Source organism: Halichoeres trimaculatus, unplaced genomic scaffold (genome assembly GCF_033239565.1).
Source record: "Halichoeres trimaculatus isolate MK-OKI-2021-1 unplaced genomic scaffold, fHalTri1.1 fHalTri1_scaffold_24, whole genome shotgun sequence".
NCBI classification, from domain to species: Eukaryota; Metazoa; Chordata; class Actinopteri; order Labriformes; family Labridae; genus Halichoeres; species Halichoeres trimaculatus.
The window spans coordinates 3,637,883-3,895,994 of NW_027437202.1; the positions used below are offsets into that span (position 1 = coordinate 3,637,883).

General features: G+C 43.4%; 8 protein-coding genes and 1 long non-coding RNA gene across 13 annotated transcripts; 4 read left to right on the forward strand and 5 right to left on the reverse strand.

Annotated features, from left to right (window-relative positions):
- The first annotated feature begins 14,706 nt into the window (after positions 1–14,706).
- On the forward strand, positions 14,707–151,877 carry dmd (dystrophin). Its single transcript, XM_074664873.1, has 83 exons — positions 14,707–14,766; positions 24,621–24,713; positions 26,174–26,254; positions 28,026–28,118; positions 31,751–31,852; positions 33,471–33,541; positions 34,555–34,673; positions 38,104–38,300; positions 44,878–45,006; positions 46,236–46,331; positions 46,959–47,057; positions 47,889–48,070; positions 49,357–49,507; positions 50,452–50,571; positions 53,986–54,087; positions 54,510–54,617; positions 55,592–55,771; positions 57,075–57,244; positions 58,770–58,893; positions 59,774–59,852; positions 60,640–60,752; positions 62,332–62,460; positions 64,191–64,383; positions 68,332–68,477; positions 73,339–73,439; positions 73,513–73,624; positions 73,715–73,828; positions 73,911–74,066; positions 74,150–74,320; positions 76,629–76,811; positions 78,894–79,028; positions 79,364–79,513; positions 83,563–83,724; positions 86,518–86,628; positions 87,046–87,219; positions 87,309–87,464; positions 87,551–87,721; positions 87,797–87,976; positions 88,072–88,194; positions 88,269–88,439; positions 88,682–88,804; positions 88,885–89,019; positions 89,101–89,253; positions 91,924–92,094; positions 93,687–93,809; positions 95,588–95,760; positions 95,860–95,995; positions 96,993–97,168; positions 97,282–97,429; positions 97,518–97,643; positions 97,725–97,877; positions 98,110–98,208; positions 98,295–98,394; positions 99,717–99,886; positions 99,971–100,088; positions 100,172–100,383; positions 100,659–100,813; positions 100,891–101,077; positions 105,899–106,071; positions 106,156–106,312; positions 106,790–106,901; positions 108,112–108,380; positions 109,203–109,349; positions 110,245–110,313; positions 112,660–112,723; positions 115,477–115,537; positions 118,241–118,276; positions 131,016–131,077; positions 131,160–131,234; positions 131,874–132,075; positions 132,157–132,242; positions 134,091–134,248; positions 136,164–136,330; positions 138,570–138,681; positions 139,392–139,528; positions 140,381–140,419; positions 141,104–141,169; positions 144,737–144,802; positions 145,720–145,878; positions 147,263–147,506; positions 147,756–147,870; positions 147,964–148,053; positions 150,021–151,877. Exons 5-83 carry the CDS (start codon positions 31,763–31,765, stop codon positions 150,137–150,139), a joined length of 10,611 nt encoding a protein of 3,536 aa, XP_074520974.1. The 5' UTR covers positions 14,707–14,766; positions 24,621–24,713; positions 26,174–26,254; positions 28,026–28,118; positions 31,751–31,762; the 3' UTR covers positions 150,140–151,877.
- A 1,074-nt stretch (positions 151,878–152,951) lies between these two features.
- On the forward strand, positions 152,952–160,154 carry gtf3c3 (general transcription factor IIIC, polypeptide 3). Its single transcript, XM_074664153.1, has 19 exons — positions 152,952–153,183; positions 153,331–153,400; positions 153,641–154,011; positions 154,100–154,223; positions 154,309–154,500; positions 154,590–154,755; positions 154,833–154,980; positions 155,059–155,233; positions 157,184–157,284; positions 157,376–157,547; positions 157,630–157,832; positions 157,926–158,027; positions 158,108–158,240; positions 158,390–158,615; positions 158,690–158,744; positions 158,821–158,956; positions 159,127–159,251; positions 159,324–159,476; positions 159,773–160,154. Exons 1-19 carry the CDS (start codon positions 153,091–153,093, stop codon positions 159,893–159,895), a joined length of 2,868 nt encoding a protein of 955 aa, XP_074520254.1. The 5' UTR covers positions 152,952–153,090; the 3' UTR covers positions 159,896–160,154.
- Positions 160,155–161,266: 1,112 nt separating this feature from the next.
- hecw2b (HECT, C2 and WW domain containing E3 ubiquitin protein ligase 2b) lies at positions 161,267–180,104 on the forward strand. Of its 2 annotated transcripts, none has more exons than XM_074664528.1 (30): positions 161,267–161,803; positions 168,228–169,285; positions 170,975–171,082; positions 171,157–171,251; positions 171,525–171,600; positions 171,740–171,909; positions 171,995–172,137; positions 172,415–172,515; positions 172,588–173,360; positions 173,441–173,585; positions 173,668–173,811; positions 173,906–174,007; positions 174,131–174,281; positions 174,370–174,473; positions 174,560–174,684; positions 174,801–174,986; positions 175,089–175,241; positions 175,374–175,476; positions 175,549–175,645; positions 175,847–175,930; positions 176,713–176,822; positions 176,914–177,034; positions 177,124–177,237; positions 177,319–177,471; positions 177,558–177,656; positions 177,745–177,874; positions 177,955–178,216; positions 178,307–178,392; positions 178,479–178,591; positions 178,689–180,104. In XM_074664528.1, exons 2-30 carry the CDS (start codon positions 168,895–168,897, stop codon positions 178,798–178,800), a joined length of 4,551 nt encoding a protein of 1,516 aa, XP_074520629.1. In that variant the 5' UTR covers positions 161,267–161,803; positions 168,228–168,894; the 3' UTR covers positions 178,801–180,104. The 2 variants fall into 2 exon arrangements, with proteins under 2 accessions (XP_074520629.1, XP_074520630.1); XM_074664529.1 differs by having other exon boundaries at positions 173,441–173,582.
- Positions 180,105–183,040: 2,936 nt separating this feature from the next.
- LOC141786137 (uncharacterized) lies at positions 183,041–192,247 on the reverse strand. The gene is made up of 5 exons (XR_012597632.1): positions 192,069–192,247; positions 191,716–191,771; positions 190,002–190,055; positions 189,264–189,317; positions 183,041–183,225 (listed from the first exon to the last, which is right to left on the reverse strand). It is a non-coding gene; the product is annotated as an uncharacterized LOC141786137 (long non-coding RNA).
- A 742-nt stretch (positions 192,248–192,989) lies between these two features.
- Positions 192,990–196,868, reverse strand: timmdc1 (translocase of inner mitochondrial membrane domain containing 1). Its single transcript, XM_074664731.1, has 8 exons — positions 196,667–196,868; positions 195,412–195,761; positions 194,854–195,019; positions 194,673–194,761; positions 194,503–194,570; positions 194,336–194,414; positions 193,410–193,520; positions 192,990–193,317 (listed from the first exon to the last, which is right to left on the reverse strand). Exons 2-8 carry the CDS (start codon positions 195,738–195,740, stop codon positions 193,179–193,181), a joined length of 981 nt encoding a protein of 326 aa, XP_074520832.1. The 5' UTR covers positions 195,741–195,761; positions 196,667–196,868; the 3' UTR covers positions 192,990–193,178.
- A 280-nt stretch (positions 196,869–197,148) lies between these two features.
- Positions 197,149–200,197, reverse strand: poglut1 (protein O-glucosyltransferase 1). Its single transcript, XM_074664549.1, has 11 exons — positions 200,032–200,197; positions 199,557–199,647; positions 199,281–199,424; positions 199,058–199,193; positions 198,859–198,980; positions 198,686–198,745; positions 198,506–198,605; positions 198,353–198,411; positions 198,104–198,271; positions 197,961–198,017; positions 197,149–197,876 (listed from the first exon to the last, which is right to left on the reverse strand). Exons 1-11 carry the CDS (start codon positions 200,102–200,104, stop codon positions 197,720–197,722), a joined length of 1,167 nt encoding a protein of 388 aa, XP_074520650.1. The 5' UTR covers positions 200,105–200,197; the 3' UTR covers positions 197,149–197,719.
- A 322-nt stretch (positions 200,198–200,519) lies between these two features.
- Positions 200,520–203,465, forward strand: LOC141785924 (calsequestrin-2-like). Its single transcript, XM_074664548.1, has 11 exons — positions 200,520–200,902; positions 201,431–201,515; positions 201,608–201,708; positions 201,793–201,901; positions 202,162–202,235; positions 202,321–202,451; positions 202,533–202,578; positions 202,659–202,713; positions 202,789–202,889; positions 202,983–203,057; positions 203,135–203,465. The coding sequence occupies exons 1-11, from the start codon at positions 200,660–200,662 to the stop codon at positions 203,336–203,338; spliced, it is 1,224 nt and encodes a 407-aa protein (XP_074520649.1). The 5' UTR covers positions 200,520–200,659; the 3' UTR covers positions 203,339–203,465.
- LOC141785920 (vang-like protein 1) lies at positions 203,364–245,680 on the reverse strand. Of its 4 annotated transcripts, XM_074664540.1 has the most exons (11): positions 245,574–245,680; positions 242,870–243,106; positions 232,688–232,745; positions 226,132–226,374; positions 220,437–220,563; positions 212,350–212,781; positions 212,015–212,190; positions 208,359–208,519; positions 206,897–207,044; positions 206,446–206,680; positions 203,368–206,366 (listed from the first exon to the last, which is right to left on the reverse strand). In XM_074664540.1, exons 4-11 carry the CDS (start codon positions 226,200–226,202, stop codon positions 206,106–206,108), a joined length of 1,611 nt encoding a protein of 536 aa, XP_074520641.1. In that variant the 5' UTR covers positions 226,203–226,374; positions 232,688–232,745; positions 242,870–243,106; positions 245,574–245,680; the 3' UTR covers positions 203,368–206,105. The 4 variants fall into 4 exon arrangements, with proteins under 4 accessions (XP_074520644.1, XP_074520641.1, XP_074520643.1 ...); XM_074664542.1 differs by lacking the exons at positions 232,688–232,745; positions 242,870–243,106; positions 245,574–245,680 and adding an exon at positions 231,391–231,561 and having other exon boundaries at positions 208,386–208,519; XM_074664539.1 differs by lacking the exons at positions 232,688–232,745; positions 242,870–243,106; positions 245,574–245,680 and adding an exon at positions 231,391–231,561.
- On the reverse strand, positions 237,596–241,529 carry LOC141786021 (helix-loop-helix protein 1-like). The gene is made up of 2 exons (XM_074664714.1): positions 240,886–241,529; positions 237,596–239,759 (listed from the first exon to the last, which is right to left on the reverse strand). Exon 2 carries the CDS (start codon positions 239,713–239,715, stop codon positions 239,344–239,346), a length of 372 nt encoding a protein of 123 aa, XP_074520815.1. The 5' UTR covers positions 239,716–239,759; positions 240,886–241,529; the 3' UTR covers positions 237,596–239,343.
- Positions 245,681–258,112: the final 12,432 nt, after the last annotated feature.

Below are 258,112 nucleotides of genomic sequence, written 5' to 3' on the forward strand. Positions count from 1 at the left end.
TAAGTCCACTGACTCGAGAGGCTCTTTGAAACAGAAGAGGAATGAGCCGTCATGCTTAATTAACACTGCGCTGTTCAGTTTAGGTAACACATTCAAATACTTTAACAGGGACGTGAATGGGCGCTCTTTGGCTTTTGGAGCCAGCCTCTTGTGGACACTCTCGGAACTGCAGCTTCTTTGTCTTCCACGTTTTGTGCCTTTTTACCTGAGTATAAATGAGCTCCACAGATTAGCAGCTGCTTTCCAGCACATTTCCTTTCTGCTTTCTGCAGCTTTCAGGGTCTTTTTGTGAAGCTCCATTAGACGATTTTGCAGAAAATACAAGTCATCGAAGGTCATCAGTAAGAGATCTGCAGCCACAGGAGATGGACAAAAACACATTAAGACTGCTGTTATGTGTGTGCATTTTGCATGTCTTGTACACAGAGGATTGTGGGTCTTTTCTTGTGGTATGAGCGGTTGAAATTGTGCAGTTTTCTCCTTTTTTTGACTGATATGAGTTTTGATATCTGATGCCAGTTCCAGTAATCCACATTCAAAGCAGATCTGAACAATTTTCCAATTACGGGGATGAGAAAATACCGCAAAGCTCTCTTGGATGATGAAAATGAGTCGATAGAAGAGAGAATGGAGTGGCAGACGGGATGAAACGGCTGCTCTGAAAGAAACCTGGCGCTGGAGCCAAATCAGACATTGAAGCTTCATTTTGAAACAATCCGGATGTTCAGAGAAACTTTGCGACCTGAGTGTATGTATACATGTAGCGCTGCAGAATGGAGACACTTTTACGGAGCTTTTTCAGCTCGATGGAGGAAACAGAAAAGCTCCTCAAGGTTTCCTGTTTAATAAACACAGCAGGAGGAGAGATGGCTTTTCTTTACAGTCGAGGTAATTACCAGGGAAGTCTGCTTTTATGAAGACATGAATTGATATGTGAGGGAGATAAGACAACGGCCTTGGTAATTATCAATGAATCGGTGTGGCAGAATAAACTGGTGTGTGCGTGTTAGGTGAGTTTGCATCCTCTGCCTCTCCTCTGCATCCACGTGTGTGTGTGTGTGTTCTCTATCTGTGTCGTAGTGAGGTTAATCCTTACCTGGCAAAGAAGCGCACTGGGTTAATCTGGAGCAGGTGGGAGCTGCGTCATGTGGCACAAACACACGCTGAAAGCAAACGTTGGAGCAGTGGAAAAAGGCTTAAGCTGCATTATGCATGGACAGGTGTTTGAAGGAGTACACATTACCGCCTAATTTAAATAGAAATAGACTCATATTAAACATCTTGAGCCTTTTGAATGAAAAAGGAATTGAAACCGCGTCACAGTTGAACCAGAAAGTGTTGCCACAAAGTTCATCCCAGCAGAAAATGTTCCAGTGCCACAGATTGGCACCTTGAAGTTTTTTACACCAGTTAAAACCCAGTTGGTTGCTGAGCAACCACTCAAGAGTGGTTGGTGGTTCAGAGTCCTGTTCAAGGCCACCTTAGTTGTGGTTACATGAGACAGGAAGCTGCTGTTACATCACTTTTTCCTGCTTGGTTGTTTCCTGGTGCTCTTGATTCAACTCGGACAGACAGAATATAAATATATGTGCGTTTTTAACTTTGGATTCAAGTTTTTAATATTCAATATAAGCCAATACAGAGTCCTGATCTGATACGCAGGTTTGAAGAGAAAAACTTTACTAAAGAGGTCAGGAGGAAGCTGCACTGCTTTTTTGTTTAGTGTTTTAACTTGAGTTAATGATAAAGAAAAACTAAGGGGCATCTGGTTTAGAAATATGGAAGTAGGTCTGAGACAATAGTCAATAAATCTATTAATGGTATGATAAATGAAATATACTTAATAATTTTGCCGGCCTCACTCTGTGCATCGCTCTCAGCATCCAAGATCTTTGTCTTTGGGGGACTTGGGGCTGCTAGCATCAGGCTAGCATAAACTCATAGAGTGCAGCAAGTGAGCCTTGTGAGCTTGTCAGAGGTGCAACGCAGGTTAACATAGCATAAGGTCGGAGGAAAAAAGATTATTTTAAAGCCAAACACCATAGCTCCAGGTTGGAAATATTTTGGTTTCAAATTGAGTGAGCACGCTGAGCCCATCAACTCGGACGAGCCAGTGTGCAGCAACAAAAAAAGGCAACACAACAAACTTGCGTACCCACCTAAAACACAACCACCCGACCCAAATACAAAAGTAAAAACTACTCAAAAAAGAAAAGGTATATTGTTATATATACTTTTATATTGGTGGTTAATTTGGTCTCAAAATTATACTGTCAATATTGTGGAAAGTTTCTGTTCATCAAGAAGCTGCATGAGGCTGGCTGCAGAAAGACCTGTAACCACGTACACACCCAACCAAAAGAAACAGACTTTTACAGCATTAAAAACATATTTACAGCCTGGTTCAAAAAGCAGATCGAATCTGAAACGCTAATTTCGCTAACGGTGTACTCAGCAGTTTGGAAGTTAGGATCGCTTTATTGTCCAATCAGAGACACAGCTCAGCTCACGTGACTGATGGGCGCCCTGTAGCTGTTAGAAAAGAAACTCAAAGCTGGCGTCATATCCAATATGGCCATGGCTGCCAATCTGCTTCATTTCACTGTTTCAGGAACAGATGGGTGATGTCACAGAAGCTACATCCATAATTTAAACACCCTAAGAAAACAACAGGTAAAATAAGTCTTGAACTTTTAACTCCATTTAACTTAACTGTAAACTACTCTGACCTGTTTCACATGCTCTCCAAAACTTGTGTGCATGTAGTACAGCAAAATCAGAGGCGGCCCTGAACGCAACTTACCGGAGACAGACCAAATATTTATACAGTTATCTCATGTTTTTCTCCTTGGACACTCTCTTTTTCCGTAGATATTCATCCGTTCTTTGAAAGCCCATAAACATCTGTGCAGCTTTTCCTCTGTTTGTGAGCTACGCTGGAAAGATCGTAGTGTATAGATGGATTTACATGTGTCTGTTGAACATTAGCGGAGAGGTAAACACTCAACAGAGAGATGAACAGAAAACATGCAAACATGAAATGAAACTCTCAGCGTGTGACAGAAAGACAGAGAGACTAATTTCCCCTGCTGGTGAAACCCTGTTACTCCGTGCATCCACACCCTGACTGATGGGACCATACGGTGAAGCGAGAGCGCCAGCAGACACAGAGCAGTGTGTGGGAAAAGGTGCGACTTCTAGCTGTGTGTGTGACTGTGTGTGTGAGTGTGTGTGTTTCCTGCAGCCAAACGCTGTAAAAGCGAAACACGGTGACTCAAGAGGAACAATATTTGATTTTGCAGCTTTTCCTGCAGAAACGATGAAGTCAACAAATGGGCACACACACAAAGAGCACAAAGGGACTCTGGGCTGCTGGTAAACTCCAGTAACCGAGGCGATTACGCTTCGGCGGCAGCAGGAACGTCATGTTCTCTATGTTTGGTTTTCCAGGCCTAGCTCGGAAAGAGCCCTCTCTCAGTTGGACTCATTAGTGTTTTTGCTTCTTTAAAACCCTCCTGACATATTTTTCTCCATCCTAAGAAGCTTGACTACCATCTGGTGGGTTTGTTTAAAGCAGATGGTGTACAGTGCTGGGATTGGCAGTGAGTGGACGTGTTTTAGTCACAGAGGCTAAAAGTCAAACGTGTCCTCGTCTCTGAAGCTTGCTGTGTCTGTTTCCGCTCCCTTCTTTGGCCGCTTTCTCCCTCCACTTCTCCTCTTTGGAGCTGTGTGAAATGTATGTCATCCTGGACAGCTGCAGATACACACTCTGGAGCACACACACTCCTTCCATCTGTGCCTCTGCAGCTGAGGAGTACATTTGTGGCAGCTCTAGTTTGAGATGTAACACACTCTCCCAGTGTTTTCCAGTACGTTGAGGTGTGTGTGGCGCTGACAGAAAGTGAGCGCGCAGTGCTAATTGACATTGAGGCTGACAGAAGCTGGTCATCCATGCTCCTGTCCTCACTTCCCAATCATCTTCCTCCTGTTCTTTCTTTCACTCCTCCTCCTCCTCTCTCCATCACTTCCTCTCCATCTCATCTCTCAGTAATGACCCGATCTGATTGGATTTGGTCTCAGATTCCTCTCCGTGGCTAATGGCTGTGACCGTTGCCAGGCAGCCGGCTTCCAAAACAGCGGCGAAACACGGCGACATCCTCAGACGGATGACTTGTTTGCCCTGGCGGCGGCTGCTTTGCTTACACTTCCACTAAGCCCCATTAGGACGTTGACAAGACAGGCCTCTATGATGGATCGGAGAGTTACGGCAACTTTATCCGTCTACCTCGCGCAGGAACCGCTCTCTGGAAGGATGAGCACAGGTTCTGCATAATCTCCAGGCTGATATTTGACATATAAGTGACATTTAGTGTCACACAGTTAATTATCATTTCATTTGAATGCGATCTTGGCTCCTCCGCTGAGAATCAGGGCTTGGCCTGCAAGAGGCTTAGCCTCAAACATAACTTATTAGCCACGACGGAGCAGATTTAATAACAGTTTGCTTGAGTGTAAAATACCACTGCATGAGTTCTTATAATTATGAAGATTTATAGCTGTAAGATTGTAACTCAAGTGTATCACAGCAGCCTGTGCAGGCGGGGAGATAAAGACGCATCACCCTTTGTAGGAAGTCAAATTCATTTGCATAGCAGAAGGGGGATTACATTAGCCGCTGGAGAAATTAGCGCTAATATATGGAGATTTATAGTTCAATCTTCAACCTAAGACAACTTTGACTTCTCTGTTGCTCGATAATGATCAGATTTATCAGCGCAGATTAAAGTTTGCAGCGCCGCGCTGATAGAAGATGGAGTGATTAGCCGAGATTTCATTTACAGAGCGTAATTTGGGGGGTAAGAAGCTGCTTAATGAGAGAGGGGGCACAAACTTGGCAGGGTTCAAGACCAGAGAAGAAAGAGAATTGTTGATATTCTTGATTGGAAGCATAATCAGAGTCGCAGCATCCTCAGATTGTTAGATTCTCTGAGAAGAAGTGCTTTCTGGATCCCACTCTCCCTGAGCTGCAGCTTTGTTTAGCCAACAGGTGAGCATGAGCAGGGACTTTCAGAAATAACTAGGTCGCTCTTTGATAGTTTCAGGGCTTTTTTAACACACTCCACAGTCTGAAACACTTCCACAGGCTTTGTGTGTGTGTGTGTGTGTGTGTTCCTCTCTGGAGATCTCATTTCTTCAGCCCTCTGCAGGAGTTGGACATGAAAACTTAAAACAGGTAGCTGTAGCAGCTTAAACACTAGTTACACAACCTGGAGCAGCCTCACCACTCTGGGTTATTAAGCGTGCAGCTGAGAAAGCCCTGCTGGTGTAAATGGCGGTGGTGTGAGACACCCAGCAGCCTGCCACAGCTTTCTAAAACACCTCCTGAAGGAAGCAAACTTCCTTAAGACGCCATCACTTTCTTTCTTCTTCCTTTGTCTGAAGCCGATTTATTTCGCTTCCCAGCGTGGCTGAGAAATGTTGATGTAACCCTTTCCTGCGTTCTGGGCCCTGAGCGAGTTTTACTGCCATGCTTCTGGAGCACCGTCCTCAATCCTCCATCCTCGGATGCAAATGTAACAACCGGAGTTGAAATCGTATTTATGGTTTCGTATTTTCTTCCTGGAGAGTGCTCTCGTTGTCCTCTTTTCACTCCAGAAGCAACAGCCATTAAGGGAGACAAAAGCAATCCCTGCATGGCATGAGTGCTGAAAATTTAATCATTTTATTTATTTTGAACTCTTACACCCCCTCTCTTCATGAGAGCAGAACATTTATGTGCAGTTTAAAGTGTCAGTAATGGCCTGCGTGGCTGTAAATTATCTCTACGTGCTTAATCTGTGTGTGTGTGTGTGTGTGTGTCTGTGTTTTTGTACTTTCATGCTGCTGGACTTTTAAGCAAATGCAGTTAGAAAAGTGACACGTGAGTCTCCAAGAAATATTCTGCAGAAACAAGCCAACTTTTTAAACATTTCAGCTTAAGGAAGTAAATATTAAAATATTAGCTAATTTGTCAACACTAGGGACAGAACAGTTTGGATCTTATCAGTTTGGTTCAGTTACATTGTTGTTGTTTTTAACACCCCATATTACCTTACACCCTAATAATCCATTTTTAAGAGCTTCTTTAATCATTTCTTTCATGTATCATCATGAAAAACCTGAAAGAATGAGGCTGTTTCCCATTTCAAACATCATTAAAGTTGAGTGAAACATTGCTAGTAACAATATGCCAACTTTTCAGAAAGGAAAGTTCCTATTGGCTGTCGCAGAAATCACTAAACGCCAAATGACTCCATCGCCTAGGGCTGAACAATTTTGGAGGATTTGGCATGCAGTTTTTTGGGAGGAACTTTATCCTCGTGCAAAAAATCATTCTATAGTTTGACCAATGTGACGAAGGAAACTGTCAATATATAAACAACTCTTTCAAGTAGACCAGGCCTACATGTGATGATAAAATGAGATGAATTGATACAAATAACAAATGTTTATTTAACCATGAAAACCAAAGTAGAATATCAACTGATTGATTTAACCTCAAACTACAAGACTACAATTTACTTTATTCCCTCCAGGTCTGTGTTCATTCAACTTTTTTATTAATTGATAAATTATTATTATTATTTATATTTTATCTTAATTTATTTTATTTTATCTTTTTTTTTTGTTTTATTTTATTTTAAATATTTTTTATTTTTATTTATTTATTTATTTATTTTTATTGCAGTCTTTGCAATTTGAAAATTGCATTCTATTACACTGCAATGTCGGTTTCAATTTGATTAACTGTTCAGCCCTACTATAGCCTAATTTGCATAATAATCCATTTGCATGTAATTGACCAGGTCTCTGTAAGAGAGAGGAATAACGTGGGAGAGTTAGAAAGTGTGTCAAAAAATGGAAAAATATGTTAAAACGAACGATAAACAAACAAACTTCTGTGGGGTCTTGTTTTTATGTCCGTTATCCTGGCTTGGGACTGGCAGAAGTGACCATAATAAACGCACAGTTATGAGGTTAATTTGAATGCAGTTGTCTGTTCTGGCAGGAGGAGACTGCTACAAGTGAGGTGGACTTGTCTGTCTGTGTTTTGGAAAGAAAGGAGACTGAGGCCATGTCCACATGTAGCCCAGTATCTGGGAAACCATATATATTTTTGTATGTTTATGCCTGTCATCCACATAAAACTGCAGTTTTATGTCACTAAAAACAATGTTTTCTGAAAACTTTGACCAAAGTGAAGATTTTGTAAAACTTGGTGTCACAGCTGAATATGGGTTTGGCATGCCTCCAGCTGCACTTATCAGCGAGTTTGCCTGCTGCATGTGGACAAAAGTATTTCTAAAAAAAAAATGAATGAGGGAAGGATATTTGTTTCTGAAAATGCCTGGCTATGTGTATAAAAGGCCTCAGATCAAAACATGCTTTCACTTTAGAGTCTCAAAACTCCAGAAAAGCTGCTACAGCGATAATACGCCTCATGTTGCGCAGGTGTATGATTGGAACTACACACGCTCCGAACTCTGAGTAAAACAAGAAAAAATAAAAACATGAACAAAACAACACACACCCCCTGAACTACTCGACTACGACTCTGTCCCTGGTCAACAGCACGGTTTTAAAAGCAGAATCTTTTTCCCTCTTTGGGATTTACTGCTTCCTGACAATCAGCTCAGCCCTGGTTGCTGCTGCTCAGTTTTTCCTTCTGCTCGTTGTTGGAAATGTTTTGAGCCTCTCTGTTTTGAGCCTCTGTGTTTCTCATTGAGCTCTGCTCACCAGCTCCAGCTGGCCCCTGAAACAACCGCCGGATCAAAACACCCTCCTCCTTCCTCTCCCCTCGCCGCCATTAGCCAAGGAGGCGATTTGTTGAAAGCACACCTCGTGTTGGATCTTTCACCGAGCTCCACCGGACTATTAGCCGGCCTGCTGCTTTGCCGCTCGCTGACGTTCCTTCACTTCTCTCCCAGCAGCTTCTGCTGTTTGTCAAACACTGAGGTTCCCAGCGAGTGTAGATAATCGTCTCCCTGCTGTCTCCTAGCAGACGCTTCAATCTCTGCTGAAGCTGCTCAGACATTACCCCGAACAATTGAAGAGAGCCAAAATGAAGCCGAGCATGTGTCTGCAAACCTTTAGAAATATCCTCTCATTATGTTGCTAATTCTCGTCGTTAAATGAGAACATTTCCCTGCGAATTACAGACCTAATAAACACATCAGACTAAAGTATTGCTGATGGAAAGAAAAGGAGAAATTAAGCACATTTTACGCCTGAGTAGAAATCATTCCATTATCTAACCCGTGCTGCAGAAAGAGACTGATAATCTGGAAGTCGAAGGCTGCTCTGCAGGGTGGTGCACAGCTTCTGGGAGGAGGAGGGAACACGGCTGTGTGGGGGGTTAAAAGTTTCCTGTTGAACACTAACTTAAGGTGAACTCATGCAGAGCTTTGAAAACAAGTAGGAGGTCTAAGTCCTAAATCAGGAATCAATAGGAGGCCGGGGTGGAGATGCTAACTGTGGTGGAGGAAAGTCTGCTGGTAATTAAAGTCAGCTCAGGTTATCGACTCATCTAATTATTTCCTTCTTCTTGTTTGTTCCATGAAACTGAGCGATAATCACAATATCCTCTAAAGTCTGACTAACAAGTCCACATATGTTTATCTGACTGGTGATAAAAAATGTTCAGAAAGATTTTTAAGCAGCTGTAGAGTGGTCTCGTCTGTTTATCCCAGCCTCAGTCCGTCAGGCAGCGCAAAGAGCTCTTGGATCAGTTTAATCTACTGTGCTGCTTTGCCACAGGCGCTGTCCAGAGTGCTGATCCTGGAGCTGTCCCAGGTACTTACCATCATTCAGTCAGCAGGTTACAGTCCTGCTGGAAAAGACTCCTCTTTGCTTTATTTACTATCAGCAGAAAGAAACCACCTGGGGCTGCTTCAGCCTTGTATTTTACATCAAGTATGCTCTTAAATAGCGCTCTGCTCCATTAAACACTGGATATAGTGAAGTTATTCCCTCATTCATGTGATCACATCCAGTTACACATAAGAAATCTGACTTCTAGTCAAGCTGCACTGAAAAAAACTGAATCTTATCAAGTCTTTTTGTCTTTTTTCTTTTTAAATGTCCGATTACACTTGATAAGGACCACATTCAACTGGTCAGTTATTTAAAGACAAAATGAGGTCTGAATTGCTTGTAACAGGTAAAAAAAAAAATCTGCCAATCGAACAAGAAAAATGGCTAAAAAATTTGCTTAAAACTGAAATAATGTCTTAATTTAAGTAACTTTTCTCATGCTCCATTGGCAGATTTCTTTTTACTTGGTTTTAAGCAATTCAGACCTCATTTTTGTGTTTAAATAACTTGAAATAATTCATTTTTCTGGACTTCACTGCAAAAAACTGTAATCTTATCAAGTGTTTTTGCCTTATTTAAATCAAAATTGTCTTATTACACTTGATACAAGCCACATTCAACTGATCAGTCCAGAAAAATGTCTTGTTTCCAGTTATTAAAGGCCAAAATGAGGTCTGAATTACTTTCAACAAGTTACAAAATCTAACAGTAGAGAAAAAATATGCTTGAAAATGTGCTTGAAACTGAAATAATGTCTTAATTTAAGCAACGTTTTTCTTGTTCCATTGACAGATTTTTTTTTACCTGGTTTGAAGCAATTCAGACCTCATTTTGTCATCAAATAACCAGAAATAATTCATTTTTCTGGACCTTACTGCAAAAAGAATAAAATCTTATCAAGTTTTTTTGCCTTGTTTCAAGAAAAAATTGTCTTATCAAACTTGATATAGGCCACATTCAACTGATCAGTCTAGAAAAATGTCTTGTTTAAAGTTTTTTTTTGAGACGTAAATGAGGTCCGTATTACTTTTAACAAGTAAAAAAATCTACCAACAGAATAAGAAAAAATGCTTGAAAATTTGCTTGAAATTGGAATATTGTCTTAATATAAGTCACTTTTCTTTTGTTCAATTGGCAGATTTTTTTTTTACTTGTTACAAGCAATTCAGACCTCATTTTGTCTTTAAATAACTTGAAACAAGACATTTTCTGGACCTCACTGCAATAAACTGAAATCTTATCAAGTGTTTTTGTCCTATTTTCAGTAGGTAGTCTGATTGTACTCGATATGAGCCACATTCAACTTATCAGTCCAGAAAAAAATGTCTTGTTTCAAGTTATTTAAAGACAAAAATGAGGTCTGACTTGCTTGTAACAAGTAAAAAGAACTGCCAATGGAACAAGAAAAATATGCGAGAAAATGAGGTCTGAATTGCTTAATAAAGAAAAAAATCTTAAAAAAAAGAACAAGATTTTTTAAAAACTTGTTACAAGCAATTCGGACCTCATTTTTGTTTTTAAATTACTTGAAATTAGACATTTTACTCGACTGGTCTGGTGAATGTGGCTCATATTAAGTCTAAAAAGACATTTTCTGCTGAAAAAAGACAAACACTTGATAAGGTTTCTGTTTTTTGCAGTGTGTGCCTCTGGTTGTGAATCCTGTCAGAGAACAATCCTCTCCTCTCTGTCCTCCAGGTTTCTTTGTTTCCCTCTATCAGTCTCTGAGTCGACCTCACTCCCTCCACTTTTCATTTCCTCTTCCTCCTCGCAGTCTTTTTGTTTCAGGCTCTGTCCACTGTTTTGTCTTCTCTCGTGCTGGGATTTCATTTCCCCCTTCCTCTCTCTTCACCACCTCTTCACTTGATTTCCTCTCTCAAACCCAGATTAAGCCATTATGTTGGAGTCTCTCTAATGACATGCATGCGGCGGGGTGCATGCGTCACGAGTGCATCTGTGTGTGTCCATGCATAACTTTGTGTGTGTGTGAAGCTGCTGCAGGTTTTAGGAGCAGGGGTACGGTTTAAATGGACTATTGATCGTGCCTTTGACTGCTTCCTGCTCCCCTTACTGGTTCTAACACATGCATTTTGTGTCTGCCTACAATTTACATCCAGCCCCTGGAAAACTCAGGACATATTCATATATAAACAAAGACAGAGCCATTTGTAGGCACAGGTGAGCTCTGGAGCTGCCTGGGGAGCCAACAGCTGGAGCAGCAAAGAAGAATAACTCTGAAATGATTCATTTTAGGTGCCAAGTGTGCGGGGAAAAGTCTGTTTCTAGCAAATAAGCTGAACAATCTCACTCCAAAATAAAGCTACAGCTGTCTTTTATGATCATTTCATAGTTTCATTGCTAGCAGAAAGCTTGATACATACCCTGTAATGAAACTGAATCTTGGAGTTCCACAGGGTTACGATTCGAGACAACTCATTTTTCTATTTATGAAAGTTTGTGCCATAACTCAAGCTTAATTCAGCAGGGATTAAACTTTAAACAACTTAGAAGTTGTTTGGAAACACAGAACAAGGCCTCTACTTTGCATTTGGAGCAACGGAAAAACAGACGTGTTGTTTAGGACGTGACCCAGACGAAATAATTCAGCTGTGAAAGCAGCGCTTGATTTCCAGCCAAAGACTCTAAGAGGCCAGAAATGGCTCCAAACACACACACACACACACTTTGAAATACATTCATTTTCTTTTACATGGATTAATTTGCAAGGGAATGAATCCTGTATGATGGAAACACTGTCTCACACACACACACTTACACAGGTTGAGCACAGATGTAGATGGATTACCTGCTCTGGATGAGATTGTTTGCTACAAGCTTCTTTTCCTGCACGTTAGATTTATGTGTGTGTTTGAGAATACATGTGTGTCTGTTTGTGTGTATACCTGTGTATGTGTGTGTGTGTGTCCGGCGTCTTACCACAGTACACTGCTCAACGCGGGACCTTTTAATTAAAGGAGAAGTTTCATTATCAGCTCCATTAGTCAATGCCTTGCTGGTGTCAACACGCACACACACACGCATACACACACAGGTCTACACACTAATGCCGTAGGAGTACTGTTAGCTGTGCTGCTATAATATTTAACCTGATGTTCTGTTTCAGGATGAGAGTGTAATTTATTACCCGTTGTAATGGGAAGTGACCCCATTTCCAGCCAAATGAGAGAGGCGGGGGAAGCTGTTATTATAAGTCATCATGTCGTCATTTTCATTGTAATGCATGTCACAGGCCACGCTGCAGCGCTCTGATAGAGAGGAGCAACAACACTGTACAGCCGAGGATAATGTCCCTGCTGGATCATCATCTACACAGCAATACAAATTGATTTTTACAGAAACAAAACCCCCTTAAAGGGAGATCATTTATCAGTGTTAGAGAAAACATTCACTCCCTTTTATTTCTCTGAAACCACAAAAAACACACTGTTAAAAAATCTGTTACACACATAAGTGATGCTTTAAAAACACAATCTGGGAGAATTCACTCTCAGAGTGGGTCCGTTGTCCGTGCCTCAGTTTCATAACGTGTTTTGTGCGTAAGGAGAACAACCAACCTTTTCTCACGATGGAGCCACTCCTTCTCTCTGAACTACCACGACACGTTCTTAGTTGGAGCGTGAGCTGCCTGAACTTTTCTAACTTGCAGCATCTCACTATGTCTCTGTCATCTCACATCTTCTCCTCATATCCATGCTGAGCTCTCATCCAAAGAGCACACCGCTCTCACCCACAGTAGTTTACAATCATGATTTTAATTGACAAGCTCCTCCAGCTCCCACCTCCCCCTGCTGAAAAACATCATTTACTTCTTTAGACGCAGAAAACAGTTGCAATTGGATCAACGTTTATTGACGTCTGCCAGTTGAAAAACTGTGGATTTACTAATATCCTCTTCTTCATGTATTTATTTGATTAGTCATGCTCTACAATTTTGTAATGTCCTAGAATTCAGATTCTTTATGTGCTTATTTATTAAGCAGATATGAGATTAAAATGTGATTAAATAGACTAATTAATTACAAATCCTGTAATTAATTAGATTATTTTTCTTATCGCCTGACAGCACTATAAGTATTAAAACACTTTTCTTTCAAGTCAACAGTAGCTAACTGTTTAACTGCCTCTTATTCCTTGACTACAGGAAAGTAGCTATCAACTGACCCAGAAGTCTTTCAATGTCATTAAATGAAGTCATCATCTGCATAATTTGCATGTTACTGTCATTACCACTGTAGGAGAGAGGACAAACACCATAGGAAGGACAGAAAGCATGTAAAGAGTATTCTAAATATGTGTCTGTCTGTTCTTGCCTCTTTTTAATATCCAAAAGTCAACCCTCCTCCTTTCTCCCGGCTTGGGACCAGCAAAATCGACCCTTAAGAGACAAGTATTTGATTCATTACGATGCAGTGGCCTGCTCTGGCTGCAGCTGGGAGGGACTACTGCAAGCGAGGACGACTTGTTCACCTGTGGGTGTTTTGCATAGGAGAGGGGCCCACAGCATCAACCGCTGCTCGTTAAGAAGACTACAGCCAAAACATGCTTTCTTCCGATGTCTCTAGTTGCTTTTTTAGACAAACACTCGCTAGAGTAGTCTATGAAGTTGCAAAATAAAGCGACAAAGTGGCAAAGTTTGCAACACAGAGGTATCATTCTCCCCGCTTGTGTGTGTGTGTGAGCTGCACTTTGATCTCTGCTCTAATTAAAACAGTGCGAGAGGGCTTGTGGCCAAAAGTGATTAGACATTAGAAGGGAAAGTTTTTACCTGCCTGGACAAACCAACAGTTCAAAGGATGTATTGTTGCATCCCTAGCAAAGATATTAAACACAAAGACAACATCTCACTCTTTAAGCAAGAAAATATGACATGAAGGTGAAACCAGGAGGAGAAAGAGCCGCTGTTGTTTAGCTACATAGAGAAACAGTGAAGGGAGTGAGCGTTGCTGATGAAAACAAAGCAGTGAAACAAAAGATTAATGCCATTTCAGATTGTTTAACAAAGGATATCCTTACTTTTTTTTTGCTTTAAATAGTGCGACTAATGTGTCAAATATTTGTAATTCAACTCCCTGGTATCCTGACAGCTGTATCTGTCAGTGACTGAATGATTGTCTTCAGCGAAAAGTTTCTGACACCAGTTGTGAACTTTAAAATAACTTATTAGATAATTCTGCAGTGCAGTTAATACTTCACAGAAGGGATTTCTTTCCAATACGAGTCTGGAATATCAAGTCGTAACACCTACTCTGCCTAAATGATTGACAGAACCAAATTAAAACACATCCAGGAGCACAGGAGAAAACTCAAATCCTGGCTTGATGACTCACTCTTTCAGAGGACTCACTTTATCTCGGCTGTTTAGAAAATGACAATGCTTTTTCTTTCGCTTGACAACAGCATCTGGTTTATGTTGATGGGGTGGGGAATGCCAAGCAGCTCCACAATGAAGGAGATCAAAGAACACAGACGGGGGTGTTTCCACAAGGGCAACAAGTGGGATCTCTGCTTCGGTTTGTCGCGTGACGCTGACGTCTGGGCGGCGAAGGTCTATAAGTGGCACGCTGATTGATATGATGCGGGTGCAATTAGCCCAGAGCGAGATTAGAGGAGGCTCTTATCATGCTAAGCACCACTTGCATTCTGTGTGTGTGTGTGTGAAAGAGACAAGGAGATGCTGATATTGAGATATTTAGAGACACATAACTGTTTGATGTGGAAGAAGCGAGCGCAGGAAAGTGAAGATCTGGTGGTTATCACGCTGCCACACTCAGAACATGACGGCCTGAGAAATATTTATAAAACATGTCGCTTCTGTTTCTTTTTCTGGCAGATGAAAGAGAAGACGTTCAGAAGAAGACTTTCACAAAATGGGTAAACTCACAGTTGGCTAAGGTAAGTCAGCTACTTTTTTCTAATTCTATCAAACTTGTGGAGCTGTTTCCTCATTATGTGTCTCGATTTTCAAAGTTGAGGCCCGTTGCTTTGGAGAGTATTCCTCACACGCCACACCCTCTCTGCTTGCTTCCTCCTTATTTCCTTTGACCCCATGTTTTCACAAGAAAACCAACACAAAGAAAGGATTTGTTGTTATTTCTTTAAATGCTGCCAGCGTCTTCCCCGTCGCCTTTCATCTCTGACTGTTTTCCCTGCGTCTCTCAAAGTCACGGGCGATTCTTTCAGAGGCATTTCCTCTTTTTTTTTTTTCTTCGCAGCTGTGATTCAGACACATAAACAAACAAAGGTTATTCCCGCCACGTCTTCTCCACATCTCTCTCTCTCAGGAGAGTGGCTTCAGTAAAGCTGGGATGAGAGGAAACAAAAAAAAAACCTAGAGGCAGGAGAGTGTTTCACATTTCTTGTGATTCGACATGTTGTGTTTTCCTAAAAAGCACTTTTACCTCTCTTTCATGTATCTTTTTTTTTTTTTGTGGTGAGCACTTTGTTGTACTGTAACTCAGTTATCTCCCTCCCCTCCCTCCGTTTGGGGCCAAATCACTTGTTTGGAGTTTATTTCTAATTACATTTCAGCTTGAGTGTGTTTGTTTGTGGTGTTTGTGTATTTTTTATGCGTGCCAGCACATCAGCTCTGGTCCTATTTTCAAAGTTGATTACAAGGGCACTAGAGGTGTGCCGTTGCCATGGCGACGGAGACTTAGGTGAGAGTGTGTGCATACAGTGAGTGCACGCTGATGCTCATTTGTGTGTTTGCATGAGTGGAGCTTTTGAAACATAGTCAGTGCTCTCTCGTCAGCGTGTCCTCTCGTGTCCTTCTTTCTTTACTCGTCACTTCTCCCCATGTCTGTCATCTCTCATCCTGTCATCTTTCAACCTGTTTCCAACTTCTCCTGTCCTTCCAAAGTCTCCTCTGTCTGCTCATCTTCTTCTCCTATCCTCTCCTCTTCTTTCCTGTCCACCCACCCTCACTGATCCCCTCTAACCATGACCGAGAGAAGAAAAAGAAGAAGAAGAAGAAGAGGGAATTTGAGCTCGTAGGCGAAGAGGATGGAGATAGGCAGGAGAGGAAAAGAGAGATCCCCTCATCCATCCAAACTCACCAGAGCATAATGAATACCCCATCCTAGATAGATGAGCTCCCACACACACACACGCATCTACACACTTACACACTCACACACAGGCCTCAGGAGAGTGAGATAGTGAGACAGCAGATGGGAGAAGCTAAGATTATTGGGAGACTGAAAATGAAAGCAGATAGGAGAGGAGAGAAGGATTTGAGCGATGGAGAAACAAGTGAGGAGGAGGGGAAAGAAAAAGTTCAGAAAGGGACGACAGGCGTGAGGAGTACGGAGAAGAAGAGCTGACAGGGAAGCAGCTTCATGTCTGATTTTAGTGTGATTTGCTACTCAGCAAACCATAAAAAGAGACACTTCAGGAATATATGAGGATCAGCCACCAGGGGAGGGGACTGATGCTTTATTTCTCTTATTTACCATCACAGCTGCTGCTTTATTCAAGGGTATAAGCAGCTGGTTTTAATTCCTACAACTGTAATTCACTCCTCTGTGTCTCTTTATATGTTAGCTTCATGCTCCTCAGTGTTATTAAAGGGCTATGTTTTCATTTAATTATAGCTTTGTGGCACCAAATGTCTTCTGGCTTGGGTGAAATACACGTTTGTGTTTCCCAGGCAGGGGAGACCGGGTACGGTTGTAACATGGGGAGAGTCATTATCATTTTTCAATTTTTTTCATTTAAATATTTACCCACCTCAACCCTCATCACACATTGTGATTGTCAGACCTTAAAAAACAGCTGCATACAGAATCTATAGAGAAAAAATGATTTTGAGGTACAAAAGTAAATTTTTTGACTAAGGCTATATTTTCTTTAGTACTTGTTTTCTCTAGTACTTTCTATATTACTGCAATTTTCTCATGCTAATTTTAATCCACTATGCTAATACAGCTAGCTTAGCATTGGCTAACAGGGGTGGGGTGGGTTGTAACACATCTTTAAAAAGAGAAATCACTGCAGAAGATGAGGGTCCAGTGATGTCCCAGTATAGGTTACTGGAACAGTTTTTGTTAGACCTATGTGTTCTTTACACAGCTACACTGTAGTGTTTGAGCATTCATACTGTTAAGGATGAACTCTTGAGTCAAACAGGAAGTGAGTTATGGTCAGTCACAGGGAGACATTTTTCTGGATTGTTCTATTTCCATAAACCTCTTGGGGATGGTTGTAACAAAAGACCACCATATCACTACATTCCTGCAGAGGTTTGATTTGTTGCCATTTGTAGTAAAGAAATGTGGGAACTTAGCTTTAAAGTTTGAGAACTCTGACTCAAAAATTCAGTGAGTTGGAGGTGCTGAAGCAAAAAGTGTTACAACCATACCCAGTCTCCCCTACACACCTCCCTGAGATTCTCCCGCTTCAGTTATAAAGTCTTCCTCCTCCTTGGAGTCAGGGGATGCTAACAGGATCGAGTGGAAGTTTAGCTTTAAGCAGAAATCTATAAATCATGACTTGTTTTACTCCGCCGGTCAAGGACAGCTCGTATCAGCAGCAGGCAAGTCCCGTTGTAGCTCGGGTATCAGGGTTGGTTCAATCGGCTAATGTTAGCCTGAGGATGAAGCTGCTGTGTGTGTCAGGCAGTGCTCACCCGTGCTGCTGGAAACTGAACTTTGCTACTGTGCAGAAGTCATTGTTTACACCCTGCGAGCACTATCTGTGATTATATCGTCATGGGTTTTTGTCAGCTCTTGTATATTTGGCTTTAGGGTTCAGTATGTTTCATGTTGGTGTACTGGAAGACTTTATAATCCTAGATATCAAGTGTTAAATGTCTGTTTTGGTCCCAAACGGTTTAAAACAGGGATGGAAATGGAGGGTAATACATGACAGGACTGCATTTGTCCGGTTCCCGGTGTTAATTTCACACCCCGGCTGTCACTGTTTGCTCAGGTCCTCCAAAACAGCAGAATAACTTTGCTCGAAGAGGAAAAAAACAGAGAGGACAATGAGACAAAGAGAAGTGAAATGAGATGAGGCGAGGACTGGCAGAGGTGAGGAGGGCATCACTTTCTGGTTTAGTATTCCAGGATGTGTGCTTACGCCGATGATACCCGCTTCGTTTTGTGGAATAATTCCCTCCATAGCTGCGATGATACAGAAAGATAATGAAACAGCACTTTCAGAAAACGTTTCAGAGCAGAACTAATTGCAGAGTCCTCTTTTTTGTTGTGTGAGTCATCACTCTTTATCCATATTCAGTCTTTGTCTAGTGTGTTTATAGAAGCTGTGCTTCATTTGGGGCTTGTAATGAATAAAAAAAGGATGGATATGAGGGAGTTCAGGGGTATTTTTATAGCAAATAAGAGCTGTGGAGAGGAGAGGGTGGTTTACACATGTACAATTCCACAAAAACCTGTCTGAGATGTTTTAATTTTTGAAGTTGGTTTGTTTTTGGAGGCTTTTGTCTAATACATAAATCTATCTTTGCAGCTCAAACATGGGAAAAAGCTATTTCTGTAGCTGATGTTTGCAAACTTCTCAGTGAAAATGCAGTCAACACAGTGAAGGGCTGGGCGGTAGAAAGACAAAGTAAGGAGTTTAACTCCAGTTTTCTGGCGTCAGTAGCAGCACAGATCAAGTTTTGATAAAGCGCTTCCTTTGCCGCATGAAAGCGGGAAGTGAATGATGCAATTTTTAGCTGGTAAGAGGCCAAATTAGTGGGTTTTTGAGTTTTACACCATTTTTTTTCTGCTGCCCTGAGTCCTCCTCTTTGTTCTCTTTGAACTTCAGAGAGCCGTGGACTAGCTGGATTTTTCTTAGCTAGTTTTGACACCAGGGGGCAGAGTTTGTCCAAAGCCGTGAGTATTTTTCCAAGAAATGGTCTGAAAGATGTAGTGGGGTAACTGTACAATTCCTTAAAAACCTGACTAAAATTTTTGTTTTTGAAGTTTGTTTTTGGAGGCTTTCTTCTAATAGATAAAACCATCTTTGCAGCTCAAAAACGTGAGCTTAAACTTCAAGAGTCCAAGCCAAGAAAGAGCAGTATGCCTGAAGTAGATACCTGTTTGTTCTTTGTGCAGCTCTGCTTCGAATCTGTTTCCACTTTCCTCTCAGTTATGCATGACAAGGTTCAATTTAGGGAAAACTCCACAAACAACAGGCGGGGTTATTAAGGTGTTGACTGCATTTCGTGGAGGTGTCAGGTGGAACGTTTCCTCCCAACATGCTAACTAATCTGTGAGTGTGAACGCTAGTTTGCTTTCACCTTCCCACTCTTAATGACAGGGCTCTGGTTGATTGTTTTCCAGAACAGGCTGACCGAATGTTCTCCAATTTCGCCCTGAACTAGCGAAGTGAAAAATGTTTTTTCAGTTTTTCATTTTCTCTCCTTTCAGCCCTCTCATAAACACAGTAAACATTGCATTACCTCCTTCAAAGATCTAATGATAACCCAGCAAACCAGGGTCACAGTCTTCCATTAGAGCTCTCACTACTTTCCCCCAAGGTCCATGTATACAGCCGTGCTTTTTATTTCACCTTGACGTGAACCGTTTCTTTCCACTTCTCATGAAAACAGCGTCTCAAACCAATTAGCTCCTCTTTTCTCCTCCAAACAAAAACCTCCTGTTTGTTCTAATCAGCTTGGAAATGAAGAGCATACAAGCACCTGGAGGTACGATTTTAAGGCTTTCAAAGCAGGCGACATTTTCCTTTTAGTGCTAAACCTGCATGAAATCTTGGGATTTACTCATGAGTCACCCAATCTGTATTAAAAACATGCGTTAGAGGCATGAGAGCGTCTGAACCTGTAGGAGACAGTAGACTGCTTTGTCATGAAAGAATCTGTCTGGAAAGGAGAAGTTGAAGTCTCTGTTTACATGTGCTTCTAACTGTGTGTGGAGAGTGTTTGAAATGCTTAGAGATGTGAATTAAACAGATCCATTTCACAGCCTCCAGCCTGTGAAAGTGCTGATAGCAGTGTGCAGAGCAGATCACTTCTGTGGAGTGTCTGTGTGTACATACTGTCAGAGGGAACTTGAAAACGTCTTTCTTGTTGTTTTCCTGAGGACTAATCCATAAAGACTCATAGCTCTGGTTTTAAAGCTGCCATCCTTCTCGTTTGCCTGCTTGTTTGTGTGATAAATGTTAGGGCACGGTTAGCTTAATCGTAATCGGATGCTGACGAAATCATGAGAGGAAGCCTGTAACCCTGTTCACACTCTGTACGCGTGACATCTTGATTGTAATTCACTTCAAAGACTAACATTTTGACAAAACTGCCAGCCTCAGGTGGCTCCTGTGTCAATTATCTGACAATTTAATGAAACGTAATGTGCAGTTAATTATAGATGGACTGAGGGCGTAAGGTGCCAGAGTTTGTGGACTAAATCTTCACATTTTCTGCTTCTTTTCTGACAGTCCCGATATGATGAGTGTGTTCAGTCAGAAAACTGATGTTCCCTGTCAGTAAAAAACACAACAGCCAGTCAGAGCAGCCATTCATCTGCCAGCATCCCCTGCCAAAGAAAAAAAAACAGATGTTACCATAAAATGTGTCACATGGGCTGTTATCTCAGACTCCTCCAGGAGGACGATAAGTGCCCCGTAGGCGGGTTGAAGAAAATCTGCACATTGAGATCCTCTCCAGACGACTGTTTACCAAATCTCCAAAAACACAAGGTTGTCCTCCCATCCTCGGATCAGACTGTGTGGTTTGTGTACCATCGTTTTGTGCCATCTGACCTGGTGGAAAATTCAATTACAGGAGCTGACACCTTAAAACAAGCTGCCTTATGATTTGTTTTCATAGCTGATGGTGGGTTTGCGTCTGACACCGGGGATGGAGGGCAAACACAAAGACATACTGTGTCATCTCGCAGGCTGTTCTTATTTAGTTGTTGTCCAAACAGAAGGGATGAAAAGGGAAGATATTACATTAAAGGGGAATGAAAGGATGAGGCGCTCTGAATACAAACAGCAACTCAAGGTTTTCAACACACTACAATTGATCCATTAGCAGTGAAATCCATGTGACATGCATGTTTGCCACCTGGTCTGACTGTGTATTGGCATTCATCAGCATTACATGTATGCTAACGTTCACATGTACTAGCAGCTGCTCTCTCTTCACTAATTTTATGTCTCATTTCTTGCCCATAAGCACCAAACTGGTTGTGCTTTAAATGGTATTTTTGCTTGTAACCATAGTTGCTGTGTTTACATGCTGGATTTCAGCTGTTAGCAGCCTGTAGCTAATGGATGCTAACCAGTGCTGGGCCCAGTGTTCTCTGTGAGCTGAAGAAAAGGTAGTGCGGACAACGTGCTGGTGACATCAACCTGTCCATCCCATAATGATGGATGAGCTAGTCATGCTAACCCAGCACTAGAGTGGAATCTACAGCTAAAGGCTGGACTGCTGCAATGCACTCGTCATCTGGATTCCTAGCAAGAGCCTTCAAAAACTTAAAAACATCCAAAACCAATGTCATCACTTCTTAACCAGCACGTGGTCCTCACCTTCTTCTCCTCATCTTGTGGGGAAACATCTGGCCATGCACCAGTTAGCATTGACATGCAACAGGGTTCTAACAGTTGATTACTGGTTGCGTGTTGGATCTCCAGACAAACACTAGGGCAAAAATAGTAAAAATATCACTGAAGATAAAACTAGCTTGGTGTCCATGACCAACAAATGTACCATACAAAGTGAATACCCACTCCAAATGCAAAAAATGACGAAAAAGAGACGAAAAAATTACAAATGACGGACAAGGAAGAGAGAGCTGCTGCAACAGGCAGCCACTTAAGCGACACCTAGCAACGACACTTGTGTTGTTCTTGAATGTTTTGCTGTAGACGTGTTTTTGTATTGCTGCTGAGACTCTGATTTTCCCTACACGGATCAATGAAGAGCATTCCATTCTATTCTATTCTACTCTATTCTAATCCCAGAATAATGGAATAAGTGTCAGCTAGAAAAAAAAAGTCAATTAGAGACGACAGCTTGGCCATAACTCTTCATGAGGACTCCTCAATCATGACTCTTCAGTCATGAGTACGGACCAGTTTGTGCTTCAAGAAGTCGCTGTGAGAGCTGTAATTACAGGCGCATCAATTCCCAACACCTGAAGAACTGCTTTATTGTTAGAGAGTGCTGCAAATATGAAAGACACTGCTTCTAAATGGTCAAGAGAGTGTTTTAATGGCTGTGAGTGGGCAGGAGGAGTGTGTTGTTTGTGTGTACTCTTTGTTCCCACGTCTTGTAATTTCCAGACTGCACACGCCTCTCCTTCTCATCTTTTTCTGCCTTTTTTCAATTTTTTCCCCTCCTGTTATTTTATCCATCTTCATGTGTGGTTTCTTCACTTATCACTCACACCCACACACTCTACAAACCATTCAAATAATGCATCCATTCCCAACTCACACACACAAACACACACACAAACTCACCGCTGTGGTGTGGAAAATGACTCAATAACTGGAGGTCTCGGGACGATGCCGAGAGGCGTAGGTCGAGAGCAGAGAAGGGTGGAAGATGAGCAGAGGGAGAAAAATAAGGAGAGAATGAGAGTGTGGGAGACGCAGAGGATAAAATATAAGAGAAGGAGGGAGGTGTGAAGGGAAATGAAAGAAAATGAGACTCTGATTCAAACAGGTTGTTTCCCAGAGGATTGATAACTGAATTTCTTTATTATGGAGAAGTGATTTTCCCCTTTTTCCCACTTTCCTGATTGTTTTCCTCCTGCACAGATCTGGCCTTCCTCTCCGTCATCCTGCCAGGCTGAATACATTTGACATGCAGGAACAGAGGCTCCTACATGGCAGCCATTGCTGTAATAATACGTGATCGATGCAGGTCGAGAAATCTGAAAGCTGATGGCAAAACATGAAAAGGAGACGCATTTTTCTCCTTGTCTTCATGTTGCTTACTCATCTTCCACTTCCTCGCCCTACTCCTGTCTCAACCAATCCCTCCTCCTCTTTCTCATAATTACTTCCTTCACTAGGCGTTTCTCAAACTTCACTTGGTATAATAGCGCCTCTTAGCATGCTAAATCAAGTGTTGCAGATAAATTAGTCCAGATTAGCTGAGCTTAAATCTGTTATGACACGCCTGAGCTTGTGAAGGTTATTTGCAGCACCAATTTGAAGTTAAAAGATGGACGCTAAAAAACACTTGTTGCATGCATGTAAAGCTTTTTAAGCCTGTGTACCTAACTGAAGAGGCCGTTTTTGCTACTTTTTTATGCAATCATTTCTCCTCCGAAGCCACAACTGCAACACTTTTCACGTTCCTAAGCAGCACCTCAACTTTTTATTTCCCCAGCCTGCAGCTTCTTTTCCCCGACGCGGAGTAACTGCCAGCTTGTAATCCTTGACTTATCAGCTCTGATAAAGAACAACCTCCTGGGTATTAACTGCTATCTTCGCATTTAACGCAGCGCTGGTTTGTGATTACTCAAGAGATGTCTCCTCGCAGTCCCAACAAGTCTAATGAGGTTTGGGCCGGCGAGGAACCGAGTCTCAGGGATGGGGACTGAGAAAGTGACCTTTTAGATGGAACCAGTTAATTGACCTTGTGTCACCTGGTGGAGTTGTTTCTACCTGAATACACAAGGGATGGAATGGTTTTTGGTCCAGTTTGGTGTATATTGTTGTTTTCAACACCCCAGATTACCATACACCCTAATAATCCACTATTAACAGATTATTTTTAATCATTTCTGTCATGTTTCTTTATGAAAACCCTGAAAGAATGAAGCTGTTTCCCATTTCTAACATCATTAAAGCTGAGTGAAACATTGCTAGTTTCAACCTTTTAGGAGTCTAACCTCTTCTTGACTCTACCTCCCGACATATTTTACAATCCCCGAAATAAAACAAGAGAACATCAGCTGTCAATCATTGTGAAACGTGACGTAAAACCTCGCTTTTAACCTCATATAACTAATGAAAACAAAACTTTTCAGAAAAAAGAGGACTTGAATACAAGGCAGCCAAATTATATCTTCAAATCACCACAACAATCAGACGTGAGAAACATTTCTACGAGGTGTATTTTTTTAAGTCTGACCACAGCCCATCTGGAATGACTGGGGAGATGGATTTTTTGACCTATACTACAGCCAGCCACCAGGGGGAGCAGTTTTTGTGGCAACCTCACCCCAAACCAAACAAGATGACGTCCATTTTTTTTTTTTTTTACAATCTATGGTTTCAACATGCCAACTCGTCAGTAAGGAAAGTCACTATTGGCTGTCCCAGAAGTCACTAAAAGCCACTAAATGACGCTGCTGTCTAATTTGCATAATAAACAATTTGCATGTAATTGTCATGAACTCTGTAGGAGAGGAAATAATAGTATATAATATGTCTAAATATCAACTCTCCTCCTTTATCTGGGCTGAGGACCAGCAGAAGTGACAATAATGCGACACAAACTTTACATAAACCTTTACATAAAATCACCAGAGGAGTCTGAAAAGTCGTTAAATGTAGCGACAAAGTCTCTAATTTGTCAACACTCAGTTGTGGTTTTATCCTCCACTTTCTTACTGCTGTCATCAGAGCTCACACTGAATCTAAAGAGCTCCCAGACAGCACTTCTCGCCTTAAACTGAGCAGTAAAATGAAGAAAAAAGAAAAAATCATCCCTGGAACACACCTGTTATTAAACCTGATGGATCCACAGGTTTTGAGATTTGATGCTTAGTCTGGAGATGTGATGTCAAGCTAACATTAGTGTGTGTATCTTTGTGTTTCAGACAGGGAAACCACCTGTGGAGGATCTGTTCTCCGACCTGTGTGATGGACGACGTCTGCTGGAGCTGCTGGAGGGGCTGTCAGGACATGAGCTGGTACGGCTGCACCACTTCTTATCAAGTGTTTTTGTCTTATTTTCAGCAGAAAATGTCTTTTTAGGCTTAATATGAGCCACATTCACCTGACCAGTCCAGAAAAATGTCATGTCTCAAGTCATTTATTCAACTCGTAACTCAAATTCTGACCTCATTTTTGTCTTTGAATAACTTGAAACAAGACATTTCTGGACTGCACTGAGAATAAGACAAAAACTCTTCATAAGATTTCATTTTTTCCAGTGTTCCCCTCACGTGTCAACCATTGTGCTTCATTCCCTGATGGTTTAAACGCTCATCTTTCCATCCACAGGGGACATTTTCCCCCTCCTTTACCTCTAACACTAAGCACGCATTTGCACAAATAACAAGGCCGTGCAGTCAACAATTCATACAGCAGCATATGTACAGAAAGTACCAACACTTGCAAGCCAAATTGCCCCTCAGGGACATAAAAGCTTTACTTTTCTCACAACAAGGCATCTGCAGACAAGCACAAACACATTCAATTATACAAACACAGCAATGCCTCCCTCTTACCAAGGCGACACGGCCCAGATACAAACCTATAATTCCTGGAGAAATCACAGTGCTCGTAACGAGTGCGTCTTTACATGTAATGTGGTAATAAAAGAACATGTTAGTGGGCCGAGCCTTTGTTGTCGTCTTACAAAAGGAAAAATGGAGAGGAGAGTTGAAGGAACAGTGTGTTTCAGCACCTTGGACAGCGGTGATGCCGTCTGAACATAAGCGCTACAGGTTGGAAACACAGTTGATATTGTTCACATTGTTTCAGTCTGCATCACTAACCCTCTCTGCTGATCATCTCCACGGCAGATAACAGTTTATCCACTGTGTTAATTGCTTTCCTGATTAGTAACACCAGCCACTGCCATTTGGAGTTTGTCCACTTGACTGGCTCGGCCAAGCTGTACTCATGCAAAACTTCCACATCGCTGCCTTCGCCTCCCGTCTACCACATGGCGCGGGCGCGGCGTTAACCTCAGCTTAACCCAGAACTAATCATATTCCTGACCTTAACGCTAAATTCATCATTTAGGAAGAAGGAGGAATGAGAGTGGGGGGAAAAAAATGCCAAGTGCCGAGATTAAAAAGAGCAGGAACACACTTATTCACAGACTTATTCACACACACGTACACACAGCAGCAGTCTTAATCAAACTTCAGCCTCCACCTTCTTTCCTTTCCTCCCTCCACCTCTCTTTTCCTCTTCCTCCTCCCTCTTTCTCTCCTCTTCTACCTAATGGTGACATTATCATCTTTGTCCTTTGTTTCATGCTATCTCTTCATTATCATGGCACACACACAGGAGCACAAATGGATTTCATAGTAATGTGGTTGTTTGTAGCGCGCATAGATGCCCCAGAGCAAGGTCTGTTTATGCCTCAATAATCTGCTTTCTCTGGCATGTGTGTGTTTCTGTGTGTGTGTGTTAATAGGTGAGGTTGGAGAGAGGAGTCACGCGTGTTCACTCGCTCAACAATGTCAACCGTGCGTTGCAGATCCTGCAGAAGAACAATGTGAGTACTCTTAATGTGCGGGCTAATGCAAACCTTTATCTTAATGTGATTATGCAGGAGAGTGAAACATAATGTGGAGTTGTTTTGATGCATGAAACAGCAGCATCCTGCTGGAATTACACTTCTAAACTCCTTCCTCTCTCTGATGTTTCATTTCACTTCTACAAACAGAAAGAGGTTATTTAAGTCTAGAGATATGTGGATGTTGTATACCACATGTTAAAAGCGCTCTAAATAATATTACACTGCAAAAAAATGAAACCCTAACAAGTGTTTTTGTCTTATTTTCAGTTGAAATTTCTTTTTTATGAGCCACAGAAAAATGACTTATTTCAAGTCTGAATTGCTTGTGACAAGTAAAAAAAAAACCTGCCAATGCAACAAGAAAGAAGTTACTCGTTTTAAGACATTATTCTAGTTTCATGCAAATTTTTCTTGTTCCATTGGAAGTTTTTTTTTTTCTCCTCACAAGCAATTTAGACCTCATTTTCATCTTAAAATAATTTAAAACAGTGCAGTGTCATTTCTCTTCCAAACATGGTCTGTAGTATGACAGCCCAAAAGTTCAGTTTTGGTCTCATCTGACCAGACAACATCCTCCCAGTATTCTACAGGCTTGTCAAGATGCTGTTTAGCAAACTTTAAACAAGCTTCAACATGCCTTTTCTTGAGGAATGGAGTCTTGCGGGCTGAGCGGTGAAGTGCATTGCTGTTGTTTTCTCTGTAACAATTGTACCTGCTGCCTCCAAGTCTTCCTGGAGCACTTTCAGGGTGGTCCTTAGCTCAAGGAGCTCCTGTGCGTGGCCTGTTGATGGTAAGGTGGTGCCAAAATAACTTAAAACAAGACACTTTTCTTGCCTAATAAGTAGAATGTGGCTCATATCAAATATAATTATACATTTTCTTCTTAAGATAAGACAAAAACACTTCATAAGATTTCATTTTTTTGCAGTATAAAGTCCCTGTAAGGAGTTTCAAAGTGATCTTGAAAAAGTCTCCCCTCTAGATATCTGCCTGGTCATAATCCACACTTAAAAATGAGATCATCAGCACCAATATTACTGGTTACAGGTTATTTCAAAATGCTACTTTTTAGCTTCCTGATCGGGTTACGCAGGACAACACCACGCCGGCTGATGAAGTTTAGTAGTCAAAAGAGAGATCTGTGTTTTCTCTGCTGAAAAGATTTCTGTGATTAATTTTGTAGTGATGGTGGACACTGGAGCCTAACTATTAGACAGAAAAAGGACAGAAGAGCAGAAGAAAGATTAACAGGAGAGAGAGAGAAGCTAAAGGCTAACATGGGGGCTAATCTGATGGTGCTAATGTCCATTCCAACCCACAGTCAGCAGTTATTCTGCAGTGGTCTGTTCAAACTTGAGAGTCTATCAATAAAATGAAGAGTGAGGTTACATTAGCTCTGCTTCGGGCTGCCGATAGCACTACATATAGCCAGCTACTACATTTACTTGATGTCATGTTTCAAACTGTACTGATTAACACCTTACCTCGGTGGGTTGTATCCAGTAAAAAGTTGTCTTGAACAAAGAAAATTAGTTCGATCTGATCTTTTAATTCCAAAACAAACACGCGCCTCGCTAAACGTAATTTACGACAGTGTGCGGAGACTCTGGGCCACAAGGTGGTGGGCAGTCCAAGTAAATTTGACCCTCCTCACAGCATCTCTAAGTTTGATAAATCAGATTAAAATAATGCATTTGGTTTTAAAAAGTTTGATTCCACTCATTTATTTCCTCCATCCTTCCTCCAGGTTGAATTGGTGAATATCGGAGCGGCAGACATCGTTGATGGCAATCACAAACTGATACTCGGGCTCATCTGGAGCATCATTCTCCACTGGCAGGTGTGTGAATGAGTGGACGAGTGAGTGTGAGCATGACGGTGATAATAGCATCCCAACAACACAGTCTCATAAAACCTCTGCAGTCCCTCTGTCCTCCACAGCTTCACTGTTTAACTACACTCACAAACACAGTAAAACCTCACTCAAACCACTTTAAATTGAATCAGCTGCAACATATAAAGCTTATATACATCCCTCCTGCTCATTGCTTTAAAAACTGTTCCCTCAAAGCCCCATAATCCAATTTGTTTCTCACAACAAGAACAAAACACTGCTCACAAGCCTCATCTGTGTTTATCTGAATGTTTTTTATCAGACTTATTCGGATTGTACACGGCCTCCTGGATGTTTTGCTCTTGAAGGTGAAGGCTGCTGTCATACCACAGAACTCTGAGCGGCAATAATAAAAGAATGCAGTGTTGAAAGTTTGATTTTTTTCCTCTTTTGAGGCAGAGATAAACACTGATGCCTCAAGGTGAATTGAGAAAAATAACTATGAGTTAAATAGTGCAAACACACTGGCTTAGCTTTAACCATTAAAATGATGTGTTCCTTCCATCTCTTTCCAAAGAACTTTAAGGGACCGAGGATAGAGCCTTGTGGTACACCTCAGGGGTCTCACACATTTCATTTTAATCGACGTTGGTTTTGTTTTCATCTCTTACAAGATAAGTACATCCTGGTACTTCAAAACGAGGGCATCAGATTTCCCTGTAATGTTCTTTTTATCACGTCTTCTTCCTGATCACCGCCTTTTATGGTTCTACCACTTCATCAGACAACATTAAGCCTCCACTGATGGCTACTTTTCCCTCTAAGCTGTATTTAAGGTTTAGAATCTTTCCCATAATGCACTCTGTTAAAGCCATCTCCATGTAGTTTTTATAGCTTACATTATGATACATTTTAATTGTATTTCATTCCTCATTAAGTTGCATAGAAGCTAATGTCTCAATCAGGCTACTTTTAGCATAGGCTTAATGACGCGATTAATGGCAAAACACACTTCATAATGAGGTGTGTTGGCACAATGTGTGTGTGTTAATGTTATGTGAAGTGTATGTCTGTCAAAAGCTGCTACGCCCCGGAGGTTATGGTTTGCACAGTGTAGGCATGTAAGTGTGTGTGGATCTCGCTGAGTGTGTAGGTGTGTGTCATCGCGAGCGTGCTGCTGTCTTTGTCAAAGCACCCCTCCAATTAAAGTGGAAATGCATTCAGTGACCTACTCCCAAATGAGTCCCTTTTTTACCCAGCAGGCCACCTTCCACGAGGAATCGCTAACAAACCTGAGCGTGTGTGCGTTAGCGTGCGTTTGTGCGCGTGTGAGTGAGTCTGCGTGGTGGGAATTCACCTCGACACAAAATTACATCCAACTCTATTAATAGGTGTAGCTGCACAGTGTGTATCTGTGAGTGTGTGTGGGTCTGTCTCACTGTTATGTGTGTGTTTGTGTGTCCATGTGATTCAAACCCTCTGTCCTGCTCCTGCTAACACTCATCGCACTGCCTCGCTGCATAAGTGTGTGTCCAGGTGCAGGAAGCATGTCGAGCGAGTCAAAGGAGTGGTGTAAAGAAGAGCTGTGGAAACAAAAAACACTTTTTTTTTCACGTGTGTGTATGTTTGCGCTCCTCCAGCAGCTGAGTGCAGAAATGCATAAGTAATGCACACCCGGGCAGTGAGAGGTATAATTCCTCCTCCTCCTCTTTCACTCCATCTCTCCCCCCCTGAGCCTCCAACAAGCGCTCCAAAACTGTCACTCAAAACTGCCAAAAACTCATCCTGAGAGGATGCAACCACGTCCACACACACTTGTGCATCCGTGTGTGTGTGTGTGTGCAGTGTGGGTGTCCTTTGACCGCACGCTTCCTTCCCTCCTTCCTTCCGTGTGGAGCTACCTGTGAGTGGAAATGCAAAGCATCCGCTGACAGGCTGAGCCAAACTGTTGCTTAAAAGCAGCAGATGCTTGAAAAAATGTCTCTTTATGGAAATGTAACATCGCCAGGAATCATATTAGCATGGATTTCAATATCTGTCCACCATGGGAGTGCTTATAAATTGCTCTTGTGTGTGTGTGTGAGTGTGAGTTTATGAGCAGGAGAGTGCGACAGAAAGTGTGGTTTAATAGTAACTGTCTACTTTTGTTCTTTCAAGGCGGTGCTGTATGTGTGTTTTAGAGCTTGAGCCACATTTAGAGCAGATTATTTAGAGCAATATTTGTGAAATATACTTGTCAAATATTACATATAAATGTTGACTGTAATGAAATATATATGAATGTCCTGATTCTTAATATTTAGCTACGTTTCTTAACATTTAGTTTCATCCTTAATATTTAGCTAAGACCAAATATTTATTAAAGATTTCTAAATCTTTAGCAAAGATTTCTAAATATTTACCATGTTTAGTCAAGATTTCTGAATCTGGTGCAAAGAATTAGAAATCTTTTGCAAAAACTTCAAGATATTTGCTTGGATTTCTAAATATGACGTGAAGATTCTAAATCTTGAGGTACGATTTCTGAATATTTAGCTACAGTTTGTAAATATAAAGCTACTATTTCTTAATATAAAGCTACCATTTCTAAATATTTAGTCTTGATTTGTAAATAATTAGCTACGATTTCTGAATGTGGAGCAACATTTACTGATTATTTAGCTACTTTTAATGATTATTAAGCTCAGATTTCTAAATATAAAGCTGCGATTTCTGAATATATTGCTAAGATTTCTTAATGTAAAGCTGTTTTTTTTTCATATTAAGCTATGATTTCTTAATATTTAGCTAAGATTTCCAAATTTTTAGCCGCAATTTCTTTATATTTAGTGGCAATTTCTTAATATTTGGATATGATTTCTAAATATTTAGCTTCATATTCTCATTATTAAGCTTTGATTTCTGAATATTTAGCTATGGTTTGTAAATATTAAGCTTCATATTCGAAATATTAAGCTACGTTTACTGATAATTTAGCTAAGATTTCTAAAAATGTATCTAGGATTTCAAAATATTCAGCTAATAATTCTAGATATTAAGATGCAATTTCTTAAGATTTAGCTAAGTACTTAAATAAAAGTTCAAGGGAGAGATTTTGAGAATGACAAGCTCTACTTCTTTGATGTCGATCACATGATCTTTAACGGTGCCATCGCAGCACTTAGTAGGTTTATTTTCAAATGGTTGATTTATCTGACTTTGTTTGACTTTTTCGAAATCCTGCTAGATCGCTTCCTCCAACTTTTGTTTTGGTACTTCTGGCAGGCGGGAGTGTGAAGCAAATATTTAGAAACCTTAGCAAAAGATTTATAAATCTTTGATAAAAATTTAGTCTCAGCTAAATATTTAGAATCAGGACATTCATTTGTAACATTTATGAATAACATTCAACATTGAGATTAGATATTTAACATTCACATATAACATTTGACAAATGTATTTCGCAAATGTTTCTCTTAATCTGCAGAAAAAGTGATGTTTCAGAGCTAAAAAAGGAGAAATGTTATTTGCAGTGTGTGAAACTTTACACTCAGCACCCCATAGGAGTGGAGATTTGCACATCTGTAAAATCATGAAAAAAACCTTTGTGTGTTGTTTTACAGTAGGCGTATTCTGTGTGTGTTTGTGTGTGTGTGCAGGTAAAGGATGTGATGAAGGATGTGATGGCGGGCCTACAGCAGACCAACAGTGAGAAGATTCTGCTGAGTTGGGTTCGTCAGAACACACGCCAGTATCCTCAGGTCTGTACCTTTCCTCTTCCTCCTCAGTCTGCAGCTCTCAGTCGTTTCTCTTCCTCTCAGAACGCTTGTCTTAAAAATTGACCTTGTTAATGTGAGGGACTTTGCCTCCGTTTAAAAATAACAGCTGCAAATCTTAAGAGAAAAGCGGTGACGTCCTTCCTTCGTTTTTAGTGAAGAATATTTTTATCTCTGCCAAAGTCCTTACGTATTTTCACATCGTCTGTCGATCTGTCTGGCTGAATGTCTCCAAGCCCTAATGAACAGATTTTTATGAAATTTGGTGGACAAGTAGGCTGTGGGCCAAAGAATAATGGATTGGGGTTTGGTGGCAATCCAGATCTGGGATTAGTGCCACCAGATGATTATCATTTCATAGCTCTAAGCATGAAACAAAGAGACAGGGAGACTTGAGCTCTGCTCCAAAAAAATGTTTTCTCAGGGTAAAAGGAATCCAATTAACCTGTAATTTCATTGATGAGGAAGTTGTTTTAGGATCATCACATTTTGTGTAAAAAAAAACCCAAAAATTTCAATCAAATATACGTTACTGGCCACACTGAAATGGATGTTCACATCAGGTTTTCCCCAGAGACCCCTACTCCACAGAAGAAAATTGGTGATATTGAAGAAGCATTATTTGTGAATAGAAGGGGCAGCACTTTGCATGGCCATAAATGTTTGAGGGCTTGTTTGACTTTTACCGTCTGTTCAGCATAAATCCATCCGTTTATGATCACAGAAACATAACATACCTACAATGGAGTATGCGCTGACAAGCAGGGGCGTGCCCAGACTTTTTAGACTGGGGTGCCCCAACCCGAGCACTGACTTATGCTGGGGGGGGCTTAAAGTTAAAAGAAGAAATCTAAGAATTCAAACAAGGATCTATATGCTATGGCTCTTTATAGCCTCATATACAGAATCACGTTTAATAAAATAGGCTTCTGTTAACACGGAACAGAATGTACATTAATGAGCGGCAGCTCGCACATCACACTTTGGGAATCCCTGAGCTACAGCATTTAAAAAAAATTAAAACTAAACTTAACCAAAGCATTTAGAAACAGAAACAAACAAAAAACATCATTTCAAACTTAGATTAAACTCACCATGTAACTGTTAACACTGTACTGAAAACAACTCAACTTTATTTATAAAGCACTTTAAAAACAGCCACAGCTGAAACACAGCACTATACATAAAAGACGGAGCAGCCATAAATAAATAAATCAATAAAACAAAGGTGCAGGCACTAAAATAACGATTTTAATCTTCTTAAAAACAATTTTAAAACATTAAAAACAATTACTGGAATTTATAATAATTAATTGTTAGTTTATATTTTTTTATTTTATTTTTATTTTTATTTTTATTTTTTTTTAAATAATTTATTTATATTATTATATTTATAGTAATAATAATTTTATAATTCTGAATTAATAATACTAAATCGCAGTATTGTCCAAATTTATTGCAATTCCAGCATTTTGCCAAATCGTCTATATATATGTTTGTATGTATAAAGATGGAGAGCTCCTGTGGGGTGGTGTGTTGGAAAAGTGTGTGTCATACTGCATTCACAGGTCAGTCCGATGATATCCATTATCTCTGTCCTCAGGTCAATGTGGTTAACTTCTCCAGTAGCTGGAATGATGGATTGGCCTTCAATGCCCTCATCCACAGCCACAGGTACTGTAAAACAGGTTGTGTGTGCGTGTGAGTGTGAGAGAGTGTGTGTGTGTTGGCAAAGAGAAAAACAGACTGAAAATGAAGCCGCGGACATGGAGGGACAGCGGGGAGAAAAGAAAAGTCAAAGGGGAACAGATGGAGACACGGCGTGGGATTTATTTGCCTGCCAAATTTCACTCTTAACTCATTTTATTAAAAAGATATACTTGGAGGCTGAAAATTAGCCCATTACAAACGATAAGGAATGAAAGGAAATGGGAAGAAAATGTCAGGTGGTGCCAGTAGCTATTATGGACGCGCGGCGACTGGGAGCCAACTTTAATGGAAAAATGTTGAAAAATGACAAAGATAATAAAAGTCGTGGTCATCGTAAAAAAGGTGGAGCTGGGAAACCAAGGAGAAAAATTAGCAGAGTGAGATGAGTTGGGCTGGGATACTGATAAATTAAGTGGTTATCAGTTTCTTTATGGGCGCCATGGGACGTGCAGCCACAGGGTGGTGGTGAACTTTAGTTAACCCTTTCCTCTACATCACTTTTTCCAACAAAAACTTCTGGACAGTTCGTCAAAGTTTCACTCCTGAAGAAGTCTGATTTTAAATACAGAATAATGTGTAATACCGCCGTCTTTTCAGGGGCTCTCCACGCCAACACTGTTCACCAAGGCTTGGAGAGTACAGGCTGCATCAAACCACTGCAGGGTAGATGAATTAATGGTTGCTGACTTAATGAAGGCCCCAAAATAAATCAGAGTGCATCAGCTGGAGTGAGTTAATTACAGTGTATTTCATTTTTAAGGAAATTAATCTATAGGATTTATAACGAAAGCCCTTAACTTTTCTCTTTATTGCCGCTCTGTCAGCTCTTTCACTTTGTGTTTACTCCGTATGCAAATGATCAGTGCGGGACGTGATCTGCTCAACACTTTGGGTTCCTCCCTCGTATTTATGTCAGGAAAAATAAAAAAAGAAGTTGTCGTGCTTCGTCCTCGACTCTTCCTCTTTCTCCTCCGCAGGCCTGAGCTCTTTGATTGGAGCGCGGTGGAGAAGAAGACGTCTGCGATCGACAGACTGGAACACGCCTTTAATAAGGCAGAGCAACACCTGGGGATAGAGAGGCTGCTGGATCCTGAGGGTAACCCACACACACGCACGCTTCACTCACACACACACACACACTGGTAATTGCAGAGAAGAATATTCGAGGTGAGTTACAGCTCCCATTGTATTTCACGCCTTCCAATCATGCGCCTTAATTGGCTGAGTTGAACATGATGTGTCACGCCAGGATTGGGTGTTGCCGCGGTGATAACCGTGGTCACCTTGAAGGAAGGACTTGATCGGTGATGCAAAAGCTCATCGTCAGGTTTGCAAAAAGCAGGAAAGCCCTCCTTCACCGGGATTCTTCTGCGATCTTCCCGAGGTTTGTGCTGACCTCACGCCGCTTTAAGGAGCTCTTAATCAAAAGTGTCAGGCTGTCAGAAGGCGAACGCCGCCTCTGATTCCTCTGAGTGATAAACAGAGGGGTGTTTTGTGAATGTACGTCTTCATCTTCTCCAAAGACCGGAGAAATGCCAGTGACACGGCCTCTTTGAGGAAAGCTGAGACGTGTTGTGGAGCTGTGGAGTAGATCGATGTGAATGAAAAGGCCTCAGAAAAGTTTCATGAATGGATTTCTCAACTTAAAGAAGATTGTGCGTTTGAACTGAGCCAGTCTCCAGTTTCTTTAAGCCCCTCCATCTTACAAGCTTTTATGTCAGCATCTGAATCCACGCTTTGGCTCCTACACGTGGTCCAACGCTTGCAGAATCGCCAAGAACACGCAAAGAAAAGACTCTCTGGATGTACATGAAATCAGCGATGGAGGTGTTTCTCTTTAATCCCCTCCCTGCTGTGCCTGATGCGTTCCGGTTTGACTCAGCGCAGTGTAATCCCTCACAGCGTGCCAAAGCCATGCAACTAAACATCGCAGGAGATGGATTTTCATTGATCGCTCAATGCAGAGTGAGGAGCGGGGAGGAAGAGGGGTGTATGTTTGTCAAAAACGCTTTTCACCTCACGCTTTGGGCTTTTTGTGATGCTTCTTTTGGCTTGGAGAGGTTTTTGTAGTGTGTTTGGAGTTTTTTTTTTAGCTTATATGACATTATAGAAGAGACATGGTGTGGAGGGTTGGAAATTTAACTGATATCTACACTCTGGGTAAGACGTGGCATAGATTCAACAAAGTAGATTCTTATTTTTTTTCATTTTTTTTCTTTCTTTTTCCTTTTTCTTTATTTCTTTTTTTCTTTTTTTTTTCTCTTTTCTTTTTTATTTCTTTTTCTTTTTTTCTTGTCTTTTTTTTCTTTTTCTATTTTTCTTTCTTTCTTTCTTTTCTTTTTTCCCCTTGTTTTTCTTTTTTCTCTTTTTTCTCTTTTTTCTTTCTTTCTTTCTTTTCTTTTTTCCCCTTGTTTTTCCTTTTTCTCTTTTTTCTTTTTTTCTTTCTTTTTTATTTTTCTTTTTTCCTTTTTTTAATTCTTTTTTTTTCTTTTTCTTTTTTCTATTTTTCTCTTTTTTTTTCTGTGGACTTTAAACCATGCCCAGTTTGTACTAAGGGGCCCAAAATAAGCCAAGAAAATATCCCCCACACCATTACACCAGCAGCAGCAGCCTGAACCGTTGCTACAAGGCAGGATGGATCCATGCTTTCATGTTGCTGACGCCAAATTCTGACCCTACCATCAGAATGTGGAGCAGAAATCCAGACTCATCAGACCAGGCAACGTTTTTCCAATCTTCTATTGTCCAGTTTTGGTGTTGCTGTGTGAATTGTAGCCTCAGTTTCCTGTTCTTAGCTGACAGGAGGGTCACCCGGTGTGGTCTTCTGCTGCTGTAGCCCATCTGCCTCAAGGTTGGACGTGTTGTGCGTTCAGAGATGCTCTTCTGCAGACCTCGGTTGTAACCAGCAGCAGATCGTCTTGACCATGTCTACATGCCTAAATGCATGGAGTTGCTGCCATGTGATTGGCTGATTAAATATTAGTGTTAACGAGGTCATTCATCTTGACTCTTCTTTAAACTCGTTTCTTTCCCGTCCTCGTAGTGATTCCGACTCCACGCACTCCTCTCCTAATTCCTCCTCCTCTCCTCTGCTTTGTCTCTCCGTCCTCTTCAGCCTTTTATTCGCGTCTTTAGCCAGAAATCAAAGCTGACAGCGTTATGCCTCCGACTCAAACTTTATCTCCTGGAAGCCATATTTTCCACGTCGCCTTTGAAGGCATCAGCAGACTGTGTAATGTCTTATCTGACCTAACAGGGGTCACAGCAACTCGGAGAAAGTCCTGAACGGAATAACAGAGTTTGTTGTCTCTCTAGAAAATCCTCCTCCGCCTGGAGCCAAACATCACCTCTGAAACCAAATATTTTCTGGGGAGTGATTTCGTGAAGCTGTTTTAATCCGAGATAATGACTTCTCCAGGTGTAATCACAGCACGGTGCACAAACAGAAACATGCAGAACTCTGGAAACAACAAGGAGGGGAAGTGAATGTGATGTAGACGCAAGAAAAGGCGTGAGTAGAGAAGGAGTCGAGCATTGATTTGTAAAATTAGATTTGAGTTGGAGGGACAGAATCGAGAGTGTGTGAGAGGGATTGTGTAACTTTATTAGAGCTGTCACACACACTGCTCGAACTTTACAGCAGCTGTCTGAATCAGATTTAATCTGAGAGTGAACGTTCGCTCTGTTACATCTCTCTGTTTGAGGAACAACTAGGTGAATGTAAAGAATTTATTTCCAACACTTGCTTCGACATCAGTTTTTGCTCGCAGTCAAACATCCACCTGCAGGGCCTCGTAAGTATTCGCCCACATGTTGCTGCGGCAATGATTGAAATGGAGATCAGGGGATGGAAACAAGCACAAGTAAGGGGTGTGATGGCGCTCACACACTCGCAGATGGTGCCGTTATTTATGGATCTGTTTGTCTTCCTCAGACAAACAATAACATCCTCTGATTTCTTCGTTTTTTTTTCCTCCACTCGCAGATCGTCATCTCTCCCGTTCATTATTCTGGCGCTCGCCGCCGACGTTCCCACAACCATCGGTTCATTAGCTCTCCCCGCGCCTGCTCCCCCTCACCTCTCCCCTCGTCTCAGTCTCTTATGGTGTTCATTTATCTGCGGTGTCTCGGCCCCGCTGTGATCTGTCTCTATTAGTTTTGCCCCAGGCTGACTGGCCGGGGCCACACGCTCTTGGCAAACCCTTCCTGGAACCGTGGCTCACTCCTGCAGGGAAAGTTTGCTCTGACTTAATTCAGCTGGAAGATTCAGGGCAGACAGGCTGACTGACACACACAGAGGCACTCTGGGAAATAAAGGAGCAGCTCCGACAGTGGCCTACAGATATTCAAGAGCACAAAGAAAAATGAGACAGATCTGTTTTTGCAGATGAAAGCAGTCTAGTGCGTCGCCCTGCAGCCACGAGGATGTTTCACTTACTTTGATTCATCAGGAAAAAACTTCCTCGACTTCAACTTTTCATTTGTCAGAGCTGCAGCTTCATCCTGTGTTCTGATTGTCTCCTCAGATGTGGCCGTGTCTCACCCGGACAAGAAGAGCGTCATCATGTACGTGACGTCACTCTTCCAGGTCCTCCCCCAGAGCGTGTCTATGGAGGCCATCCAGGAGGTGGAGACTCTACCGCGGGCGGCTGCGGCCAGCGTCGCCCGGGTGACGACAGAGGAGCACTACCAGATCCAGACCCAGCAGCGCTTCTCCCAACAGGTTTCACACACACAGTCACACACACACACACACTTTGTTCGGTGTTGCTGCTTCTCTGGCTGACATCCCATAGTAACAGAGTGATTCTTTAATTAGGGGAACATTTCAGGTTCACAAAAAAGTGAAAAATTCTATGATTTTTTAGTTTCATATTCTATTTGTTTGCAAAGTATAAACTTAGAAGCTCTGATGATTTCTTAAATATTTAAGTAAAAAAGAATTAAAAGAATTGTGACTCAAAAATCATGTTACACAGTTGACTTTTTCTCCATTTTTTAGCTCTTGTGCTAACTGCAGAGCTTGAACACTACACCACCTGACCTCCATCACCTCATATTTCTGCTCATTTTCTACACAGTTTGTTTTTTATAACATCTATAGTAAGAACAGCAGAAAATGTTGGTAACACAGTTGATGAACAGTTAATGCGCCCCATGTATGGACAATCATTCAGATGACATGTTGATGAGAGGAAGCTGAAACATGACACACTTTCTTCAAGGTTCCCCCCAAAAAGGATGGGACCTCAGCTGATCTGGGTCATGTGACTCCGGAGCAAACCATTTCTGATTTAAAGTTGTTTTTTTTTTAATGGGTAACACAGTGGATACAGATTTTTTGAATTAATTATTTAAATCGGTTTTAAAACACCTTTTTTTTTGTTTTTTGTTTTTTTTATATATATGTTTTTTGAAAATATTATACAATACCACATCTCTATTCATAGAAACATGAATTACCTTTTCCTTTTTTCAGTAAGCACGTACGTATACACATACAAACAAAAAACTCTTATAGCAATTTGGAGAAAATAATAACATTTAATCAAAATTACAGAAAATTACAAAGAATTTCACAGTGCATGCTCTCAATGTATCTTTAACTTTCTTTAAGTTTAAGAAAAACATGAGGAGAAGACTTCCAATGCAACAAAATGAACGTCTTGTGAAGTATCAGGGATCCCAAATATGGAGCTTTGTCGTGTTTTAATGATATTTTTTAACAAATAATGCTAAAAATGATAAACACTAACATGTGTTATAGTGTTAATTTTGAAGAGCAAACTTGACATTTAAGAAAATCAGCTCAAAAACTTCAAATTCCAACACATGATTTGCATTTTTTGCTAAATAAATGGTGGAACCTGTAACTTAATGTATTAAATGGAAGCGAAATATCACCCACTGTGAAATTAATATTCAATGAAATGAATAAGTATACCCCCTGGACTCGAAATGTACCTCTAATTATAGAATCACTCAACTTTAACTTGTGTTGCTATGGTAACGCCCATCTGATTGACTCACCTGTCAATCATCGTGAGAACAAGCTGAATGGTGACTTTACTGTATCAAGTGTTTCCACTACCAAAGCTTGTTTCCCATGATCCTTTGCTCTGCATGCCCTGTCTGTAACTGTGCACACTCTCCTCCTCTTCTTATTTACATCCATTGCTTTGTTGTTGAGGCGGCGCCCACGCTTAACAATAACACTGGAGTAGGCTCTGTAGTATTGCTTATTACAGCAGCAAATGACTGCGGCTGTTAGTACAGCGCATATCATCACCTCCACAACAGCATTATCCTCCTGCTCTCCTCCTTAGCATCCTCCACTTTAGCAGGAGCACTAAGTGGGTTTGTGAAAGTTCCCAGCAGGAGCCTCTCCCTGAAACAGAAGAGGATGATCTCCGCTCTCCTACGTCGTCTGATTTCTCTTTAATCAGCCGGCTGCAACACCAACAGCAGAATTAATCAAAGATTTCTGCAGAGGTTTGATATCTGGGAGAAAAAAAGAGGGTCGGGTGGCAGCGCTTAAGTTTTTACATCGCTCCCAGCTACAAAAGAAGATAAGCCCAACACTCCCCGTGGTTCCTCAAAACACAATTAAGGTGCTAACCATCACACACACACACACACATGCACAGCAGGCTCACATGCATTGTTAAAGTGATTAACAAAAGCTGTTTGCTTCCGATGATAAATGGGATAATAAGCAGTTTGATCGCATATTTACTTCTCGGTGGTATCGCAAACTAAAAAGCAGGTTTCCTGGAGGAAGCAGCAGCGAGCAGATTATCAGAACTGCTTTAATTACAGGGGATGATTAAGAGGAGGAACAGCAGCAGAGTGACAGGAAACGTCTGATTGTGGGCAGAAAAGTTGGACCAGTGGTGTAAAAACTTTAAAGAGGAGTGTAACAGTTTGAATCATCAGGGAAAAATAACTGAAATGCCAATACCCCTGGGCAGACGCCGGAGAGTTTTTTAGCGACAGCAGTTAGTCATAGCTGGTCAACAAACAAAAAGTAAACACCACCTTCTGTGACCTGCTAGCCTACCTCTGGACTAGATATCAACAGACAGAGGAGACTGTTCAGATAAACTTAGAAAAACTGAAATTATGGCTTAAGGAAAAGCAGTCAAAAACAATCTTCACTTTGGTTGGAGTTTTTAGCAAACATTGTTGGATGGCAGGCTTAAACGTATAGAAATATATGCAGTTTCCCAAATACCCTGCTACATGTGGACGTGGCCTAAATCACCTTCCACCAGTGGAGAGGTCACTTACCAAAAATTGTAATTTATAAACAATAAACAAAAAAAACAAAACTACGGGAGGTATTGTCCCCAAGCTCTCCCAAGGAATGCTGGGAAACGTAGTCCCCTGCTGCCTTCCTGTGACAAATCTCCTCTGTCGCTCTCTGAGCCATCACCTTAAATTTGTGAGGCTGAGACGCCGCGCTGCATGAAGGAGCTGTAAAAGAAAAAAGGATCTGGAGACACAAATGAGACGGAGCAGCGCTGACCTTTCCAGCCCAGTTAAGCTGAGGTCAGTGTCATGCTATCGCGCCAAATCGCGGCAGGATGGGGAGCGCTTCCTGGAGTAATGGCTGGTAATATTATTATCTCACTGGCTTTAATGGCCACATCAAGCCCTCCCTTACATCAGCTCTCTGTCTGGGAGAAGAGAGGAACTGCAGGGCCTCCGTCTTCAGGGATTTGAGAGGAAGATGAACAGAAAGTGGAATAAGAGATGAGAGGAAGCAGAGGAGGAGGCGTGAAGACGTATGAAGATGTACAGAACGATGAAGAGGGAGAGTGGGGAACAAGTCAGACGGCAATAAAACGCAAGGAGAGGGGAGGAAGGGGAGTAACTGACAGCGGCTATTATCTGCCTCCCCCCTCATCTGTCATCATCAGAGCTGTGCTGTCACCACCTCCTTACATCAACACCAGACCACCAGCACCACCTGGGACCCAGCGAGGAAGACACACAGCTTTTTCCTGGAGAAGAAATCAGTGAAAGTCAGAGACTGAATTTCCTGCGTCCTGTTGCTCTGTAACCTCACCCGCTTGGCGCTCCCTTAAGGTGAAACAAACGCTTGATTCCAGGGCTGGATCGCCTCTGGGTTTCTGCTCTTTGCAGCACAGATAATCCGCCTTGAAAGAGAGGAAAGGGGGGAAGAGACAGCGAGAGGTGAAAGACAAAGCAGAGGACAGAGAGGTGAAGAGGAGAAGGAGGAGATTGAGATTGAAGACAGATTAAAGTTTTACGACGTCTGCTGGGAGGGGGGCTCAGTTTTAGGGGAATATCAAACAGGTGGAGGAATTAGGAGAGATCTGCCTTTCAAAATAAGAGCGTGGCGTCACCGTACTGACAGAGCTGGAGCAACTTCTCAATGAGCCGCTCAATCAAAACATTTTCAGAGCAAGCAGAAAGTAATGACTCCTCTCTAACTCCTGTTGCTGGTGACTCATCCTCTGACTAATGAAGGATTCATGTAATTGCCTCTGTCTCTGAGTGGACCACACTGAGCGTTACACACCGGTTTGTAGATCCAAACCCCTCACAACAGCAGCACAACCGCTCGCCCTCCACATCCAAGAGGCTTCACTTCAACCTGCGTCTCCTCCTCTCTTAATGAATCATTAGCAGCTCATTGTGGTTTTGAACGAGCCGTCTTTGCAGATTTCATCAACTAAACATTTGGAAAGGTTGAGGATTAGCTCTTCGGGATGATTAATGCATCACACGCAGCAGCAGGAGGAGGAGGAGGAGGAGGAGGAGGAGAGCCAGTTGGTGTGCAGCACACCTACACTTCAGGTGAACTTTTCTGTTGTGCTGTCTCACTTCGGCCGAAAGCTGCAGCTCAGCACTCTCAGCGACCTCGAGGAGAGCTGAGTTAACACAAAGAAACCATCTTCCGAACACAAGCTTCCTTCAGTTTGAGCTCAATTTAACTGTATCTTGTATTTTTATTGTAAAATGTGTCCAGAAGTGCTGGTTTTTGACCCAACACTGCAAAAAAACTGAAACCTTATCAAGTGTTTTGTCTTATTTTCAGTAGAAAATGTCTTTTTAGACAAAATGAGGTCTGAATTGCCGTAACAAATAAAAAAATTACTATAATGAGACAATCTTTACTGCTAATGAGACAAAAACACTTGATAAGAATCAGTTTTGTGCAATGAAGTAATGAAACAAACCAGTGGTCAGCATCCCCATCACCTGGAGCTACTCACAACAACAACAGCTTTGATTGTGTGCTTCGCTCTCACACACCTCTGTCACCTCATGTCAGCTTTTTCATGTCGCTGAGTTTCCATCCAATCTGTTATTGAAGCATCAGGTTTGAGAAACATCCACTAGTCTTAACTTTTTCCCCGCTCGTCTTTTCATATTATGGGTTCACTGAATTGTAATCATTAAAAATACAAGTATCTACTTCTTTTCACATCTACATGAAAAAGTAATAGAGTTACCTCTACCATTTAGTCTGTCTTTTCATATTTAAATAAAAGGAACTTGGTGTCACATTGGAGAGACAAAGTGTGCAGAACCAAGTATGCAGCATAAAATAGTCTCAAGCAGGAGAATAGTGTAACAAAACTACAATCAACAAAAGCTGATTAAGGTTATACAAAGCCACAAATCCCTTAGATTGTAACCTCCAAAAAAATCATATTCCATCCAGTTAGTCCACAGTTTCACAAACATCTTTTTTTTCACACTCTTTTTATTCAGATTTTGGTTTTAAATTCAAAGGCATACAAACGTACATACAGATGAAATAAAAAGGGTGTTTAAAGAATTAATGAAATAGATTAATGAAAAGCTAACAAGCAAAAAAAAACAAAAAGCACATAATTAAACATCAATAGTAATATTAGTTAAAATAATATTAATTAAAATGATATCTTTTATAAGATAGCACAATACTGAAGATTAAGATCTGTAGACAAAGAAAGAATATAAACTTCTTTTTTCTTTAAATGTATAATAAATAGGAAAAAAAACAATAAACTTCTATTTTTTACTCACTCTTTTTTATTCTGTTTATAAAAAGGACAATCAGAAGAATTAATAAATAAATGCAATAGAATAAAAATAGAACAGAAAATAGAAATAGATATATATATATTGAAAATAATAGAAAAATAAAAGAATAGAAATAGATAAATAGAATAGAATAATAATAGAATAATAAATAAATAGAATGGATAGAATAGAAATATAGAAAGAATAGAAAAATAAATAAATAAAAAAATGCAATGAAAGGCTTACAAACTAAAACAGCGAAAAACTAGCAAAAAGTAAACCATGATACAATAACAATAATGAAAAAAAGTTATAGTAATAATTATAATAATAATAATAATAATGACCTAATACTGAAAGTTAAGATCTGTAAAGAAAGTAAGAAATTATGCTAAAAAAATTAAAAAAATTAATGATAAATAGAAAATAACAAAAACACCTCCTGAGAAGCAACCTCCGTCTAGTAGTAGCTTTTTTACAGGCAGGGGTCAATACGCCATAAAGGATTTATCTCTATTTTTATTTGGGGATCATTATTTCCTAGAAATAAAGTAAAAACTGTAGAGATATGTCGTAAGTATCCACTTCTTAAACCCCGTTATCAGCTGCATTCACAGCAAATCTATAGCGCCCCCTGTAGCTAAATAAAAAAACTCAAGTTAAACAGATGTAACAGTATTGTTTGACTCTGTTTGGTATCATGCTAAAAATCTCCTCACAGGAGCTTTAAATACGACTTTTTGAAGTAATCAACTCGTCTTCCGTCTCCAAACATTCCCTGATTCTTATTTTGTGTTAGTACCGTGTTGTGTCTCCAGCCCAGCCCTCCTAAAGTGCATCAAAGACGTCTGATAGCGTGAAGTGTTGCCCTTGTTTTCCATCTCCAGAGAACATTAAATAAAGCAGCACTTTAAGCATTTGCTAAAATGAAAGTAAATGACTCCTTGCTCAGAATAAATCCCTTAGACTCTCCATTTTTCTGCTAAATGTGTTTTTCGACACTCTGGCAATGGAAATGCAGCTAATCTGTATTTCTAAAGTTCAACTAAAATTAGCTTGACATTTGGATGGAAACAGAGCTTTATGTGTGATTATTCATGTTTCTTTTTTCTCCTCTCTCCTCCTTCCTCCTTTTCTCCTGCTCGTCTGCGTCTCTTTCGGCTTTTTGATGCTTTCTTTTGCCTTTCTCTTCTCCGGCTTCTCCCACCAACACATCTCTCCTTCTCTCTGTCTCTGTCCTCCTCTTCTGTCTCTCTCAGATCACAGTGAGTGTGGCTCAGGGCCGAGTGCGGAGCCCCTCCCCTCAGCCTCGCTATAAAAGCTATGCCTACACCCAGGCTGCATATGTCAAGTCGCCCGAGCAAAAGAGGAGGCGTTTTACTGATCAGGTCCGTGTCTCGCTGTGCTAACGCTCCACGCCACATGTCTTCCTGTCTGTGCATGGTTTGGCTGCTCACCTGGTGTGTTGTCTGCTTTTATTTGTCTGTCATAAGCAAAGAAAGGTCTCATCTCGCTACGAATGTGACATTTATCTGTAACATTTCACGATCCAGAAGAGGAATTAACCTCAGCAACAGGCTCACTCTGAGACGGATAAATTGTGAAACTGTTCCTTTAACTTTAAGAGATGTAGCAGTGGTGTTATTAGTCCTGTGTTTATCAAAGCTGGAACTTACAGATCTGTCTCTACAAACAAACCCTCATCAATCCAGCACCCATGAGGGGACCCAGAAACCGCCTCACGTCCTGTTTTGATGTGTCCTTTCGACTCCCAAAACATGACATTTCCAAACGTTCAGATGCGTTTTCAAAGCCGCCACCCCGGGCTTGCGTGACTAAACTCGTCCCATAATTTGCTCAGACTCTGGTGGAAAGTATCCGCACACTGTGTCAAATATTTAATGCAGCAGCAGGGGGGTGGCTCGGCTCGACTTGGCCGCGCCAGAAGAAAAGATAATTTGTCAGATAAGCCGTAGTGGAGCTCACCCGCTGCTCTTTGAATCGCAGGACGTAAAAAGACCACAAAGAAAGTTTCCCTTCTCCAGGAAATGAAGAACTGAGGTGACATTTTACAACATATTGTTCTCACATTGCATCAGAAAAGCTATGAATTACGAGGACAACATCCTGTGTACAGGTAGAATATGAATCAGCAGACATGTCTGACATTTATTTCATGCTTTAGCACAGAACAGGATGTGAAATCCGCCTGGAAGGACTCGTTCCTGAGCAGAATCAAAACAAGCAGAAAGAGAAAGAGAGAGCGCAGTGCTGACTGAGGCTGGACGGTTATCAGGGCTCTGTGTATCTTTTCAGGACCTTATTACCGGTGAGAAGAATAGAGTGAGAGGAGGAGCGCAGAGCCCAGATAAAAAGAGAGAAGTTGTTAGTGTCCAGATCAGTGGCGGGCACACAGAGAGAGATATGGTGAGAGCGGGAAAGAGGACAAGTTGTTAAGGTTGGACAGAGGCCAGGACTGCTTGTCGGCACCAGTAATGGCAAACACTAACAGGCCTCTCCTCATCTCTCTCCATCTTCTGTCTCCTGTCGCTTCTATTTTTTAATTCTTCCTCTCACAATCCATCCCTCCTCCTCCTCCTCCTCTTATCTCCTTTAGTTCCTCACTCCCAGTCAGGAGGAGCTGCAGCGGGGCCTCAGTCCTCTTCCTCCAGGATCCACCAGTTTGGAGAGCTACCAGGCTGCACTGGAAGAGGTAGGACTCCAGTTTGTCACTTTTTATCCCAACACTGAGCTTTGTTTCAGAATCAGGTTTAATTACTGAGTACATTTGCACATACAGGGAATTTGTCTTGTTGTGTTGGTGCTAAAAATTAACAAGAAAATTATGAAAATTCTAGATAGAATAAGAAAAAGTTAAGATATAAAATAGAAAAATGTAAAAAAATAAAAACAGGAAAATTAAAAAAATAAAATACAGTACAATACAATTAAATAAAATAAAATACAATAAAAAATACAATTAAATTAAATACAATACAATTAAATTAAATTAAATAAAATAAAAAAAAAAAAAACGGAATATTTACAGAAACATGAAATAATAATATTATAATTATTTTATATATTTATATAATATATATATATTTTTTTAACAATTTGTTCATGTTTTTAATACTTTCTTCCTCCCTGGAACACTAATTCAAGACAACGCACTGTTTTGTATCAAAGAATGAGGAAGTGGAACCATCTCCCATCAAACATCACCAGTCTCACTAGGACAACTGTTTTTATAGCAGGGTTAAAGAAACATTAAGTGTCTAAGAGACTCTGATGAACTTTTCAGTAACAAAAAACACTTTTCCTTTGCTTCATTTCAAAGGTGTTGACGTGGCTGCTGTCGGCTGAAGACGGCCTCCAAGGTCAGCCCCTGATCTCCGACAACGTGGAGGAGGTGAAGGAGCAGTTCCACACACACGAGGTGAGAGAGAAGTCTTTAATTGGTCAAACCATCCCAAGTATTAATTTCCTGATCCTCGCTCCTTTAACGGAGCATCTGTTTGACACTAAAAAGACGTGTTAGTCAGGAAAGCCAAAACAACGAGACCATAATGAGGTGTTAAATGAAGCAACATAATGAGATGTTAAATATTTTGAGATGAGACTTTCTTGCAGTCATAACAGAACAACAATTACGTCCCCCTGCAGAAGCTGTAAACAAACATACTTCAGCACACTTCTGCAGAGACAAAACTGCACCCCAAGAAACAACAAAGAAGTTACAGTAATGGCTGCAATCAGTCCATAACAACATACCGTCTCCAATAAGCAGAAAAACTGTGCAGTTAGAGACATGAATGAGCCTCTTTCAACTGCGCTAAAGAGCCAGGCCTGAGAAGAATGCAGTAATGAGAGCAGAGTGGCTCCTCTTCCAAAAAAAAAAATACCAAAAAACAGGGGAGACACATTAGAAGGAGATCACAACGCTGGAAAACTACAACTTCCTGAATGCCTGGAGGTGTCATGCAGAGTTTGGATTGATGTGTGAGTTTGCAGCAGCTCCAGAACAGAGCAGCTGTTATAAGCGTCGAAAGGAGGCTGATGAATGTCGACTTGCAGGACCGCTGGCTTACAATCGACTTTTATGCTCTGGAAATTAAATTAACTCTGCCCGTTCTTCTTTGCGAGGCCCTGGAAGGATGGCGTAAGAGTTAAGTGCTGGAGGGGAAGCAGATTAAGAAGCAAAGCGAGAGGTAGAGATGTGTGTGAAGAGCACTTAAAGGAGGTCAGAGTCTGAACTGTGTCTCCACAGGGGTACATGGTGGAGCTGACCACTCACCAGGGCAGCGTGGGGCGGGTGCTGCGAGCCGGCGCTGCCCTGCTGGGGGAGGGGAACCTGAGCGACGACGAGGACTCGGAGGTCAGGGAGCAGATGAACCTCCTGAACTCACGATGGGAGCACCTGAGAGTGGCGAGCATGGAGAGGCAGAGCAGGTACACACGCTGCACGGTGAAATACACCAGATCTGTCTGCTGTCCGTCTCCATCAAATAGGCTTCCATTCAAGTCAATGGGTTAACTTCATGTCACAGGTAATATGCAGCCATCCTGTTTTTGATGGACTTGGAGCTGTGACACATAAATTCAGTGTAGAGAAGATCAAGTGGAACAGGAAGTTTTGACAGGAAACTACTCAAAACCACTTTCAAAATAAAACAAACAGTGTCAAAATCAGTTAGTATTTTGCTTTACTACAACAACAAACAGACAAGATTAGTGGAGCCAGACCAGAAGTTAACAGGTTTGAGGTCTTACAGCCCAACATGAATGAATAGAAACTAAAGGCCTTTGCACACCAGCGGCGACGTGAATAAACAACACGAAATTACGAAAAATTTGGAGGCTGAAGAACTGGCTATCCAAGGAGAGCCCTTCTTTAAAGCCTCTCAGGCCAGACTTTATTATTTTTTTAAGTTTTGATTTTCCTGTTTAAGACATGATCTTCCCCACCTTTGTTTCCTTTGTTCTATCCATGGTTCTTATGTCCTTTCTGTTTAAAAAAAAAAAAAGAAAACTTATGTGACATTTAAGTCAAGTAAATAGGTGAGGTTTATTTTAAAAAAAAGTTGACAAAAAATAAAAGAAAAACAGTAGGTTTGAAAAAAAATAAATGACGTGTGAATATTAGCTTGTCTAACTGGTGTAAGTTGACAAATGCAGCCAAGCTGCTGCAGACGTATCTGGTGTATTTGAGGCAAAAGAGCAGAGTTCGCATTCACAGAAATGATTCTCTAACTTCTCTGCTTCACTTCATAAAACAGCAAAAGCTGTGACAGTTTCTTTTTTTATCTTGAATTAAATTTCTTTAAGCACAATGAGTAAGAGTCCTCACAGAAGCCAACATTCACGGACACAAAGAGCCGCGGCCTTCCTAATTATGCTGAACCCGACGATAACTGACACCGAGCCAAATTTAATTAACTGTTCAGCTATCTCCTTTGATAATCTTACGATTCAGGCACAAAGCTGAGCCGACATGGCCTCGACTACCAAACACCACTTAGACCAGACAGCCCGGGTCTGCTGGAGTGCAGGGGTGAGCGTGAGAGCAGGACGGGTGTCTCTGAAAGTTTCCACCAATTAGATCAGCTGCAGTCGCTGCTGGAGGCGTGCAGCGTCTGGAAGCGGACCCTGTGCTCTCTGAACCGTTCTTTAAAAGCACTCCTGTTTTGATCATGGGTGACCCTGTGACTCGCTGAGCTTTCTGTCTCCTCTTGTAGACTCCACGAGGTCTTGATGGGGCTGCAGCACCAGCAGCTGCAGCAGCTCACAAACTGGTTGGACGTGACGGAGGCGAGGATCAAGAGGATGGGGGCTCAGCCATTGGGTCCTGACCTGGAGGACGTCAAGCACCAAGTGGAGGAGCACAAGGTGATCCAGAGCTACAGATTGCTCCTGTGTTAATTTTTTATTGAAGCTGCGTTATTAAGGTGAAAATAAAGAAATCTCGCTCAGGAAATATTACCACGAGTGCAAAGCAATTCATTAGAGGTGAGAAACATCATTAGAGCTGATACCGGCAGTGCACATCAGCTTCACGCTGCTAGAAAGAGAAGTTTGTTTTATCCACAGTATAAAAGAATAAGTCAAATCATTACGAGCGAGGAATCATAATAGTTGGTACATTTCCTTTGGAGGCTGCTCAGACTCACCTCCAGATGACTGTGACACAGCACAAAGGCTCAAACAAAGACCAGCGCATCTTTGTTTCCTCCCGCTGCTGTTATCAAGGTCAAAAAAATGAATCATCATCTCAACAGAGATCTCATGGACTGCAGTGTGCTCCGGAGTCTCTCCGCTCTGCAGTCGATTGAACTCCATCTGTTGCTTTCACCGTTCGCAGGAAGAGCTGACACCTCCAGAACAAAAAAATCAACTCGGTGTTGTGAAAGGTTTCACCCTTTCTTTTCTTTGAGTGTACAGTTGTTTATTATTCTGAAGAGCGTGTTTCTCTTTCTGTTTGGTGCTCACCCTCCATCAAAGCATGAAGATTTAATATATGTACAGACATGAGCTGAAAGCTTCCCTTCCCTCGCTCCGTCTCCTCTCAATGTCATCCTGAATATAAACGCTTTACATTATTTACAGTTGCAGCAGCAACAAATTAAAAACTGCAGAAGAAAAAGTTTCCGTCAGTTGTTTGACGTCGCTTCTTGTGGTGATAATTGTAAGCTTTCTGTTCGCCTCCCGGTGAGAAAAACATCTCTGTGCTGAGCTCCTGTGGTTTTACAAGACACCGACGATGTTTAGCCTCTGCTGCCTCCAGTTGTTAAACCACTGCTGTGTGTGTGTGTGTGTGTGTGTGTGTGTTACAGCTCTTGCAGGAGGACCTGGAGCTGGAGCAGGTGAGGGTGAACTCCCTGACCCACATGGTGGTGGTGGTGGACGAGAGCAGCGGGGACAGTGCCACTGCTGCTTTGGAGAGCAAACTCCAGGTACGAGGACACACACACACACCAACACACACACTCTTTCTCCTCTCACTGTAAACATAATCACATTACCAAGAATCTGCTTCACATTTGTAGAGATTTGTGTTGTATGAAGTGAACGCTGGATGCTGGATTACTGTTTTCATTCCTGGACATGCACGTTCACTCAAATTTTCTCCTCACCATAAAAATCTCAGCGTTACTGATGCAACTTTTTCCACTTATATTCTAGTAGACAACTTAGACAAAAGTTTTGGTTCACAAAAAAATACTTTCTGAGTGTTTCCTGTCACATGACATCATCTGCTTCCAGTAGAAGACATCACAGATGCAAATCTTCCTGTAAAGAGCCAGTTTTCATAAACGTCTTATGATTTTCCCCCAAACTTATTTACAATTGTTCAATCATTCAAGTCTCTAGAGCAGTGTTTAGAAACAATCAATCAATTAATCAGTCTTTATTTGTATAGTGCCAAATCATACCAAACGGTATCTCAAGGCACTTTACAAAAACATTCACAGGTCTATCCACAACAGGCAGGCAGAAACCTCGGACAGAACCAGACTCATGTTAGACAGACATCTGCCTCGACTGTGTTGGAGTTAGAGACAGTTGTAAAAGTTTGTAACATTGTTGAGAAAGCATATCAACAAGTTTAGTTTTTGACATGAGATCAATTCTCATGTGATCATGACAGTATTTTAGTTTATAGTTTGCAACATTAGGGAAAAAAACTCAAAACCCAAAAACTCCTTGGTGCAGTGGCGTGCACAGACTTTTTGAGGGCAGGGGTAAGAAGAAGAAAAAATTGCACATATTACGTGTTTATCATATTTTAACCACCTAAAAGGGTGATTAAGGGTGTTTGCAACCAGGAGGCACTTAAGTACATATTTTGGCTCCTGAGAGGGCACTTCAGTGCGTGTTTTTCAACAATTGGGCCCCCCTCTGTGCACACCACTGCCTCAAGTTGAAGTTTTAACGTGGGCGTCAAAATTTCCTCAAGGTTTACAGAACATTTTTTTTAATTTATTTTATTTAACCTTTATTTAACCAGGAAAACCTCTTGAGATTAAAAATCTCTTTCACAAGAGTGTCCCGGCCTAGACAGCAGCACAATCAACAGTTTTATACAAACATATTTAGCCATCAAACACATAAAATGAGAATTCAATACATTAAGAAAGAGAGGTCACAATTCAGACTGCTTATTTTGCATTGATTGTAGTCTAAACATCTGCAGCCAGATGTGTTCGCCTCCAAGTTGCTCAGCATTGCCTTAAAAGTATCTCGTGACCCCAGATCTTTTAGTTGCAGGTCTTTTTGTAGTTCATTCCAAGCATGTGGAGCTGCAAACCTGAATGCCTTTTTGTCCCATCCAACACGAGCATACAGCAAACAATGATGAGTCAGAGATTTACTTGGAAAGTTTAAATGTAGTTTTAATTCTATTGTTGCAAAATAAATTATTAAATAGCATTGATATTATGCTAATCAATGCTAGAATAACGAGGGGGTCCCTGGAAAAGTGTCTCACCTGAAAGGGGTCCTTGGTCTAAAGAAGTTTGAGACCCCCTGCTCTTGAGTCACTCTCTACCAAAAAATTGTAGCCAGGATAAATTTTTTTTTGTTCATGGGATTATTTCTGTGAGTGGCAACAAAAGTTCCTTGTTAGCTAGCTGCTAACTAAAGGAAAACACTTCCTGCAGGGTTGCTTATAGTTTACTTGACACACAAGTGCTTACTATAGCTAATGCCCACACCTTCCATCCCCCACCTCTCATACACACATCACCTTTTTTATTCACTATGCCTATATTATTATCTTTTTAAAAAACGTCATTAGTATTATAATATAATTGTTTCTGAATAATTATTAGGTGAACTATTGACAAGCTGTGACCACCTGCAACAATTGTTGCCAGTCATAAAAATCCTTTTTCCTCAAAACAAAGTACAAAATGGAAAAATAAATACATAACATGATTCGGAATGACTCAACTAATAAAACTATATGCCTCTTCTAGTTATTTAAAGACAAAATATTCTAGACTGATGAGCTGAATGTGGCTCATATTGAGTATAATAAGACATTTTTAACTAAAATAAGAGAAAACACTTGATAAGATTCAGTTTTTGCAGCATGGATTACAGATAGAAAGTTGAGCACTGTGAGCCGCACACGACCTGAACTATGATGTGAAGCTTGACTCGAGCTGATTCCATCTCCAGAGGCTCAACCCATTGTCCTGGAGGTGGGGAATGAGTGAGGCCACGCACACAACCAGGAAGTGAAGAAACAGAGATGATTAGATGGGACTGAAACTTTCTGTGCATAAAAGTTAAGCTGCTCCGTCCCTAAAGCAGATTACCACAAAAATGAGACTCTCCCCTCCTAAGCTTGAGTCACTTCTGAAAGGAAAGAGTCATTTGCATGAATATTTTAATGCATCTGGAATTCACCGTGTCACATTAAGCGATTCAGGATGCAGGCCGTGCAGGAGTTGTTCTGCATTCAGAGCGTAATCTCACTTAACATCATTAGAAAGCAGATGAAACCGCGCGTTCGCTGGCTGCTTTCCTGCAGTGCGCTTTATTGCAAAATACAGGATGAGAGAGATAAATAGATGAGAGGGAATAGATGAGAGAGGAGACTGGTGCAGGAATGTGAGGATGCAAATAGAGGGTGCCTTCCCTGGTTTCTCCCCGCTGTTCCACTGTCGCTTGATTAATTACAGACCATTCATCTTAAGATTAACCTGCTGAGTCTCCTCCTCCACGTCTGTCTCACTCGTCTCACACTTTCTTCTCCTCATTTCCTCTCCTCCCCTCTGTCTCTCTGATGACTCTGTCAGCGGACACTTTCGGGGTTCCTCCCTTCTTCCAAGTTTAGTGAAACAGAAAAGCGTCTTTCTGACGTTTCGCTCAGCTGTTGATACGCCGATTCAGTGGAGAGGAGAAAAGCAAAGTTCTAACACTCAGGGCTAAACTTTATCAAAAAGTACGGGAGCCCTAAGAGGACACATTGCACCACCAAATCATTCATAATTTCCTCTCCTGACTGATGAGACATAAAACAGCTCCTCCTCTCTGTGTTTGATTAAAACTACGCTCCAGGTCAGTGGGACTCATTCACTCTGGATAAGAAATAAAGATATTTTTGTTCCTGTCATCTCTGGATTTCACGCCCGTCCACATTCACGATCAGCCCCGTCCCTCTGGGAGGGAGAGGACGGCGAATCAAACAGCGCTTTCTGGCAGCTGAGAGAAATTGAACTGGCAAGCGAAGGAACGTGGAGCCACAAGCGTTTGAGGCAGACGATTTAAAAAGAGGGAGTTTCATCGCTAATGTGGACGTTAATTTTTAATGTTTTATATTAATCTGTGTGTGTGTGTGTGTGTGTGTGTGTGTGCAGGTGCTCGGTGACCGCTGGGCAGCTATTTGCAGATGGACAGAAGAGCGCTGGATTCTTCTGCAGGAGATTTTGCTGAAATGGCAGCACTTCACCAACGAGCAGGTACCAGCAGGAGTGTGTGTGTGTGTGTGTGTGAATTCTAATTGAGATCATCTGAATATGACTTCCCTCTCAGTTTGAAGGCTTTAGAAGAGTTTCTCACTCAGTTACAGCTGAAACTCTTAGGAAAATAATGTGATAAAAATACTCGGGTGTCACATTAAATGTCATTTTACGAACTCAAACTTCAGATTCAGTCAAATTTTTAACTTAACTCAGCCCCTAAGCAGCAGATTTTTACCCCGTGGATCTCAGGAGGAACACCTGTGTCCAGAGCAGACTTACGATCTGAGAAAAAGAAGCTGCTAAACACTCCCTGACACTTGATAAATGTAGCAGAAAGGTCAACATGTGCATCGTGTGTCGCTCTATGAGCTAATAAATGAACCAACCCATGAGCGCCTCCTCCTCTCCTCTCTCCTCAGTGTTTATTCGACTCCTGGCTGACTCAGAAAGAGGAGCTGGTCCGTTCCATCAAGACCTCCAACCTGAAGGACCAGGCGGAGATGGTGGCCTGCCTCCGCCGCCTCGCTGTGAGTTTCTCCTCTTCCTTTCATCCCTCACCAGCTGCATTTACACTACACTTTTTCTCAAGGTTTAAACAATATTTCTGAAGTTTTGATAAAGATACACATCCACCTCTCCCTCCTGCTGCACTCTGATTGGTTCACAGCCACCCTGATGCCTTCACTGCTGACAGTACAACAAGACTTTTTTTTATAAAATGTAGTCTAAATGGGCTGAATATGTAATACATGCAAGATCAGACTTTAACAGACCTTTGTTATTGTTATGTGATTGTTAGAATTGTATCCTGTGAAAGAAGGGGCAGATACTATGAGAGTTTTTCTTCTTTCTGCTCCTTTTCATTCAGTTTTAGGGATCTTTTATTTTTTTTTTGTATCGATTTTTATTTATAAAATAATAATAAAATAAATAAAATAAATTTAAAAAATTGTTAAGATAAACCCCTTACACATTGTTTTTTTTTTACACACACACACACACACACACATATATATATATATATATATATATATATATATATATATATATATATATATATATATATATATATATATATATAACTTTTTTTTTTTTTTTTTTTTTTTTTTTACATATTTTTTTATTTATTTATTTGTTTATTTTTATTTTTACATTTTTTTATTTTGTAGTGTTTACTGAAATAATTCATAAGGGGAAAAAATGATAATATGATAATAGTCTTGGAAAGTGTTATGGAAAAAGTCACTCAGACTTTATGTAGTAGTCTAATGGATACCGAAAGCTATGTGTAATGCAAAACAAACTGCTTTTCCTTACAAAAAGACAACCTTAAAAAAGGAGAGAAAGGTGTTTCAATTGCACTTTTGCTATAAACTTCTAAAAAAAACCTCATGAAAATGTAAAAGTTTTTATCAAAATTTGAAATTATGGTGTTTTCATTATTATTTTGGAAGTGCAGCCATGAAAAGAACGAAACACTCAGACGTGTGTCTTCCTGCAGACTGTGAAGGCGGAGCTAGAGCTGAAGCGACCCACCATGGACAAGCTGTGCTCCATGAGTCAGGACCTGCTCTCCAGCGTCAAGAACAAGGAGGTGGCCAGCAAACTGGAGGCCCGGCTGGACAGCTTCGCCCAGCGCTGGGACCGCCTCATCCAGAGTCTGGAGATGAGCAGCTCCCAGGTATGACTATGTTACCACTTTTCTCCAGCAGAGGGCCAAATCTTTCACTCTTACTCACGCGTCCGTTAAAATCAGGATGGCTGAATATGACCTGTAACACAATGGAGCAGCCTTTCAGACAGATCCAGCGTAAGTTAACCCATTGACTTGAATGGAAACTTACCTGATCCGTTCACCGTGACGGAACGAAGACACACTGAGGACACGTCTGGTGTATTTCAGCCATCAGAGGTTGTTGAAAACCAACGGAGGGCTTCGACTGAGCAGAAAAAAGCAGAATCAGTCCAGAACCGTGTCTTCTGCCTCCACCTTCTCCTTGTTGCTCCAGTCAGCAGCAGCGTGCAATTATCACTCCTCATGATCAAATGTTGGATTGTTAAATTGTCACTCTCCCCCGCTGCTCTCTCATCTTCCTCAGTTAAATCCTCTCCCTTTCTTTTCATCTCGCTGCGATTTTCAAAAAAGTGCGTTTAGAAGTGACACACTCGCTGACAAGTGATAAGACGCAGATAAAAGGCTTATGTGCTGTTTGAATCTGCTGATGGAGATAGTGCACTGTCATGTCGCCTTTATTCTCCCAGCCCTGTGGAGTGTTTCGTACGGAGTAAATTAACAGAATAATTTAGAGAGAAGGTTCCAGAAAGGAACGTTTACGCCCTGAAGTGTGACTTCTCAGGCAGCGCTTTGTGTGCTCAAAAGCTCAGCGGGGGAAACTGAAAAGAAAGGAGCTTTGAGTTTTCCTCAAAATAAAAGTTAAACATGTAAAACTCACATCTGCCTGAAAAGCTAAACGCTAACAGCTCCTGTGTTAAGCTCTATTTTGAAAACTAGATGATCTTCTTTTTGACATGACATGACACCCCAATTTGTTACACACTCTTACATGATGTCGAACACTCACGCGCTTGTCAAACTCTTTTAAAGAGTTGTCTTCCTCCTTCTGATCTCCTCTCCTTCCCCTCTCAATTACTCGTCTGTTATAATCAGTCGGACGATTAGTGATTTGACCTCCCCAGGCGCACACACAGTCCTCTTCAGGTTTCCATGGCAGCTGTGCTCAAATTTCACAAACACACTTAAACACACTCTTCTATCAACAATCAACTTCCCTCTCTTGCGTTTTGTTGTACGGTTGATATGACTGATCTTTGACTCGTTGCCTCTGAAGGACACAGCAGCACTCAGACAGATGTTGGAAGGCGTTAACCAGCGATTTGGGATCTGTATGATTTTGACACATCCTTGTAAACCGGCACAGCACCTGCTGCTCCTGAAAAGTGTGTGTTTATATGTGTGTTTGCAGCTTTCATCGGCCGTCAGCCTCGCGCAGCAGTCCGAGCTGACCCACTCTGTCACATCCACTGTTACCAAGGTGACCACCAGGGAGAAGGTGGCGGCCCTGCGCCAGACCCGAGAGTCGCCGCCACCTCAGAAGAAGAGACAAGTGGTGGTGGATTCTGAACTCAGGAAAAGGTGTGTGTGAGCGTGTGTGAGGTGAGGTCTGGTTTGTAATGAGTGCATCAAACGCTGTTTATTAACTTGTGTGAAATGTTCAGTTTCATGCACCCGTTTCTGCTGTCCTACCTCAGCAGGTAGGTGATGAAGAGGATGATGGTAGACCAGGTCTGATAGTAGTAGAAGTTTCTGGAAGTCCTGGTGTAGTTTGTAGCGAGTAGTGACGCCTGTTGGATGAGTTGCAGCGAGATAACGAAGCGACTTTTCCACATTAGAGCTGTTTTTTCATATTTATTCTTTTAGCAGGCACAAGTAAACAGACTAATAGAAGCTTTTAACTTTTTCTACAAACAAAAACATATTAACACTTAACCCCATCCCGACTCCCTGTCCTACATAAACACTTTAAAAGTTTGTAAGGGGGAAGAAAAAGGAAAAGTTACACCATTCCTTCTTGTCGTGAGCAAGTGAGCAGATAAAGAGATAAGAAAAAAATAAATAAAGGCGACAAATATAGCAAACAAAAATCAAACAAATTAACAACTACAAAAAAATATAGATAAATACAAATAACAGCAAAGGTAAATGAGATATGGTGGTAAGATTTCATTTGTCTAGTTTTTAAATTAGCTATGTAGTTAATCATAGATCCCCAAACAGACTTGAATTTTCCAGGTGACCTCCTCAGATTATATATATATTTTTTTCCAGATCAGAATCAGAATCTGAATCAGAATACTTTATTGATCCCTGGGGAGAAATTTCATTTAGCTACATCCCTTTCAAGACATATAAGAAAACAAACATGGGGGAAAACTGGAATGGGAGAAACCTAGCAGCTGCTAGCTACCTAGCGCATCTTTGCAATAGGTATGAAATAGCAACATTTGGAGAAGAGAGAGGGAAAAAAGGTCAATTCAAGACTGTTTCTCACAGGGGGCGTAGTTTGAGATTGAGAAAAAACACCTCAGCATATAAGCACATGATAAACAACAAAGAAAAACTTGAAGACTTGCACAAATGTCACCGCTCAGCCTTACTCGGGTCTTACTCATACACCCATACTAAGGATGCTAAAGTGATACGCTTCCTACACTTCCTCCCAGCTGTTTGAGGGTCAGATACAACTCCAAAAACAGCTTTTTCTGCACATGGCTTCATCTTTTTAATGCCTCAGCAAGATGTTTAAAAACAGCTGCCTAATAATCCTGCAGACAACAGGACCAAAACATGTGCGTCATATTTGCTGATGTCATGTGACATCTATTGCATATATATCGTTGACATTGGGATAGATTTTGGAAAGTTTAAAATTTTATCAAGACGAAGATGAGAGATTAAGGTGTAAGGCCTTTCTGGTTTGTGGAGACCTGTAAAATAGAGTTAAGAATAAGCTACGGACCTGGGAATAGTAGTTCACTGAAGCTAGCGAAGACATCATTAGTGTAGAGGTCTTTTAGTCTGAGAAGGCCCAGAGAGAAAATCATCGTGTGACTTTTAATGTGATATCTCTGCATGTGTGTGTGTGTGTGTGTGTTCGTAGGTTTGATGTAGACTTCACAGAAGTCCACAGCTACATGACCCGCGGCGAGGCCCTCCTCCAGAGCCCCGAGTTCTCTGTGTCGCGAAAGGACGGCAGCATCCAGGAGCTGCATGACAAAGTGCAGGTGAACACGCCGTACCCGTGTCTGTGTGTGTGTGTGTGTGTGTGAGAGAGAGTGAGGTGCCCTGCAGAGTTTAATCTCCAGAGGCCCCGTGATGCTGAAATAACAAGGTTCCAGCACACAGTCGTGGTCGGGAAATGAATTTTAGCTTCCGTGTAGCAATCTCACCTGAGGCGTGATTATGCAGAGACGGGACGCGCTGATGTGGCGCCACACTGAGGGTTGAGACGCGGCAAAGTGACCATAATGGAGTTTGCAGTACATGTCAGCTGACTGGAGTGTCTCACGCACACACACACGCACACACACACACTCCACAATCTGTGAGAAGTGAAGAGCGAAATCTTTACGATAAACACAAACAAGCAGAACATCTCACACAGCGTGATGTATTTCACACACAAATGGACGCCATCTGCTACAACTTCAAATTAGAGGCAGAGACATTTATTTACCCAACACCCCCTTCACACAAATACATTGATACAGAATTAGAAACACGTCTCGCACTCACCAAAAACTCCCTGATTCATCACAAGCTGCAGATTAAGCCCGGCTGTGATTATGAATCCTGCAGAATAAATGAGCTACAAAGACTACAACTCCCAGGAAAGTGTGAGACTGTAAAGTGTTGCCCTCAGAGCTTTCTGTTTCCTGCGTGTAAAACGAGTCGAGCAGCTCAGGTCGTCCTAAATGTCGCCGCAGCAGGACGAGATCAGAGGTGTTTGAGCGCCGCACGACTCCTCATTCACTTGGAGCAGAATTGAGCATTGATTTTTCTGCTTTTTAATCTTTTCCCTGCAATAAATAAGAATTCTCCCTCCTCTCTTTCTGAATCCTCTCATCCTTTCATCCTTTCACTCTTTCTCCTCCTCTTCCTCAGGCGATAGAACGCGAGCGGCCGGAGAAGTACCGGAAGCTTCAGGAGGCAACACGCACGGCGCAGACCCTGGTCGAGCAGGGTAACACACACACACATATACACACGCATGCACGTGCACTCACACACATTCATTCACATGCATACAAACACATGCACGCACACCCTGTCTGTCCCCATGGCAACCCCCTCCACCTGTCCCACCCTCTTCCCCTTGTCTCCATAGAAACACTGTCAGAGAGAGGAACAGAGGGAGAGATGTTTCTTCTCCTCCGTCCTCTCCTCTGTCCTTGTGCAATTGTTGGTCTGAAAGCAGAGAAACACTCGCTTCACGCTTTTCTCTTTTTTCACTCCTGCTCTTCCTCTTCTTCATGTGTGAATCAAAACGTTTCTGCACAGCATCGTTTATTCCCAAACATCCAAAGTTTAAACTTGAGCGAGTGCGGACCTTGTGCAGCATACTGTACCAGAAAACATCAGCCGTCCTCTAGACATGTAAATAATTAAGCTCTGATTACAAGAAGGGAGGAAGCAATCTGTGGAAAACATGAGACACAGACTGCTGACTGCAACAGGCCCAGATATCTGCCCTGAAAGAGGCAGGAGCTGCTTGTTTACAACTTTAGCATTGATCTCTATCTCCTGGAAACTCATGCAGGTTTGATTTTCCAGGCGCCGGACTCTTCCCGGCACTTCAAACTGCCAAAAATGTCAGTTAGCTGCAGGTTTGACTGCAGAGTCAGGTGTAAGTGAAGAGACAGCTCCCCTACAGATGACATTCAACACATTCCTGTTGTATTTATACCTCTGCTCTGCCTGTGTGTGTGTGTGTTTATGACAGCATCCCTCTCTCTGTCTGCGCCCCGCAGAGGGAAGCCGTGCTGATGACATTGCCCAGGCAGCAGAGCAGCTGAACCAGCGCTGGGTGGGATTCTGTGCCCTGTTGGCAGACAGGCTGGCATGGCTGGCTTACCAGGCGAAGGTAATCACACAAACGCATCCCCCACAGTTTTATTACTATTATTATCTCCTTTACACCAGACTACAGCTGACACCTGCTGTGGAGAAGCAGCGTCCTCCAGGTTTAGACATGTCTGCCTGACATGTTTGGAGCATGAGGACGAGGAGTTAATTTTAGTCGCACATAAAGGTAGGGTCTGCAGGAATTTTCATTACTTGTTAGTAAACATAGCATTCAAACTGGACTCCTCCTCCTGGGCTCAGTGCCAGCTGCAGCACACACCCACAGCCTTTGATTGTGACTACATGAACACACTCACTAGCTCAGCAACCACCTGTAGCACCACGTTTCTGGAAGAGACTCGAGAGCTGTGCATCTGAATTGGCATGCTAGCACTAGCTAATCACCAGTATTTGACACATACCTGGTTAGCATAGCTAACACATGTCACTTTTCATCCCGTGCTGCACTCCAAGCTTCACACTGGTTCACACTAAAAAGCTTTATCCGTTTGCCGTTTTGTTTCACTAGTTGGTCAGTTTAAGGCTTGAGTACCTCGTTTGGTGCACGAGTTCTCCAACTCCATTAATCAGATTAGCATATCATTCATTGATGTTTCAGTCTCCTGAATTGCCTGGCCGTGGCAGTCAATGTGCTGAGAACTGTGCCGCTAAAGTTGAGATGTTTTATTCTTCAGATTTGAGCAGCATCGCCATCATGCCAGGGGTCAATGTTGGCGCTAGATTGCTAGCAGCACATGTTGTCTCTTGGGTAGCAAGAGGGTTTTCTAGCTCCTCCGGCTACGCTCCCTCATTACTCAGACCGGAAGTGATTTGTTTCACTTTGGTTGCGTTTTTCTTCCTCTGTGCTACGTCCACTAATTGTAGCCGCTTGGGATAGCTTCTTCCACTTGCTAATGAACAAACAAAGTCATTTGCACCCTGTGCACTCTGTGATTGGCTGACATACATGCTTACTCTTTGCCCAGAAACGTCCTAGTTCAACCAAAACATCAACATCCAGGCAGAGGAGGGGGTATGAGGCAGACACAGACACTGACACACATGTGTAGAAGCCCAGAGGAGACGATAGAGTAGGATTATTCCTGTAAAAGTTGACTTTCTATTTTTTTAGGAAAATTCTGCAAACTCTACCTTTAATTAAACAAGTTGCAAAGGATGATGGTCTCTGTAGTTTCCACTTTCCTTCATTCTAAAGGTGAAAAAAGCAGAGTGTGAGAGCTAAATCAGTCACACTTTCCAGGTAAAGGGCGAGAAACTCAAAGTAACATGACTCACTGAGTAAGAGAAACCAGACGGATGTTATGTTGAATTTTTTACATTTTATATGCATACATGACAAAAAAAGCCAAGAGAAACAAAATCAAAATCCAAAGAGAGAGTGAAACAAAACAAAAAATATGAAATTAAATAAATTACTTAATTTATTAATTAAAAAAGAGGTGAACACATTTATAAAACATCATCATTTCTTTCTTTTCTTTTTTTTTTCCTTTCCTTTACACTCAGAGTTCATTGAAAAGGAAAACATCTCCCTTGTTCCTTTGACTGCACTTTGATCCTGTGTGTGTGTGTTGCAGGTTTTGGCGTTCTACAGCTTGTATGAGCAGTGTGAGCAGGCTGTGGACAGCAGCGAGAACTGGCTCAAAGTGCAGGCGCCGCCGGCGTCTGAGCCCGAGCCGCTCCGAGTGCAGCTGGAGCGATGTCGGGTGAGTCGATCGAGCTTTTCTGAGTTGATGTCCTGAATTCGTCCATTTGTCCTCAGCGATGTTTCATTGTGTGACTTATTCTGCCTGTTTGAACTTCTGTCTCTTTTCATGCATCTGTTTGTCTCAGCAATGTTATGTAAGTATTCCTATTCCTCATTATCTGACCCCACCCTGAACGTAAAGGAGTTTTATTAGATGAGCATTAAGAAAAGTCTCCTTAGCTTGTTGTAAAATCATCCTGTTCACTCGTCTTTTCATCGTAGCTCAGCGACTGTGAAAAAGACCTTTAAAAAAGTAATCGAGAAAACTTTGGACGGTGCCAATTTGGCAATTTAAGGGGAGGCATGGAGGCGGCTGCTTCAGACTGAATGTGGCTTTGAAGGAGCGGGCGTGGTATTGACCAGCAGGAAAACACACACTCCGACAGGTTTACTTTGATAGCATTCAAACAAGAGGAGCGGAAAAGTGACAGGCAGCTCTGGATAAACACAGGAGAGGTGTAATTAAAGCGAAAGGAAGGACGCGGAGGGAAAGAGACGAGCAAATGCCACGAGAAAAAAAAAAGTGAAGAGAATAAATCAGAAGAAAGCAAAACGAGGAGTTATCAGATGAAGCAGAAGTAAAGAGAAATTAGATTCAGTTTCCAAGAACATCGAGCATCTGCTGCAGACAAATTCACACAAACAGGAGCGCCCACACACACACACACACAGACACGGAGCTGCTGTCTTTTCATTAAACAGGAAAAGGCTTCAGAGAAAATAAAATATTTACTGAAACTTTAAAACGACCTTCCTGCCGGCGGATCGCACCGCCAACTGTTTAGTTTATGAAAATATTTCCCGTCCAGCTTCTAAATGCTTGTGTTTTCTAACATTACTCATGAATAAGGAGCGTGTCTCCTGACTTTAGGCGACGGCGCCGACTCGGGATCTGTTAGAAGGGGGATAAGAGCGAGCTGCAGTCGAAGCTTTAACCCTGCAGGATGCTTTCGGTGAATATTAACCTGCCTTACCTGCTCAATCCTGGGCTGATCCTCCTCATCTTTGATGTGACACGACGTGAATAAGTCAGGCTGTGGAGGATCAGTGGGAGGAGAAACTGGATGTGTTGTTTCTTATATTTCAAGCGGGATTCGACCCACGCTGCTCGTTGGTTTTAATCAGGCTGGACTTCTTAGCTTCACTTCCACTCTGTGTCAAAGTTATCTCCGTCTCCAGCTGCTTGATTCTGCGGATTAACTCCACTTTTAATCACAAACATCAGTCTCATAGAGCTAAAGAGGAAACCACTTTTTATCAACATTCACACCTCGCAGAGAAGACGCATCTCTGCTCCCCCTCCGCTGCCTCGACAAGCAAACTTTGTACTACACTGCTGGAAAATTACAGAAACATTTATGCTGCTACAGCCCTTCCCTCTGCTGATGAAGCAGTGATTTGTCTCCCGTCTTTCTACATTTTGAACTCCAGGAGAAACAGCTCCACAGCTCTGTTGCAGTTTTGCTGAGCTGGTCCAATTTCCTGCTTGGTTTCCTATTCATTATCAACTGGGAGTGTGTTTAAACTTTTTCTGTGGAATAGATCTGAATAAGCAGAAGGCAAATGGAGTGGATGAACGTGATTCTTTAACGCGGATCGCTTTTTATGGAGCGGTTCTTACACCACAAATCTCTGTAAAAAAAAAAAAAAAAGAGGAGTTCATCATTTTTTTTCTTTTGGTTCCTGCAGGAGGAAGTGGCTCGCCTGGCCGCCCTGCAGCCACAGGTGGACCTCCTGGAGAAGCGACTGCAGGAGCTGAAGGAGGCAAAAGAAGGAGAGGAGGATCCGTCGGCCTTCCTGGATGCAGACATCGTGGCCTTCAAAGAGCACTACCTGAAAGTGCTGGAGGACCTGAGGGAGAGGGAGCGGCAGCTGCAGCTGGGTGAGTGACCTCTGTTTGTTTACCTGCCCCCTGCTCCACTCGTTTAGGAGCCAGGTATTTACGCAGAGAGCTCGTTAATATTCAGAAAGATGAAAACAGGCTGCCTATCAGTCCTCGCTCGCATCATTAATTCAGAACTCAGATTCTTCTGGTGCTGCTCAGGTTGCTCGACCTGCTTCAGTTCCCATTCAGCACAAGCCCTCGTCTGTAATTCAGCACTGACTGATTCATAAAGTTTAACACCCAGGCTTTGCCTTTCCTGTTAAAGCCTCACATCTTTACATGACAAACGACGGCCGCGTCGCAGACCTGCTGCTGCCCCAGACATTAAACAGCACGTTACCACCGCGACTTCTGAATCAGACGTGAAAGTTCTGGAAGAAGCCGGCTGTTTATCAAAATAGACATTTCAATTACTGAGGGAGGGTAAATTCAAAGAGAAGCATTTTTTTGTTTTATAGGAGTTATTGAGCAGCTCTTAGAGGAAGATTAAAATCAGATTTCCATTAAAAAGCCGGGCTATTAGGTACACAATCAGAATTTTATTACCGTAAAATATGGATTAGAGGCGACTTTGGTTTGTTTCAATCTCAAGGGGCCAGTTGTTGAAAGAATTTAATCTGGATCATTTCTTGCTATTGAAGATCAGGGGATTAGTCTCAGTTTTATGCTATTTTTTCTTTTTTTATATTCTGTTTTTATTAAAAATAAAGTTTCATAGTATCACTTATTTGATTCCTCGGAGATATAATTTTTCCTTTTTTTTCCTCTTCCTCACTGTCCATTCGTTTTTAACATACATAAATGGATTAGATACAAAGAGGAAAATAAAATAAATAAATAAATAAATAAATAAAATAAAATAAAATAAAATTAAATCAAATTAATTAAAAAATGATGATAATAATGACGAATATCTTTTCCTTTGTCAATTTATAAGTCTGTCACGTCAGCTAAATATCCTTTTTGTAAACATCTAAAATATATATTAAAGAGGGCCCAGGGGAAAAAACAGACACATAAACAATAATAAGTGAAGAAATAATAATAAAAGTAGTAAAATAATAGTGATTATTTGAAAAATAAAAATATGAAATATTATTTAAAAAAAATGAGAATCATAAATCAGAAAAATAATATGCACATGAGTGTACATAGTCTGATTTTTTTTTAATAAAATAAAAAACAGTCCTGGGATACTGTCTAAATCAAGATAATAATGACATTTTTAGATATCAAAGTGATTCATCTGATCTAATCTGATTACCAAATCTGATCAGATTACCTTCGAACAACTGGCCCAAGCTGCTCAGATGAGAGCGACGCCCACACGTCACATCAGACGGACTCACAGTCTGTCCCCACAGCATCCATCTGCTCGTTGTGTTTGCTGAAAAGCAGAACAAACATGAGATCTCACAAGCGTCAACATCAGGGGCGAATACGTCTCTGTTTCTATATCATCCACACACCAATTACCACCACAAAGCAGCGTTGGATCAATCTGGCTGGCAGAAAACAACACTTACCACGCCGTACAGCTGATATCAGAGAGATTATTCTATTTCTGGCCTGAGTTTGATGTGGGAGACGGCGCTCTGAGGAAAACATCATGTGCTTTTTTAGCCAAATGACCTCAGTGTAACAAACATCTACCTCGTTATCCCAAGCTTTGAGGGAGAGTCTGAATCACTGCCCACTGAGCACACACAGGGAGACAGAATCTACATCCTGTGAGGGATCATGATGTTAGATTTCAGTCTGGCACCGTTTACACGTCACCGTGCTGATTTTACATCCAGTGACTCAGACTCTGGTGTGAACGAACACTCATGCAGTGACACCTCTCCACCTGTCGTCACGATGAGCATCCAGCGGGAGTGCCAGTGAGTCACTTTAGTCCAATTTTGAAGTGCTACTCTCACTCCGTCTGCGTGTGAAGACGCTCTCTGAGGCTTCCGGAGAGAAATCACTGACGACGAGACTTAATGAGACTGAAGAGGAAGATTTAACTCCAACAGATGCTGAGACACAACGAGAGCAGATCGCTATTTATATCAATGAGGGGGAAAGTGATGGAGGCAGGGGAATGTGATTGGAATTTTTAGAGAAATCATTTTTAAATTTTGGTGGAAAATAAGAATTTGGTCAATAACAAAAGTTTAACTCAACACTTTGTTGATAACCTTAGTTGAGGTCAGAGGTTTCCTGTCAGTCTTCCTCTGGTTTGCACGGACTGTATCTGACTTTCAACTCCCTCCACAAGTTTTCTATGAGGTTGAGGTCTGGAGACCGGCGAGGCCACTTCAAGACCTTGAAATGCTTTTTACAGAGCCACACCTTCATTGCCTGAGCGTCACCATTCATCCCTTAACACGGATCAGTCACCCTGTCCCCTTTGCTGAAAAACAGCCCCAGAGCATGAGGTTTGCACCGCCATGCTTCACAGCAGGTGTGGTGTTCTTCTTCCTCCAAACACAAAGAGTTAAGTTTTTACCAAAAAGTTCTTTTTGGTTTCATTTGACCTCATAATTTTCTCCCAGTCCTCTTCTGGATCCTCCATATGCTCTCTGGGAAACTTCAGACATGCCTGGACATGTCCTGGTGCTGCAGGATTTGAGTCCCTCTGGGTGTTATGCTGCAAAAAAAATGAAACGTTATCAAGTGTTTTTTTTTTTTTAATGAGGTCTGAATTGCTTGTTAAAAGTTGAAAAAAAATCTGCCAATGGAACAAGAGAAAAGTTACTTGTTTTGAGACATTATTATAGTTTCAAGCAAATTTTTAGTAAATTTCTTTTGTTTTTTTTCTGGACTGATCAGTTGAATGTGGCTCATATCAAGTATAACAAGACAGTTTTTACTGAAAATAAGACAAAAATACTTGATAAGATTTCAGTTTTTACTGTATGTAACTTTGGTCCCAGCCCTCTGCAGGTCAATCATCAGGTCCCTTCATGTAGTTCTGGGGTTTTTGCTCTCAATGGGATGTGATCTTGCATAGGGCCCCAGATGGAGGGAGATTCTCAAAGGTCTTGTATCTTTTCCAGTTGCTCCCACAGTTGATTGATTCACACCAACCTGCTCCCCTGGTGTAGATTCACTCTTCCCAGCCTGGTGCAGGTCTACATTTTTTTCCCTAGTGTCCTTGGACAGCTCTTTGGCCTTGGCCTTTGTTGAGTTTAGAGTCTTGACTATTTGAGGCTGTGGACAGTGACGAGATGTCACAGCGGTTACGCCTAATGAGTGGAAGAAAGAGAGAGATGAGTGGCAGCATTGGCCTAAATACCGTCTAAACGCTAAATTAAATCAAAAAATGTAAAAATGTGAAAGAGCTGTTGCGCGTTTGATTGAACAAACATGTTTGAAAGCAATCAGAGCTATCTTTAGACAGGGTACTGAAAGTCTAAGAGAAACTGATGGATCGCTGTAATGTACAGAAACAATCCAGGCAACGAAAGCTGGATTTGTGGTTCACATTTTGTGTCAGAAAACGGTAATTTATGCTGGAGTTTTGGGTCAAATCATTCCTTAAATTATGAAATCTCTTAATGTTAGCATTTTTCATTCAGCTAGATTTTTCATCACTGAAACATTTTTGTCTTTGTGTGACAATTATTTTCTTTCATTTTTCATTATTATTATTTTTTATCTTTTTTTATTTTATTTATTTATTTATTTATTTATTTTTCTCTTTTATTCTGAAAAACTTAATGCAGATTTGGCCTTTTTTTGGGGGGGGGGGGGGGGGGGGGGGGGTTATATGCATGTTCATTGTAACAAATGGTAAATTTCTGCTCACCTCGTGCCAAAAATTTAATAAAAAAGAATGTTGAAAAAAAATAAAATAAGTATATATGTAACTTCAAAAAAAAGAAAAAAATTACAGACCTGGCTGACTAAAGACTTTTCCGCCCCACTGTATCTTTCTCTCATCTCTTTCTGTGTCAGTTCTGGAGAGCTTGCCCCCAGCTCGGTACAAAGAAACCATATCCACACTGTTGGCATGGCTACAACAGTGCGAGGCCAAGCTGGCCATCCCGTCCACGGCTGTTACAGAGTACCCTGTCATGGAGCAGAGGCTGAAGGACGTTCAGGTACGCTCACACACACAAACACACTCACACCTGTGCAGCAAGTCTGCAGATGAGCGCTGTTTGAATCCAGAAGTAGAGTTAACGCGCAGGTTATTCTGCCAAAGCTGCAGAAATGTCTGATTTCTTTTCATTCTTTTGATGCAAACGAGCACTTGAGCATCTGAGCGTCATAAAGTGGAGATAAAAATCATGCATAATGGGCTATTTATGGTAAAGTAAGTGAGTTTTCACGACTTCTAAGACTGTATCTGCTCATGATCTTGTATGAATCACGGTTAATTACGCCGTAATGCGTGTCTGCTGTAATCCCATCATCCGCTTGGAGCGAGCGGTGATTCAGCCCATGGTGGAAATGCCTCTGTATCCCCAACACCGCTGCTCCGATCTGTTTACAAATTCCCATAAAAAGCCAAAATGGATCTGGCTTCTGCGATCCTGTGGGGCCGTATAACACTGTAATCAGTTTTTACTACGAGCCGTAAAGTTATACTGCCACCGGCGCTGCCAAACTGCCAAAGCAGCACTCTTTTAAAGGCCGCTTTTCCGCCGCTCTTTGAGGTAGCAGACAGAGGATAAAGACCAGGAGAGAAAATAGATGACATGCCCCATTAAGTACGAGTCTGATTCATACCCACAACCCGGTGGGTAAACCCACTGTGGATCTGATACATCAGGACACCCCTCAGTAGCTGCTGTAAACATAAAATCCCTGTAAAATAGAGGAGGTCATTCTCAGCGGAGACAAAACCACCTGTTTACAGCGGAGGAGGCGTTAAAGAGGGCAGTCTGCATCCTGCCTCCAGACCCTGATAAAAACCTCTCAAGCACCATCTCCTAAGGGAATAACCTGTACTAGAATATTAATCCTCGCTGTTACAGATCATCTCTGAGCTTCAAGGCCTCACTGTCAACTCAGGCGCCTCGACGCAGCCTTTGTTTTCTCTAGTCTGACTCGTTTTCTTCGATCAATAAAGAGGAAAAAAAATCTGTGTTTGTATCCATATGATCCATAACCTCAGGGTTATAATTATGAGCCTGTTAGGAAAGATGGAGACAGGCTAAAAAAAGGAGGATTAACAGTTGTAGGAGAGCTGTAGAGCTGTGGTGTGAGGAGAATCAGAGGAGTTAGCGCTGTTAGCTAGTGATATATAGCCTAATGCTGTGTTCAGAGGTCTATCAGATGTCTACACTGCAAAAAACTTATCTTATCAAGTATTTTTCATTTAGTTTAAGGAAAAATTGTCTTTTTACACTTGATATGAGCCACATTCAACCGATCAGGCCAGAGAAGCGTCTTGTTTCAAGTTATTTCAAGACTAAAATGAGGTCTGGATTGCTTGTGGGAAGTAAAGAAAATCTGCCTATGGAACAATGTGGCTCAGATTTAGTCTAAAAAGACATTGTCTACTGAAAATAAGACAAAAACACTTGTTAAGACTTCATTTTTTGCAGTGTACCCACTAATCTCGAGTCAAAATGTTTAAATGTTAAGTATACTTTGTCTTTTTGGTCATACTATAGAAGGATTTATTCCTTGTGTTAAATTTCCCCCCAAAAAATCGCATTTAGATTATTTTCCAAAATTGCCCTAGGTGGCGCCCTATGAGGTTTGCCCTCAAGCAAGTGACCTGGGTTCGAGGGAACCCTGCATGTCATTCCCCACTTCTTTCACCTTGTTTCCTAGTCTATCCTCTGTCCTGTCCTCTCTGATTAAAGGCATAAAAAGCTAAAAAAAAACACTTAAAAATGATTTTTAGGCTCGTATTTCTGCGTCCATCCATCCAAACACATTTAAATCATCTAAATGGAGGGTTTAATTAAATAAAACTTAGGAAGAAGCATATTTACATTAGCTTAAAGTGGAATAAAGAAAAGTGAGTCCCTTTGCTACGTCATATGACACCGTGTTGGAAAAAAAAAAGCTTTTTTTTGTTGAATAACAAACAAAATCAATGATTGACTTATTCTACAGCCATTATCAGATGAAGTTAAGTCTTAGTTTACAAAAATCTAACCTTCAATATGCTTTTTCATCTGGTTTCAGTTTGTTTGGTTCAGATCTTCCTCCTCATAAATTTTCATCAACGTCCAGCTTTAATCTGCTTAATCTGCAGCTTTATTTTTAAAATTTCATAAGAAATTCCTGAAACAAGCCCAAATCTTGAAGCTCGGCTTTTTATCTGCTTAATATTCAGAGAGCAGGCCGGAGCTGGTGTGTGTGTGCATGTGTGTGTGTGTGTGTGTTTGTCTACAACACTTCAATTATGAGAGGCGGGTGAGCAGAATCCCAGCGGAGCAAATCAGTGTCTCTGTTTATCACAATATCTACCTGCAGAAAACCACACACACACACACACACACATAAACACACACATACTCACAGTCTGAAATGTGTCAGTGAGACGACACAAAGGATGAGAGAAAAGTCTTTTTTTCACCAACCCAAGGAGTACGAGGCCTTTTCTTCTTCTCTTGTTGTTGTTTTAGCGCCGCTGATTTCTATCTGGGACCTCAGTGAAGGTCACACTACAAAGAGAAGTGTGTGTGTGCGTCGTTAAAGTTGATAATGGTCTCTAAGCCGAGCAGGGAGATCAAGCCGTGTAGCCTCAGATTAATTAAAGTGGATTGAAGATAATAATTGGGAATCCATTCTGCATACTGATCAGCTGTCATTAATCTCGGCGTCCACCTCCGGAGCGGCGTCACCTCTCACACTCTGCTACTTTCATCTCCCCAATAATGAGTCCTCTTATTTTGAATCTTGACCTCCCTGGTATTAAAAAACAGCTCTGATTGGTTGAGATCTCTGACAGCTTCAAGAGAGGCGATCATTAATTTCATCAGCAGCTGATACTGCCAGTTATTAAAGACGGGATTGCAGCGTTCAATCACGTAGCGTCGCTTTAAGAGTCGTTACATCTGATGATTAATTAGTGATTTCCTGATGGAGGTGTGGTGAAGGAGAAGACGAGGGTCACAAGGTGATGATGTGTCATGCAGCATCCAACAAACTCAACACTCAAGACCCAAACTTTGAACAAAGAGAGCCCCTGCTTTGGATTCAGTGCAGCAGCAGGAGGATTGTGGGTAATCCATGCTAACTGACGGATGTCCTGTCCGAGGGCCGTGCTTGAACTAAGCTAAACTTAAGCCTCTGAAGCTGCCTCAGTGTGGACACGGCGTCCTCTCCCTCCTGAAGACGGCTGTGTTTGTAATTCATCCTGTGCGGCAGAGTCAACGAGTGTGAAAAAAGGCGTTTGTTACAAAATGTTAACAGAGGTGGAGTTGTCACCTCTCGTGCTCGTCATCCACACTCAGCTCGCTTTGAGGTGGGGAAACGGCTTCAAGCGTCTGTGGGTTTCACATGATCTGAGGGAGTGAGGTCTGTTTATTTCTACAGAGTGATGGCTAAAGACTTTCTCGATAAAACCTTGATGAAAAAATGAAAATGAAAGAAGTGTTACATCAGCTCTCAGCTTATCTTCATATTCATGAAAATTCAAACACAATCAACACAAGTTCTTATCATTTTCAGAGGGAGCCTTTAACATCTGGCTTAATAATGGAATATCATCTCTTCAAGATCTCTTTAAAAGACCTCTGGGCTGTTTCACCTCAGCTCATCTGGATTCAAGACAATCAGGAGCCACAAAATCTACTTTATCTTCACAATAGAGACAATACAGTGTATAAAATTCTTTACCTAGTTAAATTCATTCATTAAAGTGAAAAGTATCTCAATGAGAAGTTTTTTTAATTATAAAATTGTATATGTGATGTCTAAGTTTTTTACTTTTAATAAATTTGCTAAAATTTCAGACAAAAAAAAAATAAAAAATGCAAAAAAAAAGATATTTTATAAATTTGCAAACATTTTGGAAAATTGAAAAAAAAAAATTAGCCAAAAAAAATTGTGAAAAAAAAAACCTGAAATTTTACAAAAACCAAAATTAAAGAAATTGAAAAATTTTTTTTTTTTACTTAATTTCAAAAGAGCTGCTTAAGGCTCTAGAGCCACAGGTTGAGGACCCCTGTTCTAGACCACACTTTCACATCTTGTCATAAATTTGATGTCCCTAAATCTCATTTTTATAGATAAATGCAATTGCAGAGCAATTTTTAAACTACAAAACAGACTTAAATCAGGTGATTGGTGAAATGTATGACCTTCTCGATCATCTTGATTCAGAATCCAGCAGATTTTTTCTCTTTTTTTTTAAATAACAAACTCCTTTTTACTCTATAACTATGTACAGTCTGTAAGAGGGATGTGCAGTTACCCTCATCTTCTTTCATATGAAGGGTAATTGTTCAACATGCTTTCAAAGCAGAGGGCCGAAGAGAACAAAAACAAAATACAGGAAAAAAAAAGACACCCACAAAAAATAGATTACAAAAATAAAGAATAAAAAAAAGATTATAAATGAAAAAAAACTTTAAAAATTTTTTTTAACTAATAACAAATAAAAAATTAAGAAAAAACATCCCAAGAATGATACGCATATAAGACATCAGTATACATATATACATATGCATGGGGATCACAAATGTGTGTGACATCATCACACACATTTTTTTTTTTTTTTTGGGGGGGGGGGGGGGGGGGGGGGGGGTGTAAATATTAGTTGGAAAGTGTTGTGGATTTTTGACCATAAATTTATCACAATTGGAATTATAACAATTTCCAGCATTCTGGATCCTCTCCTGTGAGATAAGATCGTATCGTATATATGTTTTTCTATGTAATTCTTTTTTTCTGTGTATTGCAAAACTTTCAGTACAGAGACCCTGTTTAAAAGAATCAACACAAATCTCAGAAAACACTAAAATAATCTCTTTCTGTCTTCCCTCCCTCCTCCAGGATCTCCAGGTGGCGCTGGCGGACCACCAGGGCGAGGTGGACTACCTGAACTCGACTGTGGAGCAGGTCTTCCAGAAAGCCCCGCCAGACATCTGCCAGAAGTAAGATGCAAAAATAATAGCAGGGAAAAGGATGCAAAATTACACCCTCCAACCGATTCATCTGTTTCTGCAGGTACCGCACTGAAATCGACGCCATCATGGCGCGCTGGAAACGTCTGGGCACCACCCTCGCAGATAACGCGCAGAGAATCCAGGAGCTGATGGCGAAGCTGATGCAGTTTGAGGTGCGACTAATCACAACGCTGTACTACACTTATGATGATGTATCAGCTTCATTCATCCCTGCTCTTCTCTTTCTTCTCTTTCTTCTCTAGAACGACGTGAAGACTCTGAAGAAGTGGATGGCAGACGTGGACGTGTTCCTAAACGAGGAGTGGCCGGCACTGGGAGACTCTGAAGCTCTGGAGAAGCAGCTGGAGCAGTGCACGGTGAGGAAACAACACATCAGTAACAAAAACTTCACACATCACACGACTTGTTTAAACTCTTCTTTGTGCTCTGATTGGTCAGGCTTTAGTGAATGACATCCACACCATCCAGCCCAGCGTCAACGGCATCAACGAAGTGGGTCTGTACCTGAAGAAGGAGGCTGAGCCACCGTTCGCCGTCTACATCCAGAAGGAGCTGGACGACCTGAACGCACAGTGGGAGAACGTCTGCAAACAGGTGCGTCCTCCTTTCCTCCTGTCACCTGAACATGTGGAGCATTCCCGTCTGTTTACATCTGCACCTCCTCCTCCTCCTCTCAGGCCTACGCTAAGAAATCAGCGCTGAAAGGCGGCCTGGACAAAACCATGGCTCTGAGGAAGGAGATGCAGGAGATGCAGGAGTGGATCAACCAGGCTGAGGAGGACTACCTGGAGAGGGACTTCACGTACAAGACGCCAGAGGAGCTGCGCAAGGCTGTGGAGGAGCTTAAGGTGTGTAACGATGACAGGAGACGATCTTAGAATTTCTTGAATTCTAAGATTTTTCTTAGAGATTTTTCTTTACAGTAAACAGATCAATAAGCAAATCAATATAATTGGTGTGAAAAATGAAAATTTAATCAAGTGTTTTTGTCTTGTTTTCAGTAGAGGATGTCTTTTAAGACTTAATATGAGCCACATTCACCTGATCAGTCCAGAAACATGTCTTGTTTTAAGTTATTAAAAGACAAAATGTGGTCTGAATTGGTTAAAACAAGTTAAAAAGAATCTGACAATGGAGCAAGAAATTTTCTAGTTTCAAGCAAATTTTTTGGTAAATTTTTCTTGTTGCATTGACAGATTTTTTTTACTTGTTACAGCAATTCAGACCTCATTTTTGTCTTAAAATATCTTGAAATAAGACATTTTTCTGGACTAATCACGTAGATGTGGCTCATATTATGTCTAAAAATTTTTTTTTTACTGAAAACAAGACAAAAACACTTCATAAGATTTCAGTTTTTTGCAGTGAGGGCTAGCTGCTATCAAGCCGGTTGTTCGTTGAGCATCAGTGATGACCTCTGCTTTTACCCAGATGTTGTTGTAATGCACCAGGCTATTTCTGAGACATTTACGCAGCAATTATGCAACATTTTACTGAAATAAGCAAAGTTTTGTTATCACTTTTTCACTTAACGGCTCCTCTTTACTACAAAAAACTGGAATCTTAGCAAGTGTTTTTGCCTTTTATAAGTTAAAAGTGTCTTGTTCTACTTGATATGAGCCTCATTCACCTGGTCGGTTCAGAAAAATGTCTTGTTTCAAGTTGTTCAGAGACAAAAATGAGGTCTGAATTACTTGTAACAAGTAAAAAACAATCTGCTAATGGAAAAAGAAAAATACGCTCAAAAATTTGCTTGAAACAAGAATAATGTCTTATAACGAGTGACCTCATTTCGGACCTCAATTCAGACCTCATTTTTGTCCTTAAATGACTTAAAAGAAAACATTTTTCTGGACTGGTCAGGTGAATGTGGCTCATATTAAGTACAAAAAAAGACATTTTTCTACTGAAAATAAGACAAAAACACTTGATAAGATTTCAGTTTTTTCTAGTGAGAATGAGGTACGTTCAAACATTTTGAAGCCGAGCCTCTGTTCATGTAATTTAGCTGAGTTTTATTCATTATCAGGAGCAAGGAGCATTTTTCCCCCTCGTCTTTTCCTCTTTTTGTACTGACCAATCAGAGCTCTCAGGAGGCTGTGTCATACCTGGCAACGGGGTCAACCACACCTCCTCACTAACATCAAAGTTTCTGCCTCCTCCTTGCTCAGAGCTGCTCTCAGAAGCTTCCTGAACCTCTCTCTAACTAAGACTCCTCAGTCTAGGAGCTCTCTGAGAAGCTTTGTGAGGAGTCAGGTGTTTTCTCCTCTCTGTGCAGCTGCTGCAGATGTTCTCCTCCTCTCTTCTCATCCTGGTTAATTCCCGGTCGATACCATCCCCCGTCTGCCTCCTCCTCCTCCTTTCTTCTTCTCTCACAGCTTTGTATCTCTTTTCTAAAAAACCACCTCTTCCCCTCTCATCCCCTCCGTTCCTCAATTTTGTATCACGCCGCATCGATTCCCTCATTCACCGCTGCGCTCTGTATTTTTTTTTCCCCTCTCCTCCCTCTTTCAGCTTTCATAACTTTAATGTGATGTATTTGTGATGTAAATTTATGGCACCGTTTTGCTTTTCATATCAACTCGAAAGCTTTGGCCGTCATCCTCCTCCTCCTCTCCTTACCGGAAAAAAAAAAAAAGAAAAAGAAAGTTTACTTGAGAGTGAAGTTGAAAATTAAAAATTGATTTCACTCTGCCTTGCTCCCGCTAATCCCCCTCCGACTCCTCCTCACTCCTTTCACCTCCTCTTCCTCTCCTCTTCTCCTTTCATTCCCAGCTTAAAGGAAACTCCATTGGTGAACCGGCTCACTCGTTTATTCTCCTAATCCCCTCCTCCCTCCTTCCTTCCCTCCTCCTTTCGTTTGGGAAAGTATTAGCTACACTCTTTCATTCATTGATTTCACCGGCTTACTTGTTCGCTCCGTCTCTCTGTCTCTTCACACTCGGTGGCTTTGTCAACAGAAGACACATTGATTCATTTGTTCGGCGTCCATCCCTCCATCCATTAAGCTTCCTCTCCTTCTTTCTGCCCTGTTTTGCTCTTTATCTCTCCTATTCGTCTCTTTAAATTCATTCTTTCAGCGGTATTAAAAAAAGCCTCTTAATGCTCCTCGCTCTTCTTCTTTATGTGACACATTTCTCTCTGATTCCCCACCAGAGGGCTCAGGAGGAGGTCCACTCCAAGGAGCTGAAGGTCAAACTCCTGACAGACAGCGTCAACAGCTTCATCGCCAAGGCCCCGCCGACCGCCCACGACGCTCTGCGCTCCGAGCTGGACGTGCTAACAGCGAACTACCAGCGTCTGTGCAGCCGCCTGGATGGAAAGTGTAAAACTCTGGAGGTAAAATCAGAAACTTTACCGTCTCCTTTTGAAGCTCTGTTCACTGGAATCTGCTCTCTGAGTTTATGTCTCATGAAACGGCGCTGAAACCCCCGTCTGTCGGTAATGATCAGAGCAATGAGGCAGCACCCAGAAACTTATAGCACAATGAAACGTCTTATTTACCTCAGACAAGCTGTGAAAATATTACCGCACATTAACCGTGATGATACACTCTAAAAACAGCACGGGAAAACAAGGTTAAAGACACCTGGAAATCATTTCCTGACAGCTCTTTCTAAGCCAAGGACTCGCACCGAGGGAGGTCACCTCGCTCCAAACATCCAAACTGAACAAATGGTTGAGTCACATCCCACAGGGGCTGGAGTTTATAAAAACAGTGATGCTCTCTCAGCGTAAAATCATGTCAAAGTGCCAGGAGATTAACATAATTAATAAAGCTGTGTGTGCTCTGCCATGTTTAAAATATGCACGGGCTTCATTTGTGCATCCGGAGATGCATAAATCCTTCCTGCTGCAGCGTGATAACTAACAAACTAACAAGGAGGGATCTTTCAGATTACGGCTCAGGAAACAGAACTTTGAAGCTCTGCACATGCTCAGATTACATCCAGGGACCTGAAAGGGATTATTTAACCCTCTCTAATTAATGTAATCTGCAGGATTCTGGATCTTTACCCACTTCCTTTATGAAATAATTACATTTTTGCATGTTAAACCTGAGGACATGAGGAGTGGGCTCAAAATGCTGCAAAGTGAGGTCGACTGCACTAAAATTTTCACGGAGAGGTCTGTGTGTGCTTCTCCAACAACTCCACACACGCACGCTCGCTGCAGCTTTTGTGCCCTCTGTAACATTTATCGACTGATGTCTGAGCTGGAATGTGGTCTGACATTCACACGCTGAAAGAGGCAGCCTTAACCAGAGAGTTATTTATGCTGTTTCTGGCTCTTGTTTGGGGGAAAAAAGTCACATTTGGTATTTCAACACATCTTTTTTTGACATCATGTGACACTATAAGCGACATGCTACAGCCCATCATCAGTTAGAGCAGGAGTCTGTAACCTTTACTTTCATAGGAGCTGTTTTGCTTTAGCTCACCTGGATTCAAGTTTTTACAGTGTGTAAAATTCTATACCCAGTTAAAATCTAGTGAATAATAATCTCAATGAAAAGTTTTTTTTTAATTTATAAAATTGTACATGTGATGCCTAAGTTTTTGTACCTTAAATGAATTTTCGTATACTTTAAGTAAATGGAGAAAAAAAAAAGATATTTAGTACAGTTGCAAAAAGTTTAAAGTTAGAAAAATTTTGGAAATTTGAAAAGTTTGGAAAAAAAAAATCAAATATTTGCAAATAGCTTAAAAAAATTGAAAAAAAAAAAGTTTGCAAAAAAATAAATTTAAAAATTTTTAAAAAGTTAATTTTTATGAAATTCAAAAAAATCTGAATTATTTTAAAAATTTGAACTTTAAAACATTTGCAAAAATAATTTAAAAATTTGCAAAAATTTTCACTTAATTTGCAAAAATAAAAAAAAATGTGCAAAAATAATTTATTTGCAAAAATTTCAATAAATTGAAATTTAAAAAATCTGCAAAAGTTGTTAAAAGTTGAAATTCAACAACTTTGCAAAAAACTAAATTTCAGAAATTTAAAAGTTATTTTTTATGAAATTCCAAAAAATCTTAAAAGAATGTTAAAATTTGAACTTTAATAAATTTGCAAAAATAAGAAAAAAATGTGCAAAAATTTTGAATATTAGATTTGTCTTTTTGTAGATGTAGTTATCTTCCCAGGGCTGTAAAACCTGAGGTTAGCCACAGGTGAATGGAAAGTTGGTGGGCTGTTGATGTTGTAGGAGGTGAAGTAGAGCGGTGGCAGGCTTTATTGACAGATGGGATGAAGATTTAGTTCAACAAAATGTTAACGCAGGATTTTATTTAGCTTCAGTGTCTTTAATCATCAAAACCATCTGTAAGAAAAATAAAACTCTTTATTTCAATAATATTTTCAAAGTTACAAAGAGCCACTGCAAAGGAGTTAGGGTGTGTATTCACTCATGCTGTGTCTCTGCAGGAGGTGTGGGCGTGCTGGTGTGAGCTGCTCTCCTACCTGGAGCAGGAGAACGCCTTCCTGGACCAGCTGGAGCAGAAACTGGACGAGACGGAGAACATGCAGGGAGGGGCGGAGGAGCTGCAGGAGGCGCTGGATGTGAGTACGAAGACGGAACAGCTGACCTTCCAGATCCCTTTCATTTAAGTTAGCATGTAGCAACAAAGCTGCCAAACACCTCGCACCATCTGTGTTGAGTTATCACTCCAGCGACGCCGGCCGCACCGACCTTTGTGGCTTCGTGAATGTGTGAAAAGCTGTTAAGCACCAACGTCAGACAAACAAGCACTAATTGACCTCTTTTAACCTTGACGTGTCAGCACTTAACACTCTAACGCGGCGTAATTTTCAATTTGCTTTCCTACTCCATCATGAGTCACGGCGTTGGGCTGTGTTTTATTTGATTTTTGAAGCTGCAGGTTTTGTCTTTACAGAGTCTGGACGCTCTCCTGCGACATCCTGAGGACAACAGGAACCAGATCCGAGAGCTTGCTCAGACGCTGATGGACGGCGGGGTTCTGGACGAGCTGATCCAGCAGAAACTGGACGCCTTCAACACGAGATGGGACGAGCTTTTCGCCAGAGTAGGTCACATGAGAAACACTCCTTACCCATCATGCTCTCTGCCTGTCTCTCTTTTGTTACCTCTTTATGATGCAAACTCAAGCATCATCATATTGATCCTTTACCTTCATGTACGACGCCACGCCACATGAATAAATGCAAATGCTGGAGCGCCTTTCTTTACATGAAAGGGAAATATGAGCCATGCATGTCCCTGATTGCTTTTCAGAAAGCCTCTGTTTGCCTCAAGAAGACATGATGATGATAGTTATTCCATGAAAACATCGACGCTTCCTGGAAATTTATTCATCACTGCTGCAGTTTTCAGCGTTTTCATATTTGTTTCTGACATTTAAGAAACAAGTCAATCAATACCAGAGCGAGTCCTTTGTCTCCCCTTTTCTCGATCCTCCCTTTTTCATTTCCTCCGTTTACTCCCTCTTCTTACATCTTCATCATCATCTCCCTTGTTTCCCCACCTGTGCTCTCTAATATCTCTTTTTCCCGCTCCTGGACATCATCAGCCGTCCTGAATGGCCCTGATGCAGCTCGGCCTCTCGTGGTGATCCTCAGTGACAGATTACAGTCCACACACACACACACACTTACAGTGACACACTCAGAGCCCGCTGGGTTGATCCTCCCTCACAAAGGAACCAGATTAATGTTCTCCTTGCAGCTTGATAAGCCTCCTTTTGTTTGTCTCCCCATCAGAGAGTGAGAGCCTGTTTTTGCACTGTTCCTCAGATGAAGTGTCATCGTGTGTGTTGTCTATGAAAGCATCACAGAAGCTGGCGTCCTTTTTATTCCTGTGTGTGAGGTGAGGCAGGGTATGAGCTCTGTTTGTTTGTGGTCTGTAAAAAAAGGCCGAGGAGCTCGGTGACGGCATGTGGCTGCTCCTGACGATCAGGAGACAGATGGAGCCACAGAGTGAGAAAATGTGCTCCTGGTTTCCTTTGGTGAAATCTGCTCTTGTCAACAGATCAGAGGTGTTTGAGGGCGAGATCTCAAGAATAGATCCATGTCTGGTTTAAAAGTGTTTATTACATCTTTTTTCCTCGTGGTCGTATTAACTGTGACAGTTCCTGCTGGACTAAAAATGTCTGCTCCTGCTGCGTGCACAGACTTCTTAAAGAGCAGGGGCCAAAAAAAAGGCACTTACAGTGTGTTTGCGCAACTAAGGTGGGAACCATGTTTGGCATGTTTTTAAGGACACTTAAGCAGGTGTCTGGCCTCCCAAGTGGGCACTTGCGCATTAGTTTTGGCTCCAAAAAGGGAACTATTGCTATTGTTTTGGCTTCAATGGGGCTCATGAGACAACATTTAAGCTCCAAGAGTGCCCTAATGTGCACAAGTTTTGCCACCCCAGTGGAATTAAAACTCCACTAGGAAGTTTTTAGCTCTGCTAGGAAGCTAAAACTCCCCTCTGAGCCAAATCTTGAGGGGGGTTTGGCTCCAAGAGGACCAAAAGCCAACATTTGGGGATCAAGGGGGCACTTCAGCCAAAGTTTGGCTCCAAAGGGGACACTAAGGACAACATTTTGGCACCGGTGGGGGCACTAAAGTCAACTTTTTTACTCCAAGGGGGCGCTATAGCTAATGTTTTGGTTCCAAGGGGGCACTAAAGTTTACGTTTTGGCACCAAGGGAGTGCTAAAGCAAATATTCTAGCTCCAAGGGGCCACTTGAGCCAGTGTTTGGGCTCCATGGTGGCATTATAGCCAACGTTTTGTCATCAAGGGGACACTAAAGCCAACATTCTGGCTCCAAAGCAGGGGAATTTTTTTACAGTTTGGCTCCAAAGGGGCACTAATGCACAACTTTTGAGTCTATAAGGGCCACAAAAGCCATTATTATGGTCCCAAGGGGGCACTTTAGCCAGCATTTTAGCTCCAAGGGTTACCTGAGCCAGTGTTTTGGCATCAAGGGAGCACTCAAGACAACATTTTGGCTCAGAGTTGGGGCACTTCAGTCTATGTTTTGGCGCAAAGAGGCCCTTAAGCTAGTGTTTTGGCTCCAAAGGGGCACTAAGGACAACTTTTTGGCACCAGGTGGGGGCACTAAAGTCAACTTTTTTACTCCAAGGGGGCACTTTAACCAAACTTATGGCTCCAAGGGGGGTCTTTAGCCAACATTTTGGCTGCTTTTTAAAAACTTTAGCCAACATTTTGGCTGCTTTTTAAAAACTTTAGCCATCATTTTAGCTCTAAGGGGGATAATCACCACAAGTTTGGCCCCAAAGGGGGACTACAGCTAATGTTTTGGCCCATGTGTGGGCACGCTAGCGACTGTTTTGATTCTAAGGTGCCACTTTTTGTGTGTGTCCCATTGGGCGCTTTTAGACACGTTTTTCAACAATTTGGCCACAAGAATGGGGACCCTCCCCCCCCTGCTGGATGCCACTGGTCTGCTGTAGAAAAAAACGTCTCTATAAAAACTTTGTGACGGACTGTTTGTCAGACCTTAAGGAATTCTGTTTGTTTACAAAAACCTCCACAGGGTCTCTTTATTAAAGGTCAGAGTCATCACATTAACATAGCTGCTCTGTGTCTGCTCCTTCCTGAAACAGTGATGGTATTTAGAGGAGGGGGAGGAGAACTGAGAGGAGGTGAGGCCTCCGTTTTTAGTCACCACATGATTTTAAAAAGTTGCTTCTTATCTTGGTTCTGTTTCCAAACTGGAGGAAAGTGTGAGTCAGATAGAGCTGAAGGAGCACAGGGTCCCAGCAACTCCAGAGACTGTGGAATAAGTCTATAATCTCATTATATCAATGTCCCACTTTGACACTCATGTGGAGATAAACCTCCCCCCTGCGCAGCCACGCGTGCTGCGTGAGAAACACAAGTGTTGTTTCACATCTCCGTCTGATCAAAGAGGCGTGTTTGCCTTTTTAATTTCAGCTCCTTGTAACCGGCGCAAAACCAATAAGCGGGAGGCGCGCTGCGGAGACGCCTCCCGCGCTTCGCCGACGGCGCTTCCAACACGAGGCAGTTAAGCGAACAGCGATGGCCTATCTGTGGTGTTCACACTCGCTGCGTGTGTGAGGGAAATAAGTAATAAGGGGAAACTGGCTGTTTAATAAGAATATGTATTCATGAGGCGACAATTGCCAGAGAAATGGATTACATCGCCACAGGGAAGGTTGTTATCAATGTTTGTCTAAATATTTAATCCAGCTCCAGTTCTCATTTCATACTTTATCAACAGAGAGGAGAAAAAACGCCACGTTCACTCCTCACTTCAGGAGCTGTGTGTGTGGGAGTGTGTGTGTGTGTGTGTGTGTGTGTGTGTGACACAGGTGAGCCGGGCTCAGGGCTATACTTAGTCATTATCCGTCTGTGTGGGATTAACATGCTCACCTGTAACCACATATACGCGCTCACACACCAGCTCACGCAGGTGTGTGATGTAACTAATTGGTGTGTTTGCCGGTTAATCCTTTCGGGAGACGGAGCGCGAGGAGGGGAACACTTCAGGAGCGGCTTCATTGAGAAGCAGCAGGGACAGGGAGTGAGGTTTGATAGGGGAGACGCACGGCCTTGATGAGGTCGGACACTCTGAGACGACATGCGAGAGAAACCGCGGAGTCCCATCTTCAAGAGGGTAGGAAGTCCATCTTTGTTTTTAGGATTTACAACAGAAGAATCTGATGTGTGTCTTGAAAACACTTCTCAAACCTGTAGTTTCATCCTCTAAAAGCTGGAGTGACTATTTGCAGCAGCAGCACGCAGCAGGTGAAGGAAAAACAGGCACTCAACACCTGATTGTTACGAGGCTCTGCATGAGTCAGAGCCATTTTTGACTCATCTCTTGGCTTAATTCCTGCTTGAAGTGTAGTAGGCTACGAGCAGAGGGAGTGAGGCTGCAGGAATCAGGAGTAAACAAGATAAGAGGTGAAAATATGTGAATGAAACCCCCCGAGCTCCCCCTCAGGACGCTTTAAACAAGCATCTAATCCAACTCTTTCTCAGTTTCAAGCCCTCGTTTGTAGGACTCTGCTGAGCTGAGACTAGATTTGGAGATTCGTGTAAACATATCTGATGTCGTCCTGTTCTCTCCTGTTCCCCCAGGCGGCGCTCAGGCAGAAGGAGCTGGAGAAGAGCGTCCAGTGGGCGCAGGAGAACGACAAGACGCTGAGGCAGATTCAGGACTCGCTGGCCAACACTGACCGGCACCTCACGGCATACCTCGCCGACCACATCGACGCGCAGCAGATCCCGCAGGAGGCTCAGGTGAACACCAGCATTCCCTAACAAACGTTATGTTAATGACAAAACTTCCCATGGAGACCTTTCCAACTCTTTCACTGCAAAAAAATGAAATCTTATTGAGTGTTTTTGTCTCAATTGTCTTATTATACTTGATCTGATGCACATTCACCTGACCAGTCCAGAAAAATGTCTTATTTCAAGTTATTTAAAGACAAAAATAAGGAATAAACTGCTTGCAACAAGTAAGAAAATCTGCCCATGGAACAAGAGAAATTTACTTGAAACTAGAATAATGTCTCAATAAAAGTGACCTCATTTCAGACCTCAACGTGGACCTCATTTTTGTCTTTAAATAACTTAAAACAAGACATTTTTCTGGACTGATTGGTTGAATGTGCCTCATACCGAGCATAGTAAGACATGTTTTACCTAAGATAAGAAAAAAAACACTTAGTAAGATTTCAGTTTTTTGCAGTGACTTTTTTTGACTAATCTTTCATTCACAGGCAAAATGAGCTTTAAAAAAATCCAGAGATTTGCCTCAGTTGTGGCAAAGAAGCAGAAAATAAATCAGGTAAAGGTCAAAGCAGAAACTCCAAACCTGAGTCACCAGGTTCCTCCAGCTGCTTCACACTCAGCGCTCCGCTTGTATGAGAGGTCACGTGACGGCTAAAGCGATGTGAGAGCAAGGTTGAACAGCAGGATGTGTTTTGTACATCGTGTTTGAAGCAGCTCTGAGCGTCCGCTGCTGGATCCCTGGAAGGCCAGCAGTGGTCCGCTGTGATCTCACATAAACCTGAAGATAAGCGCAGATTTTCAGTGAAACTTCAGATCAAATCAAACTGAAAACAACCCGTCTCCACCTGCAGCACTCAGCCCAAACCTGGCAGCACTCAGCCGGTTGTTAAGATGAAGAATCTCCACGATTTCCAGATCAATCCCCCTGAGCTGAGCAGCTGATTCCACGTTTGTGCTGAGTCATGACGCGCTGTCAATCCCAGCTTTGTCAGATTGAGTTATTAACAGAGACAGCTGTGTTGACAGGTAGAGGGAGGAGAGTGGAAATGTGCTTCTGTGAGTGTGTGAGTGTGTGTGTGTGTCGCTGAACTCGAGAGACAGGGAGGGAGACAAATGCTGTTTCTCTCTGTGGTCCTAATTAAGCCTGGAGAAGCCTCGGACACACACACACTCTTACACACTTCTGTCTTTTCAGTCTGACGTTTAATTTCTCTAACTCATCTCCCTCTGTCCCTCTTTTCCTCCAACACACACACACAGACCCCACACACACTCTCACACACAGGATGATGAGCGAATGATTGGATTAGAGTGGTGTGGATGAGCATATGTGATTACAGGGCTCTTGGTGTTTAAAAGGAGAGTGTGTGTGTGTGTGTTTGTATTCAAGTGACACCTTCTCATCTCTATTTGGTGCCTCCTGCCCCCTTGTGGGGGGATGGAGGAGGTGCATGACTGACAAATCTAAACTTTTACTCCTTAAAACTCTTGTTTCCAGGCAGATTTCCCTCACTGTGCTGAGTCCTCATCAGTAAAACTTTTTTTTACTCAGTCAGTTTTTACTGCAACAGAAACCTGCTGCTTTGGATCAAGCTCTAAAAAATAAAGATGGGCTTCATACTCTAAAAATAATACTTTTACAAAAATGGATCAGGTGATGGTAGATATGTGTGTCTTGAATGCAAGAAGAAGAAAATATGAATAGACCAAGCATTAAACCTGGGTTGGACACATGACTGCAACAGAAAGAGTGACCGCTGTAAGGAAGGGGAAACAGGAAGTGTTTGAAAAAACATGGAGACCATTTATCACTTTTTTAAAAATGTAGATATATCAGATATTAAAGAGGATGAATGAGTTTCCTTTAATAAAACTTGGTGACACAGAAACCTTTTTTTGAGTTACCGAGCAGCCTGCTTGAGCTTTCCAGGAAGTGCATAGCAAACCCTCATACATACGCACAGATCAAAGGATGCATAGATATCAATAGGATACATAAAGAGTCTTAATAGAAGGAGGCTGAGGTAGAGGAGGAATTATTAAGACTGAGTGAGGATATGATTTAAATACGTCACCTTGTCGTTAGACACACGCTGTGATTGGTTTAGAGGGGTTAGATTGAACATCAGCTGATCACAGCTGGGGGTGTGACTTTCGTGTCCTGCATGGACTTATGCTAACTTCATTAATAATAATAATAATAATAAAAAAAAAACATAAAAAATTACATAGACCCCAGCAATGGCAGTAATGTATTACTGTAATATATATAACAAAATAGTACAAGATAAGAATAAAAACATATGGAGACACGGAGAAAATAATGACCGAAAAAAATAAAATAAAATAAAATAATGAAATAAAATAAAATAAAATAAAATAAAATTGAATTAAATTAAATTAAATTAAATTAAATTAAATTAAATTAAATTAAATTAAATTAAATTAAAAACAACAACAACAATAATAATAATAAAAATGTCAATAATCTAAATAAATTAAAACAAAAATATAACTGAACTGAAAAGGCAGCAGCGATGGCAACTGACACAGATACCTTTAAAGTGAACTCAGAGAACATTGTTTGAACTCATTCTGTTGTTTTCTATCATTTTCTTTAACATGTACTGAATACAGCACTGAGTCTGAGAAGTAGTTTGTTGAAAGTTTTGTGGCGTCTTTTTTTAATGTGGCACCTTTTTTGTATTGTGATATAGAAATATCTGTAAAACTCAGTAATTTCTTTCCATGTTTGGAGGATGTTTTATTCTTTCTCTGTGTTTTTGTGCGTAACAGAAAATCCAGTCTGAGCTGAGCGGCTTTGAAACAACGCTAGAGGACATGAGGGTGAAGAACCAGGACAAAGACCCGTCCAACAGGGTCATGGGACAGATAGACCTCACACAGGTGCGTCAGATTGGAGCAAACTCTGCAGGAATGTTCAGGAAAATCCTCCTGAGGTTTTAATTTTTTGCTTGGAGCTTGAATCTGAAGCGGTGTGTGATGTTAGGAGAGGCTCTGCAGACCGCTTCTGATTCTGCTGGAGGCTACGTGAGGCAGCGCTGAGCGGTCAGTCAGTGCGTCAGGGGGAGAAGTTTGCAGAATGTGCAGACTTCAATCCTCACTTTTGGTTTTAGACCAGCTCCACGATGAGGCGCTGGCAGCAGATTTAAACAGTTAATGAGCGTCTCTGCGTTGTGCCAGCTGTGTGTGAGAGTGTGAGAGTGATCTCCTGCCAACAAGTTGATCCGAGCAGGTGGATTCACAAAACACACACGTTGTCTCCTTGTGTTTATTTCTGACCTGTGATCTTTCTCCTCGCAGAAAATGTTAACAGACGTCTGGACCAAGTTCCGCCTCTTCCAGAAGCCCGCGAACTTCGACGCTCGGCTGGCCGAGTGCGAGCGCGTCCTGGCTGGGGTGAAAAGCCAAGTGGGGCTGCTGGAGATCGGCAGCGTGGAGCAGGATGTCGTGCAGTCACAGCTGGAGCAGTGCATGGTGGGTAACGGTGTTAGAGCTTGAGATGTGGTGCCAGATTGAGCGCTAACTTCCTGTTTCTGTGCATGTGTGTGTGTGTCGTCTAACAGAAGTTGTACAAGGTGCTGAGTGAGGTGAAAGGCGAGGTGGAGACGGTGATAAAAACCGGCAGACAGATCGTGCAGAGGCAGCAGACAGAGCAGCCCAAAGAGATGGATGACAGGGTGACGGCGCTGAAGCTCCTCTACAACCAGCTGGGCTCACAGGTCACACACACACACACACACATACACACACGCAGCCACATTTAGGATCACTGTGGCGAGGTTTAGACGGTTTACTGTGTTTGTAGGTCACTGAGAGCAAACTGGAGCTGGAGAAAAGCCTGAAGCTGTCCAGGAAGCTGCGTAAAGAGCTGAACGGGCTCACCGAGTGGCTCGCCGCCACAGACGCAGAGCTGACGAGGCGCTCCGCTGTGGACGGGATGCCCAGCGACCTTGAGGCAGAGGTGGCGTGGGCTCAGGTATGACATACATCCTCTCAGGGCTCAATCGATAAATCTTTCCTTCCCTTTTCTCACATCTTTGTTTCCTTGCAGTCCATCCACGCGGAGACGGAGAAGCGCCAGCCGCAGCTCCAGGCTGTCGTGGACCTCGCCGAGGCCCTCAAAGCGGTGCTGCGGGGCCACGGAGGCCTGGTAGATGACAAAGTCAGCCTGCTGCGCTGCAACTGGATCGCCGTCACATCCAGAGCGGAGGAGTGGCTCAACCTGCTGCTGGTCAGGAGACGTGAAGATTAAAAATAAACCCAGCTAAGAATAGCTGCTGAGTCGTGTTTGCAGAGTCATGGTTTGATCCTCTCTGTTTCTTCCAGGACTATCAGCGGCAGATGCAGAAGTTGGATGGAGAGATTAAGGAAGTGAACGGATGGATCGATGGAGCAGAGAGTAAGATGGACGAGATCGACGGCCAGGGACCAAATGACGCCGTGCTGAAGGTTTGTTTCACAACATTTTCTCTGCTTTAATCTCGACGTCTGCTTCCTGATTGATCCGAATGTGTGTGGTGCAGGTGCTGCGTGCAGAGCTGGAGCTCACCAAGGGGAAGGTGGAGGAGGTGAGGGCTCTGGCTCAGGAGCTCATGTCCACTCGAGGGGAGAACTGCCAGGCGCAGGTGGGACCCAAGGTGGAGCAGCTCAACCAGAGATTCGACGCCATCGCTCAGCGCATCGCTTCTGGGATGGTACGTAGGAAAGAAGAAGAAACATTCTCCTCTTTCTTCTTATCTCCTCCAGCTCTCTTCAAACACGCTTAATAAGTTCAAACTCTCACTTAACGAACTCTAAACTCCCTAATTTGACTTCAAAGTCGCGCTAAATCCACTCCAAACTTTCTCTCTAAGCGTCTCACTTCAGACTTCAAAGTCTGCAGCACATTCACTCCACGTCCTCTAATGATCCTCCTCTTTCTCCTCTCTCGCCGTAGATGGCGGCGTCCGCCAAAGAGCTGGAGCAGTACCACAGCGAAGCTCAGATCTGGCTGGATCTCCTGGAGGAGGAGGTGAAGCAGGGCGAGAACTTAAAGGAGGAGGACTTCCAGGAAGATAAGGTCTCACCTGCACACACTCAGCCTCACTCCTGTAGAGAGTGTGTGTGTGCACTTGTAAACAAAGTGTGTGTGTTGTGTAGGATTACGAAGAAGGTGCAGTGAAGGATTTGCTGGTGAAAGGTGAGAATCTGCAGAAGAGAGCGCCGGATCAGGACAAGAGGGAGCAGATCAGAGTGAAACACAACCAGCTCAACAGCAAATACAACACAGTGAAGGTAACACACACACACTGAGAACACACACACACACACACACACACATATCAGCGCAATAGCTGAGTGTGTGTGTGCTTGCAGGATCTGCGTGTGCTGAGGAACAGGAAAGCTTTAGCCATCGCTCCCCAGTGGTACCAGTACAGGAGGAAGTCACATGACCTGCTGGCCTGGCTGGACGACATCCAACGCAGCGTGGACCAACTGCCTGACCCGCCTGAGGGGGAGAGGGTCAAGGTGACAACACACACACACACACACACACACACACACACACACACATCTCTTTCCTTTAAAGTCTCTGTGTCCTCCTTTCATCTCACTCTCTTTCATTCTTCATTTCACCGGAAAATTCTTTCTTCTCTTCCGGACAAAAGCTTCTCATGTCAATTCTGCTCTTGATTCTCTCAGAGTAATTGTTCCTGGAAATCGTCTTGGTGCCTATTCAAAGAAAAGAGAAAAAAGCTGTAGAGTGTAGATGAAGTGTAAAGCTGCAGCTTCAGAGCAGAAAGAAGGAGGAGGAGGAGGGGGAACGCTACACTTCAAAACACGACTGACACACGGCGAAAACTGTTAGTGAGCATCACAGTCGGCTTGATCAGCTGAACACGAACACATACGAGGACTCTGACTGGATCTCAAGCTTTAAACATGAAATACTGACTCATGTGCACAAGCCCCAGCATTAAATATTCATCATGTACAAGCACATGTACATACTAATATGTTCTCCTATGGTAATACGGATGCAGAGTCCTACTATTTGTTGAATATATTACAAGAGAGGGTTAAAAATGCATTAAGTTGGGTCTTTGAAGGATCATTTTAATTAGGTGTAAGAATGAATCCAGAGGAAGGAAGGCTCCATTCATGTCGTACCACAGGATTTAAAGCTCCTATAAGGAATTTTTACCCAGTTATAGAAACATTCAGTGTGAAATGTTAAACGAATTAACATGTTATGAAAATTAACTCATTGGCTGCCAGGAACAGTTTTTAAAGATCTTTTTAAAAATCTTGTTTTCTCTGATGATGTTAAAAAACAAAACTACCTAAAAAGAGTGGACTCTCTCCTTTTACATCCCTCTTCCTGTTTTTGATCCAAAAAACTGATAAAACGTACTTTTCTTGATGGCTTCCACCTCTCGTCCAAAGAGCACACCGCTCTCGCCCACGGTTGTTTTTAATCATGATTTTGATTGGCAAGCCTCCAGACCCCGCCTCCTCCTGCTGAAAAACATAATTTACTTATATTTTAATTTTGACTAGTTGGAAAAAATGTGGTTTTACAAATCTTCTCTTCTTCGTGTATTCATTTGATTAGTCATGCACTATAATTTTTTAATGTCCTTGAAGATTAAGAAGATAAAAATGCGATTAATTAGATTAATTAATCACAAATCCTGTAATTAATGAGATTTTTTTTAAATTGACTGACAGGATTAGTGAAAATACATATCATACTTCTCATTTAGCCATCTGTAGTTTTTCCACTGTAGCCAACAGTAAAATATCCCAGACTTAGTAAGCAGTATTAAAGCGTGTAAAGACCAATTACACCAGGGGTGGCCAACCATTCATGGTCTTACAAACGCACTTCCTCTTATACATTAACAAATTTACATAATATGAAAATCAGTACATTTCCAATATTTAAAGAGAGATTTATTGTGTTTGTAAGTGCGTTTAAATTTGTACACAAAGCCATGTCAAAGACAAATTTCTGTTTTTACCGCAGAAGAGACAAAGTTCCATCTATCTACCTACAAGCACATAAGTGATTGAGTGGAGCGCATGTAGAGAAAAGAAACTGAAACTTAAGTATCAATCTCGTCACCCAAGTATTAATCAGTACTGATCACAATGTTTGCAACAATATATCAGTTTTATGAATGGATCGAAAGGCAAAGAGCCACATGCGGCTCGCAAGCCACAGGTTGGCCACCCCTGAATTAGACATTCAGTAAATTATACATATAATCATTTTTTTTTAAATAAAGTAAAATAAGAACAGGAGCTTTAAGTAAACTTCCATAAACACTCATTTATAAAAAAAGGGGTTAACCTAAAGACACATAAAGCCCTCTAAAGAGGAAATGTGAAATAAAACAAAGAAAGGACATAAAGATCAAGTATGATGGTCTTATTGGTGAAATGAAAATTATTGATCTTGCCTATCTTTTTAAAAAAAATCCCTCAAAGCAAAGGTAATTCTCTCCTGATCCAAAATAAGTATTTGGTATAAAAAGAAACATTTTCTGATGTAATGGCACCAAATATAATGAGTCAGATTAAAACTGGACGTCCATCTGAAGCTGTGGTGTCGTTTTTACGGCTGTGAGAGGGGTAGGCGTCACAAGCACAGCTGTGAAATCCTGATTCTTTGAGGTGAAGGTTTGTCATGGCCTCCTTCTCTTCTCCTGTCTCCACCCTGACTCTCCATGTGTGTGTCTTTCACTTTCAGATGATCACTATGACATTTCGCTAGGCGGGAAACGCCCCACCTGCCCGCTCATTCACCTCAGATTCGTCTCAGATTCACCTGTCATTGCTGCTACTGAGATTCCTCACTGTCTGTCTGTCTGTCTGTCTGTCTTTGCTTCATTTACTCACTGCACTTCTTCTTCTGTACTTCCTCCAAATGTAAATAAAGTCTGAAGGCTTTGTGCGCTTCCTACTTTGTGTTTCACATGCTCAATGATTCCAGGATACAAACATGATTTCTGTCTTTTTCTTGATGTGTTGTGTCATTGTTGGATAAAAAGATGTGTTTTATCATTCAAAGTGTGTAACTGTCACTAGAACATCCACATGCCTCTCTGTGCTTTACCCCCAAACCCCTCCCCTCTTCTGGGCTTAGCCAGTAGTAAGTGACTTCCTGCTTCCTGGTTGATTTTCATCCAATAGGAAATTGGCTCAGAGTTCGACAAGAAGAAGGAGGAGCTTAAGGAGGTGCAGGGCTTAGCCAATCAGCTGTCAGAGGCTGGAGCCGGCAGTCTAGTGGAGCCGCGGCAGCTCCATCTCAACAAGCGCTGGGTTGAGGTGGAGGGCAAGTTCATACCCTTCAAAAGACAAAGTGTGAGTTTCAGTAGGCACGACTTTTCACCTGAAACACTAAATACTAATACTTTAAACGCTAACTTTGGGATGCTAACGCTACAAAAATTCAATCAAAGAAGGAAATTCTTTTACTTTATGAGATTAAATTCGTAAATAAAATCATAAAAGTGGCATCAATTTAACAAAACTAACATGATTTTTAGATATAAGTTGAACTCAGATGAAGATTTTCCCCTCTGCTTGTTTGTTTTTCTTTGCCACATTCTCATAAACATGTCCTCCATCAACATGTGACGCACGCTCACATGTCTCAATCTCATTGGTTGCTCTGTCTGTGTCACCGCATGCCTCTACCCCCTCATGTCCACCAATCACACACCCCCTCCACCAGCTCTCAGCTCTCAAACTTGGACGAATACACATCTTGAAGAATAACCCTGCTCTCAGTTAACCTGGGAGCTGCCCAGGCCTCCGTACGCCGCTCCTCTCAGGCTGTTCTAGCACTTCAGCGCGTTGCTCAAGGGCTCTTAAGCAGTAATTGGCGCACTTGATTCCCCATGCTTTCTAAGCTGCTGTGCTGTAATCACAAAGATGGCACCAAAACTCCAACAACATGCTTTCACTTTCTGTCGCCTGCGTCTTCAGCGGCAGAGAAAACTCCCCGTTAGCACATGCCAGCACCAAAATAACGCCATTACTCATTCTCATCTCCTCGGAGCCAGAGCAGCAGTGCATCATGGAGGAATTACTGACTCTGCTGCCAAATAAAACATATAAATAATATCTGTGTGAAGCCAGAAACAGTGCAGATGTGTATTCGCTCCAAGAATGAGCAGAGCAGAGCAGACACTCATAAAGCCAGAGTCTATTTTAGAAATACTGTATCTGGACGAGTGACGACATTTGGAAAGTCCACCTACGCTCAGGCAGTTTTAAGACGCTGGAGAGGAATCTGTGTTTCCTGGCAGGAGCTTAAGATTAGTCAGTCTAGACAAAGACATCTAAACAGAGCTGGGCCTGAGACTCTAAACCTGGACTTCAGAAGCTCCTCAGGATCCGGCTGTGTTGATACTTTTCTGCCAAGCTGGAGGAGGTTTTGTTTCTCTTCATCCCTGAGCCGACATGTTAGCTTAAAGCAGCAGCAATCAATAACTTCCTGCTAAAAGCTGATGTATGCCATTTATTTCGGCTTCATTAAAAAGTGTCACCAAAGGATAAAGGCGGCTTTTTTAAAAGTTGAGCATCAAAGTCAGGAGATGTGAAGTATTCATCTCTTTTTTTAAAACTTGACTCAAAACTCAAGGATTCAATGAATTAAAGGTGAAGCATAAATATGGTTATGATCTGAGGGTTAATAATGTATTTCCAGAGGAGACTTCAAGATCTCAAGTTTAATCCAATCACAAATTTACGAAACTTTGGAATATTTTGGATCAGATTCATCCATATTTAAAATCTCAGATTGCTTCCCCTGAAACTAACCTTGATACCTGTTAGAGGCATTAACATGCATGATTTTGCACTCTTTCATTTATGAACTTATACTCCTGCCTTTTCCACTCTGCTCTGTGAGTTTTTGAGCATATATTTATATATGTGTGTGTGTGCAGGACTACCTCACAGAGCTGCAGGCGTTGCTGCGTTCGGTGTCAGAGACGGACTTCAAGCTGAACTCCCCTGAATACTGGCCCGCAGCGTTTTATAACCTGCCTCAGCAGGAGCACTGCCTGAAGGTCAGCACCGTGCAGGAGTTTCAGGAATGCTCATGAAATCATGCACGAGATAGGAGGTTGTTTTCTTTCTATTATTACACACAGATCGTTAGTTTTAATTTGCTTTTGTGTAATTTTATTTAAAAAAACGCACAACAAAACATGTAAAAACACATGGTAATATAGAGGGGCTATATCTATATATCTATATACATATCAACACATATACATAGTTTTTTTGTATTTTTTTTTTGTTTTGTTTTTTTTTTTACTTTTTTTAAATTGATTTTATTTTTATTTTATTGTTTTAATTTTGATCAAGTTTTTTTTTTTTTTTTTTTTTTTTTACTTTTTTAAAAATTATACAAAAACTGAATATATCTGTATACATCAACAGTGTTTCAATTTAAACTTAAAAAACAGCATCAACAGAGCCCTTTCCTCAAAAGTACTTTAAGAAAAAAAAACAGAAAGAAAGAAAAAAAAAGGTTGTCAAACATTAATTGAAGTAAATACAGAAATGAGATGGAGGATCCTTTTTAAGCAGTTCCTTGTGACAGCCTTCTTACAAGCAGAAATCATGATTTTAAAAAGGTGATTATCTTCTTTTATCTAGTGTTTTTGTCCTATTTTAAGTAAAAACTTTCTTATTACACTTGATATGAGCTGCATTCACCTGAGCAGTCCAGAAACTTTTCTCTTGTCCCATTGGCAGATTTTCTTAACTTGTTACAAACAGTTCAGACCTCATTTTTGTCTTTAAATAACTTGAAACAAGACGTTTTTCTGGACTTGTCAGGTGAATGTGGCTCATATTAAGTCTAAAAAGGCATTTTCTACTGAGAACAAGACAAAAACACTTGATAAGATTTCAGTTTTTTGCATTGTATGAATCAAGTCTTAAGGGATCTTGCTTCAGATACACGATTTGAGGGTCCTTTGGGATCTTCTCACCTAGGACATCTTCCAAAGGTTGAATAACACTTTCCTAGAATCAGCTCATATTGTCTCTATGATATTTATTTTTAATTTGGAATGAGACAAAAAGCGTAAAAAAAATTTCCACCTGTTGTGTTTAAGGATGAGTACCTTTCACATTTGAAAGGATACGGTACCCATGCCCGATACCTGGCAATCAGTATCAGTACTCAACAGTAACAATTTTTAGTACTTTTTTGCATTTATGTGGTAAAAAAATCAATTTGATTAATAATATATATTTATTTTTTTCAATTTAACACATTTATTTTTTGATATTTAACCTTGTAATGCTGTGTTCATGTTCATTATGGAAAATCGCCCACTCTTCCACTCCCTCACAGTCACAAGGATGCATTTAGGGACCTAAACATGGTTCATTTTGATTTTGCACCAATCAGTACCTGGAACTTTTGACAGAATTCGTAGTTTGAAGTTTTAACACTGCAAAAAACAGAAATCTTATCAAGTGTTTTTGTCTTATTTTAAGTAAGAATTGTCTTGTCACACTTGATATGAGCCACGTTCAACTGATCAGTCAAAAAAAATGTCGTTTTAAGTCATTTAAAGATAAAAATGAGGTCTGGATTGCTTGTGAGAAGTAAAAAAAATCTGCCAATGGAAGAAGAAAAGTTTGCTCTGTGAAGTTGAGACAGTCTTAGAAGGGCTGATTCTGTGAGCGGTAATCTGAATTTCAATCACCTCGTTACCTTCAGCTAAAAGAAGCTGCATTTTAACCCAGAGAGACAAATTAAAGTGAAAAGTAGATGAACCAAAACACAAAGTTTGCTTTTCTGTTTCTCTCCCTGCTGCTCACCCAGGAGGTGAAGGCCAGCATCGACCAGCTGAGAGCCCCAGTGGAGGGAGCGCTGGCCCGCAGAGAGGAGGTGGTGTCCGGAGCCCGGCCTCTGGAGGGTCAGAGGATCCAGGAGACGGCCTCGCTCCTCAGCACCAACTGGGACAAGCTGAACAAGCTGCACCAAGACCGGCTGAAGTAGATCTCTAAATATACTCAGGATGCACGGATGTTGAGTCATTCTGAGCACAGCTGAATGAAATCTGTGTGTGTGTGTGTGTGTGTGTTCACATCAAGGCGTTGGCAGGAGTGCAACACCAAGTGGCAGAAGTTTGTTTCGGATCAGAAGGAGCTGGAGGGGTGGCTGAACGACGCCGAGAGCTCTTTGAAGCTGGCCGAGAGTGAGCCGGCAGCACACAGACAGCACCTCAGGGTAACACGCACACACACACACATGCTCACATCTCCAAACAAGCTTCCCCACACACCAACCATCCAGTGTATCCCTGCTGCTGTTGACTCATTCTGAATCCCAGTGTCCAATGATGCTGCTGAAGTGCCCTTGAGCCAGAAGTTGCTTTCATGTTACATAAAAAGACACATTCCTCATCTTGAGACGATGATCTGACCTGAGAGGAAGTGACATGTTGTGGCCCGAGACATCGTATCAAGACATAATCTGGCATTCAGGACGTAAACTTGTGCCATGGTGATTAATTTATGCTCGGTTTGACGCCAAACTTCACGTTACGTAACGGCTCAACGACACTTAAGACAACAGCACCAGCCCTTTGTCCTGAACACACAGAAAACATGAGTTACACCAGGCTAAAGTCAGCACACACACACACACACACACACAGATGGCAGTCGTCAAGAGGAAAACTCAGCGAGTGTCTGACGGAGCAACAATCCTTTTTTTAGACCTTATGTAAGAATATTATGTCATCAATTTGGACATCTCCACGTTACACCAGCCCCAAAACCTCAACCTGAAGGATTACCAGAAGCAATTTACCCACAGATTAGAGCCACCAGTGTTCACAGCGACTCCACGGAGGTTTGTTTTTACTCCTGTTCAACTGATGCTCTCAATGTGTGAGCGTGTGTGTGAGTGTGTGTGCATCGTCAGACCTGCCCGGTCCACTTTGAGCTGCTGTGATCAGCTTTCTGTGTCCACCTGCGCAGACAGACGAGCGCGGTCCAAGTGCCACTCAAGTGCCATCCTCTGCGTGTGTGTGTGTGTGTGGAGAGAGTGTGTGTTTGAACAGAGACAGAGCACCATCTGGTACCTTGAATCACAAGCTGCCACCTGAACACCACCCAGTAGTGCACGATGTTGGGTTTTAAAACACTGTACTCACCTAAATCTGCTTACCTTTACCTTTAAATGTGTGTGTTTGTGTGTGTGTGTGTGTGTGTGTGTGCAGGACCTGACAGAGGCCATACCTCTCCAGGAAGTCGTGTTGGCCCGAGTGAACTCTGCAGGAGAGGAGATCAGCCAGTTGAGCACACCAGACGACGCCTCGCGGCTCCGGACGCAGCTCAAATTACTCAACACTCGCTGGGCCAACGTCTGTCAGCAGCTCAATGAGCGCAAGAGGAGGTGTGTGTGTGTGTGTGTGGCTGCAGGTCACAAATTAAACATGCTCAAATGCTTCCTAAAACACTGCCTCGTTGGTATAAAAGTGTCCCTGGTGTTGGGTTTTCCTCCTCCAGGTCTGCAGAGGCGCGCACAGCAGCAGCTGCTCTACAGGAGGACATGGGCGCCATGCTGGGCTGGTTGGACAAAGCAGAAGGCGTCCTGGCGATCCCTCTGCAGCCTGCAGAGCCGCAGCACATCAGAGACACCCTGGGCAAAGTCCAGGTATCATATCTGGAGGAGCTCTCTTTGTACATGAATGTGTAAGATGAAATCTGTGTCTTATTTGACTCTGAATGTGTGTGTGTGTAAGGCACGTGTGGTGGAGCTGCCTGCCAAGAAGGCGGCGATGGATGATCTGAACTCCAGACAGAAACACATCATGCTCCCCGCCGACCGACAGAAAGACATCCGGATCATCAACGGTCGCTGGGCTCAGGTCAGCGGCCGACTGAACCCTCATGTGCGTCGTGAGCGCTCTCAAAGAGTTAGGTTTAAATTCTGAATGATGTTTCTGTAGGTGTCCAAAGATCTGCCTGAGCGCCAGCTGGAGATCGAGGGTCTCCTGAGGGAGCTGGAGAAGCTGCAGGGTCAGCTGGACGACCTGTCAGGGTGGGCGGCGAACACCAGGGCCAAGCTGGAGCAGAGTCCTCCAGAGGAGCCGCCACCCAGGGTATTCTTTGTTTTACAATATAACAATCGAGGTTCTTTGTTTAAAAACTAGATTGGAAAAAAAGTTACCACTTTTCACCAGCAGAGGGCCAAATGATGTACATTTTTCGTGGTAAAATACGGCTCCTGATAAAGTCTGTAGACATCATCATTAAACTTTTTTCCCAGCCCTCGTAAATCTAAAAAACATATTCTCAGAAAGATCTCCATGCTCTCTTTCTGTGACCCATCAGCTCATTGAAGAGGTGCAGGTGAAGCAGCCGGAGGTGGAGTTCGTTCTGGAGCGTGCTGATCAACTCTACAAGGACAATCCTCCCAACCAGGCGGACAAGGTGAGGAAATAACACCCTGAAAGTTTCTTAACCGTCTTCTGAAAGGAAGACACGGCGCTGAGCTTTGCTTTTCTGTTTGGCGGCAGGTGAAATACGCCAAACTGAGGGAAGACTGGACGGTGATCCTGGAGCTGCTGCGGCAGCACAAGGAGAGGATGGCCGCTCTGCTGGTCGCACAAAAAGCCAGTAAGAATCCATCGACTACACCAGGGGTCTGCAACCTTTACGTTCATGACAGGTTTAGCCTAAACTCACCTATATTAATATCGATTAGGAACCAAAAAGTCATCTTTATCTTTTAAAATTCTAAACATAGTAAAAATCAGGTGAAAAATTACCCAAAAAATATTTTTTTGTGTTAATAAAATTGTACATGTGATGTCTTAGTTGTTTTTATTTTTTCTATGTGCTGATGTTTAAAAAAAACATAATCTCTAATATTATTCATTTCATAAATGCGCATAATTTATGAAATTTCAATAGGTTGCAAAATTTTTCCCAAAAAATTTTAAACAGGAAAAAAACTTCAAAAATTCCCCAAAATGTGAACTTTCCAAAAATTTTGCCAAATTTCATAAATTTGCAAAAAAAAATTAAAATTGAAAAATTTCCAAATTGAAATAACTTGCAAAAAAATTGGAGAAATTTAAAAAAATGCAAAAAAAAATTGCAGTAAATTAAAATTATTTGCAAAAAATTGCAGAAATTAGAAAAAATATGTTTTTTTTATCCAGTTTCAAAAAATGTTAAAAAATGTGTTTAAGTTTAAAGAAAAAATTAAAAAGCTTAACTACAAGATGTGATGCATATTTAGTTTCACAAGAAATCAACACATGATTTTATTTAGTGTAGATGTCTTTAATCATCAATGCCACCTGAAAAAAATAAATAAATAAATATATATGTTTGCTCTAGTTTGATAATATAATATTTTTAAAGCTACAAGGGGCCACTGCAAAGAAGTCAAAGAGCCACATGAGGCCGCAGGTTGAGACCCCTGAACCACACTGAGGAAACTTCACATCCGTAGAATCAAGTGTCATTGATTTCACTGCAGCAGTGAAAAACGCAGAAGCATCCTCACTCTGAATATTAATAAAGTGTGAATATATGAAAATCCTGCTGTCTGCCATCAAATTAAAGCAGCCTCTGAATATATGCCAGGTGTCTAATGTTAGTGCAGAGACTCATTATATTAAATGCCTTCAGGCCACAGGCAAAACTTCTCTCATAAAAAACTGTCAATACAGGATTTAATAATGAATAGGTTTAAATTACAAGCTGCAGGGATCATAAAGATAAACTCTGCAGACCTATTTGTGACTTTGATTTTAAAATATTAAAAGCATGGGTACGTGGTGCGTTTCCATAAACACTTTAATGGAGCATCTGTCCTGAAACAGGAAGTTAAATGTAGAAAAAAACTGATTCTTCTTTGTGAACTTATCTGAAAATGACACAAAAACTCATGATGTGTGTGTGTGTTTGTGTGTGTGTGTGTGCCCTAGCTGAGAGTCTAACAGGAAGCGCCCCGCCTGAATCTGCAGCGTTGGCTCAGTTCAACAAATCCTGGGCCGAGCTCACTGATTGGCTGACCATGCTGGATAACATGGTGCAGAACAAGCGCGTGGTGGTGGCCGACCTGGACGACATCAACGAAAACATCGTCGGTTTGAAGGTCAGGGCGTCAGAGATCAGAGAAATTAGTGCATTAGTGTACGAGTTAGCTGGTGTGATTAACGCGCATTGATTGTGTTTCCAGGCGTCTCTGCAGGAGCTGGACCAGAGGCGCCCCCTGCTGGAGAGACAGGTCACAGCAGCCCAGAATTTAAAGAACAAAACGAGCAATCAGGACACTCGCAACGCCATCACAGAGCGCAGTAAGTCGCAAGCTGATGATGTGTTTTGGTTTTTTTTTTTTACGCTGTCGCTGCATTAAAAGGTTTCCCCTCCCTCTGTGCAGTCGACAGACTTCAGACTCACTGGGAAGACTCTCAGACCAAACTCTCAGACAGAACCAAGCAGCTCCTCAACATGCTGCAGGACTCCACCGACTGGCTGGATGCCAGGAAGGGCGTGGACCATCTCATCAAGCAGGCCAGCGAGAGGCTGGAGTCCTGGCAGGAGGTCACGTACACGGTGGACGCGCTGAAGAAACAAAACGCCGAGCTGAAGGTCGGTGTGAGCGTCACTTCACACACAGCGTAAAACGATAGTTAAACACACTTCTTTCATAATGAGCTTTCTGAATGGCTCCTAAGTGCAGACACACGCCATTCCTCCACCTTGCTGGTGAGATTTATAAACAGATGGCTCTGGAATATGACATTTCTCATGCCGAGGATGAGTCAAACGACATTTAGATGCTGAAAGTGAATCATCACATTTTACAATCGGCTCGGCTTGTCGGCTTTATTCTCTGTCTTTCCTTCTCCTCCGTCCTCCTTCAGCTCTTCGCAAAGGAGCTGCAGCAGTGGCAGGGACAGGTCGACCAAACCAACGCCATGGCAGACAAACTGTTGACGCTGTACGCCAACGACGACACGCACAAGGTCACGCAGGTCAACGACAACATGACGGCCACCTGGGCTCACATCGCCAAACGGTACACACACACACACCAAACACACTTCTCATCATGTCGAGCAGCTTTCAGCAAATTCTCCTTTTTTTCTTCTTCAGTATCTCGGACAGAGAAGCGGCGCTGGAGGCCGCCATGAAGCTCCTCCAACAGTTCTACCTCGACCTGGAGAAGTTCCTCAACTGGCTCACGGAGGCCGAGACCACCTGCAACGTTCTGATCGACGCCACCAACAAGGAGAGGCTGCAGGAGCAGCCGGCAGCCAGGAACCTGCTCGCACAGTGGAAGGTGGGAAACACACACTCACACACACACTGCTTCAGGTATTGAGTAATTGTATTGACACTCTCTCCTGACATCATGGAGGTCGTGACGGGTCAGAAATAGAGGATGACAGAATTTCAATCATAATTACTGAAGAACTCAAGGTCTCACATGGAAATCATTGGCACATGTGTTGATGTATGAGGTGATTTTTACAAGATTTGAAGGTGATGATCCCCTGGAGTCACTTCCTGTTTCTTTTACTCTGCAGAAAAATTAAATCTTATCAAGTGTTTTTGTCTTATTTTCAGTAGAAAATGTCTTTTTAGACTTAGTCTGAGCCACACTTGGAAGTTTTCATTCATGCTTTTATCTCTTCTTGTCTGGAAGACTGTAATGCTCTTTACTCTGGCATCAGCAAGCCAAATATTCAAAAACCACAAATGACCAGACTTTTAACCCATACTCTAATAAAAGACTATATAAGTAATGCAAAGGATTTATTCTACACGCTTCAAAGCTCAAATTGTAAGTGCTATTCATATTGTTATTCTATGTTTTATTGTTAATATTGTAAGTGTTATAGTGTTTAATGTCATTATTACCACAATTAGACAGTACTCAGGGAACTTATTTTCATTTTATAAAAAAAAAAAAATCTGTCTATGCATATACATATGTATAGTAGTTTTCTCATTTATGATTCCTAAGTTTTTTTTATAATGAATTTATTTTCATTTTTCAAATAATTACTTTAATTTTACTATTTTTATTGAATTCTTGTTTTTGTAATAAAAAAATAATAATAATATATATATTTCTTTATCTTAGTCAATTTAGGACTCTGTGATGTGTTCAAGTGGTTCCTCTAGAGTCTACACTTTCAGCTAAATATCCTTTTGGTGAAAATCTAAGATAAATTTTAAAGAGGGCCCAGGGGAGAAATAATTGGTACAAAAAAAAAAGTAAAAAATAATAATAAAAGTAGTAAAATAATAGAAATTATTTGCAAAATAAAAATAAATAATACAAAAAAGTTATCAATCATAAATGAGAAAACTAATATGAATATGTTTATCCATAGACAGATTTTTTTCTTAATTAAATAAAAGTCTAGACTCTAGAGGAACCACATGAGTTCGTGAAAAACTCCTAAAATGACAAAGGAAAAAAAATATATATAATTATTGCTTTTTAATTAATTTATTTGATATATTTATTTATTTACTTATATTTATTAAATTTTTTTCTTTTTTTTCTTTTTTTGTATTTAATCCATGTTATGACTGTTTGAAATGAACTGACAGAGGAAGAGGAAAAAAAATGAAAAATTGTCTCTAAGATGTATCAAATAAGTGATATAATGATGCTATATTTCAATAAAAAAGAGAATTAAAAAAAAAAGACCATTTAACACCAGCCCTTGCTGCGCTACAGTGGCTACCTGTGAGTTTTAGAAATGATTTAAGATTTTGCTTCTTGTTTTTAGAGCCCATAACGGCCAGGCTGCTGCTTATATCTGTGACTTCCTTACTCCCTACTCCTGGTCCGGAGAATGTGGCTCATATCAAGTGTAATAAGACAATATTTCTTAAAATTAGACAAAAACACTCAATAAGATTTCAGTTTTTTGCTGTGTATAGCTTCATTTCAATGCTTGCGCTCACACAGCTTTAACCCCGCCTCTTCTGCTCGACAGACAAGTGACAGCTTTCACGTCCGGAGCTCACACAGCATCAGCCCAAAGTTTAAGACACTCTCCCCGACTCTGCCTCAGCTGGTATGACAGGAATGCTGACACGGCAGCATCGTGAGATTTCATTGGCCCTTCGGTGCCTGGCAGACGAATGCAAATATTCCCCCCCCACTGCATTGTGGGTGTTGAAGGGAAGGCTCTGTTCTGTGAGAGAACATATTTTGACCCTCGGCTGTCACCCTGCTCCCACACACACTTTCTTGCTTCACACACACACACACACATAAGCTACAAAGAGAACATGCATGCAACATTTCCCTCACACACAATGCTGCAAATTCATATCTGCACACACACACTTCCACACACACACAGCTGTCTGAGGACAAGAGCTGCACTGTATGCAGAGCTGTGATAGCCTTCTGTGTCCAATTAAAATGGCGGACAGCATTAAACACACACACACACACACACACACACACACACACACACACACACACACACACACACACACATACACAGCAGGAAGATAAGGTTTAATTGGAAAATAAGCCACTCGTCGTTTTATGCAGCCTTCTAAGTTCTCTCCTCCTCCTCCATCTCTCAGTGACTCACTCTTCTCCTTCTTTCCATGGACAACATCCCTCCATCCCTCCCTCTTCCTCTTCTTCATCTCCACATCTTCCTCTTTGTCGCACACTCTCACACAGCCGCGCTGGGGGGATAATCTCCAGGGGATTGAAGATGTCGCTTCGTTTGCGTCGTCGTTGTCGTCTTCTTCGTGACGTGTAGTTTGGGGATTCCTGGGGAGAGTTTTGAGGATGCTGCGGAGGAAGGTCTACCACGTTCAGGTTGGGGATATTTACAACAAAAATAAGCGAAATAATCCTTTAAATATGACAGCTAAGCTAACCAACTCATTTTAAGTTTCACTGGTTCAAAGAACGACAACAAACTCTCAGTCGAGCTTTTGAAGTTCATGAATAGACTTAAAGGAGTTCTTTTCCAACAAAATGTGCACCTCGCTGTGATCAAAAGTGCCGCTCAAGAACAAAATGTCTGAAATGTGCTGACTCGCCACCTCCAGAGACATTAAGGGTCGAGCAAAGGACAAGAAGTGGAGAGAAAAAAAAAGGTGTGAAACCATCAATTTGAAATGAAGACATCAAACGCTGAAGTCCACGCAGGGATCCGACGCTGGGACTGAGGCGAAGTCTTCAAAGGCGTCAGAGAAGATTGAGATCACAGGGAGAAGCTGCCGGAAACTTTTCCAACGTTAGGTTTCAAACAGGAGACAGTTTAGCTGCGGCTTCATCATCTTCACTCCTGTCTTTAGAAATCATCCTGAGTGTGTTTCACCTGCTCGCTGCACGTAGGGTGACCAGGTGTTCACAAGCCACATGTGGGACAAGGAGTGTCAAGTTACCACAACACTGAAACATAGGCAGTTTTTTTTTTTTTTTTTTTTTTTTAATAGGCTGAATTTTTAAATAATGTCCATCTAACCCTGAAACATCAATATTTCTATTGAGACCAAGCTTATTATTATATGAAAGACAATTTTGTGATGTTTTTCCCTCTTTAATGGAAATTTTCCAATTCAAAAATCAAGAAAATGCATTTGTCACAGGAAAATAATACTTATAATAATGGTTAAAAAATACTTGTAAAAATTCATAAAAGAAACCAGAAGTTTCTCAGAGTATTGTGATTGTAAACATTGAGAGTGTCGGCTGTTTTTTAACATTCAGTGCATGCACCCACCTTTTAAAGGAAGGGATGCACTGATCCAGCTTTTCTGGTCCTAATAACCTGTACGCTCTACAGTGGGATAAGACTGGTGATGTTTGGAGTAAGAGATAACAATGTGTCAGAATTTACAGAAATGACTATTTGATTGTAAATTTTACACCTTGTAGACTAAATCAGAGTTTAGTCTTAGAGTGTGTTCACACCTGTGGCTCATTTCGTTTACAAACCCGACTTTCGCCTTATATTTAGTAAAAAATATGTTTTTAGACTCAACATGAGACACATTCCCCTGACCGGTCCAGAAAATGTCTTGTTTTAAGATATTAAAAGACAAAAATGAGGTCTGAATTGCTGTTGCGAGAAAAAAAATCTGCCTTTGGGAGAAGAGAACAGTCACTCGTATGAAGACATTATTCTAGTTTCAAGCTAATATTCAAGAAACTTTTCTCTTGTTCCATTGGCTGATTTTTTTTACTTGTTTCTAGAAGTTCAGACCTCATTTTTGTCTTTAAATAACTTCAAACTAGACGTTTTTCTGGACCGACCAGCTGAAAAGACAATTTTTACTTATGAAAAGATAAAAACACTTGATAAGATTACAGTTTTTTGCAGTGCACAGGGGAGAAATGCTGGATCAAGTTTCCAAAACATTCACTGTAAATCGCCCTGCACTGGTTTCGATCTTAAAGTTCTTAAAGTTAAAGTTAAACTTTTGACTTAGAGTTAAAAGTCCCCAGCTCCTTTTGTTCCTACGAGCTTCATGGTTTTCCACCAAATGCTGCATTTTGGTGTCTGAGCAGGACATCGTCTCAATATGCTGGATGTAGGTAAAAAGCAGGACACCTGGTCACCGAGCTCCACGTCATGCTTCTCATCACCAGAGGAGGAGTTATGGGGTTTGGACCAACAGGAATCAAGTTAAGTCTCAGTTTAGTGACACATTTTGGGCAAACAGGAAGTCTCCATCCTTCTTCGTGTCGCAGAGTTTGTCTTTGAGTTCTCCTCCTCCTGCAGCGTCTCCTCCCGAGCGTTCACTTTTGTGTTTGAGCGATCCTCTCAGGTTGGACCACCGCCGTCGGAGTAACCAGTTGATTCACGGCTGAATTGTGCATTTTGACATTTCAGCTCCACGCGAGGTTCCATGGGCGATGCATTAAGCCCTGCATTACAGCTCAATCCTGCTGCTTTCTGCTTTTAGAGACTAAATCACTTTCTCACATCCTGATCCCATTACCGAGCACTCGAGCAATGAAAAAGTGAATTCCTGAAAGATGGCTGCTATTACCCAGAAAATGAAGTGTAGGCTCTGACAGAATTTACTGCCACCGCTCTGTTCCCTCTGAATCTTTCTGTGTGTGTGTGTCTGTGTGTGTGTGTGTGTGTGTGTGTGTGTGCAGGACCTTCAGGCGGAGATTGACAACCACACAGAGCTGTATCACTCCCTGGATGAGAACGGGCAGAGGATTGTGACCTCGCTCGGGGGCTCGGAGGATGGCGCCCTGCTCCAGAGACGCCTGGACAACATGGGCCAGCGCTGGAACGACCTGCGCAACAAGACTCTGAGCATGAGGTGAGGGCGCGTCTGAAGCCCCTGCAGCACAAAGCCGTCACAAAGGATGGAAAAGGGTTGAATTTTTAAAACCTTGTGTTTCAGGGCCCACCTGGACTCAGAGATGGCGCCATGGAAGAGGCTCCACATGTCACTGCAGGAGCTGCTGAACTGGCTCAGGCTCAAGAGCCAGCAGCTGGAGCATGAGCCGCCTGTAGGGGGCGACGTCCCTGCTGTGCAGACGCAGCTGGACACACACCGGGTGAGAGGAAACACACTCAAGAGTCCATCCACTTTGATCGTCAAAGTTTGACGCTTTCACTCCTCAAGTAGCCATTTGTGTTTGATTCAGACGCCGCGTCTCTCCCTCTCTGACATTATGCAAATGAAAGTCTCCAAATAAATGGAAAACATGGCCGCACAGGTCAAATGAAAAACCCATTTCATGCACCGTTTTATGCAAAAAGAGCAGATGATTGGCTCGGCTGATTGGGTCATTTCACGTCTGAACCCAAATTGATTTTGCAAAATGGTGAGTTCCTGCAGATATTCATTAGCGAAGGCTTTTAGTGCAAACATTTCATGAATACAGACGTGTTTTAATGAGCACAGAGGAGCAGAGAGCGTCTGTTTTAACACACACATGCTCAGAAAGCGTCATGAAGGTTTTTGATTATCATCAGGAGGATTTTCTTATTGTTCCAGGTCTTAGTTTGTGTGTGTGTGTGTGTGTCGTTAGGGTTTCAAAAGAGACCTGAGAGCGAAGGAGCCTGTTGTGACCAAAGCTCTGGATGATGTTGGCGTCTTTCTGTCGGAGCTTCCCAGAGAAACACCGTCACCTGAGCAGAGAGGTACGTCTCCACGCCATAGGTCGCTATAGGTCACACCGTACAGGAAGTATGACAAGAATTTGGCAGATCCTTTGATTCGCCTCCAGCTCACATACTGAACTCTTAGCAACAGCCTTGTGTCTGCACACACACACACACACACACACACTCCCCTGCAGCAGCTTCTCGCTCCATGGCAGCATCCCCCGGTTACCGCGCTCATTGAAAGCAGCTGAACTTTAACTCTGGCCCATTAAACCCATTCAGCCGCCGACTCCAACACACTCAGAGGAGCGCAGAAATAAAGGGTGAGCTCCAGCTGCTAATCGCTGCCACACTGAGGGGAACGAGCACCTCTCAGAAAGTGGCGCTGTCGCCGCCAAAGAAGGCTTTCCTATAGGCAGCTGTTGAGGACACATTGACGTGTCGCTCCTTGAGAACATGACATTTTGTGGGGTTGATGTGCAGCTGGCTTCTCCACAAAGAGCCTGAGTGGTTTGACATATGAGTGGAGCAGCCACAGCCACTCAGGTTTTATTTAAAGACGTGAAACTTTATCACAGACGTCCTGATTTTACCTCAAAGTCAGAGCTATGCAATTTGGTTCTATACCGATTTTTGGGGTACAGATTAGATTTAAATTGTGACTCTTCAATATTTCAGATTTTTGCAATTTTTTGTTTTCTTTTTTAACACCAGACTTTGTGAAAAAAAAGTTGAATGGTGATGTCTGCAGAGAGAAACATTTCGCCCTCTGCTGGAGAACAGTGGTAACGTTTTTTTCAATCAAGTTCATAAACAAAGACTGAAATAAAGAATTTAAATTTGAAAATTGACAAAAAAATCCTGATTTTAATATTAAAAAATATATGTGAATCCAATTTTCTCCCACCTCTAATATTTACCATATGAACATATTTACAATTTTTGCGATTTTTAGTTTTCTTTTTTAACAACGGACCATGTGAAAAAGTGAAATGATGATGATAATGTCTACAGACTTTATCAGGAGACATATTTTCCCGAAAAAAAATGCACATCATGTGAGTCAGCGAGAAACATTTCGCCCTCTGCTGGAGAAAAGTGGAACTTTTTTCCAAGCCAGTTATAAACAGAGTGAAATTAAGAAAAAAAAAGAAGAAGAAGAAAAAATTTTAAAAAAATTGACAAAGAATCCTGATTTTGATTTTGCCAAAAAAAAGACCCTGATATATTGATTTTCCATTTTTAGACATCAGCCCTGAAGAGCGCGCCCAGAACGTAGCGCGAGTCCTGCGCAAAGAAGCCGACGACGTAGCAGCCAGGTGGGACCACCTCAACGCCGACTCGGCCGCCTGGCAGAAAAGGCTGGAGCTGGCTCTGGATCGGCTCATGGAGCTCCAGGAGGCGGAGGACCTGCTGGACGGGCAGCTGAGGCAGGCCGAGATGGTGAAGGACGCTTGGGAGCCTGTCGGGGATCTGGTGATCGACTCGCTGCCGGAGCACATCGAACGAGTCAAGGTGAGTCGAAACATAACGTGTAAGGATCGGAGAAACACACTTTGAGAAGAGTTAAAGTCTTTCTCACAAAGGAGTTAGACAATACAACTTAAAGGATGCAGAAAACTTATTACGTTGGTATTCCCAATAGGACAGATGGTAGATTTAAATTAACAGCTACTGCTAGTGAAATCTCAAACCAGAATATGGTTCAGAGAAACAAGATTTTCTCAGATCTCTACTATTAGAAGTGACATCCTGAAGGTCTTTGTTTCAACTTATAAATCTGGGAGTGGAAGTGGACTAATATCTAGATCATACAAAAGTTTATAAGACATTTTTTTCCAATTTTTCATGTTTAATTTGCAGTTCTATTTTTAATTATTACAAGCAATTCAGACCTCATTTTTGTATTAAATAACTTAAAACAAGACATTTTTCTAGACCAGTCAAGTGAGTGTGGCTCATATCGAGGATAATATGACAATTTTTACTTAAAAGAAGAAAAAAACACTTGATTTTTCAGTTTTCAGTTCAGATTTCAGTTTTTTGCAGTGTATATCTGTAAAAGAAAGGGAGTTTAATAAGGAAGGACTGAAAAGACTTTATGTGCTCCTCACTGGAAAAAAATAAAATTGTTAAAAAAAAAAAAAAAAAAAAAAGACTTTATCTGGTGTTACAAAAGCAGGAGAGCGTCTTTCCATGGTGGATGCATCTGTTTCTCTCTGCTGGAACAGCTGAGGTGAGACACAGGACTGAACCAGCAGCCTGTCCGTGTCTCCATCTGTCCTGTAAACACAGCAGCATAACAAACATCCTCTGCGTGTGTGTGTGTGTGTGTAGGAGTTCCAGGACGAGATCGCTCCAATTAAAGATGACGTCACCCACATGAACCAGTTGGCGTCCACGTTCGGCCCACCGGACATCCAGCTGTCGCCGTCCAACCTGGAGCGCATCGAGGATCTGAACACGCGCTGGAGGCTGCTGCAGGTACAAACTTCCTCCTCTCTCTGGAAACGCTCGCCCCTGTCAGTGAATGTCACCTCATGTGAGAGTTGTATTAAGGACAAGGAGCACACACACACCCCGTGAGTGTGTGTGATCAGAGGCAGTGCAGGGTGTGTCTCTATCAGTCTCAATAAGCCTGGTGGCAGCGGCGCTGGGAGTCAGACAGTGATGCTTACAGGGGGTGACAGATAGAGCCAATCAGCTGCCAGAGAGACGCAGCTTTCACCGAGGAGTCCCAGGCAGAGACGGGAGACGCGGTGACAACACGGTGACGGGACCAGACGGCCGGTTTCTCTGAAGTTAGCACCTGACCAGATGCTTACACACACACACATGCAGACACACTAGCTTTTGTGTTGCGGTGAAGGTGAAGGCATCAGAGCAGAAACAACGTCATTTACCGCTAAAGAATGAACAAAACTTCCTCGGTGTTGGAAGATTTTGATCATTTTTCTGTTCTAAAATGCAAAGCAGAGATGTGGGGGTTGCATTTGGACGGCAAAGCGAGTGGAGCTGCCAGTTTTTTAAAGTCACTCTCCACTGCAGGTGGAGAGTGGGGAGCAGAATGTTTGCCCGGGAAGTTTGGCAACACCTGAAAACGCAGGCTGGTGGAGAGAAATCTGTGTGTGTGTGTGTGTGTGCCCAGTGTGTGCTTTCATGTTCCCTAAATTTCCCTAATGTGGCTCAAATCTGAGCTGAGTGCCCCTGTGTGTGTGTGAGTGTGTGTGTGTGAGTGTGTTACCTGCACAATCAGGTCATTTGTGTTCCAAAAGGTCGCAGCTGATTGGTCGGTGCAGGCACAGGCTGCACTGTGAGTAATTGCGACGAATTCCTCCTCAACTACCCCGCTCCTCTTGTTTGTTGTAATTCTGATTAGGTTACCGTGGCGACGGGGAAAGGCAACACAAACACAGGCAGGAACGGATTGGGTGAGGTGCACTCGAAGGTAAAACAAAGGAGCGGTCATCATCTGTGTTATCTTCACCCTCATCTGTTCCTCATGCCATCATCCCATGACACACACTCAGACACACACTCCACTGTCAGTGTGTCACCTCCTTCAGGATGAGGAGCTCAATCTGCCTCCAGACTTCTATCAAAGAGAAGTTGCCTCTAAGCTTCCTGTGATTCACTTCTTTTACTTCCTGGAAGAAAAGTCTGTCACTAATCAGACTCTGCGTGCCGGCCGGAGCTGCACGCGTTGCCTGGGAACACTGGATCGTCGTGCATTGTGTCAGGAAGCATCCGGGACACTCAGCAGCTCCTCCAGGGACAGACTGAAGCATCAGCTGCCTTTTTACGTGAATCATACATCTGATTTCAAAAAAGGCGTGAATGAAGCTGCAGATTTCAAGAAACTCCTCAATAACGCTGCGAGCTCTCATCCTCCCTGAGGCTGCAGAATTTGAGAGCTGGAGCTGATAAACAGTGGGAGAGACGCGTTTATCTGCTAAATAATGAATGTGGCTCTCTGAGCAGCAGCTCAGAAGTGATTTGGGGATTTCTGACCTTTATATGGCAGCCTCTAAAGTGTGTGTGAGCGTTTGGTGGTCCGGTTGAGTGCTGACGAATAACAGCTCTTGGCTTTCATCTTCAAACTGCATGAATTTTGTTTGACACCAGCTCAAACTAACATGAAGGACAAAGTACTGGACGGTTTTGTGGCTGTCTTGCAGTTTGAAAGTTTCAAAATGCCTCTTCTCTGTCAGGAAAGATATACAGTGGGGAAAATAAGTATTGAACCCATAAACTTTTTTCTCATTACATTCATTTCCAAAGCTACAATTCAAACAAAATTCTCCTAGACATTGGTATTAACTCAAATAATCCACACATGAAAAGAAATCACAACGTTCAGATCCATAAATAATGACTATGTGGAATTAAGTACGACAACCTGATTGTTGCTCAGCATCAGAATGGAACTGGTTACAGACTTATATCAAAGCACCTGAATGTTCCAGGCAGCACCGTTGGGGCCATTATTCACAAGTGGAAGAAGCACCACCTTACCATCAACAGGCCACACACAGGAGCTCCTTGAAGATTTCTGACCAGGGAGTCAGAAAGATAGTCAGAAGAGGACTCAACGAGACAAGGACCACCCTGAAAGGGCTCCAGAAAGACTTGGAGGCAGCAGGTATAATTGTTACAGAGAAAACAATGGGCAATGCACTCCACCGCCATGGCCTCTATGGACGCTCAGCCTGCAAGACTTCATTTCTCGAGAAAAGGCATGTTGAAGCTGGTTTAAAGTTTGCTAAACAGCATCTTGACAAGCCTGTAGAATACTGGGAGAATGTTTTCTCGTCAGATGAGACCAAAATTGAACTTTTGGGCTGTCATACTACAGACCATGTTTGGAGGAGAAATGGCACATCAGACAAAAAACACTACACCAACAGTGAAGTTTGGAGGTGGAAGCATCATTGCATGGGGTTGTTTCTCATCTCATGGTGTTGGCAAACTTCATATAACTAACGGAGCAATGAATGGAGCCATGTATGGGGAAATTCTTGATCTGAATCTGCTGCCATCCACCAGGATGATGAAGATGAGACGTGGCTGGACCTTCCAGCAGGACAACGATCCAAAGCACATGGCAAAGCTGACTCTCAAATGCAGCCCATGGATCAGGATGTGTGTGAAGTCAAATAAGCGCTTTTTGGCAGGAGAAGCTTCTTTGAGAGTCGATCCAGCTGCTTCGACACAACAACAGATCTGAATTTCCCTCCACTGCTGCAGTAAAATCGCACTTTACGAATCCACTATACGATTACAAACCCAGCCAAGAAAGCAGGTGTTTAAATTTGGATCAATGACAAGCTAAGTGTTTGCAGTTTAGATGAGAATCTGCGAGCCAGGAGACAAGCGTGTATTACCCCCGCTGGGCCCAGCCCCACCTCTCTCTGTGTACCTACAGGGCCGCGCTGATTTGGCACAATTATCTCAACTCCATCTAGATCGACAGCTCATTCAGAGCTGAAGGAGACTCGCAGGAGACCGCATCCTCTCTAATTCCTCCACTACAAATTCAATTATCGCTCCCATGCTTGTCTGTGTGTCTTCTCTCCCCTCCTCCCCTCCTTTCCCTCGGTGTCTGCCCGTTCTTGCTGCTCTTTTCTTTTCAAGAGGACATTGTGTGCCTCTTCTCATGTTGACGCAAAAACACCCCTCATATCCCTATCATTGCTTTAGAAAGACATCAAAAGAAATGAATGTGTAAATTTAACATCACTCTGACATTTATCCATCTTTTTATCTAAAAGCATTTTTCCCTCCCCCCTGACAGATCTCCATCACCGAGCATCTAAAGCAGCTGACAGACGCTCACAGGGACTTCATCCTCCTGCACGGTGAGTCAAACACACAAATGCGCGCCGTACGCCGCTGACAGTTGACGAGACACTCAAGAGGTTGCGTGTGAGAGAGACGCTAGATAAGACGAAGCGTGTTAGACAAAACGAGGCGCCCACCTCCTGACAGAGAGAGGTGCCACGGCGCTCAGCTGTCAGCAGGTCACTGAATGACTGTCAGTCATGTGGCTGCTCAATGAGCCCATGATTGTTTATTGATCTGTTTATGCAACTTGTTTTTCTGGTTTGATCACAGAATCCCAATATGACCTCGCTATTAACCTGATCGCGAGGCGCTCGGCCATATCACATGTCACGTATTGATGAGGGCGTATGGATTTAAAGCCTCTCTGTAATTGTTGCATTGAATGAAAATGAGTACAGGAGGTGGTTTTTCCAGCCTCTTCAGGGTCAGAATCCAGCATTAAAAAAGCACAGACCTACTTTTTTATTTCATTATTTGAGTAAACAAAGGTTGTTTATCTCACAAAAGCTGAAAATTTAACTACGGGAAAATTTTGTGAATTCCTGAACTTTTGAAGCAGATCGGCCTTTTTTTAAAACTGAGTTATTTTGGCTCTGATGCAGCCGCGCTGCTGTCTGCAGTCACTACTCAGTCTCCAGCATTGTCCCACCCACAGCACCATCTGATTGGTTACATGCAGAGCCATGGCATGGTAACAGCCAATCAGCAGTGAAAGCTGTGCATGCACAGTGCTCCCACACTTCAGAGAGGAAGTTTTTAGTTTTAATTTCACTTTATAGACATGCTGCTGAGCCTGGAAGCTGTTTATTAAACATATGCTTAAAGGCTCAAATAAAGTTAAGTGTTGGAGTTTGCATTATTCAAAATCGTGACGCCAGTATTTTCATTTTTACTGCAAATGGATATCAGCCTCCTGGATGACAAATAATCTGTATCCGCCCTGAAAAAAAACCACATCAGTCTATTTCTAACTTTAACTAAAGGGGATTTTTGCCCAATCCTCCTTTTAACTGAGTACGGTGGCTGGTGGGTGTCAGACGATTTGCAAAAGCTACAACACAACAGAAGTTAAAAGAGGTTATTTATTCCGGAGGACACAGAAAAGTTGCGTTTTGAACTTCATCTTTAATAAAAAAAATCATAGGTGCCTCACCTTGTGCTGTCCTTCATTGTACTCATATTTCTTTATTACCAGTAATATATCATCTTATATTTAGCTCCAATTCATGTCATAATGTTAGCATCGGAGCTATATTTATCATAGCTAACGTTATAAAAGAAAACAATCATTAACTTACCTTCGCAACTTGTCTTTGTCCTTTGGGATAAATAAACCTCTTTTAACTTCTGTTGTGTTGTTGGGTTTGCTTTCGTGTTGTAGCTTTTGCAAAACAGCTGGCACCTACCAGCCACCGTAGTTGAGGAAAGTTTGAGGGACATTCGGTACGTACTAACTTTCTCAGGTCCAAACTGCTCGAGGTGTACACATTCTTCAAGCAGCACTGCAGCTGAAGACTCAATATGTGGTCGAATGTGGGCGATAATTTCAGTGAATTTGTCTTTAATCGACAATAACGTCTCATATTTCAAGCGTAAGTGCAGTTGGTGCTGGCCGGCAGAGTCTTATTCTTCGAGGTCATTTGGGTGACCCATCGAGCATCCTCAACTCTGGATAAGGAGTGTGAGTACTCAGCATCAGACAGAGGAGAAGAGGCCCGAGACCTCCTGACCCCTCCGTCTCACATTCCCCCTTTTCTCTGTTTCTCATAAGAATGATCCAGAAAATAATACAGCAGCTTTTTTAAAAATGTAGGACAGACTCGATAAGAGAGAATCAGAAAGTGTGGTGTCAAAAGTATCTCATTATACATTAAACATTGCAGATTAATTATGTATAACAGTGCAACACTATAAAGATGATTTTTATCATTAAACTGCGTCCACCTGGAGCCACTCATCAAACTGCTCGCTGCTTTTTCTCATCAATTCTCTTTAGCTTAATTACAGCTCATCTGCAGAGTAATTAAAAGAGCACAGATAACAAAAGATCACAACATCGCTCGCGCGCTCACGGTGGTGATTAAAAATGAAGACCCACGGGGGGCTGGTGAGAACAAACTGAGGAGAGAAGGAAACAAAAAGTGAGCTTGACACTTCGGAGACGGGTGAGCAAATGTTATATGACAGCGACATATTCCGGAAAACGGAAGCTAAGTCCTGGTGTCAGCTTAGGAGGCAGATCCAGACCCGTTTAGGTGAATCTGTTACGCACGTGGACGCCGCGTTACAGCAGGGATAATGATGATAATGAGAGCTGGGATGTTTTTCATATCTCACTGCTACGTTGATGCACTCCGCGTGTGCTCTGGCAGCCGTCCCACGATGCATCGCTCTGTTTTTAACTGCAGCAAATTCCACCCGTGGGGCACAATAACGCTTATACAGCGGGTACTTCCAGCCAAGCCGTCTGATTGGTCAGAGACGCATCCCAACTGTGCTGACAATTCCCACCAAGCGCCGCTCGCTTTAATAGCCGGCGTGCCAACTCTTGTGGGCATAATAAGTGAGATAATTAGCCATATTTCTTGTTTTTCTGCTGGTTTTCATTACTTTGAAGCAAACTTTTCATTCCAGTCATGCTTCGGTGGCTGCTGCATACACACTTCCTGTGTGTGTTTGCAGGATCCCGCAGTGAGCGTGTGTGAAGGGAAATAGCCTGCAGACACGACGAGGAGTTGTTTTGACCCTTGTTTCTCTGTTTCTGCAGGATCTGTAGAGAGCCCCTTCGAGCAAGGCATCTCCCCAAACAACGTGCCCTACTACATAAAGTAAGTACTGAGCAGACTGCACAAATCCTAACCCCTTAACCAACAATCCTGAGTGTCTGCATCCACACTAAAGTCTGGAAAGCACAGAAACAAAGCATCCGTTCCTTTGATAGACTGCCAGCAGTTAGTATTCCTCTGCAGCTGTGCAAACTGTTAAATTAAAAATAGTGATCGAGGGCTCGGGATGAAACATTCATCGGCTCTAAGATGCTGCGCTCGTGGATCTGTTCGGGCTTTGACCTACATCATCAGATTAAAAATACTGCATTACCAATTATTCTCTGAGGGTTTTGGACATTTGCATTTGTCTGGGACAGTGTTTGGAGCCCAGCTTTTATTTCCTCTCTTGCACATTTTTATGCAGTCACACAAGCAGGCTCTTTATTATCTCTCTTCCTCTCAGACTCGTGTTTCTTTTGCAAACCTTTATTTCTCATCACCCGTGTAGTTGCATGTTTGGCTGTTCATCAGACCAAAGGCTTTAAAAGACAAAATCTGGGCTAAAAGGCTTCTTGCAACTGAGGTTGGACGCAGTAAGAAAGTCATTTTGAGTGTCTTCAAAGATCCTAAGGGTTAGGGAACAAAAAGTCAAGGGGTAGACCAGAGGATCTGACATGTCCGTCAAGACATGGGACCAATCTCGACCCAACAGCCACTGGACTTGAGAGCAGCAAACATGGGACACTCAAAGGTGAAGAGATTTTGACGTGCTGATGGCTTCAACGTTACTGACATGACGCGGTGATCCCACTCAAGATGTTTTCACGGCGGCACAATGGAGGGGGCGCCATCATGATCCTTCAATGGGCCAATGGGGCTTCAGGTTGGTCAGGGGCCTCCTTCATGACTGAGGGCCCTGGTCTGTGTGGGAATGACTGGGTTTCTCAATGTCTTCCAGAGGAATCAGCTCACTCTTTGAACCATCTTGCGTACCCCCCTGATCTAAATCACTTTAGCCTTGTTTCCACCAAGTGGTTCAGGTCACTTCTTCTTGGGACGGATCCCCAAATTACCAAGACGAGCCATCCCACTCTTACAGGTTTACAGGTTGGTTAGGGCCGTCAAACGGCGGCTGGCTCTGATGAGATGTTGAAGGGAGCCTCCTTCATGACTGAGGGCCCTGGTCTGTGTGGGAATGACTGGGTTTCTCAACGTCTTCCAGAAGAATCAGCTCAGTCTTTGGACCATCTTGCGTGTTCCCCCGATCTTAATCACTTGAACCTTGTTTCCACGAAGCGGTTCAGGTCACTTCGTCTCAGTACCTTGCACATTTTGAAACGTTTCCACTGACTAATCCCAGAATAGACCCCCTTAATAAGCGAGACGAGCTGTCCCACTTTTTGGGACCCTTTCATTGGGATGCCAGACTAAACCGATCCGATCCTTGATTGGTTGAAAGAATCACCACTTCCTGCTTGATCATCCTTTGTAACAAAGAGCTACAAGCCAATCACAAAGAAGACAATCCATCGTTGGTCATTGTTTACTGTGTCTTGCGTTTTCTACTTTGTTGCATTAATTAGTGGGGTCCAACGTGTCATTGCTATGGCGTCACTCTATCATCTAACTGATGCTGCTATTGGCATCCAGCGTATTACCCGCCTACCACAAGGGGGCACAATTGGCTTTAAAAACACAAACAGGAGCCAACCCAAACCAAACCATACTGGTGTAAACCGGACTGCTTGGTGGAAACTGGCTTTTGAGAACATTTGGGGATGGATGGAGACAGAAAAGGACGTCATTTCTTGACAATGGATGATCCTTCATGAAGACATCTTCACCACTTGGAGAAACGTTCCCACTCACCTCCTGGAAACACTCACATCAAGCAACTCTTCTCAGGATCCAATTGTGCAGAATAAATTCTCGCAATTTTCCCCTCGTCTTCAAATTGTGATCAGGTGTGTTTTTATTATCCCTGCAAAGCCTCATCTTCCCTCCGTCTTCCATGTTGCAAAAACAGGACGGTAAGATTGGTGAACTCAATCTAAGAAGCAGAATTCACAGCGACACTTAATGTTTTGTGTTTCTGCAAGTCACTTGAAATTCAGCGGCTAACTTACCCCCCTGGGTTTCTTCAAAATTACTTTCACACTCTCCCTTTTCCCGACTCCATAAATGATCTTCACCAGGACCAAAACCTCATATTAAAACACGTAGAACAATATTTCTCCGCTATCCCAGATGTTTAATAAACCTTTTGTTATCCGTTGTTTCTCAAAGACTTGCACGCTTCGACAAAAAACCGAGGCGTTATTTACTCCGTGTCTGGAAACATGCTCGTCGAGCAGCAGAGTCCCTGTTCACGCTGCAGTGTTTACTACTAATCAGCACATAGCAGAAGTTTCGGAGGTGGGGTGTGTTTGCGGCGCAGGAGCGAGCTCAGTGTTGTAGCTTCTGCCTCTGCGCTGCAGGGCGCAGAAAACAGGCGTGTGGCTGTTGGTGGCGTGGTGGAAGAAAGGAAGTCTACTGAGAGAGAAATGACTGATAATTAGGTGCTGCTTTGGTTTCTTGCCGCGTTGATTTGAGCGGTTTTGCTGCTGTGGCATGTTTGAGTTAACACAGACTAACCAGCGCTACATGCTTTGGCGTTTTTGAGCACGGTGTTTCCAATTTAACTCTTCATTTGACGAGAAATTAACCACGAGTGAGAGAAACACTTGAAGGAGAGAAGTGACAGATTCTCCTCTCCACATGCAGAGATGAAGCTGGACCTGACCAGATGACAGAGGCCCTGTGAGTGCCACCTGACCACACACACACACACCTGTAGACACACACAGTCATCTTTATGCTCCACAGCATGCACACACACTGTGGATTTGCATCCTGCAGGGTCCTGATTAACACACACTCTGTTACACACACCTAACCTAAAGTGCGTCTGCACGCTTCCCACTGCAAGCTTCACACACACACTGCAGCAGAGACTGTGCAAACACACCACACACCCAGTGGACACACTTAATAACACACCCACGCTGTGTGTCGAGCATGCAAACACACTCCCAAACACACTCAGGGCACAGTGCGACAGCATATGGTCCACCAACTGCTTCTCATGCCCACTTCTGAAGTTGATTTACCTCAAACTGTGACATCCACCTTATACCACCCACCCACCCAGCCTCAATGAGGGTGCGTTTGATTCGCCTCGCTGCAGGCAACTCCCCCCGGGTGGATACCTGAATTTCAATCCTTCACCACCTCCGCTAAAAGACGTCGGGCAGCTTAAAATCAGTGATCTAGGATTGTTTGATGTGTTGAATCCATGCCTCTACGCCCTCTTCCTCAGCCTATATCTCTCATTGTCCCTCAGCTACACACACACACACACACACACCTACACACACTCAGGTAGAAGCCACACTGTTGTGCCAGGATAAAATAACAGTTGAGACTTGCCTATAAATTACAGGCTGTTCGCTTGTCTTTGCTGGTGCAACATAGCCTACATTTCTCAAGCCTTGAACACTGATTCCCAAAGCAAAGAGACCCCCTCCTCCTCCTCCTCTTCCTCCCCTCTCTTTCTTCCTGTCTCTCCTGTGGGGCCTTGTAAAAGCAATAAGCACCTTTTTCTCCCTCCTCTGCCTCCTTTCCCTTTTTGTCTTTCCCTCTCTTCCTTGCCTTTCTATCCCTCTTTCTCTTTCAGGGCCTTGAGTTGTGAGACAGTGTCTTACAAAGCAGGATCTCTCCTCTCCTCTCCCCCTCTCCTCTCTTCTCTCCCTCTCTCTCTCTCGTCAGTGAGGTGAAAAACCTCCTCGGATGGTGTCGAGGCTCCTTTGCTTTCAGAAACAGTGGGATGGGGGGAAGGGAGGCAGAGGCAGGGAGCCTGAGCTCCGCCTCGTCTCGCGGAGATTCGTCAGGTTTCCTAAAAGCGGACGGGGCTGTAAACGGAAGTAGGGGTTCTGTTCCCATTTTCAAAATAAAAGCCTCCAATGGAAGATATTTTATTCCTTAATTCTTTTTAGCTAAGCCAGGTAAACAGAGGAGTTATTAATCAAGCAAATATTTTTTTTATAACCTTTTGGTATTGACATCTTGAAAAATTAACTCGTATTACATAGGTATTACATGTCTGTATTAGCTTCTTTTTCATTTTGGATTTTTTTTTAATGGAGAGGGTTTGCATCTTGTTAGCATCAGAAAATTAGTATTATTATTATTTTTTTGTATGTGTGAAATAGTAGAAAAATCAACGTTTGAAAGGACAAAGCAAAACAAAAATGCTAATTATTAAGTATATATATGTTTAATAGAGCATGTATAGGAAAAATACTTGCAAAATTGTCTGCTTGGGAGCCTAAACACGCGCCAAAGTATCCTCTTGGTTGCAAAGATACATACTTTAGTATGCTAAAGTACTCTTGGGTGGCTAAGCTACATGCTAAAGTGGCTTCTCCGGTAGCAAAATGTGCGCTAAAATACACTGAAGTGGGCTAAAGTGGCCCTTGGGTGGTAGCCATGCGCTGTTGTTCATTTTTGGGTGGCAAACATGCTAAATTACGCCTAAGAACTGTCTTGGTTAGCAAAAATACTTACTAAAATGCACTTATGTGTCATTTTGGGGTAGAAAAATGTGCACAAAAACACTCTAAAGTGCCTTGGTTGGTAAAACGTGCTAAAAATTAAGCTAACGTTCCCTCTTGGGTGGCAAAACGTGCGCTAAAGTGCCCTCTTGGTTTGTAAAACACACTGTTCTTTTTCATTTTTCATTTTTCATTTTTCTTAAAGAGCCCCTGCTCTTTAAGAAGTCTGTATTTGCAACTGTAAAAGAGTAAATATTGTCCGACCACTACCGTCGTTATAACGTATAGTCTGGTGCTTTTATTTTGAAGCCACAAACGGATGTTGATTTCCGATTAACTGCCGATTATTGACCCTCGTGTCTCGCTGGCCAGTCAGCCTCTGCAACCCACCGCTGCCGCTTGCAGAGGAACACACATAACACACTCATAACACACACACATACACACACTCTCACACACGTAGGCTGCACACGGTAATCTCGGACGCCTCTCTCCGGTGGTGGAGGACGCTCGTTCGGACCGCGGAGGGGGTCGGGATATCGGGGAGATCGATCCATTTCTACCGGACGCGGAGCTCTGTGGTCGTCCGGCGATGCGGGAGCAGCTTCGGAAGTGAGTGCTGGGGCTGGGGACGGGTTTACGGCGGTGGTGTGTAATGGTGATGGTAATTGTGCTGGTCGTAATGCAGTAAACCTGTTCGCACAGACAGACAGAGCTGGGCTGAGATCCCCCACACTCTGCGCGATGCACACATTTTTCACACTTGGCTCAAAATATGCGCAAAATGTAGCATGAGAATATCCAAAAACTTAAAAAACATGCCTTCGATTATAACCCTGAACATCCTTTCTGATGCGCTGTTATCATATATCTCTCATCTAACCTACTTGCATTCCGGGTGAATGTCACCTAGCATGTTCCATACATTCTGCTAAAACCGAATCACAAGACTTAGAAAAACACCTTCTTCCTATATTAGGGTTCGTGCATGAGGAGGGAAAGAGGAGGCGGATTTTTCCCTCGAAATGGCATGAAACCAATGCTATTTGGTAGCCATTAAGCCCCCGTTCCTCACAGCGGATGTTAGTCGTTGTCGTTGCCGGGGAACCAGGCGCGGTGTGCGGGCAGCGAGGCTCACCAACCCGCGGTGAAACGCACCGTGCGTAACCGTACGGCTGTTAATGTTTCATGTTTCACGGGATGAAACGCGCACGACGGATCCCCTGCACTGCCCTGCGTTTATTCGCCCATATGTGTTTGAATTTGGCCCGACGGGGATTTGTGTTAATGAATGCGTGTGTGTGCGTGTGTGTGTGCGCGTTGGCACAGCTTATGCACGAGAAAAGAGCCCCGCCGAGCAGAGCAGCACTGTATCACTGTGTTGCATTCCTTCACAGTCTCCGGTCGCACACGGAGGTGCAAACACAATCACCTCCGTGCCAGCTAAGCAGCCCGTGTCTGGATCAGTGTGTTTTTTTTCCCTCAGTGTGTGTGTGTGTGTGTGGAGGTGTGTGTGGCGATTTTGATGCGCTGCGTTGTTCTATTTTCGGCTGGGCCTTATTGCCAGAGTGAAATGCGTAATTCCACGAGTGTAAAGGTGTTACATGTGATGTCCACGCTTTTTGCATCATCTGCTGGTCATTTTTTGAAAGCAGGGTGGATGTCTGTGTGAGAGTGTGTGTGTGTGTACTTCAGGAGTTGGTGAAATGAGAGCAGAGGATGCGGGCTTGCTGGTGCAGATTTTTTGGCATCAGTGTGTTTGCAGGTGTGTGCGCTGATTAAATACAGCTGATGGATAACACACACATGTACACACACACACATAGTGGCTCTGACGTGCTCAGGCATGACTCTCACGGCTGGTGTGTGTGCCGTCTTTGTATTCAGTGGAGATGATATCAAACTAATCCGCCGTGTTTGGGGCTGATGGGAGAAAGTTTCCCACCTTCGCGCTGCTGCCTCTTCTTCCTCCTCCATTCAAAGATAATTGCACCATTAAGCAGACATTGTGATGTTTTTTCTGTGTCAGCGTGTGAGAACAAATGATCATTTGTCTCCCTCTGGTCTCCAGGAACACATTTTCGCCACCAGCTGTAGGAGAAGTTTGGGATGTTGCTTTAAAAACACGTCTCTGAGCCCCTCGGGGGAATAATTAGCGCGGCGAAATCCTGCAAAATGTAAAACACGAATGTCCGCCGCGACAGAACAAGGCTTCTGTTTTCTCTCCCTCAGACTTCAAACGTCCAGATTCTCATTGCTGTAGGAAAATTAATCCCTTATTCCATTTATAAAAGTGGCTTCTGTGCAGATTAGTAATCAGTTATTAGCAGGATTTCATATCTTGAGTCAGTTTCGGCACCTCGTAAAGATTTGTGGTCTCATTCTGAGGAGATGAAAATGATTTATTGTGCAGAAAGATGCAGAAGTTAGGATTCCTTGAGGGAGCAGTTTGATTATTTGAGGTTTTAAAGGAATGAAACGTGAGCAGAAAATGTCTTGTTTGTGTTTATCGCAGGTTGAGATCTTCAGGAGGAATCAGTCGGCCTGTGGCAAAGAAACACAGGAATGTCAGATAGTCTCTTAATCTGCCTCGCTTATCAAAGATAATATCTCAGCGATGAATAAAAGACAAAAGAAGAATGAAACCATGCATTAAACTCTAATTGCTTTCTCACTTCTTCACGTCACGCCCCTGAAGGCCGTCGCCGGCGCTCATTCAGACGCCCGGTGTGCAGGAAACATTCAGTCAGGGGGGGGCAGGCAGAGGAAGACGTCCCCGTAGCCCATAAACCACCTTTAATCATTCATCCAAGAGCCATAATTGACTGCAGCGAGAAGTGACACTCGTGTCTCTGTGCGAGGATCCATTATTTAAAACGCCTATCTGTCACTGCCGCTATAAGCCCTTCAGCTGCCTGTTAACGGCGATATGTGGCATTGTGTGTCCGCACGTGTGTGGGAGTTTGTATGATTGTGTGAAGACACGTGTATGTGTGTGTTATCGTCGTCAAAGAACGACTCTGGTTCAACTTGCGCTTCACTGAGGGGTGTCTTTTTATTCCTGGGTGAAATGAATGGATAACACGATCAGATTGAGACTTTGTCTGGAAGAAGAGAAGGAACTGGAAGTACTCAGAGCTGAGCTACTTGTACTAAAACTCAGAGTAAAATGATAGGAGACAGAGGAGTCCAGTAGGGATGGGTACCTTTCACATGTGAAACGATACGGTACAGATGCCCCGTACCTTGCAATCAGTATCGTAAGCAATAGTACCAATTTTCACTACTTTTGTGTATTTATGTTGTAATAAATATTAATTTGTTCAATAAGAAAATGTTAAAGTTTTTCAATTTAACATATTAATTCTTCAATACATAAATTTGCAATGTTGTGTTTATGTCTAATTGAGTACCCGTCCCTAGAGTCCAGTGCTGCAACTGAAGAGATATCCTCACTTTAAAGGAAGGGATATCCTGATACAGCTTTTTTGACTTCTGATCTGATTTTGTCTAGATATTTTTTGCCGATATTGCTCCAATACGATACCTTTCTCAGAAAAAAAAAAAAAAAAAGTTAAACATGGTCCTATTTTTAAGTACTAAAACACTTTTTTTTACATCTTCAGTGACATATTAAAGTGGTGGCATCAACATTTTGATTTTTTTGTGACAGATTTTTTGGTTCTTTACTTATTTCATACTTTACCGTTCAGGCATTTCAAACCTTTCCACTGTTTTCTTGATCAAACCAAGCCATCTTGAGCTATCCAGGGATGTCTCGATACAAATTTTTTGACTTTCAATCCAATTTTTCATAAAATGTTTTACCAATATCGATCCAATACTGATGCATTTCTCTGATAATGTTTGATAATTCTGTCATAAATGATGAATTATATTTGTTGTATTACAGTGAGCCCTGTTGGTACCTTCTGGAGGAACACTCACTTTACAAATGTTTAGAGATGCTGTTTCACTATCATTGCTTGGAAAGAGAAGTAGTCCCACACAGTGGACATGTTTACAACGTGGTTTGATTTACGGCAGCCGTAAAGCGTGACAATGCTGAAAACACATGAAAACTGGATTGGTCCCAATCACGTCATGCTATCCAGTCCTACAAAAACAGCCATATCGGTAAGCTATTTCTAGCTTTACCTAACAAATATGGGGCGGTTTGGTCCATATTTGGTGCAAATGTTTGCACCTCTAACTCTCTTTAACAACCTAGCATTTCTTTTCTACACTGCAAAAACTGAAATCTTACCAAGTGTTTTTGTCTTATTTTCAGTAGAAAATGTTTTTTAAGACTTAATATGAGCCACGTTCACCTGACCAATCCAGAAAAATGTCTTATATCAAGTTGTTCAAAGACAAAAATTAGGTCTGAATTGCTTGTAACAAGTAAAAAAAATCTGCCAATGGAACAAGAAAAATTTCCCCAAAAAATTGGCTTGAAACTAGAATAATGTCTTAATACGAGTAATTTTTTCTTGTTCGATATTAAGTGTAAGAAAACAATACTTAATTTAAATAAGACAAAAACAGTTGATAAGACTCCAATTTTTTTTTTGCAGTGTAGTGTCACCAAAACTTTGATATTTCAAGAGCCAGCATGGGATTGATATTTGAGTTTCTTTGGGGATTAATGCAACAGCTGCTGAACGTTTCAGTGTGCATGTTTGTTAATTCCTCGGAGGATGGACCCTCCTTGCTGTAATGATGCAACCAGTATTTTACCTCGGCAGTATGAGGTTGATGTGTTTGATTACCTGCAAAACTTTTAACACAGCCTCACTTGGAGTTTTTGTGAGTGGGAAAAAAACACTTTTTTTTCTACATATTGTATTTTCGGTCTGTCTCCTCATCCTTTCATCTCAAGAAGTTGTTTTAAACCGCTTTCGTCTCTCCTGTTTCCTTTCTTCTTCCTTGTTAAGAAGTCGTAGGTGGAGGGGGGGGTGTGTGTGTGTGTGTGTGAATGCTGAACGCTCCCGCCTTCCTCGTTAGCTTCAATTGGATTGCCCTCGAGCAAGGCAGCGAATCCCCGACTGCTGCGCCAGCGCCCGCTCTGTGCACAGCACTTCATCTTTTGACAGTTTACGATGCATTATCAACACTTTGGTTTGTCCCGGGGCCATGATACATTTTCTGAGGAGACGGTGTCAGCTTTCAAAGCGCATAAAAAAAGAATCAAAAGTGGCGATGTTTGAGTGCTGCAGGCCACCGTTGATAAATGGTTGTTCTGTTGTGTTTTCTGTTCATTAATCCCAGCGGGACTTCTGGTGGGAAGCAGTCGGACTGCAGTTGTGGATTTTGTTGACATATTGGAACAATGTGTGTTTGTCAGGTGTTTTTTTTCTGTGTGTGCTAATGTTGGAAAAAAGAAAAAGTCCTCCTCTTCCAAACAAATCACTGGTTTCCTATAGGCGGCTGAGGCTGCAGTGGGTGTTGGAGACAGATAAGGTGTTGAGGACAGGTGGGTGGTGAGGCGGAGATAGGGGCAGTTAATTTGAGGTTTGAAGCTAATGCAATAGTGAAGTGTAATGCAGTGCTTTATTGGTCCCTTAAGGGGAATTCTCTTTCAGCTTGTCTTTTCTTCGCACAGTCCAGGAACGGAGGGAGAAAAACACACCTCAGAGCTGGAAGGGAAGGTGTCGTGCTCAAGGACACAAAAGCAGGGAGGGGTTGGAACTCAGTGTCTCATAAAAAGTACAAACTGAAATACTTTTTTTTTTAACATTTTCAGTGACATTTTAATGTGGTGGTATCAGGATTTTGAATTTTTGTGACAAATTTCTTGGATGTTTACTTATTTCATGCTTTACAACTTGGGCATTTCCAACCTTTTCACTTTTTTCTCGATCAAACACGTCATCCCGTACTCCATTGGGTGATTACGTTGTAAATGACCAATCATGTTTGTTGTATTAAAGTGAGTCCTGTTGGTTTACTATTATTGCTTTCCAAAGAGAAGTAGTCCCACATAGTGGCCATATTTGCAACATGGTTTGATTTACAGCAGCGGTAAAGCGTGACGGTGCTGAAAACACGTAAAAATGGATCTGCTCTGATCACGTAACGAAATCTGATGCTAGCCAACTTTCAAAACTAGCCATATCAGGCGCCATATCTGGATAGGGATAGGTATCAAATTTGGTACTTTTATGGGTACCAACCAAATTCTGTCCAAAGTACCGAGTACCACGTCACGTAAAATCAAAAGGTACCATGTTTAGGTACCTAAATGCATCCTTGTGACTGTGAGGGAGTGAAAGAGTAGGAGATTTTCCATGATAGACAGGAACACAGCATTGCAAGGTTATATATTGAAGACTATATATGTTAAACAAACTGATATTTTTTACCGCATAAACAAAAATAAGTACAGAAAATTAGTACTGTTCCGTAACGGTACCGGGCATCTGTACCGTACCATAATGTGAAAGGAACCCATCCCTACTAGAGCTATCTGTGATTGTTTACATCTGGGTAGTAGAGCATTGTAGCCTGAGCTAATGTAAGCTGTTTGTTATTAATTATATGCCTTTGCCAGAGCACTTAAATGAGCAGTAATTGCGTTTTGAGGTTAAATATTTATATTTCTATCACATAACAAAGGATAACCCGCCTTCTCTCCTGCAGTAATAATGCGTCTCTATCAGTGTTATCGATCTCTTCAGCCTGAAGTCCGTTCCCAAAGGGCCTCATTTAGAGAACATCATGTTAAGTTTATTGCACTTAAACCAGATAATGTCAAACATGACTCAAACTCCAGAGGGAAAAACACACCAAGGGAAAAACCTCTGATATTTCTGACTTTCGGGCCCCTGTGGAGTACACCAGCAGTTCAAAGGAATTTAGATCATTATAACGCACACAAAGCTAATACAGTATCCATTGTTTGCTTGTCCAGGAGGACCCTGGGCTCAATAAATCAGCCTGTGCTTTCACAGGAAGACGTATTGTTCCGTGACTCATCGATTGGCTCTTGATCCCCGGTTTGAGACTCGGGGACCGAGTTCACCTCAGTTTTAAGTGAAAACAGAAGTGCATCTTATTACTGTTTGCTTCTGAGCAGCTGATGTAAACAGCTGCAAGTTACCTGTCTGGCTGAAGGACGTCGGGGGAGCTGAAGTAGAACACTTCTCAGTCAGGAGCCTCCGTCAGCGCTGCGGATGAAAGCGGCCGCGCGTTTCACGCTGCACGGTTATTAGAAGCATTTGTCCGAGTGGCTCGGAGCAGCACGGCGATGCCGAGCTGAGTGACTGAGCTACTGTTTGCACAGACTCTGAGCTTAGAGGATTTTTAAGTAGCTCTTCACCATGGGACCCCTCTCCTCATTATCTGGAGTGGGAGTGTGGGAGAGAAGCAGGAGAGAGAAAAACAAGGGCAAAAAACAGCATATGGATTATTATTTGTCTGCCTTTCAGACAAAGGTTAACTGCAGGTGCGCTTGTGTGTGACCAACTCGACATGTGTGCTTTTAACAAGCCGGGCAGGGTTGCATTTGCACACCAACACGCCCCTGGCTGGAATTATAAAACAGAGGAGAGTGCTCTGTGTGTGAAGGATCGCTCAGCAGCACTGTATTTTAAACAGCTCTATTTTTTAGCTGTTTGTTTTGCTCCCTATAAAGTTACCGCTCAACCACGACACCCACTGTGTCGCCCACACGAATATAGCCCTGATCATACACACCTGAGCTGCAGGAACGGGCATCTGTGTTCTGCAAATTCAAATAGTTTTAGCTACAGCGGCCGTTTAACTGGAATATGTTTAAAACCACACCTGATGGACACGATCCACTCATTCGTTACGATTACTCTCTGTATCACTCGATACATCTGAGTGCACTCCACTCTGATTCTTCACATTTCACTGTTCTGCCTCCTCTGAAGGACTTTTCAAATATTTAATGTGCTTGAAACAGAAAAAAAAAAAGCGCTAATTGCTCGGCTGCTAAGACATGTGGCTTCCATTAGCTTTATGTAAACAGGCAGCTGGCGCATTAGCATCACATTTACAGTAGCATCCATCCGACAGCTCTTCAAAGTCGCACTCATTGTGTCGCCGACTATTTCTGATATTTCTTACTTAGCCAGAATGGATGCACTCTGCGAGTAATGCAGCTGGAATTAGCCGTCCGTGTTTTCTTTATCATGTTCGCACAATAATTAATACAACAGTGGCGGCTAAGTGGGACTAATGAGCGGGGAAATCAGCTCTTTGCTCGGCGGTTACATAATGAGCTTTTGCAGCCTTTTAAGACGAGTTTGAATGTTTTCTAGATGGCATTTCAATTCAGAGTGGGTGTTTAAAGATGGCACCCAATGCAAATGGGAGTTGAGATCATGACACTTGGCGGGGATTAAATAGGAAATGTTCGGGTGACATATGGAGAGAGTTGGTTTTTAGAGAAAAGCAACACATACGGAGAGAAATGTCGCCTCACTGAACAGCTCCAGTACTCAGAGAGTCAGGATGAAGAGAGATCAGAAAACATATGTTTTTGTCCTAAAATATGTAATAACTTGGAATAGAAAAGCATCAAGACGTTATGATGCTTTAACACTGGAGCTTAAGAAATGAGGCAAGAACAGTTTGTTTAATTTAAAGTTTAAAAACAAAAACAAAACTCAAACTGGTGGTGTGCACAGACTTTTTCAGGTGTGTTCTCACCATAAAGTTCTGGGTGTTTTTCGGAGCACTTGAGCACATTTTTGCATCTTGAAAGGGCAGTTTATAATGTTTTAACCACCCACAGGGGTGTTTAAGTGTGTTTTGGCTTCCAAGAGGGCACTGAAGTGCATGCTTTTATCCCCCCAAACAGGCACCTTAGTGCCTATTTAGTGCATGTCTTGTCTCTTTGTGAATGTTTTGAGTCCAAGGAGGGAACTTAAGTGTGTTTCAGCTCCTAACAGGGCACTTAAATATGCATCTTGACTTCCCAAGCACATGTTTTGGGTCCCATGAGGGCACTTTAGCACACATTTTGGCTCCTAAGAGGACACTTGAGTGCATTTTGGCATTTAAGACTCTTAAGAGCACATTTTGGCTCCTAAGAGGGCACTTTGTGTTACTTTCTTTTTTTTTGTATGAAAAGTGCTCTTTAGATAAAATTTGATTTGATTTAAATTTGATTTAACTTAAGCCCACATTTTGACTCCCAATAGGATACTTGAGTGCATGTTTTTGCTCCTAAGAGGGCACTTTAGCACACATTTTGGCTACATAAGGACACTTTAGCACACATTTTGGCTCCTAATTGGGTGCTTTTATGTGACTCTGACCTCCGGAAAGGCATTTTAGTGTACATTTTGGCTGCTAATAGGGCACTTTAGTGCACATTTTGGCCTTTTTAACTCATTCATTGCTAGCCTTTTTCAGAGCAGAGAGCTTCATACTGCCAGTCGTCAAACATAATTAACGTCTTAAGATGTCAATGTAGTCGATGTCGAAATGACGTCTATAGACGTCAATGGCAGCGAAGGAGTTAAGACTCTTTAGGGCACATTTTGGCTCCTAAGAGACCTAGGAGCAGACATTTTGGCCCCTTAGTGGGCACTTTAGCGCACATTTTGGCTACTAATAGGACACTTCAGCTCATTTTTGCTCCTTATGGGCTTTTTTAATATGACTCTGACCTCCGAAAAGGCATTTTAGCGTACATTTTGGCTCCTTAGCTGGCACTTTAGTGCACATTTTAGCTTCTAATTGGCCGCTTTTATGTGACTCTGGTCTCCAAGAGTGCATTTAAGTGGACATTTTGGAGCCCTTCAATACACTTTAGCGTGGTTTCTCCAACAATTGAGCCACAAGGGGGTCCGTCCCCACTTTCCCCACTTTAACCACTGAAACTACACAACTTTCATCCACTCATAGCCCTCACCACACCATGATAAAGGATGATGAAACAGAAAATTAAAACCTGAAGCAGAAGTTGGTCCATAATTCATGTGATTGTTTTAAACACTCTCACCAGCTCTGAAAGTTAAAATCACACACACACACACACACACACCGCCTTTTCACTAGCTCTGCTTGCCTCCACACGCGCTTACACACACACACACACACACACACACAGTCTCCTGTGAGCGGCGAGCAGCAGTCACGAGGAGAAGAATGTGTGAGGGGAGAATGACACAGCACCCATCCATCTCTCTTTCTGCCTCTGCCTCTTTTTTTACTCTGTCCTCCTCTTCCTCTCTGTCTCTGCTGCTGTGATGCAGGCAGGATGGGAATCCGTCCATTTCTTTTTTACTCCTTTTTTTTTACCACATTGGTTATTTTCTCAGATTATGAGACGGAGAGGGGAAGCGCTCAAGCAACAGGATTAATGTCATAGTGTGGGATTTTGGGAGAGCTGATCTAATTCATGAGCGACGGAGATTCATAACCCAAAAGGACTCTCCGTCTTCCTTTGGTTATTTATAAAAGCACAATTTCTGCTGGCTTTGAAAGGCGTGCGTCGAAATATTTACCTTCCCTGGAGGACTTCTTGATGTCTGTATGTGTCCATGTTTCAGAATTCATCCAGCAGCAGGAAGTTGATACAAAGAATGCTCCCTGAGAAGTTTGTTGACATGGGAACACGCTCTACATCATGCATGCTAATGGTAGCATTAGCTTCCAGCTCCAAGTGATTCTGTGTGTGAACAGTCTCAGAGTTTCTCACATTGTTGTTTCCTCCCTGGAGCTCTGACTCATGAATTGAGACTAATGAATGTGAGCAGGGGAGTGACATTTTACAGCCTCTGTGCTCTTATTGGATGATAGTACGAGCTTTAATTGCTGGCACGCTCGCCATCCTGCCAGTGTTTATTTTTATAGAAGCATAACTCTTCGGCTTCTGTGTTTATAGAGTCACAAAATCAAGTGTTTGTATTGGAAGCAAATTCTTAAAGTGTCGTCTTATCATTCTGTTTCTTTTTGTCCCTTTGCAGCCACCAGACCCAGACGACATGCTGGGATCACCCCAAGATGGCAGAGCTCTACCAGTCTCTGGGTAAGACGCTCATCCTCACCTTCTCCTTCCTCCAAAAAGGAAATTCCTCTGTCATGACACTTGTTTCTTCTTCTCTCCGTAGCGGACCTCAACAACGTCCGGTTCTCGGCGTACCGCACGGCCATGAAGCTCAGACGCCTGCAGAAGGCTCTCTGCTGTGAGTCCAAAGTTTGCATTTGTGTCACAGAGGGATTTAACTTCTCCTGCTCTTCTCTCATCTCCTCTCCTTTGTTCTTTCCTCTCCTCCGCCTCTGCTCGCTGCTTTTTGATCCACTTCATTGACTGTCCTTCTTCTTCTCCTCCTACCTATTCTTCTTCTTCCTGTCTTCTCATTTCTTCTTCAATCATGTTATCTTCACACTCGGTGGAGGTGGTTGACAACAAAGCAGCTGGTGTGCAGAATTCAAAACACTTGCGCATTTGAGGCCAGAGAATCCTGCTTCTCTGGCCTCCAGTGGACGTATTGAGCGCGCGGGGATCATTCGAGTGTTTTGGACTTTTCTCACCATTAGCACGCCTCTCACCTCACTCCCCCTGTCCTTTAGTGGACTCAATGAATAATAAAAGATGAATAATGTGATTCTTTATTGATCCCCGGAGTGAAGTCGCCTCCTCACTTCCGTCCTTGAGCGGCACTGGGCTCAAGGACGCTTTGAACACGGAGGGTTTGAAGGACAGCGTGAGCTCAGCAGCAGCAGGAGTCTTTCACCTCGATTGTGTGTGTGTGCGTGTGTGTGTGTGTGTGTGTGTGTGTTAACTAACCGTCACTTTCTCTCCTCCCTCTTTGCACCGACAGTGGACCTGCTGAGCATGCCGATGGCGTGCGAGGTGTTCGAGCAGCACGGCCTGAAGCAGAACGAGCAGCTGCTGGACATCTCCCAGCTGGTCACCTGTCTGACCAGCATGTACCAGCGGCTGGAGCAGAGCCACTCACACCTGGTCAACGTCCCGCTGTGTGTGGACATGTGCCTCAACTGGCTGCTCAACGTCTACGACACGTAAGCGCCGAGGCTTCCCCTCACACACACACACACACACCTTTTAAATCTGCTCTAATAACACCCTCTCTCCTTTCATAGTGGTCGCACTGGAAAGATCCGGACCCTGTCCTTCAAAACTGGAATCATCTCGCTCTGCAAAGCTCACCTGGAGGATAAGTACAGATGTAAGTTGCGCTCACGTTTCCTTCATACACGCCGCCCTTCAGCCGCAGACAGATGGCGTGGGAGTGCTTTAACTGACAATTAGCACCAAACAAATAATAGAAACAATCAGAGTTTGTGGGAGCCGTTTGTCTCTTCGCATCCATCATATCATTCCCAGTCAGAATCCAGCTGTTCCTCACATAATTAATGTAAACATCACGGGCTAATGGATGATATACGGCCTTGTTTGCTGCTTAATACATTTAGAGAATAAAGCTTGGAAAGTTGGACGATAAATACACATTATCTGTCAGAATACTGAGTTATAAGCAAAGCCTGAGCACAGATTTACCGACAGTGGTCTCTGGAGCTGCTTTCTGATTGTGTCTTGGATTTTTTTGTCGACATAAGTCTGCTGTTTTGGAAAAAGTACAAAAAGTTAAGTCTTGGGAAGGGAAACGATCACTCCTAGCTTGCTATTTCCAAACCAGTAATCAGATTAAAGTTGCTTATCCAAATCACACAAGCCTTATTATTATTTTTAATTTCATTTTGAGTCTGTGTCAGCTAAAGAGGAAATATTAAGGTTCGTTGTTCACTCTGTGGTAGCAGTTAGCTTAAGATCATTTACTGAAACATTTAAGAATCAATCAGAGAGATCAGGGCACTGCTGCCATAAACGCTTGAGAAGTTGTTTGACTTTTACCTGGAGGAAAGGTGAGTCCCGTCTTTCACTGTTACTCCCTCTGTTCCCTCCATTTAGCATAAATTCATCTGTTAATGAGCAGAGAGACAACGGCTTTATAACGGCATAAGGCTATGACAAGGTGCAGTGACAAGCAGGGGCGTGCCCAGACTTTTCAGACTGGGGTGCCCCCAGCAGGGCACTGAGGGCCCCCACTCTACTAACATTTATTTTTGCTTATTGTATTACAAATACAGGACTAACAGACTACTGCTTTAACAAAAATAATGAAACTGACAAAAATGAGGAATGCACTGATCCAACTTTTGTGGTTCTGATAACGATTCTGATACCTGGGCTTTGGTATTAACCAATACCAGTCCTGATCTGATACCTGTGTTAAATAATTACCCGCATGTTCTACTGTGGGATAAGACCAGTAATGTTTTGAGTAAAAGACAAAAGTGAGTACATATGGAATTACCAAAGTTAATATTTATTTGAACTATAAAATATTTAAATTTTAACCAGCAATGTACACAAGTTCTTTCCAAATGTAAACTTTTATACCGTGTAGCCTGGTAATGCAGCAAAAGCTTCCCTAATAAAAACCAAACTAGGCCAAAACAAATTGTTTGAAAAAATAACTAAATCTAAAATCCAAGTGAACATTGCTGTAGTGCACCAAAAACAGTTTGGAAAAGCTCTCTGTAGTTGTATTTTAAAATCTAAAATGTGCAAAATGAGTATTTTTGTTTTTAATTGTAAAGTACATATGTCACTGCTCCCAATAATCTTTGCAATGTTCCTTTAAAACGAAACATGTAGACTCATATTATTAATCATTTAAATCGGAATCACAAAATTTTGGTGTTGTCGGCAGCTGCTGAATGTAACTAAAGAAGTAACGTGTAATCTAAGTTACTTTTTAAAGGAGTAATCAGTAATCTGATTACTTTTTTATTGTATCTGTGGCAGCCGTGGCTCTAACACAGAAGAGAAGCTTGAGTAGTTTCTGTTTTCCTGTTCTGCAGCCTCATTTCAACCGATCACCCAAATTCACCCCAAGGTGATGAGCAAATCCTCCCCGTCTGCCCACACCCATCACTCTCCCTCCATCGTCCTTGTCCTGAATATCCTCTCCTCCTCCTCCCTCTCCTCCCTCTCTTTCTCCATCCTGCAGTTTTGTTCAGACAAGTCGCCAGCGCCACAGGTTTCTGCGACCAGCGCCGCCTCGGCCTCCTGCTCCACGACTCCATCCAGATCCCCCGGCAGCTCGGCGAGGTCGCATCGTTCGGCGGCTCCAACATCGAGCCCTCCGTCCGCAGCTGCTTCCAGTTTGTACGTGACGCGCCCACACACTCTCACAGGCGTAATGAATGTTTTCACTAAAAATAGGCTGCTTTAAGCTCCGCTGCCCCCTCCCTTTGAGCGCTTATTTGCATCAGTTCACATCAGGTTTATTTATGGAAAGAAGCTTTGCAGGAAATAACAGGGATGATAAAACAAAGTGCATCCCAGACTCCTGTAGACACCGCTGAGTGTGTGTGTGTTTGCTTGCTTGTGTGTGAGTTTAAGCATCAGGCAGGGGAGGTAAGTGAACGACAGGCTGCAGCAGATCAAAGAAATGATTTCAGACAGCTGCCGAGCCGGAGCGGGAGTGGAAACATTTTTAAAACAAATCTCAAACAAATAGGACAGAACGAGCTGCGCCTTTCTACCTGCACATGGGTGTTAAAATGATTTGGTGTGTGACAGCGCGGATAGTCGCCAGCTCCCCCTGTTTGTGCTTTTTTTCCCGTGTGTTTTGGAAGCAGCAAATCCAGCATCCACGGGAGGATTCCAGTAATTGCGTTCTGACTGGATTATCCCTGATCTGCAGAAGATGATCCAGCGTTTTCATGTCTAAAGTCTCCTCTTTGGACATCAACTTTAGCTCCTCGCCCTGGATGTGTTTTGAAAACAACCGTCACACGTTCAGGAATGAAAATATAACACTTTAGTTTCAACTTCGCATGATATTTGCGTTGACAGCTGTCATTTCCACTGTGCTATTTTCTGAATATGCCGTCGTGATCATCGTTAGAGGCGTGTGTGTCGTGCTGGAGCCTGACAGGTGCATCAAGTAGTGATTTCTGGAGCTAATCACAGTCCCCCTGGAGTCAAAAGCAGCATGTGTCAGCTCCTGTGTTGCTTCGTTTCTCACTGTACACCACACACACACACACACGCACACACACTCGCTGATTGACAGAGCAGCTTATGCACACCTTGATAAACGCGAGCTGTCAACATCTCTCCTCATGTTTGCCTGATTCCTTGATTGTTTGTGCCTTGAATCATTTCCGAGCATCAGACAAACGCAGAGGAATGTTTACCGAGTGTGTAAATATAGATAATATGTGTAGATTACGTCTCAGACAGCGACGTCTGTCACCCATTATTTTAAACATCCTCTCAAACACACTGTGATTTCTGGATATCATGAGGCTCGAAGTTTCAATTTGATTATTCCAGACAGACAAACGCTAACACCCGCCCTGAGGCGCGCACCAGGTGGACAATTTAATCTCATCTAGCCCCAAAAAGTGGAGATAGCTTCGCCTCATTCCAGCTGAGGAGTCTGCGCGCCTGTGGGTGTGAAGAAAGAGGGAGACGTGGGGGTCAATTCCATGGAAACTCCAAATCCCCAGAGGGCTCCGAGTCCCCGCTGATGGGAAAGTGATGGATGTAGCCAATATGTTGTCCCTGATTATTTTTCCCCGCTCTGTCCAGCTCTTTTATTCGGAGCGGGGCGGCTCAGTGATTTTCCAAAACAGCTGGTCGCTGTAGTTTTTAGAAGCAGTTACTCACACAGGAGGGGGAGCAGCGTTTGTTGGGGACTATTTCCAGCCGTGGATGAATGTGGTTTTAACAGTTTTTGATCAACAGCAGCGCTCCGAGGCTCAGAGGAGTCAGATAAATCAGGCAAGCGCCCTCGTACTAAGTTAGAAGTTGGACTGAAGTGTTTAGATGACAACACTCAAGGTCACGGCTAACGTCAGGATATTAAATATTTAAGGTGAAACGTGAAGTGGGTTTCTGAGTTCAGACTTCAAACAAAGAGCTGATGCACCTCCTTCCTGGAAGACAACATTAAACACTTCCTGAACCTTCTCCAGCACAAAGTTTTAATCAGAGGAGTCAGTTTGAAAACAAAAGCAGGAAAGCGTCTTTGAACGCAGCGCCGCTTTAAACCTCTCCATCTTTCTCCCAGGCTAACAACAAACCCGAGCTGGAAGCCGCCATGTTCCTGGACTGGATGCGCTTGGAGCCACAGTCCATGGTGTGGTTGCCCGTCCTGCACCGCGTCGCCGCCGCAGAGACCGCCAAACACCAGGCCAAGTGTAACATCTGCAAAGAGTGTCCCATCATAGGATTCAGGTCTGTGTTTGACACCAGAGTTTCTCTCCTCAGGAGCTAACCCTGAACACGTCGTCACATTAGCAGAAATGAAGACCTTTACTGCAGTGTGTAATATTCCTGATCTCATTACGCAGAGGGCAATAAAAGACAGAATTAGTCTGATTTCATTTTCACTTAGATGAAGAAACTGCCCACTTACAGCTTTGGTTTCTGGGCTTTGTGGAAAAATCAGACAGATTACTCATCCTGAGTCATCCTAACTTTGAAACACTCATTATAACTTTCTGAGTTTGACAAAACTTCATGTTACGAGCAGATTGTTTTTGATAAGAGGGGTGCAGGCCACGGTGGTCGACCCCCTTGATCCATCCCTACTGCCCAGAAAAAAATAAAAAACTCCTAAAATAAAAAGCTTGATTCTTAGATTAAAGTCTGAATGAATTTAATGAGGTCTAAGATACTGGAATAAAGTCTTAGTAATTAGAAAAAGTGTCATTACTTTGAATAAAGTCCAAAATCTTAAAATAAATTCTAAAATTGTAGAAAAACTCTGAAATATTGGAATAAGTCTGAATTTAAAAAGTAAGGTCTGAATTATGACAATAAAGTCTAAAATATGAGAATAAAGCCTGAAATGTGAAGATTAAATTTAAAATATGAGATTAAGTAAAAAATATGAGAAAAGAAGTCTCAAATATAAGAGTTAGGTTTGATTACTAAGAATGAAGTCTGGAACATAAAAATTAAATCTGAAATTTGGGAATACATCTGAAATATGAGAGTAAAGACTAAAATATGAGAATTAAATCTGGTATATGAGAATTTATTCTGAAATATGAGAATAAAGAGCGAAATGAGAATAGAATTTAAAATATGAGAATTTGATCTGGAGTTTGAGAATAAATACTGGTATATGAGAATGAAATCTGAAATTTGAGAATAAATCTGGAATATGAGAATGAAGACTGAAATATGAGAATAAAGACTGAAATATGACAATAAAGACTAAAATATGAGAATTGAATCTGACATATGAGAATTAAATCTAAAATATGAGAAATTAATCTGAAATATAAGAAACAAGACTGAAATGAGAATTTAATCTGATATATGAGAATTGAATTTTTAATATGAGAATAAAATCTAAAATATGAGAAATTAATCTGAAATATGAGAATTTAATCTGAAATATGAGAATTTAATCTGAAATATGAGAATTAAATTTGAAAATGAAAGTGCAGTCTGAAATATGAGGATTTAATTTGAAATAAGAGAAATAATTTTGACCCTATAGGATCAGGTCTGAATACCCAGAATAAAGTCTAAAATATTTGAATAAAATGGATTGGATTCTGGATTTTTAGAATAAAAACAGATTTCTTTTAGAGGAAAATCTGAATTCTTAGAATCAAGACGCAGGCTGTGTTTGTTCTTCTCATGTCTGTCTGTGTCACTCTTTGTTACAGTTTTTCTCCAGACCTTTTTTTTTATTTGTTCAAACACCACAGAACGTATTCTTATTTGATTCCAGTCCCTGTGGTGTTGCTCTTTGTTTAAACAGTAGTCTGTGAAAGGAAGCAGGATTTCATATCTTGTTTCATGTGTTGCACACACACACACACACACACACACACAGAGGAACAAATGAAAAGAAAAAAATCATAAAGCTGAGGCTCACCGGCTCCCTGGGTGGCTCCACAAAAGCGATTCTCTTTATCGTGCCACCCAGCGAGGTGTTTCATGAGCAGCTGTTTGAAACAAGGAGCTGCAGCGTCTGATGAAAGAAGCTGGATTGATAATTGTCACATTGATGCCACATTGATGTTTTCTGCCGATATTTACTTTTAAACAAGAAGCAGCTAACTATCTGAGGCTGGGTCATACCACAACTCCTGTTCCTGAGACTGACTGATGATCTGATCATCGCCACAGAGCTGCGCCGTCACCCCAGCACCTTCAGACACCCCAAAGCACAGGGGGTCTGTTTTTTAAAGGGAGGTTGGGACCTGAACAGAGGGGTGTGTCTGCTCTGTTGTCGGAGGGCCCCTTCCTGACAAGAGCGGTGATAAATTTTAATGAAGACTTTCAGGGCCGGAGAATAAATTTCTCATTTAGGAACTGGGCTGGAAGAATTTTAACTACTCCTCACCCTGGAGGAAAACAGAGCCGTAAATCCCCCGCTTTAATCGACTCCTTTTCTTCTTCTGTCTCCTCCCTTTGCTGTCCTAACCTCTGCTCTCTCTTTCTCCATCTCCAGATATCGAAGCCTGAAACACTTCAACTATGACATTTGCCAAAGCTGCTTTTTCTCCGGTCGCGTCGCCAAGGGACACAAGATGCAGTACCCGATGGTGGAGTACTGCACGCCGGTATGAATAAATCTCCTCCCTCTGCTCTGCAATGTGTAAATGACATGAAACTGGAAGTGCTGGAAGTGGTAAAGAATTTTAAGGTGTCAGACGAGCTGTCAGATGATTTTCCTCCTCTGGTTGTGAAGCGAGAGGCGATGGTACACTCTGATCTGCGCCGCGTCTGAAAGCCTCACTCGGTGTATTAATATTGCACAGAGTGAGAGTGTGGAAGGCTGAGCTATCTGCTGCTTGATTGATCAAATATTAAGACAGAAACAGTTAAATGACTGAAAATGGAGACGATGTGTCGCCTTTAACAATCTGTCAGCTTGGTTTTTTGTTTCGGGCTCATGTAGTGACACTTGTATTGAGTAAGGTGGAAAAAAGTGTGAATTTCACAGCAGAGGAAATGAAATCACATCTTCCACATCAACAGTCAGAAGGTGAAAGTGATCTCTGAGTGTGGACCCTGAAGCCCTCACCGAGAGCCATAAATCACTTTCTTCTTACTGTAATGACGCAGTCAGCGCCGACAATGAGGGCATTAACTTCACTCACCAGACGTGTGAATAAGGCCTCCGAAGAAACCAGCGTGTGTGAGAGAGTGTGTGTGTGTGTGTGTGTGTGTGTGTGTGTGTGTGTGTGTGTGCCTCCTCTCTGCTGAATGTGAACAAAGCCACCTCTGTCCTCATCCCTCCTTCATCCCTCCTTCACTCCTCTCTCCTCAGACGACATCAGGGGAGGATGTCAGGGACTTCGCCAAGGTGCTGAAGAACAAGTTCAGGACCAAGCGCTACTTCGCCAAACACCCGCGCATGGGCTACCTGCCTGTGCAGACCATCCTGGAGGGGGACAACATGGAGACGTGAGTCCCATAAGCATGAAACCAACACACATGCTGCAAAAAACTGACATTTTATCAAGCAGTTGTGTCTTATTTTAAGTAAAAACAGCCTAATTACACTCAAAATGAGCCTCATTCAACTGATCAGTCCAGAAAAATGTGTTATTTCAAGTTATTAAAAGACAAAAATGAAGTCTGGAAAAAATTCTGCTGATAGAAAAAGAAAAAAATTGCTTGAAAGTAGAATTAGGTCTTAATATGAGTGACCTCGTTGCAGACCTCAACCGGACCTCATTTTTGTCTTTACATAACTTGAAATAAGACAGAAGACAAGTGTAAAAAAACATTTTCTACTGAAAATAAGATAAAAACACTTGATTAGATTTTAGATTTTTGCAGTACACACACTCACACACACACACACACACACACACAAACACACATATGCAGGGTGTGGATAGCTTGGCTGATGTTTCACTTTCATATCGGGTGAGCGTGGAGGCTGTGGCTCTCACACATGAATGATGAATGTCTCAGTGTTATTCATTCAAGGCCGAGCGCTCAGAGCTGAGAGGCTGAGGTGGAGATCTGCATAAATGACACACACACTCACACACACTCACCCTAGATGAGAAAAAGAGTGTTACACAATCTTTTCATGATGTTTGAGTCCTCACATCTTTGAATGTGTTCTCCTGATGTGTGTGTGTGTGATTAAGAAGTTATGATGTATCTTTAATGTGTGTTTTCGTGCTTCATGCATGTATCTGTGCTCTCATGACCTGTTTGTGCGCTCCACACTACAGCTTCCATCATGCTTTGCTGTGCCCTCCCACTTCCTGTGTCAACATTTCACGTTTTTTTGTCTTGCAGTCCTGTCACTCTGATCAACTTCTGGCCCGTAGACCATGCGTGAGTACCTGGCTCACACACACACACACACACATGAACACACACATGAACACACCTGTACAGTATGTTAATGCTCAATCAAAGAAAGTGGTTCAGTTCACACACTCCGCTCATGTCACACTCATCGTGTGCCGCCGTTTGCATCTCACGGCTTCTCGCTGCTGCTCGACCTCACGTAACCCCGCAGAGGCTGAGTCGCTGAGGTTACCTGGGTAGTTTTATAGGGTTAGCGTTGGAGCTGAGAAACACGCCAATTTGTTTTCCTCTACATTCATCCTGTGCTTTAAACCAGTCTCTTCAGGCTCTCGACAGATAAAGCTCCAAACTCCAAAAGGTGCCCTTGTAAAGTTTTTTAAAAGAGTCCAACCTCTAATTTCTCAAGGTCTCGATGCTGCAGGAGGAGAACTTGTTAGACTCCTCAGAGACTCCTGGTTAATGATGTCAAAACACTGATCTCTCCCTCGGCAGACGAGGTGTGACGTCTCAGATCAGACGCCTCGTTTGAAGTGCGAGGCGAGCTTATTTACGCAGCCATACATCTGCTGCTTCACTGTGGATTCATGCAGCTTGTGCATGCCTGAGTGTGTGTGTGAGTGTGTGTGTGTGTGCGATTAATGAGTCCCTTCAGGTTGGATTCACAACTCTCACTTTTTTTCTTTCTGTTTCTGTTTGTGTGTGTTTCAGGCCTGGATCGTCTCCACAGCTCTCACATGACGACACGCACACTCGGATCGAGCACTACGCCAACCGGTAACACACTGTCAGCACTCACGGCCTCGACTCACGGTGTTGCAAAGGGGACATGGTCCTCCAGAAAACCTGTTGATTGATGTGACAAGCACATCACACAGAAAAAAACTGAAATCTTATGAAGTGTTTTTGTCTTATGTTCAGTAGAAAATGTCTTTTTAGACTTAATATGAGCCACATTAGCTTGACCAGTCCAGAAAAATGTCTTATTTTAAGGTATTTAAAGACATAATAGAAAATACTTTATTTATCCCTGAGGGGCAATTCAGGAGGAGTCACAGCAGCAATCAAGAAAACAAAAGTAAGAAAGTGTATAGAAAGTGCAAAAAGGTCCATAAGAAAATAGATGTTAACAGCTTGTCCATCATTGTCCAGTCAGCCAGCCTCCACCTCCACAGGGTCCAGGACTGAGCTTCTTCAGCAGTCTGTTCAGTCTCTGTCTCCTGGATCCTGTCTGCTCACAGCAGGTGAAGCTCTTCCAATGTGGCGTTGGTGTCTGATGTTAGCTCTGTTAGCCATGTCTGTGAATGGCATGATGCTACTCTGCCCTCTGGTATTCCCTCTGTTGCTAGGTTAGCACGGCTAGCTCGTCCATCTTATTGGAGATAGATCTTACGTTCCCAACAACGATGGATGGAAGGACAGGTCATCCTCACCTCTTTCTCCTCACCTTGTGGGTAAACATCCGGCCTAGCACCAGTTAGCATCGACATACTACAGGCTACTAACAGATGGTTTCACATGTAAACAATGCAGCCATGGTTACATGAAGGATCTCCAGACATACACAGGAGCAAAAATAGTAAGACATTTGAGACATTTTTCTTGTTTGAAGCAAATTTTTCATGTTCCATGGCAGATTTTTTAACCTGTTACAAGCAATTCAGACCTCATTTTTGTCTTTAAATAACTTAAAACAAGACATTTTCTGGACTGGTCAGGCTAATGTGGCTCGTATTGAGTCTAAAAAGACATTTTCTACTGACAATAAGACAAAAACACTTAATAAGATTTCACTTTTTTCCAGTGTGTGTGTGTAACTCACAGGGGGATCAGTTGCCCTAATTCTTTGCTGTCGCAGATCTGGGGGACTTTCAGTCAGTGTCCTTGTGCTCACTGATCATTAATGTGATTAATGTGAGATGAGAGGACACGTTAGAGGAGCCGATGGACTTGAAGCAACTTTTTGCAACCCTCTGAGTCAACTTTAGTCGTTTTGTAAATGCTAACAACGAATTAATGATGTCGTCTTTCACGCACATGTCTTATACAGTCGTTTCTTGTGACTTCAAAATCAACAAACACAGTTGGAAAACTGAGATAGAGACACTGTACTTAGGCGTTTTTGCTCAGAGTAGAGTTTCCTGTTGCTTTAACGCTTCCAAAAATCATTCTCCAGGTGTGTCCGACTGTATACAACACTGCGCTGAAAGCTGTTTGTGCATGTGTACACAAGAGATGGAGCACGGGATACCTTGACCAGACGCTTTCTGCAGAAAATTCACACAAACTGCTCCCTAAACGAGCTGCAAATGAATCTGAAATGTCAAGATATCCCGTCGCACAGTGTAGAAACTGAATCTGTACTCATGATGACGTGATGCATCGACTCTTTGGTGAATAAGCGCTCTGCAGAGAGAGGCTAACACATCCGAGCATGTGCGCCACGCACAGTCGGTCAGAGCTTATTCACCAAAACTTTTCAGTGATCTTTTTGAGCTTGCAGTGAAACTAAGCGAAAAAAAAAACCCCACCGCTGAGGGACAAGAAGCAGTCGGATCAATCAAACCATGAGTCAGTCGATCAATCGGTCGTGGGATCAGTCAGAAGGGGGCTGTTGGCGCCCCTCAGCGGAGTCGGTGTGAGGTCTGAGCCACAGGCCCAGGCTTTGATCCCTGCCAGAGAGGGTTTGACACCACTCACTGTCGCCTCGGGCTAAATCTCACACACACACGCTCACACACACATTCATTTATGAATACAGAGCTGCACACGCTGACCGATGCTCACGCTGACTCATCCTCACCCCTTCGCTCTTCTTCTTCACTCTTCTCCTCTCCTGTCGCGCAGCTCCCAGATAGCATCCTGCAGATTAAAAAAAAAAAAAGAAAAAGGAGGTGCTGGGGCGAAGAAGTAACATAATTAAGCCCGAGTGAGCCGCGAGGTTATCTCTTGTTTCTGTAGCGTGCATCAGCTTACGAGCACAAACGCACCGACCTGGGCACGTGCCAGTCTGTCACAGTCCATCTGCTTAATCGCTGACTGCCAAAGCACCCAGCTTTTATTTATTTATTTATTTATTTACTATTTGAGCGCAGATAAAGCCCCGAAAATCTCTTTTTTTTTGTTGTTGTTTTGAGCAAACACTCCAACCGCCAGGAAACTGATCTCTCAGAGATAGAGACGGGCCAATTTAAATCTCTGGCTCCTCGCTTGCTGCTATTTTATCGTGATGGATCTGTTACAGAGCACAGCCGGGAGGTTTGTTTACAAGGCCCGTCTTAATGGCCAAACATGGCTGTCTGAAAAGATAATAACAGACTTTTTTTCTCCTCCTCCTCCAAAAGGATCGGGACAAACACAAAAACCAAAGCTTGTGACACAGACGAGGTGAAGCAGTGACTTTGCTGTGCTCCTGTCATTATGTGACTAATATACGAGTTACTGTAAATCAGAGTTACACAAGTGAGCTGAGATGTGTCAGAGGTCGGCTTTTCAAAGGCAGCTTTCAAAAAGAGTTAGTGGAGCGTTGGTTTTAAAGCGGTTGAAGTCAAGGTGAAACACGGTAAAGGTAGATCAGGCTGCGTGGGAGTCACAACGACGACACATCGCTGAGGAGCTCCAACAATCCAAAGAAGAAATAAAACACTCTTTAGCACAAATTTCAGACGTTAGGGAACCTGCGCTCTGAAAACAAAAACAGTGCTACATGATTTTTGTTTCCAGGTGTTTTTTTCCTCCACATTCGTTTGATTTTGAAATAGATCTTACATTCCCAATAACGATGGATGGAAGGATAGGTCAGTGTCGCAGCACATCGTCCTCACCTCCTTCTCCTCACCTTGTGGGGAAACATCCGGCCTAGCACCTGTTAGCATCGACATACTACAGGCTGCTAATGGCTGATTACACATGTAAAAAATGCTGTCATGGCTACCCGTAGGAGCTCCAGACAAACACAGGAGCAAAAATTGTAAAAATATTGCTGAAGACAAAACCAGTTTGGTGTCCACGACCAACACATAAACCACACAAAGTAACTACCCACTCCAAATGGAAAGATAAAAAAAAAAAGATTTAAAAAAATTCCAAGAAACGGACAAAGAAAAGACAACACATGAAAAATTAGGGACCAAGGCCTGAATTAGAAAAACGTTTCTAGATTTGAGAAAGAAAAAAAACTCTTCAGCGTAAATTTCAGACGTTAGGAAACCAGCGACGGCACACGCGATAGTTGACGCTCTGAAAACAAAAACAGTGCAGCCTGATTTTTGTTTCCAGGTGGTTTTTCCCTCCACATTCGTTTGGTTTTGAGGACTGACTGCTCTGTTTCTTCCCCCTCCGCAGGTTAGCAGAAATGGAGAACCGTAATGGCTCTTATCTGAATGACAGTATCTCACCCAATGAAAGCATGTGAGAACCGCTTTTTTGGTTTGTTTGTTTTCTTTCCTTCTTTTCTTTTTCTGTTTTCTTCTTCTGCCAAACTCACTCACCGATTGGCTCGCTGTGTGTGACCTGGCTCTGTCCTCTACTTCTGTTTCCATCGGCTGGGTGTGGTGTGTGTCGGTGTTTTTTTTGTCGACATCTGGGTTTCTTTTCTTGTTTGCATCATTCTCTGTCACACGTATGAATCCCTGTGGAGCTGATATTACCAGGTAATATCAGTACATCCCTGTAATGTGTCTAATGTCGACTTCTGGGATTAGATTTTCTTTTTCTACCTGAAAAAATCTTTGTTTCTGTTTGTAAGATTTCTGCTTTAAAGAAACTTTAAACTGTAATTTATGAAGCCATGTGATTATTCTTAGTGTGCAGAGAGAGGAGCGTTCAGAACAGCCGTATCCTCCAGATTACTTTCTAAAGCATCCACAGATTTGTAATCCGAGCATATGGATGCAGCTTTAATTAAAAGTGCAGAGTTGAAAGCTCCAGTGTATCACGTCAACACAACTTCTGCAGCCCGCTCGATGAAGCGCAAACATCTAGAGGCGTCTGCTCGTCTGGTAACGAGCTTCACTTTCTTGATGTTACCCAGCAGCTGTTTAGTATTCATGAAGGTGATTGGCTGAAAAGCAGAGCACATCCCAAAGAGCCGCTCCGGCCCTCTCTCTGTCCCCCATTCTGTGTTTTTAGCTCCCTTCCTATTCCGCTGCTGCCGTGTCATTCCCTTTGCTGATTTTCCTTTTCTCCATTTTTTCTCATATGTCTGCCCCCCCTTCCACAACCACCACCACCCTCCACCTCGCCCCGCCTCCCCTCGTCAACAATCGGTGGGTGTGTGGTGTGCTCTGCCTGCCTGCCTGCCTGCGTGCGTCTGTGTGCGTCTGCAGCGATGACGAGCACATGTTGATCCAGCACTACTGCCAGTCTCTGAACCAAGGCTCTCCCCTCAGCCAGCCCCGAAGCCCCGCCCAGATCCTCATCTCCATGGAAACGGAGGAGAAGGGAGAGCTGGAGAGGGTCCTCAACGACCTGGAGCAGGAGAACAGGTCGGTGAACGCAATGAACACAATCCAGCCTTAACTTTTCCCTCCTGGCCTCATTGCCCTCATTATGGAGACAACGTCTTCACCGCAAAAAACTGAAATCTTATCAAGTGTTTTTGTCTTTTTTCCAGTAGAAAATGTCTTTTTAGACTCAATATGAGCCACATTTACCTGATCATTCAAGAAAAAATGTCTTGTTTCAAGTAATTTGGAAACAAAAATGAGGTCTGCGTTGAGGTCCGAAATGAGGTCACTTTTATTAAGACATTATTTTAGTTACAAGACAATTTTCGAGCAATTTTTTCTTGTTGTATTGGAAGATTTTTTTCCTTCTTGCAAGCAATTTAGACCTCACTTTTTTCTTTGAAACAAGACATTTTGAATGAGGCTCAGATGAACTGTTGATAAGAAAACTTTTACTCAAAATGAGACAAAAACACTTGATAAGATTTCAGTTATTTGCAAATCTGATCACGTTTTTTTTTTTGCCCACTTTTTCAGTAGATTTTTTTTTTTTAAGACTCGATATGAGCCACATTCACCTAACCAGTCCAGAACAGTGTATGGTTTCAAGTTATTCAAAGACAAAAATGAGGTCTGCATTGAGGTCTACAATGAGGTCAATTTTATCAAGACATTTTAATTTCAAGCATTTTTCTCCTGTTCCACTGGCAGATTTTTTTTTACTTCTTACAAGCAAATATAATCAGACAAAAACACTTGATAAGATTTCAGTTTTTGTAGTGTTTAGACGATCTGATTGAAGTTTGGAGTTTAGCCTTTTTAAAAGTTATGACTCATCTGCCCTTGGAGGCTTTTACTGACTCGACTCTTCAACAAACACTTTCCTCTCCTCTCTGAAAGCACAGGACCAGTAAGCCAGCCTGAAGGGTTTTAAAAGAATCACGCAAAATGAGCCGACCAATCAGAGCAAAGCGTCTGAAAACTCTCTGATTTAGGAGTCGTGTTGTTTTTACTGAATGTGCATCGACTATAATTGAATTATAAAAACCTTCACCCCCTGAAATGATAACTCCCTCTTGTCCTCGTGTTACATCAGACGCAGAATAGAAACATCCTTTAAATCTAAATCAGCAGGAACTGAGCGGCCGGCGTCCGTCTGTCATGTTCCTCTTTTGTCCCTTTCATCACGGGGATTGTTTTTTAGCTCTGCCCTCTGAGTGAGCAGCGACTGTAACTGATGGATGTTTACTGTCATGATTTATTTTTATCTCACGCCACGCTGCTGCAGTGACCCAGCTCCCCCTCCGTAATTAATAAAACAGAAGGTCACCCTCTGCGCTCGGCTTTAGCCGTTTGATATTTCACATCACAGCCAGCAGCAGCAGCAGCAGCAGGTTTGATTCCTCTCCTCCGCTCCCCGCAGGAAGCTACAGTCCGAGTACGACCGCTTGAAGAAGGCGCACGACAGGAAGGGTCTGTCCCCGCTGCCCTCGCCTCCAGAGATGCTGCCGGTGTCGCCGCAGAGCGCGCGGGACGCAGAGCTCATCGCAGAGGCCAAGCTGCTGCGGCAGCACAAAGGTCGGCTGGAGGCTCGGATGCAGATCCTGGAGGACCACAACAAGCAGCTGGAGTCACAACTGCACAGGCTGAGGCAGCTGCTGGAGCAGGTACGGGGCTAACGCTGCCAACGACACGGCGTTTACACCGAGAGCACTCAGGAGCAACGCTCAAACCCACACGAACAGCTCCAAAACATGAAGCTCTCACTGAGGCAGTCTGACACAAAGGAGCAGGCCAACTCCTCGGTCTCACACACACACACTCCACTTCCCGCCTGACTCCTCTAATTAAGCTGTCCGCTGTGGCTGCCAGTTTGTTGTGTGTCTGATTCGTGTGTGTGTGTGTGTGTGTTTCAGACGGATTCCAAGGTGAACGGCACAGCTCTGTCCTCTCCCTCCACCTCCTCGCAGCGTTCCGACTCCTCCCTCCCTCTGCTCCGCGTGGCCGCCAGCCAGACTACTGACACAATGGGTAAGCTCACACACACACACACACACTTCAACTTTCCCCTCTCATTTGCATCCTCCAACTCCATCCTCAAACTCCATCTTCTTCCTGTTTCAGGTGATGACGAGCTCTCCAGTCCTTCCCAGGATGCATCAGGCCTGGAGGAAGTGATGGAGCAGCTCAACAACTCCTTCCCTCACAGCCAGGGTACGACACACACACACACACACACTGGCCCTCTTCTCGTCTTGTGTGTGTTCATTTTCTGGAAAACAAAAACTCTCCGGAGGTACAGCTGATCTGATTTCAGGTTTAAGCCGATAATTGCAGTTTGGTTGTTTTTGAGTGAATCTTTTTAAGTGAAGCTTCTCTTAAGGCGATCAGGAAGGAGGAGACACAAAGCGCGGTGGCGTTGACCTCATTAAGACAAAAACTTAGTTAATTAGCAGATGATGAGCCGATCAGGGCCTGAAGAATGAAAACAGGTGTGTGTGTGTGTTCAGTAAAGCCTCAGAGAAGAGGTCGAGGTTAGCGTGTGTGTGTGAATCCAGAGGCAGCGACTGTCAGAGTGACTCTGGACAGAGTGAGTCAGAGCGGCGTGACTCCCCGTCTGTCAGCTGCTCGGGCGATGACTGTCCGTGAAGTTGGGCTGAAGAGCCTCTGAAGCAGACGGTGATGACTTTACAGACGTCTGCTGGGATTGATGCCTCGGCTGACGGCGCTGTCAGCTGAGGAGAGGAGTTCATCGCACACCGCTGCGCGCTCACAGACGATGAATAGAAATGTTAAGAAATGAGAAAACACAAGACTCAAACTGAAATCTGAAATATCTTCCTCTTTCTCTTAAAACACTTTAAGTCTGATTGTTTGTCTTCTTTCTTCCTTTTTCTTTCCTTTGTTCCTCCTTTTCTCCGTGAGCCAGGAGGGAGAAGGGGACATCCATGAGAGGTTAGTGCCTCAGCGTTCTCTCTGCTCACCTTCTGCATCCTGAATGCATGAAAAAAAGCACTAATAATTAAAACAAATAAAAAAAATAATAATAATAAAAAAAATATATTTAAAAAAAATTAAATAAAAAATAATATAAAATAAATAATAAATTATAAAATAGATTTAAAAAAATTATAATAAATGATATTATGATAATATTATACCATGCTTTGAAAAAAGTATATAAATACATAAATATATGAGGAAATATATAAAAATTAAATAATTATAATTACAGTCTTTCTGGATCAGGACAACATAAAAAAATCTTAGTTTAATAAAATTAAAGAAAAAATAAATTAATATTGAAAATAATAAAAAGTATATATAAATATAAAATAAAATTATAAAATATTTATTAATACAAATGATATAAAAAACTATATTATATTTATATATTAATAATATATATTTGATAATATTATAGAATAAAACTTTTTCATTGCAAGAAGTACAACAAAATTGCAAATATGAAATATTTATATATATTACATTTATTTATATTTATTTTATTTTTTTTCTTATATGAAAATATAAAATATATTATGTTTATATAAATTAAATAATGACAATTTTAAGTCTTTTTGGATTAGGAGACAAAAAATCTTGATTAATTAACAAAAATTCATATTGATGTGATTTAAAGTTGTATTTATTAGAGGAAAAGTCACAACTAATGAGAGCAATGTGTCAAATTATGAGCTAACAGTCACAGAGAAGAAGAATCTGAGTCAAGAAATATGACTTTAATCTCATTTTTTGACTTTTCCTCTGTATATACGGTTATTTTCCTTCACATTTCACGCTAAATCACTTCATTTCAGACTTTTTGTCTCATAATTATGACTTTAAGTGTGTTTTTTGTCCGGTTTCCGTTATTTTTCAACTGGTAGATTGTCACTGCTGTAAAAAGTGATGCTTGGTTTGGGAGAAATGTGATCGTCGGGTTTAAAAATAGTCTCCGAGGGAGATTATGACGGAGAAAGAAGCGTCAGTGCAGACGCAGCTAATATCTCTCCTTCCTTCCTTCTCCTGCCTTTAATTTCCTCTCCTTTTTTTCTGCCTCTGTCGCACTCACGCTCTGTTTGTCAGCGCTGTGTTTGAGCCTGAACACGAGAGAGGATGAGCTGGATTGTAATGAAAGATGCTGATTGTGAAACACACTCTTCCTCCTCTCTCCTCAGGTCCCAGTATCGGCAGTTTGTTCCACATGGCCGACGATTTGGGCCGCGCCATGGAGTCACTGGTCAGCGTGATGACAGACGAGCAGAGCGCCGAACAGCACGAGGCCCTGCCCTTCTGATCCCGCCTCCCTGACACCAACCTTCAATCTCCCCCCTCCTCTTCTCTCTCCTCCTCCTCCCCTCCTTCCTGTCGCATGCTTTTCTAGTCAAAACAACTGGATCGGAAACACCGTTTACAAAGAGAATATATATAACGTCTATTTTTGTGAAGGATTGCGGTTCCAGCAACGACGCGTCAAAAAAGAAAAACAAAGAAAAACATTATAACTTGTAGATTTGAGTAGTTTCTTAAAACGTCCTGAGGTTGTTTTATTATTAACAGAGGCTGGTTTTTAAACTTCTATGCAATTGTATAAAAAAAGAGTGGGGTCAGTATGTAGGGAGGGAGGGAGGGAGGGAGGGGAAGTGAAGGATGAGATCCAAACATCAGTGTGGGTGAATATTTGCCATCTCTTTGTAATCGGGGAAACAGCAAAAGCATTTCAGACATTTGTATGAAAAAAAAAGAATGATTGTAATCATAAGGGTGCTTTCTAAGAGGAAAATGTCTTTCTATAACAGCGTACACTACTGTCAAGGTAATGCAGGCATCCTGGATCTTTACAGTACGTTGTCTGTGAGAGTGTGAGTGGGGTTGCGTGTGCGTGTGCGTGTGGTGGTGCCTAATATCCACATGACATGACAGCTTCGTCTTTGTTTTCTTTTGGCTACAGCTGACACGTTTCAGTTTCATCCGTCCGTCTGTCGGTTTGTGTTTTTCACGTCTCCACGGCAACGGTTTACATCCTGTGTTTGTGTTTTTTCAGCTCAGTGTGCTGTGTGCTCAGACAGACGCTGCAGGGTCACTTCAGAGTAAAATCATCCCACGGGTCTGTTTCTTCCCAAAACATTGGATCCTACATTTCCCACAATGCAACTGTTTAACTTCTTTCAACAGGTTATTAAAGTCCAAATCTTTTCTATTTCATGCTTTAGGACGTCACTGAGCGCACACAGCACACTGCGCTGAGCGTCGCTCTGTCCGTTAACGTTAGCAGCACCGTCAGAGGAACTGAGAAGAATGTGACTTAAATCAAATCTGAGCACTACACAGTTACAAGGCTGCTAGATGAGATTATTTTTGATGAATCCTTCCCGTTTGAACGACTTTCACAGAGAAGTATTTGAGTTCTAGGAGGCCCGGTAACGTCAGCTCTACCTCGTAATGAATGGTCCGGAGGCAATTTCTCTACTGTACTCAATCCAACACCAGATTGTTAATCGATTAGTTCTGTCGTGACACGACTCTGAACATCTCCTGCACTGTAGGAGCCTCTGATCTGAATGTTGGGACGCCTTCACTGCATTTATCATCTCCACGGGAGATTTCTACGACTACAAACCAGACTCCGTGTGCACTACTGTCATACCTGGGACTTGCTAGATGTTTGTTTTTGTGTGGAGGATGTTTTTATTTTAGCAGAGTGTGAATTTTGGCTTTTTTTGTTCCGTGCAGTGTGAGGTGTTACAATATTAGCATGTGTGACAACATGAACGCCATCTTTATTTAACACGTAACCACTCAGAGGCGTCCGCGGCGTTCTGCACTCGAGTGTTTTTGGCGTCAAATTCTCTCAGCATGAGCCAAAAGGAGGTTGTTTTTTTTTCTTTTTTGATCCAGACACTGAATTTGTTTCTTTATTATTTTGTTTTTCATTTCTAATAATTGTCGCATTCTCACATCATCTTTCCAATAACGCGTCAAAACTTCACAACATATCAGATTCCACCAAATATATGCCTTACTACTGTATTATAAAATGCTTTACTGTATATCAATAAAGCACGCAGTTATGTTGACTTGACTGGCTCTCTGTTCTGTTTGTTTACGACCAGGAGGAGAATTAAGGCAGGGTAGAGAAAATGCAGGGAGGAAACATCTGGCTGGAGTGAGGAGGAGGAGGATGACGGACAAGGACGCAGTGGAGGAAGAGAGGAAGAAGGAGGAAATACAGGGCAGGCATGAAAAACATAAAAAGTCAGACAGTCAGGGAGGTATTTGTCTGTTCATACATTCATTTAAGTGAAAATCTATATTATATTGTCCTTCTGATAGCTTTCCAGCAGATTTACATAATTTACAGCTGCAAATATGATTTACTGAGCTCAGACTGGTGCCTTGAAACCCTTTTAAGGAGATTCACCACCTGGGGATACGTAAGGAGCATGTGTTAAACTCACAACTGAAACTTCACCAAACCTTACTCAAGAAATATATTAATTTTACTTCATATTTGAATTTAAAAATGTGAAAAATGCATAGTATCATGTACAACACTTAATATGAGATTGTATTTGGGGTATCTGGGGCATCTGCACACAAGTCCTTATAAGTTACATGGTGAAAAAACAAGACTTAGTTGGGCTGTATACATAAATATGTTTGTTTATTTTGAACTGCAGAAGTATCAGGTAATATGGAGTACAATGTCTTAAAAAAGAAGTGCCTAAAAACACTTAAGGTACTAAATTTAGTTGAAACAACACCTTGAAAAAAGTGTCTGTAAAATATCACACCTGTATTCAAAAATAAATGTTTGTAATTTATGCTAGTAATTAAATGTCGATACGTTTAGGATTTAAAAGTAACGGTATAAAACATTATCTGACTTTATAAAGAGTCGAATTATGTATTTTTTAATAAAAGTAGTATATTTAATGCTGTTAACTGTTCAGTTTTTAGGCGTCCTGTCGACACACGTCAGTTAAATTTAAGACGACGCCACAGCACGCAGCAGCTGCACTTCCTCTATTTGTCCACTAGATGTCGCCAGAGGACCTCTGTTGCAATGACGTAGCAAGGACAACCCGGCTGTGTTCGAGCACATCCGGGTTACCCGTTGTTGACAGGAAGTAACAGAGGCTTTCCTCTCCGTTTAGAATGTGTTTTATTGAGGCTACAGTTTGTTTTAAAGCTTAATATGGTGAGCTAGCTTCGACTGGAGGGACTGGATAAGAAAGTATCAAGAAAATGTCGGCGTTTAGCGCTGAATTGATAGACTACCTGGAGGGGAGGATAACTTTCGAGGAGTTCGACAAGAGGAGAGATGAGCACGAACCAAAGGTAAGGCTATTAAACTGCACAAATATACATCTTAGCGAAGTAGCTAACCCTGTAGGGTAGATACTGAAGGAACAGAGCTAAGCTGGCTATCAATACGCGCTGTTTACGTTAAGTTAAACGGAAATTGTTGTTATTACCCCCTTGAAGGAGTCAGAGGAGTTAGCTGAAGATGTGGAGGGGGACGCTCAGCCTTCTACCTCTGCGCAGGTGAATAAAGGTACGTGTGCTAGCTTGGTGGACGTTTGTTTACATGTAGCATGTTGCTAACAGAAACCCACAGGTGAAGTCATAACAGTGTAGTAGATGATGGTGTAGCTCCTTCAGCACATTTTCTTTACTTTAAGGTCAAAATAATAATCATAATACACGTCTCTGTTATTAAAAATTATGCTAACAGATGTTTGGATTTGTTTACATTCTTATGCTGAAGTGCTTCCTGTCTTTCCTCTACTCCCAGAGGAAGGTGTCAGCGCAGGAGTCCAGCTCGCCTTTGCCTCCATGCTGGGTGAAACACCACAACCACCATCCTCAGATGAAGAAGAAGAGGAGGAGGAGGAGGAGGAAGACACCCTGAGCTATGTTGATGATGAAGACGACGAAGACTTCAAAGTGGAGGAAGAGCTTGGTAGGACGGCAGCCATGGTCGGGGTAGAGGAGGAAGAGCTGGTGAAGAGGCTGAGGCGAAGTGGGAAAGGAGGCAGAGGGAGAGGACGCAGGAAGAGGAGACATGTGGTGGAGGAGGATGATGATGATGAAGAGGATGTGACAGTGGGGGATGTGTTTGCGCTGGAGATGGAGCTGAATCGAGAAAACAAGAAGATGATGAAGGTAAGGAAGGAGAAGAGAATGAGGAATGTATGTCTTAATCTGTCTTGTGCTGACTTGCTCAACTGACTTGTTCTTCTTCCGTGTTCAGGAGCGGCGCCATCGCAGCAAGCTCCCCCGAGCTCTGAGAGGCCTGATGGGAGAAGCAAACATCCGCTACGCCAGAGGAGAGAAAGAGGACGCCATCCTGATGTGTATGGAGATCATCAGGCAGGGTAAGGAAGAAGTTGTGACTGAAAGTTGGAGCAAAACTTGCATGACATTTAGAGTAAGGGATGAAAGCTACATCTTGTCTTCCAGCTCCTTTGGCCTTTGAGCCTTTCTCCACGTTGGCGATGATCTACGAGGACGACGAGGACATGGAGAAAGCGCTGCAGTTTGGTCTGATCGCCGCTCATCTGAACCCGTCGGACAGCGAGGAGTGGATCAGGCTGGCTGAGATGTCTCTGGAGCAGGACAACATCAGACAGGCCATCGTCTGCTACACAAAGGGTCAGTCTCATGCTATCAGACTTTACCTGAGTCTTCATGTTTGGAGTCCTTCATCACATAAAATCTCCTCTGTTGTCCTTCTTCCCCAGCCATCAAGTACAACCCCACCAACGTGCGCTACCTGTGGGAGCGCTCCAGCTTACACATGCGTCTCGGCGAGCACAAACAGTGCATGGATGGATACCGAAGGATCTTGTCCCTACTGCCCATGGAGGAAGGAGAGCACTTCATGCAGCTCTCGAAGGACATGGCCAAGTATGAGGAAACAGAGCGTAAACACACCACATTCCTGTAAACATCTCTTTGTTTACGTTAACATCTGTGTTGTTTAGGAGCTACTATGAGAGCAACGACTTGCCGTCAGCTCTGGGTGTCATCGAGGACGCTCTGGTTCGACACCCTGATCTGGTCAGCGATGATTTTATCAACATGGCTGCTGAGCTCTACATCGCCAATCGCCAGTACGACAAGGCCCTGGAGGTACATTTAGAAATCAGATTTAATAAGAAGTTTTTTTGTTGGATTAAAAGTCTAAATTCAGGTCTTGTTTTGTCTCAGGTGTTGGTGAAGTTTGCAGGTGTAGTTTTATTGAGAGAAGAACCCAAACCAGACGTTTCTGCGCCGACACAAAAGGAAAAAGAAGCAACAGCAGAGAAATCAACGGAGGAGCAGGAGGAGAAGAATGAGGGAAGTAGTGAATTGAAGAGTGAAGAAACAGCAGCAGAGAAAGAAGGTTTGTGTTTTTAAGCCGTCCTGAATCCTCAGATTTCTCATGTAAAACACAAAAGAGCCTAAAATACTCCAGACCGTAATGAGTCTGACATTTTTATCGCCACAGGGGAGGATCTGGAAGCTGCTTATTTATTGTTTAACTGATAAGATAATTGCTTTAGAGAGCCTGACCCTGAGAGGACGAGCTGACGAGTCTGCAGAGAAGCTTCTTTTGTCTCAGTGCTGCATTGTCTGTCTCTGTGGTGTGTGGGCCTAAATTAACCATGAGGAATTTATCATCTCCCCACTTTACAGCGAGCATAGAGGTGATGATTAGTCTCAATGAAGGAACCCTTTTGTGTTGTTTTATTAAGGATGTAAATTAGAGCAAAGTGGCGAGGGTGATGTCACTTTCTTGACTTTGAAGTTTGGCGATGCAACTTTTATAGATGGTTTAAAGACACAGATTTTCTTCTTCTTTTAAGTCATTTCTCCAAGTGTAAGATCCAGATTTTGAGCTGCTTCTAAGGTTTTATACCAGGGGTCTGCAACCTTTACTTCCATAAGAGCCATTTTGCTTCCCGGAGCTACAAAATGTACTTTATCTTCACAACAAAGACAAAAAAGATTATAAAGTTCTAAACATAGTAAAAAAACAGTTAATAATTATCTAAACAAGACATTTTTTTGTGTTTAAAAAAATGTATATTTGATGTCTTAGTTTGGAAACATTTAAAACAAATTGAAAAAGTTGTAATATCACAAATGTAAAAAGTTAATAAGTTACAGAAATTAGAAATTTCAAAAATTTCAAGGGGATGTTAAAAAATTGCCAAAATTGCCAGAATTCGGATATTTCAAAAATTTGCCAAAAATTCTTATTTCGCAAAAATTTGCTTGATAAAAAAAATGCATATTAAAAAAACGGAAAAATTTGCAAAATTTTTTTAAAAATTGTATTTTTTTCTCAATTAGGAAAAATGAAAAAAAAATTGAAATTTCAATAATTAGCAAAAAAACATTTTTTAAATGCATATTTTGAAAAATGCAAAAATTTGCAAAATCTTAATTTTTTTGTTTTTTCTCAATTTGAAGAAATAACAAAAAATATTTTTTCAGTAATTTGCAAAGATTTGTTTTATTTAAAAAAATGCCAAAATTTGCAAAATCCTAAAAAATAAGTACATTTTCTCAATTTGAAAAAATGACAAAAAATTGAATTTTCAAAAATTTGCAAAAATCTTTTGGAAAAATCTTTGAAATATTGTAAAGCTGTATTGCAAGAAGAAGAAGAAAAATTAGTATTAAAGTATTATTTTCCTACAGCTACAAGGAGCCACTGTGGCAGGTTGCACACCCTTGTTTTAAACTCAAAGAGGAGTTTTTGAGCAGGAGTGTCAGAGCGACACACAAAAGGGACCGTACCCCTCAACAAAAAGGTCTATCTCTGCTCTGATCCGTCCCATTATCCCGTCAGAATAACAATCCCAGTCTGTCAGTGGGAAAAAAAAAACATGTGGACGCCCTGTAATTACTACGTCACAGCCATCACAGCCATCACAGCCTGTAGGAGCTTCTGAACTGCAGAACTTGCTGTAAAACTCGGTGCTTTAAATGTTAAATGAAGTCCAAACTGGATCCAGTTACCAAATTGATGGTACATCTGTCCTGGAAGATATCACAAGATTTTAAACATTGCAGGTACAATTTGTTCTTCTTAAGGGACTGAGATGATTCATGATCAATACTTGAACATCTTCTCATCACTGGAGGAAACAGGAAACAGAAAACAGGTGTCTGATCTGATCTGCTGAGCCCTGAAATAGAGCTCCCTGACAACCTTCACACCTTACCTGTGAATTTTCTCACGCCTCCCACTCCTCTGCTCTGCTACAGTAGCTGTTATCCCAGCTGGTATTTTAGGAGGATAGTAAAGCTGATGGACAAGCTGTGTGTGTTTGTGTGTGTCCAGGTGAAATCAAGGATGTGGAGGTACCCGACAGCGTCCCAGTGGACCTGAGAGCCAAGCTAATCGTCTGCCTCATTCACCTGCGCGTCAAGCCGCCGCTGGAGGTAGATGTGTGCGAAGTGAACACCTTGGTATGACTGAGTGAACATAGAAAGATAAAAACGCATCCGTCATTCTGTTCCCGCCTCCTCACAGGGTCTGGTGTCGACTCTGATGGAGCAGAGCCCAGAGGAGATCGGCGACTTGTACCTGGACGTGGGTGAGGCCTACCTGGAGGAGGGCGAGTATGTGACTGCCCTCCCTCTGCTGTCTGCGCTCGTCATTTCTGAGAAGTACAACCTGGCTGTCGTCTGGCTGCGGCACGCGGGTGAGACAGAGAGAACAGTGGAGTGATTCAGATACATGAAAGTGAAGAAGAAGCTCACATTAAAGTGAAATCCTCCTCACAGAGTGTCTGAAGGCGCTGGGGATGATGGAGGGGGCGGCTGAGAGCTACAGCAAAGTGGTGGAGATGGCGCCGCAGCACCTGGAGGCCCGCCTCTCCCTCGCCACCTTGCAGCAGCAGCTGGGCCGGCCTGAGTGCGCCCTGAAAGCTCTGGAGTCCATGTACGACAGTGAAACGCTGGCACAGGATTCCTCTGCTGCACAGAAGGCAAAGAGCTCCAGAAACCTTCACATCTCTAATTTTTAAGACCGGATTGCGTTGAGATTTCACATCTGTGTGTTTATGACACGTCTGTTTCAGGAGTTAAAGCTGCTGCTCCACCGCTCCACGCTGCTGAAAACTCAGGGTAAAACAGAGGGCTACCTGGATGCGATGATCACCATGATCTCCATGCTCCTCAAGGTGACACACATCCTCAAGTTGATTTCTACTTGAGCTGTGATTTTATTTTCATTGGTCTCATCTTCGTGTGATCATCCCAGGTGGCCATGCAGCGAGCTAAGGTGTGTGTGCGCTCAGTCATCGTGTCCGGAGAGAGTCACCTGAGGCTGGTGAAGGTGAACGACACATTGCCAGAGATCGACGACCACGAAGCGGCCTATCTGGATAACACTGGTACAAAAACACACACACAGACACATATGTCCTGGCAGAGTGTGCAGTTGGCTCGAGCTGAGGACTTGGCTGGACTTTGTGCACTGTCAGCACCATATGTAGAGGAAGAGAAACGCTGAATTGAAGTGCCGTGAATGCTCCGTTCTCAGGTAAAACCAACGTCCTCTCCAAAGAGGACTGGTGGCAGCTGCTGGTGAGCTGCGTGCTCACGCTGTGCGAGGCGAAGCGCTTCGAGGAGGCCGAGCTGCTCGTGGAGTCGGCTATGGAGTTCTTCTCCTTCTACGACAACAAGCCCAAGAGGAAGGAGATGGAGTTCTTCGGGCTGTCGGCCACCATCCTGGACAAGAACTACTACAAGGCTTACAACTACATCAGGTAGACTCCAGATTTCTGCACCAGGAAAAGAAAACAGCTGCAGCTTGACGTTAAATCCTGTTTCATCGTTTCAGACTGATGCTGATGGAAAACGTGGATCTGCCTCAGCTTTGGAACATCTTCAACCAGGTGTGCTCACCTTTCTTTCTGCTCTAACACTCTCCTGTTGCGTGATCCAGCTTATAAGTGTTTCTTTTCTCCTCAGCTGACGATCACCTCCCACCACCAGCGCCACCACCGCTTCTGCCTGCGTCTCCTCCTGAAACATCCCGACAACCACGCCCTGTGCGTCCTCTGCGGACACAACGCCCTGGTGTCAGGGAGCTTCAAACACGCTCTGGGTACAAAAACACTGACTGCGCAGCTTGTTGTGCATGTTTTAGCTCCAGAAGTACAAAGTGGGTTGAAATTCCCTCGTGCAGCTGCGTCGTCCCTGAGACGCTCAGGCAGCCTTCCCACTCTGTTTTGCTGTGAGAGCAACATTCGTTTCCTTTCTGTTTTGTGGTTTTAGGTCAGTACATTCAGTGCTTCCAGACTCACCCTGAGAACCCGCTCTACAGCCTGTGTGTGGGCCTCACCTTCTTCCACATGGCCTCTCAGAAGTACACGGGCAAACGACACACACTGTTGGTGCAGGTGAGGGAGCGTCAGCGATAACATTTCCTCAGATTCACAGCTCAGGTTTTAAAGATGAGGTTTTTTCTGCAGGGTTTCTCCTTCCTGTGGCGCTACGTGGAGCTGCGCGGAGAGTGTCAGGAGAGCATGTACAACCTGGGCCGAGCGCTGCACCAGATGGGGCTCACACACCTCGCCATACACTATTATCAGAAGGCGCTGTCGCTGCCTGCGCAGAAACTGGAGGTGGGCATCTGTTCGGATTCACAGTTACGCAACCACACGAGATGGCGACCTCATTTTTTTACATTATATTTAAATAATTATTGTTTTTTTCTGTAATATTCCTATGTTTTTTTTAATTTTAATTTATGGTATTGTATTATTATTTTTTTTTCCTATATATATTCTTGTACCTTGCAGTTTCATTATTTTTTTGTTAATTTTTAGCACCAACACACCAAGACAAAGTCCCTGCATGTGCAAATGTACTTGGCAATAAAACTTGATTCTGATTCTGATTATCTTTCCGTTTCCTGCAGGGGATCCCGGACGATCAGGTGGATCTGAGCCGGGAGATCGCCTTCAACCTGTCCCTCATCTACCAGGCCAGCGGGAACATGGAGATGGCGAGGCAGCTCATCACAACACACTGCATTGTTTGAAAACACACACCATGCACAAACTGACTTTTTTTAAAAACGTGCATAAATCAAACTGAAACCTGCTGCTGCTACAAAAACAAGGCACTGTCTATGTGTGTTTTCATGTGATGTGGAGATTTTTGGGAGGTCAGTGTTCCATGCGGACGCTAAAAAAGAAAGTTTTGGGAAGCGGTGGAGTCACTACCTCAGTTGCACTTGGACAATGGAAGCCAATAAAGTGCATTGGCTTTTCTTGGTCTGTACAAAGTGTGCATATTTTTTTATTCTGTGTATGTCAATAAAATAAATAAGTGAAAGTAAAAGAAATTTGTAACTCTTTCCCATGTGGTGGCTAACATAGCTCTTATGTTTTGCAGGTTTGTGTCTTGTAATGAAGTTGTTGCTGTGTCACATTTCAGAGTAAGCTGATTCGATTGAAGTGACATTTGTGTCATTTCCTAAAGTTTGCATGCTTTACAGATGCTCTAATGTGACAAAAACACGCACAGATAGACTTTCTCTTTTGTTCTTGCAGGGATTATAGAGCTAGGATTACTTTTCCAAATCCCACCCTCTCCCCCCCACCATCCCATCCCATCCGTCTGCTTCCATCATGTCCCCTCCCGGGGTCACTGCACTCCATCTAGGCCAGCACCAGGGGCAGACAGCCAAGACTGCTGGTACCAAACCTTTGTTTGTCAAACTACAGCTCCAGCTAAAGGTCAACGTCCAGTTTGGAGCAATTGTCTCATTTTGAGTTCTTAGCTCATGTGTGAGCCAGATAGGAGTTTTTGTTTTGCTCTTTTCTGCTGTTATTGTTCATGCTGGGTGCAGCAGGGGGGAGACGAAACATCAGGGGGGATAAATCCTACAGGAGCTCAACAAATGGGACACATTGAAACATGTTGTAGAATTTAAGCTCCGTTACATAGCAGATTTTTAGCTCGCTAGATATTTTCTTTTTTGGAGTAAAACACCATATACGTTAAAATATCTAATCTATTATCCCAGGGTGACCTCTTTAAACTACATTCCTGTCTATGTACAGATATAAAATAGTATTATATTCTTTGTTAAGTTATATAGAACAAAGATCTACAATGTTTGGGGTTATTTCATGTTAACTACCTTGTTATTTCTTAAAGTAGGAAATTTGAAGGCAGTGAAAATATTTTTATTGAAAGATATTCACGTTATTATTTTTTATTGTGACCATTTTTATACCTGAAAATGAAGGTTGTATCACAATCAGGACTAGGGTCAACATGATGTCATTTTTTTCCGTCAAACCTCATGTGACCCCCTTATTGCGACCCTCTGAAGGTCCGCGACCCTCAGCTTGAGCCCCTGTGATTCCAGAGAGGGGGGTTAGTGGGAGGTGTTTAATCAGTTATTTTGACGCCGAGCTCGGGCAGTATGGACTCCGACACCATGGCCTGGCTTTAAAAACAAACTTTGTGAGGGGAATCTGCAGGAATAGTCGCGCCGCGGTTGTGTGTACCCTCTCCGGCATGGCGGAGCGCGCGGACAGCGGGGATAGAGCGCGTGAAGCGGCGGAAACAGGGCGGCGGATGTGAAGCGGTCCAGGCGAATAAATAAGAAATGAACGCTCTTTCTTTCTACCCAGCCTGGCAACATGACGGAGAAGTAAACGACGTCGCGTCGAGAACGAGTCGGAAACCATGATTTAGCTGCAATAACAAAGCAAAAGTGACATTTTCTCAAAGGAGGTTTCGTGTTGACCGCAGGTTGGAACTACCGAGAGGAGAGAGGCGCAGCGGCCGGCTTTGGAGCGCCGGATCCCGCTTGGAAGCAGATGAAGGGTCGGTGGTGCCCGGGCCGTTTGGAGGTCCGTCGTCCATGATCGAGCGACTACTTCGGGGGTTTTATCTTCGTGCAGAACACGACGTTTGAGCCTCAACAGCAAAGGTGAGCTGTGTACTCTGAATACACGCAGGATGAAACCATCAAAGTGTTTATTCCTGTGCACAAGAAGGATGCTTTGATGTCGATCTGACACCATCACGCCACTAATTGACGTTTCCTGCAAACCTATCCCATCACAGCCTGTTTTTGCTCTCAGATGAAGTCATGTTGTAATAAGTAGAAGCCCGACCAAACAACAACAACAAAGAAGCCAATGTGGGTCCTGCAGCATCATGTGCTGCTGTCAGAAACGGGGAGAGCATTGAGGCTAGAAGAGAGAATTTCAACCTGCTAACACACATACTGTGAGTAAATGAGATCAGGGCTGGAGTCTGCTCACAGAATCAGATCAATGCCAGTGTAACAGGCCTGCTCATCTCCTGTTTCCTCCCTAATAGCTTCACAGAGATTGTGTGTGTGTGTGATAAGCTGCAGTGTAGCAGAGGTCATATTTATTAGGAGTTCAGTTTCCTGAGTGGTTAATGATTGTATAGTTACACAGAGGGTGGTCTTTGTTTTTCCAGTTGAAGGAGTTTAAAGACCTGTTGGGTTGCAGTGTCTTGCTCAGCGACACTTCAGCAATTGATTGAGGATGTGTACACCACCTTCACTCTGCTGCATCTGGGGATTCTCAAGTGTATTAAGCCTATTTTCATCTACTCGCCTTATTGACCTGATATCTGAGACCACTTTGAGAGCCAGTGCCTCCAGCTTTTTCACATGACCGTCATCAGAAAAGACTCTTTCTAATATTTAATCCGATAACGCTTGTAGCTACATTGTGTAATTAACAAATAACCAAAGTAAGGAGTTGTATGCACATGGATGGATGTTGTATGGAGAAGTAAAACACACACTGGCATGGAGGAATGTGATGGGCGTGTTGGGGACAGGAAGCTGTCGCCTCTGACGGGACCTCCTCATTGTTTTACAATCACGCCAAAGCTATTTCAAGACGGGTGTTTGTGAGTTCTTGTGCACCAGTCTCAGGAGTGTGTTGTTTTCAGAGGCCACAGAATCCAACTTTAAAACCATCTCCAGGATCACACAGACATCCTTTCAGTTTCTGCGTGTATCACCCCACCTCCACCACGGAGCTATTTGGGCAAATAGGACAAGTTTCTGGCATCTCTTCAGGGACTGGGTCAGCCTCTTCCGCTGTAGCTCCACTTGTGATTTAATTAGGCTGCTGCCAGGCCTGTATTTTTTATCCTTACCTCTAAATCTTCCCCGGTGCAGCTTTTAAGCTCTGGCACTTGCATTATTCAGCGCCGTAGCCTCCTCTCCAGGCAAACAGCCCGAGCACTGCCCCACCTAGAAGAACATCAGCAGCACAGTGGAGAGTTTTGGAGTCCGAACTGCTCCTCGTGAGCATTCAGCTTTTATAGGAAACACTTGTGAATGTGAAAGCTCTCATTGCCCACTTTTTGTTTGAGGGAGCGTGGGATGAAAGCAGCAGCAAATTAAACCCAGGTTTGGAGTGTGTGTGTGTGTGTGTGTGTGTGTGTGTGTGTGTGTGTTTCTCGTGTAGCACCATCACTCCTGACTGGCAGAGTATTGATGCCAGCGTTGTGTGTATATTTAGTCACGAAGTCTCACCATTTTATAAATAACCGCAGACAGGAGGGAGGCTGCTGCTTGAAGACAGATTGCATCTCTCTTAGAGCAGTTGGGGTATGGTGGCCCACATGGACAAAGTGGTGGAATGTGAGTTTTCTCTGAGATGCTGTGGTTGCTGTGGAGAAGCTCTCTGTGTCAGTTTCTCTGGTTGGTGGATTCTCACAGCTCAGAGTTAGCAGAGAGATGATGTTACTGTTATGGTTTTAACACCTCTGACAACCAGACACAGCCGTCCTCCCTTCCTTCATCCCTTCCTTCCTTCCTTCCTCCTCAGATAGAATTACAGTGATTTAATTAAAGTCACAGACGACCTCTGTGTGATTGTGTTAGGAACATTTCACTGTAACCCTGATGTGGAATGAAAATAAAGAGGAACACAGAAATCAAATCAATGTGAAGTCACAGTTATGAGGTGGTAGTGATAGATTATGTCCAAGTTTTGACTTTTTCTGTCGTTGTGTTTAATATTTTTTAACACTCGTTTATAACTAAATTTTCATAATTGAACTTTTTTTTCTAATTAATTTGTCACTTTTTGTCATAACTTCAATTTTTTTGACCATAGTGTAGTGTATTGTAGTGTATTTATCATTAGTTGTAACTTTTTATCCTTAAATTTGGACACTTTTTTTTACATCGTAACTTTTTATTCTGATACTTTCAGATCTTAAGCTCACAGTCGAATAATGAGATAGTGGAGACACAATAGTTCATAGTTTCAACTGTTGATTATTGAATTCTTATGTTAATCTGACATTTTTGTAGACGATTTTGATGTTTTCCTCCAATCGCTTTGTTGTATTTTTTGGAAGTTTTTTTGTTTCTAACAATTTCTATCTCATATTTTTTTTTTGTTTTGTTTTGATTTGTCATTTTTATGACGAATTAGACAGTTATAACTTGTTTTCACACTGTTATATACCTTACTTTTTTAATAATTAGACTATCATCTTTTAGTTTTCACATTTCCACATTATTGTGACTGTTTTTATCCCACAGTGTGAAATTTGTGTCACTTATTTTAGCTTTTAATGTTGTAGTTTTAACTTATTATTTTATTTTGTTATTTTTTTCTGATAATGTAATTTAACATTGTGCCATTTGTTTTCTATTTTTCACTGTTTTCTGAAGCTTTATAGTCTTTCTCTCCCAGTCATGACTCAACAATTTGCAGTGTGTGTTTCATTTTAGCTCATTTAGCATTTTCATCACAGTTAAGTGAGTTTTTATGTTGTGATTTGTCAATTTTATCAGATAGTTGTGACTTTAATCTTATTTACTTAACTTATTTTTTGTCATAATTTGACTGTTATGTCATAGTTTCACATTTTTTTCCCCTTAATTTAACTTTTCTTATTTCATAGTTGTAACTTTCAATCTTTAAATACAACTTGTGATTTTTGTACGATTCACCTTTTCCTTGTAGTTTTGATGTTTTGTCTTATATTTTCATCTCTTTTTTTTCTTCATCTTATATAATACCATATATTTTTTACTTCTGACTTTTTTCTGATGATTTAAAATCTGAATCTCCCACTTATGACAGAACAATTTGCGATCAGCATGCAGAGGTGGGCCTTCTTTCTTTAGACAACTTGAAACCAGAGCATATTTGTCTTTTGTCACCATTTGTACTATAAGAGAAATCCCCAAAGCAAAAGTTTGGTCACTGTCACTGAGATTGAATGTGCTTAAACAAACTGTTATTGCATGACATCACAGTTAGAAGGGAACTCTCTGGGCCTGTCCTCTCACGGTTTGTTGATTTTCTAACATGTGATAAAGGTTTAACCCTTTTAGGGCCCTACACACATCAGCTGCAGTCACTGCATCCATTGAGCTTCACCATAGAAGAGTTTAATCTAAACGTCAGAGCAACGAGTGAGTCCAGAGGACTGAGTCTGTAGCTCCCACACACAAAGAGGTCCAGTGTTCAGCGGGGCCCAGTTTTATGTGCAAAGCTAATGTGGAATGTTTTGCTGTGAGACCCTGGCAGAACGGGGTCAAAGGTCAGCTATTGAGTGGGACAGGGGGAGGAGACGGGGAGGACTCTGACAGGGGGTGTGCTTGGTTGAAGGTGGTTTGGGTTCATTAGAGGTCAGATATGAATAGATTGGTGTTTAAGTTTGTCCTCGAATGCCACGCTGAGAAAAAGCAAGAGGAGACAAGTCAGCGCATTCCTCTTTAAGTCAGTGAAAACAGGCAGAGGAGGAGATTAAAGAGGGAGTAACTTCTCTTATTTTGTTCACGCAGCACTCCTCTGACTTTAAATTTGTAGGACAGCTGCGTGGACATGTCGCTCCAACAGGGGCGGCCGGGGCTCCAGCTGCAGATTGAAGCAGTGTGGTAATGCTGCGGATTAGAGACGGCGTTCTGTCAACAGTAAATCCTCCCATTCTCCGTTTAATCCCGCTGCTGGATGAAGGACACTTACCTCCTGAGAGTTTCACGTGCACAACTGTTTGTGTGTGTGTGTGTGTAGTTTGTCACTCTCCACGTGGACGCTGCACAAGTGTTTCCTGAGAGTGTGTGCTTTAATTTGTCAGCTGGGGGCATGCACGGGTGATCCTGTGCGTGCCTGTGTGTGTGTGTTGACTTTTTGGACACAAGTGGCTGTAAACTCTGCCAGCAGCATCATGCTCGGAGCTGGCCTCTGCCCCGAGTTATTTTTAGACGGTGTCCAGATGTGTGGGCGTAAGTGAGTGTGTCTGAGTTCGCCTGCTTCATAATTTATCTCTCACATCTCTGCGGCTAAAAACAGAAATCATTGGGACGGATTCAGAGAATCCACAACTTTCTCCAAATGTCTGTCTCCCCTGCTTTCTCTTGTTTCCTCCTCACCTGTCGCGTTGAGTTGCACTTTACCAGGAAGAAGCACTGTGTGTGTGTGTGTGTGTGTGTGTGTGTGTGTGTGTGTGTGTGTGTGTGTGTGTGTGTGTGTGTGTGTGTGTGTGTGTGTGTGTGTGTGTGTGTGTGTGTTCCTGAGTGTGCATTCATCCCGTCTTCTAATAGCTCGGTTGGAGAGAATCAGAGGAAGGAGGGATGTGGCGGCTGAGCTCAGGCCTGACGTGACTCATGTGGAAGCTGGAGACGGGATTTGGTGTAATCACTTCTTCCCATGGCAACCAGTATGTGTGTGTGTGTGTGTGTGTGTGTGTGTGTGTGTGTGTATATATATATGTGTGTGTGTGAACTATAAGAGGAGAGGAAGGGACCTGTTGGCCTTTGAAGAAGGCGTCTATGGAGAGTAATTATAGCTCATCGATGAGGGAGTCTTAGTTTGCGTCCTGCTGGGAAATGTGAAAATAATGGAGCTATTGTTAGTGATGACATCACACGGGGTCAGGGGGTGATGTCATTACCTTTTCAGTCTTATTCTGTCCCTCTGGAGCCTCCGTAGTTACTTTTCAAGGTGTATTTTTTCTCTGTGAAGTGTTTATTTTTTGTTCAAGGTTTTTTTGATTGGTTTATAACAATTATCCAAAAACTAGAGATGGGTACCGTATTTGGTACTTTATAGGTACTGACCAAATTCTGTTTCTGTTGGTACCAATTCATGTAAATTCAGAAGGTACCATGTTTAGGTTCCTAAATGCATCCTTGTGACTGTGAGGGAGTGGACGAGTAGGTGATTTTCCATGCTGAACATGAACACAGCATTGCATATTTATATTTAGAAGAAAAAATATTATAAATAGCAAAAAACTAACAAATTGATAATTTTGCCACATTAACACAAAAAGTACAGAAAATAGTTGAGAACCATTATCGATTGCCAGGTATCGGGCATCGTCACTGTATTGTTTTAAATGTGAAAGGTACACATCCCTAACAAAAGATGACATGCATAAATCAATAATGTTACTGTTTAAACTGATTAACATGGCTCCAACAGAGCCCTTTCTCCAGTGTACCTCACACACAGAAAAAAAACCAAACAAAATAACCCCCAACAGATTGGAGTAAATACAAAAATGAGATCATCAAAATGAAGAAGACAAATATATGCATGTACACAATACATATATATACACATATACATGTGAATATACACACATATGTCCATTTACACACATAAAATATCTAGTAAACGTTAATAAGTACATAAGTGAGTAATCAAAGAGTTACCTGAGGTGTATAGGGTCATCAGCTGTTACGCAGATGGATTAAAATTTCTGGGCACTGCTTCTTGTGGTGTAATGTTTTTTCATAAATGTTAGATTGTGAATAACATCATTTATCCATAATTTAAAAGTTGGAGGGCATTTCTCTTTCCTTCGAATCTACGTGCACGGAGAGCAGCTGGGATGTAGATGAGGGGATACAACTGCAAGAATTGCTGTTGTTGAGGAAAGTTTGAAGGGTTTCTTCTAAACATCTGTCAACATTGTAAATATTAGTTTCTGAAATCTGTCTAATTTTGGGTGAAACCAAAACAAATGTGAGAGGGTGCTTGCCTGCATTGATGACATATGGGATGAAAAGCAGGAAGCATTGTACATAACCTGACTGTGGACCAGTGGAGACGATGCAAGATCTGGAATAGAATCACAGCATGTCTTAAACAAATAGAAAAAGAGCATCATCCCAGACTTCCTTAAAGAGCTTTATCTCCAGTTCTTCCTCCAACAGTTTATTAAGGAATAAACAAGCCCGACAGACCTTTTGGAGAGATCGTGGGTTTAGATGGAGGAGAAGAAAAAGATGTTTTCATAAAGTTCTGTGTGAAGTGATTTTGCCATCATCCCTCTTCTTCTCCCCTCAAACGTGTCATCATTCTGACCTCCTCTCTCTGTTTCTCCTTCAGGTCTGCCCTCACACCCCTCCTCCCTGTGGACCAGTGGAACGCCCCGTCACTTCCCCCTCCTCCTCCTCCTCCTCCTCTTCAGAGGGATTTCCGGATCCCGATCTCCTCATCACTCTCTGTGCTCATCCCTGACACTCATCACTCCTCCATGTCTTCATGGTTTCCTGGATGTTTCATGAGCTACTGTAGTGCCCTCGAGCAGGGCACCATGGACTGGTATTGCAGTGCATTAAGAAGGATGACAGTCATGGATGATTCATGAGGCGTTGTAACTGTGCTTCAAACTGCCTCCTGGAGTGACCTGGGAACTTAAAGTGCCTTGCTCAAGGGAACGAAGGATGTGCACGGAGGAAACCAAACTCCAAACTTTCTGAGCTGCTGTGATTGAACCACTCCTCCTCCTCCTCCTCCTCCCTTCTTCCTTCTTTTCTGTCTTAGACGCCCTCACCTCACCTCCATCATTCGCCCCTCCCTTACTACAGCTGTCCTCCCCCCTCGCCCCCGCCCCCAGTCATCCTCTCCCTCCCCGTCCCTCCCCACCTCCTCCTCCTCTGCCCCTTCCTCCCCCTACCACCACCACCACCATCACCACCATCACCACCAGCTCTCCTCCTCACCTCCTCGCTTTACACCTCCTGCATTCACCTCCTCATCCCCTGCTGTAACCATGGCGATGGCTGCAACTTCCTCGTCTCCATCCACGGCTAGCAGCAGCGCTCGGGAACACCTGCTGGCGGTGCGACGGCGCACTCCTCACTCACGCCCGTACACGATAGGACCTGATAACCTGCGCTGCCTGGCGGTGCAGGGCGGGGTTGGAACCTCCTCTGCGTCCTCCTCATCTTCTTCGGGTATGTGTCAAGGAAACCAACCGGAAGCGGGGGCGGTGGTGGGGCTCCAGAGGGCCAACAGCGACACGGACTTAGTGACGTCTGAAAGTCGCTCGTCGCTCACGGTGTCTACGCATCAGCTGACGCTCGGACAGGGCCACCTGGTCATCTCGTGGGACATCAAGGAGGAAGTGGACGCCACGGACTGGATCGGCCTGTACCACATCGGTGAGCAAACGTAGTGAGCCATGTGTCCATCTCCCTTCCTGTGCATCCACATGTCCCCGTGGGTGTGGTTATGATAGTGATGCAATGGCGTTTTGAGGAAGTTGTGATGTGAAGGTTAGAGCATTACATCAGCTGCACCGCTGCTGCTGCTACATTAAGCGTCTAATGGATTCTGTGTGTGTGGGTGTGTGTGTGTGTGTGTGTGTGTGTGTGTGTGTGTGTGTGTGTGTGTGTGTGTGTGTGTGCCAGAGTCAGAGGAAGAAGGAGACGGGAGGTTACACTGATGAAAAGTGATGCTGACTCAGCATGAGTAGCATTTAAGCGTCTCTTCTCATATTACACTCTCACTCCTCACACACACACACACACACACACACACACCAGTGTAAGGGCATCCTGACACACAGAATGAGAAGGATTCGTCCACAGGGGCGCTCTGGTCTGCTCACACACTCTGCTGTGATGGAGCAGTTTTAGGCTCAGGTGTGAAACACACACTGTTTGACTGCCTCTCAGGTCAGGTGAGCAGTCGCTCCTCAGTGGAGGAGCCCGTGGAAAACGATCTCTCCAAACTCTGCAGCTCTTCCTTGGTATTGATCCAGGGAGGGGGGGGTTTCTTGGGGGGGATTCTCCCTAGGGGCGAGCCCTGTTTCCAGCCTGGCTGTCGGCCATGCTGCTGAGGAGCCGCCTGTAACCTTCCCCTGCTGTCTGACCTGTGTGTGTTCAGTGACTGTGTTTTATAAGGTTTGGATGTTACCAGGTCAGACAGGTGTGTGTGTGAGAAATGTATTCACCGTCACTTACAAAGGCTCAGGGTTTATTGACGGCGACCTGGAGACATGTACCATATGTGTGTATGTGTGTATGTGTGTGTGTGTGTGAGGCTGACGGACAGCAGCATTGATCCATCAGGACGCCGGCCATTTGTCACAGGACGCGCACATTAATGTTTGATGCCTGACCAGGCAGAGACGAGGATGTGGTTTACGAGCTGAGGGCAGACGCTAACCTCTGCACTGTGAATCCCTCAAACATCATGAAGTCGCCATGACGATCAGAGAAGTTTGTTTTAGAGGTGTTAGCTTTTCGCTGAATTAACATCACCAGCTCCAGCTTATATCTGTAGCTGTTTGCTTTGTTTACCTCCTCCTCCTGAAGTGTCCTTGCATTCTGCCGCCTCATTAAGCGAGTCCACAGCTCAATACGTGACCTCGTCCAGCGTCCTGTTCTGTTAATTATCTCTCACACTGTCTGCCCTGTGTGTCAGCAACTGTTTCACCAAAACACTTAAGTCCGACTTTAATGTTATACTCCCTTTCAGCAGACTGTCTGCTACAATTTTGGGTTAGTTGCAGGTTTGTACGAACTGGATCTTAGTATCCAGAATATTTCCAGGATCTGGATCGTACTTTAACATCTGTCAGAAATTATGGTGACCTTGTCTGGTATTGTTTTGCAAAGCAGTCCAACCATTTATCATGGAGTTATATACAATTATGGTGAAAACGGCCCTATCTGACAATAATAAAGAATCCTTTAAAAGAGTCCTGGATCAAGACGGTGATCCGGATCACCTCCAAAATTTAACCACTTTGTCCTTATCCCATTTTGAGCATTTCCTGAAAATTTCATCAAGATCCACATAACTTCCGTGATGGAGGTAATAATGAGGTGGTGTGTGTTTTGCAGATGAGACCTGTGTGGCCAACGTGTGGGACTCCAAGAACAGAGGCGTGAACGGGACCCAGAGGGGACAGATCGTGTGGAGGCTGGAGGCGGGACCCTACTTCATGGAGCGTGAGTCGACTTCAGATCTCGTGTTTGTGAAAGTTTGAAGTCAGTGTTATTAGAGGTTTTTTTTTATGTTGCAGCGGAGACAAAGATCTGCTTCAAATACTACCACGGTGTAAGCGGAGCACTAAGAGCGACGACACCCTGCATCACCGTCAAGAACCCAGGAGTACCGGTACGTTCCGCGTGTGGTTGAAAAAGACACTTTGAGCCTTTAGAGATGTGGTGACGGAGACGTGAATGGAGCGGAGAGGATGTCACGGAGCACACACTGAGCTGAAGAGACGTTTGCTCCAGTTGAGTCAGGAAGAGTGGAAGCTCCGGGACTATTATCCCGCTCCGATGACGCTCCTTTAAACTTTTAACTTGTGTGTTTGTTTCTGAGAGGGTAAAACAAGTTCACTCCAAACACAGTCCTCTCTCACACTCCTTTCTGTTTTCTTCTTAGGTTGGCAGTGAGGGGCAGGCAGAGGACCAATCAGGGGGCGAGCACTGTCGGAAGCTGGTCAGCTTTACCCTATCAGGTGAGAAAAACTGAAATCTTATTGTGTGTAGATGTAACAAGCAACCCAAAAGTTAAAATAAGACAAAAACACTTGATAAGATTTCATTTTTTTGCAGCAATGATGGCGTGTTTTTATAACCTGTGTGTTTCTGCTCTAGATATTTGCGCTCTAGGTCTCAAAAAGGGGATGTTCTTCAACCCCGACCCCTACCTGAAGATGTCAATCAAGCCGGGGAAGAGGAGCGGCCTCCCCAAGTTCACCCACCACGGCCAGGAGAGGCGCTCGTCCATCATCGCCAACACCATCAACCCCGTGTGGCACGGCGAGGTCGGTAGAGTGCTAAAATCATGTTTCATCATGTTTTTGAAGGGTGAAAATGACGAATTCTGTGTGGTTTTCTCTCCACTTCCAGAAATACACCTTTGTGGCTCTGATGACAGATGTGCTGGAGATCGAGGTGAAGGATAAGTTTGCAAAGAGTCGACCAATCATCAAGCGGTTTCTGGGTCAGCTGATCATCCCCGTGCAGCGACTCTTAGAGGGGCCAACAGCTGAGTGAGCGCTCACACACTTTCCTTAACTTCTGTGCACAAAGACCTTAAAAGTCAAACCTGAGTTTAGTGGTTTGAGCATGTGCAGAATTCTGACCTTCAGCGTTTAACCACAGTGACTCAACATGATCTCGTCAATACGGATCAATATGGGCCAATCAGCTCATAGATCAAGCATCGACTGGTGATGGATCAGCGGCGAGGACATCATGTACTCATGTGAACTGTGATGTAAAGACGCTGTTTGTAGAGACGTGACTGGTTTTGGTGTTTTCCTGCAGCGACCAGCCCGTCAGCTACAGCCTGTGCCGCCGTCTCCCCACGGACCACGTGAGCGGCCAGCTTCAGTTCAGAGTGGACCTCACCTCCACGGGGCAGGAAGGTAAGTGCCGCCGCGTTGATGTGTAGAATAAGTGTCAGATCATGATCTCACTCTTCATCTTACTCCTTCCAGAAGCTTCTCCAGACGCCGTGGGGAGCCTCCTCGGCGGCGCAGTAAACGGCGACCCCGGCAGCCCCTCTGATGACGAAGACCTCCCTCACCCGTCCTCACGCATCACATGTGGCGCGTCCCCTACTGGGTCTGAGGAAGGCTCCTTGATAGTGAACGGCGCGTGCTATTACGGCGAGGACAGCGTGTGGCGGGAAGCTGGACAAATAGGAGAAGAGGACCTGCTTCCTTTAGCGATAGGAGGTCACACGCATCGCCAGGTGTCGTTAAACGACTACCTGGACGCCATCGAGTCCCCAAGGAGCCCAGGGGATCGCTCTGTGGCGGGGCCGTCACCCAAGTTGCGCTCCAGCTTCCCAACGGACACGCGGCTCAACGCCATGCTGCACATAGACTCTGATGAGGACGAGGAGACGACGGGGCAGCACAGGGAGGCGTCGCAGGAGGCGAGGACGCAACAGAGCGCAGATTCACCGAGGAGATCAGAGACTGAAGAAGGAAGCGAGGGCCCGAAAGGAGAGGTGACAGCAGAGGTGGGTGCCTCTGTGGAGCCTGATGGTGGCGCCGGGGAGGAGACGCCACCTGCTGCTGAGGCTGCAGGCGCTGCTGAAGAAGCTGCGACGGCTTCCACTTCCTCTGAGGCGCCAGGAGCTGCAGCAGCTACAGCAGTGGTGGAGTCTGCAGCTGAGTGCACGTGTCAGGAGCAGAGCAGGAGGTTGAGCGCTCAGCTGGAGGTGCCCTACAGCCCCCCGCTGGGCCCGCTGTCACCCATCCAGGTGAGCGGCGGCGTGGGGATCAGCTGCATGTTTGATTCAAAGAAGGATGTAGTGTCATTGTTTGTCTGTGTTCTGCTCAGGAGGTGGACTCCAGGAAAGAAGTGGCTCCAAAGGCGGAGGAGGAAGGGGCGGAGTCATCGAGCAGCGAGGCAAACGGGCCAATTGCTGCAGCTGCTCCTGGAAGCGGCGCCGCAGCAGAACAGGAAGGAGCGACGTCTGAAGGTGGTGAGCTGGACGAGTGTTTGTCAGACAGAGTTTGATTCTGAATCCACAAGTTTGAACAAAGTCACTGATGTTTGGGTTACAGGAGCCAGAGGCGAGGAGGAGGAGGGAGGGGAGGTGTGGAGGAGGAGGCAGTCTCTGCAGGCGTCAGGGGGTGTGGCCCAAAATCAGGAAACAGGCCGGGCCAGGGAGGGTCAGAACGGGGTGGCGGGGGCGGACAGAGAGACAGGTGAAACTTGTTGTGCTTTGTGTTTTTTATTAAGGTGGTAGATGAGTGCTGTATTAATGTGTGTGTGTGTGTGTGTGTGTGTGTGTGTGTACAGGTGCCACAGCTCAGGTGAACGGCCATCAGTCTGTGCGCTCCCTGCCATCAATCCGCCATGACATCAACCGCTATCAGAGAGTGGATGAGCCTCTTCCTCCCAGTAAGTTCACACATAGTTACAGTGCTGTGTGTGTGTGTGTGTGTGTGTGTGTGTGTGTGTGTGTGTGTGTGTGTGTGTGGCTTTGTTTTGTCTTCTCACTGACTTCTTCTTTCTCCTTTCCAGACTGGGAGGCTCGCATTGACAGCCACGGCCGGATCTTCTACGTGGACCACGTCAACAGGACGACCACTTGGCAGCGCCCCACGGCCCCCCCAGCCCCTCAGACCCTCCAGAGATCCAACTCCATCCAGCAGATGGAGCAGCTGAACCGCAGGTGACGAAAGGAATTGGCTAGAAGAAGAAGAAATTAACACGTGGTACCAAAAATGTGGTTGACATGAAGCATGTGTGTGCTTCTTCAGGTACCAGAGCATACGACGGACGATAACCAACGACAGCCGGCCGGAGGAGCCGCCAGCCAACGAGCTGTCGACGGATGAGACTGACATGCAGCCCTCCATCCCAGGTGAGCTCACTGTGCACCGTGAAAGAAGCTAATAGAGTGTTTTCTTCATACATGTGATGGTAACTTTGTGTGTGTGTGTTTGTCAGAGTTACGCAGGGACAGCAACGCGGCTCAGTCCAGCTCCAGATCTCGGCTCGCTCTGCTGCTCCAGTCCCCCAGCGCCAAGTTCCTCACCAGCCCCGACTTCTTCACTGTGCTGCATTCCAACCCTGTAAGGACGCTGTCCTTTCTCAGAACACACTCCAACATGTCTTGATGTGTCATGATATGATGTTAATGGGGAGAGGGATGTGACTAAAGTTGGATGCTTCCTGTGTCCCGTGTCAGAGTGCCTACCGCATGTTCACCACTAACACGTGTCTGAAGCACATGATCAGCAAGGTGCGCCGGGACGCTCACCACTTTGAGCGCTACCAGCACAACCGGGACCTGGTGGCCTTCCTGAACATGTTTGCCAACAAACAGCTGGAGCTCCCCCGAGGCTGGGAGATGAAGCACGACCACACGGGCAAGGTAGAGACCGCGCCGCTGACGCCCCGTAGTGGTTAAGTCTTTCAATGAACTAACAGATGTGTGTGTGTGTGTGTGTGTGTGTGTGTGTGTGTGTGTGTGCAGCCTTTCTTCGTGGATCATAACTGCCGCGCCACCACATTCATCGATCCTCGGCTGCCTCTTCAGAGCACCCGACCCCCGAGCCTCCTGGCTCACCGTCAGCACCTGACCCGTCAGCGCAGCCACAGCGCCGGAGAGGTCAGCCCTCGTCGCCTGGTAAGACAATCCGCTGATTCTTTGAGTGTTTGTCTATATATATATATATATATTTATTTGAGGTGTGGTTAAATTCAAATTGGACTACAAGGGACAGAAAGTGTTAAAAGAAAACCTGCACTTTCTTTCCAGGGAGGCGATGACCCTCGACATGCCGGCCCGCCCGTCCTGCCTCGGCCCTCGAGCACCTTCAGCTCTGCTAGCAGGGCGTCGTGTCAAGACATGGTGCCAGTGGGTGAGTGTCTGCACACAAACTAGACCCCGCAGAGACTTGCACATGTCTAATGTGAATGTGTTTTTCCTGTAGCGTACAACGACAAGATTGTGGCGTTTCTACGACAACCCAACATCTTTGAGATTCTGCAGGAGAGGCAGCCAGACCTGATCCGGAACCACTCACTCAGGTACGCACAAGAGAGTAACACCGACAAAGCTCTGTTAGTGTTTGTGTTTGATGAGAGTTATTACTGGTGCGCACATGTGCAGACACAGAAACAGCTGTAGTAGCAGACTGAAGTGAGGAGCTCTGTGATTCACCCACTTCACTCCTCTCTGAGTGGCTTCATGTTTTTGTAGCTGAGTGTGTGTTTGTGCTCCAACAACAGGGAGAAGGTGCAGCTGATCCGCACAGACGGAGGCTCCGGATTGGCCAGGCTGTCAGGTGACGCTGACCTCGTCATGCTGCTAAGGTGGAGCTTCTTCTTACATGTCATCCTGTGTGTTGTTGTTGTTGTTGTTGTTGTTGTTGTTCAATCATGTTTCATCATTCATCCAGTTTGAATAAAGATGCTTTTATGTGTGAAAGCTCTTAATAAGGGAGCAGCTGTGCTCCTGAGATATGGAGGTGGTGTTTTTATGATTTATTGAATTGTAATTAGGGAAACATTGGTGGGAGCAAAATTGAGGGTTTGATGGTCACTGAAGAAAAATAACAGTTTGTCCAAAAAATGAGGTTTAGCAGTGTAATGTCCCCAGACTCCATACTGTAAAGATGAGAGGGCTTGCAGAGCTCTTTATGTTGTTGTTAACAGTGTATTGTGGTGATAATTTTGTGGTTTCCCCTTTTAGCTGTGGTGAAATGTCTGGAAAAGTTTTGAAGAAATGGGTTCAGAGCACATTGTATGTCTCATTATACTGCCACCTTGTGGTGTGGGTTTGAAAAAGCATGTGAAGACTCCATGAGAGAGTGGTTAGAAAACTTTGATGGTGTAACACAAGTGAATTATTTTGTGAAGCAGGAGTTAAAGCTTGGAGGAGGAGTTTTCCAGCTTGGAGAAAGTGTTGATAATGGTTTCCCAGAATGCCATAGTTCTGCTGGTAATGAATCCCAGTGATAGTTTAGTGAGATATACAGTGTCTGAGTGTGTTATTTTCTGTCCCTGTTTAAATGGAGTCCTGAGAGTACCAATATTTATGATGATGATGATGATGATGATGATGCTGTCTGTCTTCCTTCTGTTACTCTCTGCAGCCTGTTTGAAGATGAAGTGATGTCCTACGTGCCTCCTCACGCCTTACTTCACCCCAGCTACTGTCAGTCACCTCGAGGGTCTCCTGTGTCCTCTCCTCAGAACTCACCTGGTAGGAGTGTGAAGCGTGTGACTGTGTGTTTAAATAAAGAAGAAGGTTTTAGAGTCGATGTGACTGTTTAAATACACTCCTGTGCCTTTAGGTACCCAGAGAGCTAACGCCAGAGCTCCAGCGCCCTACAAGAGAGACTTTGAGGCCAAGCTGAGGAACTTCTACAGGAAACTGGAAACCAAAGGCTACGGCCAAGGCCCGGGGAAGCTAAAGTGAGTGGAGAGTGTGTGAAGGAGGAAGACAGGTTTTGGCTTTCATGTGTTTTTACACACGGCTGACAGTGCTCCGTGTTTGTGTGCAGGCTGATCATCCGGCGGGACCACCTGCTGGAGGACGCCTTCAACCAGATCATGTGTTACTCGCGTAAAGACTTGCAGCGCAGCAAGCTCTACGTGAGCTTCGTGGGGGAGGAGGGGTGAGCGCTAACGGTGTTTAGATCCCAGAGTTGAGCTTTTAAAGTACATGGTTATTGAAGTTGTGCGTGTTTGTGGTGCAGGTTGGATTACAGCGGACCTTCCAGAGAGTTCTTCTTCCTGGTGTCCAGAGAGCTGTTTAACCCGTACTACGGTCTGTTTGAGTACTCGGCCAACGACACGTACACGGTCCAGATCAGCCCCATGTCTGCTTTTGTAGACAACCACCACGAGTGGTGAGTGAAGAGGAGCTCAGATGTGACTGTAATAATGTGGATCAGCTTTCAGTGTTGTAATGTGTGTGTTTGTTTGTGCGCTTCAGGTTTCGGTTTAGCGGGCGCATTCTGGGTTTGGCTTTGATCCATCAGTACCTGCTGGATGCCTTCTTCACACGGCCCTTCTACAAAGGCCTCCTGCGCATGTATGTGAAGAGAATGTTGCCATGAGGTTGTTTTTCCCATGAGAGGAGTTGTCTTCACTACTCTGACCTCCTCTTTGTCACCCCGCAGCCCCTGCGACCTGAGCGACCTGGAGTATCTGGACGAGGAGTTTCACCAGTCGCTTCAGTGGATGAAGGATAACGACATCGAGGACATGCTGGACCTCACCTTCACCGTGAACGAGGAAGTGTTTGGACAGGTGAGCCCTTCTCTGCGTTTGACTTTGCAAGAGAAAGGGAGCAAGAAGATGAAGTAAAGTGGTTGCGTCTCTCTGTATAGATCACAGAAAGAGAGCTGAAGGCAGGCGGAGCCAACATCCCCGTGTCAGAGAAGAACAAGAAGGAGTACATCGAGCGCATGGTGAAGTGGAGGATCGAGCGAGGGGTGGTGCAGCAGACGGAGAGCCTGGTGCGAGGCTTTTACGAGGTGGTGGACGCCCGGCTGGTGTCGGTGTTTGACGCCAGAGAGCTGGAGCTGGTGATCGCCGGCACGGCGGAGATCGATTTGTCCGACTGGAGGAACAACACGGAGTACAGAGGAGGTGAGAGGAGGGCGGAGTTGTGTTTTCTTCATTTGTTGTAGCTGTAAGAAGACAATAAGTTGAAGGTTTGTGTTTGTGTTTTGCGTTTAGGTTACCACGACAACCACATAGTGATCCGATGGTTCTGGGCAGCAGTGGAGAGGTTCAACAACGAGCAGAGGCTGCGGCTTCTCCAGGTGGGTGTTGCGGTGTCGATCACGTGTCACAGAATGAGAGAGTGTATTTTCGTCAACGTAATGTCCGTGTCCCTCCCTGTCGTCAGTTTGTCACGGGGACGTCCAGCATCCCTTACGAGGGCTTTGCTTCTCTGAGAGGCAGCAACGGACCTCGCAGGTTCTGCGTGGAGAAGTGGGGGAAGGTGACCTCTCTGCCCAGGTAAATGGTGACGTCAGTGGTATTGAAGAATGCGAGTGCAGTGTGGTGGATTTCCAAATTATTGTTACATGACTTTTGGCTGCGTCTGTTCCTCCAGGGCGCACACGTGCTTCAACCGGCTGGACCTGCCTCCCTACCCGTCGTTCTCCACGCTGTACGAGAAGATGCTGACGGCCGTGGAGGAGACCAGCACGTTTGGGCTGGAATGAGAGGCGTGTTGGATGAGTTATTCAGCCTGCGGACGGAGCTGGATGAATGTCAGATAAAGTTGTTTGTATTTTTTTGATTGGAGGGTGTTTTCTAACCGAGGCCGCAGAGACCTTTGAACTTCAGAAACGCCCCCTGTACAGAGCTCCATATTCACACGTTTGGTTGCACTTGCACGTGGTTATTGGGACACGCATTCACCTGTGATTTGATGAAGGAAGAACCCTGCACTGCCTTTTTGGGAGCGGAGTCATTACTGCCAGGACTTCATGAAGTGGAGATGTGTTTGTTTTTCTATCTCTTTGATACCAGGAGGCCCAAGAAGAAGCAACCACTGCCTTCAGTGTCCTAACTTGAAGGAGCCTGCCTCTGCTGGAGCTGATGTAGGAGAGCTGCAGCTTGAGGGAGCTTTTTGTACGTTGTTGCAGGTTTTCATCTCCAGAGGACAAGGCGACGTTGCCTTTGGAGATGTGGCAGTGATGCAATGTGAATGTAAGCGACTGTCTGATGATAACATGTGAGGTGTTTTCAATCAATCATCAGAAAGGGGAGGGGAGGGGGGCACTTTTATGTGGGAGTGAGTCATTTTTGAGTGCACAGAGGGGTGTTGTGATGGCACCTGAGTGGTAAAGACGTTGAGGTGCATTATATCCCATCCAGTGTCTGTTAGTGTTTGAAGTAATCGCTAGTGGAGGGTGAAAACTTTGAAGTCAATTGTCCCACAGATTAATGCTGCAGTTGTGAGATTTGAGTTTCCTGATTGGAGGTAAGTTTATGTGCAGAAACCCAGTGGACATGTGGAAGAGTAAAGAGTGTTGTGGTGTAGTGAGCACATGTGCTTTATGTGAAAGTGTCTGACACTGGTAGTAGAAATGATGAAGGATTAGGGTAATGTTAACGCGAGTACTTGCGTGATGTGCACACAGAGTTTTCCAAGCATGACATTTTGAGATATGTTCCAAAACATCTTCTTTTAGTCTGTCTTCTGCACTATGAATGTACACACTCCTTAAAGCGGCACAGTGAAAGAGGTGAGTACTTTGTCAGTATATTAAGTGTTCTTGGGTTAGTGAGTTTTTTGTTGTCACTTTGGTGCTTATAGTGGGAACAGGCCTCCGTAGGGCAAAGTGACAGCAGACAGACGGCTGAGATTTGTTTTCACAGGGTGACGTATGTGTTAAGCAGTGCAGAAGTGATGCTGAAAGAGTTTTTTTGAGTTCCCCACTGACTAAGAGCACTGCCGCCGGTTTTCGTGAGCAGAATGTACCAAAGTTGAGACCACTGTTTATGTACAGCTCACCTCACCTCACCTCACTTTTAGAGATGAATGTTTGTCAGCACTGCTGTGGAATAAAACGTCGTTTCTCTATGCAAGTTGTGTGTGGTTTTTGTTGTGTATATGGAGAAAAGAAGCGAGTGTGAGCCACTGAAAGGAATATGTAGTGTATGTGTTGTCAGTGTCATTTGTTTGTTTATATGTACGCTTCCTGGTTGTGGCGTCGCTTCGTGACGTATGTGACGCAGGTGCGAGACGTCATCGCGCTGCGGGTTGATTGCAAATGCGTTGCAGCTGTGTTTGAGCGCGCGCTGGTTGATTGGTGGTGCTTTAAAAGCGGAGCAGTCCAGTGGAGCAGTTGTCGAGCAGCGTGGAGTAGCTCCTCCACGGTGTCGGCGCGCGCACAAGGTGGGTCTGCTCAGTAGCTTCTTGTCGTTGTAGTCGTTGCAATGACAAATAAAGTTGTATTGTATTTTGCTCTGTTGACTTTTCTCCGTCCAATAACTGAGCTCTGTCTCCACAGGTTTTTCTGGCAAGCTGTTCCGGAGCTGTGGTAGCCGGAAAGGTAGGCTGAATTGGCACTTTGTTTGTAGTTGATGAAGAAGTGTGAGACTGAAGGCTGTCTCCACAGGTGTGGCGGTGAAGCGACTATTTGGAGTGTGCGTCCGAAGAGAGACGGTAAGTGTGCGGATAGTGGGCTTTTTGTGGGTGATGAATGCGGAACATTGAGCAGCTTGAGTGTGAGCTAGGTGAGTTTTCCTCTGTCTCCACAGGTTTTGTGTGAAGCTCCGGCGTTGGAGCAGCTTGTTGTCGGTAAATGAAGCCGCTCAGTCCACGCTGTGTTCCCGGGTTGTCATGACAACCAAGCCGCGACACGAGCAGACCGAGGTGGGTTTGAGAGCTTTGTGACTCCATGTATTCGTTGAATAAAGGTGACAACGCACTGACCCGACATTGTCCTCTGTTTTTGGCTTCCGAGTTGTAGGGACAGTCGCCCGGAGAGGAGTGACATGACGTAAGTATTTGTTATGTAGTGATTAAATGTAGTCATTTCTCCCATTAAATGAGTCTGAACTACTCACTAACTTCATGCTGTGCTTTCAGGTGCTGCTGCTGTTGCTGCTGCTGCCACCGCTGTAGCACAAGCAGACCGAGGTGGGTTTGAGGGCTATTCGACTCCATGTATTAGTTTAATAATAGAAGTGTAATAAAGGTGACACCGCACTAACCCACATTGTCCTCTGTTTTTTGCTTCCGAGGTTTGGGGACAGTCATCCGGAGAGGACTGACATGACGTAAGTATTTGTTATGTTGTGATTAATTGCAGTCATTTGTCCCATTAAATGAGTATGAATGATGCACTAACTCCACTTTGTGTTTTCAGGTGCTGCTGCTGCTGCTGCTGCTGCTGCTGCTGCCTCTGCCTCCCACAGAGACAGATCCCACTGTAGTCTCGGTTTGTCGGAGGGTGTAAAAACCTGTTGTGGCTGTCAAGACTCTTGGCAGCTTCACGGTTTTTCCCCTGGTCGAAGTGGGTGAAGTCTCCCGTTGTCTCGTAGCCCCGGTGTCCGCTCCCTCAGCTGCTGGGTGTTTGTCCCCTCGCTTTTTCGAAGACGCTCCGTAAAGTGAGCAAGTGGGCTTAGCGCCAAGTGTTGCGGTGGTCCCGGTGTGTCCGCTCCCAGAAAGCAACACTTGTCGCGGGGGTAGTGTCCCTCCCGCACAGAGCGCAGAGAGCAGAGAGCTAAGCCAGTGTCGGTCCGGTTGTCCGTTTGGTCTTCGAAGAAGCCCCGGAAGGGGACAAGCAAGGCAGTGGGCTCAGTGTTGCCGTCGTCCCGGTGTGTCCGCTCCCAGAAAGCAACACCTGTCGCGGGTCGTGTCCCTCCCGCACAGAGCGCAGAGAGCAAAGCCAATGTCGCTCCGGTTGTCCGATTGCTCTCCAAAGAAGTCCCAGCGGTGGAAGTGTTGCGTTGGTCTCGGTGTCCGCTCCCAGGAAGCAACACTCGCAGCGGGTTTTGTCCCTCCCGCCCCGCCCAGCACCGCACGGAGAGCCGATGGGTTGGCTAGTAGGTCCGGTTGTCCGCTCGCTCTCGGGCGCTCTTGAGCCCAGTGTTGCCCAGCAGTTTTGAAGTGTCGTAGCCTCGGGGGGCCCGCTTCCTTGCTGGGGATCTCGTTATCCCCCTAGAGACCTCCCAGCAAGGCGGGTTTTTCCCGGCCGCTCTTCGAAGAACCTCCAGTGGGTGTTAGTCGTTTTTCCCGACGTGTCGCGGTGCGTGCGTGGAGCACGCGCCCAGTCGGTGTTGCAGAGTGTTGAACTGTGTTCTGTGTGTTTGTTTTTCAGGATGTGAGATGCTGCAATGTTGATGTTATGTGTTTGACTTTTTCAATAAAGATGTTTGAACTGAATGCTACCTGTGTTTGTGGTGATTGTCAAAGATGTGTTAGTATTGTGGATAGGTGAGGGACTTAGACCAAAAGCACAGTAAGGTGTTTGTGGAAAAAAAAAAATTTGTTGAAAGACTTAGGTTGTAGAAAATGTTTGTAGTAATTTAGAGTGTGGTGGTGCATAGAGTTTTTGTAGTCACACTTGGTGTTAGCCAAAAATATATTTTTTTTGAGCATTTTCGAAGTGCGAGCGAGGCCCCAAAAAATCTCAAAATTTTGCCTAAGTATTTTTAGGGGTCGGACTTACCCCCTGAGAAAAAATTTTTTGGTCGCGTCACTGGGGGGCGGGGCTATGGTACAGGTGGGGGGCCCATTGTTTGGGATACATACTACCTTAATAGGTACACATTTATTTATGCTAATTGGTGTGGTTTTTTTTTTTTCTCTCCCCAGGGCTACAATCCTAAACAAATCATTTCTTTCCAAAAAAAAATACAAGTACTGATATTTAACTCAGTCTCTTTATTTCATCAGACACAAAAATAAATACCAGACAGCATCTGCACAATATAAGACTCACAAGAGCTACCTTAAGGACTTCTTTTTTTTTTCTCTGGGGGGGGTGACCTGCACAGACACAAAGATAAATACTATTGCTTCAACACTTTATTATCTGGGACATCAGGTCTCAGGTCACATGCTGCATCCTCCACTTGGCTCCAACCTCGGCCGCTCCTCCTCCTCTGGCACGCCATCCATCTGCTGATGTCTGAGGACGACAAAAATACGTTACCATCATTAAGCTTCACCTCTTCATTGGCCTCTACACACCATGCACAAAGACATGGGAAGAGACAACAAACACAACACATTTGTCATCTTAGAAAAATCTTCAATACTTAAATGTAAATATTAAATGTCATACGTAAATGCTACATATAAATCAAAATGTTACATCTATAACTCTCAGACACTACTAAATATTTAGCTAACATGCACATTGAAACTCCCGGTAACAGGAAGTACCAAAATAAAAGCTCACACAGCTACCATTGTGGTGTTCGACACCTTATCATGCAGTGTCAGAAACAAACGGTTGCCGGCACAGCTGATAGACAGAATCCCATCTATTTAATTGTGGTGTATTAGCGGAATGAATTAAAAACATATGTCTCGCACAAAGTGTCGAGGGACACTGGTATGGCTGAGAGCATAGGAAGGCCTGTTCTGGCAGCCACTTACGGCGTCAGCTACATGGCCTGCTGCACAGAAACTCGCCTCGCATTAGCTCAAGCATGTTGTTTATGTCACTGCAGGCTGCCAGAAACTCTCTTATTTCATTGGCACTTTAGCCAATGGCCCAACTAAGGTCGTCTACAGTAAGTTTGTCATGCTTGAGCTAACGCGAGGCGACTTGGTAACACTCTTCCTATGCTCTCAGCCATACCAGTCTCCCTCCACATTTTGTGCGACACATACGTTTTTAATTCATTCCGCTAATACACCACAATTAAATAGATGGGATTCTGTCTATCAGCTGTGCTGGCAGCCGTTTGTTTCTGACAATGCATGATAACATGTCGAACACCACAATGGTAGCTCCGTGAGCTTTTATTTTGGTACTTCCTGTTAACGGCAGTTTCAATGTGCATGTTAGCTAAATATTTAGTTACGTCCGACAAATTTACATTTAACATTTACATTTACATTTAACATTTAGATTGAAGATTTAGATTTACATTTAACATTTACATTTAACATTTAGATTTACATTTAACATTAAGATTTACATTTAACATTTAGATTTAAGATTTACATTTAACATTTACATTTAACATTTACATTTAACATTAACATTTACATTTAACATTTACATTTACATTTAACGCTTAGATTTATATTTAGCATTTACGTATGACATTTTATATTTACATTTTACTATTTAAGATTTTTCTTAGATCACAAATATCGTTCTCAATGTCCTAAAAGGTCACTAGAAAAAATCACACCCACTTTTTTTGCACATGGTTTGTAGCTAAAGTTGACAAAATGTTGCTGTTTTTTTTTTTTTTGCATGTGCTGCTTTACAAACGCCGCCCCATACTTAAAGCCCGGCCCTTTCTACCATCTACAACAATCAATTAATGTCTTCCAATTCCTGAATGTTTGGAATTCCACCTCAACACTTCACCACACACTAACACTAAACCACTTTGGATTTATCCCTTCTCTTTTGGTTGTTTGCTGTTGCTTATGGCGTCACACACACTGCTTTAGGGGATGACCACTAATATATACTGTTAACAGTTCTCCACTAATTGTAATACATTAAATGACAGTGTTGAATACCCATCTACATGCATACATATATATACATAGGTATATGTATGTACATATATAGACACAGACACAAAGACAGAGAGACACAGACAGACAGATAATGACAACGACACAGAGAGACACCGAGAGACACACAGACACAGACACACAAAGACAGAGAGAGACAGACAAAGACAGACAAACAGACACAGACAGGGACAAAGACACCAGGACACAGACAGACAGACAGATAGACACAGACAGACAACGACAGAGAGAGACACAACTACAACACATTCAGCTCCCTTTACTTCTCATGCCACAGTTGTTACCACATTACTTCACAAATCACTTCTTTTGCTGCATAAAAATTGAGTTCGTGCTGCTTTCACCAGGAATGTAAGACTGTTCAATTACTTTTCTGTTTGCTTTTACATGACTCATTTCAAATGGCCATCAAGAGCTTCCACAGTTATGTGCACAAAAGCATCAGAGCCATAACAACAAACTTTTGAATGGGCCATCCAATTAAAAAAATAAAATAAAGGCCAATGCCAATATGCCCCAAAAAGCCAAATATAAGCCCCAACACTACATACATCTGCTAGATATACTACTATTAGTAGCACCAAAGGATCTACAGGTACTGACACTTCTCAAAAACACACCAGACAACAACATACACACTAAAATGTCACATTCTAATTTCCTACATAGCTCAACACACTTTAACCCCGACAGGAAACAAGAGTCATGCTTCTCTAATGCACATCACACTTCAACTCCAAATGATTACTATTGGATTACTCACACTTTACCATTACATGTTCAAATACACTGGGATGCCCCATATTGCTTGCTAATCATGCTCCAGTCAAAGCCTACACAAGAGGTAAAATAAGACATTTACATAACTCCTTACTACATCTTATTAGACTCTCAATTGGAAACAAATATTAAGGATTTAACACATCAAATGCTTCACATCCACAATCGCTCAAAGGACATGGAAATAATACTAGTAAAATTACAACACCATGAACTAACTGCTACATTTCATCTACTTTGACATGACACAATCACTCATATTACCATCAACCACACAAAGCAGGGAAACACCAAACATGGAGAATAAAACACATTCAGACTGACACGGCTATCACCTTTAACACAACTCAAGGTGGAACCAACCTCTACTAACTTAACCAGCTCACACTTCCAACCCTGACTGAGGAAACTACCTAGAGTCTGGACAGAAAAAGTACACATTGAAATATCAATAGAGGCTCTGAAGGGCATCACTAAAAGTGGAAACACACTCAGGCCTGAAGGCTTACCTACAAAAATATATATACACTGTTTTCAGGAACGCTGTTACCACACCTTCTGAATGCGTTTACTGAATCCTATGAAACAAGACTGTTACCTCAAACCTTACAGTCTGCACTGACTACTCTTCTGCTGAAGCCAAGGACATCTCCCACATCACTGACGTTGTGTGACACCAACATCTAATGTAAGGTTAAGGCCACAAGGACACACACAGTTACTCCACATCTGATCAAAAATCACCAACATGGGTTTCTACTAGGTACACGGGCATTTCAGAACGCACATACACTGATGAATGTATTACTTCTCCAACACAACACTCAAGGGCACGCCACTCTGTCTATAAACATCAAAAAGTGTTCACACACATTCCACATTTAGGTATGTTTAGCTACAGCTACAATCCTACATCTACCACCCCTCAACGCCATGACAGGAGTGACTGAGCACCGTTTACCTCTAATTGATGATTACATTGTTTTGTCCTTGTCAATCCACTCTACATTTACTGAATCAAGATCAAACATTAAAAGATAAAACATAAAACATTACTGTCACTCCAAACCCCCCCAAAAACAATTCACCTTCCAAAAACACACTTTTGACCATAAACTTCTAGTCAGTACGTTCATATGTTCACACATCAAAACCACATTACAACTTTCACACATTTAACTCTAAGTACTACATCACCAACATGCTCAGCGTGCTCTCATTAACTTTCACACACAATTCACATTCTAACATCTACAGCTGCATACTAATGTTGAAAAATGGGAAAAGGCATGTCTCCAGGCTCAAACTGAATCCACAAACACGAAATGCACATCACTACAATATAAGTTGCTACTCAGGACAAACACTACACCTGTCAAAATGCACGTGCCAAAAAATACACATAACCGAGAGGAATATTCTCGACCACATCTCTGCACCCACAGGTGTTGCTGTTCCCACAAAAGCTGAATTATCTCCACTACACATTGACAAACCACAAGCTCATTCATTCATGTCTCGTAAACACTCGACCAATAACACCTTCCAGATGTGAAGACTTTGACATACCAAACACTAAACTTTGGATTAATTAAATGTCCCACACTCTGCCATTAGAAAAACTAACACACACTGTACAGGGAAAACCTGAACAGCTTAATAATGCAATGACATCCCTGACAAGTACATCATTTACAATATATTCTTCTTTTCTCTACCTGTTTAGACAGCTACTTTTTTGATTTCATCTATTTTTTCTAATAGCAAACACAAAAACTACACCATTTTTCCCCCCCTTGTTGTTTATCTATATGTTCATGTATCTATTCATTCACTTTTTCATTTTAGGTATTACTGTTTACATACCCTCATTGCTTATAAATATTATCGTTCTTACCATTATATTAATAATATTACTCTATATATATATACTATATACTCTACTATAATGCATAGTCAGTGTATAAATGCATGTTTAGCCATCCATGTAAAGATCTCTGCTACAGACAACAATTACTACAAATGACAGAGACAACCCACAACCACTTTCCTTTACATTTCACCTCCAACATTCACGACTAACCTCTACTTTACTCCAGGAATTTTACTTTTAGCTGCTCTTCTGTGCACTACAATAATGTTCAGTTATATTTAATTTTTACTGCTTCTTGTTGTTTTACAAACAACCGTGTTACACTCTAGTTTGATTTCAGGTCAGCCTGTTACTCCTGTAATTCCAATACAAACAAAGAAAACACAAAACATGGGGATTGAACAGTGGCCTCTAAATAAAACATGCCCCCCTGCATAACTCTGCACCCGGCTCAGAGCACCCGAGCAACATGGATTTAAGCTTAACAGTTAGTGGATTCCAGGAAGTTACAGAATAAGACAGGACTCAGCTTTTCCCCCCAGGTACAAATCAAACAACTCCACAAAACTGGGGATGTTCGGAGAAAAACTCATGGAGATCTCTCCACTATCTACATCTACAAATGATCACAGCGTTATTTTTGAATTACATCGCTCAGAATCTGCCAGACAACCTCAAAGGGTCCAAGCTTTGGAAATGTTTCACTCATAAATCTTTATCAAACTCTTGCAAAGTGACAAATACTCAACAAACTATTGACACAAAGGGGTCTGGATGTCGACTGATAAGACGTCTAATTAAGATTCATCTCTTTAAGCTGCTGATACAAACCTTGAGGATTATGTCCATCAAGGTGCTGGGGGTCAAAGATGCAAAAATTGTATTAAAATCACATTCTACTTTCTGCTGTTTGCTTACTGAACTGTTACATCACCCTGCACACACACACACAGAGGCAGCGCCTGCTGCCAAGAACACACATTCACCTTATTTTTCCTCTAAAACAAACCACCCTACCCCACACAGAAAGAATCAAATATACAATACAATCACTTCATCCCCCAGGCCTACTCTTTCTTTCTTTACTTACATTCACACACTCACTCAACCCCATGAACCACTCAAACTACAAACATAGACAAAAAAAACCTGCCTTCCCAGCTTTCAGCTCACACCTCAAAAACTACATAGATTTCATCAACAACTGACCAATGCTATAAGGACAACACACACCGTAGCACAGCTACCTCACAGGACTGATGAAACTCCAAAGGAGAAGGACACAAAACAAAAAAAAACAGCAAACACAAATGGAAAGCTACTGACTGTTTCATTCTTCGGAAAACTTCTGCCTTGTTATTAAACATTGACCATGTACTCCCCTTCTATTTATTTATTTGTGAATTGATGTTTAAGCTTCAGAAATTACTTTTTACCTTTTCTTATTATCTGTAAGCAAAACTTAAAGTCATGTATTTTGGTTTGGGTGTGTGTTTACAACAAATAACTCAATCAGTTAATACATCAATAATTTAGTCTGCACATCTGTACCACTCATAACTATTTTTGAAAATATCCAATTACAAAAGCCATCCCAATTACTTAAACACCCCCTCATTATTTCCCCCTTCTTTATTCATGTCACTTCATGTTAGCTCGTTAACACAAACCAAAAACAGTTCATGAGTCACTTCTTTATTCACTTTGAAGAAAACACCACGACACCCTACAACCTTTATTTATTCAGTCTGCAACACTTCACACACTTCAAATAACATACTTCTCACCTGTAGGGGTCGCTCTGCAGACATGTTTCAGCTCACACCGTCCAGCGCAGACATCTGCAAAACAAACAACTGTGAGGAATCATGGAGGAAAAACAAACAATATAAATAAAGTACCCTACTGACTGTTTCATTGCTTGGAGATGCTGTCTTCTGCCTTACTACAAGTGTACCATGTACCCCCCTTCAAATTATTCATTAGTGAATCAATGTTGCATCTTTACTTATTACTTTTTGGTCTCTTCTCTTAGTGTCTGTGTGTAAGATTTAACTTTCCTTACTTATGTTGATATGTGTATCAAGGTTATCAAACTTTGGAATTTGTCATTACAGTTTCTTTTAGTTACTTTTAACATTGTTTCTCCATTACAGTTGACTTTTAAAGACTTTTAGAGTGGCCACTCTAGTTTCTCCTTTGTTTTGATTTTTGCAACAAGGCTTAGTTTTTGTTCACTTTCCATTTAGTTTTAGTTTTTCTCATACCTTATTTGTCAGGTGCAGGATTCAAAAAGGTCAAAGTAAATATTTTGTAATACCGTTTATTTTACACTCCAACATAGAGCTCACTGCTCAGTCAATGCTGATACTGAACTGTTGGCTGCTGCCTTAAACACAAGAAAATAAGAACTTCTCTTTCCACGTCATCTCATGATAGCTTTCTTTATTAAATTACTTATTATCAGTCTTCACTTCATTTTACACTCAAGTCACCATTCACACTTCAAATAATTGCTCACTCACCTGTAGGGGTCGCTCTGTAGACATGTTTCAGCTCACACCGTCCAGCGCAGACATCTGCAAAACATACAACACAGTCAGCACACTTCTTTGATCCAAAGTTAATCTGGACTCAATTGATTACATCAATTCGGAGCTACGGAGCTAAAATGACAATATTTCACCAACACAAACTGATAACAATTAATCACACCATTGAAATGTAAACCAACAGGTGTATCTCTTACAGCTGGCAAAACACTTTGGTCTCACACTGATTTAAGTCTGTTCATTAAATGACCTGGAAGCTACAAAAATACAAACAAATTCACCCCAGACACACACACACACACATCCGGCAACTTACACAAAACCTTCACACACTTCAACTGTTTGAATACTCACGTGTAGGAGTTGCTCTGTAGACGTGTTTCAGCTCACACCGTCCAGCGCAGGCATCTGCAAAACATACAACACACAACTGTGAGGAATAATGCAGGAAAAAAAGCCACAAACAACAACAGTGCATTTCATTTATCATCTCTAAATCACTTTGACATGTGATCAATGCTGGATGCATTGAATGCACCTCTTCCTTTCCGTTTCTGCTCTAAATATACATCCCATCACTTTAAATGGATAAATATTAGCATTTTAGCTCAATAGCTTCCCAGGCATGTGATCACCTGACTCATAATTGTTACTAGTTACATCACTCAAACATTTCAACTCTCCAAATTAAAGCAACAAACATTATATCATATTGACAAACATTACCATTTCAGATTCCATGCATTTATCTATTCACGAAAAATCTGTTCAGGTTTATGAGATACGTCTCTTCTTTTAGATTTGACACCTCAAAACACTTTCCATCAATTTGAATCTATGGATACTAGCATTATACGTCATTAGCTTCCAGTTCAACACAACATCAGTTTGCAATCAAACAACTGTGCTGTCTGCTCTCAATAAAAAATACTGAATAATTTCCAACTGTTTTAAAGAGCAAAATTAGGATTTGAGCTAGCTAGCTTTGACGTCATATGATTAATTTACTCAAATCAACTTGGACTCAAATAACTGCTGTCTGCATGAGATATACCTAGTGTTTTCACATTTCAAATCTCCTTATAATTTCTGTCATTTTATAGAATTACATTTACAATTTCAGCTCACTAGCACTAAGGTCATATAAAGAATACACTCAAAATCATTTGGACATCAAGGTACCCAGGATTTAATTTAGTAGTCAATGTTTGCACTGAAGTATGCACATTGTTTGATTGCATTTGCGAATCCTTCATTAGTTTCTTTTTAAAACTTCAGAATTTCAGAGGAATTTTTATTGGGTCATGTCATTTTAAAAATCAAATTTACAGCCAGAACATGTTAATATGTACATCTGCTTTAAATGTCTCACATTTCTATTTGGAAAACCGGAAGTTGGTACACGCTGTAGCGGTCCGCTATGACTTTACTGTAAAGTCTGCTGTATAGGTGCACTGTACATGTTGGATGAGCTGGCTCTGAGTCAGACTGGGTTGTACAGGACAGTTTGCACACAGAGCAAATGTATGTCAAATATCAAACTTCAAACTAACTTCACCGCGGTGTCTGCTTCCACATTTACTGGAATGTTTGCAGCTCGTGCATACACACCCCCGTCTCCACGTGGCCACCAAACATTTTAACTTAGACCCTTTGTATACTCACTCAAAACAACATATTTACTCACCTTCAGGCGATTCATGGACAAACAGGTGCCAGAGCTTCCCTTTATCATCTTGGTGTCTATGGAAAACAAAAAACAAACGTGTTTCTTTCGCTAATTCACTCCCAGCTTAGTACTACAACAAACATGGCGGCCGCGCTTGAACTCATGCAAACACACACATTCTGCAGGTCAAACACCAACTCAGTACATGATTCTTCATGTAATAACATCATATATTCTTAATTCACTGCGCGTGTGAAACATATTTCTTCACGCCTTCGTTTTTAGCATCGTGTTTGGTAGCACGCCACGTGGACAACACACGTTTACAGGTAACCTTTGGATTCTCACGGCGAAAAAACATGTCGACTTACTTGTGGAGGATTCCTGAGGGAAATATGCACACCGACTTCTCTTGGTGATCAGAAAGACGCTACAAAAACATACATAAAGTACTTTGTTTGGCTAACTGTGTTAGCATGGCAGCTCCGCTAGCGGGCACATTCAAACTCTTCTTCGAATTGCGCAAGCGCAGACCACGCAGACAGACTACACCAACGGCGCTTCGCTGCCCTCTACCGGTTACTCCAGCTAACTGCTCAACTTTCATCACACAGACTACAACACTTTTCCATCACCACCCAGGTAGACTACTGTTTAATACAACCATTCCCATAAAATGAAAACGACATGAACAATGGATCATCAAAACATTTAAGACTTAACACACTTTTAGCAATCTGTGAACTACAACTTCTCTCCACTTGCACCCAACACACAATGACAAACAATACATTTCTCTTACAATCACCATTTCTAGTTTAGTCTTACTCGCTCCCCACGTCCTCAGGTTCATTTCTACTGGAACTAAACTTCCTCTCTGGTTTCCTCAAGCTGTCTCTCTGGGCCGTCCATCTGCATGTCAGCAGTGACTCTGGCACACTGGGCCACAGCTGGGCCTGTGTCACATCTTGTTTACACCAGGGACCAAGGCCATGTTTGACCTACTTACTGAAAGAGCCCAGAGGCTCACAATACCCACAGAGGGGAGAGAACAATCCTTTATAGACAGACATGCAATGATATCTGTCAGGAGGTGTCCAAACCACGGAGGGCAGACAGGTTTGGAAAGGGAAAGGACATTTACATTCAAAGCCCCAAAGCTGAATCTGGCGCCCTCTTGTGGTAAACGCAGTATACAGTGACACTGAACACCCCTTGAACTGGAATTGGAGATAATCAACATTGCATGAAAAAAAGACACATGACACAAACATGACTGGAACTTTCCATAATTTTAATCATAATTTCACACACACAATTAATTCTGCATCCATACTCATAAAGACCATTCATGAGGTCAAGTTTTGTGTTGCACAAAGGTCCAGTCTCTTTAGTCAGCTCCAAGCCATGTCTCGTCCCATTTATCCTCAAAACTGTGCGAGTCCCACCTTCAACGTCCAACACAAAACACGCAGCGACCGTCACTGTTTGCTTGACTCCTCGTTCGGTGGTAAACTCAGCAGCTCCTGGATCCGCTGCACATGCTCGCTGCTTTCCTTCACGTCAGAGCTCACTTTCAGATCTCCAATCAGCTCGTCTGTTAGCTGCAGCCGGGCCGCCCTGAGTGTGACAGGAGATGAAAGAGATTCAGGTGAGCAACAACATCTGGATTTTCACTCCTCTGCTTCCTCTATTTTGGATTCTTCTCTCACCATTCTGCAAGACGGAGCTCATACAGCTCCCTGCGCTCTCTTCTCCTTCGCTCTCTGGCTGTTTCTCCCGCCACAGACTGCATGCTGATGATCATGGCACCAGTAGGAACCCTGACAACAAACATCAGAAACACTTGATTGAAACTTGACAAGTCTGAGTATGCTTCTCCTAAAATAAGGTCCACTCTTGTGTAACACATACTCCAAAGCTTTTGCCTCCATTCACACACATTAGTGTCACGATTGTCTCAGCTGTCTGACGTTCGAGCCCTCCAAACCTTTCGCTCACACCTCCGCCACATGCACAGATAATCTAGAGCATGATGTGCTCTCGCTTTGATGCCCACTTTCATTTTTGTCCTCTCCGGCCCACAATGCACCTGGCTGCTTGCACACATCGCACGCTCCAGGTGGCCGCTCCCTCAAGCGGACAGTGAACAGGAAGAGGAGCTCTGGAGAGCCAGTGTGAACAGCCCCTCTGCTCTCTTTCACTATCAAACACCTCACACTCCATCTCCATTACACCATCACACTTGGCTCAGAGTGGCCACAGGAACAAGCACAAAGTGGGACACAGAGGGGGACGCGTGAGTCCAGATCAGACCACGCTACATGGAGATGAGAGGCTGGAATAACAGAGGTGGTAGAAATGCAGAGGGCAGCAGCTGCTCTCCTTGCTCTAGTGCCCAAAACACGGCCCTCTGCAGCACACATGAGTCCCTCTGGCAGCGTGAACGCAGTCAGGAGGAGAGGGGGGGGGTTCAGCTGTGCGGCAGAGGGTTGCTGGGAGGGGCACAGCTGGCTGCCAGAGTGCTTGCTGCACTGAATGAGCATGAATGAGCCGCAAAGAGTCATGTGTGACCACATTTATCTGCAGGATCTGAACACTTTAAAGGACAAAAACAGGAGCAGAGAGAGTAACTCACCCCAGAATCGCTCCGATGATCGTCCCCGCCACCGTCCCTCCAAGGCCGAGGGTCAGCCTGAACAGGCCTCCGGTCACAGCTGCACAAAGACATTTATCCTTTTTATTGCTCAACATTCAGAAAGTCTGATGAAATACAGGTACAAATTACAACTCCATGTCACTCACCTCCTGCTGCAGCGTAGTGGCTGAGGGCATATTTGTCCCTGTACACAGACAGTCCTGTGCTCACAGAGCTGCAGAGGAAGACGCAGATGAAGGAACAATGTTTAAGAGGATAATGATCACAGATTGAAACTTTCATGAATGAATCTTGTTGGTTTGAAATGTCTTCTCACTTGAACAAAGTGACAAAAACTGCCACTCTCCAGCTCCATCTCCACCCGTATCTGACGAAACCTCGGATGGCTGCGTTGTGAGCTGAGCGCTGGTTTAACACAGAGAACATTACAGTTCAGGTAAAAATATAGAGTTACACTTTCTTATTGGCCACATTTATTTCCTTTCCTATCCTCTTACCACTGCATCCACTCTGCCGGTGTACATTTCTGCCTGGCTGGACTCGATGTACCTCTGCCTGGCATGGCGAGCAGCCGGCAGGCCTCCGTAGATCAGGCCCGCGAGTGCAGCGACCACACTGCTCTTAAACACATTGATGAGCTCCTCAGAGTGCTTGTGTGTGGCACTGCAGAGACAAAGAAGAGCAAAACAAAAGACGGTCACTTTATCTCTGACGTTTACACACAGACACAAAACAATGTAAATAAAACTGAAAATAGTGCTTTTACATTCATAAATACTGTACTGTGATCTATTTAGGTGGCTCCCTCTTGTGGTCAAACAGTGGAACAACAAGCACTAATACATTTCAAGCTTCTTCACCCTGTCAAATATTATAATATAATATCATACTATAATATAACTGAGCTCTGTAAGAAGCAGGAGGGTTTGATCACTTTTCTCACAATCTCGGTGTATCTGCTGACTACTCCTCTGACTCATGCATGTTTTGGATCAAACATGACTGAAAGACTTCACATACTTGTGTTGAGTTTAACAGGAAGTAATGACACTAACTCTCTTTCAAAGAGGTCTTTGATGCGTTCCCATCCTGTGTCTGGGAACTCTGGCTTGCCCATGTTGCTTGGCATGGAGCTGGACGAAAGGATGGGTGCAGGAGCACCACTCATGGAGGAGGAGGAGGAGGAGGAGGAAGAAGGCATCTGTGCAGGCTGGGCAGCAGCCACATCAGCTGCGTGCACCCTGGGGAGCAGGAAGCAGAAGGACAGAGGCCTGGCGCTCCGGATGAGGCCCTGCAGACGGCCGGTGCTCAGGGCGCCCTGAGGGGCCGAATCTGCCAGTCGTCTCTGAGGGGCGAGGCCCGGTCTGGCCTGCTCTGGATGCATCACGCTTCAGCTGGCATGGGGCTGTGGTAGAGAGGCAGAAACACATGGCTGTGGGTTTGGATGCTGCACTCGCTTCCTCGACTTAAGCTCCGTCGTCAAAATAAACAGCCTAAAGGCGAGCAGAGTCCTGGCAGAGATGCAGAGGCTGTCCAGCTCAGCAGATGTTCAACCAGGCAGCCCAATCACAAACACACACACTGGGCACACTGGCACAGAAATCTGACTGGACACTAAGAGCGGCAAATATATAGCCTCCAATATGACTACTCTCCTTTAACTCTGGACATACCAACAAATGAATTAACACATATGATCTGGACATAAAATGATTAAGTATTAACTGTGAACAAACATCTTTTTCTACATTCCTCTGTGTTGCACATTTAATGAATTGATCCTATAACACTACACATAAGAAAGCGATAACACAACGCCACACTTAAACCAAATCTGCCTAATAGACATACCTACTACTATGTAATACTATATTTACCATAACATCTTCTACTAGTACTGCGTAATGCTACAGTTCGGGCAATTTGAAGGTGAAATCTTTATTTACAACACTGCATCCACACGGTACATTTTTTGTTTTGTTTTTCTATTCACTTTAAAATGACGTTGAAGTGTGTGCACCAAATCCAGTACAGAGAAAAATATATAATACAATGATAAATGGCTTGTTAATATGACAGGTCCGGTTGCGCATACGCACAAAAATAGCGACATAAGGGTTATTTAGTAAACGGACATGAAACTATATTTTTGCAAGTCAATAATTTTATTCTTTTTTACTGAATACATTTGATGTGATGCCATAAATTCACCTACAAAGGTAAACTGCTGTTTGTCCGATAATGGGACTCTTGTTGTTAGCACCTAGCTTGCAGCTAGCTTCTCATATCAGAGGGGTGAAAGCAGCTTACCCGGAAGTGGCGGTGAAGTCCTAGGCAGTAACCTTCTTCTGTGCAGCTTAAATGTCTCAGTTTATCTTCAAAACATTATTATATTTATGTTTATCACCACTGTCTTTCTGCAGCGTGATTCTTGACGGTGACTTTCCGACAGCACAGCGGCTTTCCAACCTTTCACCTCTGGAAGACGCGTACACACACAACTCTGATGTGAACAGCGCCGCATGTGGTGGGAGGACTGAACAATCAATTCAATTCGGATTCAATACGCTAAAACAGCATAAATGTAGCGACAATTTGCTTTAGTATTATTTAAAACATACCAATTGCCACCAATTAAACATTTACAGACAGTTGTTTGACGTATTCCATCGGTTAAAGGTCATCTGAGTTCATTCCTACACCTCACACTTAAACACAGGCAGCAAACACCCTGGGAAACACTACAAAAGAGGAAAAACTCAAAGGACACTTTGTGAAACAACGGTTTAATGTAGTAAGAAAAATGCTGCAGATGCTCACAGCTTTTTGGTCAAAAGATGCCACCGTACACAACATTCACCACAATTCTAAACATTTCCGTAAAAACACAACTCACGCGTTGGACATTCTGCTTGTTCACAATAAAATGTGAATACTACAACATATTCAACATTACCCTGCGCCAGCTTTGGGTCATCTGAGTACAAGAGGGCTGGGTCAAATTATTACAGTAATGGGACTCTACACATTAAAATGTAACAGTTATTACTCTACAGTCATTATTGCTCACTCTTGGCACTTAGTGTAGAAGGAAATCTGTTCTGTGAGTGTTTTTTATGCTTTAAAGTCACAACACTTGTGGCAAAGCTGCTCTTTGAAATCATGAATCAGACATACTCTAATTGTCCAGTAGAGGGCAGTGTGGTACAGTCCTGTGTAAATCTTAGTGATGACACACTCAGCTGTGTAGCTTTTTAGTTCTGTAGCTGTACTTCCCTTTCCTTTCACTTTTGAGGCGTTGTGATGTCTTTGTGCAGGTTTTACATTCAACATGTAGCTTCTCCCTTCAGTGCATTCTCCCTCTTAAAGCTCTGTCCTGCTGGGTTTTTGGACAATCTGGTTGTAGCTGCCTTTCCTTTTGGGTTTGTAGGTGAGGAGGCTGCTGAACTCAGCGAGAAGCTTCTCCCAGTAGCAGGAAATATCCTGCATTTTCAGGTGGTTGAGGATGAATTCCATACCCCTGCCAGGAAACAGAAAACACAGGTCACTTCTGAGCTGCTGCTGCTGCTGCATCGAATCTGAATCTCATGAGATAATCTGTCACCTTGTTGCAATCTGTTTAGCAATGCCGTCATTCTCTTTCACAAACTGGAGAAGCTCCCTGTAGACACAGAACACAACACATGAATGTAGCTGCTCACTAAAGGTGCAGACTTTCATCAAGTGACGATAAAGCAGTTGTGGTACCTGAGATCAGAGAGATCCTGTTTGACTGGGATGTAGTGGACCCACGGTTTCAGCTCAGGGTAGAAAAACTCCTGCCACTCATCGCCCACGTGGAACACCAGGGAGCCGCAGAGGAAGAGGTGTTTGAAGCGGAAGCTGGCTGCCACGCCCCTGAAGTTGAAAAGATACCTGCACAGACACAACACGAGTGAGGAGCATTTGAAAATGTTTTTAAAGAATAAGTGCTTCAGTTTCTTCCATTAAGCTTACTTGTATTTGCAGTGATCCACCAGTGGGATTTCTTTGGCAGGGGGTCTCCCGAGTGTGTCCTGAAACACACACACACACACAAAAACATAGAAGAAGACTCAATATTACTTTTCAGAACTGTTTCTAATGTTTTTGACTCTGAGTTACACCCACCTTCTCAGACTTCCACGCCTGGTTCTTCGTGTACTCTGCATCCACCAGCTCTGGAGCCTCTCTGGACAGCAGAATCAGAGGGTCCCGCTCTGGACTGGTTCTGCACAAACAAAGCAAGTCTGAGATACTACAGCTGAGAGCGAACTCTGTCCATCCCAGAGGAAGTGACACAAAGCTCACCTGGAGCCTCTGAAGAATCCTCTAGACTCCTTCTTCTTCCATGGCCACTGTGCTGCAGACCTGCCACGAAACATTACATTAAAAGAGTTAGGCTTGCTGAAAAAAACATATTTCGATTAGAAAGAAGCAGCAACTACCACAGGCTATTTCATGCTAATGTGAGTTGGACTGACTTTTTAAGATCATCTCTCATCAGGTCCCATCTTCCCAGTCCAGTGGGGTAGATTGGCCACACGGCAGGTCCGCCTTCCCAGAACGTCCACGCAGGATACATGATGTCCTGATAATCTGCTGTCTACAAAAATACCTTATATGTTTAACAAACACTCATGTGTGTTTAGAAGTGTGTTCAAAGTGTTTTTCCTCTCTGACCTTACTGAATGAGAGGACAGGTAGAATCGGCTGCACCCAGTTGGGGACTTGCGGGTAGTCCCTGACATTCACCACCATCTCCATGTCTGGTAACCTGTCGATCACCTCCAGGATGAAATGCTCCACCCCGCTGCACCTGCAACAATAACAATAGTTTAAAAGAAGACCTCTACGCTCATCAAAGATCCATATGAAGATGCTGTGTACTACTTCTTCCGCTCACCTGGATGGAAACATGCAGCTGTGCTCTCTGTACAACTTGTGTCCAATGATCTGGTAGTGGGTTCCCACTCCTTTCTGGATAGTCGCAGCCATGACAGCCTCAGAGATTCCTCCTTTGAAGGGCTGCAGGTCCTGCTGGAGAACACTGAAGCACACAAATAATGCATCATTTCACTTACATAACTCCAGAAACTTCTCTCTATTCAATTCCCTGTGTCCTACCATGTTGTTACAATAAAAGGAGATGCAGCACAACAGTAAACAATGTCAAACCTACTTTTGGTGACAGCCACAGTTGTCAGGGTCACAGGGAGTGTACACTTTAACAGCAGTAGATATCTTCTCTTTCAGTTTCTTCCATTGTTTACCTAAAAAAAATAAAATAAAAAAATGTCACATTGAAATGGTCTAATAAAGTTGTTTTCAAAAGGACAGAGGGACACCTTCATGCTTCAGAGAGAGAAACCCAAACAATGCTAACCCAGGAGCAGCTCCTGTTAGCATTAGCAGACTCGTTGATAAAACCTACACAAGATTAGCGAAAACATGTTACAAAAACGTGTTAATATTACTACTGCAAGGCATAATTCTCTTTTTGTCCATAGAAAACTTAAATTCAACCAACATTAGCTTCACTCAGCTAGCTCGTGAAGTGATGAATGAAGTTACCGCAGCGAAGCGAAAGAAGCTAACATGCTAATATTGCTTCAAAGTCATCTAACGAGTCACATGTTCAATAAAAAGCGTATTACCTGATGCAGAAACCGAACATAAATCATAAACCTGCAGCAAAATCAAAAACCTCAGCAGCCAACAACGCTCCATTTTCCCTCAATCCTCCAGCTTTGTCTGAAGGGAAAAAGCGGCGATCAACTGCTACTGCCTGAGCAGTCATTACGGTACTGCGCTGTACTGCGCACATTGGATTCTAAAGGAACGCGACATACCTACCGTAATACATATATGAAAGGGGCACTTCAAAATTCACCCTCCTTATATTCACATTAACAGCCTGTTAGACTGAATTAATCAACCAATTCTTTATTCATTTTATTGAATGTGAGTATACTGCATAGCATAAAGACAACGCCAAGTTGTTTTCTCATGAGATGTGTCGTGAAATCCCCACAGCTTCTCTGCTCTAATTTATTTCCAGGGCATGAATGAACATGATTGACCTGCAAATGGATTGTTGAGGTGAGTTTCCAAACGGAGAGAGAAAGAGAGCCTCCTCGTGGGAGATTCAGTGACGGAAGGAGAGGAGGAGACAGAAGAAATACTTGGTGGATGCAGAAAATCTAACACCCATCACTCTCATCAAAGAGGGCCTGAAGGATTTTTGGATTCACTCTAATCTAGATTGAAAGATTCACCAGTAGGATGCTGCAGATCGGGCTCTCTCTTCTATCCGCACTTCTCCTTCATCTTTTGTTCTCCTGCACGGCCGAGGAAGGTCTGGAGTTTCCGAACTTTGACGGCAAGGACAGGGTGCTGGACATCAGCGAGCGCAACTACAAGAAGGCTCTGAAGAGGTACGACCTGCTGTGTCTGTTCTACCACGAGCCGCTGCCTGCAAACAAGGGCCTGCAGAAGAGGTTCCAGATGACGGAGCTGGTGCTGGAGGTGAGGCAGAACACAGACGTAGAGATTAGATCATTAAAGAGCATCTTTTCTGTCAGGACACAGGCAGATCTGATGTCACTGATAGCATAAAAATGTCTCAACAAACCGCACTGCTGAGTCTAACCTGTCAAAACAAGTCATGTGATCTCACCTGACACTCTGAACAACTCACCGAAAGTAGTGATGTTATCGTTAAAAGTTTTCACACTCATCATGTGATCTGCATTCTCTTTCAACTTATACTCACTTATTCTAATACCGTTACACGCCTTCCCCTGTGCTTCACACACACCCTGGGATTGTTTCTAGGTCGTTCCGTTAATTATAGCGTGCTCCCAAAACTTGGGCTTTGAACTAGAAATAACCACACACTCCTGCATGCCTTTCCTTCATATTTCCACGCTGATGCTGTAAAAAGATTCACAATCTGGATTCATCAACACTCTCAGACCCTCAGCTTCTTTTCCTTCAAATCCTTCAAGTTTAGATTTATGACCTTCTGACTCATGTTTCTGTCAACCCTAACAGCTAACAGCTCAGGTCTTGGAGGATAAAGACATCGGTTTTGGGATGGTGGACTCTCGGAGGGATTCAAGAGTTGCAAAAAAACTGGGTATGACTCATGTCTTTGATGCTTTTATCTAACTTTCTTCTTCTTAAACCTTGGGATCAGCTTCACATTGTGTGCTCTTGATCTTTCACCAGGTCTGGAGGAGGTGGGCAGCTTGTACGTCTTCAAGGACGACAGGGTGATTGAGTTTGACGGCGAGCTCTCCTCAGACACTCTGGTGGAGTTTCTCTTGGATGTAAGGATGATTTGAGCAACACATCTATTTTTTTATCTGCAGTTTCTTTAAGTGGTGAAACACCTGTGCGACATCACCCTACAGGTGCTGGAGGACCCTGTGGAGATCATCAACAACGCCATGGAGCTGAGGGCCTTCGAGAGGATGGAGGAAGACATTCGCCTCATCGGATACTTCAAAGGAGAAGATATATGTTAGTGCACCTCTCGCTCACGTCTTTATAAAAGCGTTTTAAGTTGCTACAGGCTTTTAAGTTGCTGCTATCACTGCGTTAAAGGAGAACCTGATTCCAGACTCACTTCTTCGTCTCAGGAGAGTCTTTAAATAGCTTCTAGTTCATTGTCTAATAGGTCAAACTGCAATTATAGCTCCGTTCAACTTAAAAAGGAGAACAAGTGAGGCAGAGACGATGCTAGACTCCTCATCTCTTCTTCTTCTCTTGTTTTATTCCAGACTACAGAGCGTTTCAGGAGGCCTCAGAGCGTTTCCAACCGTACATCAAGTTCTTTGCTACGTTCGATAAATCTGTGAGTCCACACAGTGTTCATTATCTGTATCACACACTACTGTCTTTCTTCTCTAGTCTTTATGATGAGCTTTCGTGCATTTCAGGTGGCCAAACATCTCTCCCTCAAGATGAACGAGGTGAACTTCTACGAGCCCTTCATGGAGGAGCCGGCCATCATTCCTGGCAGGCCTTTGACGGAGATGGACATTGTTGAGTTTGTCAACCAACACAGGAGGTGGATACGATTCAAAACCTGCTATGACTAATTAAACGCTGTGAAAAGAGGTTGAGTTTGGGTGATTTCTTCTTTCTTCAGGGCTACTCTGAGAAAGCTGAGAGCTGAGAACATGTTTGAAACATGGGTGAGGAGAAGCGGCTTCACACTGTAAAGAAACACTTTGAGCCAACTTCACTTGTTCTAAAGACAGTTCTCGATTTTTAGGAAGACGATATGGATGGGATACACATTGTTGCGTTCGCCGAAGAGGAAGACCCAGGTCTGAGCATTTCACCATCACCTTTAGGTGTTGTTTACCTTTCTATACCTTATATATGTTCTCTTTCGTCCTCAGATGGCTACGAGTTCTTAGAGATCCTGAAAGACGTCGCCAGAGACAACACCAACAACCCAGAGCTCAGCATCGTGTGGATCGACCCTGATGACTTCCCTCTGGTTCTGCCTCACCGTCCACTCAGAATATCTGCAAACACAACGTAAAGAAGATGTTGATAGTAGATGTGAATGTGTTTGGTTTTCTCGTTCCAGCTGACGACGTACTGGGAGAAAACCTTCAAGCTGGACCTGTTTCGACCTCAGATTGGTGTCGTCAATGTCACAGATGTAGGTGCTAAGATCATAGATTCTAAGACATTAACATCGCTGGTTCAGCCTCACCTTGACTTTCCTTCATGTTCCAGGCGGACAGCGTGTGGCTGGACATGTCCAACGACGAAGACCTGCCCACCCCGGAGGAACTGGAGGACTGGATCGAAGACGTTCTGTCAGGGAGAGTGAACACCGAGGACGACGATGAGTCTGCTGACGACCAGGAAGTCCCAGACATGTACACTGCAGAGGAAAGCTACGAGCATCAGGAGGAGGAGGAGGACAGAGACGAGTAACCAGAGCAACAAGATAAAACATCATCAAAAGATTCATCATGAGGAAAAACTCACATTCACTTCTCGTCTCTCATCCATCATGATGTAGACATGTGTTTCTTTTTTTGTAAACATTGTGCTCACAGTAATCTTGAAATAAAGAAAAGAAACTGTTTCTGAGATTACTTCATGACACAGCATCAATAAAAGCATGAGGCCCAGTGTGTGTGAGTGTGTGGGAAAACACTCCTCATTAAGAGGGTCAACAGATTGGCACATTTCCCCTCTCGGCCAACGAGCGATATCACCTTGAATTATTCAAACATCAGTGAATAATTCAGCATGGTTAAGCCTCCTAATGGGTGAGGAGACCTGGACTGAGAGCCGCTGCCCGGCAAGTCCACACCAACATGAATTAATAATACAAGGCCATGCAAGAGGGATGATGATGATGATCCCCCTGGAGGTGTGTAGTGGTAAACAGGATGTTTGTAGCCAGCTGTGGGACTCAGCGGAGAGATGACAGCATCCAGGTTTGTAATGTGCACTTAAACGTGACCTGAGGCCAGAAGATGTTTCACGCTGCATCCCGAGGGAGGGAGAGTGTCAAAGTGCAAGTGCTGGGATGTTCTGCAGGGGCTTCAGGTTACGTAATCCAGTTAATGTTGAGAGAGATGGTGCTGTGTGAGGAAAAGGAGGGTGTGTGTCACACACACTGTGGATCACAGGAGGAAGGAGGGTTTAAAAAAAGTGGGTGTGAGGCAGAACAAAGGAAGGATGCAAGGAAGATGACTTCAAGTGACATCCTAAGATAGGATCCCCTCTCATCCTGCCGTGTGCGCGTCTCATTACCGAGCAGAAAGGAAGAGAGGAAAAACATTCCATTTAGATGCAAATGTGCCTCATTTCCTCCTCCATCCTCCTCCGTCCTCCCCGTCCCGCTCCAGGAGACGACGGCAGAGGGATTAAGCCGGGGACAGATCAGTTCCGACAGGCCGACTCGTATCCCGGGATGAGCTTGTTTGTTTTCGCCGGACGCTGACACTGACATTCATTTACCCACAAGCCCCGGCTGCGCCTCTCCGCGACAGCCAATTACTGTCGAGGAAAAAGTGGGCGAAAAAAGTGTCGGAGAGACAGAGGAGACGTCCTGAACATGAAACAACCTGAAGGATGAAATGAGTCAACACCTCAGAAACATGGGATTACTAATCTGGAATATTCAATTAAAAAAACCCAGCATTCATACAAACAAAAAGGTGTGTGCAGCAGTTTTACAAACGTTCATAAAAATGTTTATTCTTTTCTGTTTTTTCTGTTTTTTCTTACAAATGTTTGCGCCGTGAAACTGAAACATGTCCTGCGTTTGTGATGTCACACCCCACAGCCAATCAAGCTGTAACAGACAGACCGTGACTGTAAAGGAGGAGGAGGAGGAGGAAGAAGAGGAGGAGGAGGCTGGAATGGCGACCATACATTCATACATACATACAAACATGCTTGTTTACATAAATAGATACAGTGTCAGAACAGGAGGCACAGTCACGTTGTGGTCGTAGAAAGTTCGTCTGTCAGTGGGTAGAAAATATGACCGGCTGGGAAGAGATAAAACGTGAGTGATTTTTTTAGTTACAGTGTAATTAAGCAGAAGATTTCTAAGTTTGGTGAAAAACTTTTCCTGCAAACTCATGACAACGCCAGGTTTAGCAGCCAGGGGGCAGCAGGGGACAACTCTGCTCAGAAATGATAAAGATTTCCAAAAATGTGAAGTGCAGCGTGGATTCACTGACTCTCTCATGACATGATTTTGAAGTGTGAGCTAAAACAAGTGAAGAGATGACTCTGATTTTTCTGGTGAAGTTGCAGATCTCGAGGGATTCCCCGCCACATGGCAGCAGCGAGAAAACAAGGTGAAGGCAAACCAGACGGTCCAGTTGGGAAGGAGGTTCCACCCTGCTTCAAAAACACGCTGTTGATTTTCATCTGTTGTGTAATCGAAGCTCTGTGAGGCCTAATCCAACGTGGAATACTGCAAATGATCAAATCTGTGTCCAATACAGGCCTTGAAATGTTTCATCCTCTTTGCAGTGATCAGTAGTATGTTTCTTTCCTCATGTTGCCGCAGACGTGAAGCCCTGAGGAGGTCACTGAGGAGGTCACTGAGCAGGGCATGTGTCTACCTCTGAGTGACTCCCGTGATCCGGTTCATCCAGAGTTCAGCCCCGTGTTCAATGCAGCATGCGTGTGTTGCTCCCTGCTGGAGTGGAAATATTTGGGATGTTGCACCTGGAGGAGGAATCGCTCACACGGCAGGGTCACTGCGTCTGACTGAAGAGGGGTGGTGTGTAACCCGAAGAGGAGTCCAGTCCCAGATTCTGCAGCTGATGCATCCTTAAGAAGCGTTTTCTTCAGTAACAAAAACAAATGTGCATTTGATGCAAAGTCTGATTGATGCTTCGTTTCATCAAGTTTGACCGCCATTATCCCGTCACGATTGGCTGCAGTGTCCCAGACCCAAAGGACACCAGTGAAACATCCGCTCACGCACACAAACAGCGTCCAAGATATCCAAGATAATTACAGCCGCATCTCTTTTTCCGTGTCCTCGTCCAAAACAAATGTAAAAAGATCATTATATTCAAACGTGTGTGTCGTATATAGATTCATATATAATATATAAAATTCCAAAAAAAGTAGAAATAAAATCTGAAAACCCAAAATGAAAAAAGAGATCAACGAAGCAGTGGGAGGAGTAAAAAAAAAAAAAAAAGAGAGAAAGTTCAGAACCCTACACGGAGGTTTCCGACTGTAACCTCAGGACAAACTTGTGCGATTTGGGGTCGATGTACTCCTCCGACATCTGGATGTATGGGATCCTCTTGGTTGTCACCACCAGGCTGAAGTCCACACACTTGAGCAGGAAGATGGTGCCGTCCTTCAGGCCGCTGGTGACCGACGCCTCGCTGATGAGCGTCCACTGGCGGGAGAGCCAGTGGTCTCTGCTGTACTGCAGGGTGGGCCCCGGGGCCAGGTAGCTCTCCAGGAACGCCTGAGGAGGAGAAACAGAGTGTGAAAACACCATCACAGACACTTCTTCTGATGTTCACTCCCAGGGTGACGTTCCCCACCTTGGGCGTCATGTTGTTGGTGATGCAGAAGGCCAGGTGCTGCTGGATGCTCTCCATGCTGTGGCAGTGCTGCTGCTTCGTGGTCCTCAGGTACTTCTGCAGAGCCCGCGCCATGGAGGGGAAGATGGCCTGCGCCGCCTCTCGGGGGTCCATCACGTCTCCTGGGGCTTTCTTCTGCTCCTCTTCTTGCATTCGCTTGATGTGTGTGAACGCCTCCTCTACTGCCACCACCAGGCTGGGAGGACACATTGAACATGTTAAGGCAAGTTTATTTACATGGCACATTTCAGCAAGGTGCTTAAGAAAACAATTAAAAAGCAGATTAAAAATATTAAGACATGATAAAAAAAAATTTAAAAGAAAAAAAAAGTTTTAAAACAGATTTTAAGATTTTTAAGATCACGCTCCGTAAAGACAATCATTAGCTTCTAATAGAGGAGTTTATCCTCACCGGGCTTTGCGTTTGCGAACACGCCTCTCGTGCTCCATCTCTTCGTAGTACAGGTCGTTGTGACTCGTGTCTCTGCGGCGTGCGGCGGCTGCGATCATAGCTCTGGACTGAGAGTGCGCCATCCCGGCTGTTGCGTTGTTCCCAGGACCTGCACGGATGAAACAGGAAGCTGTTCAACACGTTCCTTTCTTTAAATCACAGGTGAAAACAGCTTTAGAGAACAAAGTGAGGAACAAAGTGAAGAACAAAGGCGTCTTTGGTGATGACATAACGTGCAATGAGGAGATTATAGATGCACATAACAGTCGGCCCTCTTCCTTTTTATCACCAGCCGTATCAAAACCTCTGGAGGCGACTGCTGAAGCCGCGTAAACTCATCATTTTTTATTGTTCCAGGCACCAACACACCTTCATTTCTGCTGCGTGTGTGTCAGAGGAGTCGAGTCTCAGCCAACTCGAGAAATGTGAGATTTTTGGGATTAAAGAAGGTTAAAAGAAGGCAGAGCTGCTGAATTATTAATGCTGGGCAGAGATGGAGCCTGCTCAGAATAATTCATGGACAAAACAAGAGGAGGGCACCTGGATCAGATTTAGGGATGAGAAATAATCTGTGATGATTTATTTGAGATTTTAACCCTAATTCAAACATCCTGAGCGGAGAAAACAATACACACACTAAAAAGCTCGTCAGGGATCATAACATCACCTCAACCCATTTGGACTCAGAGTAATTGAGTGTTACAGCCGCTTTGTGCTCAGGGCTTCACTTATCTTTAATCAAGGGAAGATTATTGTCTGCGCCTGAATTCGTCTTATTTATTACGACGTCTGCGCGGCTGCAGAGAGCGAAGGAGTGTGGAGGAAAAGAGAAGAGGAGGTCCCCGAGCAGCTGCTGGATGACACACAAGAGGAGGACGACAACAGTGGTGGAGTAATAGCTTTTGATTTATCAGCTTCTGATGAAGAAGGAGGAGGAGGAAGGTGAACGGCAGCAGAAAGAATAACAAAAAAACCAAGAGGGAGTCAAGTTAGCTCTTACGTGAAGCTTGAGGACACTTAAGGGAGCGTGATAATTTAATCAAGGGTCTGTGTTACATTCTCTGAGCCGTCGGGAGCACGGCTGAACTTTCCTCATCAACCTGTGGCATGCGGCGAGTGAAGAGGAGTGTGTGTTTCACTCAGTGAAAAGAAGGCCTCGGCGCAGCTTCAAGGACGCCTGACAGGCCTGGAGATTTGAGGATAGCTTTTGTGGAGTGAACACAGGCAGTCTGTGAGGGGGGCTTCATTAAGGAGGGGGAGTCACTTACTGTCCAAGAGGTAGGCTTTCAGTTTAGCTCTAAAGACATCTTAGCGTCAGAGTTAAGAGACACACAAGGAGAGAATGAAGAATCCAGAGGAGCGGGTGTTAAAGCAGGACAATGACAGCTTTAAGGACGTGCAGTTGAAAGACCGTCCCACTCACCCTCAGCAGTGGCTGCTGGGAACTCACCATCCACGTTGTAGACCTTGAGCCCGGCTAGGTGTTTGGCTGCGCGGGACTTTGAGGCTGAAAGCAGCGCCGGGTTGTGGACGGGGAAGTCGCAGTAGTAGTGCTCCAGGATGGCGAGGGCTGCTCGCTGAATGCTGGAGGAGAGAAGAAGAAGAAGAAGAAGAGAGAGGAGAGTTTGATGTGTGCAGACGCCATAATCCACATCCTGATCCTGGAAACTCAGGATACGGGAACATGCCGGGGCTTGCTTTTCATAACACACTACCATTAATCCAGAGAGTGGGTTGTTTTCACATGTTTGTGACATAAATCATCGACGCTGGAAGTGGGCTGCATTAGAGGTTTACACATTCTTCCTCTCAGGAAAAAAAACATGATGCATTCTTCATTTACTCCATCTAATACTCCTGAGGTTAATTTCTATACCCTTTTAACACTTTTTAAAAACCTTTCAAACAGTTTTAAGACTTCTTAAGCTGTTGTTAGCAACCCAGATTCTGACAGAAGCTCACCCAATCAGAGGCACAGCTCAGGTGACGTGACCGACAGGCTCCCTATAGCTGTTTGTGAAGCCCTCGCCACTACCAATATGGCCGTGATAGCCGATCTGCTTCAATTTCCGATCCATAAACAGACGGGTGGCGTCGGGGAGACGACGTCCATGTTCTACACAGTCTATTAGTGTGTCCTAAATCGCACACTTCCATACTCAAATACTCAAAATTTTGAGTATACTGCGTCAAAATGAAAAACAGTATGCATTGTATGCGAAAAATGAGTACGCAAAAGTACCCTGATGATGTACCCAAATCAGCCCGGATTTTGAGTATGCAGCTGTGGACACTCAACGCACTTGTTTCCTCCTCTGGCAGCAATGGCAGAAGAGCTGTGGCCATCCGCTCAGCACGGTACAAATACAAATAAACAATACGTACTGGGACATCTTCAGCCAGCAGGAGGAGGAGGAGATGTTGTTGGCGCCGATTACAGCGTAGCTAAGCGCAATTGAAATTCATTGTAATTACAATGAAAGATGGTAAGATCTTGATATTTTGATCATGTTATTAGCTGTGTTTAATACACTACTGAAAAGGCTTTGAAAATTTGCAGGCAAATAGTGGCGGTATTTGGCGGAAATGCGCTGGAAGCCGGTCACAATTAGTCGTAGAAGAAGAACAGGTCGACATCATGTCGTCATTTCCGGTAAGTACGGTGCTCGGCAGTATGCGATTTGAGACAGCACTACACCCTCAAAATTTGCGCACTAAGCCAGTGAGTATGTAGTATGCAGAGTACACTCAATTTGGAAATTTTGAGTACACAGTATGGAAGTATGCGATTTGAGACACACTGCACGTTAACGGCCCAATCAGGGGACACTCACAAGGAGGAAAACACTTATTCATGGATATTTTTAGAGTCAAAGCTTCTATACCAGTGCTATTTTCCCACAGTTAATTTATCAACTTTTATCACTTTTAGGACGCTCAGTCACTCTGGGCATTACAAACTGACATTCCTGTAGAGGAAGTCAACGCATTTGCAGGCTATGACTCTGAGAGAGCACATGTTTGTGACATAAATCATCAACTATGGAAGTACGCTACATTAGCGGTTTACACATTCTTCCTCTGAGGAAGAAAAACATGATGCATTATTAATGTAATCGATTGAATGTGACTCATAAGGCTGAAACTGGAAGGTTGCTGCATCAAAAAGAGATGTCTCTGCAGTGGAAGTCACCACATTTACAGGCTATGACTCTGAGAAGCACAGCAGAAAAATGTGGTTCTTCCACATTTGCAATTTTTGCTAATTTAAGTTTGCTTTTCTAACACTAGACCATGTGAAAAGGTTAAATAATGATGATAATGTCTGCATACTATATCAGGGGAGCCATATTTTCCCATAAAATGCACATCATGTGAGTCAGAAAGAAACATTTCACCCTCTGCTGGAGAAAAGTGGAAACTTTTTTTCCAAAGCAGTTTATAAACAAATACTGAAATGAGGAATTTGAATTTGAAATGTGGATTTTCTCCCACCCCATAAGAAAGACCACCCTGTCTATCACTCCTCTTTGACAGAAGCAGGTCGAAGTGTGGCAACAGCTCCCGTCGTAAACCCAAAACCCCATTCAGAGTCACCACAGAGACGCTTTGTTCGCTGATCTATGAAGCTGAGTCAGAGCTGCTCCTGCTTCCTGACTTCTCTCAATTATTAAACGGAGAAAACATGACAAAAAACTCAACCAATCAGCTCCACTGACACATTTATTAACCAGCAGCGACTTTAGCCCCCGCCCTCCTCTCCAACTACAGAGGAATGCATTCATATTCAGCCTTTCTGGTCCGACAAGGGGACAAAAACAGCTTCCTCTGGCCCTCAGATTGGCATCAAAGGCCGAGCAGACAGACAGAGACGAGGCTGCGAGGCCCCGGGGCCCGTGCTCTTCATTATGATAAGAAAACAGAAAGACGCAGAGAAACAGGATCCTCACAGAGATCTGTGTGTGACTCCTCCTCCGTGTTCGTATATGATGATTATGCACGCCTGTGTGTCAGTGTGTGTGTGTGTGTGTGTGAGGCTGACCAGATGCCGCGCTCCAGTCTGCAGGGAGCACTAATTAGCTGTGTGTTTACAGTCACAGACGGACAACAGAGCGAGGCCGGGGCCTGCTGCCGGCCAAACGGGGATGAATGGCACCGCTTACAAAGGACGACGCCCCCAAGGCAGGAGGCTGACACACCGACCACTCCACTTCACACACACACATGTGGAAAACTCCACACAAGGCTTGAAGAGTGTGGTGTAAAAATACAAGACTTCAAATATGAGAGCTGATAAATCCATCAGTTTTTAGCACTCGCTTTGAGCGGAGCGGAAGTTTCACCGGGGGCTGTTTGTGGTTAAAAATGGGATCTTCCTGTTTCCCCTCAGAGACTGTAAGGTCATAAAAACCTGGTTCATCAAGTCTGAGCTGTTCCCTCCACACACACACTCACACATATGCCTTATCTCTCTGTTTTATTCCCACAGACATTTCAGGATTCTTCAACACTACCCTCCCATTAACTATTAATCCCTCCTCCTCCTCCTCCTGAAGCCTCGGCTCTCCTGGGTCTCCCCTCTGCACCCCGCCCTCCGTCTGCAGCTCTTTTCTGAGGAGTTTCCCCTCTGAAGTCTTTCCCCGCCCTTCCTCTTTTCTCTCCTGGCACAGTTTTCCTCTCCGTATCAGCTTCCTTACCTCGCCTCCTTGCTTCCTTACTCCCTCCCTGCTCTGATTTTACATTCAAACTCTCTTTTTCTTGGCTCGGCTGCGCTTCCCATAAGCAGCGACTTCCTTCTTCCTTTTCCTGTCCCTGTTTCTCACTCGAGGTGTCCCAGTTTCTTTTATCCTCCTTGTTCTCCTCCTCTCATATCTACGTATCCCTCTTCACCTCCTCTTGTCCTCTTAATCCTCCTAGCTTTAATGTTTTATTCATACATGCACAGAGGTCATCTGGGTGTTTCATCTCCGTTAACAACTCAACAGCTATTAGCAGCTGATGAATGAGGAAGGTTTGCATGGAAACATGCACCTGGAAGCGTAAATTTCAAAGTAGGACAACCTAAGGAGGAGAACTCACCTGAGCTGTCCCAGGTTGTAGTGGCGGATCTCTCCGTCCGTGGAGCGAGTGACGCACACGGAGAAGCACGGCTGGAGCTGCCGGAGCTCCAACAGGACAATGGCAAGGTAGTGGATGAAGAGCAGAGCGTCCACCAGGGACACGGCGTACTGCACGATGCCTTGGTAGTTCTCATCCTGGACAGAAAGAAGAAGAAGGAAGATGACCAACAGGGAGATTAGTCAAACTGTACGCTCTGTGTTTTGTGATTATTCTAAGTCTCAATTCATTAAAAATTCATGTTTCTGCAAAACACAAGAACCAGCTCAAATATTTGTATAGCTGTAGTATTTCACCTGAGAGTCAAGTATCCTGACTCCGTAGAACAGCCAATAGGAAAGCACGAAGAGCAGCACCAGCACGGCGAGCAGCGCCCGGAACACAAACACCCGAGGGAGGCCGGCCCGCGGCGGCCTGAAGAACAGCGCCCACACGGCCAGCAGCAGAATGAGCAGCTTGAAGGCCACGGAGATGAAGAGGCCCTCGCAGGCCGTGCCGCAGTTCTGCAGCTTCTCGGGCCACAGGAGGTGAGGGAGGACCAGGAAGGCCAGCGGCGTCAGGAACACCAGCAGGCCCAGGATGACGGCGAGGGTCAGGGTGAAGTAGCGGCGGCAGTCCAAGCCCACGCTGTCCTCCAGGTCCTTGGTGATGCGGACGATGTCCTCCTGAGAGAGGCTGTGCTCGGATGTGCCTGTGACGGCCGTGGTGGTCTCGCCCCAGTTGTCATCCTGAGAGAAAGAAGAAAGACGGAGCAGATCTGGTTCATCAAATCAATCAAGTCTATTTCACTTCAGGCAGTTAGACCTTTTCTTTAAGTTTAATGGAAGGATAGATAGAAAAAAATCCACTCACTCCTTTTGTTCAGTTCATGTTTCTCTTATTTTTCATTATTTTACTCAGTTTGAAGCGAGAAAGAGTAATGTGTCATTCTGCTGTCTGGAAGCTCTTTAGATTCAGTGTGAGCTCTGATGACGGCGGTAAGAAAGTGGAGGATAAAACCACGACTCAGTGTTGCCAACTTAGAGACTTTGTCCCTACAATTAAAGACTTCTCAGACCTCTCTTGTGAGTTTTTTTTTAAAGACGACAACTCTTACGATTCTTCTGGAGTTTGGAGAATCTGAGGTTAAAGCGTGTTTTGATCTCCTCAATGATCAGCGTGTGTGAGTCCCAGCCCAGATAAAGGAGGAGGGTTGATATTTAGACATAAAAAAACAAGAACGGACAGAAGAAAGTTCATTTGTAGTTCTAAACGTATGTATGATGTTGTGTTTTACCTGTTTTCTACAAACGGTCTATTATGCAAATTAGACAGCAGTGTCATTTAGTGGCTTTTAGTGGCTTCTGTGACAGCCAATAGGAACTGTCCTTTCTGAGGAGGAAACTAGCGATGTTTCACTCAGCTTTAATGATGTTTAAAATGGGAAACAGCCTCATTTTTTCAGGGTTTTCATGACCAAACATGACAGAATTGATTAAAAATAATCTGTTAATAGTGGATTATTAGGGTTTATGGTAATCTGGGGTGCTAAAAACAACAACAATGTACATCAAACAGAACCGAAAAACCATGATATGAACCAAACTGTGGTTTTTGTGAACCTTTCCATCCCTATCATTCACAGAGGATGTTAAAATATGAGCCCAGACTCCAAATAAAGCCCACATATCTCCTCAAAAAGCCATCAATATTTCAAAGGATGCCAGAGATGATTTCATTCTCCTAAAAGGTTCGTCTATTATTACCTCATGTGGAATGGATTCAGCTCAGAGGCAAAGACGCACGCAACTGTGTAATTACGGGAAATGAGATGCTAGCAGGGACTTTGGCAGGTCGAGCAAAAGCAAAAAAAACAAACAAACACAACAACAACACAACGCAGTTTGAGCTCGATATAGCTCCATGGCTCAAGGGAGAAATGAACAAGATGGGATCAGAGGATTGAAAACATCATAAAAGAACGCTTCAACACTCTGTCTTTCTTCTCTGCTGCTCCACAAGGCCAGGGAGGTGATTTCCAAACACGTGGGAAAGAGAGGAATAAAAGATAGGAAGTGGAAAAAGTAAACAGAGCGAGCCGCCAACTGGGCTACACGCTGACGTCTGGGTCTGACTGCATCCGCAGATAATGAAGGTCAGCCGTGTCGGCGTTGGAACCAAAGAGATAAGGACTCTTTACGCCGCAATCATAACAAGCTGCTAACGCCAGAGTGTGTGAGCAGGCGAGGAAAAAGTCAGATAATAAAGCAGCATCAGCTACGAGAGGACTCAGCAGACACTCAGCACGATGAACGCTGGATCCTATTTTAAGGGTTGTTTCGGTGACGTTAGCCGCAGAGAGGGGATCATGGAGAGGATGCATTATGATCATGTTAGGCTGAGGGGGAAGGGAGGAGGAGGAGGAGGGTGGTGTGTGGGGATGGAGATTTTCTCACTGGCCTGAGGGGTTTGGAAAGCAGAGAAAGAGAGAACAATGGAAGGAACAGGCAGTGCTGCTCAGGTCAGCTCCAATAATCACGTCTAATTTCTAACATCAGCATGTTTACACGTTTCAAACACTGGATCTAACATCAGCGCTGTGTAAAATCATCAAATACACACCTAAAAGTAAAAAAACACACATCAAAAATTATTTTTAAGCATCTCATGCCTCTGACTCTGAGTAAATCTAACACATCCGACCCCAGAGAAGTTGAGTCTATCTTTCCTGCTCTACTATTGATGGACTCTCAAGTGTAATCCTGCCTGACTCCCGTCTGGCTCAAGTAGACAACATACTCCCTGCGTCTGTGTGTGTGTATGTGTGTGTGTGTATGTGTGTGTGTGTGTGTGTGAGGAAAGGGAAATCGATAAGCATTAGTTGTAAGGAAGAGTGTCTCCATGACCGCGGAGCACCTTGAGAACACTCAGGGGAGACATGAATCACAGCTCCTCATGCCTACACTCATCAACACTCATCGCCCCTGTTTCTTACCTCTGAGTCACACACACATTCACACACACACACACACAGCTTCAGGACTCAGGAACAGCATCACCTTCTCTTTCTTTTTCACACAAAGAAAAGACTTGGGTAAAAAAATGGAAAAGAGGCAGAAAAATCACTTTTTCTTGAAGTAGACGGGGAAATTTAAAGGTACAGTGACAAAAAAACAAGGCTCACTGCTAATCAAATCTGCCACATTTCTCTCCCTGGCTCCTTACTCCTCTACCTGGACCTCCTCCCTCCACAAGACTAAAAATAGGCCCCATTGACCCACATTAGCTCAAGGGATTAACCAATCACCACAGGCTGATCTGGTTCAGGACCAGCAGCCTTGCAGGAGTCCCAGTCCCTTTCATCACAGGAAACTGGGTGAAACAGAGACAAGGGGATGGTGACAGAGAGACTGATCCAGAGATGAAGACACGTGAAAATCCTCCGCTCACAACCACATACACGTCACGGCTGCACGCACTGCAACTAAACACCTGTCAGGTCTGCTCTTGTCCTCCGTCTGCGCTGATTTATTCACCCGAGACAAGATTTACAAGCAGTTCCCCGGCTCAGGGAGGAGCCGAGGCGTCCCGCAAGAAACTACACGGCTGACGGGCGGAAACATTCGACATGACGTGTTCTCACTCAACTATTTAACGAGAGAAGAGAAGTGAAGAGAAGGGAAGATAGAGCTGTGCTGAATTTGTTGGATTTGAACCTTTCTTTGAGCTAGCATCCTAACATCTAGTGTTCAGTGGCCGTGTCATTGTATCGTCCAAAAATGAAGCCAAAGTCACAGGCAGTTAGCTTAGCTTAGCCTAGCATAAACATTCTAGCAGGAGATGAGGGAAACTAGCTAGTCCATGAACAAAGTTTTAAAAAAGGCTACTTTCATTCCTTTTAACAACAACTGCAAAGGCTTGCCTCTTCAGTCTTGCTAAGCTAAGCTAAGTCAAGCTAAGCAAACTCTCTCCTAACTCTATTTTTCAATAACATCCAACTGCATAATACAACTTTTAGCAACAACTTGTTAGCAATCTCACTGAAGTTGCTCATTTTCATGCTAAGCTAAGCTATTAGCTTGCCTAGCTTCACGCTGGTTTGCAGTGTACATACTTGAGTGTGGTGTCAAACTTCTCGGCTCATTCTTAGCAAGACAACTACAAGGGGCATTGAATAAAATCTCTTATCATTCTCTTAAAAATCATAAAAACAAACATTAGACTTTAGCACTGCTTTAAAAGCGAATTCCCTCTGATCAAAACCCTGAGGATATTTCAAGTGCTGCAATATGATCCAGCAGCTGCCAAGCTTTGCACACATCCAGCAGATCTGCACACTTGTTTGAATGCATCGTATGGTGCATGCTTGCTGGGTTTTAGGGGATTTCCTGGTTGTATGGGCGCCAGTTCAAAAGCATTTGGTGCGTTTGATGAGAAATCTTTACTACAGCTCCAGTTGATTTTGCCATGAAGAAATCCACAAGTGCTCACAAGCTGTTACTGAAGAGAAGTAAAGAAAGTGGTGGAGCTAAGCTCAAAGCAAACTGAGCTGAGTGTGTTTGCGTACGCTCTGTGTGCTCTGTGTGCATTAACAAAGCTTTCAGCAGACTATTTCTGCTCTCCTTCTCCACCTGAGTATAAATAACATCCATTGTCTCTCACCATAAATCAAATGTCCACTAAAAGCCTGGTTGTTGTTCGGCTGTAAGTGGGCTGCAAACAAAGCCCCTCGCTCAGCTCAACTCAGCTCTGCGCAGGAACGACGAGAGCACTCTCCTCACTCCTGGGAGGCAAGGTGTGCGTGAGTGCAGAATATAGCAACATGCATTCAGAAAGAGCTCTTCACAGACATTTAAAACAAGCTTTGTTCAAACTGTGGACAGCGTGCCAGCCTGCCAAGAACCTGTCAGGACAAGGAGTGGAAGCACTTTAAGGATCCCTCGACTAATTCTGCGGATAAAGTCGAGAGTGTGAGACAATGGGAGACTGACAGCTGAGCGGGACTGGGCTAAGAAGTAAATTGCGGTGTGAGAGAATTGGATTAAAGTATAAAAAAAAATTCATTGAGGGGATAAAGAAGTTCTAATTTAGCTAATAACAAAACTGGTTCAACAAGAAATGCACCTCAATCTTAAAAAAAATTAGGGGAATTTCTGAGAGTTTCCTGCTCACCCTGTCAGGATTCTAATTTGCATAACCACCCTTTGCAACAAGTGTGAGATATTTAAGATATCTGCAACAAAAAAGCACAAGGAGATGCAGATGTTAGCTCAAATGGTACACTGATATAGACAGAGTATCGAACTTCCTCCTAATGTTTCCCCCGCTTACCTGGCTCGTCTTAGTCCCTGGTCCAGGGCTGACAACGACAGGAGGTGAGTTAGTAATCAAGTCTTCTTCTATGGTGGTAACAATCACTTCCTTTTTCTCCTCGCACACCTCCAGCACCTGCAACACTTCCTCCCCCGCCTCCATCACCGTCGCCGACTCCATCCTGAGATCCTCCAACTTTGGCTCACTCCTGCTCAAACATCCCTGCGCTCTCCATCCCGTGGAGTGTGTGTGTGTGTGTGTGTGTCTGCGTGTGACCTCACTGACTCTCCTCTGATCTGCTCCCTGGCTTTATCCGCCTCTATATAGAAATCTCTCCAATCGAGCCTTGAGAAGGAATTGTATGGGACTGTGTGCTCACTTGCCGCTAATGTACGGGGCTTTATGGAGCGAGGGGAGAGGAGAGAGGAAGAGGAGGAAGAGGAGGCAGAGGGGAGGGAGGGGGTTGATGAGGGGATCACATGGGATGGCATCAGTCGGCATGGATGAGATGGATTGATGAGGAGGGGAAGATGTGAGGGAGGTGCAGGAGAGTACTAACATGTAAACACAGAGTAATCAAATAAAACACCAATTAGGTGCCATCCTATCCTCCTCTTCCTCCTTCCTCTTCCTCCCTCCTTACTCCCTTTTATCTCTTCTCCCCTCAAGGCATCTCCTCCTCATTCTCTGCTCCGCTCTCGCCTCAGCACCACTCTCCGTCCATTCTTTCTGACCCAGTGAGCATCGTGCTGCTGTGAAGCTACATGTGTGTCAGCGCGCGCGCGCGTGTGTGTGTGTGTCTCATAACTTTCTGCTTTCAAAGCCTTAAAAAAATCAACCCACCCCCGAAACACCTCCAGACATCTCACTTCCTCCTGCTTCCACCACCCGCAGAGCGTACAGTCTGGTGGTGGCACGCGGCGCGCCACAAGCTGAGTCACACAAACGCAAGCAGCAGGAGAACCGTGAAGCTCCGCGGGGATTCTGTCTCACGGGAGACCTCGCCAGGAAGCGCTCGCCACGGGGATGAGATCCTGAGTATGAACACAAGTCCTCAGCTTCTTCCAAGAGTCTGACGTAGCTACCTGTTCGAGAAACACCAGGAGGAAAGCACGGCTGATGGAACAAACCAAGCTCTACTCTCACTGCGATGGAGGTGCTAATTCATGGTTTAAACATATCACATTCCTCCCGTTTGACACGTCTTACAATGCCGCGCCACAAGCTGCAAAGCCGCCACGCTACACTGACCTGAGCTCCTACAATCCTCCTCAATATCCACCCTGATATTGAGTTTCCTACAACAATAACAGCGAGTAAATTGACCCAATTACCCGCTTGATGCAGTGTCAGGGTAAGCTCACCTGAGGAAACACAGCAAAGCATCAGAAATTAGAGCAACCTGCACAGTTCTGCTCAGAGGTAAGATAAAAGTTACTCATTGTGTCTTTAATTCGTCTGCACACTCTTCCTGCCAAGAGAATAAGTTGACACACACACACAAACACCATCTCTCAACAGAAGGCGGATCCCCTGAACATTTCTCTGGCTGCTTTAGTGATAATCTTAAATCTCCCGTCGTGTTTTCAGACACATTCACGCGTAAGCCAAGCCCTCTTCTTTTTTTATCATTCCTGCGGTGAGGCATCACAGGCCGATCGCAGCCATGAGAAACTTTCTTGTGTGTTTGATTGTGAGGACATCCCTGCCCGGAGCGATGTGCTGCTCCGCCAGCCAAGACTCTGATGAAGGAGTGAAGAGTGGCGGGCGCTGCACGGTTAGACTCTGACGCATGACACACTCACAAACGGGAGCATATGTGAGGCAGCGTAACACACACACACACACACATGAAGAGATTTGTGCTGAGCCTGTCTCTCAGTAGATTTGGTGGCCCTGATTACTCAAACTAAAGCCAACACTCCCCGCCCTGTCAGCGGCACCACTGCAGGCCACGGCATGAATAAGTCATGAGGAGCAAAACACTGAGGATGGCTTTGCTCTGTGGCAAATCCTGTCATGTGTTAAAATTAGACACACACACACTGCAGACAAAAACACACTCGCACACACACGGGTGCTGCTAACGAGTCTCGCCACAAGGGAAAGTGAGCGCCAAGTAGGTCAGTAAACGTTGGTGAGCGTTGAGTGTTTGTCATCTTTTCCCTTCAGAGGGTTAAGCTGTGAGTACTCGACGGAGGCCAGACAGTTGTTTGGTGAGCCGAGGATGAAATCTCCATCGCTGTTTTTTATTTGCAAGGAGAAAGTGTTGAAATTACCTCCCAAAACTTCAGCCGACAAATTGGCTATTACTCATTTTCCCTCTCTTTAAGTGTTTTGGACGAAGAACCTGTGTTCCCCCTCGAGTGCTACCGCAGGTTTCACGCCCCGACATGCCAACCTGCCCGGCTCGACGTGCCTTTCATCCCACTCCAAGAAACATAATCACACGTTTTTTTGTTTTACCAAATGAGAAAGTGTCAGCGGATTGACGTCTTGGCAACACCGACCTGTGCAGTTCATCAAACACAACCTTGAAGTTGTACTCAAAATTGATGTCCTACCTTGTACCTCTCATGTATCAAGTAATCCATCACATAATCCATTTTCTGCCTTCACTGACATCAAAGTCAGCATCATCTCTGAGGTACTGTCCACAATCTGACTGACAGTTACAAACTGCTAAGCTGCTGTTTTGGTTGGGACCATTTTAGCAGGGGTCATTGAACGCACCTACCCACCTTGCAGCAGAGAGGATCATCAAGAGGATCTTCCTCTTAAATCAAAGGATGCACATGAGCATCACTGACTACAAAAAGACACTCTAAGGATTGTTCTAGATGTTTCCTAAAGACAGATTTGCTAATATTGCATCCTAAATGTTGTTAAAAGTGGTCTAGCCCTCCCGAGTTTTGCCCCCGTGTACCAGATGGCCTGTCCCAGCCCGGGCTGATTATCATTCCAACTCATTTCAGCGAGTGACTTGTTAAATCTCCTCTGCTCTAAATCCCTGATACAGTATATCTCACACACAGAAGAGAAGCTGTGCAGGAAGGTGTGTGGATCAGTGGTGCAGTGCGGTCAGCCCTACCTGGACCTGCTCACCCCGAACAGAGGAGTCACCCAGGAGCGGCTCGGCAGGTGGAGTGTTGATCGTGACGGACTTTTCAGAGCGGCTGTCCTTGCTGCGGGATTTGTGGCGGTCTCGGCTTCGCTCCCTGTGAACAAACAAAAAAAGACGCTACGTTACGACACAGTGGGGACAACATCAGTCTGTTTCATCAATCATTCATTCATGGCTGTTAAAACCCTGGTGTTTGACTTTTATCTCTCTTTCTTTGCCCTGTTTATAAAGAGCTCAGCAGACAGCGACCCAGCATGCAGCCTGCTGACACACAGAGTAGCATATATGATGATACAGAGCACACAAACACAGCTGCTTCCTCTGTGAAGGTGGGAAATTAAATTGCATAAAGCCGACATGAACTCTGCCCCACATCCACCCCTCCCTCCTCCATCCTCCCTCCATCCCTGCATCCCTCTGCTCTGAACATATGAGCTCCATTAGCAGCACTGACCCACTGCACTCACAGCCCTAATCCTGCAGAGCGCAAACGTTCGCCGGGTCTCTGCATCCAGCGGCGCCACATGGCGCAGTGCCCGCTCTGCAGCTCCATTACTACAAGAAAAGCTCAACGGCTGGAGTTAATCTCTCATCTGGCGCCCTCCCCCTTACAAATGCACAGTTTCTGTTCTTACACTTCTGTTCGACATGCATCTTGTTGATGTGAAAATTCTGACTCAAGAAGCTCAAATAAAGCTTGAATTAAGAAACAAATAAGTGTTGAAGCAGTGAGGCAAGGGTCTGTAAGCTGCTGCTCTTTAATTCATTTGCAGTGGCTCCTCGTAACTTTTAACAAATATTTACTTAAATAAAGAGTTTCTGTTTTCTTACAGAGGGTATTGGTTAATAAAAGACACTGACACTAAATAAAATCATAATTTAACATTTAGTTGAACTCAATCTTCATCCCATCTGTCAATAAAGCCTGCCACTGATCTACTTCACCTCCTACAACATCAACAGCCACCAACTTTCTATGCACCTGTGGCTAACCTCAAGTTTAACAGAAGATAGTTAACTGCCAAAATGTCAGCTTTATAAACATGCTTGATATGTAGCAAGACAAGAAACAAACAGATTTTTTTTTTAAGTTTTTACATTTTTTTACCATTTCATTTTTATTTTTTTCTGCAAATTTGTGAAATTTCATTTTTTTGAATATTTGTAATTTTTTTTTAATTTTGCAAATTTATTTCATTTTTTTTATTGTTTTAAGATTTTCAAAATTTTTGCAATTTTTCTAGAATTTTTTTAAAATGTTTGCATTTTTTTTTTTAATTTAGGAAATTTATTTCATGTTTTTTTATTTCTACATTTTTTATTTAAAAAATTTTCAAAGTTTTTTTTTTAACTTTTTAAATTTTTTTTAAGAATATTAGTAATTTTGGGGGGAAAATTTTACAAAATTATTTTTTTTATATCTCTGCATTTTTTTCAAAATTCTACAGTTTTAGCAATTTTTTTAGGATTTTTTTATATTTACAAATTTATACAAAATACAACTTAAAACTTAGGCATCACATGTACAATTTTGTAAACAATAAAAATCTCAACTCATCTAGATAATTATTCTCTAGATTCTAACTGTTTAAAATTTCATACACTATATCGTCTTCATTGTGAAGATTAAGTAGATTTTGTGACACTGGAATGACTTTAATCCAGGTGAGCTGAGGTAAAATGCCTCCTTTGAAAGTAAAGGCTGCAGACCCCTGCAGTAAGGTCTTAGTTTTCCTGTGACCGCTGGACGCTGCGCTCTCACACAAACACAACCCATACCCATAATGCTCAGGATATCCTGCCTGCAGGGGTAATGGAGGAGCCTGTGTGAGTGACAGCTGAGGAAATGCTGCAGTCTAATAGAGCTGCATTCAACCCCAGTGTTTTGATTAAAGGGTGTTAACCACTCTGCCTTCCGCCTTTATTCCTGTACTTCCTCCTGAATGCTCACAATTTCCTCCATCAAGAAACTGAATCATAACAGCAGCTGATGTTTCAAACGTGCACGCAGCAAGAAAAACCCATTTTGAGTAGCCCAAGGCGACTTCTCCTCTCTGACAGAGTGACTGACGTTTTCTTATCTGCTAAATCCAGGAGATTAGGAGGTTGATGTAAGCCTTTAAATACATTACAGCCATCATTGTTCAGCTAAATATCATTACAGTTATCATCATCTCGGTGGCGGCTGCGAGTCTAGAGGGAGCGCTCATCCCTCAGAGGCTGTCACTGATTAGCATTATTAATTGTGGGGGAGAGGTGAGGGAGGGGAGGCAGGGAGGAGCAGCACTTCAAAGGCAGGAGTGGAATAATAAGAAGGGAAGTTTCACCACTTTCTGCAGCGACTCTGGTGTTATGACAGAAAACGAGCAGACCTGTGGGCAGCCAGGGAGGGGATCGAACACACCGGCCTCTGTCTGCAGTCCCTCCCCCTCTCCTCCCCCTCTCCCAGTTTCTGTTCCCCTTTCAGCGAGCTTCTGGGGTGATCTCACCTCTCTCCTCACACACCTTCTTCCCACATCCTCTTCCTGCCTCATTAGCATGCAGACGGCTCGTTGGTATTCCAGCGGCGTGCTGCGCTATGATTTGTTTAATGGAATATGACTTCCAGCGTGGATCCCTGAAACCAGGATGGCTTTTTTGGAACAGTGAGGATGGGATAGGGAGGAGGGAAGGGGGAGCATAGAGACGCCTGGCGGGTTGGGGGCACAGTCCTGCCAATTAGGCTTTGGTGGCACTGCTTCCCTGTAACACCTGAGGATGGCCGTGATCGCATTCTCCACCTCACACAGACAGGAGGAGGGAAAAAAGAGCAGTAGAGCGACGGTTATTGAGGTGGCGGAGCCAAGCAGCGTGGCACGCCAAGCTGTCTGTGGACTAATTTGCTCTCTGTTTGGCGCCTGGTACACCTTTGTGACACGGATCTTTGTGTCAGTGCGGCCATCCGGCAGACGGCTCAGCTTCGGCCAAATTTGAGGAGCTGTGAAGCCAATGCACATGCTCAGTGAAACACCTCACAGAGACGTTTAAACTTCTGCTCAGTACAGTCAGCAGTTCAGCGCGTGCAGCCTGGGGTTGGAGGGTGTGATAAGGGGTCCTGTAACTGGACTGCTCCTCTGGATTATCTTCATTCAGATAACGCCACAGTTAGGTGACGCATTCTATGGTGGACCAAAACTGCCAAAATTAAATATTAATAGAAGTGAAAATAAAAATAAAACATATCAACACAAATTAATAAACAAATTATAAAATAAATGAAAGTATGGAAGACCAAAAATGCCAAAATTTAAAAAAAATAAAAATGAAAAGGAAAAAGAAAAACATATAAAAACAATAAATAAATAAAAATAAATACATAAATAAATAAAGAAATAAATGTATGTAAGACCAAAAATGCCTAAATTAAAAATAAATAAAAGTGGAAAAATACAAATATTTAAACATGAGTAAATAAATAAGTACAAAATAAATTAAAAAAAATTTAAATAAATCAAAAGAAGTAAAAATAAATAAATACAACAAAATGTGGAAATAGAATTAAATATCAATAAACAATAATTCTTCTGTAAGTTGACAGTGACTGCCACATTAAATACAGGAAATTAAAAAGATAGCACTTTTATTCAATTTATTTTTCATTGGTATTAAACTTTATTCCCACACTTATTTTTTATTTAATTTATGTTTTCCCTATTTAATTGTTTATTTATTGATGTATGGATATTTTAATAGTTTACTTTTTTATATTTTCTTTCATTTTCAATTTTATTTATTTTCAATTTTATCTATTCATTTATTTTTCTTGTGGATATTTTTTAATTTATCTATTATTTATTTTGACATTATTTATCTATTTATTAATTTATTTACTTTTTTTAAATTTATTTTTTATTTTTTTCAACTCAATTTTTTCTTTATTTTGGCAGTTTTGGCCCTCCATAGCATTCCAGTGATGAAAGCTCAGACTGATTAAAACCTTAGAATATCAATTCACACACAATCAATTTAAAGTTTCCTTCAGGTGAAGCTTCAGAGCCTCGAAACGGCGCTTTAACTGTGAATGAATTAGCCTGAATCACTCACTTAGTCTCATGTGGATGCTGCACGCTGCCCTATAATTGGAGTTATACCAATCAAAAGAGCTAATTTTCCACATGAGCAGCTGCTAATGTGAGATTTGCAATTTTACTATAATTTAACACTCAAAATTGAAAGTGGGAGGAAGGAAGGGCGGGAGGGGGAGATTTGGGGAGTGGATATTCAGCTCATGTTTTTCCAAAAGAGGCTGAGTAAAAGTGTAACTTTACCAGTTTGGAAACTGTTCTGAGAGGAAAGAAAAGGGAGGAGAAGATACACATAAAGGCACTAAATCATGAAGGCCTCTGAGTTTGACTGCAAGTTGCTGAAATGTGGTGTCACTGTTGTTTTCTGTTGGGGGATATTTCTCTGGTAGTGACTTGGACACCAGTTGAGGACAAAAAGCCAGCAATAAAAAGGAAACAGCTCCAAACCCGGGCTCCGTCTGGTGATGGAAACCTCAGCCAATCCCATTCTTCTATTCTAATCTGACAAATTGGGTTTAAGACTGGCTCGCAAATCTGCAAAACACAGAAACACACGACAGCGCGATGATGTTACTGTGTGATTATTTGCATGGGCGCGTACACACAAGTGGTGAAAAAAAAAAAAACGCCTCCCTTGTGCCTGCATCTGTTCCCAGCATCAGTGTAATTAGACAACAGTGATCCAGAACTGCCCCGGCGTAAAACGATTACCTTCAGATGGCGATGGCGAGGCGTTCAAAGGCAACAGTTTTTATGTTTTTGTTTGAATATGAAATTAGAGGCCAGCCGGTGGCTTTTGGCACGGTGGCGGCAGGAGCAGAGGAGCGGAAAAGGCGCTTGGCGAGGGTGCGCGTATGCTGCTCTCCAATTTGCTGTCACTCACTTTAAAGGCTGAGGAAACAGTAGAGAAGAGCGAGATCCCAGCTCCCACCTTTAATCATCTCCAAAGCGCCACCTCTCCCCCCTTCACCCGCTTTGATTCCCGGTGAAGTGAGACCACTTTCACTCCGTGGAACTTTGAGCTACAAGGGCACATTCCTGCCCGGGGGGGAATGTGAGCCAGCAAGAGGGTAAAAACTGATACGCCTGCACCTTCACATCCTCAGAGAGCAGCCAGGAATCCATTAAAGAGGGTGGAGGCGAAGGGGGGGAGGTCAAGAATGAAGGAGAAAGAGGCAGCTGCTGTGTTGGGAACATAACAAGGACACGGAGGAAAACTGAGGGTATGAAAGATTACAAGAGAAAGATGAAGTGTGAGGAAGGATGAGCGTCTGAGGCGTTCTGAAGCAGCGACAGGTGGTAGAAAAAGTGGGTGTGGCGTTGGAGATATATGGCGAGGGGGTCGCCTGTGACAAGGGAGGGGCTGTAGTGGAAGAGGAGCCTCCTCTCAGGCCATCAGTCAGCCGGGCCTCTCTAGCACCTGTCTCCTGCTGCCTTCCTGAGGCCCGTCAGCCGCTGCCATTACTCTGCTGACAGACTAATGCGCCTACACGAGCTGGGAGCGCCACGCACGCCAGCATACAGAGACTGACAGGGATACACAAGATCGTATGACACAACTGAACATTTCCAAACAAAATAAATAAATGTGGTCTTACCCGTGTCTGTGAGATCCCCGGGAGCGTCCCGAGTAGTAGGAGTACCCCGAGTAGTTCGATTCTGTATCCATAGCGACGCAGTCCCGCCCGGGCTGCTCGGCTGGACCGCTGGCAGACGCAGTGCTCGCTGATGTCGAGCCAGGGGCGCTCAATTTGCTCGCTCAGGAGGCTGACAGGGGTGGCGAGCTGTCGGCAGTCAGGCTTGAAAGCGACCCTGGGGGCGCCCGGTGAGGAAACATCAACCTGGCGAGGGGGGAGACAGATGGGAAATTTGAATTCAGGGCGTTGAAAAGTCTGGGAGAGCTGCCTGCGTTTGACCGCTCTGAAATTAAATAACAGGAATTTTCGTCACATCTTTAATTTATAATCAAGCGTTCGCTCTTTCGCACTCCTTACATAAAAACCTGACAATAATGTGTCATGAGCAGAAGAAACCGCAGTTTGCTCTCGAGTGGCTGATGCAAACTCTTCAACCCAGACAGCTGCAAGAGGAACGCGGCGAACGTGGAGGAAGATAAGAGCTCAGATGATGGAAGGGTTGGGAGCAGTTGTCGAAGACTTTGTGACAAACTGAGCCGAACACCGCGTCCTCAACTCACCTTTTCAAAATAAAAGCCCTCCATCACTGAGAGTGATCAGAGCACAGATGTGTTTGAATGAGATAAACTGCACAAAGGGAGAGGAAAGAAAGAAAAAAGGCTTGTTAGCTGAGTAGCTTGAGGCTTGCTGTTTACACACCGGGGTATAACACACACACACCTACTCAAACAGCTCTGAGTGAGAAGAAATATAAGGTGTGAAAAGCTCAGGTGGTTAAAACTTAACTTCTCAGTTAAGATAATCCACATCTGACTTTAAGTTTAAGTTTACACAACAGGAGTCTTCTCAAAGCCGTCTTGACTGATGGTTCAGATCCTGAGTGCTTTACCCCCTCTACTATCTCCTGCTTCATACCAGCACCCTGTCCTGACAGGGTCTGCAGCACCGAAACCAGCACTGAAACTCTCCTCGGAGCACAAACACAGAGATTTACGGCTGATTTACGACTCCACTCGCCTTAAAGGTGGTAAGAAACTGAGCCGTCCCTTCAACACATAAACACACACACACTCACACACACATACACAGGATGGCCTCTTTTTTCTGCATTCACAACTCCAGGGAAAAGCGCCAGCTCCAGCGCCTAAACTGCAATCTTCATCCCAAAAATACACACAACACTGTGGTAGAAAACTAGTTTGACCCAGTTCTGAGGGGGAGCGTGGCGTCGGCACATCTGTGAGTGACTCCGCTCCGTGTGTGATTATGCGTGCTTGTGTGATTGTCACAGACTCCTGAAAATGCTTTGAAGGTTGCGCAACTGCATACTTGCTGGTTCTGCAGAGTGTCTGAATCATCCTACCTTAACTGGTTTCCCCGTGTCCCACTGCCAGCCAGCTGCATCGCTGATCCCACTTCAGCTACTGCTGCAGCTGCTGAAAACCTCAAGATCAGGAGAAACTTGACCTGTTGTCACAACATGATCGAGCAGAGGCATTTCCATCACCTGTCTTAATCCTCTTAGAGTGAAGGCATGTGGGCGAATGAAGGATTAATCAGGTCAAACTAAAAGTTCAGTCAGAGTGCGGCCACACTTCCAGGCAGCAGTGAGGTTAAAGGCTGATCAATTACTTCCTGAGTCTGAGTCTTCTTGCAAAATCCTCAAGGACTGTACTACCCCTACACACACTCACCACCACAGCCTGGGCTCTGAGGTCTCTGTTGAAGAGAAACAGGATATGCGGGTGTTCTCACATGTGGTTTCTGTCCCTGCACTGCCAGAGTAAATGGATAAGCAGAGCCACTTCAAGTTTGCCGAGAGAGTCCGAAGCTGTAATAGGAATCCCTGCCGCTCTGGAGCTGCAGGGAGGATTCTCCACGGCTTGTCTGCAAACACTGGCAGCAAGGAGAGGCGCAAAATGATCACAGCATCAAGCATAACAGCAGCACCTGTTTTATTAAAGTACAACACTAAGGATAAAAAAGAAGCTTCTGACAATAAAGCACAAAGGGAGGAAATTGTACACACAAGCTAACAGGTGTAACAACCTAAGCCGAGACTCGAGGAAACAACAACAGAGCAAATATCCAGAAGCCTAGACGGGGAGTGCAAACAAACAACCCAACACAAGCAGCTCAGGAAAAGACTTTCATCTGTGCGCGCAGCAAAGTTACACCAGAGCCACGAGACATCTGCTGTCAGCCAAACAAATCAGAGCTGCAACGTTCTGCAGGAACAGCAGGAGAAAATCCATAATCATAAGCTGACGGCAGAACATGTGCAGAGAATGTGACACTTTTTGCACGGTGTGTTTACGTGGTTTGGATGCCTGGCAGAATGCTCAGGGAAAGCGGTTAATTTGCATTAGCTGTGATGCTACAAATGCAACATGAAGATTAGCCTCCACAGTATAGCTCAGGATTCACTGTGTGCTTAACAGTAAAACATCAAAACAAGGTTTGAGGTTTTTTTAGGACCCGTCTGAGCTGATTAAGAGTAATTTATGAGGTTGACCTTTCTGAAGCTGTTCGGGGAAACTCCCGCTTACTCAGAACCTGCTGGACTTCCTGACCCTGTGACTCCGCAGTGAACTTTCAAACACATCCACTAAACAGGTACACAACTTCCTGCAAAGGGAGTCTGCAGCAAATTAAGCATCTAATGAACCAGATAAGATGATCTCTTCTGCGTTCATTCAAAACCTCCTTTCACGCAGCCTATTCATGCAGAACTCCTTTTGATAGAGTACAAATAAAAGGCCTCCTGTAGCTCGTTCACAGTCTGCAGTCATTTTCCTGAAATCCTAAACCCTTTTGTGGAACGCCTTTGATTCCTGCGCTGTGGGTTTTTACACGGGAAAATCTCTCCTTTGAATTAATCACACAGTTGAACGTTTCCCTCAGTCTGATTGAAATCATCAGAGCTGAGTTTGCAGACGACACGTGGTCCTGGAGGGCGGCCAGTTTGAACAAAGATGCTATTAAAAGCTTGTGTGTATTTAGAGCTAATGGTGTATATGACCTGTGTTTACTCAGTGGAAAAGCCCTCTAACATGAGATGATGGGTTTACATGCATAATTAGGGATTAGCACATAATTAGCATATTCGGGAGGCTGTGAGGTTTGAGTGGACTTTTCAGGGTAATCTGTTAAACATCTCAGGAAAACAAAAATCATCAACACTAGTCCCTCGTCTGGAGACAAACAGCTGATGCTGAGTGTGACTTCACGTTAGCTTGGGAGAACGTAGCACTGCGGTCACGAGACGTGCTGGGACACGAGGGAACATGAAAACAAGCCACAGAAGAAGTCTGGCTGGGTCACATGCTCGCTGTTGATGACTGAGCGAATGAGGGCCATTAATTCTGAGGAATTCAATCAACATTCCTGAGTGTCACCAGATTTAAACCCACCTCTGAGATACATATGTGAGCACCAAACAGAGAGACCAGTTTGCTTTTTGATGTCGAATAGAAACATCTTTCAGTTTCTCTTTGCACCAAATCAATACGTCTCACACTCCAGACTCCAAACCGTATGATTCACATTTAGCCTTTACCTGTTGCATTTTTGGTGCCTCTGTTCCTAGGCAACCACTGTGAGCAGATCATGAGCAGTCAGTCAATAAAGCAGCTGTTGATGACTGCATGAGCTGGAATGAGGGAATCTGTTTGTTAGTCATGAGCGCACAGAGGCAAATTCCTGGTAACTCAATATAAACAGAGACAGTTTAATACACTGACTGCTGAATACAGACTCCAACTGCAAATCCACGGCACACTCCAGCTTCTTATTCCCCTCTAATGTGGGATTAAATGTCATATTTAACCACACTGATGGCACTGTCTCTTGTAATACGCCCTTTTAATCTCATGCCAGATTAAATAATCCAATCGTAACAGACAGAAGATGCAAAAAAATGACACTGACATATTGACTGTTTCTCCTCAAGAGACGAAACTTTATCCCAAAGACTTCAAACTGGTGTGTTTGGTGATAGCTCTAAAATAGAAGTCACCGTATTCCCTCTGCAGCTGTCTCCAGAAGAACGTGTGTACCTCTCAAATGTTAATTACTTCCAGAACATTCTAGATTTTATGATAACAGGGGTCTTGCATTATTTATGATGAGGACGGAGCAGTTGTTGTCACCATGTCAGCTTGGGCTCTAACAATGTCAGGGGTATGTTGCCTGGCAGCTTCTGTGACACAGACTGATGATAAAGTGAAGGGTTTTAGTCTTATTTTAGGTTTAGGTGGTAGAAGAGTAACAAAAAAAATGAAAACGTAGATAGTTGAACAACACCTGTAATTTGCCTATATATTGACACTTTATACAACCTTAATAATTATCAAGGATGGTAATAAGAAGACAAAGCACAAAATTACAGTATTAGCCAAATAGTCTAGCAGTTGTTTTCATTCTTTATCAAGAAAATGTTGTTTTAATATATAAAAACGTGTAGCTTTAGTACCAGTTACTGGTGGAGCACCAGGGCAGGTCTACCCGCCCAGCCCCTACCTGTGACCCGAAAGGCTGGCAGGAAACTCCCTGGTTTCACCGTGGCCTCGAAGCCCCCCTTCTTGCTCTAACCTCACCTCGGCAGCACATTTTTGTGACTACTTCAAAAATCTTAGCACACCAGAATGGCTATTACTTTTGGACGGTTGTTTGTTTTTTCGTCTTATTTTTAGTGAACTGGGAGTGCGACAGTAAATCCATCCGCCGGAACTCTGCCGCCGCAGGTTACAGTTTACAGCTGAGCTGCGGTGCACCAGCCGGGGTAATGCGGACCAAGTCAACCGTAAGAAACAGAGTTGACTTTTCTCACAGTGACTTTCTGACTGAATGAGCCCTTTCTGTTCGCGTTTCTCACTCAAACTAAACCACAGTGCGCTTCAAGTGTCGCGAAAATGACAGTTACTCGGTTTGCCCGCAGTTTGAGGGCATTCAAATGAAGTTAGAGCCTTTCATACAGGTAGGCAACACAGCAAGGGCGTGTTCCCAAGTCCTGCCTGAAAAACACACATTCAGCTCCACACTGAACAACAGCCTTTGTTCTAAGCGTTTCAAAACAGCCACACACATTTCTTTATAAGCTTCACGATCCGAGACAGGACATTATAGCCTGTCAGCTTCACACACTACTGAGCCCGCACACTAACATCTGCAGAATACATATGAGCGGTTGTACCTACAGCGTAATAACGCAGGACTCACCCTTTATCGGTGGAGATATCATTCCGTGGGGTTGATCATTTATCCAGAGGTTTTAAAAGTGTTTGCCCCACAGCACACGGTAGGCTACAGTAGGAAGCAGCCCTTAGTAACCGTAGGAATCACCCTGGCAGTCAGGAATTTCACAGGGGGCAGTGCTTGTCAGTGAGAGGGGGTGTAGTACCGAAGCGGGGCGCTAGGGGGCTGTAGTCAACAGGGGGAGCCCCAAAACAGGGATACACCTGTACAGGAATATAAAGGAGCTTTTCCGGTATTTTTTAAAAATATTGTATGTTAGAAATATGTGCAAAATGAGAAACTAAACCCCGTTTATTCTCGGTGGCCATTTGAAATAGTCTTGTTGTAATATTTTTTTATTCTATATCTTCTTTTTTTTTTTTTTGCTGATGAAACTCTGCAAATGTCCTTGATGTGGGATGAATAAAGGTGTAACGCATCTTTTTTTTTTTTTTTTTTTTTTTTTTTTTTACAAATTAATTAATTAATTTATTTATTTATGTATGTTTTTATTCATCTATCTATTTATTTTTACTTTATTTCACTTCTGGAATCCTGAAGTGTTGGTTTGACTTTAGGTAGCCTATTTAGGTCTTTAAAATGAAAGAATATGAATGATATTTTATATTAATAACTTAACAATAAAAAATAATAATAATTACATTAAAATATGAAAAATGAATATATTATGTATTAAGGAGGTCTACAGAATTAAATGCTTATAGTTATTTTGCAGGAAAAAATGTGGGATTCAACAGGGAAGTTCAATACGTTTATCATTAAGCTAGTTGTGACAATGAAACAGAAAACTGGGAAAACAACAACAGCTCGAAATATGAAGTAAACCCACAGAACTCTGTTTTCTACAATATCCTGCTTTAAATTACTATGTTATTATTATAAAACCTGTCTGATTTAAGAGATCCACATTGCTGTTTCAGAGCACAAATCACATGAGGTAAAGGTTTATTTTTCTCAATGCTAAGGCAGTGTTGTTGTCACAGCTCACAGAGCTGAAAAAGACAAACTCTGATCTGTGATAAAACTGCTCACTCAAAGCAGCGACACTGAACGGCAGCGTGATAGCAATCAGGCGAGGACACAGTCGGTGAAAGAGACACAATGCAGTCAGTGAGGCCTTGGAGCTGCCTCTTAACGGGGAATGTAAACAACAACTCCACTTCTCCTTCAGACAGCTTTCAGCCCGTCAAACAGACATGATTGGTATCCGACACTGAGCTGCTCCAGCTGATTAAACTGCTATAACTCACTTTAAACATACCTGAAGTGTCACAGGAAGAGATGTGGGGCATCCTGGTGTCATGTCAGCCAGGTTTCTCCTGAGGAAGAGATGTAAATTTAACAGGTTTAGTCACAAGAATAATTCTAAACTAGCTATATATGGTTAGATAAAGGTCAAATCAAGCATATATACCCATCAATTGATTCTACATTTGTCTTAATCTGCTGCCATCCATCCTCCATTGTGTCCCAGCACAATGAGCATCCCAGACCACTCCATCCAGACTCCAAACATACATGAAAGTTACGACCACGAGGCAACAGATGCCTCCAGCAATTACACGGCTGTATATGGATCAATATTCTGTTCTCCTTTGAAGTGCATCATATACACCGACACATACAGCCTCTCCCCTCCAGAGCCTTAGATATATCTCACCCCTTCAGAACACAATGGAGGTCATGACTGGGACATGACCCCTTTCTCTCCCCATGGAGTCAAATTAACACGATGCTGCAGCTAGGATGGGGGAGGAAGAGTGATGGATGTTTAATTCTATAACGATATCTGTTCTAGCTGTGTTTATTAAAATATATAGAGGAGAAAAGGGAAGTGTAATCATGTTATTTCACTGTCTGAAGCTTTCAGGCATCATAGTTTAAGATTAGTGCTCCACCTTGTGGGGTTTTACTGCCATTACACCACCTAAAAAGTGTCACCAAGCTAACAGTTAAAGTGTTTTCCTCCATTTGTTGTGATTTCTGTCAGTTTTTGAGATGAAATATTAGACTCAAGCTTTAATTTGGAGCACATAGTTGAGGTCACGTGTCACTTTGTTTGTTTGGATTCATTTAATCTTGGATAAAAGCAGAAAGGAGTGATTAATCTGAGCTATTTCTAATCAATATATCATCCACAGGTTAACAAAAGACCTCCACGCAAGCTTGTGTAAATCAATCAGCAGTGAAAGCAGTGAAATCAGATTACACAGCTGAATGCAAGCGCGAGGCATCCTCCTCGGCACGCGCGCCGTGTGAAGACCAGCAGCCGCACGCGCTGTCACTCTTTCCCCCGTTTATTTAAAGCGGGGAAGCGCGCGCAGATGGCCCCCATTGAGAAGCCGAGGTGGGGGCCCCTGAGATCAATTCAATTTGGTGTCCGGAAGATGGATGGATTCCTCCCCAAAGACACCGAGTTTATGAGTTTAGAGAGGGCTTTTTTGGTAAACAGAGGAGAAAAATGAAAGCGCGTAAAAATGAAGACGAAGTGGGGAGAGATGCAGTTTATGGGACCACACGCATACATGAATACACACACACACAAACACACACGTAGAGAGATGTATCCTGTCTACTTTACACCCAGCCAGATGAGACTCTCTGTTCAGGGGCCAATTACATTTTCTGTTTGACAAATTAGGTTTAAAGGTCCAATACGCACTTTTCTGACTCCACCACACAGCTTGGTTATGGTGAGGGGCTGGCAAAAGAAATGAAGCAGCATGTAAAGCACTTTTTACCCATGATTCAGTGGTTTTACAAGCTGGAATGAAGGTGGGACAGGGGGTCTGACTTATGAAGAGGCTGGCAATATTTGTGTCCATACACATGAATGAACACCATTTATTTACCCTCTATAACAAGGCACACAGAGCTGAAAATGTACAGAGAAATGGCCCCTTGAGGCTTCCGTAGAAAGACGAAGAAATTTACTCTGAAACTTTTAGCACCTCAGCCACAAATACTGACCAATCTGTTGTGTTATGATGTTAAAATCAAATGTGACAAACTGTTTTCCGGAAGTTCAAAGCAGGTCAGCGATGAGCAAATAATTCATTTCTCAGTCCCAATAAGAGAGGATTAAAGTTGAGATAATTCTTCCTTAATGTCTTTATGATTCAGTAATTATAAATCTGCATTTTGGCTGCGATTCCCCTCGGAGACTCTCAAAAAAGGGGGACAGCAGGAGGTTGAATAAACTCCCCTCCTGACTCACGGTGACTCACAAGCAATGAGGCGTCTTCAACAAAAGCCCCAACAATTGGATTTAAGAGATCTTAACCAAATTGAAACCCAATGAATATCTCCGTTTTAACTCGCCAGATTGGGCCGTGCGCCGGGCCTAATGCATGCACACACACCTTCTGACAGGCCCCCGTGGTACAGATGGTCCGAGCGTGAGTCTGAATGAGAGGGGGGACCGTGCACGGCTGCTGACGCATTGTGGGGGGACGTCGTCTTCAATACAGCACTTAATGAGAACAGACTGACTCTTTCTCCCCTCCCATCCCCTCCCCTTCTCCATCCTCTGTCCATTCTATTCCTCCCCCTCCTCCCCCTCCTCTCTGATTCTCCACTTCTCCTCTCCTCTGCCCATTTCCATCTGTTTGGAGACAAAGGGCCACGAGCCAGCTCGAGCCCCGGGACCCTGCTGGTGAAGTAGGCAGGGATAATACGGCCCATCCCGGGGGCTGCATTTCAACACATGGACCAGGCTTTGTACTTCTGCTGCACGAGCACCCTTCACACCGCGCACACACTCACTCACTCACAGGGATGTGTGTGCGGGGGAGCAGGGCTGCAATATTGACCAGGGGAGTTCTCGCCTTGAACGCGAACACTTCCATAATACCCAACGACGTGGAGAATAAAGGAGAGGGCGAAAAATGAGGCAGCACAAAAAGCCCCAAATGTTGTTCCTCGTACTGCGAACATATGGCTGTTTGTTGTCATACTCCTTCTCCCTGTCCAATTTACACAGAGCGGGCAAGCAAGCTCTCAGAATTAAATGGGTGTGTGTAGAGCTCTGCGTGTGTGTGTGTGTGTGTGTGCTCCTCCTGGCTTGGAGTATACCTGAATGATGATGAGAAGAAGGATGCCCAAACATTGATAATGGCCGCTGCATAATCCCCTGCTGTCTGCACACACCTCCTGACATATGGTCACTCCACGGCCTCCGCCATTACATAAGCCCACAGTGCAAATAGGGTGGGGGTGGGGGGTTGTGGTGAAACGTGGCACTTTCTCCCACACATACACAATCATACACCGTCCACACTGTCAGCCAGGCTGTTCAGTGCCCTCAGCAGTCTGGGCCTTCGCCTGTCACTTTCCTCTCCCCTGCCCCTTCTGGGGGTTTTGTAAAGAATAAATTGAAGGGGACTGATGCGACGGAAGCTTTTGAGATGAGGAGCACAAATGGCCTCGCAGTGCTTTCGCGACAAACGTACAGATGGACTCGTCCATTCAATAAGCTTGAGCAGAAGTCTATCTCCGCGCCATGCCAGGATCGCGGCGCTTGTTTTGTGTTCTGAAGAGGGCAATCTGTTGATGCAACATATTGGTGTTCCTTCCTTTCATTATTTTTTTGGTGAAGCGGTCGGTAATATTGCACCAATCAGGGGTTGAATAATGGACAACAAATGTTCTAATCAAAAGCAAATAATTGTGGAAGATTTAAATGTTTCAAAGCGTTTTTAACGGCTAACTGCGCCATTCAGAAAAACGCAACACAAGTTAGTTAAAGGACTAAAACAGGGTAAGAGGAATTTGGTCACAATCGCTGACAAGGCGAAACACGTTATGCTACTTCCTGCTTCAAAAACAACCTTACCCAATACACAATTAATGACAAAAAGCTAGTATACTGGATTAACATCAAACAGATAATAACTGAGAATAAATTAAGTCATTTTCATAAGGTAAGATAGTCAATGTTTAACTTTTTCCCCAAAGCTTTCGTCCGCTGAGTAAAAGCAGCCTTGCCACCAAACAAACTTCCTCCCCAAGTGCATCTCAGGACAGGAGAGTGACAAACTGACAGATGCCAAATAAAAAAGAAGGAGACACAGGAGGCCCTTGAGCTGAAAGGAATGAACATTTCATGCTACCTTCAATGTCCTCGGTAAAAAAAAAAAAAAAAGAAAGAAAGAAAAAAGGCTTGAAAAGAGAAACAGCAGCTGACACCTGAGGGTAGGTTGGTCGGGTCGAAAGATAGAATCCTTCTTTTTCCAAATCATCCATCTTTGACATTCTGTTGCTCAATTTGAAAAGCTTAACAGTGGCATTTCCAGGGTGAAGGGTTCGATTCCCACTGGGGCCACCCATGCATGCACAAAAAAAAAAATCACTCATCATAATCTAATGAAGCTTGGATAAAGCATTTACACACGCTCCACATCTCCTGCTCTGTGACTCAACTGCATGCTTTTTATAGCACAATCGATGGGAAGAGGCGTATACATCACAAATTAATATAAATATTTGGATCTTTTTGTTCATACCATTTGGCAATATTACATCTCAGCGCTGGCTTGCTCATAAATTTCCATCTCTCCCATCCCTCCTCTCTCCCCGGGTTTCCCACGGGAGGTGCCAGACGGCCAGTAATTTGGTTGTCTTGGCTCGTCTGGAGTAACACCTGCCCCCTCTCTGGGGAGGGAGAGAGCCTTTCAGCCAGGAGCACACATGTAGCCTACCACTGCCTTTAGCTGCTGACCAGTGTGTGTGTGTGTGTGTGTGTGTGTGTGAGAGAGAGAGAGAGAGGGGGGAGAGTTGGATTTACAGTGATTTTTCATGCGTTGGTTTGCACGCACATCACATTACTGTGTGTGCACGTCGTGCGTAAGCGTGCGTCGTGCGTAAAATGTGATTGTAGCCTGTAGTTCATGCGCACTGATTAGCATGTAGCACTTATATCATCCCAGAGAACGTTCCCGTGCACGCGCGAGCGCATACGCGAGCCTGAACATGACGTCATCCCGCGTTGTCCGGCCGTATCCGTCATTCCAATTAGCTGACTTTTAGCCGCTGTTACGCACCTGGTACTCGATATTAAATCATTTTTGTCACAAACAGAGGAGATTTTCGTCACAAAATGACTCAAAACAAAAACAGGAATCCTTTTTTTTTTCAAGTATTTCCGTTTTAATTAAAAATAACACCGGAAAATATGAAAAGTTTGTCCATTAGAAACCAGCTGTCACACGATACCTCTACTACAAAAGATCTGCATAAAGCAACAAGTAGCCTACACAACCCTGAAGAGACAAAAAATCTTTGGATAGAGGATATGTTTTTTTTTTCTTCTTCACTATAAAATTACTTATTGAATTTTGTAATACAAAGCAGAAACAAATAAATTAAACAATTCTCGAAACAAAAACACCAAAACATTGAAGATAAATTCAGGCTATTATTTTCGAAATTATGATTAGCTTTAGGCTATTTTTGGTCATAGCAAAAAAAAGAGGTTTGCCTCTGAATTTGATGCTAACTCCTTAATTGTTTGACATGATACATTACTGTCAGTGACAAAATAAAATGTAATTTGACATTTTTTTTTAAGCAGTCCAATTCTTTGTGCAACCTCTTAACACAAACATGTAGGGAAATAAAACATCTGTGGAGCCACTGAGCCCCACTTTTGAAGTGCTTATCGTTGCTATTGATAGACAATAGACATGACATTAGAAACAAAATCAGGTAATGACACACATCAAACATACATCAAATGAATAAATTATGCTATGGATTAACAGAAAGTGCCATTTTAAAGAGAACACCATCACTTTCCAGGTTCACAGCCTAAAATATAGAAGCAACAAACAAATATACATTTATACAAAAAGACGCCAGCCTATGGTATCAACATAAATAAATAAGCCTTAAATATCAACACAATTAAATAAATAACTCCATACACTTTTAAAAAATGATTAAGGTCACAATTTTATATGTCATAAGTGGCACTTACGCATTGAATCTTTTTTTTCTTCCTTCACGGAAACGTCTAGAACTAGATCTAAAGCAGCTATCTCGTTTACATCCTTCCATCTGAAAAATGCCCCAGTGTTTTTTATTATCAGACATCAAATTGATAGTGAGCAGAGACCACGCTTTTTGACACTAAAGTCATCCATAAGGGTGAGGGACGGTGAACTTTCTCCTAATTTCTACACCGCGTCCTCTCCATGGTGCGTTCAGGGCTCACTGCGTATCGGAAAATAATCAATATTCTCATTATTGCATCGAACAGCTCAAACGACTCAGCGCTTGGTGCTTTTTTTGTTCAGTGAGCGGTCTGGACTGAAAGCTGACACTTCCTGTAAAGTTGTTCACTTTACAGTGTCTTTTTTTTTTTACAACCAACCCCTGACTCGCACTTTGAGGGGGTCAATTTTGTCAACTGCGAGGTATGGCAAAGTATCTAATTCTGGGGTGATACGGTTCGTTTGTTTAAAGTTTTTTTAAAGGTGATGGCGAAAGTTCATTTAACAGTTTTAGGTTAGTTTTAATGAGCCAAAAAATCCGTGATCGAAGTCTGAGGGCACCAGGACCTATTCGATCGATATTAGCAAACAGAAAGAGCAAGTACTGAATATTCCCCCATCTTTTGTGGCTTCAGAGGAAAAATAATTTATTTATGCTTATTCTTTCAAGACAGCTGTTGATTTATTCATCGATATTAACCTGTTGCACAAAAATGCAGCCGCCATAAAGGGAAAATATCCTTTCTGATGAAATTTTAAGGTGGTGATTATATGCAAAATGTTAGCTTTTAAAGGCTGCAAAATTTTAGATTTTCTACATCAATCACCCCGAATGCCAACTCTGCCATACCTAACTGACGCCCCAGCATCCACACAAGTTCAATTTACCAACCCAACCGTCTCTGTGTCATCGCGGGGGTCACTTCTAGACATCCAACACGTGATTCAGATAGGAGATGTAGCATATAGCCAGTCTGAGGATCTCTATCTTGGAGAGTTTCTTGTCCGGGGGCAAGGTTGGCAGTAATTTCCTCAGCTCCGCGAAGGCCACGTTGAACGCCTCCACCCGGATCCTCTCTCTGGTGGCGTGGGCCGAGCGGTACTTCGCCGTGGCCCTCCTCCTCCTCCTCTTCTCCTCCCGGCTCAGGGGTTGGTCGGATCTGCATTTGGCCCTCTCCTCGCCCTCCGCGGGCTCGTCCGAGCCGCAGCCGGCCGACTTGAGGCCGTTCAGCAGCGACTCCGGGTCGGACTGGGTCCAGGAGAGGTCTGCCTCAGCTTGATCCGGACTTAGCATCATCTTGATTCTCTCTGTGTTGTTGACGATCTCTCCTCTTGAAGAAACTGTAAGAGAAAGCAGGTGTTAACACATTTCTATTTTTTCTATGAGTGCAAGGTGAGCTGCATGTGACTTAACTATGCATTCAGAAAAGCAAACACGTGTTTTTCTTAATAAGTCTGATTAAAAAAACAAGTGAGACAACTTTAAGTGCTTTCTGTATTTTTCTATCACCTTGAGGCCCCAGTTTGAGAAATCCTACAGCGCGTTTTTGTTTGGGTGCAAGAGTCCCCCATAAATCGAAACGTCCTCTACATTCGTTGCATAATAACATTAAACTGCATAAATAATGAATGCTTCGAAAAAAACAAGCGTGATGCTTAATTTATGAAAGCCTAAGGCCTTAAAAAGAGACAGGAAACACTTTCGAGTGTCACCTTTGATTTCGTTACAAAATCTTACTTTTATTCCTATTTTATCTACAAAAAAGAAAATCAAGTTTTTGCGTAGGAAGTGTTTTTTTTTTTTTTTTTTTTTTGTGAATTAACATATTCAGAATTGGCCATCTGTCACAGTGTGATGAACACATCTGCTTGGCTGAGGCCGGACTGACTTGACAGCATGGAGGCAGAAGACGGCAAAAAATAATGTTGACATCTGCTGTACATGAAACCGTTGACTCTTTTTGGTCTTAAATAAAAAAATCAGAGTGATACGTCTGTTCTGAAAAATCAAGTTTCAGACAGCGGCGCGTGGAACGGCGCGTGAATGTAAACAAACGGAATTGCTCCAGTTTGATATTGACATCTGCTTGCTACGGAAGCGTTTTATAAGACCAAAAAGGTATGAAAAAGCGCGTTAACAAGAAACAACGACGAACGGAATTGGTTGGAAAATGTCTAAGGTTGACATCTGCTGGATACCAAACCAAAAGAGCTTTTATGTTTTTACAAAAAGACTACAAACGCTGTTGCAAATATTATTGAGTAAAAAAGAATATTTCTGAGGTTGACATCTACAGGCCAGGAAACCGGATGGACTCTCATGATTTTAAAAGAGGAAAAAAGTGCAGAAAAATGTGCTTTCTTTACAGATATGTAACGGATTATAGTGCATAAACAAGCGCATGCAACAAAAACAAACGAAAGTCATCTAACAGTTTCAGGTTGTGTTTAACATTTTTCGACTCACCTTGACAGAGAGTTTGAAGGCTCAAAAATTCTGCGTGGAAAGAAACTTCGAAATGCTCGTCAACTCCAAATTAACTCATATTCCACCAGCAAAACAAGCACCAGACGTCGAGGAGATGGAAAACGCTCTTTCACGTGACTCAAAAAAATGTTGAAAAAAAAATAGTTTGAGTGTCAGTCGCGAGCTGGAAACGTGGGAACCACGCGGGGTCAAACGTCAAGAAATTACCAGCAGATTAAAAAAAAAAAAAAACTCAAGAGTCGGAAGTCTTTGAGATGATTAGTCGATTGAAGATGTAGATGATAAAGATTGGACGGGGATCAGGCAGCCCCACGCGTGATCCCAGCGATGCGCAGACAATAGGAAAGATGTGGAGATAGTGGAGAAAGTGCAGCCGGGGCTACTCGTCCATGCGCCTGTGGAAGATGGAGATAAAGGGGGTGAGATAAGCGAGGTTCCCCCGCGTGAGGAGTCACCGGATCGGAAGGCAGTTCTCGGATAATCCCCCCTCTTCTTTTTCCCTTCACCTCCTCTCTTTCCTCCACAGAGTGTCATATGCGAGATAAGATCCGAGGATCCCCACTAATAAAGGCTCACTTCAGGGACGGAGGGGATGGAATATATTTGAGGAATGGTATTGTCTAACGCCGCCTCCTCCCTCCCTCTCCTCTCCTCTCTCCTCCTCACACACATAAACACACACCTCCTCCCTCTTTCTCTCTCTTCCTCTCCTTCTCTTCACGCCCCTCAGCCCTCAAGCGCTCCCTCTGTTTCCCGTGGGACTCCGTGGGCAAAGGGAAAGCAGAGATGTGTGCATGATAAAGGGTGGAAAAGATAAATAGGTACGTGTGCGTCCTGTGTTGTCAGCTCGTGCACGTGCAATCAGTGTGATGATTAAAATATTAGGAGTGGATGAGAGAGCGAAGAAGAGATTCAAGTCTTTATTCTATTTTTTTAAACTTTGCATCTTCAACTTTTTGTGTCTTAAAGTCAAATTACAGATTCCGTTAAACACATTCAAATTTAAAAACCCCATCATTAGCATAGAAAGTTCCAGCAAAGTTAAGACTCATGATGTAGAGCTCAGTTTTATGTGACTCTGCTTTCTTTGAACACTTAGATAGAAGGTGATCTGTGCAGCGCTGCATGGAAAAAATTCAAAGAGGCAGAAAAAGACCCTGAAAATCCAACAAAAGAGAAGAAAAACACTGATAACCTGCACCACCAAGAGGGCCTTACCTGTTGATGGTGCATCAAGGTCCCTGCCTATTCCCACATCAGGGCGACATGTCCGGACTTATCCTACCCTGGAAAACATCAGGTATCACTCTCAAGATACCTGCACCAGAAAAGCTTCACCAGGTGAGTCAGGTTTATTTTTTAATCAGGTTTGGGAGCTTCTTATCGTCGCACAGATACGCCCTTGTCAAACTATCTTTAACAAAATCTACAATACTTTTCTTCCTCCCATCATGCCCCTCTGCGCCCGGTGGCACCGCCAGCGTCGGGTCACGAGGGCCGGGTTCCAGAGGAGGGGCAGCGGCCAGCGAGTGTGGGGACTAGCTGCGCCTAACGAGGTGATTAAAACGATAAGGGGAAGCACGGATGACTTGCCGTGGCCTGCAGCCACCGCCATGCTTACTGCCACCACACACACACACACACACACTTACACACACACACTGAGAGTGAGACAGAGAGAATAGTACTTGTGGTGCCAGGAGGAACATATCAGTGAAAACTCTGTGTGAGAGAGACAGGAAGAGGGAAAGAGAATGTGTGTGTGTGTGTGAACATGTGTGTGATATGACGGACAGCTCGCCTTGGGCTCCGGCAGGGTCCGTGGAGTGTGTGTGACATGGAGAGACTCACAGCAGGGTGTATCAGAGACATGTCAGGACCAGGAGACAGAGGCCTCCTGACAGCTGGAGCCCACGGACACACACACACACACACACACACACATTTATACGCACACACTCACCCCTCCGTCCTAATTGCTCCACAGAAGGAGAAGAAGTGGGGATGCTTGGTGGTCTTGGACCCCTCCTCGGCCTGTGCGGCCCTCGGCCAAAGACATGAAGGACCCCTCCAAGGCTGTTTTGTCTGTGCCTGCTGCAGGAGCATCCCACAGCTGATGTTGAGAGTGTGGAGATCTGCGGGGTGGAGGAGTCACCAGATGATGGTCAGGAGGATGACGGCTGGGTTAGTCACGATGTTGCTGGTAAAAGACGACAGATTTTGTTAATGTGCGCTCGGTTTGACATGACATCACACTTCTGCTTAAGAAAATGAGTCTGTGTTATGACTCAAGGCAGCACTTCCTTATTACTTACAATTAACACCACTGTGGATTTAAACTCCTCTGCTCTTGAAAGTAAAGGTATAAAAGCCTGAAAAATTTAACCTCAAAATAGTTCTGAACAACAAGCTGATCCTTTTCACGCAGTGTTCACTGAATGCTGCGGCGTTAAAGAAATATTTCAACCTCTGAAGGTCATCGACAAACCAAAACCAACCATTTATACATCCCAGGGTGAAATATTTCTCTCAAAAGACCACCTTGGGAACACAGGTTTAGTCTGGCCTCTCTCTGTGGTTCCTAGAATCATCCAGAACTATCAGACACACGGGAGCAGAGCACTGATTTATGGCTATGATTATTCTTTGCGGGGCTTATATCACCGATCCAGCTGCGGCCTAATATCGCAGAGTTTGGGAGGAAATAAGATGCAAATTTGAAATCAGATTTTTCAGACAGGATGTGATTATTTGCCAGATGAGAGAGAGAAATTGTAAATATCAAAAAGACGATAAAAACGTCAATTTTCTGCAAGAGGAGAACCAGAAAGTTGCAAGGTGGTGTCACTGTAATGGAGACATTTCTCTGATTCGTCAGCTGTCCGTGCCGCTTGTTACAACAAAAAAACACCTTGAACTCAGGTGACATGCTCCAAACTGTCACACACACACACAGAGGTCTGAGATCTCAGAGAGCAGTGGGATGGAGCTGTGAAATGGGGAGGATTAGTCACTTTGTCAGGAGATGTATGAGGCTTCTCTCAGGTGGACGGCGAGCCACAGGGGGGCATCCAGGAGAGAGGAGAAATGAGAGGAAGCGAAGAAGGGGAGTGTGCGGAAATGAAGACGAAGTGGGAGGAAGAGCGGATCACAACACGCGAAAAAGGGGGGAACAGAAGTCGTGTGGAATGAGCTTCTGAGCCTCCAAAACTCTCCACATTTGCATCTTACATCACTCGCACACATGAACACTCTGGGCAAAGTGTGAACGCCAACTTGTCCATGTGTTGTGTTCTGTCTTTTCTTCCAGGGAAGTGGAATAGGCAGTGCCCTGGACCCTGGCCTCGTGTGTGATTGTGTGTGTGGCTGAGAGGGAGAAAGAGATGGAGAGGAGTAGGGTGGGAGTTGAAGGGAGGAAGGGGGGGCTGTCGGTTCAGGCCTGAACAGGAGGTGTGGGATCCAGAAAGCTGGGGGTCCCATGTGAGAATGTGGCCATCGTCAGCGCTGCCGTGGCAGGCCTCGGCACCATCTGTGCTCCCAGCAGGGCGCCCAGTGAGCGCGTTCTCCCCGCCACCCAGACGCATATGGACACACAAAGGTGCTCACTTTCCCTCTCTCATGAAGGTGCGCTCACACTCACACACACGGGGGAAGCAGAGAGGAAAGACCCCGGAGAGACAGGAGGAAGGATGATGAGTTTGTTGATTATGCGGCGAACGGGATGACAGCGTTTTGTCGGAGGGTGTGACGACTTCGCAGAGGAAGAGGAGGCATTATTACTCAGGAAATGATCCAGCTGTGTTCTGTGTTCATGCAAAACCAAACCAAATGTTAGGATCTCTCAGCGCAAAGTATCTGCTTTGACGAGTAAAGCCTAAAGGGTGCTGGGACCAGTTCCCGATGAACTGCCACAGTTAGAAGCTTTGTTTTAAACAGTGATGAAATGATTCAGTATTGTTCGCTCTCTTTGAAGATTTGGTGTTAGGATTTGATTAAAGCTTCAGCTGCTTACGAAACACACTGGAATTAATCCTGATGACTCTACATGAGCTACAGGATCACATGAGGGCTGCAACTAACGATTATTTGAGTAATCGATTACTCTGATGATTATATTTACGATTAATCGATGCATCAGAAAAAAAGGATGAGAATGAAAATTTGCAAAACCAAACATACATTGTTATTTTAGTTGATGACTATTGTTTGCTTAAATATATATACAAAGAAACAACATATTTCAAAATAACAACTGACCAGATGCTACATTTATAAAGTACAAAAAGTGATATGAATGTATCGTCACTTAAAGAATCAACAGTTTGGGCAAAATAATAGAAAATATATATAGTTATGTCACCAGATTAAGAACTTAGTGGGCCAAAAAGGCAAATAAATGAATAAAAATGTGTCCTCAATCAGTATACCCCCTCTGCCCTATTACTATCTGTAGCAGCTAACGCTAATGCTAACGTTGGTTCAATTAACTCCTCAAGGTTTTCAAACAGGGCGACGATTTATTAAAAAGACTAAACAAGTCCTAAAAGACATACCATCCATTTCACAGCATATAAAGGAGTGTATGTGAGATTTTGTAGCTCCAACGGCTAACAGCTAACGGCTTCTCCTGCTCTGCCATTATTTGCGTGTTTACTTGTTTCCCTCACCTGCCGGCTCGGCTTCTCCTCCTTCACGTTGATCTGTTTACATGCGGCGCATACAGCCCCACAGCTCAGGTGATCTACACTCCAGTCCAGTAGGTGGCGGTAATGCTCCTTCAGCTAGTTGGCAACCACTATAGAATCCAACAAAAAGCAAGAAGTCAAATAAACTGAAGGGAAACTGATACAGTAATGACGCAGCATCAATTATGGAAAAACATTGTCGACGCTTTTACTAATCTATATTTAGCGGTTCGTTGTTGCGGCCCTAACTACATGACTAAAGAAGGTCGTCATCAGGATAACAGGAGCTGAAAGTTCCATAAAGTAGCTTTAAATCATCACACTCTCCCTTCATATTTCTCCTTCTTTCAGCACCTGCTCATCTGAACTCTGTTGCAGCCACTGAATCATAAATTTAATTGCTGCCCCCGTCCCACCGTGTTCACAGCAGACCTACATTTTCAGTCCCAGCACCTCTTCCTCCTGCCCACTGACCCTCCTGTCTTGGCCCCCAGCCCCCTCCAAAGCTGCACCTGCCTCATTTACCAAGTCGGTGTGCTCTCCTCAGCCGCCCTGCACCTCCATCTTCCTCATCTTCCTCATCCCCAGCACCCCCGGCCGGCTGCCTGTCTCTCCCTCTGGCCCCCTATCCTCCCCCAAGTGGCCCCTGTCCTTCCATCCAGGGCCTCCAGCTGGCTGATGAGTTCATTAGGCCCAGAGCTCTGCCAAGGAGCGTGGCGCTGTTCAGGGCCAAAGCGGGAGGGCATCAGGGGGCCCCTGGTGGTCATTGGGCAACGACGATGGTCATTGGAGGCGGGACAGAAAAGTCCCAGAATGCCCCACATGTCGATTGTGTCCATCCTTGGAGTGGGGGGACTTTTATTTTGTACATTAGCAATCTGGTTCTGGGCTTGTTTGTGGCGGAAACTTCAGCAGGCAAGAGCGCGAGGCGTCGTGGTTTGAAGGGGTCCACGTAAACAATGAGGGAAACAGATTTCTAATAATCCCCACAGGTCGCGGTGACATCTGGCCCCACACTTGAGCGTTGGCTCAATTAATTCGGAAAACACAAAACAAAAAAGCGCCAGGGGCAAAGATCTGGGGGGACTTAACAGGCCGCTTTGTATGTGTGTGCGCGGGTATTGATTGTGGCATTTGATCAAGTCGACTGCAGCGCATGTGTGTGTGAATTTGGTCCAAATTAGCAGAGGTTTACAGCTGTTAAACTGCAATACTTGAATCTGACGGGACTTTGCGTTCAAGCTTGAAAAATCCTCCTCCGCCATCGTTTCCTACCTGCTCCATCCTTTCCACCCTCACCTTTTCCCGCCTCTGTCCTCTCCTTCCCTCCTCTCCACAGAGGGTCAGCTGGGGTCGGGGCCTCGGTGGCTGGGCTCAGGTGTAGCCTCAGCTGGGCAGGAGGGAGGGAGGAAAGGAGTGGGAGCGGAGTAGAGACGAGGAGGATTCTGTCCCACAGGCGACCAAACAGGGAGTCCGTCGCAAAATAGGAAACAAACACGTGCAAGTAAAAAAAAAAAGACAACAGCTTTGTCCCTCACCCCTCGTTTTCTACACCTCCCCCATCTTCCCCTCTTCCTCTCCCACTCCTTCTCTCCTGGGAGAGGCCTGGCCGGGCTTGGCCTGAACGCCATCTGCTGCATAATGTAACGGGATAGAACTCCAAATCCTTCATTTCCACTCACTGCCTGTCATCTGTGTGTGTGTTTGCGTGTGTGTCCACTCGTACAGTTGCATCCGAAAGGGTGTGAATGTTTGGGCGCGTGTGAGATCTCATTTTACGGATGTTGTGACATTAGCTCGTCCGGCGCCGATGTTGAGTGATGGGTTTGATGAAATAAAAAGGTGACGCTGAAATGTGTGGGTTTGTTTTTTTTTTTTTAAAGGGATTATTCCGCCGTTTTGAATATGCAAGTCTGATGGTTTTCACAGAATCCGCCGTGGAAAAACAGGCAAGTCTTCCTCAGAGGCAGCACTACAGCGTCGCCGGCTTGTTATTGTCTTTCCAGATCCATTTTCAGACGCAACAAAGCATCCAAATGAAAAAGTCTTTAAACATGAACTCCTGGGAAATCTTTAAACCGCATCGAGCTCAGAGTGGCACCTTGCCAGCGGTGTCACAAATTTGCTTTTTGTTTACAAGTTAACAAACAAAAGTGCACACACACAGAGTCGTGTTTAAGTGCCCCACCCCTCTCTGCAGCGCTGGTAACCCGGAGGTGCAAAGAGTTGTCCCTCCAGGTCCCCGTGGGGCCGCTGTGAATTGGGGGGCCATCTGTTTTCTGGTAATAAGCTTTCTCTTCATTCATCCTTTCCCTCTTCTTCGTCTTCCTCCTCTCTGTGATTGTTTCTACTTCTGTTTTGGAAGATTTCCTCTTCTCTGCACGCACACGCAGAGACATAAAAAGACCGACAGACAGAGTCGCTGCTTTGCTTCTGGACACAAACACAAGCTCTGAGGCTGTGAGTTTAGGGGAACAGAGACATGGTGAAATATCACAGCGTGAACCCTTAACCCCGACCAGCTATCCATGGCTGTTGACATAAAGTAAAAGTGACACATCCCTCCTCACATAAACCCGTACACCCCCTCCAGCAGCTGGGCAGGCACTGGAGTCCACATCGGATTTTATTCCCTTTGTTTTGTTTGTATTATACGCTTGATCAGGAAGCTCAAAACAAATTGACAAAACACAAGCAAAGGCAGAAAATATCCTTACCCATCGGACCACGTGTGTGCACAAAGACTCACTGCAAAAGCAGAAAACATGGCCGATATGTTGCAGGAAAACGGCTAAAATTGTAGAAACGCAGCAAGAATCTGGTGAAAACAGCTCAGTAAATACAGAAACTTCAATTAGGAGCTCAAACAGGAACTTGGCGCATCAACAACGCAGCACAACATACACACTTCAAACCCCCCAAAAAAGGCACAAGATCCAGAAGCAGAGGTGTGAAAAAAATATTGATATTTCAACTCTTAATATCAATATTTTTGTTAAGATAAAAATTCATATTTTAGGTGAGTTGGAAGTACAATACGTCTTCTACACCTCCACTGCAGTAGATGGCGCTGAAGAGCTACTCCGCTGTATGTTGCCCATAAACTGTATAATAAATATAATCTCAAATTATATTCAAAACCATTTATTCCTAAACTTGATGTGGGGTTTGATGCCATAAACATCTTCTTTTTTTCATTCTTGGGTCAGTTAGTTTAAAATAATTTTAAGCTTAGTTTTTTACAGTGTAGTAGACTGATAAAATAATAATCATAGTCGTGTTATGTACAATATTAAATTTTTTATGAGTAACATTAATTACACCAAGTGACATTTTTCAGTTTCACCAACTGACCACGTCTTTCAACCAATTACTTGTTTGCAAAGTTAGTTTAATGTCACAGTCAGGGGCGCATCGATCACAATTTTCCAGCCGATAACCGATCTTTAAAAAAAACTGACCTTCCGATACCAATTTGGGCCAATACCTGTGAAACAATAAAATCTTTATGTTTTGACTTAAACAAACAAAGTGTCCTGAGTTTTAGGTCTCAGCGCAAAAAGCAACAATGGCTGGCTGTCAGAATCTTCCCGGGGCATATAAGATCAGTTTTATATGTAAGGATGGGCCGATTGCTGACCCCCAAAATAAAGAAAATCGGCAGCAATTGATCAATCGGTGCATGTCTAGTCACAGTATTTTAAGTGACATTTTTTTTTTTTTTTAATTTAAGTTAAGTGCATGTATGAAACACTGCATCAGACTTATATTACAACAACAAATCAATCAAATCGTTAACTGTAGAATATCGCACTATATCACAATATCGCAATATCATCGTATCGTGACCCAAGTATCGTGATGCACATTGTCAACACTCAGTCCTATCCAGAAGAGCAATGCAGACAACAACTACATAGAACTTGCACTGAATGTAACAAAAATGAGCCATGAGTCAATCTCACCAACAACAAAAGTGCATGAAAATAAAGATAAGAGATAGAAACGCGCCACAACTGCATGCACCATAAATACAGTTAAAGTCGTCAAAACTAGAAATGCGCTGGAGAAAAATTTTCTAAACTTGATTCAGAAATGTGTGAAACAAGAATTAATATTGTCAAAAATTGCGCAACTATTACAGATATAACATCCAAATACATAAATGTGCCTAAAAATGTAGACAGGACAGCAAGTGTCAGAAATGCGCCACAATACAGATGACACACACAACAACTTAAAAGCAGAAGAGCAACAAAGTAGAAAAATGCTCTTGAGCCGGTCTCATTATGTGGTTTTTCAAACTTTTGCGGGACGCCCTGCTATTTAATTTCTTCAACTCTGCATCTCACATCTCCAGCCCAGGACAGGACGCTCGTTTAGGATTTGATTGAAGTGAATTCACCAAATTCTGCCTCTGCCCACAGAAAGAAAAACAGGCTCAGAAAAACCAGCCTCACTCCCATCATGCTCCTCTGCTGGAGCTGCCTCCTCGCCGGCGAGTCGCTGACGATGTCCTGATTGTGAAAGTTTCGGTTTGGTGAAACATTTGGTATTAATGGCGCTGGTATCGATCAGGAGGGTTGCCATGGCTACGAGTGGAGGAGGAGAGGCTGTGGGGAGGCGAGGAGGGGAAAGTGGAGAGAAGTTCACAACCACAACATGCTGATGATTTCATATAGAGAGCCATACATACAGACTCAGCAGAGAGTGTGAATAGACGGCTGTCCAAGGTCGAGCTTTTCTCTCATAACTTCCTCTGTGCACTGCACCCAGCAGCATTAGGGACAAATAAGTGTTTGCAGCATGCATGTTCCAATTCAAACCTGACACCACACAATACACATTTACGTTTCATTATGGGCTGTGCATGACAACGTCGATATGTCATCTGATATTGTTCATTACCCCGGCTGCTGCATTATCCGATTTATGCTTTCCTATGGCAGCTTTCAATACAGCCCTGTGTTATATCATGATTATGAGCGGCCTGGGTGCCGGGATGCTGTCTGCATCTCATTCAGGCAGAATGAAATGGATCAATATACCAGGGGAGGCTGAATCAGGGGGTCTGTATGTGTGCGAGACACAGAAAAAAGTGTGTGTGTGTGTGTGTGTGTGTGTGCGCAGACAGACAGCCTTGGGAGATCAGAGTGCACAACTGCTCGCGGCTTCAAACAGCGCCTCTCTTTCTGTCTCCTGCACACACACAGCTGTTTTTTTGGCAGCACTGGCTCTGGATTGGGAGCAGCACATCAGCGCAGGAACAGTATAATCACACACTATATCAGCCTGTGAGTGCTTCTTTTTCCAGGTTTTGCTGCTCACAAACTTCATGAAGCCGTATTTCTTTAGTGACGCAGCAGGCAGGCGGGCGGGCGGCGGGCAGGCAGGCGGGCGGGCATGAGTCGGGCTCTCGCTTGCTCTCATTTAAGTGCAGATTTACAAGCTGTGTGTGGCAGGAGCTTAGGTGCTTATTCGGGATGCGGTGTGCCTTGTTGCATGAATACATCTGCTGTGTCATCCAAACAAGCTTTTTCTTGTCATGAGATTGAAAAATCGGAGCTCTCTAACAGCTCAGGTGCTTTGTTTATTTCTCTTGGAGTGTGATTTTTCTCTTGCTGAAAACATATTTTTCACTTTTACACACTCTTTACAATTAGACTAATTTAATGCCCCATTCCCCTCTATTAATCCTAAATTCTGTCCATATTTTAATCCCTGCGTTAAACGAAGGGGCTGCCACATGCTTCACTCGGAACAAAAGGGAGGTTAGATTTATTCTACATTTGGGGCTATGCTTGTGTGTGTGTGGGAAGGAGGGGGTTCATGCATGGGCATAACCCGGCCCCTAAAGGAAGGGCCCCCGCTGCCAGCTGCCAGCCATAATTAAGCAGCCCTGCCGTGTCTATCACTGATTATGTTTGACCTGGCTAATAAGGCGAGTGTGTGCCACCTACGTGTGGCAGCAGAGCGTCACGGCCCCCATTGTCCACTTTTTAGATGAGGTTATTAGTTTGATGTATGGCTGATGACAAACGGCGCGTGTTGCTAAAACATCAGTTGCATTAAGTCCTAAGTGTGATGTATAATATGGCAACAAATACACAATATGGTTGTTGTTATGGCTCCAAAATTGGGATGGGTATTGATAATATTTTATGCCTTTATTGACATCCTTCCTATTTCCTCTTGTGAATTTTCTCTGTACAAAAAGTAGCTTTAAAGGTTTTCTGTGTCCCCAAAATCTTATTGAGTTTAAAAGTTAATAAATATGTAAGTGGTCTCTGGATCTGGATATACTTTGGCGTAAATATACAGAAAGAAGTAAAAGTTGCACGTCATGTGACGTTGATGCACTGATTTGCACTATATATTATTGACTTAAGTAGGCCATCTAGTGTCTCAAAGTGGTTACAGCAGTATTCTAAGTTGTTCGGAACCTTGCCATAGTTTGAAGCCAGCCATGAGCCTGCACGTAACTTTTCTTTCATTTGCCTGTGAGTACTTTAACATTTGGAGTTTTCAGTATTTTTACATTTACATTAGCATCAAGCTAGCACTATTTTGTTTTTACCATTTCTGGTAAATAAAGAGATTTATACCATATACTGTGAGTTCAGTTCTTAAGTAAAATTTCAAGTAGAAAATCCTGAATCAGAGTTTTCTTGGGGAACTTTTAGCTAACTGCTAAGCTACGCGGCAGACTAGTCGACATAAGGTCTGGCAGCTCCAGCATAGTGTAAATAATCAATAAGGGGACAGTTAAACGCAAAGGCTAACGATATTGATGGATTAAAACATTTACTGATTCTCAACAGGAACTTGTTTTTGATTCCCATCCCTTCTCCAAAAGCTAACTTTTCTAGTTTAATTGTGATATAAAGTTACAAAACAGACAGAAAAAAAGGTTGTATGAACGAAATATTTCACACAATATAAGACTGTAGGCAACTTGAGCCACATTGTTGTACTGCATGCAAAACGCACGTTAGCATCGTTAAGTTGGTTTTCACCCATATATGCGCCAATAAACAGACGATACGAGTAAAAACTTAAAGAACTGCAGAGTAATCTTAGTACCTCCTCCTGGAAGATCACTGTCTTCCCAAATGGCACTCCCAGGGGGGCCTATCCTTTAGTTCCACCTCCGCCTGCATGTACGCCAACATTGCAGCAATCAGTATAAATTAATAATAGGTGAATCAAAGTGCTTAATTTAATGGCGCTATGAAAGATTAATACCTGACATTATCCAAGCTGCTGCTGCTGTAAGGGGGCCCACCCATGCCTGAGGTAAACCAATCACACTTCTATGAATATGACATTAGACACGTTGATGTGGTGTGTTACATCAATGTCAGGCCCGAGTCTTGAGTACAGAGAGCGCGGATGGAAAGTCCACCGAGTGTGACTGGTCTATTTCTGTCTCCTCGTACGCCAGCCCGCCCTCCCTCCCTCCTCTCGCTCCTCACTCGCCGGGTCCAGGGGCGAGAGATCAGTTCAGGGTGGAGGAGAGCTGGTGTTTGGCCTGAGGGGGCCTTGGACACAGATTCTGTCATTGTCCACAGCTGCCACCACCACCACCTCCTCCTCCTCCTCCTCCTCCTCCTCCTCTCTGTGGCCATCCTCACCTTAAGGGCGTCCCCTGCTACCCCGCCTCCCTAATGAAGAGTGACACGCGTCCGGAGGATCTGATCTAGTCTGAAACGGGGGGCCCTTGCCTCCTCTGTTTTGTCTCCTATTATTGACTGCGCTGGCTCACACTGAGTCGCCATGATGAGAGCGCAGAATACCCAAGAGGCATCGCTCCCAAGCCGGGGTTTGGGGGCACAAAGGGCAGATGCGACTGTATGGAGTTGTGAGGACCTGATTGTCTTTATTCATGAGCTGTGTGATTGATATTAGGAGAAAATGAGACACTCTAATTGTCCTCTTATATGAGAATTTTCATACAGACTCACTCTGGTGGCGTAGAAGTGTGTGTGGGGGTGTGTGTGTGTGTGGGCACTACTGGGTGAGATATCAAAGTGACAACTCCTGAAGGGCATGTATGCAGCAGTCTGCAGACATATCACTTAAAATAATTCATGTTGTCTTGTTGTTCTTTCTGACACTTCCTTTCTTTTAGTGCATCAGGAGGAGCTGAATATGTTGAAATTTACAAGAAGGAAATCAAAAAATTCTACACTCACCAACTTATTTCAACCAATCAGATTCCTCTAACTCCACACTGTTACAGTCTCAGGTCCGGGGTGACGCCGCCTGTCTTTCCACCCAACAACCAACCACCGCTCTCCACAGACCCATAATTGAAAGCCACGAGGGAAAACACCTTGAATGGCTCAGGTAAGCGTAAATTAACGTGTTTATGTGGGCCGGCGTGCACGCACCCTGCAAGCGCAGTGTGTACGTTTATGCATGTGTGTGTGCACCCACCAGTGTAATGTGATAAGCTCCAGCAAAGCACATACCTGATGCCATTAAATGCAATTTCCCCCGTGTGTCGGCGCAGCCATTTGTCAGCTGCTAACACTGCACGCTTTATTAAAAACCTCATCCGCTTCAATTAACTGTGCCCGCAAAGCAGTTTAACTCCACTCTAATCCTGTCAAGATGTTTTAACAGGCCGTGCGTACTGTAGGTACATCTTTTCAGACCCTGTTAGAGTGGATTTTATGTGTTTTTTTTTTTTAAGTTGCAGATCAGTACCAGAGGGACCATGCTGGAGTGTTTGCTTTTGATGCTCTTCTGGCATCTAATGGATTTTCAAACTATAATCCTCCACTATGTGTCTTAACAGAGTCCTCGGAGTTCATAAATAAGAGGAAGCTGGTTACAGGAGTGAGGGGGGCAGGTGTGAATGAAGATGCTGCTGTGGGAGGTGATGACAGGCAGGGGTCAGCGGCAGGCAAATAGACATCACACTGAAGCAGAAAACTGCGCAATCGGCCTTTAAATATCAAATTGAATCTTTGCAGGAAAATTCACCGAGTCTGTAGGACTGAGAATCTGCTTCCCACAAGGACATCACACATGCTCTTTCGCCTTCCTCCCTTGAAAGCACACACACTCCTCAAACATACACACACACACCAAAAACAAAATCCTGCCAGCAGGGAGGTGACGGTTAGCACGGTGCTGTCACCGGGGGATCCTGGGTGGGGTTTGCAGGAAGGAGAGAGGTGTAAATTGGGTGAGCGCTGGGTGCAAAGCCTTGAGAGTGAAGGTTTTTGCTTTCCCTCTCGATGCTTTGTCGCTCATGATCATCCCAGACGGCACAGGTGAGGGGACGGGGGCTTGGGTTTGGATTGGATGCTTAATTTTTCTATCTGCGCAACTTCTTTTTTAACCATTAAAAAACTTGCCTTCTTATCTTAAAATGATTAAATAAACTTGAAAACTCCACGGGAAAGCCCAGACTTTTTGACTGTGAAGCAGTTGACCACGAGTAAACAGGTTTCCACATAATTTCATATCTTTCAGCTTGACGTTGATGAAATTTGAAAGTGTAATCAGCGAAACGAAAGCTAACGGCGAGCAGGTGTGACTTGCCTTTGATCATAACGGAGACCAATTGCAATTAGACCCAAAATGGCTGGACGGCGGTATCAGGGGGCTGCTTGCAGATTATGTATTTTTAATCAGAGTTGTTAGCATCTGTGATGGATGCCCGTTTTACTCACACCAGCCCCTGATGGTGTACGTCATGTTTGCTCGCTGTGGATTCATCACCGTGTGAACGCTGTCGATTAACTGCATGAGGAAACGCACCCCCCCACCCAACCTAACTGTCGTTGTGTTTTCATGAAATCAAACTGCAGCGCTGCTTCCTCTCTTCTGAATTTATGAATATCAAAAAGCAAAAAACATCATCCGCGACTAATGTCTTCATTTCTCCAACACAGGCGGAAAAACCGATAACACTACAGCTCATCGATATCACGCTCTTTAATAATTTTGCCACAGGCTCGTTTAATAGCAAGATTTAAGACCCAGCCCTGTTATTGATTCCCTTTAAGCTCTTCATGGCTCCTTGCTGTTTCACACCAGAGGCCTTATGTCTGTCTGTCTGCATAATACCACACCCATACTAAAATGTAGAAGATGAAGAGGTTTACCTTGACTCTGCTTAGCTATAAGATAAAGTGACTAAAAGACTAGACAGGCAGAAAACTTCCAACTGACTTTTGCTTTAAAAACTTCTGTTTTATACTTGTTGAAGTTTCCAAATTTGGAGTTACACCTGAATACCTTCAATTCCCGAGGAAACACACCTAAAATACTGACCACACGCAATTCAAGGTGATTGAAAACAAGGTTTACGCTAGTTTGCTCCATCCTTCAAATTTTGCTTGAAGAATTCTGTGCAACCTGCCGCTCTGAGCTTATTACCACACATTTTTCAGTTTTTACCTGGTGAACAGCTTCAAACAAAACCTTGTAACTTTCAACTTATTGATCTAGATCTCACCAAAGTGGCAGGTCACACAGCTCTGTTAATGTCAAAAACACTCTGAGAGTTTCAGCCTGTTCTCTTTTACAGTTTAAGACATAAAAAGGCAAAAAGTTCACTTCTTCTTTTCTTCTAGTGTCTGAAGTTTTTCAGCTGTTTTTGCCTCTCAATTCACGTTTTCCAGTTTCTCACTGCTCTCTTCAGACAAATCGCTCGATTTGGCCTTCATCATGGGAACAGAAGTTGATAAACTCCACTTACTTCAGCTGAATCCTTCTTTCTTGAGCTATCCTTTTCAACCTGCTTTAATTTTTTTGGTGCTGATCACCTCTGAATTCCTTTTTCTTCTTTGTAATAAAACATATTTTTCTTTTTAGTGGTATTTTTCTGTGATAATTGTGTCCAAACAATGTTTCACCAACAGATCGCAACCATGTTCCACTTTTGTTGAAACAAAAACATCATGCAACGCTGAGCCAGTGTCTCCTTGAGAGGAGAACTAGCCACCTGGCCTCTAGAGGCCTTTTGGTCACTTGATCTCTGTTTGGAAGAAAATCTGACGAAGCATATTGATTCTTTTGTCCAAAAAAAGACACGTAAACAATGCTGGTTTCCATGGAAACCGTTTATAATGCTATATGATAGTCAAAATTTTGCAACAAAATCAATCGAAATGCAGAAAAAACTTACAAAAACAATATGATTCACTTTCTGTCCATGTCAGTCACCTCAATGGACATTGCAAACCAGCTGATTGGTCAAAACTCAACAACAGTAACAACCCAAAATACAATCTGATCACACAGTCATATCAGAGGCCTTGGCTCAGGCGTGAGTCAGTCTAAGTGGTGGATTCTCCGTTAAAAGCCGTTTGCCACAACTGCTAAATGTTGCTAAGTGTTAGCGCTACGCTAACTTTTTCTGACTTGACTTGATCCAAATTCATCACGGCAGCTGCATATTTCTCCACAGCATCCGAGAAATATCCTCATTACGGCACAATTTACTACACTTTACCAAGCATACACACTCCATATTTACAGAGATGGAAAGCTGTGTTTGTCACAGTGTGTTTGTGTGTGTGTGTGTGTGGCCCCTAACTCGACCATGTGCTAACCCCACACAGCTGCAGAGTCCCCCTTGAGGGTTTGTCGCACAGGCAACAGAGGAAGGGTTGGAGTAGGAGGAGGAGGAGGAGGGGGCCGGGAGGGAACGGGGGACTCTCATTTCCATGCGGCACTGTTCTGGCAAAGACATTGTACACCGCTGTGGATGTGCGTCTCTCGTGCTATTGCTCAATCTTTTTAGGCCTGTCAGTTAGGGTTTTCATCAGACAATTCTCCGGGCGCCGAGGTTGGAAAGCTGATTGTGTACTTCAGTGTGGCAAATGTGTTAACGCATGTATACAGGAGATAGAGACAGAGACAAGGGGACACTTCAGGGGGGATTATGAGCTGCAAAATCTGATTGTTTTCCTTCTGCCTTTCTCAAATAGGCTGGTAAACGCCATGAATTAACTTGACGTGTCTATTCTTAGGTGTTATCTGATGCAAAGGTTTATTATAATAGGATTTGCCAGCCAATAGCTTCATAAACTACCCTTATGTTTTTTTTTTACCACTTCTTCCAGGCGGCTCAGAGTCCAGCCTGAAACCAGTAATGGAGAAACCAAGGAGTCTCAGGTTCCTCAAATATCCCTGTCAATCAAACGCCGTTTCCTCTGAGTGCGTTTTCTATCTGTCAAGGGTCATAGAGAGTGAGGATGAGACCCATTCCCCCCACACGCACTCACCCCTCCATCTCCCATCCCTCCCTCCTCTCCTGCTCCTCAGAGGTGTATCTCTACCTTGTGCATCACGTCTGGGCATGACCTGTTGCTAGGTAACCCTGGGTCACAGCTGCACACTATGGCAGACCCTTTTTTTATTTATCAGCGAGTTATGTGGGAGACGGGGGCTGTAATTTATTAGTTTGATATTGGGCGGCCAGCGCAACTTTGGGATTGTAAAAAAGAGGAGATGGCCTATAGCTCATCAAAATGCTTATTCTGATCCCCGGGCCTCGG

Bases quoted from the DNA above. Each gene is read 5' to 3' on its own strand.
- dmd (XM_074664873.1), top strand. From the start codon at position 31,763: ATGAAGGATGTGATGGCGGGCCTACAGCAGACCAACAGTGAGAAGATT. The intron at 45,007-46,235 runs GTCCGTGTCTCG...TATCTCCTTTAG, and splicing joins GGAGGCGTTTTACTGATCAG to TTCCTCACTCCCAGTCAGGA. The intron at 64,384-68,331 runs GTGAGTGACCTC...TTTCTGTGTCAG, and splicing joins GGAGCGGCAGCTGCAGCTGG to TTCTGGAGAGCTTGCCCCCA.
- gtf3c3 (XM_074664153.1), top strand. From the start codon at position 153,091: ATGTCGGCGTTTAGCGCTGAATTGATAGACTACCTGGAGGGGAGGATA. The intron at 154,501-154,589 runs GTCAGTCTCATG...CTTCTTCCCCAG, and splicing joins CATCGTCTGCTACACAAAGG to CCATCAAGTACAACCCCACC. The intron at 158,957-159,126 runs GTACAAAAACAC...TTGTGGTTTTAG, and splicing joins GAGCTTCAAACACGCTCTGG to GTCAGTACATTCAGTGCTTC.
- hecw2b (XM_074664528.1), top strand. From the start codon at position 168,895: ATGGCGATGGCTGCAACTTCCTCGTCTCCATCCACGGCTAGCAGCAGC. The intron at 175,242-175,373 runs GTAAGACAATCC...CTTTCTTTCCAG, and splicing joins AGGTCAGCCCTCGTCGCCTG to GGAGGCGATGACCCTCGACA. The intron at 177,657-177,744 runs GTATGTGAAGAG...GTCACCCCGCAG, and splicing joins TACAAAGGCCTCCTGCGCAT to CCCCTGCGACCTGAGCGACC.
- timmdc1 (XM_074664731.1), bottom strand. From the start codon at position 195,740: ATGCATCCAGAGCAGGCCAGACCGGGCCTCGCCCCTCAGAGACGACTG. The intron at 195,020-195,411 runs GTTAGTGTCATT...TTGTCTCTGCAG, and splicing joins AAAGACCTCTTTGAAAGAGA to TGCCACACACAAGCACTCTG. The intron at 193,521-194,335 runs GTGAGTTACTCT...GTTTGTTGTCAG, and splicing joins ATCATCGGAGCGATTCTGGG to GGTTCCTACTGGTGCCATGA.
- poglut1 (XM_074664549.1), bottom strand. From the start codon at position 200,104: ATGGAGCGTTGTTGGCTGCTGAGGTTTTTGATTTTGCTGCAGGTTTAT. The intron at 198,272-198,352 runs GTAAGCTTAATG...GTGTCTGTGCAG, and splicing joins GTGGATCACTGCAAATACAA to GTATCTTTTCAACTTCAGGG. The intron at 198,018-198,103 runs GTACCACAACTG...CTGTGTCTACAG, and splicing joins CAGGATCTCTCTGATCTCAG to GGAGCTTCTCCAGTTTGTGA.
- LOC141785924 (XM_074664548.1), top strand. From the start codon at position 200,660: ATGCTGCAGATCGGGCTCTCTCTTCTATCCGCACTTCTCCTTCATCTT. The intron at 202,890-202,982 runs GTTCTGCCTCAC...TTCTCGTTCCAG, and splicing joins ACCCTGATGACTTCCCTCTG to CTGACGACGTACTGGGAGAA. The intron at 203,058-203,134 runs GTAGGTGCTAAG...TTCATGTTCCAG, and splicing joins GTGTCGTCAATGTCACAGAT to GCGGACAGCGTGTGGCTGGA.
- LOC141785920 (XM_074664540.1), bottom strand. From the start codon at position 226,202: ATGGATACAGAATCGAACTACTCGGGGTACTCCTACTACTCGGGACGC. The intron at 212,191-212,349 runs GTGAAATACTAC...CTTTCTGTCCAG, and splicing joins TCAGGATACTTGACTCTCAG to GATGAGAACTACCAAGGCAT. The intron at 206,367-206,445 runs GTGGGGAACGTC...TCTCCTCCTCAG, and splicing joins CCAACAACATGACGCCCAAG to GCGTTCCTGGAGAGCTACCT.
- LOC141786021 (XM_074664714.1), bottom strand. From the start codon at position 239,715: ATGATGCTAAGTCCGGATCAAGCTGAGGCAGACCTCTCCTGGACCCAG.